The 288,358-nt window shown below is 32.1% G+C and overlaps 12 protein-coding genes and 2 long non-coding RNA genes across 23 annotated transcripts; 7 read left to right on the top strand and 7 right to left on the bottom strand.

Annotated features, from left to right (window-relative positions):
• The first annotated feature begins 18,851 nt into the window (after positions 1 to 18,851).
• LOC139523426 (uncharacterized) lies at positions 18,852 to 20,307 on the top strand. The gene is made up of 2 exons (XR_011664615.1): positions 18,852 to 19,640; positions 20,225 to 20,307. It is a non-coding gene; the product is annotated as an uncharacterized lncRNA (long non-coding RNA).
• Positions 20,308 to 34,022: 13,715 nt separating this feature from the next.
• On the top strand, positions 34,023 to 35,281 carry LOC139525039 (craniofacial development protein 2-like). Its single transcript, XM_071320217.1, has one exon. The coding sequence runs from the start codon at positions 34,262 to 34,264 to the stop codon at positions 35,279 to 35,281; it is 1,020 nt and encodes a 339-aa protein (XP_071176318.1). The 5' UTR covers positions 34,023 to 34,261.
• An 18,802-nt stretch (positions 35,282 to 54,083) lies between these two features.
• LOC139523427 (protein turtle-like) lies at positions 54,084 to 87,873 on the top strand. Of its 8 annotated transcripts, XM_071317463.1 has the most exons (16): positions 54,103 to 54,248; positions 55,821 to 56,096; positions 57,274 to 57,561; positions 59,160 to 59,441; positions 61,484 to 61,599; positions 62,212 to 62,365; positions 65,596 to 65,707; positions 66,453 to 66,625; positions 68,050 to 68,085; positions 73,866 to 73,946; positions 75,463 to 75,756; positions 76,220 to 76,261; positions 78,202 to 78,342; positions 79,394 to 79,454; positions 80,091 to 80,129; positions 82,211 to 87,873. In XM_071317463.1, the coding sequence occupies exons 1-16, from the start codon at positions 54,176 to 54,178 to the stop codon at positions 83,856 to 83,858; spliced, it is 3,816 nt and encodes a 1,271-aa protein (XP_071173564.1). In that variant the 5' UTR covers positions 54,103 to 54,175; the 3' UTR covers positions 83,859 to 87,873. The 8 variants fall into 8 exon arrangements, with proteins under 8 accessions (XP_071173571.1, XP_071173568.1, XP_071173564.1 ...); XM_071317464.1 differs by lacking the exon at positions 68,050 to 68,085; XM_071317466.1 differs by lacking the exon at positions 76,220 to 76,261.
• A 2,763-nt stretch (positions 87,874 to 90,636) lies between these two features.
• Positions 90,637 to 92,506, bottom strand: LOC139522369 (uncharacterized). The gene is made up of 3 exons (XM_071315895.1): positions 92,377 to 92,506; positions 91,263 to 91,643; positions 90,637 to 90,808 (listed from the first exon to the last, which is right to left on the bottom strand). Exons 1-2 carry the CDS (start codon positions 92,423 to 92,425, stop codon positions 91,273 to 91,275), a joined length of 420 nt encoding a protein of 139 aa, XP_071171996.1. The 5' UTR covers positions 92,426 to 92,506; the 3' UTR covers positions 90,637 to 90,808; positions 91,263 to 91,272.
• Positions 92,507 to 106,450: 13,944 nt separating this feature from the next.
• On the bottom strand, positions 106,451 to 157,560 carry LOC139525038 (uncharacterized). The gene is made up of 10 exons (XM_071320216.1): positions 157,407 to 157,560; positions 156,545 to 156,739; positions 150,966 to 151,538; positions 143,419 to 143,589; positions 142,618 to 142,776; positions 139,765 to 139,994; positions 128,641 to 128,983; positions 118,881 to 119,144; positions 116,531 to 116,725; positions 106,451 to 107,343 (listed from the first exon to the last, which is right to left on the bottom strand). Exons 1-10 carry the CDS (start codon positions 157,558 to 157,560, stop codon positions 106,451 to 106,453), a joined length of 3,177 nt encoding a protein of 1,058 aa, XP_071176317.1.
• Positions 157,561 to 162,291: 4,731 nt separating this feature from the next.
• LOC139523425 (b(0,+)-type amino acid transporter 1-like) lies at positions 162,292 to 185,524 on the top strand. Its single transcript, XM_071317462.1, has 13 exons — positions 162,292 to 162,513; positions 168,165 to 168,356; positions 169,556 to 169,657; positions 172,154 to 172,393; positions 175,161 to 175,286; positions 176,102 to 176,201; positions 177,463 to 177,507; positions 177,886 to 178,009; positions 179,403 to 179,506; positions 181,595 to 181,691; positions 182,567 to 182,716; positions 183,007 to 183,175; positions 184,266 to 185,524. The coding sequence occupies exons 1-13, from the start codon at positions 162,489 to 162,491 to the stop codon at positions 184,331 to 184,333; spliced, it is 1,542 nt and encodes a 513-aa protein (XP_071173563.1). The 5' UTR covers positions 162,292 to 162,488; the 3' UTR covers positions 184,334 to 185,524.
• A 3,807-nt stretch (positions 185,525 to 189,331) lies between these two features.
• Positions 189,332 to 194,946, bottom strand: LOC139523424 (uncharacterized PE-PGRS family protein PE_PGRS10-like). Of its 2 annotated transcripts, none has more exons than XM_071317459.1 (2): positions 194,840 to 194,946; positions 189,332 to 190,239 (listed from the first exon to the last, which is right to left on the bottom strand). In XM_071317459.1, exon 2 carries the CDS (start codon positions 190,232 to 190,234, stop codon positions 189,428 to 189,430), a length of 807 nt encoding a protein of 268 aa, XP_071173560.1. In that variant the 5' UTR covers positions 190,235 to 190,239; positions 194,840 to 194,946; the 3' UTR covers positions 189,332 to 189,427. The 2 variants fall into 2 exon arrangements, with proteins under 2 accessions (XP_071173560.1, XP_071173561.1); XM_071317460.1 differs by lacking the exon at positions 194,840 to 194,946 and adding an exon at positions 191,147 to 191,228.
• Positions 194,947 to 199,635: 4,689 nt separating this feature from the next.
• LOC139522368 (uncharacterized) lies at positions 199,636 to 202,713 on the bottom strand. Its single transcript, XR_011664399.1, has 2 exons — positions 202,600 to 202,713; positions 199,636 to 200,328 (listed from the first exon to the last, which is right to left on the bottom strand). It is a non-coding gene; the product is annotated as an uncharacterized lncRNA (long non-coding RNA).
• Positions 202,714 to 208,271: 5,558 nt separating this feature from the next.
• LOC139525037 (protein FAM98B-like) lies at positions 208,272 to 208,700 on the bottom strand. The gene has a single exon (XM_071320215.1). The coding sequence runs from the start codon at positions 208,698 to 208,700 to the stop codon at positions 208,272 to 208,274; it is 429 nt and encodes a 142-aa protein (XP_071176316.1).
• Positions 208,701 to 213,024: 4,324 nt separating this feature from the next.
• On the bottom strand, positions 213,025 to 217,685 carry LOC139522367 (rRNA 2'-O-methyltransferase fibrillarin-like). The gene is made up of 2 exons (XM_071315894.1): positions 217,594 to 217,685; positions 213,025 to 213,506 (listed from the first exon to the last, which is right to left on the bottom strand). The coding sequence occupies exon 2, from the start codon at positions 213,495 to 213,497 to the stop codon at positions 213,066 to 213,068; it is 432 nt and encodes a 143-aa protein (XP_071171995.1). The 5' UTR covers positions 213,498 to 213,506; positions 217,594 to 217,685; the 3' UTR covers positions 213,025 to 213,065.
• A 3,540-nt stretch (positions 217,686 to 221,225) lies between these two features.
• LOC139525036 (eggshell protein 1-like) lies at positions 221,226 to 225,521 on the bottom strand. Its single transcript, XM_071320214.1, has 2 exons — positions 225,341 to 225,521; positions 221,226 to 221,530 (listed from the first exon to the last, which is right to left on the bottom strand). The coding sequence occupies exons 1-2, from the start codon at positions 225,519 to 225,521 to the stop codon at positions 221,226 to 221,228; spliced, it is 486 nt and encodes a 161-aa protein (XP_071176315.1).
• Positions 225,522 to 228,677: 3,156 nt separating this feature from the next.
• Positions 228,678 to 240,322, top strand: LOC139523423 (ras-related protein Rab-13-like). Of its 2 annotated transcripts, XM_071317457.1 has the most exons (7): positions 228,685 to 228,782; positions 230,842 to 230,908; positions 232,167 to 232,214; positions 234,869 to 234,916; positions 236,601 to 236,696; positions 237,537 to 237,662; positions 239,402 to 240,322. In XM_071317457.1, the coding sequence occupies exons 1-7, from the start codon at positions 228,754 to 228,756 to the stop codon at positions 239,615 to 239,617; spliced, it is 630 nt and encodes a 209-aa protein (XP_071173558.1). In that variant the 5' UTR covers positions 228,685 to 228,753; the 3' UTR covers positions 239,618 to 240,322. The 2 variants fall into 2 exon arrangements, with proteins under 2 accessions (XP_071173559.1, XP_071173558.1); XM_071317458.1 differs by lacking the exon at positions 236,601 to 236,696 and having other exon boundaries at positions 228,678 to 228,782.
• A 6,033-nt stretch (positions 240,323 to 246,355) lies between these two features.
• Positions 246,356 to 265,859, top strand: LOC139523442 (ras-related protein Rab-1B-like). The gene is made up of 7 exons (XM_071317489.1): positions 246,356 to 246,447; positions 256,334 to 256,403; positions 257,424 to 257,471; positions 260,349 to 260,396; positions 261,740 to 261,835; positions 263,041 to 263,166; positions 265,031 to 265,859. The coding sequence occupies exons 1-7, from the start codon at positions 246,410 to 246,412 to the stop codon at positions 265,304 to 265,306; spliced, it is 702 nt and encodes a 233-aa protein (XP_071173590.1). The 5' UTR covers positions 246,356 to 246,409; the 3' UTR covers positions 265,307 to 265,859.
• Positions 265,860 to 270,408: 4,549 nt separating this feature from the next.
• On the top strand, positions 270,409 to 286,869 carry LOC139523443 (ras-related protein Rab-1B-like). The gene is made up of 7 exons (XM_071317490.1): positions 270,409 to 270,517; positions 274,065 to 274,134; positions 275,160 to 275,207; positions 282,471 to 282,518; positions 283,706 to 283,801; positions 284,445 to 284,576; positions 286,283 to 286,869. The coding sequence occupies exons 1-7, from the start codon at positions 270,489 to 270,491 to the stop codon at positions 286,556 to 286,558; spliced, it is 699 nt and encodes a 232-aa protein (XP_071173591.1). The 5' UTR covers positions 270,409 to 270,488; the 3' UTR covers positions 286,559 to 286,869.
• The last annotated feature ends 1,489 nt before the right edge of the window (positions 286,870 to 288,358 follow it).

The raw sequence follows: 288,358 nt of genomic DNA, 5'->3' as shown, positions 1-288,358 counted from the left end.
TTTTTTCTAATTTGAATTAGCTCCATAGAAGACCAGTGTAACAAATTTGTCTTATCTCTTGTATGCTTCTTTCACAAATTATATGCTTAGAAATGTCAGAGACAAACGAAATTAATGATTTAAGGATAATTTTATCTCTCGTTTCATTTTGTCTGCAGCCATAGTTGTTAAGCTTATTAGTGGACCTGTGTAAAATGTCAGAATTATATCCATATATTCATCTTAGGCTTAAGAACCTTAATTTGGTAAAAGTGCAAAGATTAATTTCAACATTAATTTAAAGCTTCATTAAACTTTCAGTGATATGAATTAATTTAATTTATCCGATGGAGCTGTTTAATCATCCACCTTTTAAAGCTTCTGCTTATTTTCTGCAGAACTGATTTTGAGGATCGTGGAACAGATTTTAGGGATTAGACTGGTTTGAGGGATGGGACAAAGTAAATTCTATCTGATGTACCATTAAATTTTGCTGTTGGAAATGAAAAAAAAATAAGGAAGATACTGAAATAAATGTATTTTCATGTTTGCAAATTTGTTTAATGCCGTTACGTAAAATCATCCATATTCCCATTAAATTTGACTTCACAATTTAAAAAAATTTAGGTAACAATTTAAAAAAAATTGTTGGTTGAGGTCCAATAAGGTCCGATTAGGTTATTAGAGCAGATCTAAGGTCATTTGGAGACCAAATTCAGGTCAATACCAAAAGTGTAAATATGTTATTTCAGAGTTTAGATATTTATATAGGAGATTATTGCCAGGAATTTCTTCACAAAAAAAAAAACAACAAAAAAAAACCCTGAAAAAATTTGGTGGTCAGTAACATTCAGATGGTTATAGATTGTTTTTCGCACTCCATTCTGATCAGGAAAATGATTCTTATTCGTTAAATTATCTCCTTTTTAAATTAATTGCTATGAATGACCTGCTCTAAATAAAATATCATAATTTTGATTCAAATCTAAAAATATTAGTTTGACATGAAAAACCAATTGAGGATTTTGAGAAATGAATTTAATTAAGCTTTATACAGAAATTATAAGTGATATATTTCTAGATAAAGAACTGAAATTTGATGAAAAATTAACGATTAATGAAAAAAGAGTTATATGACTTGTTGTTCAGGGAATAGAACGTTCAATTGAAAGTGACTATAAAACTCATATTTTCATATACAGTGATTATGTATTATCCTGTAAACATCAAGTTGTGAGTTTGAGGCCTGCTCATGGCAATTTATGCTTGACTGCAGTCTTGATTTACAAGAGTGGCTGTTTGTTTCCTGCATGAAGACAGTTCCCCTGACAATGCAACCATAGATGAATATGTTTGACCATGGTTACCATCGCTCACAGTTGGTTCCACAATGGTTGGATGTGTTTTACACCATGGTTTTCCACTTCTTTGACCATGGTTACCATCACTCACCATTGATATCATGGTATAACCATGGTTTTTCATTTTTATGCCCCACCTACAATAGTAGAGGGGCATTACATTTTTTGGTCTGTGGGTCAGTTCATCTGTTCATCTGTTTGTCCATCTGACTGTCCTGCTTCAGGTTATAATTTTTGGTCAAGGTAGTTTTGAAGAAATTGAGTTCTAATCAACTTGAAACTTGGTACACATGTTCCTTATGATATGATCTTTCTATATACTAATTTAAATGCCATATTAGAGTTCTGACCCAAATTTTACGGTCCACTGAACATAGAAAATGATAGTGTGAGTGGGGCATCTGTGTACTATGGACACATTCTTGTTCCTACCATGGTCAACCATGGTCATACATCTGTCCTTGGTTGATAAGCTCAAATTTTAAGGTGTTGACTATGGTCAGTTTAACAACCATGGTTTTTCTACCTTTGTGACCTTGGTGGTACATTTGACCATGGTTGACTAATTGGTAAACCAACCTCCAATCTCGAGTGGTAGGAAAATGTTCTCTCCTTGTACAGCTTCCCCAGAGTTCTTTATTAAAAATGGCCACCAGCTATCTATAGACAAGTTGGAGTGGCAATAACACGCCTGGTAAACCATCTAATCTCAACCAAATGGTTGAGACGGAAAAAAGTATTCTGGCACTTCCTGTTGAGCTTTTCTGGTTCAAAATATTGAAAATAAACACAGGGTAGGTTGAATTTTCGTCGATTTACTGAAAATCAATGACTTTTTTGTAAAATCGGAGAATGTCATGCCATAGATAAATCATAATTGTAACTCATATGTCTCTTCTTGGTTTAAAATATTTTAAATTGAAGTCACAATCACTTTTCTCCTACGGATAATAATGTTTACTTTCTTTGAATCCGATAGAACTGCTATGATATTAATGACTTAGCAAGAAAATATGTCAATTATTTGTGTTTTTTTAGGCTTTACCTTAACCACGTCTGTAAATTGCCCAAATATTTTTTTTGTCAAGCCTACTCTGAGCAGAAAAATAAAAAAAATATAAATGGTTGAGATATAAAGGTATTGGTTGAGTCTTTCTGTCACAATGTTGAGACTTTCTGGTTGCGCTGTACTATTCGAACTTACCTTTTTTTACGGTTAACCTGATTCATGTTTTCTGTCTGTGGTAACATAAAATCTAAATACACTCAGATACAATTTTAAGCATTGCCGATAGAAAAATCATGTCTTACAAATATAAATAAGATTATTTTACAATATTATTTATTAGTATGATTTGGATGATTTCGATTCCTAACAGAGATCAAAATTTATTTAATGCCGAAAATGCGTTCATTTATAAAGAGATAAAATAGTTAAAAACTAAACAATCGAACAGTACCCCTTTTCTAGGTTTATTTTATCGTACACATTATTTCAGGTAAAAGGTGGTGATAACTTAAATATGAGTAAAAGATGTCATTTTTGTCATTATAATACTTATCACACAAAAAAAAAATGTGATTCGATTTTAAAATTGCTTTGTTTAGTATTATAAGTGACGTTTTATTAATTTAAACATGTTCAAAACAATCGTGATGCGTTCGTGGCGAAATCAGGTCGCAGTTCTGTTCTAGTCGTAGATTTTTTTTAGTCTCGATTACCCAGACGCATATTTAAATATATCTACTTTGAAAAATAAAGCGGCTGAATGATCGAGACTAAGATTTTTTTAGCCGTGGAACTGTCAGGATCAGTTCCAGGTTGAACTGTGTAAATCGATTCTAGGTATAGAACTTACCAATGACCAAATCAGTTCTTGGTTAGAACTGTTCTAGCTAGAACTGTCTTAAAAGTGTCAGGAGATAGTTCCACATTTGTCTGCTAGAACAGTTCTCCTTCAGATTATGACAGTTAGAGGTAATCTCCATTGTATGTACATCTTCTTTGCAATTTTTTAAATGAGAATAACTTTTGATGAAATGAATGAATTTAATGATTATCCATTTCTGAATATTAATTCAGTTTTCTTTTGAAATATTTTAAAACTGGATTCGACGTAGGTAAATTGTGGGAGATAGTTAGTTTGAACTCTGGCCTGGTCAACTTAAATTCTAAAAAAAATTGTGTGTGTCTATGCTAAGCATGCGATAACTGCTAAAAACTGTGGTCACACCTTACCAGATAGCTCGAACGAACACCGAAAGGATAAACAAAAATTTTACATTTACAAAATGTTTGCATCCGTTAGGAGTTCGCGTTGTAATGACCAAATAAAACGGACATGTAATAAGCCGAAAAATGGGTTGGAAGAGGAATAAGAAAAAAAAATAATGTCAGAATAAAAAGCCAATAGTTTTGCCTGATCATGATTAAGAAGTTGAGCCAAAAATATTAATGATACCAAAGAAAACTAACATACCAATAATTGATTTTTCTTACGCGATTTGTTTTCAATTTGTATGTATCCGTTTTATTATCAATGTTCTTTCTGTGGTACGATTTCCAATGATACAACTCTCCACAAGGGACCAAAATGACACATAAAGTAACAACTAGAGGTCGCCGTACGGCCTTCAATAATAAGCAAAGCCCATACTGCATAGACAGCTATAAAAGACCCCGAAATGACAATGTAAAACAATTGTAACGAGAAAAATAACGGCCTTATTAATATATAAAAAAAATGAACGAAAAACAAATATGTTAATTACACATAAAAAAATAAATAAATTCTAGCCCTGGAGATGCCAATTACAACATTATTGACGTTAAAGATTCTGTGCAAAACTACATCTCAAACGCTAGACTTAATCTCCAGCGTTAGAACTTTAATACTAGAACTTTAAAAAAAAAAAAAAACACAGCTAATTACTATTTAGACTCTATTACAACCAACGGCCTCTTTAGAAGCTGCTGTGATAACTACAGACAAGATTAAAATGACTGTTGAAATGTCAAACAATATACGGCAAGTTTATGAATTTTGACAGTTGTAAATGTAATTGATACTAAGCTACACAAGGTCATGTTTTTCTCTGACTGTTTATGACGTTTTTACACTAAATTCATTGGATATTGGATGTGTACGGATTGATAGTTTAGTCTTAGATGCATGATTTTTTTATTAGTTGTTAGTGGCTTTGAACTACAGTAGCTGTCAGATAACTGCGAGTACTCTCAGATCTGTTCCTATTGTCTTTGTGTTGTCGGGATGTTCAAGAACCCGGCCACGTCCAATTGTATTTTTGTCCATCTGATGAGTTAAACCTTTTTCAACTGATTTTTATAGTTCGTTCTTATGTTCTTATGTTGTACTGTTATATATACCACTGTCCCAGGTAAGGGGGGATCCCGCTAACATGTTTAACCCCTCCACATTATTCATGTATGTGACTGTCCCAAGTCAGGAGCCTGTAATTCAGTGGTTGTCGTTTGTTTATGTGTTACATATTGAATCATATTTGTTTTTCGTTATTTTTTTTTATATAAATAAGGCCTTTAGTTTTCTCGTTTAAATTGTTTTGCATTGTTATATTGGGACCTTTTATAGCTGACTATGCGGTATGGGCTTTGCTCATTGTTGAAGGCTGTACGTGACCTATGGTTGTTTTAAATGTCTGTGTCATGTTGGTCTCTTGTGGACAGTTGTCCCATTGACAGTCATACCACATCTTTCTTTTTATAGTTGAAAATTTCATTCACCAGAAGATCTCAACATTGTTCCAGAATATCTCAACCGATACCAGAAAATCTCAACATGACATACTTTATAACATATTTAGCACAATGAAATTATATTAGTAAAGAAAAGGAACAAACTATAATTTTATGTTTATAATGTTTTAGAAAAATACCAATTTACTAATATATATGCTAGTTTATCAATGATATCACTGTCATTTTGTCAATAGCTGACTGCGCTGGCCACATTTACCTGCTGGAGAAAAGTCATTACCATGTCATTTTAAACCCCATTCATTTGTGTTATACACGAGACAAACTGTAATTCAAGTATCTCTGGCATGACATTCTCAGATTTTACAAAAAACGCATTGATTTTCAGTAAATTGACGAAAATTCAACCTACCCTGTGTTTATTTTGAATATTTTGAACCAGAATAGCTCAACAGGAAGTGCCAGAATACTTTTTTCCGTCTCAACATTTGGTTGAGATTAGATGGTTCAATACCAGGCGTGAATAAGCACAAGCACCCAAACAACAAATTTTACATAAATATTTAACATTTATTTATTTATCATGTTTATGATCATTGTATAATAAATAATTTATATCTGCACCTCTGATTACTTTGAATTAATATAGGACTTATGTATTTCCATTAAATTTAATATTAGTTAAGTCTCATCTCTCAATAACATATAGTACAACATTACATTTAGTTTAAAAATACAAAGATATAGAAAAGAGGCATTTTATACAGAATTATAAGAGACCATACCATTAAAACATTCAAGTTTATTATAAAACATATTCATAAGTACATTATTTGAGGTTTAAAACTTTTCTACATCTATTTATAATAAGATAACAGGCTTAGATTTAGCATAGCTACTAATCAAATATTTGTTTATCATCAAAAGATATAAAATCACTACATGTATTAAAATATTTGTGATTTTTTTACATCAAGAACTTTTTGATATCTGTATTGATAGTATTTTTTCTTTCCTTTTGAATTAAGAATTGAAACAGTAATTCATAATTGATGAAGTTACATAACTTTATTCCTATAATCCTTGAAGTTTTTTGTGATGTCTTAATTTTTAGTTTATGATGGTTTGGATAAAATCGGTTTTGTTACATGAACAATAAAAGTGGTGCTAAGTTTTTTAATTTTAAATTTCTTTTTCAATTGAAGACTTATTATAATGGAGCCTCTGTTATCAATAATTAAATTAAAGACAGTTCTTTGGCTGATATTCTTCATTCCATTCTGAATACTCTGATTCCCTCTACCAACAAACTTTTGCAAATGGATAAACATGTTCAAAAATAAGATGTGGTATGATTGCCAATGAGACAACACTCCAACAGAGACCAAATGGCATAAATTAGTTTACAACTGTTTTTCCCTGTACAGCCTTCAACAATGGGCAAAATTACCTATATCATATAGTTAGCCAAATTCATGTACACAACAATCAAAGAAAAATAACTGAGTACAGATCTGAGAGTTTTCACAGTTAATGATGTCAAGCCAGATCAAAGGTTTTAACAACCAGTAAAAAAATCATGCATCTAAGAGACACAAGCCAAGTTTTTGGTTAAGTGGTGTAAATCACCAACAATTAATCAGTTAATTACACTGTATGCAACACAGAATCACTACAGCAAATTTGATAGAAGACACTTTTTTACACAGTATCTTCAGATTCAGTGGCTGATCCAGAATTTTTTATAAGGGGTGCCCACTGACTGCCTAAGAGGGGGCCAGATCCAGTCATGCTTCAGTGATTCCCGATATAATCAACCAATTTTCCAAAAAAAAAAGGGGGGGGGAGACCCCCTGAAAACCCTCTAAATCCACCTCTGAGATTAAACTTTAGAAAAAATATCAGGAAAAACAATAAGATAAATTTAAATGGTACATGTATTGAAAATAAGGAGCAGTTAAATACTTGAGTCGTGTACACTAGATCTCCAACATACCCTGTTTGAAAAGCTGTTGTTTAGGTTGCAAACTATGACACAGATCTTGTAAATTGATTGAAAAATTGGAATCTATCTGAAAGGAGGAGAAATGTATATTAGTTAGAAGAATTAGTGTAATGATGTGTGTATGTACGAAGTTACATCAGTTTTTTTACTGTAAAATATGTATTTTTGATGATGTCGTACTCAACTCTACTGTCTAAATACAATAGCATAAGGTCAGAATGAAAAATAGGATGAGAATGAAATTACTTACTTAACAATTGGACACTTTAACCAGAAACAAGTCGAATATTGATATTGATAGGGATACAATAGATTGGGTTGAGACTAGAATGTTACTTATGAATATATTAACTTCGCCAAAAAGAACATGAATTTTTATGAATAATTCATCTTCAGACTTAAAGAAGTAATATGTCCAATTAAAAAGATATGTATCATTTGGCTAATTAGAGTTTTGTTATTTCACTTGTGTTGTGTAGTTAAAAAGAGATTTCTATCTAGGTTATTTAAAGATGCAGGAGTTAGTTCTGCTTCTTACTATTTCAACAATTAAAGCTAATTAAAAGATTTTTATCAGCAATGTAAAAGGTGAGAATTGCTAGTAAGAAAAAAATTTCCATGCAGAAATTGCAAAAATAGGACTTAATAATTATTGATGCAAATGCTATTTAAATATTATTTTTATATATTTTTTTAAATTAAGCATGTCAGAATTGCCAAGTCATCATGAGGTTAATCAATATTTGTAACTGCTGCAGTTCTTCATCAATGAGTATTGGACAAATTAAAACTCAATTATGAAACATTTGTTGAAACAATTCTTTCATTAGAGTTATGTCTTTTATTTGAATGACAACAAAGATATGTATATCCAGAAGATTTCAAATTTCTCATTTTTTCCTGGAAAAAAATCTTATTCATAATTGTCAAGAACCAAATGCCATATTTTGCTACCATTAGCATCAAATGAGTCTAAAATGTTATCCTTATTTTTTTCACCATCTTTTTTTTCCTTCTACTAATGGTTATAGTTCAAAATGGATTTTTTTCCACATTATTTTGATCAACCCATTCCCACCCTCACATATCTAGACTATCTTATGTAAAAATTTCATCCTGATTATGAGACAACTTCTCTGGTTTGTTTTATGAGAATTAGCTTATTTATGTTCATTTTATTACAATTGAGACATTTATTATTTATGTTTAATTTTCACAATCATACAATACCACAGTATATATAAAAGATGAAACCATTGCGGAATTAACCTTTAGTCTGTAAGGTTGACAGACAGTATGTTAATCCCTTGGAGATTTAACTTTTGTCCAAGTCTGTACATTTTTATTGATGCTGTATTGAATAGTCTGACCAAGTATTGGCATGTCCATTTGTCTTCTGTGTCCAGAGCTGACTTAAAGTGACCACTAACGTCAAGCAATATTGCCAGTTTGTGCCAGAATCAATACTAATATAAACAGGACATGTTAAATAAAAACTTCCACTCCATTCATAATTTGTGAGGTAATTATCGTCATTAACTTTTGATAATGAGATATGAACTAGGTTATAACTCTGATATGGACACTGGTCAGGACTTTAATGTCCACCTTAGAAAGATGATAACGGTACAATAACTCAAGAGGTGGACATCTAGTGCTCAATATAGTCTGACAAAATGTTTAATTGCTCTTGGTAAATTATTTTCTGGCCATTTTCTAGCATGGTAAAAATATATCGTATATAGACGTATATAGACGGTCCTATAATCTGCTAGCTTAGTCTATAGATACTGACAGAATTTTTATTGCATCTTTTGACATTAAGAACACCATAAAAAACATGAGAATACTCTAAAAAGCTTTTTATTTGTAAGCTTAAGGTTTATATGCTATAAACTTGGCTGTATGATGAATTAGGAAGAAGGTATAGATTTTGAATTTTATTGCTTGCCTTGGTATCATGTGATAGAGACCAGCATTAATTATCCGAAAACCATTTACTGACCAAGGTCAAATTAGAATAAGAATTTCTAGAAGATAAACATGAATATCCTTTGAAATGCTGATAGCCTTTACTTTTCCTTTGAAGTTCAAGTAATATCATATTTCTGTTCTATAAAGGCATAATGCAAGTTAATCAATTTTATAAGTGTTGACAATTATTACTCTTGTTTTTGTTTCACCTACAGTTAAAATCAGAAATTCAACCGCAATTGGATGTTTATTGAAAAGTCTCAATGCTACATTTAAATATGTTTAAATAATTTGGCAAACATCTGGTAAATCAAAATTGTATTCAGCAACTGGACATTTATCTTTTAAAGACAATTTTAACAGTCTACAATTTTGAAGATGTACATAGACTTAGGTAGGCAACACAAGCATTTTAAATTTAGAGCTTCTAGTTTAATTCAACATGGTTGTCGAATTGACCATAAGTCAACCACATCAAGTTTGAGCATGGTCAACCATGGTATTATGATTGACCATGGTCAACCACATCAAGTTTAAGCATGGTCAACCATGGTCTTATGTTTGACCATAGTCAACCACATCAAGTTTAAGCATGGTCAACCATGGTCTTACCATTGTCATCCACACCAAGTTTAAGCATGGTCAACCATGGTCTAATGTTTGACCATTGTCAACCACATCAAGTTTAAGCATGGTCAACCATGGTCTTATGTTTTGACCATTGCCAACCACATCAAAGTTTAAGCATGATCAACCATGGTCTTATGTTTGACCATTGTCAACCACATCAAGTTTAAGCATGGTCAACCATGGTTTTATGTTTGACCATGGTCAATTACATGAAGTTTGAGCATGGCCAACCATGGTCTGATATGTGAACGTGGTTGACCATGGTCACCAGTTGGAAAACCAATGCTGACCATAGTTGACCATTGTATAAAGCACATCCAATCATGGTTTGACCATGTTTATTGATGGTAAACATGGTCAACGATTGTTGCATTTTGACAGGAATTCTTATAAAAAAAATGGAAATTGTTTGATTGAAATTTGGTGTTGAAAATTAGGAATATATCTCTCTTGTAATGCTCTGATTCCTTTGCCGGAATTGGCAATTTTCTTTATTTGAAGCTCTTTTAATTGTAAGGTTTGGGATTTTAAAAATATTTTGGCTGTGGCTGGAGACATTAATAGTTGAAATGTGCTTTTGATATAGTTAAATTGTTAATGGTAAAATACCCGGCATTATTTTAGATATGGAGAAATTTTAAACAGCAAAAATGATCACTGATCATCAGTGCAAGATAAGACAAATCATCAATGGTTTACTTATAGGAGTGATTGTCCCTTCTATGTAAGGATTAAATCTTTGTCTATGTAACTCTCCCTTTAGAAGGCATACAATCTAGAATCAGGATCCCAATCAATAGATTGTCATATGTTTTTTTCTCTCTATTTTCAGAAGTGTTGTTTTACCCATGGTTACTGTTAATTATTGAGATATCATTGATCAAGGAACCAGGTAGGTGACAAATATTATTTAAATTTATTCATTAATTTCATGTTTTTTTTACAAAAGGTATTATGGTCATATTCAATAGTTAACAGACTGGATAAGAATTTCTTTGAAAAATATACTAACTAAACTTATAAATGTCATGTATCAATCTGTTTATTGTGAGAGTTGGAATCTAAATAAATATGTCCACCGGAATGTAACAAGTTATTCCTCTATTTGTGATAAAATTTACTTGTTCAAGTCTGAGCTGACTTCAGACATATAAAGCATCCAACATTTAGAACTCTGTTTATGAAATATTTATACAGAATCAAAAGCATAATCATGTATAAAGATATAGTTTAATTAGATATCAATTTTTATGTTACTACATGTATTGTGTTTTTCTTAATGCAATAGTAACTACTAAGATCTGTTACCCTTATTATTATCTGTTAGCCCATCAATGACACAGGGGACCACTTATATACTGATTGTAGTGGTTTGAACAAAGTAATTGAAACAGTTCCAGGTTCCTTTACACAACTAAATGCCACCATCAGTACAGATTGTACTGCAGAATAAGTTTTGCCACCTTTTGTTAATGTCAACTTAATATCAGTCAACTTGAGTCAAGCATGGTAGATTCACACAATAAGTTCAATTAGTTATAATGGTAATTATTTAGGAATGCACATGCACTGAATCTGTTACTAGCAAAGAATCTTACAGTATAAAAGTCATCAGCATTATGTTATGAAGGGTAGGTTGATTTGCCAAAGTTTAGCAAAAAAGAGGCAATTTTTTGGAATATTTTGGCTCAAAAGTAAAAATTTATAAGAGTACTTCAGCCTCTCCCAAAATCGAAAATGACAATTTTCCTACGAGTAGATAATTGAAAAAACCCATTTCCTTCTAATATAGTGTGTCAGGAAGAACTTATTTATGACAGAATTATCAAAAGTGTTCTGAAGTATTATTGGATAATAACTTAAGGACAACTTTTGTTTACAATTATATACAGATGTAATGATGTTCTGTTATATTGTAATATCTGTTTTTTTAGTCCACTTGGGACGTACTTGATTTCCTTCTTCATGCAAGATATGGTCTTGGTGATGGCACTAGAGGGTATAAATCATTAAGTCATTGGCTGATATGTCCATGTATTTGTGACTATAACCTATAAGTTATAATGGTATTGTATATAAGTAGTTCATAGCATCCCTCATTTAAATTGATGTTTCACAATAAGACTTTTAAGACTTGTGAGTTTTAATTAAATTTGGATTTTTTGGGATGAGTTTTTATTTGTGGCAGATATAATGTATTTTGTTTAACCTGAAATTTGGGTGTTTTTTTTCAATTGGGTTACCAGACTCGTTCGCATGCTATATAATAAAAAAGGTAAATTTAGTACATTCTATTATAGAATTTACTTTATCTGATCAAGTTATGTCCCCTTATATGGATAAGTTGAGAAAAAAATGTACAAAACAAAAATATTTTGTATTTTGTAAAACAGTCATAAATATGATAAAACACACAATTTGCTAAATTAACATGAAAAGTCTTGCACTGAAATTAAGTGCTACTCTAGAAATTTGCACATTTCATAAAAGATCTAGACTGATTGTTATCTGCTATTTCAAAATCCAAGATGGAAGCAAACACCTAAGAGTAACCTTAAGTGTTGATCAACTAAGATTTAATGCTTAGTGTAAAGTTTAGTAGAATCATATTTGTAGTGTTTTGGATGAGTTTTGATGCTCACAAGTTCTTACTGAGTCAACATCTGAGTACTTTGAATCATTTAAAAGTCTTGTAAGTTCTTAGGTTTTTAGCATATTGGTAAAGTGTTTGAGGCTTTTAAATTCTAACTAAATTTGCACTTCTTGGATGAGATTTAAGGATTGTATGTTTTAACCAAGTTAAAGTTTTTGGATGAATTTTGTAAAAATTTGCAGATTTTAATTTTTTTAATTTTTTTAGAACTTAATGCTATTATTACAACCAAAAGCTTTTGCATGCAGCTTTATATGCATATTTTTAATGATTTTGTTATATCTAATTGTTCAGTATGTAATTAAGGTATCAAGAATGTTACAGAAATAGATCAATTCTATCTGTAAGCAATTCTTAATTTGGCAAAAGTATTCTACTTCTATGACAAACTGATAAAAATTAAATTTTCTGTGTCAGAATGCTCTAGCATCAAGACTTTTGAAATTAACAGACAATTTATTTTTAACAGTTAATAGACAGAAGTTTGTCATGCATCAGAGGTTTTTATTGACAAAATACTATTGGGAGCATACAAGAATAGCAATAATACCATTGATATCAAAGAAAATCTATTTTTTGCCAACCATTACATTAGAATTTATAAACATTGTCATAATAGGATATGATTGATTTGTTTTTGACGATTCCTGAATTTGACTAGAATTCTTTTGCGTTTTAAAGTTTCAATTGGTGTGTTTAATTATGATCGAGTGTTTTTCAATAAATTGTATAATTTTGCTATGGTAAATGATCGAGACAGATAGTTTTCAAAGATAACGAAAAAGCGAAAATTTGATAAAGTGAAAAATCGATAGGTTCATTTTTCGCTGCAGCATTAGATAACAATCAGACAAAAACAATAGTTAATTCAGACAGGGATATGGCAATTTCATGGTCCAACAGTACTGGCTTTGATTGGCAATATTGACACAGTATTTAGTCTAATAAAACCCAATTTTTATATGTGTGTAATATCATAGATAATACAAAGAAGAAAGGCCTTTAATTCAATCCTACTTTTACTGTTGTGAGATTTGTTTGCGTTGTTGATTTTTCTGTCGATTGTGACAACAACCGCAAATAATTAGAAGAACAAACAATCTGTAATAGGAATACATAAACGTTCTTGTTACGATTTATTAAATGGATGTTATATCTGGCACAGGAATATGCTGATGCATCTCTGAGAGCCGATCGTGTCAATATCCGAAACCATTAAAGCATGATAATTTATCAATATTGAATTATTTTATTGTCTGTAGCAGATTATGATGTTCATATATACCCAACATACTTAGTTAATCCATTATTCTCAGATTTATTGGCAATTTATATAATATTCAAATGTTAATTTAAAGGTCGTTTGGTCATCGTTGCTATACTTTCAGGTTCTTGTATTACTGTATATAACCTTTTATAGTTTTTTACTAATATTTTTGCAGGTTTTATTACACATATTTAGTGTAACAACATATTCAGTGACGTATATATAAATTTTTGAAATGCTATATAAAAGTCAGAGAGTTTAAATTTTGTGAAGTTGACTTAATTTCTGGTATTTTGATCCTCTGAGGCATTGATTATTTACTTAATAATGGCAATTGTTGTTTTCCATAGGGACAATCTTTAATGATTATTAAAGTTCATTAAATTGAGAATGTTCAAAAGTATGTTTTAATTTGATTTAATTTTATTAAAAACAACATGAAAGTTTTTTTTTAAATATCCCTAACCTACACATAATTTACTGTCATCATAAATTCATAAGTTTTTCTGACAGTAGGCTTGTTGTATATTTGTCATTTCGTGGCCAGAGTTTCATAGCTGACTATGGGGTATTTAAGCCTTTTAGTTTCCTTTACTTAAATATTTATATTGTCTTCTTAAATTCTTGTAGGTGGAAATCTGATTATTTGAATATAAAAATTGGTACAATTTGTGCAAATATATTTTCATTAACCAAGGTTTTTCCCATTCCAAAGTATTAACCTTTGCAATAGGTTTTATGATCTTTTAGAACACATTTTATTTTTGTTATATTGCAATTTGCTTGCAGTAAATTAATCTATGTTAATCCAAATGATTTGTTGTGGATGTTTAAATTGTTTTTAATTTATATTGTCATTGCATTCAACCTCCAGGTTTTCCAAATTGTAAGTGATATATTGAATGAATTCCTTGTGAACCCTGGGACGCCCCCTACTGGTGAATCCTTAATTACACAAGGTAATTAACTACTAATTACAAAAATGTGCTAATAAACCCATCAATCATGGAATTATGCAACCTTAGGAATTCTTTCTTTTAACATCAAATCTGTATTCTTAGTGGTATAGTTATTTGTTCTTTTAATCTATTCTGTAATGATTAAATAAATTATAAATGTTTGCAGTATTATTGTTAAAAAAAAATAGAAAATTCATTTGCTTTTGTTCAATTTTATTCCCTTGCATGAACCTGATAAAAGGATTTAATGAATAATTGGACAATTTAATGAATTACTTTATGAATGTGCTATAAATCTTTACTGCAAAAAAAAACTTTATTCATCAAGACATTTATTTCTCATGCAACTCACAGGGATCCAGAATGTGACTGATAATATAAGTAGGTTTTAAACTTAAGCAAGTGTTGACTTTTAACTCGTTTTTTCTGTACCATTTAATTTATCCTTAAACAAATAAGCAGATTAAGTAAATTTTGTGGAAATCGGGAAAAATACTTTTCCCATATTTTTATTATAAAAAGTAAGGCTGTGTAACACAATTGAATAAATTTTTGATAACTCCTGAACCTCAATAAATACATACCTGCCAAGTTTTTAAAATGCCCATGGGGGTTTTGCGTGCAAGATGGCTGCTATACTCCTAAAAAACCTTCAAGGGGGCCTTCAAATACAATGTAATGTTGTTTTTTGGCTTCTCTATACTTTTATAAGCCTCAATTCATTGTAAAATTAATTGTTTTGTTAAAATTGAGGACATAATTGCTCTTTAAAAATTTCAATTTGGGAGCCTTCATGGGGGAAATCCCCCGCAAATAGTGACAGTTGGCAGGTATGTAAATAAGGAGACCTGCAAACTTTAAATTCAATTTTAAAAGAGAATGAGAAAGTTTTTAAAGAAAAAAACCAGATGAGAAAAACAAACTTTAAAGCAGATAATACTATGTAAAAATACATTGATGGAGGGTTTCACCCCATAGAAAAGTTAGAAATGCTTACTCTGTCCCTCTATTTGGAGTTCACGTGAATGAAAATCTGATTTAGTCAGGAGATTCTCCACAATATAAATGGCTAGTATATCTTTACTGTATATAATATGATTATAACAGGCATTAAGAAATGTTAATCAAATTTCAAAGGTAAAAAAGTCCTGTATCAACATTTTCACAAACATCAAAAGTATCAACATGCACTACTGAGGGGTTCAAAATATTGTTGGAGAGGCAAAATGTCAAGGTCAAGGAAATTGAATATTTTCCATCCAAAGTATCACTACATACAAAATATGAAGGTTAATAAACCTGATGAAATAAAAGGGCAAGGACCTTGGAACTACATGATGGTGAACCCCCATAGCAACTCTGACTTCCATTGTATATTATTAAGGATTTGTATAAAATATACAAATCCTTGATATTATGTTCAGATTCATAATTAAAACTTTCAGCAGCTAGATGAAAATCTCAGACGAATTTAATTAGGATTTAGGATAACTTTGTTGATGTATTATTAAAACGAAAATCCATCAGAATACTTTGGTGCACAATTTTCAAAATGCTACCCATATTAATGCATCAAAGCTTTAAATATCAAGTTAATTAAACCAATAGCTTGAACAAACTTATTGTTATATTCAACAGAATGTTTAAGTAACAATAGATCTAAAACTGAATTATCCACTTGCGGCGGGGGTATCATCAGTGAGCAGTAGCTCGCAGTTTCACTTGTTTGTTATATTCAACAGAATGTTTAGGTAACAATAGATCTAAAACTTAATTATCCACTTATTTTAGAATCATCATATTATGAATGAAAGAAGTTATTAAACAATGAACATGCTGCTTTTAAACATTTGTTTATACAATATATATTGACTAGATGAGTAAATATTATTTTAATATTAACAAATGCCCTCAATATTCCAAAAATAGCATTGTAGATTAACAAATTTGAATCTTGAGTCTAGACATTCTGCACATACAAGTTCATGTTAATGACTGCTTCATTCATATTTAATAAGTCTATGTAATAAAGTCAAATTATAAATTATATTAGTCTAACATACATTGCTATAGGACATTTTCTGACAAATTGAGAACAAAAGATATTTCAAAATATCTCTGAATATTTCATATTTTTCTCTTTTCTCTCTCTCAGAAGGTCAGGCAGGCAAATGTTTATTATGGTAAAAAAAATTAAGTCAGTTTACTACTTTTTATGCCCCACCTACGATAGTAGAGGGGCATTATGTTTTCTGGTCTGTGCGTCCGTTCGTCCGTCCGTTTGTCTGTCTGTTCGTCCGTCTGTCCCGCTTCAGGTTAAAGTTTTTGGTCAAGGTAGTTTTTGATGAAGTTGAAGTCCAATTGACTTCAAACTTGGTACACATGTTCCCTATGATATGATCTTTTAAATTTTAATGCCAAATTAGAGATTTTACCCGAATTTCACGGTCCACTGAACATAGAAAATGATAGTGCGAGTGGGGCATTCGTGTACTGAGGACACATTCTTGTTAGTAATTGAATTAATTAGATATAAAAGTATTATCGTTTGGTCTTATAAGTTTAAATCTAGTTAGAAATGTAAGTTTATAGCTCACCTGGGACTAATGCCCTTAGAAGGGCCAATTGAGCTTGTTGTCTTTGAACGCTATCATCGTCTGTTGTCATAACTCAAGTATGCCTTGGAGCCTTATCAAACTTTACCATAGTAGTATCTGGCTAGTATAGTGGTCTTTGGGTTGTTACAGTGTATGAAGATATTTTCTTATTTTGCTTTCCAGAGTTATGAGACTTTGAAATCTTTGAAAAAATAAGCAATTTTTTCACATATATTGCATGCTAAGTCAAGATGCATTTAGAAATTTTAGTCATTGATTTTATTTTTGCCTCATTTATGCACATTATCTTTTCTGGTCTGTGTGTCAGTTCATTTGTCCGTCTGTTCGTCCGTTCGTCTGTCCCGTTTCGAATTCAGGATAATTAAAGTTTTGATTAAAGTTTTTGGTCAAGGTAGTTTTTGATGAAGTTGAAGTCCAATCAACTTGAAACTTAGCATGTTACCTATGATATGATCTTTCTAATTTTAATGCAAAATTAGAGATTTTATACCATTTTCAGGGTCCACTGAACATAGAAAATGATAGTGTGGATGGGGCATCCATGTACTTGGGACACATTCTTGTTTTTGCATACATTGCAGCTATAATCTATAGTGCCAGTGGCGGATCCAGAAATTGTCATTAGTGGGGGCCCACTGGCTGCCTAGGAGGGGGCATGCTCTCTCCACGCTTCAGTGATTCTGAGTGCCAAGGCCCATAAAGGTGCCCATTAAACATAAAATGATGTTTTGTTCCCAAATATCCCAACTAGAGTTTATATAAATCCATGCCTTTATGGTAGATTGAAATAGTCTGTTTGATGTAAATAAATGACCAAATATAGTAATCATGTACATTAGCAAAGTTTAAGGCCATAACAGCCATAACCTAGAGCCACAAGTATTACAGTTTGATAAATATTCCGTCTGGGAAAATATCAAACATATATATACATGATAAATTTTTAATCAGCTATATTTTTTATGGTTGATAAGTTCGTTATGTATCCTGATTGCTGGTAATGGGAGCTCAATCAGAAAAATAAACAAATTATAACAAAAGCAATCAATTTAACTTGGCGTGATTGTGTCGTGGGATGTAACTTTGGTTAAGGGGATTAATTAATAATATACAAGGTCTATGATATTGTGGCTTGATAAAAAAACTTCGATTAATTTACTCAAATCTTGTATAATGAATAGTCAACATTGTTTTCGTTTATTTGAAAAAAATCAGGAAATCATTCATAACCCCTGCAAAATGGTGTCCTGAAAAAATCTTGTCTTTCAGGATATCCCAGGAAGTCCTGGGATATCCTGAAAAATCCCAGCACTGGTAATTTTGTAAATCTTGAAATTTCAAGTGTCCCAGGAAGTCCCATGAAGTCCTGAAATCTGTTGTCCTGATATTTCAGGAATTTCCAAGACTTTAAATTTGTTTCAGGAATTTCAGGGATATTTCAGGACTTACAATATTTGATGATCACAAGTTTATCCTGATTTTTCAAGAACTCTGAGGACTTTAGATTATTAACAGGAATTACTGGGATATTTCAAGACTTTAAAGATATGGGTTTCTTTTCAAAACTTAGTCTTTTTTTGCAATTTGAATTCCACTTAAATATATTTACAATTCCATTTAAAATTTAAGTTCCAAGAATTGTTTGTGCACAGTTTAACTTGTATATGATCATATTGATGAAAAATGTTAGAACGCAATTTTGGAAAATGCAAAACTCACATATCACAAATCATGTCTCATGCCCCAAGCCAAAATATGAGTAACAACATGAACAACACAACATGATTTTTTTAAATTAAACATTATTTATTTTCAAAGCCCAATATTAAAGACATGATCATACAACCATAGATGTAATACCCAAGATAATAGATTAAATGTAAACAGGTTAAATTATATAATTGCAAGTATCTAAATGAACACACAAATAATTTTCATGCTTTAATTCTTTATCTTTGAAATGTGAGCCAGAGTGAATGAAATGTATAAATGTGCCATCTGGTTAATACTTATTTTAGTGTAGACACTGGACAGGAAGTGTGAGGCCAAATGCAGGGGATCACATATGGCTAAATTATACATGTTCTGCAATTACTATTATAACTTTAAACATTAAGATGGTAAATAAACAATAAATGGATATTTTTTTATTATAATATATATATCAAATATTCAAGATAAATTTAATTTATTCAACCAGGGAACCTTTCAAAGAAAATGGAAATTTAACTCCTTAAATAACCCCTGACACAATTAGAATTTGAACTTGGACAACAAGCAAAGATGTCTAATATATCCTAAACACAAAGTGAATGCAGATAAATGAAATTAACTAAGTTCCAACAGTTCTATATTTTAACATTATATTAATAGTGCAGATGTTTTCTTCTGGTGACATGACTTTGATTTTAAGGAGCATTAATTTAATGATTTCATGCATTTTGGATAATATCTTTTGGTAAGTACAAATACATTAGATTCCACCATTTTGAATATGTGCATGTTACAATAAGAGTAAAGAAAACAGTTATAGAATGTTTACATAAGATTTACTTTCATCACAATCATAAGGAATTAGCAATACATTATTATTACTTATAATGAAAAATATTTAAATTGTATAGGTATGCTTTTAATAATAATATAAAAAACTTAAACATAGAACAGTGAGAAAACTCACATTAAGATATATAACCACAAAGTTTGCTGCAATATCTCTGAAATAAGTTGCTTAATTCATTAAGAAACATACTTCTGGAATACTAGTACATGTTTAATTTTACAAATTTTACATAAATGATTGAGTAGGGGGAAAATGCTAAAAATAATTGTCAGGAGATATTTTAAAGTCTATGATATATGAATGAATCAAATGTCCTTAATGGCAGGGTACATTTATACACAAAATATATACATGTATGTACTCATTTGAATAAAGAAAAAAGCATGTTGACTTAAACAAATCTGACATACTAATGCATGAGATTTGGTATTTAATTTTTTTTATCAAACTTTAGATCCAAAACTTTTGTTTTGTTTCAGATTTACTGTTAAAGACCAGCAGCTCTGATTTATAAAAAAAAACTATAGTGAGGGCCAAGATACATTTATGTGACCAGCTTAAACTAGTCAAGACAAGACGGCTTTTTGGAAAATTTGAGAGAATAGAAGATGATAACAATGAACAAAACAGTGACTGTACTATAGAAAATAAATTTGTTTTCAAGTGATTTGATTTTAAAAATGCCATCAAATGTGCTGTGAAGAAAATAGTCGGAAGAATGAATACTGTCTTTTCATAGATTAAAAGGATAAGAGTCCATGTTATCCCCATGTCTTTTTTTTGTTGATTTTTTGGTATGTCTTGAAAAATCCCAGGACATCCCAGGAGTTCACAGGACAATATTAAAATAATTTACATGTAAACAAGTCCTGAAAAGTTTTTTAAACCTGGGACTTCTCAGGACAATTCTGGGATATTTCAGGTTTACTAGTCCTGAAAAGTCCTGAAACCCTGGGACTTCTCAGGACAATCCTGGGATATTTCAGGTTTACTAGTCCTGAAAAGTCCTGAAATGTCCCAATTGGTCCTATGCTTTTAGGATCAGGATTTCCTGGGATATCCCAGGAAGTCCTGTTCCAATACTCTCCCTAAAATTCCTGAAAAGTCTTGAAATTTCATTTCAGGAAGTCCTGGGATATCCCAAGAAAATATCCCAGGAAATCCCAGGAAGTTCTTGGGATATCCCAGGATATCCCAATAGATTCTTGCAAGGGAAGTTCTGAATAACCATCTTTGATACCTGGAATTAATTTTCTTGATCGTAAAAAATTGTTCAGCTACAACTCTCATAAACACGCTTTTCGTTTAGATTAATGAAGTGGAAGTTTGTTCAGGACAAAGCAGTACCTGAGAATAAGTGGGAGCGTGTTCGTGTAAAAAAGTTTCCACTTCGTTTCTTTCCTTCCTCTTTATGGATCGACAACCTAAAGATACTAACAACTTCAAATTAGTTTAAGCTTTGTATTAAAAGCTGATAATAAAAGCTCTTGTTTTGGGTATTCATGGAGAGTATTAATTAGTCGATCATCAGAGAAAAGGTTATTGAATTACGGAGGAGTAGGTTTTGAAGACAAGCTTTTTCCATAATATTTCAACGCATCACAAACTATGTTGGTGTACAGCTTTTACTAATGATAGGATTTGTGGTCGTAATTAAGAATCATTCAGTTTAAATATATCACTCTTCAACTGCTTTTAATTTTCGCTCAAATTTTCATGGTTTCATACTTAATTATTATGGTTATTTTCGGAAACTATTTTTTGTTGTCCAATCTGGTTTGAAATCTAATTTTCAGTCTGGCTTCTTTTTCGCTAAATGTTTTTAGTTATGTGAATACACTGGGAGAAGACATGCATTGACACATTTGTATCACGCTTAATTTGGACTTCATCATGTATTTTATTTATTCAAACTCACTTACAGACTTTGATATTTCCTAAAGGATATGATGATTGGCTCAATAATTTCTCAGTATTACTTAATTTTCACCCTCCTTTACCTCTATCATTGTTGGCGATGATTTCACTTTCCGTTTTATGAACAAGATTGGTCTTTAATGAGGGATCTGTTCAGTTTTATTGATCATATGAGAAATGTAATATTTTCAAGATTGAAGAATTCAAAAATATAGCACTTCATTAACAATTCATTTAAGACTGGCCAATTTCCTTTAAATTTTGCAGAAAAAAATGATTGCAGGAAAATTATTTACATGAAAATGATTATTTTTGTCTATTTGGATTTCAATATTTGAATTTAGACAACTTAGGTGTCATAAGTTTTTCAATCATTTTAATAGGATGCATAGTACTCTCATCAGACATTTCAGCTGATGATAGAAACTTCACTATAAACGCTCAACATGGCATTATGTATGTAATCATTTCTGCTGAAGATAAATGCAGAAAGTGTACCAATTGCTGCATGATAGACTCACTCAGACTATGAATGTTTTCATTGTACTCTTTGAGTGTATCATTCACCAACACGTACATCTTTGGGTTTCTCATAGAAAACTTTCGAGTTTCTAATGAATTAATGCACTCCACAGAGAATATCATGCAGTACATATTGTATTTTAATTCAGTTCCCTATGCAAAAATTCAAAAGGCCATGCAGGTAAACACCAACTGATTTTGGGGAAGGGATTATTTCCATCTCAGTTTTTCAAAGTTTTGTGAGGGGAGACTTCATCCCTATTTGTCCTAGATTGCTGTGACATACTCCAACGGCTGCTTGTCCAGGAAAACAGTTAGTGGACAACAGACCAATCTTGACTAACCTATATGCCTTATACTTTGTATATTTGTGTTCAGACATCATAATTTATGTAATGGAGTTAAAATTACTCTGATATTTTCCATTGTCCTTGACCTCATTTTGAGCTTAAAAAACGGAAACGTTTTAAAAATGTGAAATTATCACATTTTATTTATTTTAAATGTGAATCATCACATTTTATAAGTTATAGGATAACAATATTTGATTTATGGGATCCTTGCAAGGTTTAATTGTCTGTCTGATAGGGTTCATCTGACCTTGATAATTTTATGGATCAGTGAAAGTTTTAGTGGTCAAGTCAATATAGCAATAGGTCCACTATATTTTGTGTATGGAATGCTTGTTCAATTCAATTCAATTCAATTCAAAGTTTTATTATCCTGAGACACAACAGTGTACAAGAGTGTACAACTTATAAAATAATGATCCCCTCAATTATCCTGAGACACATTTGTAAAGGAAGAGTTTAAGCTGCAATGATTGAATTGTAAATAATTGATATACATGCACTTTTGTTTGTCAATAAAGAGATCTTGTAAATTGACTTATACATATAACAGAAATAGAAGCAGCAGATGCGTAATCTATTTTTAGACTGAAAGATTGTTTCAATATTTGTCCTTAACAGGAAAAGGTTCACTTCAAGGCCAAATGTGGCCTTGAATTTTGACTTAGACATTACTTTACATGTCTAAAGGCTATATTTTGTCTATTTTATTTGATTTATTTCTAAAACCTTACTTCTTGCCTAACTGTAATTCTCTTTATTTTTAAGAGTATATACCACTGTCATTGTGCATTTTTAAACCATGGTTAAACCAATGTCAACATTGGTCAACCATGGTATAATGGAGATGGTTGACCATGGTCAGATGTATCAATGTGATCACAAAATGTAGAAAATCATGGTTGTCAAGTTTACCATGGTCAACCACTTAAGATTTGAGCTTGGTCAAGGATAATTAGATGTATGACCATGGTCAACCATGGTGTAAAGTACATCAACGGTGAGCAATGGTAACCATGGTCATTTTGAAAGGGGTACATTCTAGACTCCAAAGTCAGCTTAGTTTTTTCATTTATCACATTTATCTCAGCTATTCACATGATTTATATCCCTTCGTGTAACATACTGAAATGGATTTTATGCCTATCAAACTCACAAATGATGTCAATAGAACATGGTCTAATATCAGATACTTTTTGACAGAAAGATAACAATTAATTCGCAACAAGCTGGTGGCAACAAAAAATGAATTGGGTACCCAATAGATTTTTATACATTCTAAAAAACAGCCCTTAATTTCTGTACAAATTATATGAAAACTGTAAATTCAGAAATTTTTGCGATGTTTATTTTTATTTTGAAAAATATGACAGTTTTTTTTTAACTTAATTTTAATTGCAATAATTTTAAGGCGCATTTTTTTTTAAATTTGAATTAAACAGGATTTTTCTCAATAAATTACAATAATTTCAATCACGTTTTAGTCTAAAATGACAAAGTCGCAATAATTTTGAAAGTCACAAAGTAGGTTACTGAAAGGTTGAAATTGTGGAAGCTGGAAAACAAGGATTTTATATGACCTAAGGATTTATGCTCTTGTAGTTCATCTTCATTGACTTTGATTTATGTTAAATATTTTAGGTGACCATTTTCATATTTTTATTTGACTCTAGGTTATAAATTTAAACCAGATCCTTTTTCAATTGACCATGGTTGTCAATTTGACCATGGTCAACCGCTTGTGATTTGAGCTTGGTCAACCATAGTCAGATGTTTTAATCTTGGTCACAAAGGTAAAACCATGGTTGTCAAATTGACCATGGTCAACTGCTTATTAGATTTAAGCTTGGTCTACCATGGTCAAATGTATGACTATAATGCATGGTCACAAAGGTAGAAAACCATGGTTGTCAAATTGACCATGGTCAACCATTTGAGATTTAAGCTTGGTATACCATGGTCAGATGTATGACCATCACGGGTCACAAAGTTAGAAAATCATGGTTGTCAAATTGACCATGGTCAACCACTTGAGATTTGATCTTGGTCAACTATGGTCAGATGTATGGCCATGGTCAGCCAAAAATTGGTCACAAAAGTGGAAAACCATATTTGACCATATTTTACCATGGTGTTCATCAATCAGGTTAGCGATGCATTTTGACACATATTAAGTTACAGATCAAGTTCAAATTTTGTTCCAAAAGAAGAATTTTTAATTGGTAGGAAACTATGAATGCTCACAGAATGCTTGTTGCTTTTTATCTTGTACATGAATCAGTCAATCGGTTACTTGTCTGGTAGGTTTGATCCTGTAAGAAAATATACACAGATTCAAAGATGTCTTATCATTGCTTATTATAACAGTTGAAATTCAATAAAAACTAATAATTACAAAAAAAGTTTTGATTGCTGAAATATTTTTAAAGTCTTTGAGTCTGAAAATAGAAAGTGAAAATATTTTTTCTGTGGTATTTTGTAAAGCTTTGTAACCCTGAGGATATTCTTAAGCTTGATTTAGTCTGAAAAAAATTCTTCCTGTATATTGCATGGAATGCTGCCGTGTCTAGTTATATTGATTTATATATTTGTAGGTAATTGTCTGTAGCTAGGAGGTATAAACATCTTACAATGTACAGTTTCCTATCTTTTGTTAATTATGCTGAAAAGTTTACGAGATATATTATGTTTTTATATCATTGAAGTCTTCCCAAGTCGAATTTGAAAGGTCATCTTCGTTTTAAGATTAATATATACCGCTTTTCAAATTTACCAACTCAATTTTAAATTGTGAAGTTGAAAAATTAATTACGTAAGTCTGAAGAGGATGTTTAGGAATAATTTTATGGTTTCAAACTCTTCAGCCATAATTTGATCTTATGTTTGTGTTACTTCCTTATTGTTAGAGCTGTTTCTCAATTAGATGACAATAATCTTACAGATGTCTTTTTTTTTTAAAACTGTTTTCTCAACTGTTTATGATATTTATTGTTCAAACTCAAGAAATTGTTAAACTTAAAATTGTGTCAAACAAAAAGAAGTTCAGATGCCTATACAATACCTATATATAGCTTTATACAGCCACATCAAACCCATGTTGAATTCAGAAAACAACCCCTGTCAAAATGCAACCAATTGGTTGACCATCAGGTTACCATCACTGACCATTGATAACCATGGTAAAACCATGGTTGGATGTGCTTTAAACCATGGTCAACTTTGGTTTTCCACTTTTGTTACAGAAGAGCCCAAATGCATTGCTCTTTTTTTTTCATATCAGCAATAGATATATAAATAAGAATATATAAATGGTATATGATTTCCAATGAGATAAATAATCAGCCAAAGTTCAAATGAAGTGGATGTAGGTAAATCTGTTGCTGAAAAGTCTTGCCAATTTCTGTATTATGAAATTTTGAAAAGTCTGAGTGACTATATGAAACAGAATATCAGAATTTTTGTTGAATTTTGCTAAATAGGTTCTGGACCCTAGCTGAATGCATGCTGAACCAATTTTTAGGATCTGAAATAATGCTGAAGCACTATTTCCTCATTCTGAACAAATACTGAAAATTTACTGGAATGTTCAGATATTGCTGAAAAAGTACTGTTTTATTTTCTTAAATGTTCAGAGTGGCTGAACAATTCAGATAGTGCTGAACTGAAGCTTAAAATATTGTGAACTGTTCAGTGATTAACTATCTCAAACATGGCTTAAATAATGTTTGAACATTCTGACTGCTACAATTTATTATGGCTTAATTAAGTAATTACAACATTCAATTTTGCAATTTGATCGATCAGAATTGACATGTTCTGCAGTTTTTGTCTAAAATTCTTATCAGCAAACTCATGGCATTTGAAATATATGCAGAGCTTATCAAAATCACCTATGCAGAAACCTTTATTTTGACGCTTGCTCGCTTGTTCTTTATATTTATAGATAGATATATTCTGAAAGGATTGATTTCTGTTTGTAACTGCATTAGCAAGTCAGGTGACATGGTGAGCCGAGATGAATATAAAAAAGGTCGGATATAATGAAACTTTTGTTTGTACCAACGGGGGTTTTGTAGTCGTAATGTTTTATGCAACAGCAACCTGCAGATGCAGCCAAGCCTTGATGTTTTAGTCAGAAAAGACGAAATCTATACTATAAATCAAGGAGTCGCGAGGGTTCAAAAGAGAGGTCAAGATAATGATCTCATCAAATGAAATAAAATGGGGGATGATTAATTACAATTCTGAGTCAAAAGTAATTATAATTAATGTTCAGTAATTTTTGTAAGTGTTTTGTGTGGAACATTCTTGTTTATCAATGTAATTTGATTAAAAGACCATTATGAATTGATAAATTAATTATTTTTCCCTCATTTAGACATCCCAAAAGATATTTTAGGTGCTTTTTAATAGAATTGTCTTTCGACTTTTGTCTCTATTACCACAGGGCTCATAGATGATTTATGTAATGCAGTTTAAGTCTAATAGACTTTATTTCAATATTTATAGTTGCAAAATTAGGCTGCATAGTTCATGAGTGTCTGGAGATTATTTTTTGTTATTCAGACCAGTTGCTGGACTCCCCATCATAAACCTGAACAGGTTCATTTGTACATATGTCCCAAAGTTCATTTCACTTTAGTTTGCCTCAACCAAATGTTATGAGACTTATATAATACTAGAACACACCCGTGATATCACGGTTCCGTGACTGAATTAAAGTATATAACTATGCGCAAGCCTTATTTTAGTATTAGTATTGTCATCTGATAAAGTCATGTCGATTATAAGATACACAGTTTTTCTCTGCTTTCAAGTCTTTCTGTTTGAACCCGTTGAACTGGAACTTATCAGTTATTGGTAATATTAATTATTTGGAAAACAAAAGGTCCTGGAATGGAGTATTTTTTAATCAACAGCATTGTCCTATATAAGTTATAAATAAAGTTGAATTCTTTGCTTTGCTGTTTTACGTCATGCCCACTAACAAATTGAAAACTGTACCTATACGCCTTATTTTTAGTCCAGATTTTTAGTATTCGTATTGTTATCTTAGAAAGTCTTACTGATTAAAATACTACAATAGGTAACAATTTTACAATTTGGTAGTGTCAACCCTGTGGTTATGACCCGTGTATATAGCATTTTTGGCCTGAATACAACGTTTAGTGGTGCGCCTGTCAGATGCGGAACGTACAGATAAGGTAATAGGTAATAGGTGAATATACTATAATTGGTATCGGTAGCTGACTCGACCCGGAACTTCTTAATTATTGGCAATATTAATTACGTGGAAAACAAAAGGGCCTGTAGTGGTGTAATTTTTGACCTACACCTTTGTACTATATTAGTTATATATAAAGTTGAATTCTGTGATTTGTCGTTTTTACGTGATGACGGCTGACAAATTATAAGATACACAGTTTTTCTCTGCTTTCAAGTCTTTCTGTTTGAACCCGTTGAACTGGAACTTATCAGTTATTGGTAATATGAATTATTTGGAAAACAAAAGGTCCTGGAATGGAGTATTTTTTATCAACAGCATTGTCCTATATAAGTTATAAATAAAGTTGAATTCTTTGCTTTGCTGTTTTACGTCATGCCCACTAACAAATTGAAAACTGTACCTATACGCCTTATTTTTAGTCCAGATTTTTAGTATTCGTATTGTTATCTTAGAAAGTCTTACTGATTAAAGTACTACAATAGGTAACAATTTTACAATTTAGTAGTGCGTGTCAACCCTGTGGTTATGATCCGTGTATATAGCTTATTAGGCCTGAATACAACGTTTGGTGGTACGTCTGTCAGATGCGAAACGTACAGATAAGGTAATAGGTAACAGGTGAATATACTATTGGTATCGGTAGCGGACTCGACCCGGAACTTCTTAATTATTGGCAATATTAATTACGTGGAAAACAAAAGGGCCTGGAGTGGTGTAATTTTTAATCTACACCTTTGTACTATATTAGTTATATATAAAGTTGAATTCTGTGATTCGTCATTTTTACTTGATGACGGCTGACAAATTGGACCTCGTAATTTTAGTATTATAGATATATAGCATTCAGAAAATTAGTTTATACAGAATCAAAAACCAACAAACCTACCACTAAATTCTTCAAACAATTTACCAGAGAAAAAAAGGTAACGGAGGGTTGAAATGTCATAAACATGTTTAACCCAGCCGAAATTTTGCGCCTGTTCCAAGTCAGGAGCCTCTGGCCTTTGTTAGTCTTGTATATAGCATATTAGGCCTGAATACAATGTTTGGTGGTGCGCCTGTCAGATGCGGAACGTACAGATAAGGTAATAGGTAACAGGTGAATATACTATTGGTATCGGTAGCGGACTCGACCCGGAACTTCTTAATTATTGGCAATATTAATTACGTGGAAAACAAAAGGGCCTGGAGTCAGGTGTAATTTTTAATCTACACCTTTGTACTATATTAGTTATATATAAAGTTGAATTCTGTGATTCTTCGTTTTTAAGTGATGACGGCTGACAAATTGGACCTCGTAATTTTAGTATTATAGATGCTTAATACCACAAAACACAGATCAGGTTTGAATTTTAGTGAAGTGACTTCAACTGTTCTAGAGTTACCCCTTTACAAATGGAAAATTGCTAAATGTTTCGTTTCCGTCCTCTTTCCTAAGTTTGCCTCAACCACAAGTTGTGAAACTAATATACACAAAACTCAGATCAATTACAAATTTAAGGGCACTTTTACCATTCTTCACTTATGTCCCTTTATAACTTAATATGATATGTAAACTGGGACATAACATTCTCCCTTTTATTTGATTCAAGCATTGCTGATGAGTCTTTTGTAATAAAAAAGTGTGTCTCAGATGTACAAAATTGTAGGTCACAGTATCTTTGATGAGTTATAAATAGATATTTAATTATTTTAGGGATGACATTCAAAAAATCAAGGAAGGATAAAAAACTTAATTCAAATAGTTTGGGGGTATAGGGGAGTCAAAATTGCTGCAAGTTTTGTTAAATTGACATCGATTTTATCAGTGAAAAAACAATATGAATTAAGTTTTTTATCCTAAATTGAACTTTTGATGTCGTCCCTTACATATCAAGAAGATTTTAGATCTGATACTTTTAAATTATAGTGAAGAAATTAATTTTTTTTTTAATAAACAAATAGCATAATTTAAGAAGACAAAACAAGATTTCCCGGATATAGAGTTATATGTTGAAATTTGCTATGAAAATTGACAGACAGGGCATCTACACTTATAAACAGATAAAGATTACTCCAAGTTTGCTCTTTGTAAATGCTTCCTTTGATACACAAATATATTGCTTTGTTTTAGCTGTTTGTAATAATAAATATGATTTAATTAAGTGCTTTTTCTAGTAAAGTTTTTATTGTGAGATTTTATTTGGTTTTTTAATTCTTTTTCTGATTAAGATTACACAACAAATTGTCTGAGTAACGACAAAACTGATTTAACCCAGTTAGCCTATAGTGTTATCTTTGTAATTGTCCTGTCCCTTAAGACGTCTTTGTAATTGCCCTGTCCCTAGACGGGAATGCCTTAGTTGTCACCACTGTCTCTATGTTTTTTTATCAATTGAAGACAATCTGTTAAATTCATGGCTTTACACTGAGCACATCTCTTTCATTCATAATTGATGTAATTTAAGATCTATACAGTCACTGCATTCAAGATAAGATTTTCATGACTTACGTACATCATTCAACCATGATACATTAATGTTACCCAATTTGCATGCAAGTTTTTAATTGTTTTCCGCGATTTACCATGTAGTGATGATCATAGATTCCCAGTTGTGAACTTTCCATTTCTGATGAAGCAGCATTGCAGCAGCATCTGAATTATGTAGTATATATACATTTCATAGTTGATAAGATTTTCAGAGCATAATTTTCCTATCATCATATTTTTGCTTTTTGCAAAAATGTTACTGCAGTAACTGCACATGATACTTAAGGTTCCAAGAAGTAAAGTCATCCCTTTGAAAGTTTACAGACAAGTAATCATGGAATATTTTGGAATATCTGTGTCAGTCAGATGACCATGCATGAACATGTTCAAATTTACCTCTTTTTATTGATTGAAACATAGTGGAATGCAATTATTTTTTGCCATGGGGATATGAAGGTGTGACTTATAATTGGAGATGAATTGGTTTACTCATCTATAGCACCTGAGATCACCCCAGGTTTTTGTTGGGGGTATCTGTTAACTGGCTATAAATGACTGAAGTGTTCTTTGTACAACTTTAATCTAAACCCACCAAGTCACTGTAAATACAAAGACACATACAAATAGAACTAAAGACTATATAGACTAAACTATACTTACTAAACTACTAAACTAAATAGTTAACAGTATCGTTGCTGAGTCTGTATTTTTTAGTGATTTTTTTCTCCTTTTGGCTATAATCATCAGTGGTTGTCAGTTTCCTTGACTTATGATTTTTCCTTTTGACCTTTTAAGTATCTTCTATGTTATTTAACACAAAAAGTGCTTAAAGACGCATATAGAACTCTTGTATAACTAAGGTTTAATTACATATATAATATCAAAATTTTAAATACTTTGTTGATATGGTTTAAATTGAATTGGTCTAGGTTATGCTAGAAATTGTTTTATCACATGAATGGTTTCTGCCGTAATCCCTGAAGCTGCAATTTTTAAAGATAAATCCAATTAAATGAAACATGGTTGTATGTCTCAAGACAATCTTTGTTCATATAAAAAACTTCAGAAAAACATGACGAAATAAATGAATTAGTGTTTTAATTTGCTGTCTAATCAATATATCATTCATTTTAAAGATTGGTATAGACTATTCATTCATTGGTATGTAGGGGGAACAAATTCATTAAACGATTGATAAGCAAACGTCTCTCCATTTCTCATGTCAATTTTATAAGGAAACAGATCAAATGCTTATGGGATATACTTAAACTGGCAGTAGAATTCCGGCGGGAATTAAAAACATTCAGTAGGATATTTCCTGGAAATTGTAACTGAATATTTTGTCAGTGACAGAAAACTGATCTTTTATGGAGTAAATTGTGTTTTAGTGGTATTTTTGAGTACCACAACTCTCTAGAGAGTTTCTTTGTAATCGTGACTTATTGGCCTTCCGTATAATTAAAGTCTATCGTTGTAAGATTCGTGTATAGAATATATTTATATTGTATGTTTCCTACATATCATTCTCAAGTTGCCTTTATTTTGTAACTAAGATTTTATACATACACGGAAGCACATGGAAACTAAGCCTATTATGTAGTCTGCATATATAAACTTAAATTTCAAATGTTTAATTATTCCCTGTTTTTTCCCATGTTGTAAAATCTTGTTAATAGTTGGAGGAATTGAAATAATCAGGAAATGTTGATTTTTTATCTGACTACAGCTTACTTACTTGCTTAATCCTGTTGCCCCTTGTTGGAGCATAGGCCACTAACGATATTTCTCCACCTTGTTCTGTTCTTTGCTAGCCTCTCCAGATCGTGCCACTTGTACCCTTCTTTCTCCATCTCGGCTGCAACATTCCTTCTCCAGGTGTATCTTGGTCTGCCCCTGCTACGCTTTCCTTGTGGGTTCCACTGTAAGGCTTGCCTTGTAATGTTAGTTTTTGGCTTCCTCAGTGTGTGTCCTATCCATCGCCATTTTCTCTTTTTTAACTCTTCATCAACTGGGGATTGGTTGGTCTTTTCCCAAAGATCTTTGTTTGATATCTTCTCAGGCCATCTGATGTTAAGGATGCGCCTGAGGCAGTTGTTAATGAAGACTTGAAGTTTATGAAGCAGGTTTTTTGTTGTTTTCCAAGTCTCAGCTCCATATAAGAGAATGGTTTTTACGTTTGAATTGAACAAGCGTATTTTGGTCTTAAGTGTGATATTTCGTGCTTTCCAGATTGACCCCATCATGTTAAATGCAGTTCTGGCTTTGCCAATTCTGATCTTTACATCTTTATCTGAGCCGCCAAGATTATCCACTACGCTTCCAAGGTATGTAAAGGATTCCACTTCTTCCAATGCTTGGGTGTTAACCATCAGACTGGCTTGGGACTTTGTGTTTGACTTTAACACTTTGGTCTTGTTTTGGTTGATGGAAAGGCCCGTTTCTGCTGCTCTCTTTTCAACCTGCTCTAGTTTGTCCTGCATTTGTTGGTGGTTGTGGGATAGCAATGCAATGTCATCGGCAAAGTCTAGGTCATCCAGCTGAGTGAACATGGTCCATTGGATGCCATTTCGTCTGCCATCTGTGGTTTGCTTCATGATCCAATCAACTGCCAGGAGGAATAGCATAGGTGAAAGGAGACAGCCTTGTCTTACCCCAGTTGTTATATCAAAGGCCTCTGTTAATTGACCTTCATGTATAACCTTACTCTGCATTCCTGTATAGGTGTTTCTGATGATGGTAATAAATTTTTCAGGAATGCCATAGTGTCTCATCAACTGCCACAACACATCTCTATCTAAGCTGTCAAAGGCTTTGGCAAAGTCGACAAAAACAGAATAGAGTGATGAATTGAACTCTTGTGATTGTTCGAGGATGATACGTAAGGTTGCGATTTGGTCTGCACATGATCGGTTTTGTCTAAATCCAGCTTGGTTGTCACGAAGCTTTTCATCTATTGCATTTTTGAGTCGGTCTAACATAACTCTATTTAAAACTTTCCCTGGAACTGATAGTAGCATTATTCCTCTATAGTTGTCACAAATGCTTAAATTGCCCTTCTTTGGAAGCTTTACCATGTGTCCTTCTTTCCATTCTAGCGGGACCTCTTCTTCTTCCCAGATCTTTCCAAATAGCTCATATAGCATTTGAGTTGATGTTTCAATGTCTGCTTTCAGTGCTTCTGCAGGTATGTTGTCAGGACCTGGAGCTTTGTTGTTCTTTAGCATTTTTATGGCTTTCTTTATTTCTCCTGTTGATGGTCTTTTACAGTCTACTGCCAAAAGCTCTTCCGAGGGTGGGATGTCAGCTTTTCTTACAGGTGGGTCCTGGTTTAGCACATCCTTGAAATGCTCAACCCATCTTTTCATTTGCTCTTCATGTGTGTTGAGTGTTTTCCCTTCTTTGCTTTTGACTGGTCTACTTCCTTTCTGGTATTTCCCTGTTAGCAGTTTAATGTTGTCATACAGAGCTTTGATGTTGTTTGCTCTGGCTGCTTCTTCTGCTTCTGCTGTCAGTTTGTCTACAAATGCCCTCTTATCTCTCCTTGCACTGTTCCTGACATCCTTGTTAGCTATAGTATACTCTCTTGAGGCTGATTGCTTTGCTGATCTTGTTTTGCTGTTGTTCAGGATATTTTTTATATTTTTCCTTTTTTCTACTTTTACAAGTGTTTCTGGCGTTATCCATTCCTGATGTTTCCTATTTTTTAAACCAACTGATGTTTCGCAAGCTGTCGTGAAAGCATTTTTAATCTCTTGCCAGTGATCTTCTATTGAAATTATTTGGGAGATCACTGCCCCGGCGGAAGATTGCTGCCAAGCGACAACGGCAAAGGGCGTATGAGGGCAAAAAATGCCCCACCGGCCAGTGACCCGTATGGGGAAGGCTACATTCCAGATGCCTTTACAAAACCACCTGGAACCTTTAGGTAGGCTAATCCCCCGCTTAGAGGTTAAATCGGATTACAGAAACACGAAACGAAAATTTACAAACCTTGGATGAAAGAGAAAGAAGACCTTTACATAGAAGGAGAATGACGTTGGATGGCCAAAACCGAAAGGAAGCCACACAACTGAGACTTCTGAACTCTAAATCCGCAACAAAGATAGGAACATGGAATGTTAGATCTATGTACATTCCAGGAAAAGCGCAAACCATCGCCAATGAAATGAAGGCATATGAAATAGGCATACTAGGAATAGCGGAAGCAAGATGGAATGATGCAGGACAATCAAAACTAACATCAGGAGAAATGATTATATACTCTGGACATATGGAGGAGAACGCTCAACATTCTGAAGGAGTTGCCATTATGCTGTCAAAAGAAGCTCAGAAAACATTAATTGGATGGGAGCCAATAAGTGCAAGAATCATCATGGCAAAATTCAAGACCACAAATAAAAGGATATCATTAAACATCATCCAATGCTATGCCCCTACAAATGGTGCAGAGGACAATATCAAGGAAGAATTCTATCAATTGCTGGAAGAAACCACCAGGAAATGTAGCTCCAAAGACATCACAATCTTAATGGGAGACCTAAATGCTAAGGTAGGAAGCGACAACACCGGTTATGAACAAGTGATGGGAAGACATGGGCTAGGAGAAATGAATGAGAATGGAGAGCTCTTTGCCAACCACTGTGCAAATCACAATCTGGTCATCGGTGGAACAGTTTTCCCACACAAAAAATGTCATCTAGCAACATGGGTATCTCCAGACATGAACACTGAAAACCAAATAGATCATGTCTGCATCTCCAAGAAGTTTAGGAGAAGTTTACAAGATGTCCGAGTTAAAAGAGGAGCTGACGCTGCCACTGACCACCACCTTATTGTAGCTAATGTCAAATTGAAGCTGAAGAAACATCAAAATATTGAATCAACAGGAAAACGATTTAACGTATCAATGTTGGAAAACAAAACAAAGAAATCAGAATTCCAGATAGAGCTAAAAAATCGCTTCTCAATATTTCAGAATGCAGCAGAGGAAATAATTTCAATAGAAGATCACTGGCAAGAGATTAAAAATGACTACAGCAAGTGCATCTAAAAGTGCATATTTAAGATGCAAATAAATTGCTTTTATGGCAACAAGGAAGTAATTTAAATCATGTTTACCTAATCACACATTGTCCCCTTTTTTTCCCATAAAATATATTAACTGCCTGACTCATGCCGCCATAACATGTACGTGATGAAATGGAAGTAACTTCATATTATATAGGTTCCAAGTGGAAGAAATATTCTGCAATATTTATTGGAACGAATAGTACCTCGACACTCACAGCTTTTTGCATCCAATTGGGCTTAATGCGAATTTATCAATCAATAAAGTATGCAGAGGGTTCAACTTCACCAAATTCATAAAATACATTCTGTTTTACATTGTCTTATCAGGGCCTTTTATATCTGACTATGCAGTATGGGCTTTGCTCATTGTTGAAGGCCGTACGGTGACCTATAGTTGTTTTAAATGTCTGTGTCATTTTGGTCTTTTGTGGATAGTTGTCTCATTGGCAATCATACCACATCTTCTTTTTATATTTGATGGGAAAGGTTCAAAATTTGGTCTGTTCCTTCAAAGTCAGCTAGGTGAGCTGTCTTGAGAAAAGCCATTTTTACATGACTAAAATGATGATGCATGACTCAATAAATAAGTTTGCTGGTATTTTGAAATTTTACAACACACATTGTACAAATTAAAAATTTGACAATGATCTCTTAGATAATAAGAAACAGATTGATCTAAGTTATGCTCCAGTACTGACATATTACCCCAAACAATAACATGCAGTGCCATAGGGTAAGAGTCAGTATTGGTCTTGTTCTTTAATGTATAGTTGGTTCATATCTAATGATTTAAAGAAAAATTATGATATGTCCTCCACTCTCAAGGGAATAAGGCAGAAGGAACTGTCCAGAAGTTTTGCCACTATCATTGCTTAATATAACTTGGGTAAGACTGTTACCTCAATGGAAGAGAGATACAGTAAGTCACTATTTAAAAAAAATTTTTTTTTAATAAATCATTTTAACATCTTTCTTAAGGTAGCACAATACAAAGATTTTTTTACTTCCAATCACTAACCTTTGAAATGCTGTAACTTGCTTATGAATGCATAGAAAATAATAAAAGAGGTATATATAGATAGATAAAAGATTAATCTTTTAAATGAATGCAATATTTTTATTATGCAATCATTTTGTAATCAATTATTATGTAATTAGTGGCAAAATCTTGGTAAGTTCACTTGAATGAATTTAGCTCTATCATCTCTTTAACTATACAGAATATTTTAACGAAATCTTAATCAACACATCATGGGCTTCAAAAGGGTGCCTCAGATTGTCTCTATGGTATTCCATTCTCTCATAAATCTCTAATTAGTGTAAACATCCTTACCACATAAAAGAAGATAATGTTTAATTAGGTGTAAAATTTGTTTTATACATCCTCTCTGACATCTGAGACACCCTTTTGTAGATAATGGCCATAGGAACAACATATAATAAAATCAACCCTCTAGGGATACATATGCAGAAGCTAATTTCATTTGAAAGTGGAAATTTGGTGAAAAATATTTTAGACACAGTTAACATTATAATTGGTTACATAATTGTTGCATAATACTAGCATTGCATTAATCTGAAAGAGTAATCTGTTAGCTATCCAAAACTACCACTTTTATAAATTTTCAAGCATTATTAAGAAAGTTACAGCATTTTAAAACTTGGGAGTTGGAGTTATAAAATCTTTGTATTGTGCTACCTTAATTTGAAATATTAACTAGAGTACAATTAATTTTTTTCAAGATAAAAGATGTGTAGATAGAAGTTCAATCAGATTTAATGAAGATTTTTAGAAGAAATCTATATTTGGAGACTTAGATTTTTAAAATGTCATTTATCTTTTTATGTGAAGTTGGGCGTTAGTTTAATAATAGTTCATCAAAGTATTATACGATACAAGTGGTTGATTTCACAGCTTTATACGGTAAAATTGCGCTAATGCCTATTCATTACTGTTTCCTCCTTACAGTTCCTTTAAAACATTATTGAACAAATCGTCCAAGTCTAGAATTTCTAACACATTGCATTATTGAATAAATATGACAAACATCAATTCCGTCTCACAGCATCTATGACAGAATAAGAATATGCCAAGCAAGAAATTCATAGTCGTGTCAGTTTCATCACGGCGCTGGCCCCCTGTGGGAAGTCATGACAAATACAATTCGATAACAATAGTGTCGCTAGGTGTACAAGACAAATACGAATATGTTATGAGGTCATGAATTATAAAGCAAGATGAAGGCTTTAAGATACAAGATTCCTATTGGAAAAGAATAAAGTTGAAGCGAGATGGAATCCACTGAGTTTATTGGTTTGAATATTTAGGAGTATGGTTTATGGTGTACAAATAAAATGTTCTCGCCAACCTAGACTTCTAGTGGTTATTGTTTTGAGTTAGCAGTTATTTACTAGCATTGTTACGACAATGATCTGACAAAAGTAAGAAAATTTATCGACATTAAAAGACTTCTTGCGGTTAATGTTTGAGTCACAGTACAAAGCAGGGTTTCACATTGATGTGAAGCTGAAAAAAAATTTAAAAGGTGGTTATAACAAGGAAAAGGTATCATGCAGTATACTTTTGAAAAATCTATCTAAATGATTTGAATTTTGTCTGGTCAAAATGAAATTCAAATGCAATGAAGAAAGCAGCTGAAGGGAAAATGGTGAAATAAAGAATAGGGAATATGTTGGTGTATAATGTTCAGAAAAATAGTTGACTATTTTTATGTCCCATTGAGGGGCATCATATATTTCTGTCTGTGCGTCCCAATGGTTCGTCCCTAACCCTAGCATTATTATAACCAAATTAACTGCATTTCAAATTGAAATATGAAACTTATAATAAAAGACACATGCACAATGAGATTAATTGATGATAACTATTTCAATCTGCAGTTTGTCAGCACCATTATTCATATTCATATAAAAATTGAAGAGATAAATGAAATTATTCTTCAGCATATCATGTTTTAATAAGATAATTCAGTGCTGTAAGATCACACTATTTTTAGATTCTAGTTCTTTCACTGTTCTAGTCAAAGGGGATTCCCATGATTTCTAGCAAAACTTAATATTACCAAACCAATTCTGACTTTGTGAAGAAAAAACAACAGTAAATATTTTTGTATGAATTACATTGATTGTTTATTATTGGTATTAAAAATTCTTAACATTTTAACAGCAATGGTGAAATTATACTTCATTGACGCAAGACCTTTTAAAAATTGTTTCATTGACTGATCTTTTGTTTCATTGATACAAAACCTTTTGTTTCAACATCACATCTTCATATCAATTCCTTTTATTAATATTTGAAGTTTCCTTAGAGAATAAAAAACAGTAAATATTCTCAAGGTCAAATTTTCATTAAAATTTAGGTTTGAATCTATGCAACATTTCATTTTAAACAAATCTGTTATGTATTTCCCCTCTTCTAGCACAGGAAAAGGAATGGCATATTGTTCATATCTGTTGGCTAGCTCAAGTTGTATTTCTTCAGACTGCCTTAAGAGCAATCAATTAAATCTGAAGGTTTTGTGCAAGGTGGTTGATTAACATGATTTTTTCTATGGTACAAGTTGTGTTATAATGATTGTTTGTCATTCAAAACAAGTCATTAATGGTTTTATAATTAATCTTTCAGCCCCACCATTTCTGCCAGACTTTATTTTTTGCACTATTCCATGGTTGTTTAAGTTACTGATTTTTGAGCAATTATGAAGTTATCAGAAGCATGCATTTTTTGGAGGATTCTGTAAATTTTTATTGAGGTGATACATCTTGACTGTACTTTTAGGTTATCAGTATAATAAACTTGTCAACCATGAGGTTGTGTCAGTTGTCAGTTCTAAACCCCACATTTTGCAGATTTGTTCATCTATGATCTTAATTGGCTATGATTGCCAATTTCCTGTCGAAAGACTGTCAGGTTCCTAAGTTCTCTTTAGGCACTCTGGTTTCCTTCACCAAAAAAACTTGCTGTCACAAGATACCCAAGTTACCTAATTGTACTGAAAGTGGCATTAAACACCAAACAATCAATAAGAAAAATAACTTATTTGTTTTGCTTTTATAGTGATTTGTTTATACATGGGGATTTCTGATCCATTTTTGTACCAGTTTATATATTAAGCTGTAAATAGTCAGGAGAAAAACCATAGCAACTCAAGTATAAGGTGGTGTTTCCTTTGAATATTTAGTAAATTATATGAGATGTAGGCACACTTTAACATTCTTTTACAGTGATTGGCTTAAATGATGTCACAGATTTAAGAACAAATCTTTTTTGCAAATTTATTATCCACCAGAGACCAAATTAATATGTAAAAGGTTACAGCAACAATATGTGACCTTCAAAAATTAACAAATCCCATAATCCATAGCAAACTATAAAAGGCCATGAAATGGCAAATGTAAAACAATTGAAAGGAGAAAACTAAAGTTTATTTGTTTATGTACAAAACAATAAAAGAAAAACAAATATGACAAACAGCAACAAAACAACGGCAAAATGTATTTTCTGAACTTGGACTAATGGGCTGGACTAGGTGGGACTTAGACTGGACTAGCTGGGACTAGGACTAGGACAATTGACTGGAGTCTCACATATTCATTTAATAACCAGTCCAGTGACTCCAGTCCAAGAGTCCGGTCAAGATAATACACTTTGCCACAAACAACAACTACACTGAATAACAGGCTACTACAGTGGTTAATCCTCATCAGATGGTAGATTTTGACATAATGACTGATGTCAGCCCTGTGTATGGTTGATAAAAGCTAGGTTAGCTGTAATTGGCAGATGAAGTAAATTAGCCATTAATTGTGGTAGCCTTTGACAATGTGTGAAAAACTTAAGAGATTCAGGCAGCCCTCCCATATTGAATTTACGACCTTTCAAATCAAAAACTGGTCTCCTGAGGATTACGCCCTAATGGATTTGGGAATATCAGTCAAGATAATTAAGTCCAAATAGGACATGTTACTATATGGCTTCTCCTTGATGAACTAGCATATAAAAACTCCACTAATTCACAATATTTTATGCCTTTTTGTTGAGATTTAAGCAATCAATGTTTGTCTTTTTATAGCGTTCATCAGAAAGATTGCCGATTATTGGATGAATTTAATGAACATTGATACATGCGATGTTTCATCACATAAAACAAAGACTTCAGAAGCACCCCTGCTTGTTCTATGCATCATTTCACCAAACATCATTTTCAAATTTATTAGCGATAGAAATCAGTTGAGCGATGTTGTAGTTTTTGAAAATTTTATCGATTTTCAATTTTCTAAATTAACTTGTTCATGTATTGCATTATCAGTTTTAATCCCACCAGGGATATTTTGCATGTTTCTGTGTTATAATTGCAGTTTTATATTTAAGTCCAATGTGTTGTGTAAAGGGTAAACTGTATCTCTCCCGAGTGGTTTTTAATTCCTTGTCATTCCATATCAAGTAGATGTGGTATTAATTGTGGAAGGACTAAATAATATTTAACATGGAACAAAACCATAAATAAAACATATAGATTGGGAAAATGCTGTCATATTTTAAGTTTTTGATTAATTTCACTGTTGAATATGTGAAACTTTTGAATGGAAATTCAAGAGCAGGTTATAATTGTTGATGAATCAACTGGAAGCTGATATTGGAAACAACTGATATTGAAACATCCAGGATTTACAATGTATTTCTCATAGAATATAAATAAATCTACATAAAAAAATTGAGATTAAATAATGTGTTTATATTAAGTCTTGAGCAGAAAATTCCTCGACCGGCATCAAATTGGGAAATTTTTACTTTTTTCGTGACTGATATTTTTTTTCTCGCAATTAACTTAATTTTATCAAAAATGGAACATGGGATGAAGACAATATAAATTGGGATTCATTAGGTTAATGCACTAAATGATAGATTCCAGATGTACAATTTTACCTTGTGGTGTCAAAAAAGACCCTATTGATTTTGAGGTCATGGTCTCATGATAGACTATAATTTTAGCGAAGAAAAGCCTCACTCTGGCCGGACTCCTATAAAAAAAAATGTTTGCTTACAAATCTGTAAGATTGCAGCTTGGCTTTAATTATGCACATTTGTAGATTCTTTAATTTTTTGGAAAGATTAGAATGAAATGAAATGGAAAATTGCTTCAGCAAATTAATTAAAAAAGTAAGGTGCAGTTTGAATTCCTTTGTGGTTTTTAACACTACTGCACTATATTTTAGCCTTATAAGAGTCGTGACGAAATGTTATATAGTACTGTGTCAAGCTTCCTTGTTCTAATGTCAAAACTAATTTGGCAGAAAAATATTCTTAGAAAAAAAAAGAACTTGTAAAAGGAAGGTCTATATATAATAATTATATTTGTCAATTTCTCCCCAATCAGTAATTGATGAAGCACTGTCATTTTACAGTTGAATAGCTGATAAGGGATTAAGTGAATTTTCTTAACAAGAAGATGTATTACAAATTCATGATGGAGAATGTATTAGATTAAACAGGATTTCTTGTACTCTCATTATGTGCAATATGCCGAAACTGAACTAAACTAACCAGCCTCATTGCTTTTCTATTACCGCATAGTTAAGGATATTAGGGATAACTAGTTGTTAAGAAGAAATTGCAAAATAGAAAGCCGACGAGAGAACGAAATTGCAGATACGATGCACAAACGATGATCATATATTAAAATAATGTTTCCATCAAAGCCAAAAATTGAATTGTCAGGTCCAGTGATGAAATGCAATCTGAGTTTCAGAATTTCAATAAGAAAGTTATCTTTGAAGATTGGTTAACAAAAGAATTTAATCAGGCTTAAACTATTATTGATAAAGAGATTTTTTATAGGGTTTCCGTCTCATATAAGTTATTCAATCAATTTAAATTTTGTACATGCAAATTAAGTATCCGACTCCTACTTGCATGTTGATTTATACAATAGAAATATAACGTAAATTGCATTCAAATTGATGACTATTACATTTTACATGTAGATTAATTCTATGGTTAAATTTTTAGCATCATGTCAAACCTTTATGCAGATTTTTGATTTTTTTGAAAAATATTTTATTTTAATGTATGAGACAGTGGCAGATATACAATGTACTACCATTGTAAAGTACATCCTATGCATTCATGAACAAGACTAGGTTTTAGACCAAAAAAAAAAAAAGAAACAGCAAGTACTAAAGATCATGACATACGTCTGTCAGAGAGTGCATGACACAGCATACAAGTACTCTTCACATTTTACAAGTGAAGAGTAGATTTGTCTTATGAAATAGACTTTAACTTTCTTTACAATAAATCTCTGTATTTTCATTTACAATGTGGGTGGTGTATAATATAATGTGATATATCTTATTAATTTGTGTTCAGCATTCAATGCAAATTAAGAAATGTGTGGGTCTTTTATGTTTTGTTGTTATTCAAGCCTCTTGTTCTATTCCTGATTCTGTGTTTCAGTTTTTGTTGAAACTGAATTCTTTATTGTTTTTTTTGTTCCATTCATCTTCCTTTACTCTTTGTCTGTGACTTTACTACAAAAAAAACATGATATTATTTATTTTATTTTCAGGAATCAAAGCAGCAGAAACTTCAAAGTCATCCAATCAAGGTGGTACTGTGATATTGAATTGTGAATTAAAATTTCCAGACAATAAACCTGTTGATACAATTATTCAGTGGAAGAAAAGCAATCTTAAGACCCCTGTGTTTCTTAGATATAGTAACTACGATGCTAATATACATGAAGACTTTGTAGGTAGAATAGAACTGGTTCAGGGCGCTTCGTTAAAAATAACAAGAATACAGGCTAAGGACGAAGGGTGGTATGAGTGTACTATCGACTTTATAAATGGAATTGGTGATACCAAGAAGAATGGTACCTGGGTATATCTTAATGTTAATAGTAAGTATTCTAGTTTCAGATTCATAAGATTTTATTTTAAGAAGTTGTAGGTCTTTAAAATGCCATTTTTATTGCCTTCCCACAAAAAAGTCCGGGCCATTTAGTGTTATCCTTATTTGTTGTTGTGTCATTCTGCATCAAACAGTTATATATATAGACTTTTTTCTAAACGCCTTCACATATTGAGTTGATTTTAATTATGTGAGTCTTCTATGATGAGTAACAGATCAAGTTTATGTTTGGTTGGCTCTGCTAATTTTTTTGTCAAAATCATGGCTTTTGACCTTGAAAATTTCCGAAAATAACAGTTATACTTATCATTCTTTATACATGTAGTACATTTATTTTTTATATGAAAGAAGTTTTATGTGCTTGGCTCTATAGCTTTTGTCACTGAATTCTATCCTTAGACAGGTGGTTTAGTAACATTACCAAATTGGCTAGACATTAACAATATAACTTAATATCATTATAAGACATAAAAATACTTCCTAATTTTAGATGTAGTGTTTGCCAATGAGGTTAATCACTATTAGAACATCAGCATGATTAGGCAGGCATACACCTTGTTAAAGACAGTCTGCTGACCTCTTGATTTCTTTTCGTTCATTGATGTCAGGGTTGCTGTCTCCAATAATGTTGCAACATTGTACATATATCCAGCCAAAGGTCAAAATATAAAAAAAAATAAGAAGCAAGAACATGTGATACCATCAGTCCAGATGTCTGATATTCAATGGTTGTACGTGGTTGTTGTCTATCATCTTGTATGTTTGTTCACTAATTTGTCATAAATCAGATTAAAAGAGACCAAAGTGAACAAACCAGTCAAAAGCCACCAATGGGTCTTCAACACGGGGACAAAATCCTGCACCTGTATTCCTTTTTATAACCTATAGTTGCTTACATTGAGATCATTTTTTTCTTAGCGGTGAGAAGTGAATAGATGTCTCATTAACAAGCATATCACATAGATCTCTGTATTTTAATATAATGAATAATTTACTGATTTGAACTTTTTACACTTCAGACTGTAACAGATATTAGTATTCTAAGGTTTTAGTTGTTATTTATAGAATTAGATTTTGTATTGTTGCAGCATTTCATCCTGAAATGAAATCAAGTCTAATTGTCTTAAAGAAGTTGTAGAATTGTTTTGTGTGACATTTTCCTTAACAGTATAATCAGTGCAGTGGCTTTATTCATTGTTTTGTTGTTTCTAAAGCATGACATTATTAATGTTCAGCTATGGGATTTGAAGACTGCAGTGGGAAATTTGATAAGGAACAATCTAGTTACCTATCATGCTCTCTGAACTTTCAGGTCTTAGTCAGGTAGATGTTAAGCCTTAAGGTCATTGTAATAAGTAGAATAGTTTCTGTTCAGTATTTCTGTATTAACGTAAGTGGTGTGATAAAAATTTGCAAATGTATAGGTTTCATAAATAGATAATATACTAATTTAAAAACCCTAATTACCACAATTTTTAGATGTGTACCAAATATTTATACCCCTTGCTGACAAAGTTTAGAGGAGGGGATACTATTATAGGAATACCCTGCACTGTCCATCTGAGTGTCCAATGTGCCTTGTAAGAGCAACTGCAAAATTTAGTTGACAGTTATTTTAGAAATTTTAAAAACTGTTTGGTATATTTATAAATGAATATACTCCCAGTCCCACATGTTAAAGGGGAGATGATTCCAATAATTTGCTTCAATATTAAAAATTGTTGGAAGTTTTTCCTAAGCCATTTAACTCCTCCCATTTACAGTGGGACAAATATGAGTGACAGTTTACAGTTTCAGAACCTGGGAATGTCCATTAAGAATAAAAATCCTGTTTTATCAAAGGGAGATAATAGAATATGTGGGCTGTCAGCCTTTGGTATCATTTTGTTAGTTCATAAACACAGAACTTGTTTTTCTTTGCCTATGATATGTTTGTTAGGGTAAGAAACTTGTCTTTGTAGCAGACTACATATGAAGAGCTGGGTAAAGGTTTCACAGAGAGTTAAACATTAATGAAAATTCTGTGCGTTTCACATTATATTCAATTATTCTGCTCCATTGTAAAACAAAACATTCACTACTGGAGTACCTGCCTAATCAGAGATAATATTCTAATTCCTCATTCTATCCATATGAGATTCTGACATAAAGTTGTAAAATCAGAATATCTCTGAAGTTTAGCATAATAATATGAATAATTAAATAACATGAGAGGTTGACCGATTTAATTATCTTTAAACATTTTCCTTTTAAAGTTTTTGCAACTTAACAGTAAAAGTCCAAGATTATCTTTTAAATTATGAAATATAATCTCTCAGAACGACATATAAAATGAAATATGTCATACATTTACATGTAGAGTACCTTTTGACCATGTTTTAGAACCGAAAATTAATTACTAAAGCCCATTAAATTTTGTGGAGAGTAAAAAGACCTGACGTTTTACGAGGATCTGCAGTGAAAGCATCAACGATTGACATGAGATATGATGGAAATTTGAATATCAGCGAATAAATGGCAGTCAAGAATCACTGATTTAGAAAATTAATAAAACATCAATTTGTAGAACGAAAAATAATATCCTCTCTGTTAGAGACCATACAAATGTATAAAGACTATATAGATTTGAGTCAGACAGTTGTTTTATGGTCATAAATTGACGTTTGTTGCAGACTTTTTCAGACATATCTGTTTTGTTCCGGCAGTTGCATGTAAATGACATAGATTTAATAATGGCAAATATGTAGGTTAACAGTACATTTTACTTAAATACAGTTGATTCTGTCAGTGACTCAGCTTATGGTTATTCTGACTATGGTGGAAAATGCTTTTACAATTATATATATAATCACTTAAATTCAATTCAAAAAATAATACTATGTATTTCAAAAGGCAGTTATGTGCTATAGGCCTAATTCAATGAAATGATCTCTTCTAAATGTCATGTAATATAGCCAGAGTGTATTATAATCTTACAGAACAAGTAGTTCTCAAGTTAGGGTAAGGTTTGCATTGAAACTGTCCTCCTTGAGAACAGAATTCTTTATGGACATTTTGTTTAATTTCTTTTTGTTACCTTTTCTGACATCGAACTCATACTTCTTTTAAACTGAGTTTTACTGTGCATATTACTGTGTGGTTTTTGTTTCTATATTAGCTAGAGGTATAGAGGGAGAGTCGAGATCTCACAAAACATGTTCTCCGCTGCATTTTTGTGCCTGTCCCAAGTCAGGAGTCGCTGGCCTTTGATAAAGTCTTGAATATTTTTTTAATTTTAGTTCGTAAATATGTTTCTGAATTAAGTATGACATCCATTATCACTGAACTAGTACACATATTTGTTTAAGGGGCCTGAAGCATGACTCCTGTGCGGGACATTCTGGCTGTGTTGAAGACCCATTGGTGGCCTCTGGCTGTTTTCTGCTCTTTGGTCGTGTTGTCTCTTTGACACATTCCCCATTTCCATTCTCAATTTATTTAAGGACAAATATATGTGGATATTTTAAATTGACCTTTTGGCTAAATTACATGTATATAACTTTTAAAGCCAGGGGCAGTAGTAACTCAAGAATATTTTGATGGGATTACAGCATCTGCTTTGCCATACATGGTAAAATATATAAATTTGAACACCTTATCATATTTATGGGAATTGCTGAATTTTGTCAAGGGGAGATTTCATCTTTATATCTGTCTGAATACCTGTAAGCATCACTCTTAAGTGCTTCTATATCACAAAGACTAATGTGAATACAGCATGTTTGCCAGACACAGTTAAATATATAGAACAGAACACCATATCAAATTTATGGGAATTGTTGTGATTTTGTAAAGGGGAGATTACTCCTTTTTGTCTGTCTGAATACCCTAGATACTAGTTCTTCTCTGTAATTTAAGTATTTTATGGTTTAATACGTAACCAGGAAATCTTACTGTCTTTGATGGATGCAGGTCTTCATGTCTTCCAATAATGGATGTGCAGACAGTCGTTGAAGGACTGGCTTGTAATGTTTACATGAAAGCTTGTCTTCACGGCCAATGATATATAGTCTGAAGACAAGGTGTCTATCACTAATTTGCATATAAAAACCATTACACCACGACTCATTTGGTCATGCGAATATGCCGAATAATATTCCTAGAGAATACAATAAAAAAATTTGGCACTGGTATGTCTGATCGACAATACAACTCTATGGAAATTTCTTCAATCTTTGAAGATGGACAGCCTTTAATCAGCTAAGAAATCATTTGTAATTGTGTCTGCAATGAAAGAGGTTGCTATCGCTAAGCTAAGCACCCATTTGCAAAATTGAAAATTAACAATAGCTTGTGGTTCGATGTCAAACATTTTTCTGCCTGATAAGTCTTGGCGCTAATATTGTATAATTTTTCGCTTTACTTAGATTTATCCAAACTACATACATAATAACAGGCATTCAGATAAAGGAAAGGATCAATTATTTGTAAGAAAATTGATTTTTCAACAAGGGAGTGATTTATCGATAGCAAAATAGGAATAAATCTGATATCCGTGTCTTACGATCGTTTCCTAAACGGATTTTTACTCAGCGAGAAAGGAATCTTCAGGAAGACAAACCCAAAATTAATTGTAATCCCCACTTTTCTAGCTTATATCCAATTAACTTGAATCGTAATTTTATAATCAGGTTATTTAATTGATATTTTATTTCTTTTTTGTGCATTTGAACTAAACTAATAATAATTTAATATAACAATTACATATAAAATTTTAGGGCTTTTAAGAATATTCTTTAACTTCATGAAAAATAGATCCCATTTAAAACTTTTTAATGTTAGAATTAAAGTATCATTAAGTTGTACCATATTGTGTAGAGCCTTGTATTATGGCTAGCCAAACCTTCTGCTAATATAGCAATGTTATAAATACTGGTAAAATGACAACATTAGGTGACAGAAATATGGCAGTACAAAAAATTATGATTGAAAACACCAGAAGCCATTTGGTTTACATTTTACTAAATCATCAGTAGAGTTAAACCCAGAATTGATTTCGAAGTTGCAGACCTCTTTCTATAGTAATTTTTGTGAAATCTGATAGTTAATTAATCTATGCAGGACTCCATTATTTATACTTAATGAGGTTGTGGTAAGAGAAATGGCTAAATTAAGTCTGTAGCCAATGACCTAATTTTCATAGTTCAATGAGACTTAGTAATCCATTTGCAATTCAGGAAGTTGACCATATATTGATACTATCTGTTAATTAAATTGACCTCATTTCATTATCTCAGTTGTCATTGACTCCATTACAAGTTATGTTACATAAGTATGTTATATATCTATTGTCTTTAAATTCTAAGATAGCTTTGTCCTTTGATTTTATGGTTCTTTGTCTTTGAAAGTTTTGCAGTTTACATTTAGAGTTAAATTAAATTTAATTTAACATTTGCATTATATTGCCAAAACTAAATTACATGTAAATACAATCAAGACATATCTCTGTGTCAACAATAAATACATACTCATTAGTAAAGTATCTTATGGTATTTTAGACTAAATGTTTCGACTCTCCCTTGACATCATTTATTAGTATGGTCTTGAGAAACGATAACAGTCTGCGAGAAGGGGACGATAAATGGCCTACTGGTGTTAACAAGAGCCATGATATCTCTTGCATGTTAAAGACACCCTTGTAGATTTACAACAAGAGCACACTAATGCTGCTACAAGGCAGCTCTCGCACCCGCAAAGTGGAAAGAGATTAATATAAGTTGCAATAACTTGTTTCCCAATCCGATATTGATATATGATTGAAATAAATTTTCTGATGCAGTTATAAGAGAGCATAGATGTATCAGCCATTAAAAGGTTATTATACCTTTCAAATTTAACCTTGCCCTTTACGTAGTTCAACTTGCTTGTTTGTACTTCATTGTTAACGATCTATGTAATTATATCCGGGTAAACCATTACACTATGTGTTTTAATAACTAGATAACTTCGTTAGTAGACATTTTCTGGTCCACAAAACCTTTTTAGGTAATGAATCTTGTATATATTAGAGTTAAATAATCTCACGTCTCGGCTAATTCATCAACTGTTTTGGAGAAAATGACGAAATTGATTGGAATCACAGCAAGACCATTGATTTGGTAATGTTCTGCCATTTAATTAAACCATGGTGGCTATAAAAGCTTCATCATGATGGCTTTTTGTCTTGGAATGGTCATCACTTTACCATAAAATCCTTCTTCTCTGTCAAACGCTTAAAAGTTTTGGATGGATTTTCTGTTTAAAGTAGTTAATTTCCTAGACAAATCTGGACATTTTCTTGGTTTAAAGTCATATAATTGATCCTTTTTAAAACATAAAATCAGTTCTATAGGAGTCAAAATGGTTGTGTTTTGATATACAGAACGTGAATCGTCTTTGCAGCATAGATAAAATGACGTCAGTAATGGCCTCACATTAATATGTATTCATTAATGTATTTGTGTACAGAGTATTCATGTTGCAATCTTAAATAAATCTCATTTTCTGTCCTTTCTTCTACTGGTTGCCAAAGAGGTTTTTTTCAAGGGTTTTCATTAATTACAAAATAATTACTCAATTTGAATTTTCAGGAAGAGAAAATTGCCCTTGATTTTTTTCAATTTTCTTAAATGTTGTAATTGATTTCTTGTATTTTATGGTTACAATTACTGGAATTTATCACCATTTTAAATGTTCAAACATTTCCTCAATTAATCCATATTAAATGACTGATATATAGTACAACTGTTTGCATTGGAACATTTACCCAATTATACTTAATTACATGCAGCTAAGAGACATCTAAACACTTTGTTCTTGGCACAGGATTGTCCTGAATGAGCTGGGAGTTAGTTATCTGTAATAATTGTAGAATTTAAACTGTCAATTACAGGAATCTTTTAATTTAAATATTCTCACACTCTATACATTATACCATACAATATACACCATACACTATTCCATACAATATACACCATACACTTTACACCTTACAATGTACACCATACACTTTACACTATTCCATACAATGTACACCATACACTTTACACTATTCCATACAATGTACACCATACACTTTACACTATTCTATACAATATAAACCATACACTTAACACCATACACTATACACTATTCCAGACAATATACACCATACACTTTACACTATACACTATTCCATACAATATACACCATACACTATACACTATTCCATACAATATACACCATACACAATACACTATTCCATACAATATACACCATACACAATACACTATTCCATACAATATACACCATACACTATTCCATACACTTTACACCATACACTATACACTATTCCATACACTTTACACCATACACTATACACTATACTATACAATATAGACCATACACTTCACTATTCACTAAACACCATATATAATACACTATACACCATACATTAAACACTATTAACCAAACATTATACATCATTTATACACTATACATCATACATTATACACTATACACTATGCTATACACTATACACCATACACAATACATCATTCACCATACACAATACATTATTCACCATACACAATATATTATTGACCATACACCATACCCTTTCATATTATGGCCATTTATGAAAAATATGTCTCAGTCATTACTTAAGCTACGGATAAAATTTGTGAAAGTTTGACATATAACATTCTAGGGTGGATCAAGGATTTATTTTTGGGATGATTTTACAATAAAAGTGTATACACATCGTGAAAAACATGATATTAAAAAAACAATTGGCAGTGAAAGCAGACATACTCCCACTTACACCCCTAGATCTGCAACTGTTTCTAAATTGGAAAGTTGCTCATGAAATTCTGTGCACATTTATGTTTAAATTTCCTTTTACAGGTTTTTCTAAAAAAATGTTTAATTGATTGCAGAAGTGTCTTATTGTTTAAGGCAGATGATGTTTTTATGAGTAATAGACTCTCCATACATGATCAGTCATCAGGAGAATTCTCACAGAACATTACCTTTAATTAATAATTCCATCTTTTGTATAAATATTAATTAATGAGTAAAAATTGATATTGACTTTATGATTTTAGTGTCTGTGACAATACAAATTTATCTTTTTGTTTACATTAAAGCGTTATTTTACATTTAATATGTATTGACATATGCATAAGAAATTAATCGCTTCATTTCAATCGCAAATTCATTTGCATTTATCGCAGCCTGATTTAAAATGGTAATCTGATGTGTTTAATTGACACACTAATGATTCTAAAGCCATTTGTATTCCGGTTCGTTGCCGTCCTTCAGAATTTAAACTTGACATTCTAATGAAGCTATTGCAATTTTACTTTTAAAGAATCAATATTAGAGGTTCTTTATCAATTTATATTGTTTGGTTTTCCTTGCAATTTCGGATAACTAATTCGTTTTCGGCTTTTCAATGTCCACATTTATTACTTCCCATTCCAAATTTTTGGATGCTTTTTCCCATCAATACCCTTGATAAATTAAATTTTATTGGAAACCGAAAAGTGATCAATTAGTTGAAATCTTTCATTCTCCTGGTAGATGTTTGAGTTGTGTGTCTTGTGCATCCATGTGTATATTCAGGAATAAAAGATTAATTTTTATTTAATGTGTTGGTCTAGATTCTCAGGGACAAAAGATATATTTCATTTTCCAATAACTCTATTCCCATATGTAATAGTTTGTTGTTTTTGTTTATTCAGATGCTATATATAGAAAATTTAGTTTAGGTTAGTAGACAGAAGAATATCAATTCATAAGTACTAATTTGGGATAAGATATTTGAGAATAATTTATTGAGCTTGATTATTGTCAGAGAAATATATTTGGGTTATCTCCCTTTTGTCATATTGAACAGTTCTGGTCTTTTTGGCTGGTAATACAACAAATATAGGAGTTGGGAGATTAAAGAGAATTAAGAAATAGAAAGGAAAAAAATATCATAGAAAGATAATGTTCATAGTCTCATTAAGTGTTCTCTAAATAGTACATACAGTACATGATCTGGTTTGGGGGATTTACATGTTCTGTTTTTCATTTTTTTCTTAATATCAGTCCATTTTTCTCTATTCTATAATTTTGTGTACCACACATTATTCTTTATTCTCTATATTCAGTAACCCCACTATCTTCCAAGTCATTTTACTGGAAGGATTACATTAGAATGTGTAATATTTCTACATGATTTTAGTTATACTATATAAAATGGCTTTGCACATCCTACTGGGTAGTAAAGAATAATATCATCTATAAATCTACCTTAATTGGTTGTAAGAAAATTACAGGTATCAGATTCTGTGCTTATATAAAAATCTAAAAAAATATGGTGTTATAATGATTTTCAATGAGACATAACCTTCCAACAGGAGACCAAATGCTGAAGAAGTTAGCAATTATAACTCACTATGCTATTTTATTAATAAATATACCAATATGAATAGTAGTTCATATTCTATCCTTAGCAAAGATATAGGCGGTATTAACAGAAAACAGAATTTTAACAAAATTAACTTTAAATACAAAATTTCTTTAATATCTTTGATTCAAGAAATTTTCTAGATCCAAACACTTTCAGGTTGTTTAAACTCAGAATAATTCTATATGGTTTGTATGAACTAAAAAGGATCTAGGTCCCTTCCCCATACCATCACCCCATAGAAACTTTACAGACTGATAACATTCAGTCTTTTAGTTTTTTATTCTGATACATTATAACTACAATAATATCACCAACTGACATGACCATGCTTTAACCCCTTGAAATGTTTTGTTGTGTTACCTAACTCAGAACATTATTTTTCATTATTGGGGGTTGCCAGTAATGAAAGACAATCGTAATAGCTATAATTTTATTTTCTTCATGTATTATTAAAGAATAATATAAATCCTTGTGGTTTATTTATGTCCAATTTAACTCTCATAAATATTGTAATATTATCCAATAACTCATTTGATGGTTGTTTTTGAACATTTAGAGATATTTATTACTATACAATTTTCTTTTGAGCTCTCGTGATTTTGTTAGGGTAGTTTATGAGGTTAATATCTTACATCTTTTTAAATATTTTATCATCAGTGAATGACTTTCATCTACTTTTCATTGATTTAGTTGGAGTTTATTTTTGATATTTTTCTGGTATTGTTAAATTGATTTAAATTTCAAATACTTGCAAATAAGGACTGAACATTTAGTGTATAAGTTCTGTTTTTCTTGATGAGTTTATTTCATTTTTACATTTTAAATAAAAAAATTATATTTTTTTTTATTTGAGTTTTATAATTCAATTTTTAAATTTCCCATTAAAAATTTCCCATTGTTAACCTAAGTATTAAATGCATTTGTCAATTTTCATTGAACTGAAATATTATTCTTATTGCAAAATGTCTATTTTCAAACTTTATGACATATCTTTAATAATCTGTGGTCATTTGATTATTTCACTCAAACATTTTGACAGTTTTTGCTTTTAAAAGGAATCACTAATTTAATAATGTCATTTATCTATAGAAATTTTCTATAGATGTAAAGATAAGACAGGTGTAGAATGTGTTTTATTCATGTAGGGGGTCCAGGTGAAATCCTTACCTGGAACATCAAAAGATTAGGGGCACAGGTAACAAATGTATTTATAGAAAATCTTGTCAAACCAGATAATAGCCACTTAGATAATAAATGTTTATTTTTATAATTAAAGTCTATTGTATACTTTATCTTTATTACACATTTTTAATCATTTATGACATATTGTTTATTCAAAATTTTTACAACTTTTTAATGGCATCCCTTCAAGCTTAAATAGAATGTTCCAAAATTTGAATGAATGGCTGGTTGCACATAGTAAATCTAGTGACCTAGAAATTTTTGATAGGGGTTGATAGTGTGACCTAAATGGATGGGTTATGGAGAGGAGATGTGGGTATTTGTTGTGGTTTTGGATAGGAATTTCTTCTTGTTTACAGGCCAGTGCTCAAGGTAAACAAATATTTACTGAATACACATCCTAAAACTACTGAGGGACACAGTACAAACATGGTGTGTGTTTATCACATTAAAACATTCCTCAAGTATTTACTGCCAGTTGAAAAATTACTTTCTAATTGGAATGCACCAGAATTGTATTTATTTAATTTATAACTTATTTTCGAGCAGTGTTATAAACACAGTGAGCAAACTGCCTTGTAGATGTTATTGTTGCTTGATTCCATCAAGGAGGTTATATTGATTCCATTAACATTGAGATTGTCTTGTTACCGATATGTAAACTGGTTCAAACACTAAAAAGTGATGGTATTTTTCTGACCTCAACTTTATTGAAATCCTGATTTAAATATTTGACAATCATTGTTCGCTCTCTACAAAGAAGTCGGTGATTTTATAGTGATTAAAATACCAAGCTCTGCTTTTTAATTGACGCCAGATAAATCCCTTTCTAAACATTTTAAAGATTAAAATACCTGTTTGAATTTAGGTTTAAAATTTTGGATTTTTGATTCACCGATACAAATACCATATATCAGAAGTAGTAAAACAGTCTGATTTAAGTTTGAAATATCAGTTTATTGATACAACCATGTGTGTAAACAAAGAATAAAGTTATTATAAGTAACTATCTAAACACAAACAGTAGTCCAGTTTCTAAATGTCATGAATGTTAGATTATTGGTCAGATAAAACCAAACAGTCCATTAGCTTAATGTCAAGATACCCTTAAAGTAAATTATCAACCATTACTTTGTCTATTGTGTAATTCTTTACATTCTCACATAACCATTCTGCACTATTGCTACAGTAAAAACTGAACTAGCACTAACAATAAAGGTTATGTAGGCCTAGAAACACCAAAAACACTGTGATTAAAAAGGGGGAATAATCCCTGAGTGAACACAACATTCTGTGAATGGAATTGTTTAGAAATGGTTCATATCCATGACCATTACAATGTGATGTTGTGTGATTTGATAACCATATTTTTATAGCACCAAGTTTCCCCTTTTTGGGCTTCCTTGATTTTAAACATCCAAGGCAAACCATAAACACACTGTGTATCAAATGAAAATAGATTTAATGTTCAATGGCAAATATATAATACTTTTGTTCATGATTAGTATGCTTAATGACTGACAAACTTTTGCTAAAAGTAAATGTAAAAAGAACATTAAACTTATTAAATGCACTGGATTGTATACAGATCTGAATGAGCAACAACAAACTGAACGTAAAAATGTTGCTTCTGAGAATATCATTTTTCTAACTCAGCTTATTTTCTTTCCGGGCATATGTCATGTCTTGGTGACTCACCTGCTTTTTTTGGTTGTTAATGTCTTTAGCTTATGTAGTGTTTTGTTTAGCTTTTTTAAGGCATTGATGGCATTGTTGGTGTTTCATTGCCTAATGCTATTCGAATGTCCCTTTTGTTTCCTAATTAATTCTGCTTTTCCCCACAGTTCTACGTTAAGACTGTGATCATGACACATCACAAAATGTTTGCTCAGGTTAAAATTGTTAAAAATCGTAATAATGCATGATTCAATCTTTTACTTCCAGCACCACCTAAAATCACTGATAGTACACCAAGTAAATACAAACAGCAGCAGGGAAAAACCATAACATTATATTGTAAAGTATCTGGTACCCCAGAACCAACTGGGTTCTGGACGAAGGACAATAGAGAAGTACAGTCCTCATCTCGTGTCACCATATCATCTGACAATACAGAAGTAGAGATCAGAGACCTACAGAGATCTGATGGAGGAACTTATACTTGTAAATTTTCAAACACAATCGGTAGCATTTCACAAAGGATAGATTTGATAGTAGAAGGTTAGTTAGTATATGTACACATGCTAGGGAAGGATTTGTTTATAATGTTTGTTTATATAAGCTGTGTATCAGTTAATTCAATTATCAATACCTTAAAAAAAAAATTAAAAAAAAATTCATCTATAAAAACTCAAACTAGGTCAGGAAGTTGCTTATGGAAGCAATACATGTATATGGTTTCTTTTTATGCTAAAAGGAAATACTCTACTTTATTCTAGATTCTACCGATTTTTTGATTTAGTAAAAAAAAATAGCACTACAGAAGTCCACTTCCAATGTAGTTTTATGTCACCAGACAGTCATACCTATGGAATTACAAACATGACTCTAGATTCATGAGATTTATGTTTAAATAATTTCCGATAAGTATATCAATTTAATGAAAATTATTATTTTAATTTCACAAAAAAGACAGAAAAATCTATTTTCATGTTAGTTTATTATTCTAGACTATACTTTTTATGACCTGTTTTACTATGTCAATATTGTGTAACCGTCGTTTATGGGAAATTTCATAGATTTAAGTACCAAGTTTATTATTTGAGTAAACAAATTTAGAAAATCAACACCCAAATTACCTTGTGTAACATGATGTAATCAATTGCAAATTTGTTACAGAACGAATTTATTGCTGTATAATAGCTAGGTAACAATGAAAAAACAAATATGAGTATTGATTATTCTATTTTATTGACTGTTTACTGACTGTTTTTCCCGCTTTTTCTGGAGTTTCAGTTACAGAAACTATGAAGCAGTCTTTATAATTTCCGATTTGTAAACGGAAATACCCATGCAGGCTGTTTAGATAAAATTAAAAAATCTGAAAGTCAGTAGATTAAAAAAACTATTGAAGTATTTATTTGATTTAAAATTCATCCATTTTAGAACCAAGGAAATTTGTCTTACATAATTTGAATGCAGTTGTCTGACCTATCTTTGCACAAGATCTTTACATGATTTGCCTACGAAATTCATTACTTTTAATTTGAAATGAAATTTTACATCTTTTATATCATGTACATGCACGCTATATATATGTAGATAATAGCAGATTCAATATGTGAAAGAAAGACCCTGAGGCAATATAATTGGTAATTAACTCTAATCAAAATGGACTTAATCCAAAGTATCATCATGATCATTGGAGCAATTTTAATAACCATCCTTTTTTTTTCAGGTGCAGCATACATTTTAAGCCCACCGTCCAATACAACAGCCGTAGAAGGACAAAGAGTCACTTTACATTGTGGAGCTGATGCCTTTCCTAACAACATCACTTACCGCTGGTACTTCAACGATCGTAATGTCAACACATACCTTGGCTACGGCCAAAGAATTTATATTCAACCAGACGGTACTCTCGTTTTGTCGTCCGTCAACAAGGACGATATGGGATGGTACATATGTAGACCAAGTAATGGAGTGGGTCAAGACCCAGAGGCCTCCGCCTTTTTAAATGTTACATGTAAGATATTGGACAGATCATATTATCTTATTTATGCATGTGTTACATATCAGTGAATGAGCAATCATGTGATCTCAAAGTTTGATGGTTTATAACAAAGGGTTTTTAAAAAGGGGGAGTGATTGAAGAAAGTGTAATATTTAAAGCTAAGAGGATCAACGCCAAAAAAAAATTAGGAATATTTTATGCCAAAAGTATTTTTTTCCGATGAAACAGTATATGTATGCCCAGTCTAATCCCCCTTTCCTCCCATTGAATCCATCTCTGTTAACTTGAAGATTTTTTTAAGGGGTTTCAGACTTTTGAATAAAGGTTACGTATACCATGTATATGGCTGTTCAAAAGTCATAAATTGATTTAGAAAAAAAACAAATCTTGGTTTCAAACTAAAAGGGAGGGGAACACATCAACTTTTTTAGCATCAGAAATTAAATAAAAGATTTTTTCTTTTGGTATTGAAAAATTCCCATGTTGAATCACAAAATTGACGAAAGTTGTTTCCAGTCAAGTTGTAATACATAATGCAGTGAGTACCAGCCTTTTGGTTGTCTTGATGTAATTTATTCATTAAGTTTGCAATTTTCTCTGATAACGTTGATGGTTTTCCTAACTTAAATGCATTTGAACATGCACCATTACAATTAAACAGTACACTATCATCCCACTATTCCTTTGTGCATATAAAACACTAACTTAGTTATGTAATATCTCTGTAATTGTCACATGCCTCTCTTTGATATTGAGTGCAGTTTCATGTATTCAGCACAGTTATGGAAAACAATGCAGTCCCGTCGATAGATTGGGTTTTTATACGAGTATTTTAAATACAAGCAATTATATTTCGGAAATACATGTATATGCATTTTTTGGCGAGAAATTATTTGAAACAGCATTTTAACTTTTAAACTATTAGAAGAATATGGGGAGTACTATTGTTACATTGCATTATAGCTTTATTGAAGGCACTCATCATCATAAAAAAATAATACAGGGTGAAACAGTGAAAAAAACACAAAGATAAATAAATATAAAAGTAATAAGATAAGATAACAAGGATATTTGGGTATACATCTTATGATCAATAAGATAGCAACCCAACCACACAATAAACCACACAAGCAAATTTTAGCATGTTTCAGATTTTTACCAAAAAATGTATTCCATATAATAAATTTTAAAAGAAACATTGGTGTTTTATTCTGATATTTTATGAGAAATTTATCCTCTGAAAGGAGAAATACAGATATTTTTAGTAAGTCTACCATCATGAAATAATTGTACATAGAGGGATTACTTTTTTTGTCTGGCCAACTTTCACTGTGAAATTTTACATTCTAGAACATTTAGAAATGCAATTAATATCATGCACTTTTTGTTAAAAATATTTGGCATTAAATAGCAACAAACTTTAAGATTCTTTTATCAAGGGAATAATAAAATCTTATGATCTGCTAGACTTTTTAATGCAAAAAGATCAAGAAACTTCTTACTCTTAAAATACAATTGGTTTAGTCTAGACTAACTGATTTCTTTTCAAATCTTATGTATATTATAGAGATTTATTACATGTTTTTATGTATTTATTTGTTTTTTTGCAGATCTTCCAAAAATTTTAAGTATGCCCAGTAGATTAATTTGGGCATTAGGATTTACAGAGCGATTAGACTGTTTAGTGGATGCTAACCCACCTGTGTCAGAAATTATATGGATAAAAGATAGATTTATAGTACAGTTCGGCCAGGGTTCTACCACACAACTGGCCAATGGCTCCTTGTTGATATACAATGTTAAGAAAAGTGACGAAGGCAGCTATAGTTGTACACCTGTTAGTTCTATAGGAAATGGCCAGTCGTCTCCTCTTGTACAAGTTATTGTTCGAGGTAGGATATTATGTCTGTTCAAGTTAATATTGAGTATTTCTTCAGAAGGATTGGAGATGCATAACGTGACGGTACCCAAATTGCACCTATTTTCACAGTTTTTTTTACCTACGTTTTTTTATGAGAAAGACAAAAATGTCCATTCTGTGTTTATCTTGTAGCCGTATCCTTCTTTAGCATATAGGTACACCAATTTGATTTTTAATCCATATGGAATCATAGAAAAATTGGTCTAAACTGACCTCCAAACCATCAATGATTCTGAAATGAGGAGTACCCAAATTGCATCCATGCTTAAATTCCCATCGTCAAAAGTCTAATAACAGAGCTTTTGTTTAATTTCTTTATATATTTTGAACAATTGGATATTAGTCCATGCCTACTCTTCATTTATTTTTTTAAATGGATACTTATAACATATTGTGTTTGCTCATTTAAAAAGATGACGTTTTGATGAAGTCGCATGGCGACATGTCAGTACATTTTGCTTTTTCAGTAAACACTTCATCTGTTGATAAATACTGTGAACGTTTTATGCATATCTAAATACTTTAACCTATGCTGAAAGATGTGCATAGTATTAAATCATAGAAATACAGATTGTTTAGTCTCTAGGAAAACTTGTAAGATTTCCACTGCTATTTTTGCTAAATAGGTGCAATTTGGGTATTGGTGCAATTTGGGTACTGTTACGTTAGTAATTGATAAATGATCTTTATAATATCACATCAGTACATAATGGAGACACCAATATAAACCAAAAGCTCTGCTTTATTGAATTTGATATAATTTGTGGTTCATAACAACCATTAACACAGAAGCATATCAAAACAACCATTAACACAGAAGCATATGGATTAAGGAGGTAGACCTAGGTTAAGGGAAATAACTCTTAAAATCATCAGTACGTTTGTGTCAGCCATTTTCATAAATATGTTCTAAGCTTCTAGGATACAAAGATTATTTCCAATCTGTTTCAGGTAAGTGCTTAAAATTCATTGACGAAACTTGACTTCTACAAACGCATAACTGATTTAAAGAGTTATCTCCCTGAACCAAGGTCTACCCCATTTAAAATGTATTTAGTTCACATGTTTCTATGAGGTAATCAAATTGTAGACAACTTCGTTTTTGAAAAATTTCTCATAAGTTAACAAAGTAAAGATCAGCAAATATTCTTTTGATGATATAAAAAGAACTGTACATTAGACAATGTAGGTGTATTTTTTCTCCAACACACAAGAAATGGTAGTAGATATGTATATGTTCTTTTTGCTAATATGAGGCAGGCATAACCTGTGAATGGGGACGAAGTTTGTATAAATTAGTTTTTATTTCAATTCAAACATATTTAAATTAAAAGAAACGGAAATACCGTAACGTTCCCGACTTTGGTTCTGTTGTTACGGATTTAGTTGTGACGTTGTGACGTTATTTTAGTTATGACGTCATGTTCAATGTAAAAAAAAAAACGCTTTCATCAGATAACGTTTATTTCATATCAAACAATTATTAAAAATGAAATTGGTATTGCGTTCCTTCCTATTTTATACTAGACCGATAAATATATATTAAATACTAAAAGTTTCATTCAAACGAGACCGGAAAAAGGAAGTACATTGTAGATTTCTGCGCCGGTCCGGGATTTCAAAAAGGTGACAAAAAAAGATTTGAACGATTTTGAGTTCATTAGTACAATGAAAAATTCGGGAAATTTTCCCGTATTTTTTTTTTTATTGATTTTTCTACTGTTATTGGGGACTCCGTCCCCATATTAATGTGTAGATACTTGGATATTATAAAATCAATGTTATAGAAATGATTTAGTGTTTTAATTAAAGAATATATATCTCTATTTTGTAATTGATTGTAAATATTTTTGACATAAAACTGCATGAGATAACTTTCCTTTAAGTTATTAACCTTTCCAGAAATATGAAAATATTTCTTATTGGATAATAAATCAATTTATTACAAAAAATATTTGATAAAATGTGCTTATTTTACATTTGTTTTATGACTTAAATAATCTTTATTTCTAGACCCTCCAAAATTTACATACCGACCAGAGGCGAGATATATAAGGAAGCCTAATGACAGTGTTGTGATGCCATGCGGTGCCTCTGGAGTACCGCCTCCACTTATTACATGGCGAAAAGTAAGATTTTGTATAGATATGAATGCAAAAATAACTGAATTTTAGAAAGAAATGCCATTTGGAAATTAAGATTGATTTAGCATTACTACATGTAAATGAGTTTCCATCTTTGATGTTTTTACTTTTATGTAAAAGATTTTTCTCCATCAGAAGATGGACATGCAATATAATTAACCCAATAAAATCTTATAAGAAAAAGAACATGAATGAGTGGTTGTAGACCTGTTATGTAATGCAAGCATGTTTGAAGTGTAAACATATCAGTAAATCTAAATATGAAGATAAGAAGATGTGATATGATTGCCAATGAGATGCCCTCAACAATAAGCAAAACTTATAATGCATAGCAATGTGAACAATTCAAACAAAAACTAACAGCCTAATTTATGTACAAATAAACAGGGGAAAAAACACAAATATAATATACAACTTACAAACAAAAAACAATGAATATCAGTGTTAAGTATTTCTATAATCTTCATGATAGAACTTTAGGTAAGTGATAGACAATTTTGAAATATCTGCAGATTTTCAATTGATCAAATAAGTATCCTTGAAATAGAAGTACCTGAACTGTATATTCATCTATAAAATGTTTTTATTTGTCTTTAGGTTTCGGGTGTGTTAGACTTTGGAGGACGAGTGACTAGACTAGGGGGTAATTTGACTATAGTTCACATAGAGAAACAAGACCATGGACTATATGAATGTGAAGCAAGTAATGATTTCACCAGAATAGTTACAACGACTCAGCTTATTATAGAAAGTAAGAACATGTCTTCTAACTTACATGACCCTTTTACAAAAAATCTTAACTCTTTTAAGTTTTTGCAGATTTGTGTTCAGAGTCTTTAATCATTTGCTCTCCAAACTGGATTTTTGTAAACTTTACTTCTTTACAATATATATATATATATTTATATAAGAAAAGATGTGGTATGATTGCCAATGAGACAAATCTCCACAAGAAACCAAATGACACAGAAATTATAACAAATATAGGTCAATGTATGTCTATAAAGTATAATTTTCCCAAATGAAATGAATAAAAATTGATTTGAAGCCATATAATGCAGTTTAATGAAGGTCTGAGTGATATAGAGATAGAGAAGCCTGAGAATGACTCTTATCATTCCTCCTACTTTAGAACAAGAACATATTAATGAAGGTCTGAGTGATATAGAGATAGAGAAGCCTGAGAATGACTCTTATCATTCCTCCTACTTTAGAACAAGAACATATTAATGAAGGTCTGAGTGATATAGAGATAGAGAAGCCTGAGAATGACTCTTATCATTCCTCCTACTTTAGAACAAGAACATATTAATGAAGGTCTGAGTGATATAGAAATAGAGAAGCTTGAGAATGACTCTTATCATTCCTCCTACTTAAGAACAAGAACATATTAATGAAGGTCTGAGTGATATAGAAATAGAGAAGCCTGAGAATGACTCTTATCATTCCTCCTACTTTAGAACAAGAACATATTAATGAAGGTCTGAGTGATATAGAAATAAAGAAGCCTGAGAATGACTCTTATCATTCCTCCTACTTAAGAACAAGAACATATTAATGAAGGTCTGAGTGATATAGAAATAGAGAAGCTTGAGAATGACTCTTATCATTCCTCCTACTTTAGAACAAGAACATATTAATGAAGGTCTGAGTGATATAGAAATAGAGAAGCCTGAGAATGACTCTTATCATTCCTCCTACTTTAGAACAAGAACATATTAATGAAGGTCTGAGTGATATAGAAATAGAGAAGCCTGAGAATGACTCTTATCATTCCTCCTACTTTAGAACAAGAACATATTAATGAAGGTCTGAGTGATATAGAAATAGAGAAGCCTGAGAATGACTCTTATCATTCCTCCTACTTTAGAACAAGAACATACTAATGAAGGTCTGGGTGATATAGAAATAAAGAAGCCTGAGAATGACTCTTATCATTCCTCCTACTTTAGAACAAGAACATATTAATGAAGGTCTGAGTGATATAGAAATAAAGAAGCCTGAGAATGACTCTTATCATTCCTCCTACTTTAGAACAAGAACATATTAATGAAGGTCTGAGTGATATAGAAATAAAGAAGCCTGAGAATGACTCTTATCATTCCTCCTACTTAAGAACAAGAACATATTAATGAAGGTCTGAGTGATATAGAAATAGAGAAGCTTGAGAATGACTCTTATCATTCCTCCTACTTTAGAACAAGAACATATTAATGAAGGTCTGAGTGATATAGAAATAGAGAAGCCTGAGAATGACTCTTATCATTCCTCCTACTTTAGAACAAGAACATATTAATGAAGGTCTGAGTGATATAGAAATAGAGAAGCCTGAGAATGACTCTTATCATTCCTCCTACTTTAGAACAAGAACATATTAATGAAGGTCTGAGTGATATAGAAATAGAGAAGCCTGAGAATGACTCTTATCATTCCTCCTACTTTAGAACAAGAACATACTAATGAAGGTCTGGGTGATATAGAAATAAAGAAGCCTGAGAATGACTCTTATCATTCCTCCTACTTTAGAACAAGAACATATTAATGAAGGTCTGAGTGATATAGAAATAAAGAAGCCTGAGAATGACTCTTATCATTCCTCCTACTTAAGAACAAGAACATATTAATGAAGGTCTGAGTGATATAGAAATAGAGAAGCCTGAGAATGACTCTTATCATTCCTCCTACTTTAGAACAAGAGCATATTAATGAAGGTCTGAGTGATATAGAAATAGAGAAGCCTGAGAATGACTCTTATCATTCCTCCTACTTTAGAACAAGAACATATTAATGAAGGTCTGAGTGATATAGAAATAGAGAAGCCTCAGAATGACTCTTATCATTCCTCCTACTTTAGAACAAGAGCATATTAATGAAGGTCTGGGTGATATAGAAATAGAGAAGCTTGAGAATGACTCTTATCATTCCTCCTACTTTAGAACAAGAACATATTAATGAAGGTCTGAGTGATATAGAAATAGAGAAGCCTGAGAATGACTCTTATCATTCCTCCTACTTTAGAACAAGAACATATTAATGAAGGTCTGGGTGATATAGAAATAGAGAAGCCTGAGAATGACTCTTATCATTCCTCCTACTTAAGAACAAGAACATATTAATGAAGGTCTGAGTGATATAGAAATAGAGAAGCCTGAGAATGACTCTTATCATTCCTCCTACTTTAGAACAAGAACATATTAATGCAATGTAAAGACATTTCCACAGACAGACACACATTTCACTCTACCATCAGTCTAATATGGCCTTTTAAAAAAAAAACCGTTTCAAAACAACCGTTTATTTACTGAAATTTTTATTTTGTACCATCTGACCAAGGAATTTCATATTTGATAATTAACACTGCATCTACTGCATCTAACTACTACTATATAGAGTTTAGTCAACTCGCAACAGGATTAAAGCAAAAAAAATTGAATATAAATTCAAATCATATAACCAATTCTAAGTTCTTTGACTTCAGTTATTCTGTGTCAGAAACCTATTATGTGTCAAATATTTAATTACAATCCAAATTAACACCTGTATCAAGTGTGAATATTGTGTCCATTTTTGCCCTAACTGTTCAGTGTTGGTCTAACGGCCATATCCAGCTGCGCTCAGCGAAGCATTTTATTACCTTATGGAGAAATGAAAAGTTTTTGTGTGTGTATGCTGTGAGCTTAATGTTTCTTTGTTTGTTACTTACCTTCTATATCTAAATGTGGGTCTAATTGGGGTCTAAACGTTACGCCGGATTGCTGATTTTTTGTAAGCGTGACACATGAAAGTCAAATAATTCTGCCGTGAAAACGGGAAATGAAGTCTAGTGGGACACAGGAAATTAAAAAAAAATATGAAAATTCTTACTTTAATACATAGTGTAACTAGTTACAGGAATCTGACAAAACAGTAAGCAGGATCCTGGATCAGAACCCCCCAATGAGAACCCCCTAAATTTATGCTGTGACAATATATATTTGACAGGTACCACACCCCATGCTCCATACAATGTTACAGTAATTACCAGTTGGTTTGATGCCTATGTAACATGGATTCCAGCTTACAATGGTGGCAGTACACAGAGTTTTGTCATATGGTAAAATATATTCAAATGCTAAAAAATTGAATTGAGAATGAAAATGGGGAATGTGTCAAAGAGACGGCAACCCGATCCAAAGAGCAAATAACCTTTAAATATGTTTATTTTCATAAATAAACGCATTCTCATGTTATTAAAAAATATTTAAAAAAAATCACTGAGGTTATCTCCCCTTGACCTAAATATGATCTTTGCTACATTCAACTTGATGAAAACCTTACGAAATTATTATGCTGTTTTTATTTGAGAAAGATATTTTGATTTAACATTTTTACTTAAAACAGTATACATCATTATATTAAACAGTCATGACAGTGAAAGACATAAAGAGCCCATAATAGAGGTTATAAGATATGAAAATAAAGCTTTGTGAATTTGGGGCTTCTAAAATGTTTTTTTGGATTTACCTCATCAGGATTGCTCAAAACTACAAAAGTGTAAGCAAAGTATGTCTAAATACTTTAATACTCAGAAGCTATGATATGATTAAAAGGGACCTAAAAGACTTCACAAAACTGAATGCTGTCACTGATAGAATTGCACTAATTGTTACAGCTGTGAACAAATATTTTTGCAAGTTTCAAGTCTGATGTACTCTCTCTGATAGCTATTGAAAGATAATTATTCATGCTGAGCTCTGACAAGACTAAAGCAAAGTTACCCAGTAATTATTTTCCTCCTGACTTTTTTTTTTATTTGACTTAAACTGTTGACAATGTGTATATTATTATTTGTATGATAGGTACAGAAGTGTAAATGGTGAGGTTAGCACGTGGGTTACAATGAGGATAGAGAATGCTACCAATCTGAAGGTGTTTAGATTAGAACCTGACACATTGTACGAGTTTAAAGTCCTCTCTAGAAATGCCTATGGTGATGGGAACTTTAGTGAAGTTAAACTTGCCAGAACTCTCGGTAGGTCTACACAAGTTTTTGATCTTACTGCTATAGATGTATAGTATATACTCCTTTATTATCCAGATTAATTACTAGACACTGTGCTTTGTGTGCAGCAGCATATAACTCTGCAATAGAAATGTTTCAATTTTTGCTTCCTTCAGACGTGTGTATAGTTTGAGTAAATGAGTTTAAAACAGTTATTTGTGCTGTTTGATAGAAAATAGATATATAAGATGCTTATCTAACAAACTGTTGTACATCATAGAAGAACAAATACACCTGGCTACTTGTATGAAAGATTGCCAAGTTAATCTTAAAACACCTGCTGTAGGTTAAATAAAGATAAATGTACATTTAACGACAAGTTGAACAACCTGTCCCAGGTGAATTTGAAAAAGGTATATGGTTGTTAATGGGGATTTTACTGGAAATTTTCTTTTCTTTTGGAAACAAAATTGCCAAATTGCTAAGGTGGAAATAAATCGGAATTCTTTGAAGTGGTTGAAAAAGAAAGGAATTCAAAACATGCTGCTCTTTACAAATCCCCAAAAATTTAGTCTAAATTTTGTGCAATATATAGGATTTTGGCCATAAGTACTTGTTAATTTAATTGAAATTCAGTAAGTTTGAAATGCCTTTAGGATGAAATGTAGAGAACAAATTTAAAAGGGAAACTGTAAAAAAAAAAAAAAAAAAAAAAAGGATTTCTATGCTCAAAAGGGAAATTTATGGTAAATTTAGATATAAACACCTAAGGATAAGAATTAATGAGGTATGTTGTTTACAGGTGTTGTGGAGACATTTGTTAGATTACCATGCATGTTAGTATATACTAGTTTGTTTATGACAGATTTATTGGTTGAAGATAAAAATAGTTTTTGTATTGTTGACATACTAATTAAAGAGTGTATATTTTTGACTTTAGGGCATACATTTGTAATGACAGTATTTCTTGTCAGTCAAGTTTTACATTAACATAATTGATTATTGTGTCATCGCATATTCAAATCATGTCAGAGACAGGAAATAATTCCTTGTCGTAATTTTGTTTACACCTGCAGGTCACATGGAAAGGTTCAAAAGTCATGTGACTGCAGGTAGCTGGAAGCAACATAAAGTAATAATTTTATTTGATACATGATTTTTAAGATTGTACATGTTGAACAGGAAATTTGAAAACATATTTCTTATTTCACGATTCATTAAATGTTAAAATGCATACGACAGCAATTTTTCAAAAGACCATTGTTGAAATTAAGATATGCATAGCTGAAATATACACTTTATTGTTTATTTGACAAGCAGATTATTGACAAGTTATTTTTAGAATTAACTAACTTATGAACATGTGTCTTATATTCTAATTAATTTCAAAGGAAGTTGTTTAATTTTTTTTACTAACCTTAACGTTGTTAATTGAATATTTTCATGCCAATCAGGGAATAGAACACAAACATCAAGAAGACATGAAATTGGTACTTTATTACCTCCCCTTTTGCACATTTCCATCAATGCACCTTTTTTGTATGTTGTTATTTTTTCTCATTTCTTTGTGGAATAATATTGTTTGATAAAATAATAAGTAAAAACTGACATGGAAGAAAATAAATAATTTAAAAAGGTTAAACTTACAGTTTTTGGTAAGTATAGTGTTAAATATGCATATTTTGGAAGTTTACATTCAAATAAACATGGACTGTTAAATTATGACAACAACATAAAGTTTTTGTGTATATATTTATTGCAAGTTCTATTAAAAATGCATTATCAAACAGTTTTATCTGTAGTTAGCTTAACTGCTTTTTGCTTTATTTTCAATATTTTTTTTATACTATTGATGTAGTTTTAGTTTATTTTTAATCTCTAATTTTGTGACAATGTCTTTTTTATACATTCATTTCAAACATCTGGAGAAAAAAAATTCTATGTATAATTATTGTGTGATTACAATAAAAATTGATAAATATTGAGGGGCTGGACAGGGTATTGGGAGCATGGGAGAGAGGGGGCGGGAGAAGGGAGAGAGGGGGAGGGAGAAGGGAGAGCAGGGGCGGGAGAAGGGAGAGAAGGGGCAGGAGAAAGGAGAAAAGGGTATATAAAGGAGATAAAAATGTGTATTAAAATTATTAAAATTTAGCAGGAAAACAATTATTTAATAAATGAGTGGATCAAAAGATTCAAGAAAATGGTATTAAAAAGTAAAACGACCAAAAAAACAACCAAAAACGACTCCGACGAAATCTTAAAAAGGAAAGTCCTTAATCTAACTGCAAAATCAAACAAATGGATAACAACTGTTATATTTCGAATTGGTTCAGCTTTAGGCATTTTCTTATGCTGAAAATTGTGGATTGGACCTGGTTTTATGGTTAGCCAAAACTCTCCCTTGTATGACAGTCGCAGAAAATTGTGCATAGTAATGAAAAACCTTTTCACTAATTCATTACAATCTCTTATATATGGAGAAAGAATAAAAAACTAACAATTTCCAGGATTTTATTGTGAGCCTGTGCATGTATAGCGATACATGTCACCATCCTTATTTTTTTTTTTGATAAATTGCTTCAAATTTGACCTATATGCATAGAATTTGGCCAAAAAAGGATGACATTACTTAATATAGAGTAACGGTTTTTTTATTTCCCCTGTCTGGTTTCATAAATTTCCTATTAATTCTAACTGATTTAGTTTTATTTCCAACTAACAGGGTGGAGTCTGAGATTCAGCTTTCAAAATTTCATTGGGTGAACAATGATTTTCAAGAATAATTTGAATTTATTGATTTGAGGTTGCAAAATGTCTGGTAGAAAATATTTCAGGCATGTTCAGGACCATACAATACATTTTGAAATTGTTCTGTCTTTCGTGAAAAATGATATAATAAAAAAAATCTGAGATCATACATGCATCGTCTATAGGTAAAACACTTGGTGCATTATAAAAGTTCCACCTTGAAATTGTACACTGTAGAAGAAGTCAGACTCTGTGCTCTGAATTTGCGCACTTTTGGTTCATATATATATTTATATTAAAGATCATAATGGAATATAGTTGGGAATCTCAATTGTAAATCATGTCCAATTCAACAACAAAACACACCCATCCCTGTACACCAAGTGTTAATTAACATGAACCAAAATGATATTAAAATGTTTACATGTTTCAGTTTTTTCTGCATTTGAAGAAATATATCAAACAAACATATCTTTTTTATTTTGTTTTGTCGTTCCGAGCGCTTTTCTTGGTTTATTTTCGACAATTATTAAAATAATTAATTAAACGATTATTCATTTATTGTTGGCCACTGGGTTTTATTTTAATGAATTGTGTGATTGTAAATTTCAAGAAATAATTTTTGAAATACTGAATTGAAAGAAAAAATATGTAACCGGGGGTCTAATAGATATCATTTTATTTTGTTCAAGCAGATGCGCATTAAGTGTTGACATCCCAACATGACAGGCCTTTGTTAACCTTTTCATCATTTCGATGTTGCTGTCCTGTGTAAACTGCATTTATAAGATTACAGTATCGGCAATCTATTTTTTAAAAGCTTCCGGAACCATATTATCTGTACAGTCCAATTATATTTCAAAACGGGTTACACTTGGAACATATAGGAAAAGTGTGCCAAAATAACCAAGTTCCAGGACAATTGTATTATTCTTCATTGTTAATTCTGATTTCCAAAGACTGCTTGTACTATGTATTTTCAACAAATCATATTCAGTATTATTTTCCAAAAGAAGCTTTTTTTTGCAACCAATTTAACACGAATTGGTTTCTTACGAAATTGCACAAATAGTGTCACAAAAATTCCACGTATTTTCACAAATTAAAAATAACCTGCGTTTCTAAAGTTTGGATTTACAGGGGCGTAGCAGCCTGCTGTCGTACCAATGATTTTCGTTGGTATGGCATGCCATACCTTTTTTTATAATTTATTGAAAAAAAACCAAAGTTTTTTCACGGGATTAAAGAAAACAAAGTTTTTACAGGAAAAAACAAAGACAGAAAATCCCATTTATGAGTCATAGGCAATATAAACGGTATATATATATATATATAAACATTTATTAATACTGGTTCAATAGAAATAAAGGGATGTGGTAGATTAGTAGCCAATTAATGAGACGAGTTGAACTCTTAATCCATGTTTTATAATGTGTTAAAAGTAAACAATTATTTAAAGTCAAACTGAGTACGGCATTCAATAAGCTAAATAAAAAAGTGGGCACCGAAATGAAAAAATAAATTATCGAATTTTTTTAAATACTTTTTTATGTCTAGATGATGCAACCTTAGCCTACCAATTACTTTTTTTGTGTAGCTGAACTTTATGTGAATTGTTTTTAAACTTATCACATTTTTTTTTAGAAATGATGGTGAATTTGGGATGTCCCTTTCAGAATCGGCTGAAAATGTTCTATTTTCCCTTGTTTATACATTGTCACAAACATTGTCGGCATTCAACTCAAAAGCTACTTATTTTAAGAAGGGTTAGTTACGATACTGTTTTCAGTTCACTAAAGATTGCTTATTTTGGCTTTAATATTGATTCACTTGGACAGGGTTCTTTCTTCTCATATATTTTATGATGGTATACTACTAAACCCCTGACGGCAGGGATCGTGCTTGATATTCATATGATGAAACGATATCATATATTAGTTTAATTCAAGTCTCGAGCTCGCATGTCAGTATGTAACTGCTAGAAGTATGTGTTAGTTTATGTATAATTGCCAATTTGTTTAGTTTCTTTTGTGGCCTATTCTGACATCAGACTCAGAATTCTCTTCAACTGACTTTTACTGTGCGTAGTGTTGTGTGTATGTTTTTTCTTCATTGACTAAAGGTATAAGGGGGAGGTTTAGATCTCAAAACATGTTTAACTAGCCGCAACTTTGCGCCTGTCTCAAGTCATGAGCCTCTGGCCTTTGTTAGTCTTGTATGATTTTTAGTTTTACTCTTTTTCTTGGGAGATATTGCATGAGGTCCCCGTATTAAAATCATCATAAGAACCATAACTTATATATAACATAAACTTCTACAATTGAACCATATGTCTTTGACGAAAGATGTGTAAAGAAGTCATCACTAGAAACCTCTCAATAAATGTCAATAAGAAATTCTAGCGTTGGAACCATCTAATCAATTTATAATAGAAATTTAATGGAGTAGAAGACGGCATCAAAAATGTTTAACCCTTACTCTTTATTTATATACAAGCCTCACGTCAAGAACTATGAAATTAGTGCATTTTACACTTATTTTATGTTTTTGAGGCGAAAAAGAGGTCATAAAAAAATCTGCCCCGCTACGCTCGGCAAAGACATTTATTATCTGTACCACTATAAAAAAAAACCTGTATGCCTAGACACATTGAATGGCATCCGACACAAAATTGGAAGTATAAATTTAAGCCAAGATATTCCACTTGTTGTATCCGTTTGGATTGTTGACTTTTTGACACATTTCATGTTTCAAATTCTTTTCTTTTTTCTATATTTTGAATTAGACTTTCAAAAAAGTGAGATAACTCAAATTGTTACTGAAAAAATGATAAGCGAAATTTAAGTGTCAGAATGCAGGATTTTGCACCATTTATCCCAAAATTTCTCTGGCCCTTTAGCTGCCCCAAACCCCTGCCGAATATCTGCCTCAAGGAGTTGTTTTGCGACCCATAATATTTCACGCCGTACCAATATAAATTTGAGTGCTACGCCTCTGAATTTTATACTTTAAAAGTAATCGGGAGACGGCGTGTATCAGGCCTTGAAGGCATAAAACTTTGCTCAGTGCTCGGAGCACAAAAATCATGCTCGAAACATGAAATCCAACAATTTGATTGGTTGATTACGAGTCTGAGTAGAAAAATCATGCTCGAAAGATTTATGACCTTGAGGTATGAAATAAGCTGGAGGCACACATTCACAATTTTTACTGCCGTCCTTAACAGGACTATTTCCGATTAAAATTTGTCAAATATTGAAAATATGGGAGGTTGCATTGGAATGTCCCTCCTAGATGGGAATTTGTATGCGTCTGATCATGTTGCAGGCATATTGCACCCTATCTGTCTATTAATGTATCTCTTTTAAGTGCATCTACTCCTGAAAAACTGGATGGATATAGAAGAAATATTTACATGAGAAATTTCGAAATGTTAAAGGGGAGATACTCGTTACTTTAATAGTATGGCATTACTAATCTTCAAAGCGAAACTCTTCCTGAATGTTTTATGGATTTTAATGAAATGCATGTCGGAAAAGGTAAGGGAGAGAGAAAGAAGAGGGAGACGGGAGAAGGAGAGCGGGAGAAAGGAGAAGGAGGGCGGGAGAAGGGAGAGGAGGGGCGGGAGCAGGGAGAAACATACCCCCCTGTCCAGCCCCTCAATATTCATAGGTTTCATTCTGGTATGAAAATTTAAGTTTGTGATTAATCTTTACATAAACCATTTTCTGAATATAACTGACAAACCTGTCCAAGAGCTTACAAAAATAAAACTGGAGATAGTCTAAAATTGTACAGTAAAACCAGAGACAGTCTAAAATTGTACAGTAAAACCATCTCAAAAAATTCTAAGTGAGTAAAATGAACTAGTGATACATTGGAAGATACAAAGTTGATAAGTTATAATAATCATATACAGTCAGACGAGGCAGATGTACTATATGATTCCTACTATAATGTTTATTGTACTAATACCTACAAGCTGTATATCTTTAGGAATAAATGATTTCAACGTCACATGTAAAAAAATTAAAGGAAGACTAGCAAAATCAAATTTGTAGGTAGATGTGATAATTAATAACTGTCTATAACCATAGTTTGTTGTATAGATTGTTCTATAAGGAACCTACCTGGTAAAAGACTAAGGAACTTTGACCAATGTATGATGGGTTTGGATATTCACTATTTACTATCAAGTTTTACAATTTTCTGTTCTTGTTATAGGCATGTTTATTTTTGTTTTAAACTTTGGTAGGGAGTGGGGAAGTAAGCCATCTTTCGGCTTAACATTGCAACATCCTATCTTCACTATGATTAGTCCAGAACAGTTTTGATGGTATTTAAAACATAGATTAGCTTTTAATAAGGTAACCACAAAGAAAAAGAGCAATAGACACTCTTAACCTAACATGTGATATGTCCATTTTATAGCCAAGACAAAAATAAAAATTTGATTGATTACGGTGAACCAAGTTTTTTTTAAAGACAAAACTGGTAACCTATAATTTACCACTATTTTCAGGAGAAGCTGATAGCTATCCAACAGCTCTTCCTACTTTACCTTCAGGTCATACATACATTCCAATTATAACAAGACCTCTTGGTAAGTATCCGTGTTCATTTTTATGCACATTACTTTAGATTGAAAAACCCCAAAGGATGACAGTCTTTTAATTGACTAAGTTTTTGTATAAGTAAATTGCAATTAATGCAAATGTTTTAAAGGTTTTAAAAGGCATCTTGCCTCATGATATGAATACCTTCAACAACAGATTAATGTTGAAAGTGCCTCAGGCATAATTTTTCAAAATGCATTTTCATCAGGAGGTATTAAGTGGACACAAGAATTACATATATTATTAATTTTTCAAAACCATTGAAGTATATAAACTTCTTAATTGCTATGGTCAGTTAAAGATTTTTTTAAAACAAGAGGTTTTAAAGATTGGTGCATCAAAAAAATGGTATCTCCAATTGATACAGCTACTTGAATCTGACCCTAGACCTAAGTGAATTATTTTCTTTAGCTCTGTTTATTTAGTTAGTGATTGAGTTTGCTAAATGTTGTGATTTTAGTTTGCTATTGATCATATTAGTTGATTTTGATATGTGTTTTGTTTTCTCTGTTTATTTTATCAATAGAATAATTTATGCATAAACAATAACGTGGTCAGCTTTTAAATTATTTTCATACAAACAGTGTTTCAATTCAAGGTTGTTTGTTTCATTCCCAGATTAGAAAAATATCTGACTTATAAGTTATTGTGTCTGTTATGTACCAAGCAGGATATATTCAAATCACATTGACATGTCAGCATCATGAATTATGCATGTAAAAAATTGCCATTGTCCATGAAACATCCATCCAAGTGATCAAGTACCTTTTGTTCACCTTTTATTGACCAAACACAAGATTCTTGTTTCCCCTCCTCAAAGTCAGTTGGTCCTCAGGTAAAGATACAGTAATATATATAGCAGGGAAAAAAACATAGTTCAGCTTTTCAATCCTAAAGTTACATCGTCTTCGCCCATTAGTCTGGCAATTATTACAAAAACTTTCAAAGTATCTTTATGTTTTCTTGTTGTTTGTAGGCCTTTGTACATCTGTCTAATTTTAGTTGCTTCTATTTTTTTTATGTAGATGCATAATTTGTTATTTCTCTTTTTTAAAAGCTTTAGAAAAGATGTCAAATTCTGTCTATGATCATTATTGCATTAAGTTATCTGATACCTTATACACAAGAGAAAATTATCACACTGGAGAAGTTTTTGAATAAAAATATACTTTTGTATGTGTCAATTAGGGGCAGCACTTTTAGTTTTAGACACATACAAGTTACATTGCATAATTCTTATACTTGTATATTTCATTGGTTTGTGGTGATATTGTTTGTTATGGTATCTTAACAGATGCATATTCTTGAATTGTTAAGATTTTAATATCACCACTGCTTTCTTTAATTGACAAGAAGAAAAAAATAGTAGGTGGATTATTAAAATATTGGTAGCAAATAGGCAGAAATATTCCGAAAAAATTAATGTCTGAAATATTGAATTATGACAATAATTTTTTGGTTTCTTCTTTGGGATGAAATAAATATATTTCTAATTATTTACAGGTGAAAGGCCACCTTCTCCAAGAAATACAACAGCTTTTTTTGAAAATGGTGGAATAAGAATTACATGGTTGGCGCCAATTGCAAATAATAAAACACCAATTCTTTATTACGTCATAGAACAAACAACAAGTAATAATTGGAAACCATTGGATAATCAAGTGATAGCGCCATCTACTTCCTCTTTCATAAAAGACGGGATAATACCTTCTACAACCTATCGATTTAGAGTCTATGCATATAGTTCTGTTTCGTACAGTCTGCCTGGGAATGAGGCTGTTATTGTTACACCTGCAGGTTAGTTTTTAGAAGGCATTGGTATAGAGATAAGGAAATGTGGTAGAATTGTCAATGAGACAACTATTCACCTAAGTTGATGTAATAAAACACAGGATTTAGAAATAAATCTTAAAAAAAGAAAAAAACCGAAAAAGAGGTTCTATTTTAACATTGTTTTAATTGTATGTTTTAATTGCCACAATACTTTTTTCAATAAATCAGCTAAGAGAAATAATTGCCGAAATGGTATGACTCCATACTTACAAGTTGCCAATGAGAGATAAGTTAAAAAGGACTGGTGGTCATTTATTGTCAGAATTTGAAAATAAAATATTTTCTGTTCGGTATTAAACCAATTTTGTGCAATAGTCTGCCAGATATGGCTTGAAGTCAAGTTACTTTCATAATAAAACAAAACATTTTGGGGACAAAAAAAAAAAATAATATTAGGAATGACTTCAATTGTTCTATGAATTTTTAGACTTACATAAGCCGGCCACTGTGACAGCAGATTATAGCGAGGGTAACGTTGTTATTGTGGTTTTCAAACATCATTTATTTGTACTCTTTATATTATTTATATCACTTTGGACAACTGTTAATGAGAAAATGGAACACACAACAAATTTAAATTTGCTAGATTTTTGTTGATTTAGATCTTAACATGTTGAAAGTTTTGTTCCTGGGTACCATGTAAACATGTTTTAATGGAACAGCCCTTAAACCTTTTCCTCATGAGACTAGGGTACGAGACAAGTTTTTTTTAGAAATATATGTTATTGTATTCATTATATAAACATATATTTTTAAAAAAACTCGCCTCATACTTGTGATAACAGTTGTACAAAGTGCTATTTTGATTATTATTCGGTTCATATTTTTATGCAATAATTTCATTTCATGCATGGGTTAAACATCATGATTATTTAACAAACTTGTGCTAAAAAGAGTGCTGGAAGAATGGTGGCAGTTGGTTTAAAAGAAAACTAAAACAATTTTCATTGACATTGCTGGCATTTTGTGTAAAGTTACTGCTTTTGCTTATTTGTTTCATGTTTGCCAAATTTTTATTCAAAATGTCTAGTCTAATATAAATCTTACAAAAAATTTTGCAGTTTTGAATTCATATACATTCATCGTCGCATAGTAGTAGATATTGCTACTTTCCTGACCCTATCACCCATATTTCAATTTATTCATATTTCCTAATGCTCTCCTTAAGAGTTGAAAACAGAGAATTAATTTAAGGGGTGGTATTATAGAACTTGTGATATGAGTTAGACCAATTAGACAAGGGTGAATTTGACTGATGTTGGTAATGGCAGTAAGTTGTATATTTTGAGCCAATTAGGCCAAAGAGTGTGTCATTATTTATGTGGGAATTCAGCATTTGCACTGATTTGGCTTTTGAATAAATGATTCATTTTTGGGATCTGGAAAAGACTGCTCTATTTTATAGGACTTTGGTATTCAGTAACTCGTAAATTTCAGCTAGATTTTTATACTTGAAATTGTATTTAAAAATCCACCTAAAACACAAAATCTTATTGGTTCTGTGACACACAATACTGTTAATCAGAAGTCTATTTCATGTAAAACACTTCTAACAGGCTATTATTTGAACTTGGAATTATTTTTAATTATGGAATTTGCATTATTTCTTGTGTTAGAAATTTTTAATGAATTATATGTTCATTCTGTATTATAATGTTCTGTGCCGCGCACAACACTTTCTATTACAAAGAAGATAGCACATTTTCGATAGAATCTATACAAAATACACTGTGTGGAAATTGTTGTGCTCCGCTCAAAACATAATAATACAAAATAAACATGGAATTTATAAAATAATTCCAACACAAGAAATTATGTAAATTCCATAATTAAAAATAATTCCAAGTTCAAATAATAGCCTGTTTTCTATGTTATTCTTGTTTAACATCCAATTCAAACACTCTCATTTACAAACCATTGTTTAATTATATAAAACATACATTCCTATACCTGCTATGGATCTATATCTATAAAAACAATCATTAGTTGCAATTCTTATATCCTGCTATCTTTCACTTATGACAGAAGTACCAGTATGTTTTATAATTTAATGAAAGTATGCAAAATATTCAATATATAGGGTGACAATGTGTTGGAACTGGCTGTTAAATGTATTTTATAATGGATTTTGAAAATTAATTGAGGAATAATGAAAAACACAAAAGATAAAAATTTATAAATATGTGAACTTTTAGTTATTGACTCTGTATTGTGGAGAACCAGTGTTAAATGGAATAATATGAAATAAGCTCTTAGTTTAGGCTACTAGAAGCAGGTCATTACATTAAGACAAGATACTCAACTGTATCCACACTTTTTACAATTTATTTCCTATGTCCTTAAGCTCTGTGTATATGCATGAGAACTTTTTGTTACAATTAATTTAACTTCTTTATATATATATTTCAGAGTCTAAAGGACTTTTCCTGTCGGAGGCAGAAATCGGTGGTATTGTCGGTGGTCTGCTGTTTCTACTGGTTGCAGTATTACTTGCCATCATTGGTATTATCTGTAGTAGGAAGAAAGACAGGTCAAGGCCAGATAAATATGGTAGGTGTATGACAGGTTTCACTGTGTTTGGAATTAACCATAGTGTTTGTTTTTTTCCAGTATCAGATAGTACAAAAAGGGTCATATTTATTAAAAAACATTAATTTGAATAAGGGAAGTAATAAGATTTTTAGCTTCCAATATATAATAGATAAAAGCTTTGTTTGTCATCTTTTTTCATTTTTAAACATATAGGATCAAAGGAGTTAACATGGTATGCCAAAATCTAAACTGATCTTAATTGTTTGCTGGTTGCTCAGATTTAAAAATATATCATTCATTCTGTAGCCTAAAGGAAATTGCTGCAGTTCCAAGAAATATAAATTTTTAGTTTGTTTTTTGGTTATTTTGGTGTTTTCAGAAGAAACAGGTTATGCTAAGATAGCCTTACATTAGTTGAACAATATCAGATTGCCTCGTAAAAGTTTAATAGAGAAGGTTGTGTTGCATCCAAAAGTAACTTAGTTGGAAGAAAGACAACTCTTTTAAGAAATTGCCAAGGGAAGAAACTCACTTATGGGGATAAGAGGGAAATGAGATATTTTAAAAGAAAATGCAAGTGTTTTGTACTTCAAGAATTTATTCAGTAGTTATAGGTCTACAGGTTTCAATGTAACACCTTTTAAAATCATATAAATGAGAAAACTCTCTCTCTCTCTCTCTCTGTAATATAGCAATATTTGATGGTGTGCAACAAAGCAATCATCCTAACAGACCTTGAATATTTTTTTTTATGACCCATTTATGGCTATTATGTTTTCTGGTCTATGCGTCCTTTCGTCCGTCTGTCCCGCTGCTTCAGGTTTAAGTTTTTGGTCAAGTTAGTTTTTGATGAAGTTGAAACCCAATCAAATTGAAACTTAGTACACATTTCCCTATGATATAATCTTTCTAATTTTAATGACAAATTATAGTTTTTACCCCATTTTCACGGTCCACTGAACATAAAAAATGATATTGTGGATGGGGCATCCATGTACTGGGGACACATTCTTGTTTATTTTTGTATAAACAACAGTACATAATTCCAACCTTGTATTTATTCTTACAGGTAATGTTAAATATATGGGAACATCGGAAGAAATGGAAAGAACAACAGTTCCACACAGAATGTACGTATACTTGGATAAAATAATTATTGTGTCTTGAAAAAATATAAAATAAATACCAACAATTTGTATCTTCAAAAACTTGATTGTTGTGGATTTTATTGTTGAATGATCAAAAAGTTTACATAAAATTTTCCATATTAATTATATTATGTATAAATAGAGGTAGTAGCTCACGATATTGGAAAAGTATACAAACCATTAACATCTGATAAAAAAATAAAATATTAAGTACATAGAACATGTAGAAGTAATAAATTTAAATAGACTAAAGATATAAAGATTCATGTATAAAGATGAGAAGATGTGGTATGATTGCCAATGAAACAAATCTCCACAAGAGAACAAATTATGTAAAAAGTTACAGCAATGAGCAAAACCCATACTGCATAGTCAGCTATAAAAGGTCAAGAAATTCAAAAATGTAAAACAATTCAAATGAGAAATCTAACAACCTGATTTATGTACAAAACAAAGAGCATTATAAATATGATATACAGCACCATACAACAACCTCCTGACTTGGGACAGGCACATGCATAATTAGGCGGGGTTATACCAGTTTTTTGGCACCTGAATTTACAAACAAGAAAAGAACATACATACCAAAACACAAGTAAGAATGTAAAAATAATTCAGGTTTATTTCATTGCCATGGCAGCAGAGTGGACAAACCAGGTATTGTACTAAAGTTGTCCCCATTCCTCATCACTTTATTTTTCTGCATGTTGTTATTTTTTCTTTATTTGTCTGTATTTGAATGTTGTTATGATATTGTTTCTGCAAATCAATGATTCTTTAATTGGTTTCTTCCATTTTATGTCAACAATCAGTAGCAGATTTTCGTTTTGTTTTTTTCTTGTCAAAAAGTGTCTCAGCCAATTATTTGACTCAGCGATATTTAAAATATTAGCTGCAAGCCATAATGTGAACCTTTTTCAAAAGTGAGCATAGCGAACGAGCAAAAAAAGTTTACATTGCATCTTTTCCTCCATCCTTAGACTGTTTTATACTTGACATAACTAAGTTTGATAACGTCTCCTCATACTTTGTGATCTTGCTGATAGGTCATTAGATTATGATTTTCATAAAACATGTCAATTTTAAATGGTGTAATGGACTGTTTTTAAGGGGGGGGGGGTAATGGTATCTGTCCTGTTCAACTTTTATTTTGATTGCACCCTTTAGATATATCAAGTTTCATCAAATTAAATACAATAAATGTCTTGCTTTTGACTATTAACTTTTATTTTTTTGACTTTCAACTTTCGATTACAACAATTATGGCCAAAATCTGAAATTCAACGGACAAACCCAAATTTTGTTATTTCAGATCATTAATTCATCAAGTAAAAACTGTAAGAAAAGTATTTGTTTTTTTAAAACTGTGCTTAGATGATAGATCTGTTAATCAAAAAAAAATTCCTTCTGAATTTGAATGGAATCATTTGAAGTTTGAACAATGCTAATTAACACAGGCTATAATACATGGACAATAGACAAGTATTATTATTATTTCTATAGACTATACTTGGACATTTAAATAAAATGCATGTAACCATTTAAACAAGCCTAGTATGATTAAGAAACATTAATCAGATTCTATGTATACATTTTTTTAAAAGATTAAACATCAATGAATTTATAAGGAGCACTTAGACAAATTAAGCCCTTTTTATTCCCATTAAATAATAGGGGTATTAAACAAAGTTTAAGAGTAGTCAAAATTTAGCAAGAATGGTTGTTATATGGCATCTAAGTAAGACCTTTGTAAGGTTTAATATAGTTACCTCTGTGAAAAGAGTTAATTAAAAAACCTTAAAGTTTTTTCCTGTAATAACTTTTACTATATATTCCTTTTCTTACAACAACATATTTGAACAATACAGGCTAGCAAATACTTCTTTTTGGCCAGACATTGATTTTTAACTGGATTTTTGCAGGAAATTATCTGTTATTGGTTTAGTTTTGTTCGGAGGGTGGATCATGGCAGATGGCTGCCAAACATTGTCAGTTCATCAACATGAAAATGCTTTACAAGTTTTTTTCAATTTAGATATGTTGTTTCCTGTGACTGAATGAAGGTCAAATTTAATTTTCATGACTTTAGCTTTTCTAGTTATTGAGTTCTGGACCCTGTTAGTAAGTAACCAAAAGTGATACTTATTATGTGATTGAGTTATTTCCCTTTGAACAGAAATTAATCAAGTCTATGTTTTTATGTTGATTAGAGATTTAATTATTAGATATACAGAAAGAAAAAGTTTATACATTTCTTAATTTGCTTCTAGGAGGTTTTTTGCTTTTCAGTTTAACTACTTTGTATGTATCTTATATTTTGCCATGCTTTTATTTTAACATCAATAACAGGTTTCATACAATTAAACTGATGACTGAAAAATAGCACATGTTTTTTTTTGTCTAATGAATTTGATGCACAGCATGCTATAATACATATCCAGAGACTAAAATTATGGTTACTTTGTGCAATGAATAATGCAGTTTGCATCAATATCTTGTATTACTTTAAATTGTTTGCCGATATTTTGACAGTAATAATATTTTAATGTATGGTTATATTAGCTCTATTCATTTGACATGGCAAATTAAAAAAGAAGACAAATTTCTGGTTGAAAGAAATTGTTCTTATGTGATGGTTCAAATTTCAGAAAATAATCTTAAAAAAAAAAAAAATCAGTTTGATTGAAATACAGATATTTTAACGGAATAAATACAAATTCATTTTATGTATATTATAGGGAAGATTCGTCAAAATGGAGCCGTTCATTCTCGGATAGCAGAGCAGACGCTATAAGAGGTTTTGAAGGAAGCGGTGTGTTTATAGTACCAGATGCTAACAGACAACTTTATAGGAAGGAAGATTTACAACATGATAATTATTTATGGGATGGATTAAATCCAAGCTCTAATACATTTGATACTGACCAGAGCTATTCCAGACATAACCGCTCTCGTGATAGTTATAAACGATATGATAATGTTGACTCTTTTGAAAGTGGATGGTATCCTGAAAGTCAAAGGGACAGGAGTTATCCTGATAGTCAAGGTCATTCATTAACTAGACCTAGATCAATAAAGTCACCTTATACAAGCCATGGATTTCCTGATCCCATTGACGATTTTATGTCTAGACAACCTTCTTCAGGAAGAAGGAAAGACTTAGATGACTCTGATTCTGATGATAATGGATTTTTACCTTTGCGTCCACCACTACCTTTTGGGTATGATCCAACTCCTATAAATAGATTTCCATCTTACGGGGACAGAAGTTACGATCGATCATACTCAAGGGACCAACCATCATATATTGACAATGATGATGATGTTTTTTCACCTCACATTCCACATGTACAAAAATCAGGATTTCCTCGCCATAGTTCCATGAAGCCATCTTCTACGCAGACATATCTCACAGACGATCCGATCAGTTTCACAAATCCATACAATGACATTAGTTCTGTTCATCCATCACCGGAACATACATATCAAAACATTCCATTTCAACGTCCATGGCATTCATTTCCTACATATAATTCAAATGACCGAGACATACCGAAGTTTGATAATCCTCGTCTAAGTCATTCATTAGGTTATAATCCACCAAAACAAGTAGCAAGAGTTCAACCCAATAATACATCACCTAAAACATATACTCGTGACCATCTACAAGGTACCGTAGACAAACTTAGACGTGGCCCTAGGCATCGTAAATCTAGATCAGCGAGTAGAAATTCAGCTCCTGAATTTGACCGTTCTGATGGTTATCCTGTAGGTCGTAGAGGTCATGCTTCTGACAGTGAGGTTGGGAGGGGCAGGGACTTTGATAGACATGGTAGGCCATATAGTTATGATAGTGATCCGTCTTCATATATTATTAGAGGCAGCTTACGTGGAAGGTATTTTCCAGATTCACGTTCATTCCGAGACGATCCCACTCCTGACTCACTGAGCAGTGGTATAGGGAGTAAAAATACCTCTCAGGCTACAGGGTCAACTTCAGGTTCACGAGTTCCAAGGCCAAGCCTTTCATACAGTTCACTTTTATCACCACAAGATAATGATTTCAGTCAAGATTCACCATTTCATGATCAAAGCTTGCATAGAGATACATCAGCAGATGAAAACTATGAATTTGATACTCCAGATCTCGATACAATACTTGCGTACCCTGCTTCATCGGGAGGGGATGAATTATTAAGTGCAATAGAAAGTGGACTCAGTACATCAGACTTCTATTATGATCTCTATCCAAAACCATCAAAACAAAGCAAATATGAGAACTCGGAACAGAGGTTTGAAAAACTTCGGCAAGAATATCATCAGTTTCAACGTCAACAACATGAAATGTCTCAACACCATCATTTTATAGATAGTGAAATGCTTTGACCTTGGTCAATGAACTTCAAGTTAAGTCAAAACCTAAGTTACAACATTTTTTAATGTCTCTCTGGTTTTTTTTTCACTCCATTAGAAACAATTTTGAACTTTTTACATGTACTTAATTAAAAGTAAGGGTATATTTCCAGTTTTTCTTAAATTGTGAACTAAATTAAACTAGGAGTTACATGGTTATCTTTAATCAGGATTTTTTGTAAATTACACAATTTTTTTTTATTGTAAATATGTTATTAATCTAAATAAGATCAAATTAGCTGAACTTGCTTTTCAAAAATGAATTAAAAAAAAACAAAATGTTCACTAGGTTAATCGTTTATAGTCATAATTACAAAATTTTGTAACTTAGGTTATTTCTTTGCTGTTTAATTCAATTCTTGGATCTCTGTGTATGTATTTTTATATAAATAGAATATTTGATACAATCAAGACTCTCTGTGAGGCAAAGCCTACCATTGTTTTAAATGAATCATCAGTGTCTGTGTTAACTAACGTATCTATCCATTTTGAGATGGCCTTTTTTGTTTAGAATCAGTTTTTCAATTTTCATGATTTTAAAGTTTCACAGAAGTAAAAAAGTTTTCTTTTTTAATATTGTGTTTTCTTTTTAAAAAAAAATGCAAATGCAAAAACTTATCTTAATATCTCTATTCAGATTGTGAAACATAGAATAATAATTGCCCACCTAAATAAAAATGATTGTCAAAAATTGTATTTCTAAAAATAAGGCCAAATAAAATAATATGTGTGTTTTCCATTGAATCTTTCAAAAATATAGGATAGGTTGGGCATGTTGGGAGGGAATTTTTTTTAATTTTACAATTTTTTTTACATTGGGTCTATGGGAGAGAAATTTTGACTTTAACAGTGCTTGTTGAAAAATGACCCAAAAACTTTAAAGTAATCTATTTCTAAGCTTAAAATGTAGGGTAGGGAAATAGGAAACACACATATTTTGTTACTTGGCCTGAGAAATATGTAAATTTAGTAACTTACATGTCAGCTTTTTGTATATTTAGTGCCATTGATCAGATATGTAGTTTTATCAACAATGCAAACTTGTTTATATTTTTGTTGAACTCAATTGTATGTATACATGTCCATGGACAAATTCAGATATCACAATTTTGGATTATTTGATTTCCTTGACATTAATTGCTAGGAGGTTTAAAATAGTATGTAGATGTTTCCCATTATTTATAAAAAAACAAAATTTTTGCATGCTGTAATCTTCAAATAATCCTACGAGAAAATTACAATGCCAACATCATTGTGCTTCACAGAAAATAATTGTCAGCCATTTAAAATTGTGTGTCAACTATTTTTAATAAAGTTTTTTTTTGTAAATAAACTGGGTTGAGTTCAATATCGTAGCAGCTACGTAGTGCTACGTAGATTTTGACTATTGAAAGTGTAGCTATAGACTAGCTGCTACATAGATATTGATAGCAGCTACGTAGCCGCTAGGTAGCTGCTAGGATATTGAACTCAACCCTGGTAATATTGTTGATATACATATACAATGATAAAATGACTTTGTGAGTTATATGCATTTGTTAGATGCACAATATAGTCTGTCTCACTTTGTTTTGTTAACTTATCTTTATATGCTTTAAAATTGACCATTTTCTACAAATAATTTATTTCCTAAGTCAGTCACTTTCTTCCAAAAAGTACCTGTGGAGAGAAAGAATAACTATTTTCAAGGTTTTTTCCTCCAACTTTTTTTTTTTTTTATACAAATTAAAACAGTATGTCTAATCCGTCCTGGGTGAAATACCTCTGCTACAAAAGCATTATGTTTCTTTGACATGATTGTTAAACTGCTTTGTTTTGTTTTGTTTTGCTTTGATTTATTATCATGTGCTAGTCTTACTCTGTAAAATTTAGGACAGTATTAATGTACTCTTCAGAAAACATTAAAAACTAAATGCCACACATATAAGTAACTGACAGGGGTTGATATACAAGTTGAAAGTTAAATATTTTGTTACAGATTAAAAGTTTAAAGAAGTGTTTTTAATTTCCCTATAATTCAAAAATGTGTAAATCTGTTACAGATTTTTAAAGTAATATAGGTCTTACTTCTTTAGTATAAGGCAAAAATATGAAATAATGGCTTCTTTTTTATAAGATGGTGGTCTTATTGGCAATCATACCATATCTTCCTATTTTTATAATTTTACATAAAACTTTTTCTGTCAAGGGAATTTCAGACTACTATAGCATGATAAATAGTAGTATCATAGGAAATTGTAAAAAGAAGGAGGTTCTATGTTTAAAAATTTTAATCTGGTTTTGAAACTTAATTTTTAAAGCTATTGTGGATGTGATAGATAATTTTAACCACAACCATTTTGGTAGTCACTTTTTAGAATTTATATAATGATAATGGTTTGAGTTACATTGTTTTAACTTTTACAATTTGCCAGAAAAGCTCTGACTTTTTGTCTAAAACATAACAATTTTTATATATTTATTACTATATGAAATGGCAAGTTTTACATTATTTATGAGTTTTGTTGTTTATAATTATTATACTTTTGTGTGTTTATTTACATAGACATAAATCTATGGCATGTTTATGTTTTACTACACTATCTTGTATTCTATAAGATTATATTGCTGTTAAAATAGGTCTTTGTGATGGCATAAGGGGCAATATAAAAAATCTCCTTTAATTAAAAAGCCCAAACCTACTAAAAAAAAAAAATTGATCTTACCTTGTGTCAATTCAAGAAATTTTGATGTGTAAGTAAAAAAAATGTGCAGACATTAAGACGCTAGAAGCTTGTATTGCTATTCATGGTATAGTAGATAAATTTAGAATAGAAAATTAAAACGTAATGTGATAGAAACTGTATATAAAACTCAGCAAATTGTAGATATGGATTTAGCAAGTCTTTACAAAGTAGAGACACAATGTATCATAAACTTATGTTGTAAGAGGCAATGTGACCTTTTGCTTGTTTTTATCCTGCCTTTCTTGTACAAGCAATGAGGTTGTGAATCATTTACACAAGTGTGAAAAGGGGTTGTAAAACCATTTACACAAGTGTGAAAGGAAGTTGTATATCATTTGCACAAGTGTGAAAGGAAGTTGTATATCATTTACACAAGTGTGAAAGGTAGGTGTAAATTATTTATACAAATTAGTATGATAGAAGTTAATTATTTACACAAATGTGATTGGAAGATACAGTAAATATTTGAGATGAACATATCAGAAACATTGAAGGTTGAATTCACATAAATATGCATCTTCCTATTTTTCATTAATTTGTTGCATGATTTTAGAATTGAATATTTGTTTTTCTGTGTTTTATATTCAAACAAACATTTTTGATCTCATCATTTTTATTTGATTTTAAGTTTAAAACCTATGAGACTTTTTTCATTTGGTTCACATTTCTTATCATTTTATGGATGGGAGATAATTCAGTTTTTTTCTTTGTGCTTTAGAGTAAGCTGATTGTCTCCCCTTGATAACGTTTATAAAAGATAGCAGATATTGGTTTGCCATTTATATTCAATCTTAAATCTTCCATATCTGGTGCAGTGTGATCAAGAGATAAGGCCAATTTTCTTTGAATTTGTTTACAAAAAAATCTTTTGATCTTTATACTAAATTTTGTAAGATGTTGACCAAGTATTAAGTTTAAAAAAAATGTTTTGTTAAATATGCAAAAGTTGCAGTAAGTTATCAAAATTTTCCTAACCACCAATGATAACGCTAACAACATTTTTTATTAATGAATATATGTTTATCTTAATTTGGCATATATTTTAACAGGCTTTTTCTGTTTTCATTATTTTCATTTCTTAGTATGTTTGTTGAAGATTATACACTGATGCTTAAATCATGTCGACTGTTTTGTTTGTGTTATTTGAGCCAGATGTATGTTAGTGTGTTTTTTAAGGTGTCTAAATGGATAATTGTTATTGCTTGATAGTGATATTGTTGTGAGAAAGATTTTTGATAATAAAAATATATTTTTCATGGAAATTTATTGTTTATTTTAATTTTAGAGTTATAAATCAATTTTTGGTTTAAGATTTAAAAATCTTAAATATACTATCTACACAATACACAGACGTAAAAATTATGAGCATATGGAATATTGATTTTAATATGAACCATTGGCATGAATCAAAATCAGAAAATAGTGAATTTGTCTCACCTTGAGGGTATTAAAAAAATGAGACATAAGTATGCTGTTTTGGGTGTTGGCGGCAACAAGAATATATTAGTTTGTGATTAGGTCAGTTTATGGTGGAACCACTAATGGTAGGTCAAAAAATATTCCATAAAGATTATTTGGTGCCACTCTCTCAGTCATTGTCTATTGACTTTGAAAAGTTTCCTTAAGTTTAGATGTACTAGTTTGTGATAAGGACAACTATTGGTAGGTCAAAGATATTAGATACACAGTTGTATAAGCATTGGCACATCTAATTTCCATGAATTTTCCCCAACCCTCAGTCTATGCAAATTTTGTATTAGTATTAGTTGGTGATTCGGTCAGTTAATGGAGAACAACTAGTGGTATGTCAAGAATTTTTGGTATGCAACTGTATTGCCCCCCTTAGTTGTGGTCTATTGACACTGAAACTTTTGCTTAGTTTAGATGTATTAGTTTGTGATTTAAGGGTCAGTTTATAGGGGAATCCATATAAAATCTCTTCTTAAGATTTCTAAAATTACCATTTGTAAGAGTATCGTTTTGTCCTAAAACAGGCTGTATTCTTTTGAATTGTCTAATATTTTGCCATATCCTGGCCTTTAATAACTGACTTTGGTTCAGGTTTCATTCATTGTTGACAGTTTTATATTGACCTGTAGATGCTTACATCCACATCTTTGGCAATAATATCAATTCTCCTTATTTTTCATATTGGTCATAAATTATTTCATAAAAACGTTGTCAAAAGTATAGTGTGACCTCAATTTCATAGAATTTACAGGTTTCATAAAATTTACAGGTTGAAGGTATTCTATGTTGATCTTAATTGCATGAAACTTCATCATCCAAAACTATCGAACATTAGGACTGAGTAAGTTTGTGTAAGAGATGGTGTGATTTATAATTTGTAATTGTCATGTATTATTTAGGTGCAGTTATAACCTGATATTAGAGATCCAGGAGATATCACATGTACACGTTCAAAAAACTTGAATTTTAAATTACAATACTTAAAAACTTCCAGAGGCCTTATGCTAATGTGATATGATTGTTCACTACTTGAGTGCACAGCCTGATTTCAATGTAGATTACATGAATGCTGTTTAACCTCCAGTGACAAATGTGACAAATTCAATTATCAGGACAAGAATATAATGTCGTACAAATATTAACCCTGCTTTGTACTTTAACAAAATGCTTAGACGAATAAAGACGAACTTTATTTGAATTCATCAAAAATTGAGTTCTTGGGGTTCTTTGATATGCTGAATCTAACCATGTATTTAGATTTTGGATATTGGACCATAATAGGTTAATGTCCAATTTTATTTTTTTAAAGTTCTTGGACTACATTCAGTCTGTTCCAGAAACCTATTCTGTTTCAACAGGGACTTTCTATACTAATACTAGACTAGTATAAAAAGTCCCTGGTTTCAACTGTTTAATCACAATCCAAATCCAGAGCTGTATCAAGCTTGAATATTGTGTCCATACTTGCCCCAACTGTTCAGGGTTCGACCTCTGCGGTCGTATAAAACTGTGCACTGCGGAGCATCTGGTTGTAACATGCGAAAGTCCTACACTGTTTGGTTTGTCCAGAATTCATGATTTTTTATCAAAGATTTTGTCATAGTGTCTTCAATTCTTTAGTTATATGTCCTTGCCTCGTATATATTACCTGTATATATATATTAGTAGTCGATTTCAACAAAAACCTTAATAGATCCTCATATATATGTAGATTTATTTACATATTCTCAGATATAAGAAGATATGGTATGAGACGACTCTACATCTAAATAAAAATGAGTAAAAACACGCATCCTTGGCTCACACCGAACAGCTTTAAAGGGCCTCAAAATGACTATAGCAAACAATTCAATCAGGAAAACCGACGGTCTAATCTATATAAAATACGAAGACGAGGAACACCTATAAATCACATTAAAAAAAGACAACCACTGAACATCAGGTTCGTGTCGTCTCATTTGCCTTATTTCTTGTATTACTGTTACATTACACATGCTTGTCATTGGAACTCATCATGTTGGGCTTTCCATGTTTTTATTAAACCATTTTTTTCCTATGGAATTACTGAATATATCTGTAATTTTTGCCGCTTGACGTTGATCAACGGTTCCATTAATTAATTTAAAATTCCTCTATCCGAAAATTATTTTTTCGATATGAATAAAAGGAAATATATGGTACAATGGGGAGAAAATACATGTAACAAATGTACCAAAACGATCCAAAAACTACTTATAAATCAAAACTAGGTTAAGGAGGTGGGGGTGATGATATCTCAATACATGTTGGGAACTTTTGAGGGGAGGATTGTAGGTTTTTAGTTTGGTTTTCGTACCACTCAATCATGAAACTAATCATTTTTTTCGAGAGTATGTTATCAAGTGTTTGTCGCCTGATGCTGTCCACATTTTTGGAGTTTAAATTGAAGCCATCAATTTGCACTCCATTCAATCACTTATTTATATTTTTTTCCTATGGGCATATAGTATAATACTTGACCAATTATATGGTATGAATAATTCGGTTAAAATAGTAAAAAGTAAATAACTATATAATTACAAAAATATAATTTATTGTATAAAACATACAATTTAATAAATATTGCTGGTTTCCACAGAAAATGTTTCACATACTCTCAAATAAATACTACTGATCTGTCAGGTTTCTCCTAGGTGATGATGAAGTTATGAAGAGGTGAAATGGGACCATTCGATTGCTGTTGCTCATCTGAAAAAGTAAAGATTGTTCATTAGCTAAGTTCAAAAAACGATTATATAATGACACAGATTTGCTTTTCTTGTTTATTACAAGCTAATTGTATTCTGATTTGATGCTCTATTTGTTTTCTAGATACATAGACGAAAAAGTTAATATTCAATTTTGGTTGTTCAAATGCAGTTTTAAATGTATCGATTCATCATAGATTTCTCATTTGACTTCCGTCTGTAAAGCGTACGGCGAGCATTCGATCTAGTTTATGTAGACATCAATGCATTTTTTTTTTATAAAATCAAATTATAACAATGAATATTTTCCTGGTGTTATTTCTACGTATAAACATGTTTAACATATATGCTTAACATATAATTGTTAATACATATATAGATTAAAATTTTGAAACCAAAAGCTTTTAATAATTTTTCAGAGGATACAATACACGTAATTCTATATTTATGTTTACCTTTGATTATTTAGTTGACGAGTTTGCTGAGAAGCATTGACTGGTGGTCTTTGTAACAACATCCGAATCCGGGAACACACTGGTACATGTTACCATTTCCAAATCTCATCATTCCTTTCAAATTACACAGTTCTGGAGTACAGAATCGAGATTCTTTGGCTGTCTCAGTTTTTCTGCAGAGGCCCAATTTCATCATGCTGTTAAGCATAGGATTTCCGGCTATTCCCCCAGCAGCACCGGGAGCACCAGGAGCTCCTGATTGCTGGTTGCCACCCATCATGCTCATCAATGCCATCATTTTCATCATTTCAGACTGTCCACCACCGTTCATTGCACCAGCCATCATCATATTCATTGGGTTCATGCCAGCAATCATACCATCTATAACAAAAGACACAGTATAAAATTGAGAATGGAAATGGGGTATGTGTAAAAGAGACAACAACCCGACCAAAGAGTACACATTGAAAAGATGCATTGAAAAGATGCACTGGTAGTTTCCTTAGGATATTGGTATTATCAAAACCTACGTATACTCCATTTCTTTCAAACATAAGATATAAGGAGAATAGCCTCGTAGAGTAAAGATTAACATATTACTTGTGCAAAACATTTGTTTAGTTCCATAACAAGGATTCTAATAGTTTGATTTATTCAAATTCTCGCCAGGACTTAAATAAATGTATTTAACCTAATAATTGCAAATGTGCAGTGACAACGATGTGATTGAAATTTTCTGATACGCGAATATAGCAATATACAATACTTTTTCATAAACTTTAAAAAGAATTATATACATGTATGTTGATTTACAAATGTCACTATAATAAATAATTTACTAACCATAAATTCAAAAACGATTGCGTTCATGTATATGTATTCATGAATGCGAATTTTGAAGAATGGATTGCGCGTGTTTAAAAATCTCTAAAAACGGCTGTTAGAAGACAAACATTTCAACATCTTCCTATATCTATTTCAACGAATTTTTTTTCATATTTGGACAATTTTCTAATCTTGCCTAATTTATCCACAAAAAAACCCCCGCATTTATCTAATATTTAGAACATATGCCCCAAAATGTTTTTTTTTAATCATTTTTTAAAAAACTTACTGGAATATCCAACTCCTAAAAGGAGTACCACAAGGAAAGCCGATTTCATCTTTGTTATTTGTAGACTGGTATCCTCTGTCAGTTGGATAAGAAGTGACCGTATCAAATTTTACCCGGTCTTATATATGCTGTCAGTTCATGACACACGATTAGGTCGGTACATGACTATCATATTGTTTATACACGATTAGTGAACAAAGCGTGTGTACCTCAATACATTATAGTGAGAAAATATCATTCATAGTAACAATTAAAGATGTCACCCGTCTGGATATAGACATATTTGTGGTTATCTTATATAATATTAACATCTGCGTCTCAGGTGAGCAGACTCGACTTGCTGCTTAAGAGATGGGACATTTTCCCTCTCTATTTATTTCACATCAGGGTCATGGATTTATTTCAAATTAAATCATTTTTTTATTTATAAAATTCACAGTATAACAGATAAAAATATGTATTCAAAGGTTTTATCAATATTTTAGTGTAATTTCGAACATGATACCAAATTGTAAATGCGTAAAAATAGCTCAAAATTGCAATTTGGAAATATTTTGAAAAAATTGAGGATTTTATAATTATTGCAGTCGTCCTCAACAAAATAAAAAAATAATGGAGACTTAAACTTCAAATTCTCTTTGAAATCATTTCGGTTGCAATACATCTTCAACAGCCATACTTAGCTCTGAATAACATTTTTATGCAAATTTGTGAATAGCATATGTAAAAATATCAAATAAAGGAAACTTCAGTATTTTATCATCAGCAATTTTAACCATTTTCAGATTGTCGCTCTGTGAGTGAAACAAAATTCAAGGGAAATTGACCCTACCTCTGTTACCTGTTGCACAATTAGATTGCAAATTTGTTTAATGATAAAATTTAATTGAAATGTTTCACAAAACTTTAAACGATTATAATTTTTTTGATAATATTATAAAATAGTTCTTTAAACCACGAACAGAAAATGAGACACATTACATATTATGAAAACAATTTGTGTGAAATCTTCATTTACATTTTATTCTAAATTTCGGTTTGTTTGTTGTATATTTAATTCATCTTTAATTACCCATTCCATCCTCAAAATAATCAAGAAACTGAATTCAATATAAATGCAAAAATTACTAGTTACTCATAAAGAATAAAAATTATCTGTTATTGAAGAGGATGGATGGCTGTTTAAAATTTGCATATTCATGACAAAACATGTAAATGTGATATGAAATATGTACCCATCCTTGTACCAGACTGACATGCTGAGTCAGATTTTCAAAGTAACTGTCCACTACAAGACATGTCACCCTACGCAGACACATTATTCTGAACCCGGAACTTTATGATTCATATAGAACAGTATGTGACATATATTATTGGGAATGTTTGTTAATGAGACCTCAATCCTGGGAACTGGTTTTCTTAATTACTCGTATAGAAAATAAAAATAATAATAATTTATTTTATTAAAGTGTCACATACTTGTCTACAGATTTTTTATACAGATTATATAATATACATTGCACAATAATAAAATAAGACAAATACCCAGCCTAGAAAGGCTTATGAGACACTATATATACAAATATATATCTATTTAACAAATACAAATTGAAAAAACATAATAAAATGTTAAAAATGTTTAAAATTGTCCGGATATTTCACATCATAAATTTTTTTTTTTTAAATAAGTAATTAAAAAAAAAACCCAAAAAAAACACATGTCTTTTAAAAATACAAATGACAAAATTAAGGTATGACGTAAAAAAATGAATGGTATGTGATAAAAAAATGTATTTTAAAGAGGTTATATAAACAGATTGCAGAAAATAAAATGAAGTTATCTTGTTGTTTTATTAAAAACCTCTCAGTAAAATAGTAAATAAATAATAATAAGAACATGATTGAAATGAATTAAAAAAGCAATTAAAAAATTAAATGTAACTTTGACTTTTACGGAAATACACAATCATGAATTAAAAACAATAAAATAAATAAATTAAATATAAATATATTAACTTTGACTTTTACGGAAATATACAATTAAGAGTGTAGATTGCTTTTCAGTGTACGACGTCTTCTTATCATATTATGCACCAAGATAGATAACTCGTATTGTAATTCAGCATTCTGAATTAAAAATACAAATTGATTAAAATCTGACTTTGTACAAAAAGAATTATCCATGACCATAGCTCTGTGAAACAAATTAAACCTTAAGTCACTGTAAATGTCACAATTAATCAAAAAGTGTATCTCATCTTCTACAGCATCGTTACAAAATGGACAAATTCTTTCCTCTAACGGTATTGGTGGTTTCGTATAACGACCCGTCTCGACGGACAGAGGTAAAGTTCCACATCTAAGTTTACATAGATTACTTCGTAAGTGGCGTGGCATTGCGTTAGTAACATAATGTTCAGGTTGAAGGTCCTTCTTATAACGTCTATATAGTCTCAACTTGTTTCCATTTCCATATAGACATGTTCTATAATATATCTTATGACAGACTTTAGGATTATCATAGGGCCGTACTAAGATTAGACTGCAGCTATCAATTTGTGCACGTCTTATACATGCATATATATGCATCATTGTAAATTCCTCCATTTGCTCTTTTTCATGAAAACCAATGGTAACGACTCTTTACTTCAAGTATTAAAATAAAATACTGGGATCTTTATAATTTCATGGAAAAACAATTAACGTACAACAAATATTTTATATCAGGCTTTAAAATAAATATTTTCAATTCAATATATATTCAAAATATATCTCCAAAGCATGGATAAGCTGGATTTAGCTAGATAGATGCGTACTCGATTTAATCACGTGATTTAATTGAATAAAGCATAAAACTGAATACCCTGAACCAATCTAAATACATGCATTTTGCAGTTTAACTTTATTATAAATGTTAGGACTTATCCGAACTCAAGACACTTTCAAAACATCACATATGTTATTGAGATATGTGCTAATATAAAAAAGAAGATGTATACAACAGATTGTCAATGAGAAAGCTCTTCACAAGAGATCAAATGACACAGAAATTATTAGGCTAATAATAAGACCAGCTAAGGACACGTCTTTTAAAAGCGAAGACACAAATGATTGCAATTGCAACAATAAACATTTAAAGGCTGTCTCGCGTAGTCTGCATAAAGCATTTTACTAATATCATAAATCTCAACATCGCTCAGAGTATAGAAAAAATGGAAGTTGAACACTATCAGAAACTATTAAAGATTTGCCATAAACAAAAAGCGACTCATTAACAAACTGTTTTACTCATTGTAAGCCACTTCGCTGCCAGTGCAAGTTAGCGTGCCTGATTCCAATTAATCTTTGATTCACTTTTCATCCGAAAATCAGGTCATTGACGAGATTCCAGACATTCATACTAGCGAATATTAACTAGTTCTTTTCCGTCTAAACTCATCTAGACTGGATGTGCTTAATAAAAACTGTCAATCTTGATTTACTAATCATTAAACAATTAGTAGGTTATCCATATTTAAGTGTAGTACATGTCCCTTGACATTGTCCTGAATATCTAACGATACATTCTGATTCAATTAATATACACATCAATCAAATTTAACATTGACACGACTGGACATACCTTTTCTTATCAATGGTTGCTCATTCTTTCGTTTGCATGTGTCCGAAGATACATAAGAAATTGAGGAAACGTGGTAGGATTGTCAATAGGATAAATATTAACTAGAGTCCAAACTATATAGATGTAGGTACTGTAACAGGTCACCGTACGGCCTTCAACAATGTGAAAATAAAACGCAGATGTCATTACTTAAGTTTTCCTTTTTCCCTCTGACCATTTTAAATTATTGGACTACCGCTTACGTTTATTTCTTCTTAAAAAACGATTTCCCCGAACATGTGTGAGTAGTGCAAGTGGATATTACAAAACTGTTTCTGTGAGGCGGCAAACCAATGGGAACTAAGCGGCAAAAGATGAACTTGGTTTGCAGATGAGCTAAACAGTGTTCGGAAGTATGCTGAAAACCATCTTCGCTAGCCAAGGGTTAGGATCCACTCCCGCGGAGAGCGGGAGTGGATCGTAACCCTTGGCTAGCGAAGATGGCTGGAAACCTTTCGTACGACAAATGTCTTGATCTAAATACTGATTTTCGCACGATTTTGTGTGGACGATTTAATTGATAACAAAATTACTAGTAATGTTTTTGTTATATCAAGTTGATATTGTTGTTTAAGTCCCGAGATGAATCCTGATTTGTAAGAACACTGTCACCTTAGCCCTATCTAATTGTTGTTACAGTACTTAGTTTTCTACAACTTGTTAGGCCGAAATTAATCCAATTTATCTTATTCTTCTCAGCGGCGAATCAGCTAATTTCACAGTTTTTAGTGGAAAACGTGACAATTACTATTATATAGACCTACACTTTAAATCTTTTTTCCACCTTCTACACGATATTTTTTTATCACTCCATGCTCACGGTGGGTATGGTTGTCCTGCGAGAGAACGTTCTGTGCTGGTGATTTGGTCCTGTCAGGTGCTGGTGGGTCCTGATTCTGTGCTGGTGGGTTTGTTTACATTGTATAAGAACGGCAATAAAACGACTGTTTTGTTGCTTAATTTTTCTCTGATGCGTCATAAGTACCATGCAAAGTATATTGCAACAATATTACATTGCAAAAGTCGTGCAAGTTCGTTAAACGGAATTGTCCTGACGTTGTGCTGGTGATAAGAAAAACGGTCCTGGTTCTGTGCTCTTATGTCCTGGTTCTGTGCCTTTATATTTTAGTTAAACGTGGCATATATTGAAGATCATTGATGCTGTACTGCTATTGACTAATTATCTGTTGTCTGCTTTCTTGAAATTGACATTGTTGTGAATCTGTTTACTGTTATTATGAGAGAAAAATACCCCTATTTTTTTTTTAATTAACTGTAATCTTATTTATTGGCCTGTTAATGGAACCCTTCTTGCCCCCTTTTAAGATAAGAAAATATGTTTACGATTTTCGGGATTACGATCATTTTGCAAGATCACCAAAATACGTTGTAATTTATACAATACTTATATATAAAGTAGATGATGTGGTATGTTTGTTGTCAATGAACAAATTTCCATAAGAAAGCAAAGGAAGTATGTGTTAACAACCATACGTCATCGTACGACCTTCAACAATAACCCATAAAATAAAAATGTAAAAGGTTTTGCATAAAAATGGAGAGCAAACATATAGAAGAAAGGAATTTCTGAGCGTTTGAATCATATGTCTTTAGCAGCTTAAGTTTTTTTTTTTTGGGGGGGGGGATGGGGGATAAGTTAGAGCGAGGTTACAGTGAAAGTTTTAAGCTTGGAATAGTTTCCCGTAAGATTTGAAAGTTGTATTTTAAAAGAAAAATGTATCTTATAGCTATTAAGAATCACTTGCTGTATCTGTAAGATTTTTTCAACATAATTTTTTTGTATGAACGGTTATCGGGTATCTTTTTTTCGAAAGTTCGATAGAACACTAAACAAAAAATTCACTATTTTATGAAAGGGCAGACTAGAATATGTCAATTTCAAAAATTAAAATATCTCGTAGCTTCATACTACCAATTGAGTATAAAACAAGTATATAAGTTTGAAAAAGAAATTCTTAGATTAAACACCTACATTTAACTTTAAAAGGCCATAACAGTTTAAAACAATACAAATCTACACACACAAAAAACTGGCTTAATTTCAACTGGTTATCAACCCGAATCGCTATAAGATCATATATAAGCTCCCCTGTGTCGAGGGGTCGTGAGGTTCATGTATTGTTTTGGCGTCCGCAATTACAAAAAGATCTTTTCTGAAATTACTTGACCAAAAGTTACCAAATGATTTTTCAAGAGTGAATCTAGGAAAAACAATAATTAATCAACAAACATGACCACTGTCTGTTAAAATGTATTCGAGTTTTTAGTTACAGCCGATTCCATTGAGTATGTAGGCAAAGGTAATATCTTTGGTTAGCTTGCTTGTTAGCTAAACCGTGAAGTCAATGTTATGAAAGGTATACTACCCTCCTTTCGAAGTAGCCTGGTCCTACAGACAGAAAGATGTGTCATTTGTCGGACAAGTCTACTCTTAAAGTAGGGTAGTTTACTCTCTTCTTTTCGACTTTTTTCGAACAAATTGACACATAAAATGAATTGTATAGTATTGTGGAATATTTAACTTGTGTTCAATTCATTGGTTACACCTTTACTAGGATAACAATCCTGTAAAGTATTAGCTGGGTAAAATGTTTCAGAAAAGAAGATGGAAATGTGAAAGTTTCCGTGCGTGAGGTGCAACAACATACGAACAGCTAACATGCCTCGTCAGAGTGGAAGCTAAAAAGTCCACGAAAATTTCATTTAAAACCTTTATTCGTTCCAACAAAGTTATTGAGATTTTGTTGAGGATTTTTTTGTCGAGCCTGCAACTTTTGTTGCAGAAAGCTCGACATAGGGATAGTGATTCGGCGGCGGCGGCTACGGCGGCGGCGGCGGCGGCGGCGGTGTTAGCTCACTTCTTAAAAGCTTTATATTTTAGAAGGTGGAAGACCTGGATGCTTCATACTTTGTATATAGATGCTTCATGTTACGAAGTTTCGGTCAGTCACATGTCCAATGTCCTTGACCTCATTTTCATGGTTCAGTGACCACTTGAAAAAAAAGTTCAAATTTTTTGTAATGTTGAATTCTCTCTTATTATAAGTAATAGGATAATTATATTTAATATGTGCGTACCTTGCAAGGTCCTCATGTCTGTCAGACAGTTTTCACTTGACCTCGACCTCATTTCATGGATCAGTGAACAAGGTTAAGTTTTCGTGGTCAAGTCCATATCTCAGATACTATAAGCAATAGGGCTAGTATATTCGGTGTATGGAAGGACTGTAAGGTGTAAATGTCCAACTGACAGGTGTCATCTGACCTTGACCTCATTTTCATGGTTCAGTGGTTATAGTTAAATTTTTGTGTTTTGGTCTATTTTTCTCATACTATATATGCAATAGGTCTACTATATTTGTTGTATGGAATGATTGTAAGGTGTACATATCTAGCGGGCAGATGTCATGTGACGTTGACCTCATTTTCATGGTTCAGTGGTCAAAGTTAAGTTTTTGAGTTTCGGTCTTTTTATCTAATACTGTATGCCATAGGTCAACTATATTTGGTGTATGGAAATATTTTATGATCTTTATGTCAGTTGCGCAGGTTTAATTTGACCGTGACCTCATTTTTACGGTTCATTGCACAGTGTTAAGTTTTTGTGTTTTGGTCTATTTTTCTTAAACTATAAGTAATGGGTCAACTATATATGTTGTATAGAAGCATTGTTAGCTGTACATGTCTGCCTGGCTTGGTTCATCTGACCTTGACCTCATTTTCAAGGTTCATTGGTCTTTGTTTAGTTATCTTGGTTAATGATAAGTTTATGTGACAGTTGTAATAAAGCTTAGCTTTATACTTAGGACTATCAACATAATATCAATGATTAGTATAGAAGGCGAGACATTTCAGTGTGTGCACTCTTGTTTTTTAGAATTTACAGCTCATCTATAAATATATGCAAAGCAAACCATTGATCAAATTGCTTGCTATGATTGTTTGGATGTTTGTAAACGACAGGTAAGTAGTCTGTTTACTATATACTAGAATTTGTTTGGACAATAAACATTAACTTTAATTCCTGTCAGTTTGTATTTGTCCAATCAAATCCCAGTATGTATTGAAACTCCGCCTACCTATTGTTTGAAAACATCCAAGCAAACATAGCAAGCAAGTCAATCAAAGTTTTTTTTTTGCATGCTTTTATAGAAGACCTGTACTATATAATGCAAAGAAGCGTTTAAGTCTTTCGCCAAAAAATACTATCAATTTCTTTTTGTCCTATGTAAACTTCCATACCATTTCCTTCCATTCATGATCATTAAATTGAACTGTAAAATATTTCTTGGTACCTTCTTAATTCCTTAAGTCTTATGTAAACATAATTATGACAATAACTTGTGAGCACAAGATTCACTGCACACTTTTAAACTTCTGTTTCATCAAACATTAAAATGTGAACTTAAGTTTTGAGACTTTTTTAATCGACACGATTGGGATTTTTGTATATGAGAACATGGTTTATCTATTAGTTGAAAACGCGACTTTGAACTACCTTTCAGTACCTGCGAGCGTTCGTTGTTCAATAATGTGCGTCTTTGTGTTATCATTTTATGTGATACATTGTTGTGTTGGTACACCACTGTAACAATGAAGGAGGAAATGAGGAGGGTTGGGTGGGTGGAAGTGGGAAGGGGTATGCGGAGCGCTAACAAACATGTCTATGCGGCATGGGCTTTGATCATTGTTGAAGCATCAATGTAAGGGGCATTTAATATCTTAATAAAACTATTCTTATCATAGATACTATATATTGTTATCTGATATTGGACGAAAGATGTTGCCCTTTTATGTAATTATGTAATACAAGTTACGATAATTTGAAAACACATATTAAACAGCACAATGGATGCACAAGAGCTAAAATAGGAGTCATATATCCTATTGACAACAATTATCTGCCCAATTTTATTGATTTTGTAACATTTGTTTCAAATATGACCAACTTCTTATCCAAAATCACCAGCACCGTATCAGGACCCACCAGCACAATGACAGGACCCACCAGCACAGTATCAGGACAAGAATAAATTCAGAAAATGCTAAATTTTAATAAATTGCAATCATTTTTCACAAAATAGTTTTGTCGTGTGGATTACGGTATAGAAAGCGGAGTCTATGAGCATTTTTGTGTTATTTTTTCAGTTCTAGATTTTCTGAAAATGAGCATTTTTGGGTTACGCTTACTGAAACAGTTTAGAGGGTCAACTTTTTAATGGTTTACATATGAACCCATAAGAAACAAAATTGAAAAATCTCAACTGTTTTCTTCCATTTTTTATGAGTGAAAACGTCAAAAATCATCATTTTCGTCTTTGTTTACATTTTTTCATTGATCACCAGCACCCGTCAGGACCGAATCACCAGCACAGAACGTTCTCTCGCAGGACAACCATACCCACCGTGATACTACTGATTACTAATCGGAGAATTGGCAAATTCAAAATTAGATTAAAACAAATCAAATTTTAAAGTCTTTGGTAGGAACTGAACAAAAATTAAAAAGATGTTCCAAATACGAGGCTAATAGCTACTTTTATCAAATTTTAATGATGTTACCGGTATTTCATTTAAACAGATCATGTACATTTTGCCTTCGTACTCAATGTCACAGGCAAACAAACCACCGCACGTCAGCGTAACGAATGTCGACCATCGCACTTCAGCGTGTTAACCAACGCACTTCAGCATGGACCATCGCATTGCAGCGTGTTAACCAACGCACTTCAGCGTAGACCATCGCACTGCAGCGTGCGAAGTACTATCGCGGTCCTATATACATGTATTTCACAAATCAATCGTAAATGGTGTTAGAGGCCAAAATATAAGAGTGATCAAAAACATAAAATAACGAAAATAAGATCATGATAGAAATAAACTGAAACTGAAGACGTCTCAGGAATCGCCGGTGATTTTTATTTATAAATGAAAATATTTTCATTTTGTAAAACATGATTTCTTTCAAACATTATTTTGGTTTTAGTGCCAATGCGTTAAGTTCTGTCTAAGCTACAATGCTTGTGATACCCACGCGAACTAGTCACCTATCACTCGAATCGACGCAAATCCCTTGATTACTATACCACAGTTAACTATACCCATATAGATACATCATTTATTACATGAATATCGCTTGGAAGTGAAGCTCGAGAGCCAACTTGAAATTAAATATTTAACAGCTTTGAGAACCGATGAAAACCAATATTATTTCAAAAATGAATTTTTATATCATACGGTAAAATTATTTTTGTTCATGCCAAAACGAAATACGACTAAAACGTCGTTGGGTTACTGTATCTTTGATGTCCACCTTCCAATGCCCTATACCTTTGGATATGTCTTAAAAACCAACCAGATTTTTTTTAAATATTTTTTTATATTCATTGAGGTCAGAGTCAGTATAAGTTGGCAAAAAGAAATTAAAATGAATATGTTAATAAATTAAAGTTAAATAATGTAATAAGAAATAAGATTTGAATAAAAAAGGAAAACTAAAAATCAAAAATTAGTTTTAAAATTGAAATTGAAATTAGATTTGTATGAACAATTGAATTTAAAGACTAGTATATGTCATTATGCCAGATATTCACAAAGATGTAAATATCCCAAGCATAGATACTTAAGGACAGAATTATTTACTGATTGTAAATATTAAATAATATGGACCTTTTCTGGTATCTTTATGTCAATATATCACAGAAAAACGAAATTAAAAAATAAATATTTTGAAAATTGAGAAGAGTAACAAAAAGTCTTTTCCCCAATGACATAATATGGTCACAAGATGACGAAAAAACTTGTATTATAAGCAATTCGTATTACTCATTTGTATAATCTCAAACCTGTCTATGTTATAAACTGTTATTACGTTTATGGACTAATTAATGTGATTTATAACACGAACTATTATTTGTGATTTATAGCATGCCATACAGTACACAACCGATTATCTATCATTACATGCAATAACACGTGTAAAATGTCACAATCTAGGAAAGGTCACAAAAGGTAAAGTTGCAGATCACTAGAATCAAAAGATCTAAGACCTAAAAAAAAAAAAATGACGCTTGTGAGTTGATTCACCGACACATCGTATCGGTCTACAAATTCGTGATGGTGACCGGCAAACTTGTGTAGTGCTGTTTCAGTCGTTATTGCGCATACCATAACTTTCATAGGCGGCACCAAAAAAGGGGGGGATGGCTCTTGTGGCCCGCACCCCATTTTGTTTGAAAAAATTGGTAGATTATATAGGGTATCGCTGAAGCATGACTGGAGCGGCCTTTACAAAAAGATCTGAATCCGACACTGACTTTGTTGGTACAGTTTATGTATAGGGAGCACAAGTAATATATTGTGAATATGTACGAACTAAGATATGTGATCGCCATACGATGGAGCAAAAGTGTGATGCAGCGTTGATAATTGGATCCTTACTCTAGTTTGAATTCTGAGTCTATATGGAGGAAAGCAAACCTTCTACTTTGGCAGTATTCCTATTATTGAGTTCACTGGAACAAATTTCGTATGATTTCTGCTACATATGAGTACAAAAAAATTGGCCAGTAGTGGTGCACAATTAGTACCCATTAAAACACCGATTGTCTGCTGAAATATCAATCCACCAAACTCATCTAATATTTTCGGTCAAAAAGTGCAGCATTTTGTTATTATCTCTGTTTAATGAGACGATATAGTAGATCTTTTAATTGAGGTATGGGGAATTGTAGTGTTATATCAAAACATTTGTCTGCCACACCGTCGCACTGTCTTTGAAAAATTAGCGGGGAAGTATAACTTTATTTTCCGAAACGTCTTAATTTTTGGCGCAATTTGTGAGGCTTACGGAAGGGATTAAGTAAACAATTATATTACTCGATTTTTTCTCAAAAACGAATATGGTGACAAATATTTTTCAAAAACTTATGACATTTTATTTTTTTCAAAGAATAACATATCTTACTTTGGCCAAATCGCCACCGTTAGAAATATTTTTAAAAATAAAAAATGTGCATTTCAAATGTTCATTTCTTGTCGTTGTTTGGGTCCACCATAACGTTTTTGGCTTTATTTGAGTAAGAATTAATGCTTTAAATGGTAAAGTTAGATTTATATAACCCTCTTGCATTATTTTGCTTCAATTTGAGCCCCATTATATAAGTATATGTTGATTAAAAAAATCATATTTAATTTTTTTAAATAAAAAAAGTTTTTTTCTTCAAAATTGCAAAAATGTTTAATTTTCAGCAGTATTTTTTGCTTAAAACGAAATCGTCGACAAATATTTTTTTTGTGCAAAATTTGATTCTGTCAATTGAAGAATGAAATATCTTCAAGGGAAAAAATTCTCACCGTCAAAAATAAACTGTTGGATATGCCCTTAAGCTCAAGCGCATTTAGTGCTTATAGCAAATCAGGCTATCTGGTCCCTATCAGGGGAAGATCATGGATTGAGTGAACGGACAGGGGGTTGTGGCGTAAATTGCTATAATCGTTCACAAGAAATTTAAAAAAAAGAAGATATGGTATGATTGCCAATGAGACAACTCTCCACAAGAGACCAAAATGACACAGAAATTAACAACTATGGGCCACCATACGGCCTTCAAATTCACGATTTTATGCGATTTATTTTGATCTAAGAGGGGGTCGTATATACTATACCTCCCCACATCTATACATATAGGCAGGTAATATCTCGGAGACTCCAGTGATTGGTTGTTGATTTGCAGGTATTTGTCAATTTCAATCCTTTCAAAATTTCACATTTAAATCGGCTTTAATTCAAGACAATAACTTTTCATACTCATTTTATTGATATCTTAGTATACATTTCATCTACACCTATATTTAAGGATGTGGGAAGGGGTTTACACAATAGTGAATAATGGACAAAAAATGAAGTATAGAGAATGATAACGTGCCAAAATATAAAGAACAGTGCATTATGGGCAAAAGTAAAAAGAAAAGAGAAAATTGGCATTCAAATTAAAAATTACAGACCCTTTCCTCCCAACGCCATTCAAACATTGATATTATGTAGAATCCGGCATAACATATCCACTCATAATCCAGTCAAAAAGCAGACTTAATAAAATTATTATATGTTGAACATGTATGGTCTTTTCTCTTTAGTTACATAGAAACAAGAAAATATGAATGATATTTTTTAGTATGATAAAGTACACAGAACCTGTCTAGCATTTACATGTAAATAAGTGGGTCAAGTAGTTCAATCGTTGACAACTTTATCGAATAATCGAATTAATTTTGCTGTTAATGTAAATTGACCCTCATTCCGTGTGTAGAATTTCCGGTACACGAAATGCACTAGTATATATGAATTTCTTCTGTTTACCGGTATTTCAAGTTTCCCCTATGGTATCAGGTCAGACGTAATACTAGTAGTGGAATTCCTTTACATTTGTTCTTCTTCAGAAAGGAAAAGACTATCTATATTCAATCTACCAATGGAATTGACCTCATTAGTCTATAAAATTGGTTTTTAGATTAATTCCGACATGAAAACTAATCTATAATACTGATATCATACACTGTTCCTTTTCCTGGTTCTATTTTTTATTGTCTGAATTAAATATTCAGACCAACAAATCTTGATAGCTGTCAAATATTCACTACTGCATATTTTTGTCATTGAGTTTAAATACCAAAGATATACAACTTTTTTAATAATTGCCAAAAGGATATCAAATGGTAACCAAAGATCTTATGAAATCGTGATGGACGAACTAACATATAGCATTCTTCTTAACAGGAAAAATACGTGGAAAGTTTTTACTAATGAATGAGTTGACAATAGGAAAAGCGAAATTGAAATCGCCGTTGATCCTTGTTTTGTGCTCTCTTACAACGTCAATTTCGGATAAAAAATTGTAGGCTTTGAATTTTCAAAGAATTCGACATAGTTTTAACGCGGACCGCGAAGAGGACACCAGAATGAACTGTCTCACAAATCAGATATTTACAGTACCGTTTGCCCAACATTTATTGATTGATTGATTGTTGGTTGCTTAACGTCCAATGGCAAATATTTCATGCATATTCAGGACGAGAACAAGTTCACAATAAATACAATAGGTAGGTTGATACAATAGAGGCCATCTGGGATGATGGTCGGGTAAATTTGGACTGCCACTGGAAAATGAGGGTATATTGGATAGGGACAGAAATTTTGCCTTGCAGCAACATTTAAGCTGAGTAACAGGACATTTCATTTGTACAAATAAAGTGAAAATAAAATGAAAAAATGTGTATACCTAAAATTTGTATAAGTTTAATGATTGCATGAAAAAAGACAATAACTGAATCTGAAAATCTTCTGAATTGAATTTGGAATACATCTGCATTAATTTCGACATGTTCCGGGTTTTACTTCCCTGAATGGAACTTTATAAAATTTACAACGTCAAAAACAACGAAAAATAGAACAGGTAAGACGATCACAATTATACCAACAAATCCAATAACCTTCGAAGACCTCCGATGGTCTGGTGCACTTGTTCTTTTACTCTTGGCAATTACAGTTTCTTTTACATCAATCTTTATTTGGTCGATTAACATGTTAACATAATTTGTTAGTTCTAATTCGCTTTTTTCTTGAAGACATGGACAAACACATCGTGTGCTGGTATTTTGTGCGTACATTGTACTTTCAGTAATAATTGCACCCCTCGTTGCATCTCCAGTTTGTGTTACCATTGTTGTTACTTCCAGATACATCTCGTTTGTAGTTGTTTCCGCTGATACATCAGTTGTTACCGGTGAAACTTCAGTTGTTATTGCTGATGCTTCAGTTGTTTCCGCTGATGCTTCAGTTGTTATTGCTGATGCTTCGGTTGTTATAGCTGCTACTTCAGTTGTTACCGTTGATGCTTCAGTTGTTACCGCTGATACTCCAATGGTTACCGTTGATACTTCAGGTGTTACTGTTAACATTTCAGTTGTTATCGCTGACACTTCATGTGGTATTGCTGATACTTCAGTGTTTACCGTTGATACTTCAATTGTCACAAGTTCTTGAGAAATGTCAGGAAATGTTGATTCTGTAGAAGTGTCATCAGTTGTTTGAATAGAAGAAACTATATTTATCGTTGTTTCAGAAGAATCCATAATGGTGGTTGGTTTCAGTGATACCTCATTTGTCGTTGATTCTATTGAAAAATTCTGAGTACATGTATTACTACCGTCTACGTCTAAACACAGATCACGACAATACCATGATTGTGGTGGTTCTGGACAACTAAAAGAACTTGGAATATTTGCTGCAATTGAGAAAAATAATTTTATTTACATGTAATACTTAAAACACGAAGACAGAAGTCCGCCTCAACTACTACGACCTATAGGATTACCATAGGCTGTGTCAACGAAGCTGTCCTAGACTAGGATGGGATAGGGCACGTCTTAGTCCTAAGTCAGGTTAACGAAAGTCCCCTAAAATAAGATATGTCCTAAATTTGGTCCTAAAGTTAGGATATTTAAATACCGGGGGGTAGGTCTCTTAGGATTGTATTAGGATAGTCCTTAAAGTTACGATTTCCATAGTCGAAATAAAAACAACTAATATGGCATAAAATCAATAATAAAAATACTAATACCATATCAAACGATTATACTGTTTATAGAATTAAACTAATTAAACAAAATATTTTATAATATATGATAATTATATAATTGTGTTTCGTTATTTCAAGTTTATAGACACATTTTATCCATCAAATACTTCCAGATATCAACAAAGAGCGTTTCAAGTATTTAATTAGAGTTTTTGGAATAATAAGCATATTTATTACAAGGACTTTGTCTGCATGTTCTACATCTTCCATGATGCACATATATAAACACATTGATATATTCCGGAATCATTTGGTGAAATGCTTTAGAAACTAAAATTGCTTTTCTTAATATAAAATCATATGAAATGGGCACCAAGCGTATGCTTATTATATTCCAAAAACTCGAATTAAATATATATAGTACTAGAAATGCTTTTTGTTGATATCTGGAAGTATTTGATGGATTAAAGTCTATAGCATTTTCTGTCATTACGTAATTGTGCAGACCATTCATCCTTGATTATTGAAAAAAAAGGGGGGGGGGGTTCTTTCTTTAATCCAACAATTTGCCTCTTTTATTAGATAATTTTGCCCCATCCCCCTTTTTTGTATTCTAAAAATTTTGGGTCCCCAGAAATTATTTAAGAAACATAAATAAATCTCCCTCTCATGTCTGTCAAAACAAAAAGATAATACTCGTCGTCTTGCACTGCTTCAGGAGTTAATCGACAAATGTTCCTTTCAGCTTATGTAATGTGAATTTAAATTACTTCTCCATGTACTTGTAGGAAAATTTGTCATGGTCTTTTTCTAATAATTTCTTGTTTTCTATGTAAAAGAATTAAATTGTTCCTCAAATACTGTAAGATAAAATTAAATATAAGCGTGTCTGCATGTGTTATTTTTGACTACGTACACGTGAACAGATAGGTAAACACGACGTGTTATGTTAATTTGTGTTACAAATATAATAGAATTGAAGTAACTTCCCTTGAATTTGCTCTTTTCAAAAAATCTAATAAATTCTCACAAATTTAAACAATATAAATTTAATTAACCAGAAAAATTCAATAGAAGGATAAAATACCAAAATTTAATGAAAGCATAACAACAATGACTTCCTTTCTAAAAGTTTAATTGAATGAAATAAAAAATAAAAATACCATATCGAACATTATTTCTATCGCCATAAAAAGCTTCACTTCCCCAACTTTAAAGAGAGAAATGTGCTCATGCCTAATGAAGTTAAACTGAAGGAATGAGTATTGAGGCGTGGTGGCCGGACCGTGGGACTGTTCAATAATATACTGATGGAAGTGAAGCCATTGCCTCAAGAGTTAACGCACTATCATTCTGGTGTACTTTCTACTCTCGCTCTGTCTCAATTATTTTTTCTATCTATCTCTGTCTGTTTTCCTACTGTCTGCCTGTTTGTCTCTATCTTTCTTTCTGTCCCTCTCCTCTTTCTCTCTATCTCATTCCTTTCTATATCATTCCTTCTTTCTGTCCAACTCATTTCTTCATTCTGTTTGTTTCACTCATTTTTCGTCTTCTCTCATTCCTTATGGTGTGTGCAAGTGTGACAGGGTGTGTGCAGGTGAGACACGGTGTGTGCCAGTGAGATATGTCTGGTGTGTGCAGGTGAGATAAGGTGTGCATGTGCGCAGGTCAAATAAGGTGCCCAGGTGAGATATGGTGTGCATGTGCGCAGGTGAGTGCAAGTGAGACAGGATGGTTGAGTGTAAGATGAGTGTGAGGTGACTTTCAGTGACACGATGGTGAGTGTGTGCGCGTGTGCATGTGCTAGTGAGATAAGTTGGGTGAGTGAGAGAGAGGGAGGTGCAGGCGTGTGAGATTGAGAGTGGCTAGTGGTGAAAGTAGGTGTGTGAGTAGACTATCAGTCTTTGAGTGAGTGAGAGTGGCTAGTGAGTGATAGAGTATTATGAGTGAGCGATAGTGAGACGAAGGCTGAGTGAGAGAGTGCTGGTGAGTAAGGCCGGGGGTGAATGAGAGGGAGGTGTGTGAGAGGATTATGAGCGAGTGAGCGATAGTGAGAGGACGGGTGTGTGCGAGTAAGAGAGCGCCGGTGTGCAAGTAGTGTGAAGGTTTGAGAGTCACACAGTTATGCAGAGGGAGGCGTGTGTGTATGTGCGAATGAAACAGTATGAAGGGTTGACACTCACACAGTTATACAGCCAGGTAGAGATTATAGGTGATATTGGGTTAGTGTGATAGGGAATCAGCATGGGGGATCATGACATGATAATGGGTGAGTGTGAGGGAATGACTGAATATGGATAGTGATTATGGCAGGCATTGTCTGTGAAAAGGGACGAAGTCTGTATGATTTTTTTTTATAATTCACACATATTTTAACCTCAAAATGGTTAAAAAAAGACACGGAAATACTGTAACGTTAGGGATTTTAGTTGTGATGCTATTTATGTTATGACGTCAAATTAAATTTAAACAAAGAAACACTTTCATCAGGTTATGTTTTTTCATATCAAAGAATTATTTAAAATGAAATTGGTATTGTGTTCCTTCTTATATTTTATTTCATATCGGTTGAGAATAAGGTTCTGTTATTGGACAAAAAGGGGTCACATGACATTCATTATTCTTCAGTAGTAAATTCCATCGGTCATTAACAGAACAAAACGGACCAGAAAACCGGTCGTTAACGAACTTTTACATGATAATGACTGGTGGAGCGTGTTTTCCGTCTGATAATGACCGTTGGGGCGTGGTTTCCGTCTGATAATGACCGTTGGGGGCGTGGTTTCTCTGTTTGGAGAGATGTACCTTTTATAAAACATTTTCCTGTTTTTAATATTATATTTAAGTTGTTGAATTGTTTATTATATGTTTTCGTTAACAACTTGATTAAGTATTTATATACTGAAAAATTGCACTAAAATGAATGGCAGTATTACTACGACTGTTCTCCACTCTTTGCCATAGAAATCGTACAACTACTCGAGTTTGCTTTAGGCATTTTGAATTTATGAGAATTTTCCAAAACATGGTTTCTCAATGAAATAAACATAATAGTTCTTGCCTTGGTGTGAGGGAATGACTGAATATGGAAAATGACTATAGGTGAGTTAGAAGGAATGTGTATGGTTGAATGAGTGAGAGTGTGTAAGCGAGGATGAGTCGGTTAGAGTAAGAGGGAGTGAGTGAGTATCAACGAGAGGGAGAGATTAGAACTCAGTGAGTTAGAGAATGGGAATGGTTATGAGTTAGAGGTAATTGGACGGAGGGAGAGATTGTGAGTGAGTGAGTAAGTGAGAGAGATTGTGAAAATGAATGAAAAATGAGTGAACGAATTTAAGCGGACGAGAAACCTGGTGAAATAAAATTGGCACCGTTATTAATCATTTTGCATGTGCCAGTAATTCAGTGGTCGTCATTATTTCGTGTATGTCATAAATAAGACACTTAATTTTTTTCGTTTGAATACTTTCACGTTCTTAATTGGACTTTTTGTAGCTGACTCTATGGCATGGGGTTTCTTATTGTTGCTGGCTGTACAGTTACCTCATTGGCAATCATATCACATCTTCTTACTTTTATATAACTGTTTTAAAACCCAAAAATACAACGAGGAACAAGATTGTTTTGTCGTTAATGTTTGTACATACTTTCGTGCTTAAAAATAAAATATACAAATCAGGAAAAAACAATGATTACATTTATAAGTAATACTATACTTTGCATAGTTTTATACATATTAGTTAGAATGCTAATGCCAAAAAAAAAAGCGTCTGCACCCACGCTATTACTGTCTTTGGTCACCATGATTTAATTTGGTCCAAACATTCGGGGTCGTTCATATTCTCAGTCGAAATTAACAATAGCTCAGCTTCTGATGTATAGCTGTACAAAATGTACAAAGAAACAATCCAACCGTCACACGGAGGACCATGAACTCTTAGTTTGTGCTAATTTTGAAATCATTACCCACTGTAAGACTAGAAAACGTGATCAATTAGACACTTTTTTTTGCCTGTATATATATTAAAAGACTGTTTCGAGTTCCGACATATTTCATTTGATGTTCAAGGAGTTTTATTAGCAAACATTTAACCAATCTGAAGCTATTTTAAAATGCTTTTACACCAGCGAGTTCAGCGAGTCTTTCGCCAGCTGAAATGAGATTCAGCGAAACAGATATCTCTGTAGAGGAAGTCGAACTGTGATCAATTAATATGTCTTCATTTCCAGTAACATAAATAGTAAAAGTCAAATAGCTCAAAAATACCGAAAATTCAACTGTTAATGCTGAAGTTGGAACAAACATTTCCTTGTCCGCCTATCAAGATTCATCGAAGCCAGATGGGAATAAACTACCAGCAAATAACAGCAATTTAATGCTGCAATTTAATGTTAGTATGTAAATAGTTTTGTCTTTGGGTCAACTCAATTTCATTACATGTATTGAATAAGGATTTATTAGACGTATTAGGAAAGGGATTTAAATACTGCGCTAATGTTAAATACCAATACCGATAAAGATTTAAGTGGGGACTTTCTCAAAATGCAATTGCATTGAAAAGTATCCCGGCGTAGTAGTATAGTTTAACTTTGTGGTGTGTTTGATTCAACATGAAACGAACGGTTACCGTAGACTCCAAATTTTAAGACGTGCATTGGCCTAATGTAAATCTTCATACATTCATTTGTATTTGTTTGATTTAGGAGTGGAAAACAAAACATCACGCACATATATGTAAGAGTCACGAATGTGAATGACGGATTTTACGGCCACAAGTCCAAATATATACATTAAGTGATGTTTTTAACATGTTGGATAGTTTTGAAATAATTTAGTTCGTCTCAACAATGGATATGTCCTATTTTCGTTGCAAAATATACTTAGCATGCATTTTGTGTCGGGGATACAGGGACACGTATGTGTGGCTTAAACAAATCAGTACTAATCTGAGCACATCTTTATATCTATATTAAAAAAAAAAAAACAAAAAAAAAACAGTGGACACAAGTGGATACAATGCTATTTTTTTTTAAGAAGGTTGTCATGCTGTGCACCGTTAATATTCAGGAAAACCACTTTTCATATGCTATATCATAAAATGAACTTCTCTATATGAAATTTTAACGCCATTTTCAACGATATCTCAATTTAATCGTGGTGTACTGTTCACTTGCTGGAGGAAGCAGTGATAACAAGGAAAAAATCCAACTTCCGACCCCTCTATTCTAGAAAATGATATAAAATAAGGAGATGTACGTGGTATGATTGCCAAAATAAACAACTATCTACCAGAGACCAAATGACAAAAATGTTTGTAACTGTAGGTCACCGTATGAGCCCTAATACGGAGCAAACCTATCCCGCATAAAAGCTACGAAAGGCCTCGACATGACAAACATATTTTAAATAAATTTCAAATAAACGAACGTTTTGAACAAAGATTGATGTAGGATAAAAAATTGGATTCGACTATGATTTGATTCCTGTGGTTTTTCTCATTTATTTTAGTAGACTGTCCTTGTAATTGTTCATCAAAATAGTAAGAAATGGAGAACAACAACCTTAAACTTAATCGGTCACTACTATGAAGCAATACAATTTTAAGAATAATGATCGTGTTATTTTGCTGGATCCTCTTCCATGAATTGCGGAATAAATTATTTCTATTTATAAATCTTTTATTGTATAAAAATCATCTCAGCATTGTCAACCAACCCATACAGGTAACTTTAATGAATTATTATCTTTACTGTTTGAAATGGTCCCCACTATAGCCTGTAGTGGTGTTGGTAATGTAATGTTATCCACATTTAGATTATTACTACAACGTTTGATTAGGCGCAAACAATGTCACTCATCATGATAGTATTTTTTAATCTTCAAACAGGAAAGCACCACTTATTCTATATGAGCGAAACAATTGTCAAACATACTTTTTGAAGAGTTGATGTAATTTTCACATAACTTTGTATATAAAAAAGCAATTTTAGTTAGTAAAGCACTTCACCAAATTACTCAACAATATCTTAATTTATTTAGCATCACATTACTTCAAGCACACCCACACAAAGTTCTGGTAATATGATTATTATTATTATTATTATTATTATTATTATTATTATTATTATTATTATTATTATTATTATTATTATTATTATTATTATTATTATTATTATTATTATTATTATTATTAGTAAAAAAAAATCAAAGCGAACACTTACAACGCTCTTAGTTGATATCTGGAAGTTTTTAAAGATCAGAATTGTCTATAAATTGAAAATAATGGAACACATAAGAAACTAATTCTTATAACATTATTATAGTTTAAAATTGTCTTAGTATTTTTATTTTTCAGTTTATGTCATATTTGTTTTGAAACATCGTAACTTTTAGTACTATCATAAGACTCATTTTATATATCCTAACTTTAGGACCAAATTTAGGACGTTTCTTATTTAAGGAGACTTTTGTTCACCTGACCTAGAACTAAGGCGTATCCTTAGACGTTGACACGGCCCCAGGTCATTTAATCGAAGAGGCAAAATATGATTTTTTTTGTTTCAAAATTTTATTTAAGAGGAAAGGTGAAGTATTTTTTTAGCTCATCTGAACAGGTGAGCTTTTCTCATCACTTGGCGTCCTGCGTCCGTCGTCCGTCGTCGTCGTTAACTTTTACAAAAATCTTCTCCTCTGAAACTATTTGGCCAAAGTAAACAAAACTTTGCCACAATCATTATTGGGGTACCTAGTTTAACAAATGTGCCCGGTGACCCGGCCAACCAACCAAGATGACCACCATGGCTAAGAATAGAACATAGGGGTAAAATGTAGATTTTGGCTTATATCTCTGAAACCAAAGCATTTAGAGCAAATCTGACATGGTGTAAAATTGTTTATCAGGTCCAGATCTATCTGCCCTGAAGTTTTCAGATGAATCGGAGAACCCGTTGTTGGGTTGCTGCCCCTAAATTGGTAGTTTTAAGGACATTTTGACGTTTTTAGTTATTATCTTGAATATTATTATAGATAGAGATAAACTGTAAACAGCGATAATGTTCAGCAAAGTAAGACAACATGATCAAAATGGTCAGTTGATCCCTTAAAGAGTAATTGCCCTTTATAGTCAATTTTTAACAATTTTTTGTAAACTTTTGTTATCTTTTAAAAATCTTCTCCTCTGAAACTACTACGACAAATTTAACCAAACTTGTCCACAATCATCATTAGGGTATTTAGTTTAAAAAATGTGTCCGTTGACCCCGCCCGCGAACCAAGATGGCTGACATGGCTAAAAATAGTACATAGGGTAAAATGCAGTTTTTGGCTCATATCTCTGAAACCAAAGCATTAAGGGCAAATATGCTGTGGATACAATTGTCCATTAGGTCAAGATCTATCTGCCCTGAAATTTCAAACCAATCGGGCAACTTGTTGTTGGGTTGCTGCCCCTGAATTGGTAATTTTAAGACAATTTTGCAGTTTTTGGTTATTATCCTCAATATTATTATAGATATACATAAACTGTAAACAGTAATAATTTACAGCAAAGTAAGAGCTACAAATAAGTCAACGTGACCAAAGTGGTCAATTTAAGGAGTTATTGCCTTTTATAGTCAATTTTTAACAATTTTCATAAATTTTGTAAATTTTTGTAAATTTTTACAAAAATATTTTCCGCTCTCACTTCTGGGCCAAGTTCTTTATAGAAAGAGATAATTGTAAGCAGCAAGATTATTCAGTAAAGTAAGAATTACAAACACATCACCAACACCAAAACACAACTTTGTCATGAATCCATCTGTGTCCTTTGTTTAATATGCACATAGACCAAGATGAGCGACACAGGCTCTTTAGAACCTCTAGTTGTTATTATCAGAAAACTCTTTTCAAAAATTATTTAAAAAACACCGATGATTTAATATTAGCTTGCAAGTCAATTATTTAACTCATTTGAATCTGTGTGCATGCGAAATTCAATTTAACCCGTAAATTGGATGAGCATTTGTAATAAAATTAAAATTAATTTAAAATAAGTTTGCAACAGCTTTTATGTACATTCTTTACAATCTTAACTTTTTTATCGTAAGGATATCTGCACCTGTACTAGGCAATAATCTAATGTTCAGTAGTTGTCGTTTGTTGATGTGATTCATAAGTGTATCTCGTTTTTTATACAGATTAGACCGTTGGTTTCCCCGTTTGAATGATTTTACACAAGTCATTTTTTGGGCCTTTTATAGCTTGCTGTTCGGTAGGAGTCCAAGCTCCGTGTTGAAGACCTATAATGGTTTACTTTTAAAAAATGTGACTTGGATGGAGAGCTGTCTCATTAGCACTCATACTACATCTTCTTATATATATATATAGAATAACACCAGACCGCAAAATACAATTGTTTTCAATTTCGTCCAATGTTTGATTAATAACGAAAAAACGAATACATGCGTGTTCGCATCCCTTTCGTTAAGACACAAACGTTTTGACTTAATTTTTTGTTAACATCTTTATATAATAGTCTTAAACGATACTAAGCTTCTTAGCGCCACATTACTATTTTTCTTCCCTTTGTTTATGTTATTAGAAAAGTTTTGTGTTTTTTCGCAAAAGTTTGCGTTTTAACGCAAACATAGGAAGTTATATTAAAAAAAATTAATTGTGATTTCTATAACTTTTCAGTTATATTTCAACATAAAATTATTGTATGTAAAATCTTAAAAAATCTGTTACATAGTCAAGCTTTGACATGGCATTGTCAGTTTGTTTTTGACTATGCGTTTGTATATCCCTGTGGTATCTTTCGACTCAATTTTGTTCTTTGATTGTAAATTAATATTCTGACATACTTCTTGACTAGATAATCTTACATTCAGTTTTATAAAAAATATCTATTACCTATTACGTTCATTTCACAGAATTGAAGGTCCTCAGACAATTTCACAACCGTTACATATCTTGCTAATGCTGAGCAGCTTACAAGAATTCCCTTCCCTATATCTTCATTAGTAGGAACACCAGGATAAACAGCACAGACTTCTGATTGTTTGTTTGTTGCATTTCTTACGTATATTTTGAAATTGCTCAGCTTTGCTACAAAAATATTGAAAAAAGTTACTGAAAAACAATAACAGTTATGATCGTTGCAATGTATTAAGTGTTCACTGAATTTTAATATGTACTAGGTTGCATACTGTTCGATTTTGGAAGGACTGTAAAACAGAAGAATTCATTACAAAAACAGTAACGTATCCAAGAAGCGAAGGGTTAGCGAAAATTACGATTTTCGCCAGATAAAAATGTTAGAAGTATTTACTCTTCGTTTCTCTAACCGTTAATAATTATATTTCATTATGATACATTATTTTGATTGGCTAACAGCAATCTCGCTTCCTTCTGAAATTAACATCCATTACACTATGAAATATAACATTCGTGATGACACGAGGTCACACAAAAAAGTGCACAGGTAAATTTATGAAACCTTGATAGAAATCGTGTTTTCATGATCCTAGCTTAAAAAAAAAATGTAATTATAAGTAAGTTTTGGTTTTTCATTCATTTTAATTATTTTCGCGATTTACAGTATACAATGAACATAAATATACTTTAAGAAATGTGTATTTGCTATTTACTATCAATTCCAAGTTTACTATCCACAGCGATATCTCTATTTATACTGCACTCGTTCTATTTGAGCAGTCAAAATGCGTTGACTGTATATTTCTATGTCATATACAGTCACGTCAGTTTTAATCTAGCGTCGTACTACAGTACATGATATATAAGACATGGAGATGTAATTTTTACAGATCAGCTAAATTATCTATAGTAAAGGATCCTACAAATTAATGTAAGATACAGTCGCAGAAAATAATTATATTTATAAGTACGTCTGAGCCAGTGACAACTCTACAACATGTTTATTCATTGGATCACCAGAAGTGATGGTGATATATGGCTGTGTACATTATGTATATACAACTCGTCTAAACGTCAACCCAGCAATGTTAGATCTGTAAATTTACTTTCGCAAATTTTTTGTTTTTCCCTCGCCGGGATTGGAACCCATGCTACTGAGATATCGTGACACAAAATCGCCGGCACTGTAGCCGTCCCGTTAGACCACACGACCACCTGGGCTTCATGAAAATGAAGCTTTCAATGGCCGGGTGTTACCTTTCGACGTCAGTTTTAATCTAGCGTCGTACTACAGTACATGATATATAAGGCATGGAGATGTTATTTTTAAAAGATCAGTCAAATTATCTATAGTAAAGGATCCTACAAATTAATGTAAGATACAGTCACAGAAAATAATCATATTTATAAGTACGTTTGAGCCAGTGACAACTCTACAACAGATTTATCCATCGGATCACCAGCAGTGATGGCGATACATGGCTGTGTACATTATATACATACAACTCGTCTAAACATCAACCCAACAATGTTAGATCTGTAAAATTGCTTTCGCAAATTTTTTGCTCTTCCCTCGCCGTGACTCGAACCAATGCTACTGATCTAACATTGTTGGGTTGATGTTTAGACGAGTTATTATATTACCTATGGTGAAACATTCTCCTGTTTTTCATTAGATATAACGATTACGTGTTTCAAATGTTATTGTTTCTTTTTTTTTTTTTTTTTATGTATATAGGATATATGGACGATCAATATAAAAAATCTTGCTAAATTTAGATTGATGACGCCATGACGTCTCACATTACAACAATTGCGGAAGCTCTGCAGCAGACGATTCGAAAAGAAAATTTGCAAGTTTATCAGAAGCAGAAAACAATTTACGTTAAATGCAGACGCTAAGAATAAAAGAAAGCTTACGCAACAAGCTATGAGGTTGTTCAAAGAATATTGAAATTTTCAATGACTTTTTAAAATGCTTGCAAAATACAATTAAAAAATACACAAAAAGAACATTGAACGCCATTTGTCTATTACATTATTTTCATATTATAAGGACTTTCACTCAGTCAATACGTTATATATGAACTTCGTCCTCGGTCAATATAATCCATAAGTCCATATATATATAACGTATTGACCTCGTCAAAAGTCTTGGAATTGATACATATATACATTGTATCATGAAATTTGTTAAAACACAGATACATGACAATACGATTTCATAGCTTTAAAACACTTTACAAAATATCGTGTTCGGATGTGCTTGTATATTTAAATGGATCAATTAAATTTTTCTATAGATTGCAATCAATGTAACACGTACTGTAATGTTCAAACTGCAAATTATCTTCTCGCAAAGCAAAACCAACATTTTGAATGTCATATATATCTCCAAGGTCAACCGTTACTCTAGGGTGAGGGTCATCATTATGGGAATGATAACAAGAGCCACTGAAAAAATTGGTTGTGTTCCATCCATCAACCGCGTTACAAGCATTGCCATTTACAGTTCTATTGTATGAATACATTGATGTCGATCTTGTAGGTCTGTGTAATGCAACATTGCATAAAAGACATGTGACGTAACCTGTAACAAGAAATATAAATGACTCTGTAGTCAATCAAATTGATGCATATATATTTTTCTTACAGATCCAGCGCAGATTCCTACCACTATAATGTCATTAGCTTCTGGACTTTTCTGTCACAGTATTCCAAAATCTTTCATTTAACCGTCAACGAGAACACAAGAAATGACAGTCTTGTAAAAAAATAAGGATGTAATAGATTAGACATACAGAAACACTTCGATTGAAAAGGTCTTTTAAAAAAATAAAAATGTGTCAGCATATTTTTTAGTATGCCGCAAAATTCAATTGAAGAAGTATTATTTCATCAGGAAAGCAATAGTTTAAATAGATAATTAACAATGATATATTATTGAAAAGGGTTCGTCTCAGCAGATTGGTGAAACCCCCTTCCTAAAAATAATAATAAAAAAAACCACATTAGCAATCAAATGCAAGTGATTCCCAAAGGTATGCCATAATGCTGTTTGTAATACTTCTACCTTCACAATATACTTTCCATCCTGTTACGTGCAGTAAAATCACATACTCATAAATAAAACTGTATTTTTCGTTCTTGAAAAAATCACTATCTAATGAAAACAAGACTTGGATATATCTTTTTTTCCCCTAATACTTAAAGGGGCATTAGCTCTCAGATATAAAAAATAGAAAAAAAAACATTTGCTTGTTTTGTTTAACCTTAAATGAAAGTTAAATAGTGAAATAATAATTCGCTTTTAGCAGCCAGTTTAGTTCAAATTTGTCAAAGTAAGCAAAGAAACGTCGCAGATAAATTATTCACTTGTCAGTGAATATTTCGACCGCATTAGAGACGTATTCATGTAACCTTTAGTTTAACCCCTATCTAGAGATGGGTTACACATGAATTAGGCGTGTTAAGTTATTTAAAAGATGTCAACATTGTAAGTGAAACATGAGTAAACCATTTGGTTGACTGATAAGTTCCACAGAAACATTCTTATACAAATAAAAACGATGATTAGCATATATTTTCAACCTGAAATATGAAATTAAACACACCTAGAAAAATCTAATTGCACGGTGTCGTTATCTATATATATCTATATGTTCACATGGGGTTAAATGTCCTCATTTGGGTAAATAGATGGCGTCTAAACTGAAATACACTCGAAATTCATATATATAAAATTATATATATATTCGAGCTCATGCATATACCTCTTAGTATGTTATGAATCAAATATGAGGGTTTTAGTCAAATTGGTGAACACGAATTTGACAACTTATGCCCTTTAAGTAAAATTAAGAGGTTTTGGTAAACTTAAGAGTGCATGACGGTTATCATTATGTATACTGACAATTGAAATTCAATTCATAAAGTTCGAGTAAAGCCATCGTCTTTTTTTACTTCATTTTCATATAAGTTGTGAAATTGACAATTATAAGACATAACGTACTGATTTTAATATTTCTTTATTTCAATATTATGTATAAATATGATATTCGCGAAAATGTAAAATGTAAAATAGCAAAATACCAAACTCTGAGGAAAAGTCTAACCGGAAAGTCCGTAATCAAATTGCAAAATCAAAAGCTCACACACACCAAACAAATGGAAAACAACTGTCATATTTCTGAAAATGATATTTCTCGTTATAGACATATCGTAATAACTAGTCTATTTTAAGTCAGATTGAAAATGTTACCGCTGTATATCTGTATATAGTAAGGTACCCGACGAGGGGTCGAAGGTCTCTTTCATGCATAATCAATTTCATATGATACTCCCCCCTTTCTCACCAAGTTTTAAATACATTCAATGCTTACCAAAGGACAAGTAAAACAGGGACACGCTGTGGAGTTGTTTCATTTTATCATACACCAGTCTGTAAGTTGTTTTGCTTTATTATTATAACAAATTCATGCAAGTGATGTTCTATTTTTAGACTGTCCCAGTTGTTGATTGTTTTTCATATTTTCCAATGCTGACCAGAATGATGTTTCTGTATAAAAGATTTGAATAAAAATACCAAGTTGTTATGCAAATAGATAAAACAATAACAAACTGACAACACCATGGTAAAAAAGGATAAAAGAATAATAAAACAATTGTAAACAAAACACAACATAGAAAACTGAAGACTGCGAAACCTGATACTCGCCAATCTCATAGAGATATACAACAGAAAAATGAAAAAAAAGAAGAAATATATTTTTCATTAGGCTGTGGGATTGAGAAAAATGAACCACCTTATAATGTTTAGAAGTATGGTTATTTTAAGATAATAAAATAAAATTTAGTGATCTATTATACTCATTTTTACTTAATATATATAAACATAGGCCAGTATTATGATAAGACAAAAACGAATATTGTTATCGTTCATTGTCAATTGACATTAAAAGTAAACGGTATTGTCATTAAAAGAGACAAAATGAAATTACTTACCAACATAGGAAACTGTAACACAAGCAGATGTCATTCACACAACCACGTTATAGCACGGTCACTTTGTTTAAATAAACTGGACTGATTTTCAAACATGTTATTAAAACATTTCTGCACCTATAAACTCCAGTGTTTCAGATGTCAAGCTCGCACGTCTTTCTTTCATAAAAACATCGATGTTTTGAGTAAACACTCAAAGTAGATCAATTTTATATGGAAATTGTTCTTGTGTTGTATTCTAAATGCGAAAGAAGGTATGAAAACAAAAAAAAATCAGATAACTTTGTATTGGCCATTTATACAATGCGGACTACATATGAAATTACATTATATTTTGTTATTACTTAAAACATCAATGTATATTTGGTTGAATATCTAATTTACACCGGAAACAGTGACAGTGAAGTGGAAATTCTTTGTGATAAACTGCTAGTCAAAGGCAGAAAATATACAATAAGACAAACAGAAGGGCCAGATAACTATACACAGAACCTAAAGACATCGAAAAGCGAATACAAAATAATGATAAAAAAATCTTTGAGATGAGCATTACTTTTAAAAAGTTTGTTGTTACAGATGTTTATTTCTTTACACGAAGGGACTCATTTACATGTAAAAGAGGGACGAAAGATACCAGAGGGACAGTCAATTTCATAAATCGAAAATAAACTGACAACGACATGACTAAAAATGAAAAATACAAACAGACAAAAAATAGTACACACGACACAACATAGAAAACTAAAGAATAAACAACACGAACCCCAACAAAAACTAGGGGGGATCTCAGGTGCTCCGGAAGGGTAAGCAGATCCTGCATAACATGTGGCACCCGTCGTGTTGCTTATGAGATAAAAAATCCGGTAAATAGTCTAATTAGGTAGGTCACATTTATGAAAGGGAAGGGGATTGTATTTACGACCTACAAACATATCCGATATTATTTGTGAAACGGTTATTCCATAACGGTCAACCAACTCGTGATGGCGAAGAGATGATTTCAACTTTACCATTTGGAACTCTTAATTTAATAGCTTCCTTGTGAGCAACAACCCTCTATCAAAAAAAATTATGATAGGAAATGCAAGCACAGGAATATCGTATTAATTGGGAGATATATACACCGTATGCAGGTGCTGCTGGAAATGTTGCTACTTAGAAATAGAAAGTTCACAATTGGAAAGCTGAAATCATCTCTTTTGTCGTAAAGCTTTGTTTTCAATCGATCCTCATTGTCAATAGATGTAAGTCAAGATTTGAGACCGACTTAACTGTATCTATTGTATCCTCTATCTCTAGTTCAATGGGATAGATGCGTTTGACATAGTCACCAAATTTTGAATTATTTAGTGAAAGATCATCATCTATATAGCGGAAAGTAGAGTTAAAGGATATTGCTTACTTCTTATTTTTCTTCCTATGAAGTTCCTGTATGAAGTCAGCCTCATAATAATAAAGAAACAAGTCGGCACGAAGAGGGGCACAATTCGTTCCCATTGGAAGGCCGATAGTCTGTTGAAAAACACGTTTTCCGAACATAACAAATATGTTGTCAATAAAAAAATCCAGCATCTTGATAATGTCAGTTTCAGAGAATGTTGTCGTTTGAATCAGAGTGATCATTTACAAAGTAAGATTTATCCCTTCCTAAGACAAGATACTTGTTTCTTCTTTGGCCATTCTTTTATATGAAACAAAGCAATACCAACTCTTTCAATCTGTCTTTTAGTTTGGAATGTGGAATACTTGTATAAAGTGTAGAAAAGTCAAAGGTTTTAATACTATTACAAGATGAAAGAGAATTAGATTGTAAACTCTAAAAGATCTTTGGAATTTTTAAGTATCCACATCTGATTCACGCCACCTCTAGAATAGGCAGTTTCACAATACCTTTGACGTCTGGCGTAATAATAAATTATAATCCTGGTACCTTTGATAACTATTTGAAGCCCGTCTTTGATTGCTGATAACATAGATGTTAATAATTTAGAAAGAGGTTTCGTGGAGCACTTGGAAGACCCAGCAATATACCTTTGTTTGTAGGACACTTTTGCAGTTTAGGTATCCAATACAGTGATGGAAGATCCAGTTCATCATCTTTGGTTGAAATTCCAAAAGAACATAGAACAGACCTATGATTATCCAGGATTTCCTCTTTGGTAAGTGTCGTGAGGGTATATGTTGAGTTTCCAAGTGAATTGTCAATACCTTATTCATGTAAAGTGACCTTTAAACTTTATTTGAAAAAGTCCATGCAAACTCATCGTCTTTTCACTCTATTTCTATGGTAGTTGTTATCAAAAAGTTGTTGGTTTTTTTGGGTTTGTTTTTGTAGCACTTTTTCTGTTGTTCCGTTGTTATACTCTTACAGTTGATGTTTTTCCCCTCGGTTTGCGATTGTAACCCGCATTTATGACCTTTGAACAGCGTTATACTACTGTTGCCTTTATTTATATTTGATGTGAAATTGACAATTACAAAAAAAAACTAATAATTTTAATATTACTTTAAAATGCCATTCTTATCATATTCCGACAATTTAAAACATTGTTTATGCAAATAAAATTGATGGTACTTTTAAATGCCCTTACTAGTTTCTCTTTATTAGCAAAGCGAAATCACTAAGTTCTTAGTAAGATTGAAAAAATATTACCGCTGCATATTGTATTCTATCTGGCGAGGGGTCCAATGTCCCCTTTCGTGCTTATTTGAATTCACATGATACTAATATTTCCCTCTCACAAAGGCTCGAATACGTTTAATACTTACTCAGAGAAAAGTAAAACTACGGCAAGCTTTTGAGTTGTTTTATTTATTATGTACTATCCTTTATTTTATTTTGTTTTGTTTAATTATAAAAGAGGGACGAAAGATAACAGAGGGACAGTCAAACTCATAGATTGAAAATAAACTGACAACTCAATGGCTAAAAAATGAAAAGACAGACAGACAAATAAAAATACATAAGACACAACATATAAAAGTAAAGACTAAGCAAAAAGAACCCCACTAAAACTAGGGGCAATCTCAGGTTCTTCAGAAGGGTAAGCAGATCCTGCTCAACATGTGACACCCGTCGTGTTGCTAATGTTATTAAAACCCGGTAAATAGTCTAATTCGGTAGATTACATTCGTGGTATAACAATTGAGTTAACGTTGTTGTTCGTTTTTGCTATGTTCATTCCAGCTTGTGTGTTATTTGGCTTCAAATTTATGCAGGTGATGTTCTTTTTTTAATGCCAATCGATGTGTTGAACTTGATTCACTTAGTCTTTTACAGTTGTTGATTTTTTTCCTTCTACTTTTCAATATTGATCAAAATAATGTTCCTGTATAAAAGATTTGAATGGAAATACAGATTTCTTGAAAGAGAGACTAAAGATTCCAAATAGAATTTCAAATGATAAGTAGAAAATACTCTGACAACGCTATGGCAAAAAAGGAAAAAAGAAAAAGATCAAAAGAAAAAGAAAATGATCTGTTCATCAACACATAGAAACTACAGACGGAGCATCACGAATCCCATCAAAAACTGTGGTGATCACATTCTATGAAAAAAAGAAGATAAGAAATATATATCTAATATAAAGGCCTTTTTTTTTTTTTTTTTTTTTTTTTTTAGAAAAAAACCCCACCGTATGGTGTTTAAAATAATTGTTATTTTAGTTTGAAAAAAAATAAAATGTAGTGGTCTATTCTTATTTTAAGTCAAAATATATAAATCAGTGGCTTTATTTAAAACTTTTTATAAAAAAGGGGGCACTGACTTTCATCAGAATGGGACCGGATACAGGCATGTACATCAGAAGGGGACCAGATACAGGCATGCCTCATTGGTTCCTTAAAAGCAACAAAAATTTTCAAACGAAGAGCGGGCGGGCGGTTTCCTTAGACCCCTGGATCAGCAATATAATGATAAGATAAGAAAGAAAATTGTTATGTCTATTGTAAATTGTCATAAAAGGTAAAAGTAATTGTCATTCGAACCGAGAGAGACAAAATAAAACCACTTCAATCAATCGATGTGTTGAACTTGTTTTTTCCTTCTAATTTTCAATTTTGATCAAAATGATGTTACTGTATAATTTTTAAATGGAAATACATATATGCGAGGTGAAAGATTCCAAAATGGAAATGTGAATTAATAAGTCGAATATAACCTGAAAATGCAATGGCAAAACAATAAAATAGAAAAAGAAAGAAACCAACTGTACACAAAATAGAAAACTAAATAGATACACGGAGATGTGGTTAGAGTGCCAATGAGACAACTCTACACCCATGTCACAATTTATAAAAGTAAACCATTATAGGTCAAGGTACGATCTTTAACGCGGAGCCCAGGATCACAACGAACAGCAAGATATAAAAGGCCCCAAAATATAAGTAGTGTAAAACCATTTAAACGGGAAAACCAACAGTCTAATCTATATAAAAAACGAGAAACGAACCGACTAAACAACACGAACCCCAACCAAAAACCGGGGAGGATCTCATAATATATACAAAAACAAATATATAGATAAGACATATATTTATCATAAGGGTGTTTTATTGAGAACAAACCAACTATGTGATGTTTATAAGTATTGTTATTTTAGATTGGAAACAATAGAATTTAGTGGTCTATACTATTATTTACTCAGTATATATATTAACAAAGATTAATATAATGATAAAAAAACGGACATTGTTATTGTTAATTGTAAATTGTCACAAAAAGTAAATGGAATTGTCATTCGAACAAAATAAAACCACTTACATGCGTATCAAGCAATACCACAAGCATTTGTCATGACAACAAACATGCAATAACACGGTCTTTTTAATAGACTCGTTATCATACATTTGACTGATTTTCAGACCTGTTATTAAAGATTGTTTTACCTTAAAAATCAAGTATTTCAAATATTAAGCCCGTGTCTTCCTTTCATAAAAAACATCTGCGGTTTGAGTAAACATGCAAAGTAGGTCTATTTATTATGGAAATGTCTTATGTTTATTTTTCTACATGCGAAAGTAGGTTTTGAAATAAAAAAATCAGATAAGCTTTATTGGCTATTCAATGCAATGCGGGTTTTATATAAAAAGACAATACATTTTGTTATTACTTAAAACATCAATGTATATTTGGTTCAATATCTAATTTACACCGGAAACACTGACAGTAAAGTTAAAAATGGTTTGTAATATTCTGTTGTCGAAGGCAGAATATATACAATAAGACACAAAACAGGGCCAGATAATTTCACACAGAAACACAAAAAAAACCTTTCAGGTGGGGATCACGTTTGAAAAGATAATTGTTATGAACGTTTATTTAAGTTCCCGAAAACGTTTATTAACGTTAGTGAACTTTTATTTGATTATTGTTTAAGAATTGGTCTGAAAACTCAGACAAACAACCTTGATTTAAACGCCATGTGTAATGCCATCCAATCCCGTCTCTTATATTTAACATATCCGATTCTATCACTAGAACTTAAACTATGTAAGTTATGATAATAATTCATGCATTATAGTTATATTTACATGTCATTCAACACTTACAGCCACTAATATTATGCCTTTTGGGCACCCAAAGTAGTATTTTATTATAATGTGTTTGTAGTTTATATTTGATAACATTTCTGTACCTCAAATTCGTTAGTTGGGGATCTTTAACATATACTTATCTTATAATTCAAAGGTGCAGTATATTGCAAGAAATTTGAAGTCAGAATGTTCAACCCTGTAAACTCTCTTCATTCAATTTTAAATTTAAAAATGGAAAATGTGTCAAAGAGATAACAACCCGACTAAAGAGCAGAAAACAGCCCAAGACCGCATATGTCTTAGAATGTCTTGTCCTTTTTCGAAAAACAATCGTCTGAAGATACCAAGACTTTATCAATAATCCATATTAACTTCATAAATAATACATGATGGTCTTGAAGTAACGATTCCAAATATTGACGTTGTTTATCACATTAATTACTTGTTATTGTGTTTTTTCTGTCTTTGAATTATTAACCTTTACTGTTTAGACAATTTTTGGTAATAACTTTTAGACGTGGCTCGGGATCCCGGCCTTATCTTGTTGTACTGTCATTTTTTTGTATTCTTGTTTTTCATGTTTGCTTTTGATTTTCATCTATTTGTTTGATTTTATCGTGATGAAGATAACAAAACAATGATGATTGCTGTACCACTAATTTGACATGTTTACCTAGTATTGTTAGGCATGATTGTTTTGTTCACACATTGTTGTCAATATAATGAAATTTTATGTGACTGTCATACAAGTGAGAGGTTATAATATGAGGTCTAATTCCCATTTTAATATTAGGAAATGCCAATACAACTTCAGGAATATGACAGTTGTTTTTTCCATTTGTTTAATGTGTTTGGGCTTTTACTTTTGCCATTTGATAAGGGACTTTTCGATTTGATTTTTCCTTGGTGTTCGGTATTTTTGTTATCTTACTTTATAATGAATGAGTGCGGGTTGATTTTAATGATCACCGACACGATTTACACTGTATGTATTGAATAAGCGCAATATGTATTGAGTTATCTAAATTAAATGACGAATATAAGATCGTGTTCTCTATAGTCTTCGATGGAAGAACTTACTCTATGCTACATGATTTTTATTTCAGTAATACAGTATAAAAAGACAAAGATTTCATCATACCTGAATCTCGTATGATTAACACAATTTTGAAATAAACCAAAGACGAAAACAAAATAAAAACCATTTCAAACAAACATAAGCAGAAAAAACCCATCTGAATTGAAGATTGCACAAATTTGCGTTAATATTTACATGTTTCGTGTTTGCAGATTAAATCTAGTTACTTGAATAGAACTTCATAAAAGTCACAACGTCAAAAATAACGAAAAACAAAACTGGAACGACTACGGCAATTATACCAACAAATCCAATAACCTTCGCAGATCCCCTTATATCATGTGCACTTGTTCTTCTACTCATTGCAATTACAGTTTCTACACCATCAATCTTTATTTGGTCGATTAACATTTCAACATAATTTATAAGTTCTGATTGGTTTTTTTTTGTGAAGGACAAGGACACACACATTGTCTACGCGATTCTTGTGAGTTTATTGTACTTTCGGTAATTATTTCATCCATCGCTAATTTTCCTGTCGATGTTTTTGTTGTTGTCACATCCAGGTACAACTCTTGGGTAGTTGATACTGCATTTATCTGACTTGTAACCACTGATACCTTGGTTATCACGTGATCCTCAGAAACGTCATAACCGGTTGATTCTGGAGAATTGTCAACAGGTGTTGGTTCAGAAGAAATTTTAATGGTCGTTGGTTCCAGCGATGGCTCGTTAGTCGTTGGTTCCAGTGATGGCTCGTTAAGCGTTGATTCTACTGAAAACATCTGAGGACATGTATTACTACCATTTACCTTTTAACAAAGATCACGATAATACCATGATTGTGGAGGTTTTGGACAACTACATGCACTTGGAATATTTGCTGCAATGGAGAACATTTCATTTCAAGTATTTGTGAAAATATCTGACTCTTAAAAATAGATTTAAAGAAAGATTAAGATGGAGTATGAAATGAACAATGTCATAAAAAGGCTGGACATTTAATCAATGGGACTTTAGCTACGAAGGTGACGAAAACATATTTATATTTTATAAAGGCGAAGTTATTAAATGAAGTTTCAATATTAGAACTTAGTATTTATTAAATTTCATAAATCATTATTGGTTTGCAAGTCAATAATTAATACATTTCAATCCGTAATCTGGCGAATTAAAATTTAACTCTTTACTGGGATAAACAACACATGGGCTTACTCATGTTAGTTATTAAAAACATAAAGAAATTTCAACGAGGCAGGTAGGCAGGTAGCCCATTTAGAAAATATTATTGTTTCTGATTTATTAGATAATGAAATAACTTTTGATGAAGTTCATAATACTGTCATGAGTTCAAAGAATAATAAAAGTCGAGGTGTAGATTTAATTCAATCTGAATTGTGTAAAAATTATTTAGTTATTTGTACTTAAACAAAATTATTTAATTTATGTTTTAAATCTGGTAAAATTTTAAATACTGGAATAAAGGTATAATTAATCCAATACCAACATCTGAGGACATGTATTACTACAATTTACATTATAACAAAGATCACGACAATACCATGATTGTGGTGGTTTTGGACAACTACATGCACTTGGAATATTTGCTGCAATGGAGAACATTTCATTTCAAGTATTTGTGAAAATATCTGACTCTGAAATAGATTTAAAGAAAGATTAAGGTGGAGTATGAAATGAACAATGTCACAAAAAGGCTGGACATTTAATCAATGGGACTTTACCTACGAAGGTGACGAAAACATATTTATATTTTATAAAGGCGAAGTTATTAAATGAAGTTTCAATATTAAAACTCAGTATTTATTAAATTTCATAATCATTATTGGTTTGCAAGTCAATAATTAATCCATTTTAATTCGTAATCTGGCGAATTCAAATTTAACTCTTTACTTGGATAAACAACACATGGGCTTACTCATGTTAGTTGTTAAAAACATAAAGAAATTTCAACGAGGCAGGTAGGCAGGTAGCCCATTTAGAAAATATTATTGTTTCTGATTTATTAGATAATGAAATAACTTTTGATGAAGTTCATAATATCGTCATGAGTTCAAAGAATAATAAAAGTCCAGGTGTAGATTTAATTCAATCTGTATTGTGTAAAAATTACTTAGTTATTTGTACTTTAACAAAATTATTTAATTTATGTTTTAAATCTGGTAAAATTTTAAATACTGGAATAAAGGTATAATTAATCCAATACCAAAATGTTCAACTTCTGATCCTAGAGATCCATTGTCATACAGAGGTATTACTTTATCACCATGTGCATAGAAACTTTATTGTAGTGTTTTAAATAATAGATTAACAGAATGGTTAGATGAAAGGGAGATAATTAATGATGAACAAAATGGTTTTATCAAAGACAGGAGTACTATTGACCATGTCTCCACTTTAACGTCAATAATTGAAACTTGGAAAAAATGTAAATTGTCAACTTTTGTCTCTTTTGTAGATTTTAAGAAGGCATATGATACAATTGACAGGTCACTATTGTTTAACAAATTAACAGATTTAGGCATAAGTAAAAAGTCTATGTGTGCTTTGCAAGCCATTTATTCAAATATAGAATGCTGTTTTCATGTGAACGGAAATACAATTGATTGGTTCAGTGTAAATACTGGTTTGCAACAAGGATCTGTTTATCCACAGTCATGTTTAATATTTACATTAATAACTTAATTGATGATATAAAAGCATTACATATTGGTATTGACGGCGAAAAGGTTGCTATTTTATTATATGCAGATGATCTTGTTTTATTGTCTAAAAATACAGAAGATATGCAGAAATAGATTAATGTATTAGGTTTATGGTGTTATGAAAATTGTTTAAAAGTTAATTTAAATAAATAAAAAATCACGCATTTTAGAAATCCCTCTGTGATAAGATCAGATTTAGTTTTTAATAAAAATGATGAAGTCATTGATTATGTGTCTAGCTATCAATATTTAGGATTAGTATTAAATGAATTTTTAGATTATAAAGTTATGGCAAAGGCAGTTGCAAAGTCAGCAAGTCGGGCATTAGGCCTTCTTATAGTAAAATGTAAAGCACATGGTGGCTTTCAACACAATGTTTTCACCAAATTGTTTGATACTTTAATTTGGTCAGTCATCAATTACGGCTCAGCTATTTGTGGTACAAGTGAGTTCTCCTGCATCTCAGCAGTTCAGAACTTAGCCATGAGATTTTATATGGGAGTTAGAAAGTATACCCCCAACGATGCTGTTTCAGGTGACATGGGTTGGAGGCCTACATGTGTTAAACAGTGGTCTAACATTTTAAGACACTGGGCAAGATGTACAAAAATGGATAAAGACAGGATAAATTATAAAGTATTTATATGGTCAATTAGAAAAAGTAGTTATAAAATTAAAATTGGAGTTATAAAGTGATAGAAATGTTGAAACTTTACAATATGGACAGATTTTGTAATGTAGATGACTATTGACTGGATAAAAATATAATTCATCAGTTAAAAATTAATATTTTTGATAATTATAAAACTCAATGGAGTACAAGGCTTGATTCTTATGGTCAAGGAAATAAGTTAAGAACTCATAAATTGTTTAAATTCTCATACTCTACTGAACAATATTTGTTGTAAAATATACCTATTCGATATCGCAGTGCATATGCGAAATTTAGATGTGGAGTAGCACCTTTAAAAATTGAAACTGGTCGTTACGAAAGATTATATTTAGATAAAAGATTATGTTTCAATTGTGATGATATAGAAGATGAAAAACATATACTGATAACATGTTCATTATATGAAGATTTAAGGCAGTCTTTATTTATTGGTATGATTCAACAAAATGATATGTTTTTAACTTTGTCCAGTAAGACCCCTTTTTGGCCCAAAAATATAGCAGTTTTACAAAATTGTTAAAATGAAAACTTTTACTTATTTATTGGACAGTAGAATGCTTCTGCTGCATAAATATGGACTGTTTTTGACAATACATGCACAAATATAGGGTACTAGCACCAATAAGTCATGCTAAATTACTGAAATCTTCATAATTCTAGCATTTTAGTTAAATTTTAGACGGTTTCCGAGTAAAACGAAAGTGGTCGAATTCGTGTTCATCCAAAATATTGAAATGTAAGTTGTATTTGATGATAATACATAACATATATAAAGGTTGAGGATGAACACGGATGCGGCCACTTTCATTTTTGACAAAAACCATCTGAAAAGTGACATTTTCCGGCATATTTGGTAGATTTTTCAAATTTAAGCTTGAATCGTGTCGTTTTTAATGACTAAATTAGTTCAAATCGTTCACATAAATTAAATGAACCAAATGAAATAGACACTTAAATGTTTAAAAAGTGCTCAAAATCTTTCGTCAGATGAATCTGAAATTTGAGGCCAAAATCGGTCCTTACCGGACCTACTCCTTTATATTTTTGTTCAAAAATGAAAAGGTTTGTAGTTCTGTTGCCAAAACCTGCCATAATATTTTATTGCGACGAAATAGTATCTTATACTGTTAAAAATCATTGTTATTTTTATTATGTACATGTATCAGGTTTTATCCTTGAATGTGCATGGTGATATTGCACTTTCATGGTTTGTGTAAATAACATAACTATGTTTTAATTCTGTTGTTTTATAATGGTATATAACAGTCTCTTATAGTTCTTATAAGAATGAAACATGCATTCTAAATTTTTATATTGTGTACTTGATATTATATTGTGTTTATACTTGTATGTATGTGGTGAAACTTTAATAAACTATTGAATCTGAATCTGAATTTGAATCCCATTCATTGATTCTGTCTTAAAATAACAAATTAAGTACAGATAAAACGATGACTTACATGTTTGTAATCTATGACATCTAATCAGACAGACATATAAAAATAGTCATTAAGTGATTGCACGGCTTGTGTTTGTATGTATATTTATCTTGATGGTTAATTGGATTTAGATGGCGTCTATCCTGATATGCCCAAAATGTTGATACATCAAGACGAATCCATGCATTGTAATAATAATTCTTTAATCCGTAAGCAAATATACAGCTAATAGGATTAAATACATACACAAATTATACAGTTTACATATACATATACAGCATTAATATATAGCGGAGTTTGGCATACAATTTACATTGGTAATAAAGGTACATTTAACAAACAATCAAGTGTTACGAATTTTCTCTGCCTCATACAGATATTTACCCTGATTATTTAATTCTTTAATATTTCTAACAGATAGTAATTGAACTAATTTGAAGGTAGATGGGTTTCTATGGTAATATATCTTAATATATTTACTTCTGACATTTACAAATTAATCACACTCTAAAATAAAATGATATTCGTCTTCGATTACTTTCTTATTACACATATTACAAACACGCTCATTTCTGGAAATATTAAAGTATCTTCAAGTTTCTACATTAAGTAACTGTGAATTGATTCTATTGAAACTGTTTAATGGTCGATTCAAATAAATTTGCAAAGTATGTCCATCATGTATATATTGATATAAATTACATTTTGAAGTATTTTCAAAAAATGACAAGCCTTCAGCTATAAATATGTAAATTGTTTGTTAAAACTTTTTGTAATTTGAATAGACGATGTGTTATAAATAAAATATGAGATTTAGGGTTGACTCGGTGAGCATGTTACTTTTATAAGATTTTCGTTACTTCTCTTAGGTTAAATTTACGTTACTGTGCGAAAGTTTGTTTTAATCGCCAAGTTATAGCATTATAACTTGTAGATTTGCGTTTCAAAGAAAAGTAGGAAGAAATATTCAAAAAATATTAAGTGGTGCTTATACGCTTCCGTAGAAAAACAGCTAAAAGAATTTTTACTTTCTATAAATTATCAGGTATAACTCAACATGAAATCATTGTATTCAAAATATTAAGAAATCTGCGACATTAAATCCAGTTACTGTTCCTTGATCGTAAAAAATGTACAGACATGATCCTTGGCCTGATATCGTATGAATAATTTTATAAAGATAGCACTTACCTATTACCTTCATTTCACAGAATTGAAGGTCCGCAGACAATTTCTTTACCCTGACATATCTTGCTAATGATGAGCAGTTCACAATTATTTCCTTTTCGATATCATCACTATTAGGAACATAACTTTAAAAACCACACACTTTTGAGTGGCTGTTTGTTTCATTTTTAACGTATATTTTGAAATTGCTCAGCTTTTCAATGAAAAAAACATATTATTTTGAATTAATCGATAATTATTCTTCAATGTAAACTATTATTTATATTCAAATCACACCGAAAACGGTTGTACATTCAAAAAGAAAACATTAACCGTTTGGTTTTTGCAATCTATCTAATGATTTTAACATGTAGTTTGTGCAGGATGTGGTGATGTAGTACGTTCAAATAACACACAATTTCTGCAATTCCGTAAAAAGTGAACTATTTAACAAATACGTTTGGATAATATTGTGCAGAAAAATACTAGAATGTGTAGGGCGAAAGGAAACAAACTTGACAACTGTTGAATTTTACAACGACAGAAGACTTCACCATACCAAATACTGTAACATAATTATGCATGAACATTTGCGTTCTTCCTACAAACATACATTTTTCTTTGTTCTAAAATTCAGATTACTGCTGGTGGTTTCAGTTTGTTACTGGAGATCCATTCATTTTGACATATTTTCTCGATTTGGAAAAGGAAACATTACACGAGAGCTTTCGAAACAGAAGCTTAGTGTGATTTTATTGCGAACGACACGTTAAAGAGTCAATCGAAATTAAAGTGGTGAGTTCAGGTATATCTACATGGTTCGGTTTAAATTTACCAGATTTTCAATCGTTACAACACTCACTGTAATATGCATACTGCAATTTGTCTTCTCTTAAAGAAAAATCAACATGTTGAATGTCGTATATATCTCCAAGGTCAACAGTCATACTACGGTAATGATCATCATCAACAGAACGTATACATGATCCCCGCCAGAAATTGGTCGATATCCTTCCATCAACCGCATTACAAGCATTGCCATCAATGTTCTTAGCATCCGTATAATAAACTGATGTTGATGTTGTAGGTCTGTGTAATGCAACATTGCATAAAAGACACGTGACATTACCTGCAAAATGAAATATACATGACTCTGCATTCAAATCAATTGATGCACATGCTTGACTAGTGAAGTACATTGTAAACAGCAGAATGTGCAATTTGTTGTTGCATAAAAATTAAAAAAAATATACACATTTAGCGCAGATCCTGACCACTATAATGTCATTAGTTTCTGGCCCTTCCTGAGACATTAATGTTCAAGTGATCATTTAACTAAAAACGGGAACTAGACATGAACTATAGCTGCAACAACTGTACTGGAACATCTCTCTTCTTGAAATACTTACCAAATGATAAATAAAATAACGACATACTACGGACTTGTTCCATCTTAATTATACAATTCGATGTGTTGTTCTGACTAGTTTTGCTTATCGATTTGAGGTTAGAGGTTATATTTTGCTCTTTCAATTCGAACTATTGCGTGCATCTCCGTGTTATTTTAATTGTGTCAACTATCATAGAAAAGTAGCGTATACGGAATAGTTATTATAACTGAAATTTGGCAAAATGAAATCACTTACCAACATAGGATAAAATAAAACAAACCGCTTTCATGCCTACAACCAATGCCGCAATGAGTGGCCGTTCGTGTCATTGGCGGTATGTACATACCGTATAAAATTTTCAATGCGTTGGTTTTTACTTTAAACGCGTTGGTTTTTATTATCAACGCGTTGGTTTTTACTTTCAACGCGTTGGTTTTACTTTCAACGCGTTGGTTAGAACTAACTTTTTTCTTTTAAATTTTTATTCATGTGAATAGGGTAGCATGCACTTAATTTTTGTTAGACACCTTCAAGTTTGAATAAAGATATTCTCTTTTCAAAAGATTGGGCTTATGAGCTCCTGTTAAACAATGTAAATGCACTTATCGTAGATACCAGAATTAAATTTTGTATTGACGCCAGACGCGCGTTTCGTCTACAAAAGACTCATCAGTGACGCTCGAATTCAAAAATTGAAAAGGCCAAACACAATACAAATTGGGCTAGGAATAATTGAGTTTCAATGGATAAAAATTCAAAAAATATTTGATACTGGAGTTTTTAAATAAACACAAAATCAATAAATCAACTAAAGAATTTTAGATTTTTTACAACAGAAAAACGGAAATTTAAATGTCAAAAAATAATAAGCTTTTCTGGTTGTTATATGCATGCTCTTTTTATAGATCCCATCATTGTGGTATTGTGCCGTGGTAAATGTTTTTCATATATTAGTTTGTTCTTATAGTGGTTAAGATAATAACACAATGTTGACTGCTATACCCCTGTTCCCCTGTTTCTGACATTTTTACCTATATTTGCTGTTTGTTTTGTTCAGACATAGTTGTCATACAAGTGAGAGGTTTAGGTAGCTATTAAACCAGGTTTAATTTAACATTTTCTACATAAGACAATGCCTGTACCAATTCATGAATATGACAGTTGTTATTCATTCGTTTGATGTGTTTGAACGTTTGATTTTGCCATTTGATTAGGGACTTTCCCTTTTGAATTTTACTCGGAGTTCAGTATTTTTAAATGCCTGGTCGCATGAAAACTGTAAACGTGAATTTACATGGCTAAATACAGTAAGCGTTAACTTTTTGGTTTGCAAAATGCCGAGAATCTTTTTAAATGACTAAATGACATCCAATGCAATTAGATGACAATTTTCGTGTGCATAGTTCCTCCTTTTCAATATATTATTTTCTTCACACACAACCTGATTTAAACAGTCGAAATAACAAGTAATATTGCATAGGGGGGGGGGGGGGGTGCTAATGAATCAAATCAGCTCTTTTATTTAAGGAATGACTGTAATATTGTTTCTGTCTATGAAGAAATAACATAAAAAATTTTGGTGCACACTGAATAACGCGCGTAGCGGGTTATTTAACAGTGTGCACCAAAATTTTTATGTTATTTCTTCATAGACAGAAAAACTATTACAGTCATTTCTTATAATTTAATTTTAAATTCCATTTTAGACCGTAGAAAACCATGAAAAAACGTTGATGACGTCACCGTCACATGACTAAATTATGTCTATGGGCTGAAAACAAAATAACGTCAGCCAATCAGAAGACGCGTTACATTCAAAATTAAATTATAGATAGATCAAGCGGGTGTTTATCGTTATGTCAAATTTTGCATCAATCAGGAACATTTACTTACCCTCGCACAATAATTCTGCGTATATGTTATACAAGATAAAATTATGTTCACGTGAATTTTGGTTTATCATATTCAATTAATGATTTCACGGAGGACCTTTTGATTAAAACACAATCACAATTTTTTTGATAACAGTACCATAGTTCACACTAGACTCTCTGAATGGATGAGCTGGTGTGGTGTATGATGAGATATTTTTGTGTTTGAATACATGACTCGGTAGGTGAAGTGGGAATATTCTAAAAATAGTCCACCTTCTATTTGGTAAAGAGGATGATCATGATTCATAAAAGTTTGAAAAAAAGTGCCACGTCATCATGATTCAGCACTATTGTACTATTTCTTGGTAGTCAGATAAATTGGTGGCGAAAGTTGCAGTGCCGGGGTAGATTCATCAACATTTTAGTCAATAAAGATTCGAGTCGAACGATTCGAACTCATAACCTCGATGTTGACACGCTAGTGATACAGTAGTTTGAATACTTAAGTTCCCGGCGATCGAGGCACACCAAGAATTGTTTTAGTAGCATGAAAGTGAGTAATAAAAATGATTGATATTTCAGTCTATGAAAATAAGGTATGCCATATTTGCTGTTATTGATTTTGAACTATATTTCAGTAGCTGCGAGTACCAGGTGTCATTTGAATTTTTGTATTTAGGTTAGTTTCTTTTTGTGCTTCGTTCAGCTTTGAGGAGTAAAGTTCTTTCATACTAATACTAACCGTTTGTTTTTGAGTTGTACAGTTACACAACTATTCCAAGTAAGAGTAAGGTGAACGCTCGCAAACGTGTTTATCCCCGCCTCATTCTGTGTATATATATTGATACCCAAAGTGAGCGGGGGTTGGTTGTTGTCTTTTATTTTTTGTTTTTCATTTATGAATTAGCATGAATAAAGTCGTTGGTTTTACCTTATTTACCAATTTACCATTGAGCATATATACGTAATGAAAGAACAAGATGACAAAAAAGGGACCAAACAAAAGAAATGTCACCGACCAAACACTGGCAGATTTATAATGATCTCTTCGGGAACCAGCACTACGCCAGCTGCGGTATGGAACTAGTACTAGTAAATAAAATATTTATACATTTGTTGCGTCCTGGATATTTTACGAAGTTTCCAGTAGACCCAAAATGTATATAGCTAGTGTTAACAGGAAACCCTTATTGTAACATCAAGAATCTATGTATTGGAAAGAGAAAATCATTCTTTGCATAACCATATTCTGCCATTGTATAACATTTACACAATTAAACGTTCATGTAAGTACTAAGCATTAAAAGTTCATCAAAAAAAGATATATTAAATAAAAACTTAATAAATAGTAAAATAGGTAAGAAATGTTTGTCGTATTTTGCATGTTTAAATTATAGCCTTTTTATTGGCTTCGTTGATTATAGTTCATTGCTGTTGAGAGATATGTAAAATACAAAAGATGTATGAATCCTGTGCGACCATTATCAATTAACTGTGGTACAGATTACATGTTCCAATTGAGGTTCCACTTGACCAGAACAACGTCTTATACTCGAAATGATATCACCGTATGAAACTTACTATCACCGATTGATTTCAAGTGAGAGCTTTAGCTAGCTATAAAACCAGGTTCAATCTATCATTTTCTACATAAAAAATGCCTGAACCAAATCAAGAATATGAGACTTGTCATCCGTTCGTTTGATGTGTTTGGTCTCTTGATTTTGCCATTTGATTCTTGATTGAGACTTTCCTTTTTGAATGTTACTCGGAGTTCAGTCTTTTTGTGATACTACATTTTTTGCCATCAGTGAAAATACAACTGTTGCCACTAGTCGACAACTATCTGTTTTCCCTAACGAAGAGCCTAGTAAGATCACCCCAGTTGTTTACTTTTGTTTTGTTATAAAGTATTCTGTAGACTTTTTTTTTGTTTTTATGTCGTTTTTCTTTTGGGTCACGTTGTTATCATCCTTTTTATTTTTCTGAAGGGCACACAGGGAAAGAAAAAAGATATTAAAAAGAAATCGAATAATAGAAAAAAAACATGTTTATTACAATTAAAAACTTTTCGAATCCGCATGAAGCTAACTGTTTATATTTGTTCGCAAATCTACATTTGTCTCCATAATCAGCTCGACTGGTTGTCTTGTATAGACAATTTTGATTTTCTTCTTTTCTAGAGTTTTCTTTTGTACGCTGTTGTTATGTAACATAATAGTTTATACAGATCCAGGACAACAATGATGAGAATAGAAGTAACGATAATTCCTCCTCCTGTATAACCTAACACTTTCGCCGACAGCCTCTTGTCTCCTAAACTAACTTTCGTATTTTTGTACTTAGATAATGTCGTTCTATCTAGCTTTAAAATTGATGTTAAACTGTTAATTTTCCCTGCTATATCATCTTTGTTTTGTAAAGAGCGCACTATATCAGACGTGCATTCTTCACAATCACAGGAGCGCCTTTTCATTGCATCAGAGACAGTTATCGCTGTTACTGGCTTTATGGTTGCAGGTTTACTACTTACATAGTCCTGTTGTTTGGGGATTTCTATTGAAACAAATAAATTATTTATCATTTGTAAGAAACTAATATTGCAACCTATAAATATATTTTTAACGTTTCGCTTGAATGGACCACCATTTACCTTTAGTGTCGGGCGAAACACAGCATGAATTTGTTTTTACGCGGGTTTCTCACCTGTTCAAGGCTTAATCTAAATTTGAATCCGCTTGTATTCGCTTCACTCAAATAACTGGTACGGCGCAATTTTTGTACATTTTTTGTAGCCGATGTAGGGCAAAATTCTGCCCTGAGGTTTAAACGAGATTAAACGATACTTTGTATCATAGCAACATAAAATATCAGAACATGTAAACAAACAGAACAATTTGTTTCCTGGTGCAAAGAAAAGCATTAATTATTTCGTAAAATAATTTCCTATTCTTAATTTAAATAATTTATTTCATTGCAAAAAGGGAAAAATATCAAAAACGGTATCAATCTGTTTACAAAACTTTAAATATTTCGAAAAACTAAGAATTGTCTTATCCCAGGCATAGATTACCTTATTCGTATTTAGCACAATTTTTTGGAATCTCTGATCCTCAATGCTCTTCAACTCTTCAAAATCTCTTGATATGAGCGTCACTGATGAGTCTTATGTAGACGAAACGCGCGTCTGGCTTACTAAAATATAATCCTGATACCTTTGATAACTATTTGACATAAATAAAATTCCGCTAAACTTCATGAATTATTTTGGCACATCAACGTGACAACATACAAAATGGAAACTTTTGAATTGAAGGATATGGTTTCGACAATACCTTTTAACTTTAAAAAATAGTTCCATACAATTGTTGGAAGGAAAAAAGAATATTCATTGTGATTTACGATAAAATTGACAATGTGAAGTGCGGTATAATACACGTAATTTGATTGGAAGACTAATCAAATTCTACTATAGATCAGGCTGTCTATGAACAAAGTGTAGTAGTCAGCCGAGAACCAGCTTAGGCTTATACATTTTGCGCGAAAAATTATTGTTTTTTATATACATTATCTATGGTATTTTGTTTTTTTCCTTGAGATTCAAATGAACGTAAGCTTTAAATGAAAAGTTTAATCAGCTGTAAAGAATATAGATTCGTCTTGTGCTTTGATTAACTCAACACCATATTACTGGCTATCTATTCCATAATTCGGCCAATTAAATTAAATCTGTCTTCCCAATTGCCATTATAATATGTATAACAATTGATGTGTCAAACATGTGCAGCAAACTGTTTTCTGCTTTGCAGATTGCCATTATTATGCAATGGAGTTTGCAATCATGTACAGTAGAGTATGATCTGTGTGATCTATTGCCTTTCCCGTGCTGGTAGCCGATTAAAGGTCTTAGAGGCAAAGCTATGGTGCAATTGTTTTCAAAATGTAGTTAAAGGGGAGAAACTATGTATATTTATAGTATGTTCTTTGATTCAGGTTAGACATTTCAATCGTTTTTCTATAGTGTGTCTTTGTGTGTTGTGATGTAACACCATTGGTTCAGTTTATTGTGGAGGTTGACGCTTATTAAAACGTTTAAAATGGTGCCTTTTTTTGCATCTGTCCTGAGTTGTTTCTCGTTTATTGTTTTTTTTTCTATTATAGAATAGGCCGTTGTTTTTCCTGTTTGTATGGTTATATACATTAGTCATTTTAGGGCCTTTATATGTTGCCGTTTGGTGTGTGACAAGTCTCCGTGTTGAAGGCCTGCCGTTGACTTGTATTGTTAGACTATCACAAATTGTGATTTGGGTGATGAGTTGTCGCACATAACATTTTGGAGTTCGTGTGTATTCAATAAATAAATTTACACATGTATAAACAAAGTTTACATGGAATTTTCAAGAATTGATCAAGTAATTTTTCCCTTTTTTGTGGTAATGCGGTCTCATCGTCCAGTGCTTTTTTTCTGTAATTGAAAATGATGTGACATGATTGCCAGGAATATGACATTTGTGTCCCATTGAAGTGTCTTTTGATCTTGCAATTTAGACAGAGAACAAAATATTTGAAAAATTATCCGTCATGTAAAAAATGTCTTTTCGAAAACAATCAGATGATCTCCAAAAAGCGAACATCTCAAATCAAGCTGAAGCAAATACCTTAAATTAACAAAATATACAAAATAATTAATGCAATGAGCGATTCAGTCAAATCAGTTACCGTTCTAAATGATATCATAAGTATAAGCACAAAAGAGGAGGGCTTGGGACCCCTCCAAATCTGCCTTTGGTTGATAGCAATATGTTGGTAATCAAAATGACCGCGTTACCAATATTTGATCAAGTGGCTCTGACATCTGAACGTAAGCTTAGAACTTATCGATTATTCAAACCAAACTTTAATTTTTGGCCATACATGTACTTTGTTAAATTACCATATCTTCAAATTTAATGTGTGTTTTCATTTGAAGTTGGAGCTCACAAACTTAAAAAATCCATATAAATTATTCTGCTGTTTTATGGTGCCGTGATATAAATATGTGTGTAATAACACAATTTAGATTGGAGCTCACAAACTAAAAAAAATCATACAAATTAGTATGCTGCTGTTTTAGGGCGCCGTTATAAAGTATAAAAATTATGGTTTTTTTTTTTTTTGTGTGTATAAAAGTCTGACTTACCGTATTCACAAGCATAATGATATTCTCCGTCACATTCTTTATCATTCCATCCTTTCTTGGAGAAATCATAAATGACGCAGTTTGCCGTACAGAGATGCTGCAACCATTTGAAACAATATGTCTCACCAGATAACCAATTTTCATAAATAATTTCCTCACCTACATGTATAAAAAAATGGTATAATCTACCTATTATAGTACAAATACGCATGTTTGTTTTCAATTTTCAATTTGAATATTTCCATATTGATGTTGTAGACAAATGTATTAATGTATGATTTGTACGTGTTCTATTAAATTGCTCTCTATAATTCCTCCGTTGTAAAGCTGCTTACATGATCTTATGAAAAAGTAAAAATGAAAAAAAAAAAAATATTGATAACATTTCCATAAAGGTATACATTAGAATAATAACTATGAAATTAAGAAAAGGAAAACTATTTTCAATCATTTGAAGGTCTTTCCGAACATGTCGATAGAAAAATAAACCGAAACAAAATTATAAAAGTAAAACCGTTTCAAATGAGCACGAGTTAAAAAATGCTGGCATATTTTCCTAGTATATTTTTTTTCTATATTTACCGGATTATACTGCAGTGAGAAGGTTTAAAAGTAATCAGACATGACTTCACACAACTTGTAAATAATTTAAGATGTTTAAAGAACAAAACAACTTTTCAAAATTTTTAACTAATGCATATCCCATATTTTTATACACACCGTTTTGCCTGAGCCATGGATTTATGCCAGTGGTTTTGGTGAAACCTATATACATGGAGATCCAGCTCCACCCTAAAGTACCAATCGTTTCATATACGAAGTTTTCAATTCCACCATTTATAATTTCAAGAAGGATTCCACCTTTCCCATTACAGAATTCTTGCGCAGAAGCATACGACTTCTCAGTATTTTGGAATTCGTAACATTTCCCATCATATTCAATTGTGTCAGGTATTCCATTACAAAGCGACGCTGTAAATAATCAAAAATGAAAAAAAATATTCTGCAATTGTTTGTTATTATCATCCCACTTTCCCTGTACTTTCCTATCAATCTTGATAAACATAGAGCTACATCAAAATAAAAATAAAGATTCGTGATATGATTGTCAATGAGACCACTATCTAACGTAGTTCAAAATTAGAGTGGATGTAAGCAATTATTTGCAACCATACGGCCTTTAACAATGAGAAAACCCCATACCATATAGACGGCTATAAAACATTTTGTAAAAGGACCCAACATGAAAAATATGAATTATTGAAAAGACAATGTATTTTATATAGCTAATTTTAGTGTAAATAATGTATAAACATTTTATATAGTCTCTCATAAATCTTTTTAGAGTGGCTCTTTCTGTTTTATGATGTTGTTTTTTTTATTATTTTTTTATGTTTTATATAATGAAGAGGCGGGAATTAAATAAAATTTTTCTTGTCTTGTCTATGAAATAATATAAATGAGAAAAAAATATTGGGACTCAAACAATTAATGACATGTAGTTTTTATTTATTTTTTTAAATCACGGGGTCGATACCTATGGTGTTGGACTATCCAACCTTGAGGGCATGATCAGCTCAGTAGTCAGTACAACGATACAATTATGATTATACAAACCTTTCTAAAAGTGTCCGTTAACAAATTTTGAAATTATAAAGAAACTAAGCTTTTCAACTCCCTCAAGCAAAGTTGATCTTGACTGATGTTGCTATTTTTTAGCCTACGTTATATAGCTCTTCAACTGCAAAATATTTCAAAGGCAAAAAATCTCATTTCAAATTTGAAGAAATTGAAAAAAACACCTTTAAATTCTAATTTCTGAAAAAAGTATGTCAATCATGTATTTTGTACATACGTCTGAAGCGTAACTTGTTCCATAAATATCCCCCCCAACAAAAAAATCCTGTCCCTGCAATAAATATTATTTCTAAGAAACAAAACCAAGAAAGGTTTCAATTAATGTTCCGTTGAATTTGTTCTGTGCAGTAAGAATTCAACTAATAGAAACATAATGCTGTTGTTATTTCTTACCTTTAACGAGATAACAACAAAAGGAAGCCAGAACAATAAGTCTCCTTTCTACATGATATATTTGCATCTTCCTAAAATATATTATAATTTAAAAAAAAGGTCTGAAGTACAAAGCAAACGTTTAAAGGTTTTATTAAATGTCAAATAAAATATATATTTGAAACGACTTTATTTCATTCATCAATTATACATAAATAAAGAACTGGTTATGTCTAAAGATTTCTAGGGATATAATTGGTATGACTTTTATCAAGTTACATCCTTAATATAAAGCATTACCCTATATCAATGCCTACAGATATGAACATATATCATATATAAAGATATTGATATGTGAACTGACATTTTGCAAGTAGAAATCTGATGAATTTTGAATGTCCTAAGTCAGGAATTTGATGTACAGTAGTTGTCGTTTGGCTATGTAATTTATACGTGTTTCCCGCTTCTCGTTTTTATATATAGATTAGACCATTGGTTTTCCCGTTTGAATGGTTTTACACCAGTAATTTTGGGGCCCTCTATAGCTTGTTGTTCGGTGTGAGCCCAGGCTCCGTGTTGAAGGCCGTACATTAACCTATAATGGTTTACTTTTATTCATTGTTATTTGGATGAAGAGTTGTCTCATTGGCACTCACACCACATCTTTCTATATCTATTAATAAGAATCCTTATATATATATTCTAAGATATACAGACACTTGAAAACAATTCTTGTTATTGCATTGAAAACGACATTTTGAGACTAAATTTATTTCTATGTGTTCGGATTTTTTCGAGAGCAGTCCGGGCTTTTTCGAGCGCGTCCGTGTATTATCGAGTGATTATACAAATTTCTATAGCTTTTAAGTTCTTGTTCTTTTCATTCCAGATAGTGTACTCCCATGTTATTTCATTTTCAAATTCATGCAGGTGATGTTCTATTATTAGACTGTTCCAGTTGTTGATTGTTTTTCATATTTTCCAATGCTGACCAGAATGATGTTTCTGTATAAAACATTTGAATGAAAATACCAAATTATTCTTCAAATAGATAAAACAACAACAAACTGACAACACCATGGCAAAAAAAGATAAAAAGAAGAATAAAAAAATGTAAACAATACATAACATAGAAAACTGAAGACTGAGTAAACTGAATCCCACCAATCTCATAGTATATACAACAGCAAAATGAAAAAAATAAGAAATATATTTCTCTTTAGGCTGTGTGAATGAGAAAATGAACCACCTTATAATGTTTAGAAGTATGGTTATTTTAAGATAATAAAATAGAATTTAGTGATCTGCCATACTTATTTTTACTCAATATATATAAACATAGGCCAGTATAATGACAAGACAAAAACGAATATTGTTATCGTCCATTGTAAATTGCAATTAAAAGTAAACGGTATTGTCATTAAGAAAGAGACAAAATGAAATCACTTACCAACATATGAAATCGTAACACAAGCAGATGTCATGCCCACAACCATGCAATAGCACGGCAACTTTGTTTTAATATACTCTACTGATTTCCAGACCTGTTATTTAAAAAAAACCCCATTTATTCACCTATAAATCAAGTTTATCAAATATCAAGCTCGTACGTCTTCCTTTAAAAATAAACATTGATGTTTTGAGTAAACACTTAAATTCGGTCCATTTTATATGGAAATTGTTCTGATGTTTTATTCTGTGTGCGAAAGTAGGTATTCAAATAAAGAAATCAGATGAGCTGTATTGGCTGTTTAATGCAATGCGGACTACATATGAAAATACAATATATTTTGTTATTACTTATAACATCAATTTTTTTTTGTTCAATATCCAATTTACACCGGAAACACTGACAGTAAAGTTGAAAATGCTTTGTGATAAACTGTTAGTCAAAAGCAGAAAATATTCAATAAGACAGACAGGAGGGACAGATAACTATACACAGAACCTAAAGATATCGAAAAGCGAACCCAAAATATTAATGAAAATATCTTTGAGTTGAGCATTACTTTTAAAAATTAAGTTGTTACTGATGTTTATTTCTTTACACGAAGGGAAGCATTTACATGTATGCTTACCGTTAAAATTTATTTGAACATGTCCAGGCAAACTCATCGTCATTTTATGGTAGTTGTTATCAAAAAGTTAATTTCTATTTATTTTTGCGTTTGTTTTGGTATTACATCAGTTTTTCTGTTTTCCTCTTATAGTTTCCTTCGGTTTGCGATTCTAACCCACATTTATGGCTTTTGAACAGCGGTATTCTACTGTTGCTTTTATTTATATTTGATGTGAAATTGACGATTATAAAAAAACCTAATGATTTTAACATTTCTTTAAAATGCTATTTTTATCATATTCCGACAATTTAAAACATCGTTTATTCAAATAAAATTGATGGTACTTTTTAATGCCCTTACTAGTTTCTCGTTATAGGTAAAGCGAAGTCATATACTATTTTTAGTGAGTTCGAAAATTATTACCGCTGAATATTGTAATCTATCTGGCGGGGGGTCCAAGGTCCCTTTTCGTCCCTTTTCGTGCTTATTCAATTTCACACGATACTAGTATTTCCCTCTCACTAAGACTTAAATACATTCTATACTAACCCAAAGAAAAGTAAAACAACGACAAAAGTAAAACAACGACAAGCTCTGGAGTTGTTTCATTTTATTATGTACAATTCTTTGTTTTGTTTTGTTTAATAAAGAGGGACGAAATATACCAGAGGGACAGTCAAACTTATAAGTGAAAATGAACTGACAACGCCATGGCTAAAAAATGAAAAGATAAACAGACAAATAATAATACACAAGACGCAGCATAGAAAACTAAAGACTAAGCAATACGAACCCCGCCAAAAACTGTGGTTGATATCAGGTTCTCCGGAAGGGTAAGCAGATCCTGCTCCACATGGGGCACCCGTCGTGTTGCTAATGTTATTAAAAACACGATAAATAGATATAGGAAGATGTGGTGGGAGTGCCAATGAGACAACTCGTCATCCAAATAACAATTTATAAAATTAAACCATTCTAATTCGGTAGATCACATTCGTGGTATAACACTTGAGTTAACGTTGTTGTTCGTTTTTGTTATGTTCATTCTAGCTGTTGTTCTACAGCTTTATTTTGTTTTATCTTAAATTCATGCAGGTGATGTACTGTTTTTTATAATACCCATCGATGTTTTGCACTTGATCCACGTAGTCTTTTACTGATGTTGATTCTTTTCCTTCTAATTTTTAATTTTGATCAAAATAATGTTCCTGTATAACAGATTTGAATGGAAATACAGATTTTTCAAGAGAGGCGAAAGATTCCAAATGGAAATTTAAATTAAGAAGTAGAAAATAATCTTACAATGACATCGCAAAAAAACAGAAAACAAAAGGTTCACAAAACACTACACAGAAAACATACTGATCAATATGAACTCCACAAAAACCATGGTGATCTCATAATATAAAAAAGAAAAGAAGAAATAAATCTCTCATAAGGCTGTTTTGTTGCGGAAAATAACCAATCGTATGGTGTTCAGAAGCATTGTTATTTGAGATTAAAACAAATAAAATGTTGTAGTCTATTTTTAGTCTAAGTCAATATATATATAAACCAGTGAAGGATCCAGAACTTTTTATAAAAAAAAAGAGAAAAAAAGGGGGGGGGGGCACTGACTGCCATAAGAAGGGGACCGGATACAGGCATGCTTCATTGTTTTCTATAAAATCAACCAAATATTTCCAATGGAAGGGTAGATTGGCGGATCCCCCAGGCCCCCTGGATCCGCATATATGTTAACATAGGTTAATATGATGATAAGATAAGAATGAACAAATGTTATTGTCTATTGTCTATTGTCTTAAAAAGTAAAGGGAATCGTCGAATTGTCTTTCGAGCTGAGAGAGACAAAATAAAACCACTCACATGCATATGAAATAGTTACACAAGCAGCTGTCGTGACTACAAACATGCAATAACACAGTCTCTTTAAAAAAAAATAGAACTGTTATTATACATTAGACTGATTTTCAGACTTATTATCAAAATATCAAATATCAAGCTCACGTCTTCCTTTCATAAAAAACATCTATGATTTGAGTAAACATGCAAAGTAGGTCTAATTCATATAGAAATTGTTCTAATGTTTTTTTTCCATACGCAAACATAGGTTTTCAAATTAAAAAAAATCAGATAAGCTAGTATGAGCTATTTAATGCAATACAGACTATTTTTAAAATCAAGATGTTTTGTTATTTTAACATAAATAAATATTTGGTTCAATATCTCATTTACACCGGAAACAGTGACAGTGAAATAGTATACAAGACATATAATATGATAACGCAAACAACAGGGCCATATAACTTTACACAAAAACTAAAGAAATTGCAACGCGAACAAAAATCGTTAAGGTAAGGATCAATTTTAGAAAGTTAATTGCTAGAATGTTTATTTCTATTCTCGAAAACTTTTATTTCCGTTAATAAACATTTCTTTGATTATTGCTTTAGAATTGGTCTGAACACTGTGGTAATTATTTAGAAATCCTATATTGAGTTAAACCCAATGTAAAATTTCATCTAATCCTGTATCTTGTATTTAAACAATCTGATTCTATCAATCAAACTTAAACTCTGTTAGCCTTTATGATAATTATTTATTCATGATAGTTATATTTGCATGTTATGCAACACTTGAAGACTATGTTTTAAAAGATTAGTGATTTCCGTGTGAATCTTTTATAAATTTTCATCATTTCAATGTATGATTTGTAAAGAAAATGATATAGATTGTGATGCTTTTGGAATAATTACCCATAGAGGTATTTTATTAGAATCCGTATATAGTTGGTTTTTGATAATATTGCTGTAGCTCAACATTCGTTAGTAGGGGATCTTAAACATATTCATATTTCATAATTCATTGGTGAAGTATATTGCAAGAAATTTGAAGAAAGAACGTTTTAGCCTGTAAACTCTCGTCATTTAGTCAAGATTTGAAATGGGGAATGTGTCGAAGAAATAACCACACGACCAAAGGGCAGAAAACGGCCTAAGGCCGCCAATGTCTAAGAATGTCTCGTCCTTTTTCTAAAAAAAAAAATCATCGGATGATATCAAGATTTTATTGAAAAATATTCCATATCAACTTCACAAATAATACATGATGGTCTTGAAGTATAGATTCTAAGTACTGACGTTCTGTATCACCTTAATTACTTGTAATAGTGTTCTTTTTCTGTCTTAATAAATTATCAACCTTTACTGTTCAGACCATTTTTGGTAATAACTTTTAGACGTGGCTCGGGTTCCCTCCCTTATGATATTGTGCTGTCATTTTTTGTATTGTTGTCTTTAATTTTTTGTATTGTTGTCTTTCATTTTTGCTTATGCTTTTCGTTCATTTTTGCTTATGCTTTTCGTTCATGTGTTTGTTTTTATAGTGATTAAGACTGCTGTACCTCTAATTTAGACATGTTTACCTAGTATTGTTAAGACTGTTTGTGGTTTAGTTCACACATTGTTGTCAATATAATAAAATTTTATGCGACTGTCATACAAGTGAAAAGTTATAATACCAGGTTTAATGAATGAGTGCGATATGTTTTTAAGGAACGCCGACACGATTAACCCTGTATGCATTGAATAAACGCAATATGTATTGAATGTTCTGAATTTGATGACGGAAATTTGTCCGTGTTCTCTATAGTTTTGTACATAAATAAGGCCGTTAATTTTCTCGTATGAATTGTTTTACATTGTCATTTCGGGGCCTTTTATAGCTGACTATGTGGCATGGGCTTTGCTCATTGTTGAAGTCCGTACGGTAACCTTATAGTTGTTAATTTCTGTGTCATTTTGGTCTCTTGTGGAGAGTTGTCTTATTGTTAATCATACCACACCTTCTTTTTTATATTTGATAGAAGTCATACGCTACGCTCCATAGTTTTTATTTTATAGATACATTATAAAAAGACAAAGACGTCATCATACCTTGATCTGTAATGATGAATAATATTTTGAAATAAACCAAAAACAATAACAGAATCAAAAACAAAAACAAACAAACACAAGCAGAAAAACCCTCTGAACTGAAGATTGCACAAATTTGCGTTAATATCCACACTTTTCGTGTTTGCAGAATAATTCTAGTTCATATATTGCAATGTTTATACAGAAACAACTAACATGTACAATGTTTGTATAAAATATTATAATGTTTTAACAAAGTTTTTTCTGCATATCAAATTTCTGTCAATAGTTGAATTGAACTTTATAAAGGTCACCACGTCAAATACAACGAAAAACAAAACTGGAACGACGACGGCAATTATACCCACACATCCAATAGCCTTCGCTGATCCCCGATTATCTGGTGCACTTGTTCTTCGACTCTTTGCAATGACAGTTTCTTCACCATTTATCTTAATTTGTCCGATTAACATGTTAACATAATTTATTAGGTCTGATTCGTTTTTTTCTGAAGAACAAGGACAAACACATTGTGTATTTGATTCTTGTGAGTTTAAAATACTTTCGGTAAATGTTTCATCCATCGTGATATCGCCTGTCGATGTTTTTGTTGTTGTTACATCCGGGTACATCTCTTGTGTAGTTGATACCACTGATACCTCAGTTGTTACTGCATTAACCTCACTTGTAACATCTGATACCCCAGTTATCACGCGTTCTTGAGAAACGTCATAACCTGTTGATTCTGGAGAAATGTCATCTGGTGTTGATTCAGAAGAAATCATAATGGTCGTTGGTTCCAGCGATGGCTTGTTTGTCGTTGATTCTACTGAAATCCTCTGAGGACATGTATTACTACCATTTACGTCATAACAAAGATCACTACAATACCATGACTGTGGTGGTTTTGGACAACTAGATGCACTTGGAATATTTGCTGCAATGGAGAACATTTTATTTCAAGTATTTGTAAAAATATCTGACTCCAAAATATATTTAAAGAAAGTTGAAGGTGTTGTATAAAATGAACAACGTCATCTAAAGTCTGAGATCACATTGTGTCATTACATTTAATAAAAGAGACATTAGCTACGAAGGTGACGAAAAAATATCTGTTGTTTTATGTGTTTCAATCTTTTATAACGGCGAAGTTATTAAATGATGTTTCAATATTTGAACTCAGTATTTATCAAATTTGAAAAGAAAAAATCACAAAATCAACGATAACTCATTATTGGTTTGCAAGTCAATAATTAATACATTTCAATCCGTATTATGTCGAACTTCAATGTAACTTTTAACGGGGATAAACAACACATGGGCTTATTCATGTTAGTTACCAAACAGAAATTTCAACATTAAAATTTCAACAAGACAGGTACAGGGTAGAACCCTTTCATTGATGCTGTCCGCAAAATAACAAATTAAGTACAGGTAAAACGATGACTTACATGTTTTTAATCTATGATATGTAATCAGACATATATATAAAAATAGTCGGTAAACTATGGAACGCCACAGCTGTCTTATGTGGAACTCTGATATTACGTTCTGTTGTTCTATTATTACTTGATGATAGTCTGTCTTTACATGATATGGTTTTAACATTACTTAATGATGTTTTGATATAACTCAATATGGAATAGTCATTACATAATGATATTTCGATATGACATGATATGGTTTCGTATTGACTTGATATAGTTATTTCTTTACTTAATATGGTTCTGTCATTACTCGATATTGTTTCACCATTATTTAATGTGGTTATGTCATTAGGTAATGTGGTTTTAACATTACTTGATGTGTATATGACATAACGTAATGTAGTTATTTCATTACATGATGTGGTTTTGTTATTTCGTAATGATGATTTGTCAATTCTTTATATGACTTTAACATTACGTAATGATGTTTCAAAATTTGACGATTTTAAACTACATGATGTGTTTGTTTCATTATTTGATGTGGTCGTGTCATTCTTTGATGTGGTTATCTCATTTCTACTACGAGGTAAAACCACGTAACCTTTTTGGAAAAAACATGTTCGATTTCCATATGTCGTTTGTGTAATGCGCTTTGAATGAGTACCGCTATCCATTAAGTTAAATTTCAAATTAAAGTTCAAGTTGTTGTTCATAATTATTTGATACGAAAAAGGGGAACGACAGACAAAATTAAGAAAAAAGTACTAAAACATTTACAGTAATTCTGACATAAGGGGGATATCCCAAAACCACTTGCAGGTTTGTCCTTAGTTCTCAAATGGAAGCAGTAGTATAATAAGTTCGTAAATGATTCCAAGGAACACTGCTTTATCTTGGTCTTAAAGAATAACTCTAAGTTTTATAACAATTTATGGAGGTTTACAAATTTATCATGTCAAACTAGTTTATATCGGTAATATTCAATGCAAAAAAAACCCCATTATATAGAAATAAAAAAAATGTTTTATGATTGCCAATGAGATAACTCTAAACCACATACCGAATGACGTAGAAGTTAATATATATGTGTGACTGTATTGTCTTTAAGAATGAGCAAAACTTATACAACATAGTAAGCTTACAAAGGTCTCGAAAAAAACAAATATGAAATCAATTCAAACTAGAAAACTAACGATCTAAATGATGAAGACGCCGACGATACTACCGACGACGACATATAGGTTTGTTGTATCTCACTGTCGCTACATTAATGTCGCAGGTACGACACAAATCAAAAGACTTGTACTGTATTCTCAACAAATGAGACACTTAAATCAACTCGCACTAAAGTCAAACGGAAAGCGACAAAACATCAATTCTATAAAATAAGAATTTTCCGGGTTATTCTTTAGCATGTATTTTCATTTGAACATATGAATATCAAACTTTTATTTTTATTAATTGCAGTTTCTGATATACCACGCACTAATTGAAAAAAAAACTTTTTGAAATATCTGGTTCACAATTGACGACGGATAGGTTCCAGTTGTCGTAACCACAATCCCGTCATCTTTTCCTCGAATGTAAACTTCCACATAATACCAAATCACTGGGTTTGTACATTCACGAATAAAACGACGGGTGCCACAAGATGAGCCGAGATCACACTGATGGATTTATGTTACCCAGTTATACTGATCTATTGAGTTGAGCCAATCAAAACTGTCTTTACATTTTCTTCTTATGCTGTGCTATTATACACTAGGTTAGGTTATGGTTTAGCGCTTACATACATGTTTAACTCCGCCGCGTGCACTTTCTTTATATGCCTGCCCAAGTCAGGAGCCTGTAGTTCAATGGTTGTCGTTGTTTCATGTGTGTCATATTTGTTTTTCGTAGATTGTTTAGCTATAAATTAGACAGTTAGTTTTCTCGTTTGAATTGCTTCACATTTTCACGTGGTGATCTTATGTGGCCGACTATAAGGTGTGTTGAAGGCTGTGCGGTTGCCTATGATTGCTTGCATCAACTGCCTCTTAACTATGGTTGATATTTTTCACATTGGAAATCATACCACATCTAAGTTTATTTCAATTTCTATGTTGTGTTCTGTATGCTGTAAATTTGTTTATCTTTTGTACGCATACCTTCCCCTGAACCCTCTTTTAGGAAGCTCGAGCAGAAGCCCTTGATCCGCGATAAAAAAAAAAATAGAACTCATATTAAATAACTCGAATTTCAACTCTTAATCGTAATCTAAATGAGACTCAAATCAGGGTTTACTTCGAACTCTACGTCAAAAGGTGACTCAAATTCAAAGTTGTAGTCGAATTGTAAATATTTTTTATTCGGAACTCCATCTTTAAATGTGACTCAAACTCGAAGTTCAACTCGAAACTTGATATGTGGTTGAGAGTTGTCTCATTGGCAATCATACCACATTTCTTTATTTCTATATAAGGTTGTTTTAAATATAAAATATTACCAACTTAAACTGTTTTGACATGATAAATTTGTAAACCTCAATGAATTGTTATAAAACTTGTATATGAGTTATTCTTTAAGATCAAGATAAAAGCATATGCAGAAAAACATTTTTTTCTCCCGTTATGTGTATCGGTTAATGTACAGTCAGTCAACATTACGCTTTTACACTGACAGCGAAATTATCAGGCGAAACACAGGGTTAATAAGAATCTTTAATTTATTTATAAATTTACAGCTTCCATTTGGGAACTAAGGAAAAAACGGCAGAACCAAATGGTTTGGGGATGTCCTCCTTATGTCAGAATTACTGAAAATGTTTTAGTACTTTTTTCTTAATTTTGTCTGTCGTTCCCCTTTATCATATCAAATAACTATGAATAACAAATTGAACTTTAATTTGAACTTAACTTAATGGATAGCGGTACTCATCCAAAGCGCATTACACAAACGACCTACTACCTAATATGGAATATAAAGGGACGTAGCTCCACTACTAACAGTGTATGGAATAAGCCCCGCCTCCCTCCTTCTACTTCTCTACTTCTATTATATAATGACCGCCTTCAACACATTGAAGTTTACGTCACTTGTACTGCGCATTGCTTTGTGAAGATATATATACAGTGAAATATAACAAATTTGTGATAGTAAACAAAAAACGAAACAAAAAATTTTACTTAGTGGTAGTGCATATTTTTAATTTATTATTTTTAAATATTAAGATAAAACTATTTACACATGATGAATTTACGGGCTGTAGGTGTAGTTTGAGACGGCTACTTTGAACGACTCTATAGAGTCGCTCATCACAATACTCGGGGGGAAGGCTGTTCCAGATTTTAATTGTGCGTGGGAAAAATGATTGTTGTCTTATTTGTGTTCGGCAGGATGGAATTTGGTATGAGAGTGTGTGCATGTTCCTGGACTGTCTGACCGGTTGGATTAATCAGTCTGTTTTTGTGATAGCAATGAGGTGATATGAAATTTTATAGAACATGACCAGGCGTGCATCGGTTCTTCTGTGTGCCAGGTCTCTCCATTTTAAATGATCTAGCATGTCACTAACGCTTGAGGTGTTTCTGTGTCGGTTAGTGACATATCTAGCAGCCCTTCTTTGTACTTTTTCTATCTTGTTAATATCCTCAGTAAAGTAAGGGTCCCAAACTGAACAGGCATATTCTAGCGATGGTCTGACTAAAGATTTATATGCCTGTTCCTTTACTGTGGTGGAACTGATGTTAAGATTCCTTCGAAGAAAACCTAGTGTGCTGTTGGCTTTATTACAGATGTTAACTTATATCAAATATACCCGGTCTTCAAGCGGACGCTTTTAACCAATGACATTCCTAGAAATGTATAGGAGGTAAGGTAAAACTAGTTACATAGTGTGCTAGTGACCTAATACGGTATATATGGGGTCAGTAAATTCCATATGGGGTGAGAGCGAAGTAATATCTGAGTTCCACATAAGACAGCTGTGGCAATTCATAGAAAACGATTGCACGGCTTGTGTGTCTTGATGGTTAATTGGATTTAGATGGCGTCTATCCCAAAATTTTGATACATCATGACGAATCCGTGCATTGTAATTTTTTGTTAAAACTTTTTGTAATTTGAATAGACGATATGTTATAAATAAAATATGAGATTTAGGGTTGACTCGGTGAACATGAAGGTTTCTGTTACTTTAATAAAATTTTTGTTACTTCTTTAAGGTTAAATTTGCGTTACTGTGCGAAAGTTTGTTTTACTCGCAAATGTATAGCATTACAACTTTGTAGGTTTGCGTTTTAAAGCAAAATTAGGAAGAAATGTTCAAAAGTGGTGCTTATACGCTTCCGTAGAAAAATAGATAAAAGAATTTTTTGCTTTAAATTTTCAGGTATAATTCAACATATAATCATTGTATTCAAAATATTAAGAAATCTACGACATTAGGTGCAGTTACTGTCCCTTGATCGTAAAAAAATGTATAGACATGATCCTTGGCCTGATATCTTATGAATTATTTTATAAAGATAGCACTTACCTTTTACCTTCATTTCACAGAATTGAAGGTCCTCAGACATTTTCTTTACCCTAACATATCTTGCTAATGATGAGCAGTTCACAATTATTCCCTTCCCGATATCATCACTAGTAGGAACATCACTATAAAAACCACACACGTTTGAGTGGCTGCTTGTTTCATTTCTTACGTATATTTTGAAATTGCTCAGCTTTTCTATGAAAAAAACATATTATTTTGAATTAATCGATAATTATTCAATCAAGCTTCAATGTAACAATGTTAACTATTATTTATATTCAAATCACACCGAAAACGGTTGTACATTTAAAAAGAAAACATTAACTGTTTGGTTGTTGCAATCTATCTAATGATTTAAACATGTACTTTGTACATGATGTGGTGACGAAGTACGTTCAAATAACACACAAACTCTGCAATTCCGTCAAAAGTGAACTCTTTAACAAATACGTTTGGATAATATTGTGCAGAAAAAATGCTAGAATATGCAGGGCCAAAGGAAACAAACTTGACAACTGTTGAATTGTGTAACGACAGAAGAATTCACCATACCAAATACTGTAACATAATTATGTATGAACATTTGCGTTCTTCCTACAAACGGGGGATACATTTTTCTTTGTTCCAAAATTCAAATTACTGCTGGTGGTTTTAGTTTTGTTACTGGAGATTCATTCATTTTTGACATATTTTCTCGATTCAGAAAAGGAAACATTACACGAGAGCTTTTGAAACAGAAGCTTTATGCGATTTTATTGCAAACGACACGTTAAAGAGTCAACCGAAATTAAGGTGGTGAGTTCGTGTATATCTCCATGGCTAGGTTTAAATTTACCAGATTTGCAATCGTTAAAAGACTCACTGTAATATTCATACCGCAATGTGTCTTCTCTTAAAGCAAAATCAACATGTTGAATGTCGTATATATCTCCAAGGTCAACAGTCATACAAGGGTAATGGTCATCATCAACATGATCCCCGCCAGAAATTGGTCGATATCCTTCCATCAACCGCATTACATGCATTGCCATCAATGTTCTTAGCATCCGTATAATAAACTGATGTTGATGTTGTAGGTCTGTGTAATGCAACATTGCATAAAAGACACGAGACGTAACCTGCAACAAGAAATATACAACACACTGTAGTCAATCAAACTTATACTCATGCAGTGCGGATAAAAAAAAAGAGGGACGAAATATACCAAAGGGACAGTCAAACTCATAAATCTAAAACAAACTGACAACGCCATGGCTAAAAATGAAAAAGACAAACAAACAACAGCACACACGACACAACATAGAAAACTAAAGAATAAACAACACGAACCCCACTAAAAAACTAGGGGTGATCTCATGTGCTCCGGAAGGGTAAGCAGATCCTGCTCCACATGCGGCACCCGTCGTGTTGCTTATGTGATAACAAATCCGGTAAATAGTATAATTCGGTAGGTCACATTCAGGAAAGGGAAGGGGATTGTAGTTACGACGTAAGGAACATATCCGATATCATTTGTGATATGGTTATTCAATAACGGTCAACCAACTCGTGATGGCGTCCGTAAAATTTACGAAGGGATGATTTCAACTTCACCATTTGGAACTCTTGGTTTAATAGCTTCCTTGTGAGCAGCAACCCTCTATCAAGAAAATCATGATAGGAAATGCAAGCACGGGAATATCGTATCAATTGGGAGATATATACCCCGTATGCAGGTGCTGCTGGAATGTTGCTACTTAGAAATGGAAAGTTCACAATTGGAAAACTGAAATCATCTCTTTTGTCGGAAAGTTTTGTTTTCAACCGACCACTATAGTGTCATTATATTCGGGCCCTTCCTGCGACATTCATGCAAAAGTCCTTATTTAACTAAACGAGAACCAGGCATGATAGGCGTACCCTAGCTGCAACAACTGAACTGGAACATCTCACTTCATTCAATTTTTGAAATACTTACCAAATGATAAATAAAATGACGAAAAACTGCGGATTTGCTCCATTTTAATTATACAATCGATGTGTTGTTCTGACTAGTTTTGCCTATCGATTTGAGGTTAATTTTGCTCATTCAATTCGAACTTGTGCGTACATCATAGAAAAGTAGCGTATACAGAATAGTCATTATAACTGAAATTTCGCAAAATGAAATCACTTACCAACATAGGATAAAATAAAACAAACCGCTTTCATGCCTACAACAAATGCTGCTATACTGACTCTCTGTGTACAGAGAATTGTGGTTTACCATTGGACTGAATTTCAGACCTGTTATTTAGGAGATAACTGTATTGTATTTTAAGCTCCAACGGCATCAATTGGGGATTTGATGGCCGCAAATTAAGTTTACTGGCGACGCGTTAGCGGAGACAGTAAACGGGTATTTGCGACCATCAAATCCCCAATTGATGCCGTCGGAGCTTAAAATACAATATTGTTATCTCCATTCTAATGAAACTGACAGAAAACAACGTTAAAACATGTATTTAAAATTTGTCATATGCTGTCTGCACTTGCGCGTACGTCCCATAGCATCAATTGTCAATTGGTGCCATGTAAGAAAGTGACGTTATCCAATCAAAATGAACGTTACAAACGTTGTTGCATTAGAATATTTCCTCACTTTCAAAATCACGTACGAGTATTTCTATTTAAATATCTAGCTCTCGACTGCCTTTTAAAAATACAAAAAAATATATGGATTGTGTCAACACACAAAGTAACATCTTCTATAAAAAGGCAAATTGAACAGAGACTTTGGGTAAACCGTCGAACTGTTCAGACCTGTTACTATTTACCCACTTTCAAAATCACGTCCGCGTTTTTCAAATATCGAGCTCTCAACACCCTTTTAAAATTACCAAAAAAATATGGATTGAGTAAATACATAACCTATGCATATTCTAAATAAGTGCAAATTGTTTAGGATGAATTGAAATAAAATATCAGACCAGTTTGCATAAATAATTGACCATTAAGTGAGGTACAGACTTTTGAATAGCATAGTTCGTTCAATATTCAATTTACAACGGATACACAACAGTGATTTTTTTTGTCATATACAAAAATACCATTGAATAAACTAGGCGATACTAAGGGAGCAATGATAAACTACCAGTCGAATGCAAACAAACAGGAGCAGACAACTATATATAGAACCTAAAGATATCGCAGTTCGCATAACAGGCAAATAAAAACGGACGTGAAATTATGTTTTCGTTCAGGTTCAGTTCTTCCTGCACAATTTTGGAGTTTTAAAAATTCTGATAACATTTTAGTGAACCAATATTGATCTAAAGCATTGTGTTTTATATATCAAATAAAGGCAACAGTAGTATACCGCTGCTCGAAAGTCATAATTCGATTGAGAGAAAACAAATCCGGTTTACAAACTAAAACTGAGGGAATCCAACAAATATAAAAGGAAAACAACGAAACAACAGAATATAAGATAACAATTGCCATTTTCCTGACTTGGTAGAGGTCATTTAAAGCAATGATGGGTTGAACCTGGTTTGGATGCTAGCCAAACCTCCCGCTTATATGTCAATGTTAGATATAAAACTAAAATGACAACATTACATGACAGGAAATATGGAAAAACATTCAGAACAGAAAAATCTCAAAAACACAATACAATAGAACATAACGACATGCTAATATTTATCAAAGGTCCCAGGGTTATAATTTAATACGCCAGACGCGTGTTTCATCCACATAAGACTCAAGAGTGACGCTAAGGTCAAAATAGTAAAAAATGCCAAACAAAATGAAGAGCATTTATGACCCAAAATTCCAAAAAGTTGTGCCCAATCACTAAGTTGATCTGCCTGGGACAAGAAAATCCTTAGTATTTAGAATCGTTCATACTTTTGCAAACAGTAAATTTATAAAAATGATCATATAATTGATATGTAGGTCAACACCGAAGTGGTGGCTAATCGCAGAATATAAACGAACACGCAAAACACCCTCGGTCAGCACATAAAAACAGACAGTGCCCCACGCATTGTATGTCACCCGACTAGATCGATGCACAAAAGTGACGACACAAGTAAATTTCTAAATAAAAGAATATAGTTCAAGATTTGGTTTGTACTAATGATATTAAGGTAATCAATTCTCTAATGTAAAGACAACCTACCACTAAAGTTATAACTCTGATCAGTTACAAAATCATTCACTCTTCATAGTTAGATTTTCGTGTTATTCAATTTAGCCTCTATTTAATTTTTTTAATAGTGTTGAAGAGACTTCTCGGCTAAGTTTAACCTAACTTTACAAAAATCATCATTAGATTTTCTAGTTTAGATATGTGTGCAATGACCCTGCCTACAAACTAACTCGGTCGACATTACTAAACATAGAACATAGGAGTAGAATTCAAGCTTTGTCTTGTGTCTTGAAAACCGATATATATTGCAAAAATCTGACAGGCGCTTGGATGGAAACAATGTTTATTTACATCAAAACTATCTGACGACTTCTTTTAGGAGTTATTGGCCTTACATGACGATTTTTATTCTTTTCCCCCTGTTTTGCCTGTTATATCGAAAGCTATAATAGATAGATTTTTTAAAAAGGTTAAAAATATCACCAAGATAATCTTATAAGACCGAAGTTGACGTGTTGTTTATTCTTTAGTTTTCTATGTTGTGTCATGTTTACTATTGTTTTTCTGTTTGTCTTTTTCATTTTTAGCCATGGCGTTGTCAGTTTGTTTTAGATTTAAAAGTTTGACTGTCCCTTTGGTATCTTTCGTCCCTCTTTGATAGACACTTTAAATACCAAAACATTATCAACAAGTCACGATCTACAAATAAGTCAAATTTTACAAGACTTACAAGTTGACACTTTACATGAATTACTATAATGGTCTTTAAATGAATATACCTCAACCTTTCCGACGTGTTTGGGACAAAAAGCAAAGAAGAAACGATACTGTTAAAATAAAGAAAAGATCAGCAATGCTAGTAGGTGAACGACACAGAATATTTAGCGCCTGCAGTTTTCTTAGTTTGTGTGTTTGAAAAATATGTTTACAAAATTAAAACCTACACACCCTAATTGAGTATTTGCATATATATGGCATGATTTGGCAAAAAGGGTTTACTATCAATATTAAAAGAAAACTGTGCACTTAAATGATATACTGATTTGAATTTGCATAATGTTGGTTGTAAGATCTGTTGGTGTTTCTCTAGGTAACATATGAATAAATTTTTACCTTCTGAATTCTGGTTACGTCATATTTCAAGAAATTTGATTACAGATCCTTTTTTAGATATTTTTTATTCTGTAGATTTTTTTTCCTTTTTAATATTAACAATGACGGTGCTGAAAACTCAAACAATTGAGCGACATTTCTCTTGCTCACTGTTGATGGCCGTACGGTGACGTATAGTTGTTAATTTCTGTGTCATTCTGTCTCTTGTGGAAAGTTGTCTCATCTTCTTTTTTTATAATCAGAGGTTTTTTTTCTATCATATTTTAGCTATTGTATTGAACTTACTCAAAATGTATTTAGACCTCAGCTTCAATTGTAACGGAATTTCCGATACTTGCCTGAAAGTTACGAGTAACCTCGTTAGTCTCCGGTGTGATCAGACTCTATTAAGTAGTGTGATGTTTCATATACAACTCTTTGATTACGCAATAACTCATAAATAAAATTGTAATCAAGGACTATTAGTTCAATGCAATCCAGGTAAAATACATAAATCAACTGACATTTCTTTATCTACCTGTAATGTTACTGTATATCTCTTATAAAACGTAGTTTTATCTTTATAAATATACATTGACACAGATAGACTATAAATGAGGTCCTTTCTATACTGATTTAGGAATGTACATCGTTAATCTTAATCCCTAGAAGACACACAAAACATACACTATGTAAAAATGACCTATGTGATGTCGAACTGAAGAACTTGGACAATTAGCTATGGAAAACGAAGCTTTTCAAGAAGGTAAAGTTGTTTTGTTTATTAGTATGAGTATGGGACAATACCATCGGAAGTAGTGGTACGGCTGTACCGGTGGGACAATGCCATCGGAAGTAGTGGTACGGCTGTACCGGTAAGTTAATTAATTACATGGTTTGAAATTTGAAACTTACATTTCCCTTATTTTGATTAAAATCTTCAGTTGTCATTGACATTAGTGTATTTTAATGTGTCTTTTTGTTTTGATATATTCTTTAACCTTAATACCCCCTAATTAACATAATAATAATAATAATTTTCATAATATAAAACTGTAAATATTTCATTTTAACGTTTGTGTTTACTGTTTTAACTGTTACCGTGTAGGAACTATGCGGCAATCAGTTCTGCTTTGTTGTTTAGTTTAAGGAATTTGTTAAAATGTTATAACAGTCGGGAAAATGGTGTTGGTTTGATTGATATTGAAATGAATGCTTACGATAAAAACTTGAAGGATGATTTACAATTTTCTAAAGTGCTTATTCAATTTGATAAAACAATGAAGAAATAAATACACTTTTATGATTATACCCTAGCTCAGTGGCCCATATACCGGCATTTATTTTGAAGAATGCCATTCATTTTAGCTGTTTAAAGTAGAAACGAATAGATAACTGAATGAATATTCTTTAAACGCGGCCGTGCATGAAGACTCATAACATTTCTATCAGCACATAAGTGTTTCTTAAGTTAATAGAATTATTCAGCGTATTAAATATTTTCAACATTAAATTGTAAAAAAACGTGTTAGGTAATATTTACTTTAAAATCTTTTACGATCTTTAATGATAGTGAGAACTAAATTAGGTTGATAAATCACCAAAAATGTATGACCTTCACCTTTTCACACAAACTTTTTTTATCAAATGGTGTTACTCTTTCTTTCTTTAGTGAATAATGACGGTAGATAGAGATTACTCAAATATATATGTTAGTGGCAATAAGTGAAATTAGGCATTAAGCTTAAATCCTAGGCAATAAGCTAACGCCTAGGCATTAAGTTATTGTCTGAAATTTTCAGGCATTAAGCTTATTTCCTGAAATCTGATGATGATTATTCATCCTATTGCCGAACATAATTTTAGGCAATAAGTAAACTATGGAATTTATGCATATTTGGTGATTTATTCTTGATATAAAGTCGTTTCTCAATTACATTTCTTCTGACAGATCTTCAAAAATAAGTAAGATTCCTCGATCTTGATATCTATATCATAAACGGGAAGCTTAATACAAAAATTTATGATAAAAGAGATGATTTTTCATTTCCTATTGTTAATTATCCATTTTTAGATGGTGACGTTCCCTTGTCACCATCTTATGGTGTTTATATATCTCAACTTGTACGATTCGCTCGTGTATGTAACAATGTATTAGATTTTAGCGAGAGAAATTTATGTATTACTGAAAAATTATTACACCAGGGTTTTCGATATCACAAACTGGTCAAAACATTTACTAAATTTTATCACCGGTATAAGGAAATAATTCGTAAATATAACTCAACATGCAGACATCTTATACGTTCAGGTATTTCACATCCAAAATTTTATGGAAATATTCTTTATAAAGCACAAAAATGTCAGTATTCTCCTCAGAAACTAACAAAACCTTTAAATAGACTTATTAAAAGGGGATATAGTTACGATACTGTTGTCAGGTCATTAAAGATTGCATATTTTGGCTTTAACATTGATTCACTGATAGGGTCTTTGCATCGGAACTAAACACATTTATTTCTAAAAAAACAGTTGTTGGCATGACACGGGTTATGTTCTTCTCGTATATTTTATGATAGTATGATACTAAACCCCTAACGGGAGGGATTGTACCTGATATTCATATGATGAAGACATAATCTTTCAATCAGTTTAATTGAGGTCTGGAGCTGGCATGTCAGTTAACTGCTAGTAGTCTGTTGTTATTTATGTATTATTGTCATTTTATTTATTTTCTTTTGTTACATCTTTTGACATCAGACTCGGACTTCTCTTGAACTGAATTTTAATGTGCGTATTGTTATTCTTTTACTTTTCTACATTGGCTAGAGGTATAGGGGGAGGGTTGAGATCTCATAAACATGTTTAACCCCGCCGCAATTTTGCGCCTGTCCCAAGTCAGGAGCCTCTGGCCTTTGTTAGTCTTGTATGATTTTAATTTTTAGTTTCTTGTGTATAATTCGGAGTTTAGTATGACGTCCATTATCACTGTACTATTATGCATATTTTAGGGGCCAGCTGAAGGACACCTACGGGTGCGGGAATTCTCGCTACATTGAAGACCCATTGGTTGCCTTCGGCTGTTGTTTGCTCTATGGTCGGGTGGTTGTCGCTTTGACATATTCACCATTTCCTTTCTCAATTTTATTAGTCATTTTGACAGTTAAAAAACAGAATAAACCCATACTCGTTTCATGTTTTTGTGGTGATAGAAAATATTAAAAATATCCAATTAAAAAAAGGGAGGAGATTCTTTAGAATAATTATTATATTTATTTGAATATTATTATTTGATGGGTTTAATATATATAAATAAAATATTTTATTAGTGATTTTATTTCCGGTCTCTTGTGGACAGTTGTCTCATTGGCAATCATACCACATTTTCTTTTTTATATTTAGGATGAAACTCTTTTGCTCATATTCAAACGTATGTGAATTGCAGCAATAAAATAAAATATTTGAAGTATTGAGTATTTATATGAAAGATACACGATTATATATTAATTGTAATTTTAACTATTTACAATAAGTTTCTTCAATTCTAATACGTAGTTATTTTTTTTTTCTTATGTTTTGTTTCAAAGAGTTTAAATGTACAATTATATTATCAAAAATTATGTATTACCTTTAAAAAAACAAATAATTGTTTTCTAATAATTAATCGGTTTCTAAATTTAAGTTGTTGGTTAAATTTGATACAATATTTATTTTTTTTCATTTGCTTTTTTCGTTTACGCCAAAACTTAGGAAAGCGGTTAGGACATCCTAGCTAAGATAATCCTAAGATAGCTTCGATGTGCATACTGAGACATGTCGTACGTCGGTGCTAACTTCATCATAATTTCTGTCCTAAGAATATCTTATAGGACCGATCTATAAACAGTTCCAATCAACAAGCCCCAGTTCTCATAATGTTATTATGTAACAAATATCTTTTTATTAAAATGAATAAATGTCTTTTACTTACTCGCATTTATATATTAGACATTAAGCTTAATGCCTGCACTCATTTTTTAAGATTTAAGCTTAAATCCTAGGATTTAAGACTAATGCCTAACATCATTTAGGCAATAGACTTACTGCCTAGGCGTTAGTTTATTGCCTAGGATTTAAGCTTAATGCCTAATTTCACTTATTGCCGCTAATATAATATGGTTATAAGGATACATGTCGTAACGGAGCAACCATTTAACTACAAAGGGGTGTGTGAAAATCTGACTCATTACAGTTCCACGCTTTTACACTTTTGGGCCAAACACGAGACGTATCTTTCATCTGAATTTCTTCAATTTAATCGACTTGAAAGGGGTGTGTGCTAAAAGACGGAAACATGTTATATAAGCCATCGCACATGCGTTTGATAGTACTTCTCACAACGAGCAACTGTCCGTAGTCTATCGTAGTCTGTCGTAGTCTCTCGTTTTTCGTTTTTTTTATAAATAGTATAGACCTTAAGGTTTCCTGTTTGAATTATTTTACACTGGTCATTTTTGGGTCATTTATAGCTTGCAGTTTGGTGTGAGCCACGGCTTCGTGAAGAAGACTGGACAGCTTGCTGTTCGGTGTGAGCCACGGCTCCGTGTTGAAGGCCGTACCTTGACCTATAATGGTTTACTTTTATAAATTGTTATTTGGATGGAGAGTTGTTTCATTGGCACTCATACCACATCTCCCTATATCTATGGAGTACTTTGATCTATGATTGTTTACTTTTAAACAATTTGACTTGGATTGAGAGTTGTACCCGATTGTCTGTCTGTTTGAAAGTTAATGCAAGTCCTCATTTTCAAAATAGTATTCTACTTTAGTTGATGTTAATGGCGTGTTTATTTCGTTCTATAAACATCAATTACCAGCAGAGACATATTATATGTCTCTGTTACCAGGTATTCATAGATAAAAAATGTTCGTGTCTAGTCTATATTGATTACAAAAATAAAACACGAAACAAACTATAAAATTTCAAGGAGATAACCGCATTAATCAAGACAAATCTACCCGAGAGTCATCAAAATTAGTCACACACACACATCTATTGTTTTATATACAATTTAAGATAAAAGTATACCATTTAAATGATAAATTAATGTACAACAAAAGTTTCAGATACACCAATTTTAATAGTTTCGAGCACAAATTTAGCAATACCAATAAATCAACACAGTGACTAAAAGATGCAAGATAAACTATTGTTTTCTTCTGGCAAGCTTCGAAATGAAATTGTAAAATACACAATTTTAAACAATAAATATTGTTAACAGTAGATATGGGAAAGAAGTGTATGAGTTACCAACACAACATACGTAACATATACCCTCGCAAAGACATCTATTATATTGTCAACTGTAAACAAACTTATTTTCGCGGATACTTTATTTTGCATTAAAGACAAATCCCTCTATTGTTTCTGCGCATTCCGCCTTGCGTCGCCTTTGTTTCGTTTTTTTCTATGACGTGCGTCAATTTTTCGGCGATTTAATTTCGCGATTTTCAAAATTTATTTGATGTAGTTAAATAAGGAATGATCCAAGTTATACATACATATTCGCGACGATTTATATTCGCGTTATTGTTCTACTCGCTAAAGTCGCGAAATTAAATTGCTCGCGAAAATTAGTTGGTTTACAGTTTTGGATATTTATATTATGTAAATCCAATAAGCTGTATTTGCTTAAATACGGAGATGAAGTTTTATTATTACAAATCAAATTATGATTTCAACAATTGAAGATTGGTGTCTTCAAAAAATATTTAGTTCTAAATCTCTCCAAATGTTGTTCTTAATATAAAAATAAGGAGATGTGGTATGGTTGCCAATGAGACCACTATTGACCAAAGTTAAAATAAAGTGGATGTAAGAATTTATGGGCACCTGTTCGGCCTTCAACAATAATAAAAATCCCACACCGTATAGTCGACTATAAAAGGCCCCGACATGAAAATATATGAAACAATTCAAATGAGAAATTGACGGCCTTATTTATAACATAACAGTTTACGAAAAACAAATATGACGCATATATATAGGCCAACGGCAACCACTCCTGAATTGGCCAGGCCTTAGCAGATTGTAACGGGGTTACACATGTTTGTGAGCGCTCAACCCTCCGCTAACATTGGACAGAGGTATAACAACACAACACAAGAAGCTGACCAGTCACCACCATATTTCTGCCATCAACACCAATAAACTAAAAATTACAGAAACACGTTTATGTCAAGTAACAGTAAATGGGCTATGTCTCAGATTTTAGTTAAATTTTGCATTTAACTTTGGCATCTTTAACTCTAGATAAATATCGTAAAATTTCAAGCTTCTTTGGCTAAGCCGTGAAACTCCTTGACAAAAATTAACATTTGTATAGAATGTACGTAAATTCTAACAGAAGTTTAACTTAATGTTTTTTTTTTTAGATGATGGTAAAAGGTACGGAACGGTAGACAATGGAACGCGACAGAGAACATTTCCAAATGGAACAGACAATGATGCCAGTCATGATAACAAGAACGTTAAAGATTCAGGGGGAGTTGTCATTGAACCCATCAAGTTAAAGCGATCTGTAGGTCTAATTAGTGGTACTTCATTGATAGTAGGAACTATTATAGGTAGGTTTGACTTAAATGTTGCTTTTTTATTGCGACTCAACCGAAATTCTATTATATGACAGTATAAAGATAGGTTTGATTAAGCAAATATTTTTACCAAGATTAAAATTGAGACTGGAACCAGGGAAGGTGTCAGCGAGACAAGAACACAACCAAAGATCAGAAAACAGACACCAATCATGGGTCTGCAACACAGCGGGAAAATCTCACATCCGGATGCCGGCTTCATCTGGAAACATTGAAGTAATTTCCTGTAATAGTACTTAAAAATGTAACGAAATCTAAATCGAAGGACTTTTGTAAACGGAAATATTAAAAATATTTGGGTTAACTTTAATGGTATACTACATTATACTGTTCATTTTTGTCAATGCTTTCACTGGAGCTGGCATGTCAGTTAACTGCTAGTTGTCTGTTATTATTTATGTATTGTTGTCATTTTGTTTAGTTTCTGTTGTTACATCTTCTGACATCAGACTCGGACTTCTCTTGAACTGAATTTTAATGTGCGTATTGTTATGCGTTTACTTTTCTACATAGGTTAGATGTATAGGGGGAGGGTTGAGATCTAATAAACATGTTTAACCCCGCCGCATTTTTGCGCCTGTCCCAAATCAGGAGCCTCTGGCCTTTGTCAGTCTTGTATTATTTTTAACATTAGTTTCTTGTGTATAATTTGGAGTTTAGTATGGCGTTCATTATCACTGGACTAGTATATATATATTTATTTAGGGGCCAGTCGAAGGACGCCTCCGGGTGCGGGAATTTCTCGCTGCATTGAAGACATATTGGTGACCTTCTGCTGTTAACTGTTATATGGTCGGGTTGTTGTCTCGTTGACACATTCCCCATTTCCATTCTCAATTTTATTTCAGCGTTTATTACAACATAGTTGTACCTATATGCATGTAAAACGTTTACAATCAACAAGGAAGATTCGACAGTAACGGATTTGTTTTTGTTTAAAATAGTTTTGCATCTATGCACAAGTTATTATCAAAGTAATCTCAAATTTTTCATCTTTCAAGAAACACATAATGATAGTAAGAGCGCGAACTTCCATGACCTTGTCGTAGTTAAAGTATAATTCAAATAACTATTCCCCCGTTTTTCTAATTGCAAAATGCAATTCCGAGAATCCTGGGATTATTTCAAAATATGGAGGTTATCAAATGGTCGGTTTTTGTTTTGATTTACAGGTTCTGGTATTTTTATTTCACCTACTGATGTATTAGACAGAACGGGATCAGTCGGACTTAGTCTGGTCATATGGTCACTTTCTGGCCTTCTGGCGCTATTAGGTATGTAAATTCAAGAATGGTTTCTTTACCTATGCTAATCTTTTTATTTTGCGTTCTTTGATATACATATTGTTATTCCAACTGTACTGGTACGAATTTAAAAGGGGTGGCCGTTAATATCACCAATACCTCGCCACAAATTATGTACCTGACCTTTTCCAGAAACATCTTCAGTGTTTGTCCCTGGTCATATCTAAATATTTATTATTTGATTGGAGAATTTTTGTGTAAAATGGCAAATCTTTAACAGTTTCTTTTTCATTCATTTACAACTTTTATAGACTCCTGACAATTTACAGCTTGACCAATTGAAGAGATATCTGCCTATTTTTAAAGAAATATTCGGTCAATGTCAGAAATATATAAACTTTTCTGTACGGGGTTGAGAAACTGGGAAAGGCGAGGTTTTACGGAGCCCTTCCCCAGTTTTGTGCCGAATACAAAAAAGATTATATTTTATGGCATTGACCTAATATTGGTTTTATACGGCAACTTAAAATAAAACATTGATATCTATTAAAATTGTAACACAAATTTCAAACTTAATTTCATCCCTGAACCCCTGACTGTGGAAAAAGTGTTCCATGATGAAATTGACATTGCACAAAATATAGCTGTGTATAGGAAATAAATAGAGCTTATTGCAGTATATTTACAATATTAGGTCAATGTCAGAAAAATATCAACAACTTTTTTGTATGAGGCTGAAGGGCGAGGTTCTACCGAACCCTTCCCCAGTTTTGCACCGAGTACAAAAAGTTTATATTTTTCTGACATTGACCTAATATTGTTTTTATACTGCAACTTTAATAAATAAATTCATAGCTATTTAAATTGTAACACATATTTCAAACTTATTTTCATACCTTAATGAACCTCTGACTGTGGAAAAAGTGTTTCATGATGAAATTAACATTGCACAAAATATAGCGGTGTTACAATATTTAGGAAATAATTACATAAGATGTATGTTTCATTCTAATACTTTATTCTGATTGGCTAACTGCACATCACGTGTTATTCCGTAAGCAGTTGCATGCATTGCTCAATACAACTTTTCATTCATGATAACACGTGGTCCAACAATAAAGTGCACAGGTGAATTAAATAAAAAAATATATAAAATTCGTGTTTTCATGATCATAGCTAAAAAATGTAATTATAAGTATTGAATGTTTCTTTTTGTAACTTTATAAGGTTGTAAAAGCGTTGACCGTGCGCACATTTTTAGAATGAAGCGCTTCCGCGCTTCATACAAAATGTACTTCGGTCAACGCTTTTACACCCCAATAAATTTACAAAAAGAAGCATTCAATTCTTAAATAAACACAACTAGTTGCAGTATAAAACAAACATATTTTGACCTCTAGACGTCATTTTTGTTATTTTTATTCACACCACCTTCCCTTTAATTCATTTTGATTGAATTCTTAATTGATAAAATTTTTATTCAGTTTTTATTATCTGCAACAGATGCTGTTCCTTTGGTGTTTAAACCTTACCTTTTAAGTTATGTAACATGTTTTGGGTTATGAAATTAACTATATTTGAATTTAAAAAAAAAAGGGAAATTTTCTTTGTCCTTTTTTGATTTTTGTTTGTTTATTAAGCTGAAATGAAGAAGGTATGTAAGATATTGAGTTAAAAATAAACAATATTTTTTAAAGTTATATATGATGTTTAGATGACGGGTGTTTATAAGACAGTACGTAGCCAGATATCAGTAATTACATTTTGGATTTTTTTTCTCCTTTAAAGCAATAGCCGGTCTTCAAAATGTTTGGCATTTAATTAGCGAAACACTGCAAAAACGTCAAAAAATATTTCCATTTTGAGACAAAGATATTGATATTGAGAAAAAAATCCACAGCCATACCCAAATATATATTTTATCAAATATTGTCTGATCCAAGTATGGTGATGTGGGAACACTATCTTCTGGGTAATATAAAAAAAGAAGATGTGGTATGATTGCCAATGAGACAACTATCCACAAAAGACCAAAATGACACAGACATTAACAACTATAGGTCACCGTACGTCCTTCAACAATGAGCACAGCCCATACCGCATAGTCAGCTATAATAGGCCCCGATAAGAATGTAAAACAATTCAAACGAAAAAACTAACAGCATTATTTATGTAAAAAAATGAACGAAATATGTAACACATAAACAAACGACAACCACTGCTAATTTCAATTTCTACCAAGAACTATGAGTAAATTGTAAATAGACCGGTATTTAGTACACAGGGAATTTTGGTTTGATGGCCATTTTTGCAATTTCAGGTGATTGATTCTACAGTTACTTTTAATAATTACTTATAGATGAGAGTCATTTTGATGGAGAATATTGAGTTAACAGTATATATCCAAATTAGCTCCAACCGATCAGATGAAATGAAAATTAATTGCGCATGCCAAGCAACTTCAAAAATCATCAGATTGCTTTTTTCTTCTTCAGAAAATATGATAATTTCAACTGTATATTGTAGGTGCTTTATCATACTCAGAACTTGGAACAATGATTCGAAAGTCTGGTGGAGAATACGCCTATATGAAGGAAGCATATGGTGACGTCATGGCATTTCTATTCGCATGGACTTCCGTTATTGTAATTCGGACATCATCGGTAGCCATCATATCACTTACGTTTGGGGAGTACATGGCTACATTCTTCCCAATGTGTGGCTCTCCAGAAAATATAAAGAAACTCGTTGCCATAGTTGTAATAGGTAAATAGATATAAGAAGATGTGGAAGAGTGCCAATGCGAAATCTCTCCAACCAGTCTCAAGTTGTAAAAGAAAACCAATAATTTATGTACAAAGTACGGTCTTCAACACGGAGTCTCTGCTCACACCGAACAGCAATTTGCAAGCTATAAAGGGCCCCCAAAATGACTTGTGTAAAACCATTCAATATATGATCATGCATTAAAACAGCTAAAAGAACATGCCTGCGGTTCTTGGATACTTAAACCCCAGAAAGTACCATTCATCAATTAAAATTTAAACGGCATAATGCTGTTTGATTGTGAATTCGAACGACTGCTTTAACAGTTACGCACGGTGTTCGGTTTTGCATCTTTTTTTAAAACAGCTGTCATCTTGATGTTTTACTTTTTATTAAAAAAAAATAGACTGTTAACATGGCTGATTATATATTTTTAACAAACACACTTTTCTTAACTTATTGAAAGTATATATTTCAAATATTTGTCACTGTCCAAGCGTATCAATTGTTGCAAAATGCATATTCTTCTATGATGTTCATGATTCCATCATCACAAGTACATGTATCTAGGTATAGGCATATACATCGCTTGGAGACAGCCAGTACGGTACCAAAGCTGTGTTGTGCTCCCAGAGTAAACATTTTATTTACTCGCTTTCGTCTGTAGTTTTCAAACTGCAGTTATCAAATAATTGCAGTGTCTTTTTATTCGTACTATCAACATCTCAAATATGTGTCTTTCAATAAGATGATAAAGAAAAACAATCATCGTTCGGGTCAATGGCAGCAACAAGCTACTATATATCCTCTGTTTGCTTGAACTGTAAATTCAATTTCATTCTAAGATTTTGGAATGAAAGGGCAGTTTTGAATTATTGATTTTATTTCAAATTTTAATTTTGAAATAAAATCAATAATTCAAAACTGCCCTTTCATTCCAAAATCTTAGAATGAAATTGAATTTACAGTTCAAGCAAACAGAGGATATATAGTAGCTTGTTGCTGCTATTTCAAAATTAAAAAAAAAGTGGTCTACAGTCGGCCTTAAAATAGAATGTGTATTTTTCACATGCGTCTGTTTGTCGGATGCGTGGACATGATTTTTAGTGTATCTTGAAAACAAACATTCGTACTAGCAGACATATAAATGTTTGGCTCCAAAATCTAAAGCTTCAGTATTATTAAAGCTTGTGCTATATATACTTATCTTAAAATTTCGGGTAATATTTGAAAAAAAAATACGTGTAAATTAACTCATGATAATCGCGGGATTATAACAAGAGAATTATGCTTGGCAATTTTTCAACCATACTACACGCCATAAAACGCATTAAAAATAGTTAACCCATTGCATGATATTATTGTTTTTATCCGAAAAACGTCGACGCCTTTAGGATCAGCAAATGGTTTACAAAACTTTGATGAAGGCAAATTTTTATTGTTGATTTTTATTACCATTCAAACAAAAAATACTAATAAGTTTTCTCTCAAAATAATACCATTACACAGATCATGATACATTTTTAGTCAATGGAAAAAAAAATTAAATTATATATTTTATATTTATCGCACCGCTGGTAAAATATCATGTTGTGATTGGTTTAACGCCGTCACGTGGGGACCCCCTATGAGACCGTAGGGGGTTAGTAAATTTCATAGGGAGTTCATGATGCGTTAATGGTGACGTCATCTTTTAATGTTGTTGCGTTTCATTGTTTATTTTTGAACAGAAGGCAGCAGAAAAAGTGCACCGTGCGATGAATTCGTTATACGGTTAACTACTGACCCCCTACGGATCCATAGAGGGTGAATAAAATCCATAGGGGATAATTCGGCCTCCTTCGTTTATATTTGGATGGTTGGTTCTTGCTACGTCTTACACGGCAATAGACCACTTTCGAGTTCATCCGTCACCGGCAAAAACTCGTCAATTATACACGCCTTTATGACGTCATTTACCAGATAGAGGGGCTCGCCTGTATCCCTGCACTATTTACGTTCATCAAGCGTCTTAGTGATCGTCTTTGTGCAGGATAAACTAGAAATAATGGTTGCTCTGTAGGTACTTACTGACATTTCCCTAATGACAGCAGTGTTGATTGTCAATTTTGAGAATTCAATTTGCCGAATAATTCGTACAATATAGAATTATAGTTTTCCAACCACTCGCTCAACATTGGAAGGAAGTGACGACGCCCCTAAACGCACAAATGACGATGATAAAGGCGCGTATAATTGACGAGTTTTTTCCGGTGACGGATGAACTCGAAAGTGGTCTATTATGGCACTATGAATACGGAATCATTGCTTAATCATAAAATAAGACATAACTTTTCATTTATTAAAATCAGGTTTTATTTAATTTCGATTCAAATAAGAAATACAAACAAGTTACTGTTTAATAATTCGTAGAATTGATTTGTTTTCGTCCTACTTTTTCATCAAGAAAGGGTCAAATGAAACAGACCGAAGACCGCGCGTAACGTCTTTAAAGTCAAATTGTTTTTTAACATTAGACCGGTGGTCATTCTAAAATTGACGCATTTGAAATATGATGCATTATTGATAAGCTCCTGCAGAACGATGTTTAATTTCGACGCAGCGAGAGTAATGAAATAAATATCCTGGTGTGAAATATCGTACATAAGAAATCAAACAATTTGCTGTCAGTGTCATATCCCTGCTTTTGACTTTCCACGTCGGATAGAATTGAGCATGCATAATCGACCCGAGATTTTTCATCCATAATATGTCTTGTTGTTTGTAGTTACGATTGCTGTAGTAAACTGTATCGACACAACATTGGCGGCAAGGATGCAAGTCTTCTTTACCGGTGCCAAACTAATAGCTCTGATGATAATTGTTGTTGGTGGATTGATTAGATTAGGACAAGGTAAAATCCTAAGCCAAACAATAAGAGTACGCGACTTTTACTCTATATAGTTTAAAGAAAATGTGGAATGTGTGCCAATGAGACAACTCTTCGCCGAAGTCACAATTAATAAAAAGTAAACCATTATAATGGGTCAAAGAACGGCATTCAATACGGAGCCTTGCCTCCCGGAAGCTATCAACCTAAAAAAGGACTAGTGTAAAACCAACAGTATAATCTATAGGAAAAACAAGAATCTATGTATTGTACTTTAAATCTTTAGCTATTGTATTGCTTTTGCCGCTGTTGTTGAGGTTAACAGTAGTTATACTGAAGAATAAAGTTGATGAAAACGTTTTGGAGTCGGACATCTACTCTTGTGTACTTTAATTTCCGCCATATCTTAAACTGAGCACATTGTCGTTAGACATTCTCTTTCATACAAGCACCAAAGATACATTTTTCTTAACTTGTGATTTGTACGTCAACATGTATAACAACTGAACGATACAAAATACCAGCATGTTGATGACCCATTGTTGACCTTCGGCTGCTTTCTTTTAAGGTCGCCGGGTTGTTGCTTCTTTGAAACACTCCCTGTTGTCATTCTTAATTTTATTATCATTGATATCAATAATAAAAACTTTATGACGTTCGTATCCAAGAATTTAAAAAAGCCCAAATAAAGTACGAAGCTGAAAAGCATTACAGACCTAAATGCCGAAAGATTTAAAAAAAAAATGCAACGTAGTTAATCTATTCCCGGTGTGGAAAATCATCCGTACTTTGCAATATTTAAAGTTTTATAAACATTTAGTTTATGTTATACTTTTCAGGTCATGTTTCACAATTTGAAGACTCTTTCAAAGGAAGTGAGACGAACCCGTCATCAATAGCCCTGGCCTTTTACAATGCATTGTGGGCATACGACGGATGGTAAGTTAAACGTCTGGAGGTGCTTTTTCAAAATAAAACACCTCTGAAAAGGCATTGGACATTGGATATAAGGAGATAAAACAAGATCATGATCTTCCTGTATCAGATGATGAATTAATATAATGGTATAACATCTATTTAGAAATACAGCGCGGGGGAAGGAGTGTATACATTCACATTTGAATAAAGTACTCCGAGTTTGCTTTAAGTTACTGTTACTTTTATCTCGTCTAATTTAGTCATTCTATAAATTGCTATAATGTAAGGAATATATTTTTCTGATCGTTTCCCCCCGGTGAAAATAAATTATGTACAGCTCTGTCTATTTTAATTTTTTAAATATGGTAGCATTTTGCATTCTGCTTACACTTCCGGAGCACCTGAGATCACCCCTAGTTTTTTGTGGTGTTCGTGTTGCTTATTCTTTAGTTTTCTATGTTTTGTCATGTGTACTATTGTTTGTCTGTTTGTCTTTTTCATTTTTAGCCATGGCGTTGTCAGTTTATTTTCGATTTATGAGTTTGACTGTCCCTCTGATATCTTTCGTCCCTCTTTTGTACTTTCACACCACATAATGAATTTTCTAGCTGTTATTCACCTAACCATAAAAGGCGCAATATGGATATAGCAAAAATCTGTTGAAAAACAACAGAGAATTAGACAGGTGTAGAGTTTGAGTTATCTCGCTTAACATAAACACATTTTCTGACAAGATGCTGAGTAATTTTAAATATTCTTATTCTATAATTGAAACACTGATATTTAAGCTTGTCTTTCTTTCAAACAAACTTTACATTTTATAGTCTTCATGCATATAAAATCACATACAATTATGATTTCGATTTACGGCACCAAATTCGCATTTCGATAATCAGTGTCACTTCAATGAATCTTGAATTCAAAATATTTGAAAACTGAAAGCTAATAAAAAGAAGAGCTGGACTGTGTGAACAAGTGCGAACAATCGCGAAATTCGGAGAATGAACCAGAACTATGCACGAGGGAGACAAGTTGATAAAGTTCAAACGATATTCTTAAGATAATCAACAGCAAATGATAACAAAACAGCATCTGCATTATCATGCTATTTATAAAAGGAACTGAGCTTCTGGATTAGTGATAACTTATGACATAAAAATAGCCCATAAGCCGAAGTATATGCTAATTGTTATAAATTGGAAAACAGGTCGTGAGGGTCATTAACTCTTTAACAACAACTTCAAATTTTTTAATTGCTTTTCATACGCTGTTGTAATTTCAGGAATAACTTAAATTATGTCACAGAGGAAATAGAAGACCCTAAAAAGTAAGTGTGTTTTATTTTAAATTTCTATGTAACTGTATTTCAATACAAACATTTAAAAAAAACCACTATGCACGTAATTCTGTTCAGTGTACGTAGAATAAAAAATCCACACACAAATATTCACACTGACATTTTTTAAATTTTTTATTTAAAAATTGAAATTCGACGAAATACATGCTTCGTAAATTTTGCTTAATGTATTAACCGCTTAGATGATATTCGTAATTAAAACATCCAAAAGAAGATCAAACACTTATTAGATAAAATGACTATGTTACTTTGTGAAAAAAAACCATAACATTTAGAAGACATTGATGCAATTCTTTGTTTCTGTACGAAAATAAAAGATAATGCATTGTACATATACCTCTATTTCAGAAACCTTCCGAGAGCAAACATTTTAGCAGTACTTCTTGTTACTGTTGTGTATATATTGACCAACATATCCTATTTAACAGCAATGACAGCGGCAGAATTACTCTCTGTTGACGCAGTAGCAGTCGTAAGATCTCATACTATATTAGAGTTAGCAATGTTATTTCACTTATCAAGATAAAACGCAGGAGGCTTTGATACTAGAAAACTAGTTTTCTCCTGTTCATGTTCCTGTCCTAAGTCATGCAGGAACCGCATCATTTATTGTCTTTAGCAACACAATGCATATTGTTGAGTTTGTTCCTTTAAGAAGTTCCAGTTTATTAAAGTTTGTTTATAATACCTGCTAATTTCATTCAAAACTTTAGAAACTCGGGTCGGTAAATTGCTTGACAACAGGAATATTATCTGTTGCATTTTTGAACAACCTGTGTTAACCTCTATATATCTTTCTTACTATCTTTTGAAAGAATTATGTCAAATTAGCATCAAATTCATCTGTATTTCCTCTTGACTAAATTACGTATTGTATGAGTTTTGTGCAATATTACTTTTAAATAAGAATTAAGATGTGAGGTAGTACTGAAAACATTTGGATTAAATAAACTGCAGTGTCCCCTAATTTCATTTAACCATATCAAGGTTGTTGTTTTTTCTTGGTTGTGTGTGGTCTTTTCGAGAAAGTATTACATATTTCGTACATTTTTGTTTAAAGCAGATTGTACCTCGTTATTTATTTGTCTCATTTATAAAAGTATGAGAAGTTAATTGACCCATACATTATGCATAATGGTTACATAATTTATATTGTTTTATTATATGGTTCAACATTTTTTATATTTCTACAGCTAATAACAGCATTACATATTTTATTGGTCTTATGAGGTCAATGAATATTTAGAAATAAGGTACCGGTATTAAACATTTTATTGTTTAAAAATGTAGTGGCTTTTAAAGTGTACCTTTAAGTTTTAACAACCCATTAATATCCACCAACAAAATGAATGCATTTAGCCATGCATACTAGAATATTAAATTAATTAGTATGCGTTTTTCGTTTTCTGAATCATCTGCAAAGCTGTGCGTTTCATACTCGGTATGTGCAGTGTTATTCCCGAGCATTGCCACTTTTTCGTCGATGAGTAAGAATGTCCAAACCTCATTGCACCCGATGTGTGTTGACACAACTTATATGATTGTTCCACGTAAGCACGTGTACAACTACAGACAACCCGCAAATAATATACCGTTATTAAACAAACAGAGATGCCTCTTTTTCTTTGCAGTGACCGACTTCAAATTCAGGCCAATTGTACTGCGCATGGCGTATTTGAAAGGTATTTACATTAAAATGAATTTGAGAATTACAAATTAAAATCAATTACGACATTTTAATAAGCATACATTTGTTCTTGTTTCGTATAAATATAAAACTGTTTACCCACGATCACTTTACTGTCAATATGTGTAAATAAAACTGCTGCTTTGAACGACTCAAAAGATATGTGTATTTATTACAGACATGGGGAGACAGAGTTTTAGGGGGAGCAGCTATTCTCATGCCCTTAGCTGTTTTATTTTCTACCTTTGGTGCTGCTAATGGTACCCTATTCAGTGGAGGAAGGTAATATATACCAAGATATTAACATTATATGTAACATAACAATAACGGTACCCTATTCAGTGGAGGAAGGTAATATATACCAACATATTAACATTATATGTAACATAACAATAACGGTATCAATTTGTCTTCATCCGATGGTACCCTATTCAGTGGAGGAAGGTAATATATACCAAGATATTAACATTATATGTAACATAACAATAACGGTATCAATTTGTCTTTATCCGATGGTACCCTATTCAGTGGAGGAAGGTAATATATACCAAGATATTAACATTATATGTAACATAATAATAACGGTATCAATCTGTCTTCATCCGATGATACCCTATTGAGTGGAGGAAGGTAATATATACCAAGATATTAACAGTATATGTAACATATATATATTTTAGATTTTTGAGTTTGACTGTCCCTTTGGTATCGTTCGTCCCTCTTTTAACATAACAATAACGGTATCAATTTGTCTTCATCCGATGAGCATTTCGTTAAAACAGCATCTCTTCACTAATGGCTTAGGTCAAATATTAGCAATTACAAATCATAAAAATATGATAAACGAAAAGGACAAAAACGTAAAGCCAAATCCACGCAAGGAATACTAGTTTTGCACATGAAAGATTCCTTTATAAACATAAACTCATCATATATACCAGGATTAATTTATTTTTTTACGACAGACGCGCATTTCGTCTACAAAAGACTCAACAGTGAAGTTCGAATAAAAAAATGTTAAAAAACCAAATAAAGTACGAAGTTAAGAGCACAGAAGACAACAAATTCCTAAAACTTTTGCCAAATATAGCAAAAGGTAATCTATTTCTGAGGTCAAAAAAACATAGTATTTAAAAAGTTCAAAGTTTTGTTAACAGTTAATTTATAATTATGAACATATCAATGATAACGCAAGTCAACACAGAAGTGCTTACTACTGACTACACATTTTTAAAAATTTGATAACAACATCCGTGTGTTCATGCCAGGAATGAACAGTCCACCAGTAGATGCATCGACCCATTGTTAGAAACATTTGCAGATTGAATATGGTGTTTAAAGGATATTCTATTTCCGTTGTTTAAGATGTTAAAACAAGGTGAATACAGATGGAGTTTAAAAGGTGGTTATAAAAATTATACTAGTATCTGTAAGGGTATATACCTGTTATTAATGTGGCTAATCGGACGCCATCACGAGTTGGTTGACCGTTATGGAATAACCGTTTCACAAATGATATCGGATATGTTTCTTACGTCGTAACTACAATCCCCTTCCCTTTCATGAATGTGACCTACCGAATTAGTCTATTTACCGGATTTGTAATCACATAAGCAACACGACGGGTGCCACATGTGGAGCAGGATCTGCTTACCCTTCCGGAGCACCCGAGATCACTCCTAGTTTTTGGTGGGGTTAGTGTTGTTTATTCTTTAGTTTTCTATGTTGTGTCATGTGTACTATTGTTTTTCTGTTAGTCTTTTTCATTTTAGCCATGGCGTTGTCAGTTTGTTTTAGATTTATGAGTTTGACTGTCCCTTTGGTATCTTTCCTCCCTCTTTTGTTAAGGTTCTTTTTTTTCCTTTTTTTTTTATCATAAAGCTTCTTACAAGTCAGCGTATTAACTTCCTCTCGCTTTTAAATATCTTTGTTTGAGCGTTCCGTATGATTGTAAATAAAAAAAGTGCTTCGAAAGCAATGTCTATTTCATTTTCATCTGTAACAATAGCGATAATACCATGTGTTTATTGTTATTGTTAACATGAAATATGGAAAAGGATACTTATTTTGTTTACAATACAAGAATAGCTATTTTTCATAATTATGTCAAACTTTCGCTGATGACACAACATGCTTTATTTTTTTTATTAATTGTTTACCAAACGAAAAAAAAAGAAGATTAATTAAATTTCATTTCAGAAACTTTTCTACAAGGATTGTTTTGTTTCTCTTTACATATCACAGTTTAGATAAAATGACAGAATATTTAATAATTACAATTTATGCTTGACTTCAGTATTTGACATACATAATAATTATTCTTACAACCTTAACATATGTTTTCACTACAAAAATATTACTTTGTTACAGAGTTGTGTACGTAGCCAGTCGAGAAGGGCATTTACCAGAAGTTTTGTCGTATGTACATTGTAAACGGGTCACACCAATGCCATCCATTGTTTTTACAGTTAGTAGATTGTATTCAAAGACTATTAAGTATGTAGAATCATTTCCCCATTCTAGGAATTTCTGGTAGTTGGTAGGCATTATGCATCTTTATATATTTTATTTACATATGAATAAAAAAGGGAAATAGAGAATATGTCAATGAGATAAAAAGACATCTAGTTATAAAGACATAATTACAGTTTAATTCCCATCATACAAAAAAAGTAAAATAACAAAAATACCGTACTCCAAGGGAATTTAAAACGAAAAGTCCTTTATAATATGACAAAATCATATTAGGCTTAAACACATCTATCGAATGACTTGGTTCATCATTTTTCTTCTGTAGGAAATAGTGGCTTAAGCATTGTTTTATAGCTAGCTAAACCTCTCACTTGTACACCAAGTTCCTATGCATATAAAACAAGTATTAGTCTTCTTTTAATGAACTTTTAATGTTTGGATGCTGTGTCATTGCTGTTGACATAACAACTCGTTTACATCTTAGTTATCATAAACAATAGACCATCCTTTTCGCTAAGAACTTAAAAGACCTTAAAAAACTCGGGATATCCATTTCATTTAACCCTCTACGGTACTAACAGAAATAACTGACACTCATACCGATATCAACATTTGCTATAACATACAGAGGGACATTTTCTGGTTTGAATACTGTCACCATTACGTTTACCAAACGTTTTCTTTTCAGAGTTAACATCATGGAAATTTTACAAGGTTTAAACCTGAAATCAAATGGATAAAAAGAGTTTAAATTTTCCGACAACTTTTTGTAAATGCAAATTACAGTATCCAAATACACATTCCAAAGTATAACAACAAAAAAAGAAAAGATCTGTGTTGATATATTTAAGTACTTGTTTGTACTTACAGGCTTTAATTAGCATCGCCATGGTGATACCAGGAAATATAGGAAGCTTGATTGACTTCTTCAGTTTTACAGCATGGCTGTTCTACGGTCTTACGGTTGGTTCTCTTATACTATTAAGATTTACAAGAAAGGATTTAGAAAGACCTTTAAAGGTTAGTGCAATAATTTTTAATTTTAATAATTTGTTTTGCATTTAGTTGTTTATAAACAACTGAAAACCACCATATTTTAATTCTAATTTGAAGAGTGAAGATTTAGGAAAAAAAATCGTCATCAATAATCGCTTGTTCCTGGGTTCTTACATAAATCATAAATACTGTATTATTAAATTTGAAAAAAAAGAACGAAACATGTTATAATTTTGATATACCCATAAAAATTCCAACCACAATAAAAAAGCATTTTGACTTCAACTGATTTTCTTTTTACAATCATTTTTCAGATACCGATTATAATACCTATAGTATTTGTGTTAATCGCTTGTTACTTGGTTATTGGACCAATTGTTCAAGATCCAAAGATTGAATTCCTGTACGCCTTTCTCTTTGTTATTGGTGGACTTTTGTTTTATATTCCTTTTGTGTTCTTCAAAATAGAACTGAGAATATTTGGTAAGTATGAAAAATGTCTGAGAATTTTCTGTGTAATATACAAATTTATCTGTAATTGACTTTCTTTTGAAAGACATTCAATCAAAGATAAACCATAAAAGAATGTGCGTTGTAAAAGTGAATAAGACAGAAATAAAGGCAACAGTAGTATACCGCTGTTCAAAACTCATAAATCCAGGGACAAAAAACAAAATCGGGGTAACAAACTAAAACCGAGGGAAACGCATTAAATATAAGAGGAGAACAACGACATAACACCGAAACGTAACACACACAGAAACGGACCAAGCATCAGACAAAACACCACGAGAATAACAAATATAACAAGAAAACTAAATACATGAATTTGGGTTAGACAAGTACCGTGTCACGTCTGATCTCAATATCTCAAAAATAAGAGAAAACACAAACGACTCAACGTTAAAATGCAACACACACAGAAACGAACAATAATATAACAATGGCCATCTTCCTGACTTGGTACAGGACACTTTTAAAGGGGAATAAAAGTGGTGGGTTGAACCTGGTTTTGTGGCATGCCAAACCTCGCACTTTAATGGCAAAGTTAAATATAACATTGAAACCTAACGACGCAATGTGCATAAAATAAGTTGTAACTTGGCTCAAGTCGATAATATTTGCGAACAAATTTAACAGATAAAAGCAAGAATCTGCAATCAATGCAACATAACCAAAAACGATGTATTGCTTCCACAAAAGTAATATATCTTACCTACACTAAAATGTACATGCATGTGATTTTGCAAACGACACGTGCTACTATAAGATTTGTTTTTCAGTGACACTCAAATTGAATTTCAAACCTATTATAAAATTGAAAAGCATTAAAAACTAATTTGACAGGAGCAATTGGTATGATGTCATATGTATACATGTCCTTATTTGTTTTGTTTACAAGAAAAATTCTTTTAATTTTGACTAAGAATGATTTTGATGTAAAAATGGCTTGAAAACAATGTTTGATTTATTGTTGGTATAATATATGTTTTGCATAAAACAAACAAATTAAAAACAGACATGAATTAAAAATGTATCCCAATGTTGATAAAATATTTATGTTTTATTTCAGCAAAAGTTACAGAATTTTTTCAGTTGCTATGTGAGATAGTGCCTAGCCCGTATGAGCCTGATGATTAACATCTGCATACCAATTTTACTCTGCTGAAGCATAAAACTGATTTTTTTTTAATAAAACATTATGTGAAAAACATTTGATCACAATGTGCAATCTTCGACTGAACATCGATTTTTCACTAAATTCAATGTAACATCTTAAAAATATAATATTATCATAATGTTTTAATTTTAGAACATGAGTTTATTCAATTCCATTTTACCTATATTCATTATTCATAATCGCGGAGGACAATCCCCTCAACAATCCCCTTTTGCTTCAATATTTGACGTTGTTTTGGAGGAAGATAACGGTTTTGTAGGACTAGCTTTAAAGATGATATTTTTATGTTTTATTTTTGATAAATTCTAATAAAAATAATTATTTTGGTAAATATTGTCTAAGTATTTGCTAGATATCTTTGTCATTTTTTTCATGTCATTGTTTATATCATCTCATATATATTTTCCTCAAGGTATAATTGTCCCTTTTAGCATGTTATTTTAAATATTATCCCGTAACTATGTCCTTCAAGTCATGTGTGCACTTTTTAGTATGACATCGTTTTTATTATAATATATCTATTTTTGCGTAGCATATTTTTGAAGCAAGATCTAACCCTGTTGCATATTTTGCGCAATCGCAAGTCCGGTATCTCTGACCTTTGTGTCTTGTATGCTTTTATGATTTTAATTCATATATATTTTCGGAGTTAAATGTGACGTCCGTTTTCGCTGAACTATTACGTACTTTTATATAAAGGCCAGCTCAAATCAGCCTCAGGGTTTTCTCGCTGTGTCGAAGATTCAATGGTGACTTTCGGCAGTTTTCTGCTTTTTGTTCGGATTTTTGTGTCTCTGTCTCTTGTCGCCGTTTCAATTTCCAACTTCATATATACCCTTTTGAGCATGTCACTTGTTTTTAAATATTACCTTGTATTAATGTTCTTCAAGGCATTTATAAAAGTGAGGTATCTAGCAAATAAGTTTGTTCAAACTGATACTAGTGTATGTCTGAAACTTGCTTAGAAGTCTGAGCTGGATACCCCTAAGTCACCTATTTCCATTGTAAAACAGTAGAATATGTACAAAAGCGTCTGAACTGCTTTATCTTTGAAATCATGTAGGACAGATGTTGATTATCCTTTGTACGTGTATTATTGTTTGTCATAATGAAATATTGATGTTTTAAATAATAAATATATATCAAAATTATTGGTGAGTTCAGTTTATTTTCCAAGATTTCCTAAATTGATAAATGATTGCGTAAATGATGATGATTAACTTCTGGGAACAGAAGACAAATGAGGGAGGACTCATTATACCTATATTATTGTACTATCACCAAGGCAGTGTTACATAGTTATAACATCTTTAATTGATTTTGTTGTTGAACATATGAAGTCTTTTCTTCTTTTTCAAGAATAGTACATGTAAAACAGAAACATGAACACTTTCATACTTTGAGTTTTAGTTTGTAACCCGGATTTGTTTTTTTCTTAATCCATTTATGAATTTCGTACAGCGGTATACTACTGTTGCCTTTATTCACCAAAAAAAAAGAAGAAAATAACAAAAATAATAAATTCGAGGAATATTCAAAACGGAAAGTCTCTAAACAAATGTCAAAATCAAAATGTCAAACACATCAAACAAATGGATATTAACTGCGGGCATTGTTTAATGAAGTGAATGGTGGATTAAACATGGTTTTATAGCAAGCTTAACCTGTCCCTTGTAAATTTAACAAAAATGTAAGATAAATGACTGTACTCGCTCACTTTTAATGCTCTTATACTTCTCGAAAGCATAGAAAAGTCACCGAGTGAAGTATGTTATTTTCTTCCCTCACACAGCACCGCCCACCAATTACTCAAATATAAAAAAAATAATGGCGTATTATAAGTATTAAATTTCGTGAAAAAGCACATGCGTCGCCCTTGGAACATGTTTTTGATGTGATGTTCTCGAGAGTTTATGAGAGTTTCAAGTAAAGGAGGCGAACATAAAATGATAAAAAATGTATAACGATTTCATATTTGTTTGAAAAAGAAAAGAAAAACATAAATGAGTATATAGATATAACGATAGTGGTATTAAATTTAAAGCGGACAATACAAAAATAATTTCTTTAAGAGAAACGCAAAATTCATACATTCACACTTCAAGACAATATCAGAGCACAATAAGGACGAACATATCATTTTTTTCATCACATCTATTCCGTTCTCTTCATTCTCTAGTCTTTTTACCTTCTTTTTCGATCCATTTCATTTTCTTTCTTTGATTTTGCATTGCTTTCATTAGTTTCTTTCTCGCGTCTTTTACAATTTTCTTTTCCTTCTGATTTGCTCTGTATAATTACTTACCTGTATGATATTTTTTCCTACAAAAAACAATTGAATATTCTTTATATACTATTGTTTTTTAATTCACGTGGTGTCTCCTTGTTCATTTCAAAGTGATAAATCATGCATAAAAACAACAAGAGAACGGATGCTTATCTGTATTTGACCCTCATATTGTTTAGAACTTTTCATACCACATTTTGCTTTACATGTGTTTCATTAAAAAAATGTTAAATACAATTATTGTTTCCGTGGTTACCTGGCTTTGGTCTAAGGACCGACCGGAGCCGTTAACAAAACCGTTACTAGGTAATTTTCCCCTGCCGAAATATCTGGTCAACAAATTAACTTGATGTACAGGTTATGACTGGAACGATCTGTAAGATGTAAAACGTCTGCATAACAAAGGTATTAAACAAGTAAATAATTAGGGAGAACAATTAATACGACGAAACAATGTCATTTAGGGATTCTTAATAGAAAGAAGAGCAAACGCCTAATGGGTTATGCATTCATTAATCATTACTGAAATGGACAAGTGATAAAAAAAACTGGCCGGACAACAACACATACACACTTTTCAAATATGAAAACATTATTTATTTATAAGTTGAAATGGACGTTTGAACTCGACTTTAGTAACTGCAAATACTCGCTAGATTTGAATTGCAGTGGTCAACATGACAGTTGCTTTATGTAGAGCAAGGTCCCTGATCGTACAAAACTTTGGGTTAACAACACGTACCTAGGTATTGCACAAGGTCATGTTTTTCTCCGACTGTTTATGACGTCTTAACACCAAATCCCGATTGAATGTTGGATGTGTACTGATTGATAATTTGGTCTTATATGCAGTTTTTTTTTAGTTATTAATGGCTTTGAACTAGCTGTCAGTAACTTTGAGTAATCTCAAATCTTCACTTGGTGTCTTTTGTTGTTAGGATGTACAAGTACCCGGCCACGTCCACTTTTATTTGTAGTATTTGTAGTTTTATCCATCTGATAAGTTAGACTTTTTCAAGAGATTTTTATAGTTCGTTCTTATGTTGTACTGTTATACACTGGACATGTTAGTGGGAGGGTTGGCATCCCGCTAAGATGTTTAACCCCGCCACATTTAGTATTCATGTGCCTGTCCCAAGTCTGGAGCCTGTAACTCAGTGGTTGTCGTTTGTTAATGTGTTACATATATGTTTTTTTATACATAGACAAGGCTGACTATGCGATATAGGCTTTGCATATTGTTGATGACCTTTAGTTTTTAATTTCTGTGTCATTTAGTGTCTTTTGTCTAATCGCAATCATACCACATCTTCTTTTTTAAACATAATTTTACATTCTTTATGTGTCTGTCCAAAAAGAGGAGTTTGTAATACAGTACTAGTCTTTGATTTGCTGTATGTTTCACATGTTTTCGCTTATTGTTGAAACATAATTTAGTTTCTCATTAATAGAAATTGTCTCATTAGTTAACATACCATGTCTTCTAATGTTTTTGGACTGTAAATAAATGCAAAGCAGAACGATAAAATTTGGATACCATATAATTGATGCGGTAATTTCTTGAAATTAGTTTTATCAAATGATCTGTCGAATAAGTATCAACAGGAATCATTATCGAATATCATGTGTACACACACTAGCTGTAAAATAGAAGGTCAATACGAAAAGGAAACGATGTTTTAAATTTTGAGTCAAGGGGAAAGTAGTCAATGTGTTTCAAACCTAAACCTAAAGATTTGGACTCCTAACGTGTTTTATAACTAAATTATATTGGAATAATATTATATTGTTTGCCTTTATGCTTCGGGAACAACATCATGGCAGTAATTCTTGATCTAAAAGTAAGTTATTTTGTTTTTGCCTTAATATGAGATGTAGTGTTATCTCATGACAGTTAAATTGTATTGTCACAATTCTTGCTTATTATCTTTATAGGTAATTATAAAAATATTCATACAGTGTATAACTTTCAAATTTAAAGCTTTACAAGTTCAAACTATAAACGTTTTTATGCCTTGATTTCATGCATAAACGCTTACAATAACTCTGGTTATGCAGGGAAATAATTTCAGATGAAAAAAGCAAACAACACAGATTTTACAGATGTTTTTATTATTTTTAGTCGTTTCCAATGAGGCGTTTCATTATGAAATAAATGTCATCTTATACAAACATTATATACATATACGAAAGTGGTTAAATCAAACTATATGGAATAATAACAGCCAATATAAACAGCACAGAGCAAAATGACAAACAATCACTAAAACATGACACAGACAAATATAATTTAAACAAGATTGTCCCACTAATATCGGGGTTGCAGTCGCTACCTATCATACAAATCAAATATAACGTTTTACACTTGTATATCAATATAACAACATCAGCAAATATGAATATCGACTGGAAGAGTTCTTATAAAGAATCATTATGCTGCAATATTTGAGTAACAAATTGTATGCCTTATTGTTATCTGACGTTGACACAAATTGGTGTAAAGTAAGAAGCGCTGGTTTTAAGACAATATGTTTGCAGAATAGAACAGATCATATTAGTACAATTTATGAATTCAGTAAAGTTGAAGGATTTTTTGTCGTTAAATATGGGTTAGTTTTGGGTGGAATTTTGGTTCGTACATATTTTATTCAGTTTGAAATTAAGCATCAACTTTTTTAAGCCATTGTTGATTTATTCAGGAAAAAGTAAAGCCTTTTGTCAAAGTTCTTTTGATAACTTTGTGTTGTCATTTTGCTTCCAATCACAACTAGTAATTAAGCAATGGCTTAAACTTGTCTCTGTTCTTCCTTTTCCTCTTCAACATCCTTTTTAATTTCCGATCCTTTTTCTTTTTTCTTCTTCTAGCGCCAATTTTCGTGACTATTTTAGCTTTTCCAATGACAACATTTGTAACCAAATCGCCACCATCGCCTCCTTGGCCTGGTCCACCTCCGCCACCTCCACCACCGCCATTAATCTCCAAACTGAGTCCACGGAGAGGGTTTTGAACTTCAGCAAAAGTTGCATTTGCTCCATTTCTAAAAACAGTCTTTAATTTGTTGATTGTCAAGGTTGTAAATATACTTCCTCCATCACCGCCTTTTCCTATTCCTCCTCCTCCCCCGCCACCTCCTCCGTCAATGATCAATTTAAGTGCTTCCAATGTTCGACCATCACCAGGTTTAACTTTGATTATTGTTCCGTCACTAGTGTGAATTGTCTTGATTTTATTGATAAATAAATTAGTAGAAAGATTTCCACCATTTCCGCCTGGATCGATTCCTCCACCGCCACCACCTCCGCCTCCTGTTAAATTCATATTGATATTTCTGTCAACATTAGAAAGTGCTACCTGATCAGTAGTGCTAGCAATTATTTCGGGATCTTTCAACGGTAGACCTTTTTGTATGTTTTTTTTCACAAATCGTCTGCCAAAAGTACTTGAACGTGGTCTTTGTCTTGATAATCGTCCGTGTCTTCTGCGATAATTTTCTCCATAGGATCTATGGCCCAAACAATTGTCATAAATGACAAGATTAAAAATCAAACTGATGTAAATTATTGAGATGTTCATCTTTCCTGGAAAAAGAATAGAAAAGAACTAAATTAATGCTTTAAAAACCTTGATTTGTTTTTAAATGTTTATTAATAATTATAAAAAGATGGACAAATATATTTTAACCCATTTTTTAAATTTTATTTATTGTTATGGTATTAGCGGATTATTTGCGATCTATGATATTTTATTATGTCCCTTTGGTTTTTAATCGCATATTTTCACCACATGTAATATAAAAATAGTAGTTAATTTTCATCCCGATATTATTACCCTTTAAAAAAAAAATCTTAAAGATTACTACGTTAACTTTGTACTCTTTTGAAAATTGGGTAAAATGATAATGGCGATATTGTTTGATTATTAAACATATTGAAGCAACCAAGTGGTCAAATCTCGACGCGTCACGTTTGCGCGTTTTAAATGCCATTTGCGCTTTTATACAAAACATTTTCGCTGTTCCATAGGACAATTGAATTTGTGAGTTATCCCAATAACATTCGAGTTGTGTATGCTAAAGATATGAAAACAATTTTAACATGCTAACATGTTTAACCCCGCCACATTATTTATGTATGTGCCTGTCCCAAATTAGGAGCCTGTAATTCAGTGGTTGTCGTTTGTTTATGTGTTAAATATTTGTTTTTCGTTCATATTTTTAGATAAATAAGGCCGTTAGTTTTCTCGTTTGAATTGTTTTACATTGTCATATCGGGGCCCTTGATAGCTGACGGAAAACAAATTATGTATATTAAATGTATTATATCATATACGATTCCGAAAATTAACAGAAAAAAACCGGTTTTACAGGATAGAAAAATCAATTATCTGTAATAACGTATCTTTGAGCACAGTTGACAATATTTATTTCTATGCATTTTATTAATTAGCAAATTTACCTTGATATTGTTTCAGAGAGGTCTAACTTACCTGCTTAGGTTTTTTCCCATCAAGAACAACAGAATGTTTGTTATAAATATCTTTAAATACATGGTCAAAAAGTGTATCCGTGTTTACTTTAAAACTAAAAGTTAAGGCTATAAGTTACAAAGGAACTTCATGCACTTTATTTTAGAGCAATGACCTGATGTTTATATTTTTTGCAATATTATAATGCCATCTATCAACTGGTTGCATAATTCATAAAAAGGAGTTCAACATTAATTGTTAAACATATTCGATGATTGATCTTTCACCACAAATAATAAAGAAAGACGGTATAATTGTGTATTTCGATTGCATTTTTATCAGAAAGTTTTTCATATCTGGTTCCCCAAAGACAAATACATAGAGCAAAAATAATCAATCGGTGAGCATAGCATACATTATTCCAAAAACTCTTCTATACAATAAATGGTATGAAGTGATATGGGAAACAGGAGAATTGTGTAGAGATAAAATTGTCTTATAAACAATAGACGCCAGCTTAGAGACAGCAGTATTTGATAAAGAAAAAAGACAGAGTTATAAGGAAAGGTCTGTGAAAAATTACAAATTTTAAGGGGTATTTTTTATTTTTTTTTTTATTTTTATACGTAACAATTCGCGAATGGTTTCTATCCGAAGCTTCGTCATATGAACACTGTAATCGAACAAAACAAATCGAAGACTTCAATTGATTTTGTTAATCAGCAGTTTTTTGCAAAGTTTAATCCCGCACTACTTCCTTTCAACAAGTCTGGACAGTTTTACGTACACCATCAAAAGTAAGTTGATCGTTATAACATGTTATGTCAAAGATAAATACTGACATGTTCCGATTGTTGTTTATCACTATTTCGTCCGTTTTTTCTTTAATTGTAACATCCTCGCTTGAGAATATCAGAGATTTTGTACTTACCATTGATATGTTAATGTTCTGCTAATTTGTCGTTTTTTTGACATTTTTATATATTACATGTATTACGTCTGTTTGTTTTGTTAACACATCGTTGTGAATATAATGGAATTGTATGCGACTGTCATACAAGTGAGAGGTTTAGTTAGCTATAAAACCAGGTTTTCAAGAAATTGTCTGTACCAAGTCATGTATGTCTCAGTTGTTATCCATTCGTTTGATGTGTTTGAGCTTTTGATTTTGCCATTCGATAACGAACTTCCCATTTGGAATTTTCCTCGGAGTTCGGTATTTTAAAAATATTTTTTTTTACATTTAACTGTTGATATTACAGGATATTGTTTTAAACACTAATGTTTTCTACCCTTATGAATTAATTGCATTGGCCGTATTTGGCACATGTTTTTATGTTTTTCAACTTCGTATTTTATTTTGCATTCAAACTGTTTGTACCATTGCTGAGTCTTATGAAGATGAAACACATGTCTGGCGTAGCAATTGATAAGCCAAGTATCTGTAATGACTTTTTCTAGGTGAAACATGAGATTTTGAGCAATATCTATCGACCATTCCAAAGCAGCTGAGATCTCGATGAGTTTTGGTGGGTTTCATTATGTCTACATTTAAATTGTTATGTCGGTATTAGGTTCTCCTGGGCTTAAGGAGTTTTTAGTTTTGAATGAGAAAAAGCGTTTCGGACGAACTGAACTCCAGCAATATTTCCATTTGTTGATGGGTGTATGATAATAAGAAAATAATAATAAAGAAAAGATAATTTCCTGAACTCTTTTAAAAACAACTGCATTAATATGTAAGTCGCAAATCAATGATGCAGTTTAAAAAAAAACAATTCATGCTTTTGCTTCAATTGTTAGTAAAGATATAATTTAACAAGAATCATAAAGAATCGATATATGAGTTAACAAATTTTTTTATCACTCAACTTTCCTCAACCATAGGAGAGTGTTCAATCATTTATCTCCACAACCATTGAAATATTAAAATTCAAGGAAAGAGCTAGACTCATTAGGTCCTATTTTTTTCCATTTTGTTTATTCTTTTGTCTCCGTAACTTCTTTATTAATTTCCATGCCTTCCTATCTTCTTTTGTCCAAGTTCCGTTTATAGTTACATCCTTTACATTCTCTATGACAATAGCTGTAACCAAGTCGCCGCCGTTGCCACCAGGGCCTGTGCCGCCACCTCCACCTCCGCCACCACCTTTAATGTTCAAACCGAGCCCTTCTAGTGGATTTATAACCTCAGCAGTAGTGACATTTATTCCATCTCTAAATACAGTCTTAAATGTTTTGATTGTCAAGTTTGTAAATATACTTCCTCCGTCGCCACCCTTACCCATTCCGCCTCCTCCCCCGCCGCCTTCTCCTTTGATCATTAATTTAAGCACTTGTAATGTTCGCCCATCACCGGGCTTTATTATGACTTTTGTTCCATCCTTAGTATGAACCGTTTTGATTTTCTTAATAAATAAATGAGTTGTTAGATTTCCACCATTTCCTCCTGGTTCGATTCCGCCTCCACCACCACCCCCGCCTCCTTTAATATCAATATTGATGTTTCCATCCGTATTATTACGGTGAACCTTTTCTAAATTACTAACACGTGCTTTCAAATTTTTGAATAGTTTTTCCCAATCTCTTCCGTTTGATTGCGGTCTATGCAATGGAAGTTCTCCGTATCCTCTGTAATAATTATCTCCATAGTAGCCATGGCATGCACATTTGTTAAAAATGCCAAGTACCAAAATCACCCCGATAATATTCATTAGAATGTTCGTATTTTTTCTACAAGAAAAAAGAAAAACACACAATAGCTGCGTACAAACATCTTTCTTTTGTTTAGTTCATGTTTTAGCTTTGTTATTAGGTGGACAAAATCCATTAAACTGTGTATCCAATTAGTCTTTTAACTGAGCAGCTATCTGCGATCAACCGATTCCGAGTAAAAATAAAAGAGCAAAAGCACCGAACTCCTAGAAAAATTCAAAATGGAAAGAATAGTATTATCAAATGGTTAAACCAAAAGTTTAAACACATAGAATGAATGGATAACAACTGCCATATTCCTGTCTGTTTTATATTTATGTTTAATTTACAAAAACGTAAACAAAACTAGGAACTTCAGATACTTCTGCTTTATCTAGAATTTCTAGCTAGATTTTTTTTTCTTGTTGATAATAGCTTTTCCTAGAAATTAATGTATTTATTGAATTTTTCAACAATCTTAAAAGCTGCCATAATATTCCGGGAGAAAATTTGTTGTTCAAATGTTGCTCGGCAAAACAAAACCTTGGAATTATTTCAAATCATTTATTTCAATGAGTTACGTATTTTTTGTGACATAATATGAACCAAGAAGCGGTATCGACATTTTTAAAACAATTTATTTCCAAAATGTGCCACAAAAAGTATAATTAAAGCTATTTTGTTTTCGGACGGCGATTAAATTTGTTTTCAATTTTGAATCAAAAAAACAAAACAAAACAAACATAACGTCATACTGCAAAAAAAATAAAAATAAAAAAAAATAATCAGTTTTTGCGTCCGAATAGTTATTCTGGATTGACTTTCATCTAATACATGTATATATTTATTTTGTTTGAATGGAAAAAAGTAAAATCACAAAAATACTGAATTTAGAGGAAAATTAATTCGGAAAGTCCATAATCACATGGCAAAATCAAATAACAAAACGCATAAAAAAACGAAATGTTCATTCAATTAAACAAATTTAAATCATTATTGTTTCAGAGTTGTATAACCTACCTTAAAATTTGATTCTAACGCTGAGCAATAAATGTAGAAAGTTGAACTATTCTACTTCATAACATGCATACATATGGTGCACGTGTCCTTGTGTACTTCAAAATGATAAATTATGTCTATAAGCTGAAAAGAACTTTTTGCAATATTTTTCAGAGTATATTTATAGTGCTATTGTGCATCTATTTGCTAGTGTCGTTAATTATATTATACAAGAAGTAAAATATTTTGGAATATTTTAAAACAAAAGAATAGTAAAATATTCTAACTTGAGGTTTTGAATCAACCATAACAAAAAGGAAATAACTAAAAAACACCAATCTCCACAGAAAATTCTAAACAAAAAGTCCTTTATCAAATGACAAAATGAACAGCTTACCACGTCATACGAATGGAATGCAACTGTCTTAAGTTCGGAAGAGGGAAACCAGAAAAAAAACACAACAGTACAAAACCATACAGTATACACATGAAAGTAAAGTAGCTAATATGTATTGAACACAGTTTTAAGACTTATTTTAGCCATGATTTTTAAAATAAGTTTTTGAAACAAAACATAGCAAGATTCAAAATTCAAGACTCATTCACCCTCAGACATCATCCCTGTTACAAGACTCATTCATCCTCAGACATCATCCCTGTTATAAGACTCATTCGCCCTCAGACATCATCCCTGTTATAAGACTCATTCGCCCTCAGACATCATCCCTGTTTTAAGACTCATTCGCCCTCAGACATCATCCCTGTTACAAGACTCATTCATCCTCAGACATCATCCCTGTTATAAGACTCATTCGCCCTCAGACATCATCCCTGTTATAAGACTCATTCGCCCTCAGACATCATCCCTGTTTTAAGACTCATTCGCCCTCAGACATCATCCCTGTTACAAGACTCATTCGCCCTCAGACATCATCCCTGTTATAAGACTCATTCACCCTCAGACATCATCCCTGTTATAAGACTCATTCGCCCTCAGACATCATCCCTGTTATAAGACTCATTCGCCCTCAGACATCATCCCTGTTATAAGACTCATTCGCCCTCAGACATCATCCCTGTTATAAGACTCATTCGCCCTCAGACATCATCCCTGTTATAAGACTCATTCGCCCTCAGACATCATCCCTGTTATAAGACTCATTCGCCCTCAGACATCATCCCTGTTATAAGACTCATTCGCCCTCAGACATCATCCCTGTTATAAGACTCATTCGCCCTCAGACATCATCCCTGTTATAAGACTCATTCGCCCTCAGACATCATCCCTGTTATAAGACTCATTCGCCCTCAGACATCATCCCTGTTATAAGACTCATTCGCCCTCAGACATCATCCCTGTTATAAGACTCATTCGCCCTCAGACATCATCCCTGTTATAAGACTCATTCGCCCTCAGACATCATCCCTGTTATAAGACTCATTCGCCCTCAGACATCATCCCTGTTATAAGACTCATTCGCCCTCAGACATCATCCCTGTTATAAGACTCATTCGCCCTCAGACATCATCCCTGTTACAAGACTCATTCACCCTCAGACATCATCCCTGTTATAAGACTCATTCACCCTCAGACATCATCCCTGTTATAAGACTCATTCGCCCTCAGACATCATCCCTGTTACAAGACTCATTCACCCTCAGACATCATCCCTGTTATAAGACTCATTCGCCCTCAGACATCATCCCTGTTATAAGACTCATTCACCCTCAGACATCATCCCTGTTATCAGACTCATTCGCCCTCAGACATCATCCCTGTTATAAGACTCATTCACCCTCAGACATCATCCCTGTTATAAGACTCATTCGCCCTCAGACATCATCCCTGTTATAAGACTCATTCACCCTCAGACATCATCCCTGTTATCAGACTCATTCGCCCTCAGACATCATCCCTGTTATAAGACTCATTCACCCTCAGACATCATCCCTGTTATAAGACTCATTCACCCTCAGACATCATCCCTGTTATAAGACTCATTCGCCCTCAGACATCATCCCTGTTACAAGACTCATTCACCCTCAGACATCATCCCTGTTATAAGAAGTAACAAATCATAATCCAATGGTGAACGAACAAGGGAGGAACAATATCAATTGTGCACAATAAAAATAATTGTTTAATTGGCATTAACTTTGAACTGACTTTTTGTAACATTACAACATTTACATAACTTCGCGTGTATAATGGTGAAGTCTTTGTATAAGAATAGAATTGTCGTAAGTATTTTTTAAAAAGAAATTAAGAATTAAACAAAAACGAATACAAATTTTTGAGGATTAGTGTATTTTAGTGTATAATTCACCCTTTCATTAAATTATAAATAAAACTTAAATAAAGAAATTCATCCTTAATTGAACTGTAAATTTATATTGCAAAACATATGTCTTTTCCCTAGGAATGGTCTCTCTTGCTATTCACTTTAACTAATAACAGTACTTAATTTTGAAAGAGTCTTAATTAATTCTTTGTTTTTGAATTTTGACTAGCTGACTGCAAGTACTCTCAGATCTGTACCTATTGTCTCTCTCTCTCGATTTTGGAAGGTGTTTTATGTGCTGCCATGTTATCCTCTTTGTATATCGATATGATAGGATAAGCTCTTTCAAACTGAATTTTGTAAATTGTTCTTATGTTTTACTGCTGTCCCTTATTAAGGTGAGAGTTTGGTGCTAGCAAACTAGTTTAACCCCACATCATGCATGCGTCTGTCCTATGTCAGGAGCCTGTAGTTCAGAGGTTGTTGTTTGTTGCTGTAAATCAAATTTGTTTTTCTTACATTGTTTTGTACACGAGTCGGGCCGTTAGTCTTCTGTTTGAATCGTTTAACATCTGTCATTACAGGGCCTTTTATAGCTGACTATGCGGTTTGGGTTTATGAATCTCATCAACAAACGACAACTACTGAACATCAGATTTCTGACCTAGGACAGGTGCAAACGAATGCAGCGGCTTTACACACTAACACGTTCAACCTTCACCCTTATCTGAAACAAAAGTGTAACATCACACTAAAACTAAAAAAAATCCCAGGGATTTAGTACTTTAAAATCAAGGACAGTTAATTTAAAAGAAGTTATGACTTGTACAATGGCCCCACAAATATAGACAAGCAGTAGGAGTAAACCTCTATATAGAATAAAAAAAACGTTAATGTGTTTTATACATGCCGATTGAAAAGAATACAAATTTAGTTATGTTTTGATTTGCTGATGACAAAATCGATATTTGAGCCAATGTAAACTAGATATTTTTTTTATGCATATCAATATATTTTCCATTCATTTTATTGAAACGCGCCATTTGTTAATCTTCACTAACTTTTCAGAAGCACCGCCAATCCATAACAGCATGTGATAATATTAGCAACGGGTGATAATGCCGTTTGTCGATCCGGAAACAATAAACACCCGCTTCTGAGGGGTAAATTATGTAACGGCTCTCCAGTCCCTTTTCCCCCGAATTTGACGTACCAATTTAATACTAACATGAGCTGCACAACAAGTGCCATAAGTGGAGCAGTATCTACTTACCCTTTTCGCTGCACCAGTTTTTGTTGGGGATCGTGTGAAACAGTATTTGGTTTTCTATGTTTTGTTATGTGCATGCATTGTTGTTTGTTTGTTTGTTGTTTTCTTTAGCCATGTCGTTTGTCAGTTTAGTTTCGACTTGGGAGTTTGAATGCACCCTTGATATTTTCACCTCTCTTTTATAATAGCGGCAGTTGTCGGTTTTTGAATTCCACAGAGAGGTGAAAAACATTAAAAAATAGTGTGTTTGCAGTGATGCTCGAGGCCAATATATTTGATAATCAAAATCTTATTCAATAAAAAAATAAAGAGCTTATAAAATCTTTGCATGACTAAGCTACGGTTATATTCCTTAATTCAATAGAAAAAAAATCGCACAAATTATGTATTTTCAGATTAAAAATAACATTATTGTGTCATCGATGTGAAGGAAGTGAAACAAGAGTCCTGGGCCGACAGTGATAAGGTAGTATAATTGTTTAACAGTTGACATCAACTGTTACATATCATTATCTTTGTAACTTATTGTGAACATGTGTTGAAGGCCGTACTTTAACCTATAATGGTTTACTTTTTAAATTTTTATTTGTATGGAGAGTTGTCTCATTGGCACTCACACCACATCTTCCTATATCTATGTATTTATATTTACGGTTACGATACTAAAAAGAAATATAGTTCAACCGGTCATGTATTTAAACTAGATGCTCCAAGGAGCCTGTGTCGCTCACTTGGTATTTTTGTTTACAATTGATTCATGAAGAAGTAATGCAAGCATTTTACTTTTGCTACAGTGTCAGAGATAATAACTCAAAGCCAAAGAGTGTATTTTACCTCTATGTTCTATTTTCAGTCCATATCGGCCTTTGCTGGTTGGCAAGCGGGGTCATCGGACACATGTTCTGAAATTTATAACTGAATGATGATTGTGGCAAAATTTGGTTAAATTTGTCTCAGTAGTTTCAGAGAAGAAGATTTTTGTAAAATTTAATGACGACCGATGACGACAGACGACGGTTGCCAAGTAATGTGAAAAGCTCACTTGGCCATTCAGGTAAAGTGAGATAAACAGTATATGAATCAGGGGTTCTGTAACATATGTTCGTTAAGTTTATTGTTTCTTTTTATTTTGATATGTTGTGTCACATACAATGTACTAAAAATATTTAGTGTTATGGCAATACAGATTTGAATTTGAATTTGTTAAGTGTCCTTATTCAATATAGGGCGATCGAGTCTAACATGAGGCAAACATAAACGAAATATAAGAAATCGAATTTATTTTGTTTTAAATATCAGTCAATAGAGAAATAATAAAAACGTGTCTAATTATATCTTTGTTCATATAATATTTCCTAATCAACACCAATCGTGGTTCTTCTTTTTATTTTGTTTTTTTGTCTTTCTTTTTCTTTTTTCTGTCTTTCTTTTTCCTTTTTTTGTCTTTCTTTTTCTTTTTTTTGTCTTTCTTTTTGTCTTTTTTGTCTTTTTTTTTCTTCAAAGGTTTTACCTTATCAACATTCTTCATCTTCCCCACATTTACATTAGTGATAATGTCTCCACCATCGCCTCCTGCACCCAAACCACCGCCGCCACCACCGCCACCGCCATTGATATTCAAATTAAATCCTTCAAGAGTTATCCCGTTTGCTAACTTAATCTTTTGTCTGTCGCCTTTATTCTTGCGAACATTTTTTATTTTCTTGATATTCAGGTTAGTTATTACGCTTCCGCCGTCTCCTCCTGGACCAATTCCGCCACCTCCGCCACCCCCTCCTCCAGATATATTCAAATTTAAACCATTGTTGTGACCTTTCTGTCCAAAGGTCAGCTCAGAACAATAATTGTAAAAGATAAGGATTGTTAATAAACAGTTTGAAACTTTCATTGTATATAGAGTAAAACTTGGCCTTTATGACTGTTTTTCATTAGTTCAGTTTGTCGTAGCTTCGTACAATCTATTAAAAATAAAAATTAACTAAAAAAATATACATGCATTACATAGACTGAGGTGAAACACCTTTCTTAAAATTGTATAACCATTTATAATATCCCTTGAAATGAATTTTGAATCATTACATAGAATCCGTATGATTTGTCATAGTCATTGTCAGTTTTTTTTTGTAATTTGTAGATTATAACGTTTTAACATTTGGAAAAGAAAGGGGATTTTATAAAAATACAGTATGTAATTTCACATACTTTTGTGTGATTTGGCTTGCATAGCATTTGTGCCAGTAGTTATTATTGTGTTATTTTAAAGGATGTACTTACTAGATTTTGAAGTTGATACTATAGGTCAGAAGAGCATTACTTAAGGAACAAATAAGCCAAAAATATTATTTGGTTGTCGAACTCTATTTTGAGATATTTGATTTTAAATATTATTGTGTTATAATTATGGATGTACTTAATTGAAATTTAATAAAAAAAACACTAGAATTTGAAATTGATACTATAAATCAGAAGAGCATTAGTTAAGGAACAAATATGCAAAAAATATTGATAGGTTATTGAACTCCTTTTTGAGATATTTGATTAAAATGATATAATGGTGTCATATCTTAGGGTGATCTTAGTTGAAATTAAAATTTACTAGAATTTGAAATTGATATTATAAATCAGAAGACCATTAGTTCAGGAACAAATAAGCCAAAAATATTGATAGGTTTTTAACATCGTTATTTTTTATTTTTGAAATATGGCGAGAAAAGACTAACTTGAATGTTTACCTTAGTTCACGATGGTCAATATTACAGTTTTAAAGCGTTAGAAAAGAAAGCGAGAATCTGCTATAATATTTTGGTAAAACTTTTATGAGTTATTTAAATGTTACATGGAAAGAAAAATGGGTGGTATACATGGGGAAAACTATTTTACCCTATATCGTACGAAAAAATCCAAGGAGACCGAACATATAACTAAAACTCCTAAATATGACTTTCAAAGATTAGTACATTCTTAAAAAGTTTTTGTTATTTTGATAATATGGTTTTGATGACGAAATGTTGTAGTCTCTGATATTTTTTTTAAAGCTGGGTTATTCGGAGCTTATATCGTTAAATACCATATGTTTGTCGTTTTGTTTGCGTTATTGGATTGCTGGTTCAGCAAAATAAAACTAACAGCTCCATTATTCAGAACGAGGCAAATGGTAAAAAAGTAGAAATAGAAGACATATATATTAAGGTGAAAAACACGCATGACCTTTTGAACCTAGAAACAAAACCACAAACAAATTACCTTAAACAAACCACAAAACTTACTTGAAGTTTTTCCGGTTTGTTTCATATACAAAGTTGATATTGAAATGTCCATAAAACTTGTAAATTTTAAGTATTGAAAGACTTGATGATTTTCTAACATTTTGACAAACAGCATTGTATTTTTCAACCCTTTACTTTGCCTTTTAAGGCGAGCTGGGTAAAACAAGGGCAGAAAAACAAAACAGAGGATTATTCATATTAGTAAAAATAATATAATATATAAATCAACTCGTTTACAGATTTTTTGTTAAGCGGAACATGATATTCTTCTTCTTTTTATGGATATATAAATTTTGCCCAATTTTACGAAAATACCAAACCAGATGTTTTCTTACAAAAAAAAGGCTATTGTGAACCTCAGAACGCTGCACAATTTATGGTCAATTTGTTATAACGTTCTGTTTTAAACATTTAATTTTTTCAGTAGATATGTATTAACATTTATCCTTGTTATGTTACACTTACAGGAACAATAAGACTGATGACACCACAATTTTAACAACCACTTTTGTAGGAACCATGAACAGAGAATTTCATAAATGCATGCAAAGACAAAGTTCGCGACTTTCATAGTGAATATCTACTGCAAATTGGTGCAAGGTGGTAAGCATGATTTTTTTGATTAAACGACTGAATTTATATACAGTTTGTATCATATACCGGTATGAAAAAAACACATTTAATTAAGGAGAACGCATGTTTCTCAATGAATCAGGATAACACTTTAAGGCCTTATTATACATAACATTAGACGAAGAAACTTTCATGAGGAATAGACTAGATATCATTAATTAAGAAAAAAAAAAAAAAAAGCATTAGAAAGTTTGGAAAGCAAAGAGAGAAAAAAAATATTTTAGATACCGTGCGTCTTTGATATTCCGGTACAAACTAACACTTAATAGAATGCAAAATTACTAGCCTTACGATTACATAAAATAATCAAAAAATATTTAAACATATTACCTTTCTTCCTAAAGTTTCATCTACACTTTAAAAATGCACCTTTTAGTTCCAGATCACTTTTGGTTACCATCATATATCCGGGATTACAAATGAAAAAATACATGCATTTTTTGCCTTTTCTTAAAAAAAACCATGCAAAGATTGTGATCTTGACATAATAACATGGAAGTGATATTATGAAATACATCCTATTTAAGTGCGGTTTTACTACATAATTTTAAGTGCAGATAATAAAATTGAGTTTTAGAAAGTCCGTATATGATGTGTACCTGAAAATTTGTTAAAGAGCAAATGGTTACCAACATTTATCGTATTACTGCAGATACTTTTTTCAAGAAATTTATTTTTGTATGAATATAGCCAAAATAGTTGAAAAAAGGGTTTGACATGCATTTTAATGAGACTTTTACCCAACACTATACAAATAGGGACATCTGGAGATCAACATATATTAGTTATGTACGTTCTTAAACAATAGACAATTGTTTTAAGATTCTACTAAAGTCAAAATATAGGAATCATCAAAAACATCTAAACTGTTAAAACATTTGGCTGTATTTTTCAACCTATAATAAAAAAAAAAGTCCTAAACTATGGAAACATATCTTTATTTAGACATACTTAACATACACACAGTGTAAATGGTTAATAAACTTGAAATTGTTATGTTGTAGCCAAACCGGTTCTTGAGGTGAACACTGAATTTTCCGAAAAATCTGGAGGCCTGCTAGACGACTTAAATTGTTTAAAATTGGTATGGATGAATACTGTTACGTGTAATGCAGTACAAGCTAATGTTGTTTTGTCAAATAAATATGGTTCAATGGCATGTTTGTCCAATTTATGTATTGTACCTTCGATATTCGTTCACTTACTAGATACATGACATTAACTGAAACTCATAAACCAATACATCTTCTGAAAAATCAACATTAGCTTGTAAAGCATTGCATGTAACAGTATTCGTCCATACCAATTTTAAACAAACTAAATCATCTAGCAGGCCTCCAGATTTTTTCCAAAATTTAGTGTTCACCCCAAGAACTGGTTATTAACATCTTAATATTTTTTCAAAATTCTAGGCAAGTCGTAGACAAATTTAACAGACTACAATAGTTCTACCACCTACTACAAAACAAATCATTATGAACTTACGACAACCATTGACCAAGTTTCTGATCTGAGTTTGGTGTTATCTCTTTTTATTTCGATCTGTGGAAGATGGAATTTTAACAGATACAATATGCACTATTGGTCCGAGACCAGTCCCTAGTGTTTACAGTGGGTTACTTGCCATTGATTTTCATACACCTTCCAAATTTATTTCTCCATGTTTAATGCCTCAAATTGCACGTAGAGGGGTGAAATTACACTGTAAAAAATTTGGGTCCGGAATTGTTAAGGAAAGTAGTGATTTGGTCCAGCTGAAAAAGGTTAAAAATTAGCACTTCGGAAGCTGTCAAAAGATTTCAATACGCCCTCAACATAAAATTGTCCATATTTTGAGTTAAAGCCGATGAAGTTTTCTATAATTTTGATATAATTTGTCCCAAAAGGAGTACAACACACTGTAAAAGTTTCTTTGAGAAAGCGCAAGTGGGATTTTTTTATTTTCATTTATGTTCTAAAAGAAATGCACTACGAAATAATTGTGGTCTCGGAACTATTACCGTCAGATTAATAAAGGAACCAAAAAATAAAAAAAAAAATAGAATATAGGTCAATCTACTTGTTTCTGGGATATTAGCCATTGAAATTTGGTGGGAAATATTCTCTCTTGATTTTTCTTTGACAAGTTATCATTGACAAGTTTCAGTTCTCATTTTTTTTTTAAAATAACAAAGATTTTATTAGGCTTATAATTATGCATGTAAATGATTTTATAAAAAGAAAATTTGGGGTCAATGGGCCAATTTTTTTAAGGCATTCAAATGTATAAAACCAGAGGAATCCGAAAATCTGACAAAACTTCCAAAAAATGACAAGCGAACTTCCTTAAGACCAGGTCAACGTACATGACGTCACAAATCCTTGATATGCAATTTTATAAAAAGCTGAGCACAGTGATTTATACAGTGGGACGACCGATAAATAGAGATTTGGTGACTCAGTGTATGAAAATATTTGTTTTGTTATGGAGTACTTTTTTCAGCATTAATTTTTCTACTATAATAAAGAAACTTGTACGTGCAATTCATCTAAAATTCATCTAAATTGTGTGTGTATTCTAAGAAAAAAATCACATAGGTGAGTCTGTGTTCTTTGTCATATAAAACGTGTTTCGGCCTAGACCTATCCTCATCAGGTATCCCTGGACATTTGTTTCCTTTCTTGTAATATTAAGAATTATTCGAGTTTAGTATTTACGTATTGGGATATCGAGAACATTATAATACGATAAAATCAAATTCGAACAATATTTTTTTTAAATTTTGTTTTATGAATGTGTAGTAGTTTCAAAGTAAACATTTTTGCGTGTTTAATAAAGTTCGACATAACACGCATTTAGAGGATATGACATATACTTCGTGGTTTTCATTAGATGTATATTATAGGCGAAGACATCAAAATTAGAGCGAGAAAACAACTCAAAATTCGAAAATGAACAAAAAAGAATGCCAAGTGACAGGTGTACAGATCAACCGTTGATGGATATCTATAAGAACAGCGAGCACAACATCATAACTGAAAAATTACATAAGATGTATGTTTCATTATACACATGTAATACGCTATTCTGATTGGCTACACTATAATCTCGCGTTATTCCTTCAAGGGGCACTAGCTGTCAAATTCGTGGTCACCGATTTGACTCAAATTCTCATATTTGATTTATAACAATGTAAAACATTTATCCAAACTATTAAAAGTCTAAAATAAACAATTTACAGATCATGGGGTAGATAATATATAGATTCGTTTCATGTGTATTTTAGTCCATACGCCATCCAATTAACTATCGATTTGACCTCAGATGACCATATAAGCGATGTAAACATAAATAAAGATATGAATAGATTAAACCAACACGTGCAATTGGATTTTTATAGGTCTGTTTGATTTTATTTTATAGATTAAAAATAGATGTTTCTCATTGTTTTTAACCGTACAAGAATGATTATATGTGCATCGAATTAGTAATCAAATGATTTACCGTAGTTTCACTTTCATTGTTGACATTCTTTTTCTTTAAATAACCAGTACACGTACAATGCATGCGTTGTCAATCTCTAACTAGGGATTAAATTGAAGTTCGCATAAATACGGATTTAAAGAGGTCGACTCATTCACTTGCAAGTGAATTACTAATTATCAATGTTTCTTAGCGTAATTTGACAAAATTGAATCCTTATTGGCTGCAAAAAGCGAATTGTTATTTCACTATTTCATGCACTTTCATTATTGATTGAACAGAAAAAAATCAAACGTTAGATTTTTTATATATCTCGTAGCTAGTGCCCCTTTAAGCAACTTCATTACACAATAAAAATTTTCGTTCATGATGACAAGAGGTCCCACAATAAAGTGCACAGGTAAATTAAATAAAAACTTGATAAAAATCGTTTTTTCATGATCCTAGCTAAAAAATATTATAAGTATTGAATGCTTCTTTTTGTAACTTCATAGGGTTGTAAAAGAGTTGACCGAAGTACATTTTGTATGAAGCGCGGCAATGTAGTCACAAAAAGAAGCATTCAATTCTTACATGTGGAACCATTCATACTATAATCTGTTTCCTTAATAATGACAAAATTAATTCTTCGATTGCCTACCACATTCTTTATTTTTCGGCATACACTGAAAGTTGTCAGTTTCTGTAACACCTCTTCCCATATTTCGATTGACACAGAAAGCTCAAAAAGGTATTAACCTGTTAACTAAGTCAACCACCTATTGAGATCATCGGCAACCCCGCGGTGATGTCCTTTGTTAACACAATGGGTATTTAAAAGGATAAATGACAAAGTAAATAGAGAAAGGAAAAACCACAAAAAGAACTAAATTCATGAAATTTGTAATTATGTTTCATGCTTAAATGTCCATTTCATATCATCTGTTTCATCCATATCAAGAAACATCCACAATTTTTGCTCATAGATTTCAATCGACTAATCCACTTGATATATCAAAAACATAATGTATGAAATATAAAAATCTCATAAGAGCAATACCTTCTTATTATTTTTTATCGAAGTAGTTCTTTATCTTCCTTAAACGAGAGACGCACACATTTGTCTTTTTTATTCAAACAAATAAATAAAAATAAAAACAACCAACGTTGTAGTAAAGGAATTTTGAGGATGTTCTTGAAAGGACTGATATATAAACATTAACTGTAGAACAATGAGAAAATCCAGAACCTCTTAAAGGTCTTAAAATAGCCCAAGCATTCCCACGACTTTGCCAAACTTTTTTTTAATTTTATGATTGAATGATCGAAGTTAGTGTAAAGGCCGTTGTTGAATATTACATGCACTTTAAGAACGGGAGCATGTTGATACTGAATGTAATTAATATTTTAATAAAACCAGATTTAAGTTTCGAATGATTTATCGGAAATGTTTTAAATTCAAAAACATCATATTTCTCTTGTAACCTTTGCAAGTATAATAATAAATTGCTATTTTCTTTAGAATAATATCATGACGTAATTCAGCTGTTTATATATCGGTCGAAAACGTTTAGTACTCAGCTGACCATTAGTTTAAAAAAATGGAGGTTGACGGTCGTTTAGAAAAACATTGCACATAAACAACTTGTTTTCTTGTATTCATATATTAATAAAGTAATATAAAGAATATAGAGATGATTGTCACTAGCTTGTATCGTACTCTAATTGACCTGGATGCAAGTTACTATTATTAATCATTTTCATACAAAATAGGAAATTAAAAAAAAACATCAGTCAAAGAGAGACAAACAGTTAATTCTTATCTTATGCAACAACTAGTGATGTGGTAAAACATATGTACAGTGGTTGTCGTTTATGTGGTTCATAAGTGTTTCTTGTGTCTCGTTTTTTTATATAGATTAGACAGTTGATTTTTCCGTTTGAATGGTTTTACACTAGTAATTTTGTGGACCCTTTATATATATATAGATTGCTGTTCGGTGTGAGCCTAGGCTCCGCGTTGAAGACCGTACCTTGCCCTATAGTGGTTTACTTTTTAAAATTGTGACTTGGATGGAGATTTGTCTCATTGGCACTCATACCTATATCTATGAAAATACATATTGCACGGAGGTTATCATGAAAGGGTAAGGCACGCAATACCAAATCCTTTGCGAAGTTTACTGCAAACCCTGTAATAGAAAAGATGCCAAGCAAAATATAGTCGTAAGATTTCATAGTGCTTAAACTTTAAAACATCCATCACTCTTTTTACAAGATCTGGTAGTGTTATAAGGGTGCCTATCCTATTTACAGCAATTAATACATTATATCCCCACGTTATTTACATATTATTTAAATTTCGCATATCAATCAATATTTGAAGATGATATAGAAATCTAGTCACTCACAGAAAACATGTAAGGTATACACAGTTAAATTACTACAATCTGCGTTTCTAACTAAATGCAACACAGTATTGCGATTAAAAAAGGAAAACTCTGACATAAAAACAAAACATATGATATTTGAAGTTTTATTCCCTTTAAAATTTAAATAACTAAAAACGTCTAAATCCACCAGCATATCCTAGTGATCCTCTATACTGACCCCCGCCTCGTCCTAGTCCTCGAATTTGTCCTCGTCCCCTAACTTGTCCTCTCCCTCGAACTTGTCCTCTTCCTTCAAAATTTCCTCTCCCTCTACCCCCGATGTTTTGTCCTCCTCGTCTTCTACCTTTATTATTTAATCTGCCTTTACCTCCTTTTCGAAATCCTTTTCTACCTCCTCTTTTACCTCCTCTTCCACCTCCTTTTATGATAATTTTTGTATTAATATCGCCACCTCTACCACCAGGTGCTTGATCACCACCACCGCCTCCGCCTCCGCCTCCGCCTCCAGTTATGTCGACATTTACTTGGGCAGTTACTGAATTGAGGTTAAATACAACAGATATTGAAGCTATCACAATAATGATTGAACCATTCATAATCCTTCACTGAAAAACAAATCAACGACATTAGGGGTCCAACTTCCTTTATACCTAACTGATTTGAAAACGTTCGTTAAATATACAAATTGTCAGTGTGCATTGTGAGAGATCGTATTTTATATCGAGCAGGATATGGATTGGTGGATTTCGTGTTGCTCGTCTTTAGTTTTCTTTCCTGGGTTTTGTATATTGATGTGAGTCTTTTTGTCGTTTTTCTGTCTTGACCATTGTACTATTGCATTGTCTGTTTATTTATCCATTTAGTATATCCCTTCTCTTTTTTTAAGGCCAATCAGGCGTCATTCAGTTTTAAGAAGCAAATACATATGTCTAAATTTGCTACTCGTAAGTGAAAATCGATAACGTATTTTATGAATTGTTATGTCACTGATCAAAGATTTAGGAATTCGCCAGTTCCCCAATATTTGTTAACATCCGTATATTCTTAATCATTGCTAATGTGCAAAGTATGAAATCGTCATTTTTTTTCGTTTAAAAAAAAAATGTTTATAATTGATTCTTTGTCCTGTACTGTCTACTAATTTCTGGTTTTTCTTAACTAGACTTAACTATATCTTACATTATAATCCTATGCCGGTCCCCCTTTAGCGTATGCTCAGTTGTTGATTATTTAACGTGATTGCTCGTTTCATTCACATTCAATAATAAAATTTTAACAACTGATTTTTTATTTGATCTATAGGTTTTCAGCAAAAACATATGTACATGCAGGCTTTATCGCTTTGCAAGGAAATATTCTTGTCTTCAGACCAATATCCTTGTGGTTAAATCTATGTAATCTAGCATCAGCACTAAATCAGAAAGCTCTCACCCTCCTTGTCTAAAGTGTTCGATAGAGAATGAATTTTATTGTAGCTTCAAACTCGGTATGCACTTTTGTCTTATATAAATGTATAAGTTTTGGTTGACTACATCTCTTTAATGTTCGTCTTGAATACTAGTTTGCACGAAACAGTTGTCACTAATCATTAATCCAAACTTTCTAGCAATCAAACCTTCGAAGAAACTTTTACTAAAACATGTTTCATTTTTCATTTTTTTTCAAATTTGACTTCAATTTCAATGTAAAACAAGGATTGAATTTTCTCTATTTCCATTTTGAAGGTTCTACACAAAGTCACAGGGGTGAATCATGAAAGTCGATGACAACTAGTATGAATCTCCTTTCAATATAACTCTCTATTTATCTCTAGAATCGTCATGCTTAAATTTTATTCCAATTGATACACATACAGTCATACTAATTATACATACCCAAATATGCGTATGAAATTGTTTTTCTATGAACGACGTTTATATCGTTTATCTGTTTTCCAACCAACAATCCAATTATCAATTTCGAGTAATACTGTAAGTGGTAACACTTGTACCTGTATTATAACGTTAGAATAGTCCAACCAATACTTTGTGTTTGTTTATAGATTTTATTGGAGACAAAATGACGGTCCAGTTTGACATTTAACCTGGTTTGTTGTAATTTGAGACAGCCTATTTATTAAGTGAATGGATAAACGACGTGGTTATGTCGAGGGAGCATAAAAAAATAGTGACGTGGTGATCCGAATGGGTCGGTAAATACCCCAATTTTCCCAAGAGTAGGAAGGAACGGTTGACTGATATTGATTCACAGAACCCCAATCCAATTCATCTGCAACTACAATTTTATAATTGTTATTGTTTTATGGTTTTGAAAAGCTTCCCATTTTTATATAATTTTCTTTGAAGTGAATCCCATTCTTACATAGAAATTTCTAAAATTAAAGGCCTTGATGATTGGACAGGTTGAACATATTTTACTGTTCGAAATAACCTCGAGGTCGTCGATTCACAAGTTCAGATAAACAGTTTGAACACTAACGTCTTAATGAGCACACGTTATTGTTTTCTTCCAATTCTGAAGTGATATACATATATATTTCCGTATAAAAAGACGGAAATATTGACTGATGCTGGTTATCACTCGATATGAGATCGTAGAAATTTAGTGTAAACAATTGTATTACCTGCCTTGCAAGCACACGTTATTATGCATCCGTCGTGTCGATTTGAATGAATTATAATAATAACTAAATATTACAGTTTCTTGACTTTGATTAACTGTTTACAAAACTTTTGAATTTTTGAAATACTAAGGCTTTTCTACCTCAGGCATAGATTACCTAGCTGTATTTGGCATAACTGTTAGGAAATTTGGTCCTCAATGCTCTTCAACTTCGTACTTTATTTGCATGGCCTTTTTAATTTTTTTGATTCGAGCGTAACTGATGAGTCTTTTGTAGACGAAACGTGCGTCTGGCGTAAATACAAAATTTAATCCTGGTATCTATGAAGAGTTTATTGAACAGGCACAAAGTAATGTATGCACACTTTGGACACGGTCCTCAGTTTTGTTTATTACTTTATCTTCCAAATTCGATTTAAAGAGATATAAGCATCGGTATTAACAGATTAACTACTGATGCCAAACATAAAACATGTTTTTTAGCGCTCAACCCAATATTGAATGTTGGATACCTTGATGAATTTGACTCAATAGTTAGAGTAAATTAATCTTAACTTAAGTTAACTAATTAAGTGTATTTGTATGCAATAGTTTTCACAATTGATTACCGTTCAAAATATACACTTCACCCTCTACATATAGCCTAACCAAATAGATTCACAGTTCTTCCATCAAACGACAGATTTTTAAGTTTATCCCTGACCCCATCTTCCATCAACAATTCAAACCAATTTAGTAAAATAATTTTTCTCCTTAAATATAATCCATTTCACCACAGTTTCAATTGAACATTTATACATGAAGTAAAAACATTACACATTCTTGTAAACTATAACAATTGAATGATGTTATTCTTCTTACATAACATATTTGTCCGACAACCGTTCACCCTTAGAGTCTAGGTTCATTTGCCTTCTTTTTAAAATAAAACATTTCTTAGTAAACGCATATGATATTTTGATTTTTTAATTCTAATTACACCTTATATAAGAATGCCAGCTTTTGATTGGCTGATAGCCAGTGTATTTTTCGCATATTCTAACATTTTTTCCTCATTTCAAACGAATCTGACTGTTTTTCATCACTGCCGGTGAATATGCCTCAAATACCATGGTATTTGCCATTTTGGATATTCATTTTTTACCCTCGCGAGCATCTTCCCGCCAATTTTTTTCGGATATGACGTTACATAAAGACAGCGCGAACGCGTATAAGTACATGTATAGTTCCCGCGGTATATTTTATGAGAGTACTTGTCCTCAAATAAATATTTCCTTTTCCTTGTACAGAGAGTTTAAATTAAAATTTATTCGGTGTAATTAAACAGATATATCATGTTATGGAGGGGTATTTGCAAAAAATGCAAGTCTTGGGACAAAATTTCCCTTGCCTAGCGGCTCGGGAAATTTAAGTCCCTCGACTTGTATTTTTCGCAAATAGCCCTCCATAACATGATATATCTGTTCAATATCCATGTACCTGGGGTCAAATTACAGGGCGGGGAGATAAAATCCTATAGTGCGTGCAGAGAGAGTGCAACACTACCACTCTCTGTATTTTAAAGAATCGTTACAACATCTTTGATGTTCTGTAATTTGGAAGGCAGATGTCCTTATTCCCTTTCACAAGTAAGTCCTGGTCGACTTACCTTGCAGAGTATACCTATTGAATTTATAGTTCCATTCTTGAGCATGCATAGAACATTTGGCACTAGACATTATGCAAACATCAATGAATAAATCGTGTATCATAAAACAAACATAACAAAATAAGGAACTATCTATTCAATTTTAAAGCAAATACTAACAGAATTATCTATAGGTCAGAAAGAATTGGTTACTTTTGAATTTATGATAAACAAAGTACTATGATAAATAAGAGATGTGGGTTGATTGCCAATTGCAACGAAACTACTATTCAGCAGAGTCATAATGACGTAGATACAATGGTTATAAGTAACCTTACAATACAGCCTTCAAAAATGAACAAAACCCATATTTTATACATGTAGTCTGTAATATAAAGCCCTAAACATGATAAAATGGGAAATAATGTAAACCAGAAAATTGATTGTATGAAGTAATGACAAATACATTTACGAAAAGAAAATATGATAAACAGCAACCAATGACAATTAGCTTAAAAGAAACTGTGTAATACTCTTTTGAGATGCTTTTGGTATTGATCCAAGGTGGAAGGTTTCCTGACTGACTGGTTGTTTATCAAGTCTTGCTAGGGAGTGTAATTGCTATATGTAAGTGATTGTTAAAAGCACGACTCGGCCATAGAAACAAAACATACGATATTTGTAAATTTATTGTCTTTGGATATTTAAATAATTAAAATCGTCTAAACCTGGGCCCAACAGGATTTCCCAGTAATCTTCTAACTTGTCTTCTTAGACCTCTTATTAGTTGTCTTCTTCCTCCAAGTTGTCCTCTCCCTACAACTTGTCCTCTCCCTCTAACCTGTCCTCTCCCTCTGCCCCCGATTTGATTTCCCCGTCTCCCACCTTGATTATTTAATCTGCCTTGGACGGCTCTTCCACCTCCTCTTCTGTCCCCTCGTCTTCCTCCTTTCCAACCTCCTCTACCACTTCCTTTTATGATAATCTTAGTATTAATATCACCACCTCTTCCACCTGGAGCTTGATCACCACCTCCGCCGCCACCACCGCCACCATTAATGTTGACATTAACTTGAGCAGTAACAGAGTTGAGGTAATACACAATAGATATTGAAGCTATCACAATAATGATTGAACAATTCATAACCCTTCACTGAAAAAAAAATTCAACAGAACTGATGAGACATAAGGGAAATCTCACATTATAACTTGAACTGATTTGAAAACATGTCTGAAGTATACACATTTACAATGGACATTATGAAAGATTGTTTTAGTTTTTCTTTCTATTTGCTGTACCAAGTCAGGAATATGACAGTTGTTACCCAATTGTTTGATGTGTTTGATCTTTTGATGTTGCCATTTGATTAGGGACTTTCCGTTTTGATTTTACCTCGGAGTTCAGCATTTTTGTGATTTTACTTTTTATTGCTTTGATATATGATATGACATCTAGTAGAAGTATATAGGCAAATATTTCGGATATCACATGTTGAACAGGATATGTTTACCCTTCCTGAGATCATCCCAGTTTGTTTTTTTTTGTGTGGTTCGTGTTGTTAAGTCTTTAGTTTTTTATGATGTGTTTTTTAACTGTTGTGTGTCTGTTTGTCGTTTTTTTTCATGTTTGACCATTTGTGTTATCTGCTCTTTGGTAGGGTTGTTGTCTCTTTGACATATTCCCAATTTCCATTCTCAATTCTATCTTTTTATTTTCAACTAATGAGTTTGGTTATCCCCTTTAAGCTCTCTTTTAAGTCTACCCAGGCGTCATTCAATTTTAACAGATCAACTACACGGAGCTTAATTTGCTACCAGTAAGGGAACTTTAACTATTTTATATATTGTTGTGCTTCTAACTCCGTGAATTGTTTTTCATAAATAGGAATTCTTAAAAGTAAAGGCCTTGATGAGTAGACAGACTAGACATGTGTTTATTGTTTACTATAACATAACCTCGGAAATTGGTCACCGCTTCACAAGTTTACTCTTTTCCATGGTAAATACTCTATTATCTTTCAAAATACGGATGATTGTTATGTACAAGGTTCATGGCTTATAACTTTGTATTTGAAATTAGATAGACAGTAATAAAAGAACATTCAGTATAATATATTAAATAACACATATCTGAGAGGGGGATAGAGCAGATAATTACCCCTTCGAAAAGACACTGCCAACCTTGGCTTCGCCAAAACCAATTTGGTAAAATATTTCTTTTACTTGAAAATAATCCCATTTCCCTTAATTTAAACATTCATTCAATTTGATTCATAAAGTAAAAATATTACACATACTAGTAACCTATAACCATGAAATAGGTTTTATTTTTCAAACATTACATGTTTGCCCGACAACCGTTCGCTCACAGAGTAAGCTAACCCTGGCTTCATTTGCCCTCTTTTTAAAATAAAACATTTTTTTAGTAAATGCATATGGTATTTGGATTTTTGAATTCATATAAACGTATCATGAACGTGGGGTCAGAATGAGGAGGATTAAATCCGATGCTTCGTGCAGAGATAGTGCCTGACATATGTATGATAAAGATCCGTTGCAACAACTTTGAGGTTCTGTAAGTTTCAAGACAGTTGGCAGTCCTAGTCTTCCTTCCCCACTTCATCCTGGTCATCCTACCTAATGTATTTATTGTTCACGTTCTTAACAATGGAATATTTACCATTGGACATAATGCAAATAGCAATCAATAAATCATGTACAGAGTAACCTGTGTTATCCGACACACTGGGGGACCAGAAAAAAATAAAGCAGGTCGTCGGAGTAGTCAGGTTTTTTCTGCAAGGATATGCATATTTTAGGACCATGAAAATTTGTCGGTTAAAGCAAGATGTTGGAATACTCAGGTGTCGGATTAGGCAGGTTACACTGTTTAATGATATCAACACAACAAAATGAGGGACTATTAACTTTGAGGAGGGGTTATGTTTTTTTTTTATTCTAAAAGTGTATTTTGAACCATGCATGCATCAAATTATTTGTTGTTTTGTAATGCAAAGTTGAAATGTTAATGTTAATATATAAAAAAAAACGTGGTATGATGGCCACCAAGATTACTATCCAGCAGAGTCATAATGACGTAAAATCTAGGATAATAAGTGACCGTACAGTACAGCCTTCAACAATGAATAAAACCCAAACTGGACACAAGTATTCTGCTATAAAAAGGCCCAAACATTACAAAATGTGAAAATATTTCAAACCATAAAATTAACGGTCTGAAATTATGAACAATGAATTAGCGTAAAATAAATATGAGAGACAACAATCAATGATAATAATTGAATAACAGACTCCTGACTTGGGACAGGCACAAAAAGAATGTGACGGGGTTAAACATGTTTTCGTGCATTCTTTTTGTACATTAATTAGGCCATTAGTTTTCTCGTTTGAATTTATTTACATTTGTCATTTCGGGGCCTTTTATAGCTGACTACTATGCGGTATGGGCTTTGTTCATTGTTGAAAGCCGTATGGTGACCTAAAGTTGGTAATTTCTTTGTCATTTGGTCTCATGTGAAGAGTTGTCTCATTGGCAGTCATACCACATCTTCTTTTTTATATTAACTAAATATATTTTTCATCATCATTTAAACATGTTGAATAGAAGATTGTCTTTCATAAATAATGTATAAAGACAATTATTAAGGAATCAGGCTATGAAATATATCCCCAAACCATCTAATACCTCTACATCATGTTTTTAATGTTGCTTTCAAAAACAAGTGCTTTGACAGAAAATAACGCTTAAGCATCCAGCATAACTTACAAAAATGTATGTTACTCATTTGGATTCATATAAACGTCTTGGTTGATTAATACAAAATTCCCTTGAGACTTTCTACATTACATTTATAATTTCCTGTTGTTTTTCAGTGAAGCGGGGGTGTCCCATTTCCAAAGAATAAAATGACAAATATAAATCATAATGTAACATTTCATGGTATATTCAGAATTATGAACTTTGAAAATTCTGCAGTATTATTTCTTCAATAGTCCAGTAGACATAACATATATAGAATGTTTGACCTCATCTGAATTTCCAAAAATATAAGTAAGACTTTCAGGAGTTTAATAAATTAAACATCTTTACTCGAAGCTATTTTCATCAGATTTTTTGGTGCTGTCCTAAATATAAGGTTAATGATATATTATAGAGTGCTGACTCGGCGTAAAACAACTAGCAATCAATCATTACCCAGTAATGTAGGCAAATTGTTTGTTAAACATTTAACTTAAAAAAAGTAACTTTGCAATGCTCTTCAAGTTTGAGATGTTTTTGATATTGATTCAATTTGTAAAGGTCAAAGATTCCCTGATCCTGATTGTATATCCATTCTTAAGCTTGCTAGGATGTTTATTCTGAGGTTGCAGTATTTTCATAAACAAGTCGTATTGTGGGATTTTCAAATAGCACTGGATCTCTATAATTATCGCACCAGACTTATAATACATTCCATTATAAAATATATTATATAGGAAAAAAAGATCATTGGGAGAACCAAGTTCTTTATACGTACACAAATGTATTAGAATTTTGGAGTATATACGCTTGGATAGTGACCCCTCTTTCTCTAAATATTTTTTTTAATTTTGTTTTTAGTTAATGTGATATTTTAACTTATTTTGTGTATTCTTGCTCTTTTCTATACGATATTACAATAACAGTAGTTTATAAATTTTGACCCTGGAAAACAATGATAGAGGGTCAAAATTTACGTTACTTGTTGGTTAATTGATAGCTTTTAATTTTATCAGTTTTTTTGGACTTCCCTATTTGAATTTGCCTTGGAGTTTTTTTTTTTTTTTTTTTTTTTATATAAACAACTATCATCATTGTAATATCGTTTATAAAAGCGCAAGAACACATTAAATAAGTGAAAATAAGGTTAAATTTTCACAGAATATATTCTTAGATAAAATACAACAAAAATAAGTATTAAGACAAGGGGTCCATAATCACCGAGCGCCTGTGATTTTAAACGTCGTTTGCATTTACCAAATTCATTTGCATATTTTAGTATGTATACTTAATATGTCTTTGTGTACGTATCTGTTCTCGTGGTAAAAATGTTCACTTTATCATAAAAGCGTGAAACAAATTTAATCTTCGATATCACATTGTTTTGACGCTCATGTAAGTTACTACAGCCTATTTTTATATTCTTGATAAAATGTGTAGAAAGAATCATTAATTATAATACAAAAAACACAATATTTACCTGGTTCACCAATGGTCGGTCGTTCACGTCTGAACTAATAACAAACAAGTGCGAGGAAATAAATTAATGTCAAATCCATCACAAGGAAATACAACATGATTACTGCCAACGTCAACAAATAATAAATACATGTTCATTACATGTCACCATCATAACTATAAGGAAATCATCATAGTAAGATGGATTTGTGACGTGGAAATTCATTCATATAGGCGGATCCAGGGGGGGTGCTGGGGGCCCGGGCCCCCCTTTCCTAGGAAAAATTTGGTTGATTATATAGGGAATCACTGAAGCATGACTGGAGGGACCCCCCCCCTTAGGAAAAGTTCTGGATCCGCCACTGATTCATACCCCAAATCAATCAACAATATTTGCCAGTTGTTCATTTGAAGTTGACCATATAAAAATGATATGTGTTCACCAGAATCCAAATAATATGGATTCAAGAAACTATAGATCACCGCACGGCCTTCAACAATGAGCAAAACCAGTATCATATCGTCAGCTATATGAATAAACATGAATACATGATAAACTGGTAAGTAATTCTGACGAGGAAACCCACGGTCTGTGTTATGTAAAAAATAATAAACGAAAAACAAATATGAAAGACAGCAACCAACGACTATCCCTAAATTACAGTATCCTTACTTTTGAACGCACATATAGAATCTGGTACGGTTAACTATTTTTGTGTGTAAAAACAAAAAACGTAGAACAAAGATGACAGACACGAACAAACAACAGTCCCTGAATAAAAGACTCCTTACTTTAGGACAGGCACATATAAAATGTTGCGGGGTTAAACATGTTTGTGAGCGCTCAAATCTCCCTTCCCTGGGAATTGTGTTTTAGACAGTTTTTGATTGTTCTGTTCAAGTAATCATTTTGAGCTCTTTGGCATTTCAGATTAGTGGCTTTCCATACTTCTCTAATGTACCGTAAGAAGGTTATTCCAGAGACACGTGATCTGAGCTCGAAAATCATAGTATATACTTATATTTGTGGCTTTTCGTACTTCTCTAATGTACCTGATGAAGGTTAGTACAGAAAAAAGTGATGTGCGCGCGAAAATCATAGTATACAGTTACATTTGTGGCCTTCCATAAATCTGTAATGTACCTGACGAAGGCTAGTACAGAAACACGTGATGTGCGAAAATCATTTGCCTCTAGAACCATATTTCTTTAATGAATTTTAGCCTTATCGATCATTTAAGGCATCTTTAACCGATATCCTAGGAATTATCACTCAAGGACAAAAATATGCATTGAATATTCCATAGATTTTTTTCCATAGCGACGTCACACCACATCTTACAATTGTGTATTACGTAATACTATGTGGACTTGACCTTCTTTTCGAGCTAAGTTTTGTTAACATTTGAAAACGTGCTATGTATAAACCGAGGGGATGAAGTTAGGGTTGTTTTGGGAATAAGGAAAAGTAGGTTAAAATCGGAAAATATTATTTTTACTGTTGTAAAATGTCTGAAAACTTGAAATGTTGAAATTATTGCATGCTTGAAGCTAGTTTTTATTTTGTCCTTGAATTACCGACAAATAGAAAACATGTGCGATTTTGCGAACTTCTTTATTTTTTATCCACGCGCATTCCTATCGAGAACTGATTACTATCGAGAACAAATGACTATATATATGTACACGATACAGTTACGTTTCTGGTATAATCCGTTAAGCCCCAGTCACACTAAACCACGATCGCACCACGCTTACCGCGATCGAAAAATAAATTCAGATCGTGGTGAGGTCGCGGTATGAGCGGCATGAAACTGTTATTTTTTGTCGTTTCACGATGCTGCTACGTCCTCATTACGCTTCTACAACGATCCCGCTACAATTATACCACGTTCTCACCGCGCTTATTTTGCGACCTCACTACGCTCATCAAGATCTTTCTACGCTCATCACGTTGTCACTACGACCACACCAAGAGCTATACAATTGCAACACGATCTCAACATCATCTTACCACGCTTCTACTGCGATTATAGCACTTTCTTACCACAATTATACTAAGTTCGAACCGCGATCTCTACTAAGTTCACAGCAATAACGCCAACCACGTGTTCCAAATCAATAGAGTTCCATTCCTTCTATTTCTGATTAATACGTAGATTTCTCGGAAACAATACAGTCATGCCACCAAAATTTACTAGAACACGTGGGCGTGGTGGTAGGGGTTGATGAAGATGCAGAGGGAGATCTGATAGTAACGAATTCTGATCAAGTAGAGATGTCGGACCGACCAATCCAACCTAAATTACAACCTATTGCTGGTCCATAATGCTCAAATGACGATATTTTAATGAACGATATCAGATATGACACAGATGTGTCAATAGATATAGGAAGATGTGGTATGAGTGCCAATGAGACAACTCTCTATCCAAGTAACAATTTATAAAAGTAAACCATTAAAGGGCAAGGTACCGTGCCTTCAACACGGAGCCTTGGCTCACACCGAACAGCAAGCTATAAAGGGCCCAACAAATTAGTGTAAAACCATTCAAACGGGAAAACCAACGGTCTATTCTATATAAAAACGAGAAGCATGGTCTAGCCGTTAGAGAAAATGGACAAGAAGTCCTAATTACATACCGACAAACAAAACATGGAGAGATTTAATATATTTTATGTGAAAATGACAATGAGAATGATGGTCGTAGTATAAACGTGGTTAGGTCGTAAGAAGGGGACGGCAAGGGCGTGCTAGAATCGTACTATGGTCGTGAACAGCGTGGTATAGTCAAAGTGGAAGCGTAGTTGGGTCGCGGTGAAAGCGTGATGGTCGTAGTGAGGTCGTAATAACGTCGCTGTGAGATCGTAGCGCAGTCTCTCCAAATAGAATCACGCTTTCGCTACGCTCTCGCTATGACGGTACAGCGACCTTTGCGATCTTACTACGATCTTATTGCGCTCTCAATACGCTTCTCCTACGACCTTATTTCACCGTGATCGCACCACGATTGTTTTAAACATGTTCAAAGTTGGCCACGCTCATCACTATCTTGAAGACCACACCACGACCGTGATACGACCATACTGCGATCTTCACGATCGTACTACGATCATCAAATTTTGCATTTTTTTCACAGACCGTAGTGCGATCGTGGCCTAGTGGGGACTGCGGTAAAACGGAATTATATAGAACAACTTGATGTGATTCCACTTCGTACAATTTTGCAAATCTGATAATGTTCCGTTTAAAAATATGAAACATCGTTGTACACAAAAATGTAGTGAACATTATTTTTATTTCTTTGATTTTTTTATGAAAATGTTTTCTTACAAGTTAAAAAAATAATATAAAATCCGTAATTTCTGAACATCTTCGAATACCTATCAACAGTCCTTTTGATGTCGGTCAAATTATGTCGTTTAGCGCTTACATAACGTGGCAGAATATGATTGGAAGATCGAAAGCAATAACTGTGCCAAAAAAAAAACAACAGCAAATAAAAAAAAAAAAAAAAAAGAAACCGTACAAAAAAACACAACAAAAAACAACAAAAACAATTTAAAGCTTTATCAGTATCTACACCAATTTATCAAAATTTTGTAATTTAAAGTCATACACGGGTGACCTTTTCATTGTTGACTTCACTACTTTCAACCTCTCCCTCTTCCTTTACCTTTACCACGTCCATTTCCTCTACCATTTCCTCTACTAATTCCTCTTCCATTTCCTCTTCCGTTTCCTCTTCCATTCCCTCTTTGATTACCTCTTCCGCCTTGATTATTACCTCCACCACGAAGGAATCTGCCACCTCCGTTTATTCTTATGTTTGTAATTATATCTCCTCCTCTTCCGCCTGGACCGCCACCGCCTCCCCCACCTCCTCCGCCGCCACCAGTAATGTCGACATTAAATTGAGCCATGATAGAAGTAATGTAAAATATGATACATATTGCAACTATCAAAAGATTGGAAATCCTCATCTTAGCTTACTGAAAAAAAAATAACATAAAAAGATGCAGTAGTAGTAAACATTTCATCATTTTCTATAAATTAAGCTGCTAGTCTTAATCAATGCTACATGTACATGCATTCTTATTGTATTTTATTACTTGTTCAGATAGATACTGTTGCAGTTGCTTACCGATGTTAGAATCTCATAAATTGTCATAAAAGATTAAAAATCAAGGTAGTAAACAAAAATTTAGAGAATCGCATTATTAACACAATGAGAAAGACAGTACCATATTCGTCAACAGGGTAAGCGTCTCCTGCTCTGCATTCTCCCAATATGTAAGTCCGCGCATATAAATGAGTATAAGCTGTCTAAAGTTTATGTCCTTAAATGCTGTATGTGGATTCTTTTCAATAGGGTTACCTTCTATTTAAACATTAAAAAACTACACTTTAATTTGGTTTTTCCCCCTTTTTAGTAGTTCCTACGTATATAGTTTATGAGTCTTTTAGGTTTTGGACAATTAGATCATTCCGAAGTACTGTACACTATGTTTAACAATTTGACCAGCCGCTGCAATATCGCACTATACAAAAACATTGCAAAATAGTAGAACATTATCGAATAAACAAACATACGAACATTACATAAAAAAAAATCATTTTTAAGTAATGCTATATTATGAAATACATTTTAATTTATAGTAAAAAAGTCAAATTGTATTAAAGACGTCTGACTTAGTGTTTATGACTCTATGTTGCCCTTAAAATGTTCTTTCTAAAAACAATGTTTGTATAATTGCCAACATTCAACTATTCACCGGAGACCACTTAACGAGGATGTAAATAACAATAGATCACGGTACGACCTTCAACAGCGCACTAAGCCGATACCATATAGCAAATATTAAAAGGAATAGTCTGAAACATAATATATAAACATTTGAAAAGATATCACCAACAGTTGGGTCTGTGCTTGAAACAATTAAACATGTAACACATTGATGACAAGTCAACCACTTTTGACTAGGTATACTCATTCCACATAATTGTCTTCATTTTAATATATAAATATGGCGGTGTAAAACACATTTTGTGCACATGTTAATTTTGTCGTTGAGTTGCTTTATCATTGACGGTACGACCTTCAACAACGCACAAAGCCCATACCATATAGCAAATATTAAAAGGAATAGTCTGAAACATAATATATAAACATTTGAAAAGATATCACCAACAGTTGGGTCTGTGCTTGAAACAATTAAACATGTAACACATTGATGACAAGTTAACCACTTCTGACTAGGTATACGCATAATCATTCCACATAATTATCTTCATTTTAATATATAAATATGGCGGTGTAAAACAGATTTTGTGCACATGTTAATTTTGTCGTTGAGTTGCTTTATCATTCACGTATACCCAAAGGAGTAAGTTTTGTGTTGTAGTTTCAGTTTGGGTCTAATTTTTAATTATTCTAAACAGTTTTTAGCATAATTTATTTGTGATCGTTACTAAAGGTCCACAAAGGTTTTGGGGCAACTCTTGGTCACAGACTATTTTGTATCCTAGGTAATGGCCAAGAGTTTACTCAAGCTTTTAGGTCCAAACAATGCACAAAATCATCGTTAAAACTATAAATCCAAACACTGCTTATATTAAAGCCAAACATGTATCATCTTACAAATTTCAAGTAGTCTTCAAGCTGCGCTCGCACGGGTTTGTACTCGTGTGTACTAGTTGGCTGGGTCAAAACGTGTCTTCTTTATCTACTCCCCCTTTTTTTACTAATGCGTGTCATTAATAAGAAAAAGGGCCAGCAATTTAATTGAACTGATTTATATTTAAATTCATCTAGAAAAATAAACGGATTATGTTCATTGTTAATTTTTGTGTATACATTTCAATACATAAATGTGTAAAACATACCTTAAAATTGTTGACACCTCAGTTAAAATAATCTAATGGTGAAATGAGTGAAACATTTATTGTTTATGTACCTCAGTATGATGTATTTAAACTGTTCACATTTTTTAATGTCAAAACTAGGAGAGTGACAAAACTTAATGAATTCCAAATGATATCAGGGTTAAACGAGCGATCATAGTATGTAACATAATAATATAAAGTACTCTATTTCACTTTAGATTTATGTCAGTGTCCCTGGATTCAAAACGTCAAGGAACAAAAAGACTGTTGCTTTTTTGTCAATCTCCGAAAGACGTTGTCCTGTGATTATACAGGACAAACACCATAATGTATTTAAAATTCGTCTTAAAATAGCAAAGTCATGTTAGATCTACAATTTTAAATTAGCCAATTTTTTTTCTTTTATTAGTGAGAATCGAACCCCTGCATCTGAAACATAAGGGCAACACCGCTTACACAGGGCTTAATTACGACCACTGGAACAACAAGGTTATAATCAACATAGATTAGGCCGTTATTTTTCTCGTTTGAATTGTTTTACATTGTCATTTCGGGGCCTTTTAAATTATATCCGACTATGCGGTATTGGTTTGGCTTATTGTTGAAGGACGTACGGTGACCTATAGTTGTTAATTTCTGTGTCATATGGTCTCTTGTTTGTTATATAGCTTTCGTTCATCTTGTATTTTGTAACGCATTTAACTAGGGTTGTGACACAGTGTATAATGTACCGTAGCAAGTAGTTGGTATACATTGCAGATCAGCTGTGTTTGTCTATCGTAACGGATGATCAATTTACTGTACTTTGCCGTCACACCAAATGGATATATAGATGTACGGTTTTGATTGGTTGCCTTATAATTTTGCTAAAGTTCTATTGGGTACAATGAGATTTTAAATTAGGTATATGACCCGGACAGGAGAAACTACTTACTACGGCATATAAGGAACAATATTACCGTACCGACCCGAGTCGACCAATAGTTATTATCAGTTAAGGGCATACGATACAGTTTTGATCCTGATTTACATTTACTTTTTACCTGATTAAATCAAATATGTAATAAAAAATGTACCTTCATGTGCTACTTTTTGAGTAAAATGAGGTCGAAATTTTGTATATTTGCTCAAAATTCGGATTTGTGGCCGTATTATCCATTTCGAAACAAAGACGTAACTTTTTTGTTTTAAAAGATAAACACAATTTGTTTTTTGTTAAATAATATGTAATTTCTGTATGTTGTAAGTATCCTAAAAATTTATGCATTTTTTTATTCAGAAATAACTCATATTTATCAAATGTTCATGAATTGAGAAAAAAACGATATTTTTTGCTATATATTTTTTTTATCAAAATTAAAAAAATTGCACTATTTACGTTTTAGATGAAAATTGGCACACACCATCTTCTTACGTAAACAAACCAAATGGCATTTTAAAAAAGAGGGGTCCATGAACTCGTTTTCAAGTTAAATAAGTTTGAGTGATAAAAATTAGTCGAAAACTGAATATTTTCCCGATAAGTCATAGATGATGTCGCGAAAATAACAACTTACGTTAGCAACGTCATTACCTCCGCTGTAACTGTATTGTATGCCATTAAACGAGACAGAACACAATTGAATACTGACGTTTGATAGAAAGAGACTGAAAGAAGATCGAACGCAATGAATGTGTATAAATGCCTAAGAATTCAGTCTAAAAGCACTAAAACACCCCCTAACAATAAAACTAATCGAAACAACAGTCAATTAACCACAAAGCAACCACAAAACAATAGAGCACTTTATTTAGTTTCTACAGGAATTCATTTAAAGTACAAAATAAGTCATTTCTAATCTTGACTGACCTCGTCGCTTTCAACCAAAGCCTCTTCCTTTACCTTTACCACGTCCTTTTCCTTTTCCTTTTCCACCTTGATTATTACCTCCACCACGAAAGAATCTTCCCCCTCCATTGATTCTTATGTTTGTAATTACATCTCCTCCTCTTCCGCCTGGAGCACCACCGCCTCCTCCGCCACCGCCGCCGCCACCAGAAATGTCGACATTTAATTGAGCCATGATAGAAGTTATGTAAAAAAAGAAACAGACTATAGCAGTTAAAAGATTGGAAATCCTCATCCTAGCTTAAACTGAAAAAAAATATATAAAAAGATGCAGTAGTTGTAAATATGCATGAACAGTTGAGAATAATGTTTACATGTAGATAAATTAGTGATCTCGTCCAAGTTGAAAATGTCAACAATTAGTGTGTCGAGATCTTAAGCTGTCAAACTATTATATTATACACTCATTCTACATACAATTGTTCTTTTTAGCGTGACAGTTTTGTACTTTTCTATAATTTTGATATAATTGTGTCCCGATATTTATTCACTTCACTGTAACCAATATTTGTTTTTATATTAGATAAATTCACTACGATATAACTGTTTTCTTGGACCTTTATGTTTGTTGTTTTACTGTTCAATAAAGTTTTTTTGAGAATTTTTCGACTGTTTTATAAAAATTGTTTATATATTCCGGTTTCAGTGTAATTCTTATTCAATGTTATGACTTTTGGCCTCATTTAGTTTTCTTATTGCTCATGATTTTATGAAATGGCAAGAAAACAGTATACCTGCTTTATGATAATTGTTTTGAAAATTAGTCCACGCATATTTTACATATTAAATGTATTTTTTTTTAACTAGACACATCATTTAAATTTAGCGTAGTAGTTAACGGCAAGTTGAAGAGCACTGAGCACCACGAAATGATAAATTGGGGTTCGAAAGGGTCAAGGTATGTAATATCAAACTACCTGGTCATCTACCAGTATTACTAGTTCTAAAATAACGACCCCTCCCACCCTTCATCCAAAATAATAAACCCATAATAAAGACATGATACGAGGTGACCATTGCATGACGAATTTTCTAACGCGAAACAGGCACAATAATGTATGCTCGATGTCTGGATATATACTAAAAGTCTTGTATTTTTATCACTTATTACTAATTTTAAACTGCTATTTACCGAAAAAACGTGGTCATCAATTTAATAGAACTAAAGAATCCTGTAGCTTACCACTTAAATTATACATAGAAATGATCTGATTTTGTTACTAGTAGTTGTCTAGTTTTGTGTATAATATATCATACATAAATTCGTAAAACATACCTTGAAATTATTCTGTTCACGTTAGTTGAATCAGGTCATAATCTAATGGCGAAATGAGAGAAACGTTCATTGTTTTTTATATATCTCTATGTAATGTATTTTACTGCAAACATTTTTTAATGTCAAAACAAGAATAGTGACAAAACTTATTAGATTCCTGATTGTACTCGTTTTATCCAATCAAGCCGCCTTTCAGGGTCTATAGAGTGATCGACGTTTGCTTAGGGCTACCATTTGTGATTATTGGGGAAAGGGAGATGGGGGGGGGGGGGGGGGGGGAGGGTGCTGGGATGAACAATTTTGTGCTACAGTTTTTTTTTAGTTGTAATCTCTGTCCTGTTTATTTTTTAATTATTTTTCTCTCTATTCGGTCCTGGTTTTTTAAAAAGTTTATCCTGACTATTTTTACATAAATTGTCAATCTGCCTTTTTTGTCAAGTTGCTCATCTAGCCTTCATTTTCAAATGTTATCCTACCCCCCTAAAAATCGAATGGTAGCTCCCTGAATACATAATGATATTTTTATAAATCTAGGTCGTTAGTTTTCTGATCTTAATTGTTTTGCATTTTTGATTTCGGAGCCTTTTATAGTGGACAAAATGCGATATGGGTTTTGCTCATAGGTTACCTATTATAGCTGTTAATTTCTGTGTCATTTGGTCTCTTGCATGTGGAGAGTTGTCTCATTGGCAATTATACCACATCTTCGTTTATGTACATACGCAAAATAGCGGGTTAGGCGCCAAACTCTTACATTCGTTAAGTGCCGTTACAAACTGACCTTGTTGTTTCAGAGAAAGTTAGATTCTGTATGATTCCAAGAAGCATGTGTGGCATTTTTACGATTTATGTCACCAAACATTGATATTCTTTATAGCGGCCAAAAGATCCCGATTCTGACCAATGCTTATATTCCAAATATATATGTATATGCCTCTATTATTGTTGTTGTTACCAATTATGTAAATCAATTGTATCTTATTTTATGCCCTTTATGGGCCCTGTAATTTGGGAAATAAAAATATTCTATTCTATTCTATTCTATAAAAACCAAGACGGACAACCAAATTGAATGAATATTGTTCATCTGATTGGAACAAAAGGAAATTTGTTTTACGAAATTTTCTAAGGAAGATAACAAAGTTTAGTCTTATTAAAATAATATCAGAGTTGAACTGGAATAACAATGTATATAATACGGTGATAATTTTGAAAAATGTTATTAAATTAAGATTCGGGGTTTAGGAAAAATGTATTCACATTATAATAAATGTATATAAACGTGTAAAGGTTTAGTCTGTTGTGTGATCCGTTTGTTTCGGTCTATGAAATGTAAGAAACCAAAAATGGTCGCATTAATTCTTCTATCGTTATTTCAAATATTAAAAAATCTAGTTCATAAATAAAAAAAATTGTGATATATTAATAAGCCATATTGACGTACTAAACACGTTCATTCAAAACAATTAAAAGATGAACAAGACTGATTTCCTTCTTCTGTGTTTTTTTTTTTTCACGAAGAAAAGAATACGTGTAGATATCCATTGATTTCGCTCATAAACATGCTTCTTTTTTTAATCGAACAAATGAGATTTGGAATTGGAATACGCCCCTTAGTCCATGTACTTTCGGTTCGCTCGCTCAGATATTTTTCATTTTTTTTTTTTTTTTTTTTTTTAAATTAAATGGAAAATTTAAATTCTGATCAGTAATTTTCAATTAGTCTTGATACTAATTTGAAAATTTATCTCCTAAAATTAAAACATTCAATTTGATAGAAAATAAGAAAAAAAAAGGTTATGTGAAATATTCAAACTGAACAAATCCCCCCATTCCTTCATACACACAAAACAGAGAGTAGAGAAGAAAAAAAGAACATAAATTTAATGCTTGTTATTTTTGCACAAGAATTTGAATTTGATTGGTATTTTTAACTAATTTGTCTGACAAAGAGACATTGGTATATTAAATCCATTTAAGTATTTTAATAATTGTTTACCTTTCCCTTTAAAGTATAATCCATATGAAAGTGTACTATACTAGATTTAATGAGATCCGATACATGTTCTAAACAGATCGATCACGGATGGCAACTAATAAACAAACTAGATATTAACCCTATATATTAGAAATGGATGGTAAACTTAAAAAAAAGCAAAGGTAAATAGCAAAGGATTATATTATTTATGACATTTATGTACAGGTACCGGTATTATGGTGCAGTAACTTTACCATTTCGGAATTCACCTGTTTATTTTTTTAAATGGTGGGTGCAATAAATTGAGCATTTATTTATGTATATCATACATATTTATTTATTCTCCTTCAGGAGACTGAGTATGAATATACATGCACAGAGATACAAAATAAGATATAATACAGAGCAATCGTGTTAAAAATGAGAAATTCATGTAAATAAAGATGTGATTAAAATACTATACGATAAACGAGTAAATAATAAATTATTAAGTAAATAATTGAATAGATAGAATATGATAGATAAATAAATAAATCGAATAATGTCTATTGAGATATTTCAGTTGTAATACATATCAAATTAACTGTCATATTCCTTGCATAATATATAGATAAACTTTACACATGAGTGCGTGAAACTGTCTGCATCGGCGGATTTTTCATACAGGACAAATTTTTCACTGTTACATGATAGCAGTGTTAGTGTCAAGTATGTGTCTTCCATAGTATGGATCTTTGCGCTAACCTCAATGGGTACAATATTAATCAGATCTGTCAAAAATAAGTCTCTTGTTGACGATACACTACAACATTGTATCATCAAAGTACTGAAGTACTGAACATCGGATGACTGTAAGTTCTTGTAGATGGTCACTAGCACTTGTCTCCGAAAAAAAATTCCCATCTCTATACATGAAACATGCGTTAATGTATAGATATATTTATTTTCTGGAACAAGTTCGTGTGTGGGTGATAAATTATACATGACAGAAAATTCAACCTAACCGTAATGACTATTATATTGTAGTGATACAAATCAGTACACTCTGGTTTGTTGTATACTATATTAATATTTTTATATTACAGTTACATGTATATATAATTTTCATTCTTTTGTATATCATTCTATACTACTACATTAATAATAATGCAGTACAAGTGCATGCATGGTGGACACTCTTCTGTAATAACTCGATGTTTCTAATAGATTGGAATTGAGTAGGCATTCATATTTTCCCGCAAAACGTTATATCTCCCATGCAGAGTTATTGGTCCTTGAGAGAGGGAAAAGATCGATAACCGATGGGAGATTGCAAACCTTGAGATATTCTTCCGCGTGCCTTAACACTTTTTCTGTACGTGTGCATAGATATTTAAAGACTTTGTACTTATATGCATATTTCTAACGACAATTTTTTTCCCCTGAACATCATTTAAACATTGCTTAGTGTTGAACCCTGCGTTTTAAATTGTTAAGGAAGCTTAAATCGAGGCTTAAATACTCGGATCAAAACATATTAAGGAATTTTGGTTAACATGCAGTAGAGTTCGGGATTCATTAAATTCTGATTTAATAACGCGAAAAACTCCGACAATTAATACATCATGCCGGTGGTAGCAATGCATTGCTTTAACGGACGCGAATGAACTTTTATGCGTAGCGCTAGGGTATTCTCTAAGTTAGCTACTAATAACTGTTACGTGAACGTACTATTTTATTGTACGTGAACTAACTGTATTTCACCACTCTCGGGTATGCAAATTTTAAAACGACGCTTTACTCTAGACTACGCGAAACAACAGTAACGCATTTCTCTAGCTATTGTGTCGAATATAACATTGTGACTACTAGAATGCATATGCGGATCAAGGTAAGGGGGCTAGGGGCCTAGGACCCCCCCCCCCCCATTTTGTGGAAAACATTGGTTGATTATATAGGGAATCACGAATCACTGTAGAATGACTGAAGCGGGCGCCCCTTAGGTCAGTCAGCAGCACCCCCTTATGAAAAGTTCTGGATCTGCCAATGGAATGGGCCTTAAAATTACTCTAGTCTATGGTACCGCTATGAGTTCAAACATGTTATTGACATGGTCATACACAGCACACTAAGACTTCCACATTGCCCGAATTAAAATTATGAACTTTAATTCAGATGACCACAAATCTCTTTTTATTTTTATAAGTTTGTAGAACCAGTTTATAGCCTTGCAAAATATAAAGTTTTTTTTGTTCATTTCAGACATTTCTCAATACTTGTTACGGGTTCGTCCGGCTGTGGGAAAACAAGCTTGATTAATCGCTTAATTGTAAGTACAATAACAATTCAAAACTACATATTTACTACTAACTCTTTAACTTCTCTATACAAATTACCTTATGATAATTGCATATTCATTTAAACATTATGTGGTATTAATTTTTCTCATTGTTGAAGGCCGTACGGGTATCTATAATAGCTATAGTTCTTAATTTCTGTGTCATTTGGTCTCTTATGAAGAGTTGTCTCATTGGCAATCGTATCACATTTGTTTTTTTTTTAATATTCACACTTTAAATATTTCAATTGCAATTCTCCAAATTATTTCTTTTCATTTGAAGAAAATAAACCGTTGGTTCAAGTTGAAGGAAAATAAACTTTTTTCAGAAAGTACGGTCTTCAACAACAGCATTTCTATTCAATAAGGATTAAAAAAAAAGTTTTCATTTCTGTTTGTCATGTCAATTACCCTTTTCTGTTAGCTGTTTTTCCAGTTTTTCTCTCTTTCTTTTACGAGTGAATTGTTTCGTTTATCATGGTTAAAATGATGTCTACTGTTGAACATTCAATTTGCATATTGTCTTCTAGATTTGATCGAAATGTTATTGTTGAAGACCTTGCTTTATGTCGCTTTTCGTTCATTATTTTGCACATAACCTAGGCCGCTAGTTTTCTCGTTAAAATGATAATTTGGCATTTCGTGACTTTAATAGATGCCTATACGGTATGGGTTTTGTTCATTGTTGAAGGCTGTACGGTGACCAATAATAGGTAACTTCAAATATGTCATTTGGTCTCTGATGGCAAACATACTAAATCTACTTATTTGTATAATGAATACGTTGTTCCTTTACTGTTCCTAATACTTAGTTTAGACAGGTAAAGAAGACATTGGGTCGTTAAAATTATTTTTTTATGTCGCACAGCGGGTGATGCATGATACATTAGCTAGAGGTATAGGAAGAGGGTTGAGATCTCACTAAACATGTTAAACCCTGCTGCATGTTTGCGCCATTCCCAAGTCATGAGCCTCTGACCTTTATTAGTCTTGTCTGCTTATAAATTTTATTTCATTTATATGTTTTGGAGTTTAGTATGGGGTTAATTTTCACTGCACTCATACACATTTCTGTTTAGGAGCCAGCTGAAGCTCGCCTTTTCATCATTATATAAAAAAAAAAGTGCGACGAGAAGATGCAAAACGAGACGTTCATCAAAGCTTTTGAAAAAAACTGTATAAATATATTCGCGCATCTATTTATAAGGCAATGTTAGAGCAATGTCGAAACTATGATTTTTTCTTTCAGAAAGATACCTTCAATAAAGAACATGTACCTACACAATATATGGACAGTGTAAGTAAGATGTATCAATAATTGAACGTATTACAATATTGAAATAATTTATTCTATTTTTGCTAGTTTGCAACCTACATTCTACCGTCGACTTATCATGCTAATTGTTAAAAGTAGTGTTCTGTCTTTTGTTGTTGCTGTAATTGTCTCCCCTTAAAGCTTCAAATTACAATAAAGTACTTATCACAGGAATAGCTACTATTCTGTAACACATATTAATGCCTTTTTGAAATAATGTACAAGAAAAGAAAATAATCGACGTATCAATGAAAATCATACAGTGGCTATACTGAGAAAAATAAAAGAAGAAAGGTCTGACAATTTGACAGTTGTCTACTATAAGTGACAACACACTAAGATGTACATTTTGAATGATGTTGTTGAGCCGTTAGTGAAAATACATGTCTTACTAAAGTATACTAGTCAACAAAAGAAACGATACACGACTTTGGAATCAAATTGATCAAAAAGTATTTAATATAAAACAAAATGAGATGCACTATTTTAAAAACTTTTCATTTGCCATGTATGTGTAATGATGTAAATCAAAATCTGTCGGAAAGAAACTAAATTTCGCGTAAATGATCACAGGATTCAAATCTATTTTTGCGGAAAATTGAAACCTTTCAGATTAGATATAAGTTTGATACCGTGTGTTTGAATTTCACTTTAAATATACTGTATATAGTAAAAAGTAAAATCACAAAAAAAAACTGAACTCAGAAGAAAATCAAATCGGAAAGTCCCTAATCATGGCAAAATTCAAACGACAAAACACATCAAAAACGAATGGACAACAACTGTCATATTCCTGACTTGGTACAGGCATTTTCAAATGTAGAAAATGGTGGATTAAACCTGGTTTTATAGCGCTTAATCTCTCACTTTGTATGACAGTCTCATCAAATTCCGTTATATTTACAGTGATGCGTGAACTAAACGACATACAAAATAAAATAGTCAAAATATGGGTACAGCAGTCCTCATCATGTTACAATTTTAAAAGAAACAATTGCTTCGCGTGTCTGACGTCAGAAAATTTTATACGTCACATATTTTTGTCGTTCAATGTTTATTCAAACAATTTTAAAATTTCACATGGGCAATGTTAGCATTTGGATCCTCAATGCTCTTCAACTTTGTACTTGTTTGGCTTTATACATATTTGGATTTGAGCGTCACTGATGAGTCTTATGTAGACGAAACGCGCGTCTGGCGTACTAAATTATAATCATGGTACCTTTGATAACTATTAGCATACAGATTTAAAAAATCAAAAGTATGTAAGAATTAATTACAGAAATAGACCGAGATTTGAAATGGTCCAAAAGTTCTATCTAGAATTTATTCGAATCCACAAATGGTTTATTTCACTACGTGATTAAATAGTTTTGACGTTTATTTATAATAGAAATATAACATAATGACATATTATAGAACAATAACACACTGACAGGATCTGTTAAAGTACAGAGTCACGTTATAAGAACCAAAGAAACACTAAAAGTCGCATATACAAAACACACCAGCAAAAATGAAAGATAATACAAACACATTGACGGGATGTATAAGTACCGAGCCACGTTAAGTGGATATCATAGAAAATAATCCAAAAGTAAAAGTAATATTAATAATAGAACAAAAACAAATGAAAGAACAATATAACACGTTGTGAAGATGACAAACAACGTCAGTACGAAGAATCTATACATCAAGACCATCATGTATTATTTGTGAACTCAAGTTAATACGGAATATTTATCAACAAGGTCTTGGAAAGGATAATGTATACATTTTACCGATTTCTTATGGGGCCGAATTTCGCTTTACAAATAAACCAAGAAACTGTTTGATTTTTAAAAACAAATTGATGGCAAACATTGTCTTTACCTTTAAATGAGAGGTTGGCATCATTAGTTGAAACTTCTGTTTTTAAAATTGTCTTTTTTTTTGTAATTTGGCCCAATGACGTCATGGAAGTAAAAAAAACATGTTTTTTTTTACACGTATTTATAGTTCTGTGGTCATTCGGTATTACCATTTTTAATATTGGTCGTATATAATGAAAACTTCATCTTGATTTCGAAAAAAAAGACGTGTATCGTTCTTCTTTTGACTAGTATAGTATAAAGAGTTGATATGCAATAGTAGTTTTCCTGTCAATGCTATTGAAGTTGGAAGTCTGATCATAGGTTGACATTCATAATTTCGAAAACATAGTATAATTATAGTGTCTGTTTAGCTTATTAAAACATACCAAGCTGACATTTCGAAAAACAAGACATGCGTTTCGTCTAACTTGTATCGCTGAAGTCAAAATAGTTGTACACCTAAAAAATAGCTAAGAAGTAGATTACTTATAAAAAAAAAAAAAAAAAAAAATCGAAATCTGATCAAGGCCAAATGTCTTTGGATGATGTATAGAAAATACAAGAATTTGGAAGGACTGTTTGTACTTACATTTTAAGAACAATGAATTAATATAAAGCAGACAAATCCATAATAACACATGTAAGAACAGAATTGAACCGTGAATTAACTGCTCTTGAACTATGAACGTACCATATAGAGTAATATCGACTAGTATTTTTATAATGTAAAGGTTGTCACCATAAGGGAAAAGCTTAAAATGATTTATTTTTGTATTTTAATAGATGCAATATGTTGCTCAAGTAAACGGAGAACGAATCCCTGTACAGATCGTAAGTATAAAGTATGTGCCTTTAATCAAAATTTAAGGAGTAGGGGAAATAAGGTCGATCTTATTTCGCCCAAATATCACTGCAAATTTGCAAGTTATCATACATATTCCTTATTTTGTCCTAACTAGACTTAGGTACAATACTTTAGGAAATGAAGACAAATTTCACAATTGTTTAGTAAAATGTCTTCATTTTCCTTGTTTTTCATTAAATTTAAGTTTTTTTTATTTAGATTGGCAAATTATGAGCGCATCCAAGAACCAACTTTATTTCTGTTGAGATTAATATAAGAAACAATTGAGCTTCTCTTAAATAATTTTGTTGTTTCTTGGATGCAAGTTTTTTACGATGTTTATATAATGGAAATAACGATGGAAAACTGTATGAATTATGTATTTTTTTTTCAATTTGCATGAAAATGTTACATATAATGACGTGATTGTGACATCATCAGATAAAAATTGCTATGTTTTTCATTTATATTTCTTGACTTTATGCTTTTCCAAACCTGTGTACCAATATGAAATAGTTTTCAAATATTTTATTTTCGATGGACAAACAGGCATTAATATCCTTTCTTCTTTTAGAAGCTTGTCTTTTTTTGGCTATTCCTTTCATAAAATTTCGTGGTGGTTATTTCATAGATTTAACCCTAAATCTTTTTTTCCCTTAAAATTTAACTTTGGCGTTAGATCAGCACATACATTTGTTTTATAGAAATACAAAAATATAATAGTTGTATTCATCAGTAGATCAAGAGCTCAAACACATCAAACGAAGGCATAACAGCTGTCATATTTCTGACTTGGTACAGGCATTTCCGATGTAGAAAATGGTGGATTGAACCTGGTTTTATAGCGCAAAACCTCCCACTTGCACAACAGTCCGATCAATACCTGCGATTTCGACTAAAATTGATATCCAATTAATAATATTGAATCCACATTAGTAGTTTTTCTATTTCCTGTATTACCTTAACTGCCAATAACTGATCTAACAGCTATACAATTTAAGGTTGACTCACGCGTAACATTGCCAAAACGTTTCAAGACAAATGAAGTCCCAATCCTAGCTTCGCTTGCCTTGAGCTACGATTTCTTTATTCAATATTTGTCTAAATTGATGATATTGTTCACTTTTATAGGTGTGGTACTCTTGGATAGTTTACAATTTGATAACATAATGAATATATTTAAAATGTTGTACCTCCGTACTGTATCAGATACCTTTTGGATTAATCTCAATTTATATTCAGATATTTATAGTTTGAAAATTATCTTAATTAATTATTCTACATTTTGTTTTGGTGTTTTAGTTTTTTTAACATTTTGTTTATAAATAATTATGTTTACATTGTTTTGTAGAATATTTTAGAAATGTGGTGCTCATTGAATAACGCGCATAGCGGGTTATTTAATACTTACAGCGTGTCCCTGCATGTCCACATTTTTGTTTATATATGATTTCGAATAGACAGAAAAAAAATATTACAATATTCCTTATAATTTTATTCTAAATGCCATTTGACATTGAAGTATATCATGAAAAAAAACGTTAATGACGTCACGGTCACATGACTTAATAATGTCTAGTTCCTGATAAAGAACATTATCTCAGCCAATTAGAAGACGTGTTATATCAAAATTAAATTATCCAATAATGAACATCATGCAAAACATTTCAGTCTGACACAGATGCAGATAGAAATTACGAGGGTTATTCTATCAATTACTATGCTACTAAGGATGCAACTATTATTATCTATGATATTTCCAACCAGGTAAGTTAAAAACAAACATTCTTTAGTTTTCTCGTTTGAATTGTTTTACATTTTCATATCGAAGCCTTTTATAGCTGACTATGCGGTATGGGCTTTGCTCATTGTTGAAGGCCGTACGCTGACTTGTAGTTGTTAATGTCTGTGTCATTTTGGTCTCTTGTGGACAGTTGTCTCATTGGCAATCATACCACATCTTCTTTTTGATATATTCTGTTCATGTCAATTCAACCTATACTATAGATAGATAAAAGAAGATGTAACCTAAAATAACGAAATATATAACTTTTAACATTGACACTTCTACAAAAATAACATAAATACAAAACAGACTTAATCAGGTAAAATTAATGTAAGAAAAAAACTTGAAAAAAAAAATACTCAGTGCTTTTCTTGATTCATAAGTAATTTTTCTGCATCTTTCTGCGCGTCTATTAATCCTAATAACAAAGATGAAAGGAGGAATACATTACAACCTAAACCGCAATATTTGTACATGCTTGTCCGAAGCTAAAGACATATGTAACACTTTAAAGTAATTATTGTGATTTCGAGTCATTATCTTAGTACTATAATTGTTCTTTTTTTGTTATGTTGAAAATATGGCGTTATTGTCTCTGATTGTTTCTGTTGAATATAAAATATCGGTATGATTTAGAAGCTAATAGAAAAATTTCGATAATGAGAACGAGAAATGGTATAAAATATCTATATGATTTATTAAACTAAACAATTGTTATACTCGTAGTGTTTACAATGTATTCTTCTTGAAGACATGTTGGTGGTCGGTTTGTTGTCTCTTTGACACATTCCTCATTTCCAATCTCAATTTTATTCTTTCAGGAATCTTTAGAAAATGTGACGGATATTTGTGAACGATGGGAAATATTCAGTCCCCGTAAAAGTGTTGCTATTCTTGTCGGGAACAAATCTGATATGAAGCGTGAAATTAACAAAGACGACGTGGAGGTATATTTATTGATTAAACAAACAGAGGTTTTATTTTCCTAAGACAAAGTTGACAGTACTGTTGCATACTCATTTTTGTGTTATCACTTTTACATTTAAAATTGAGAATGGAAATGGGGAATGTGTCAAAGAGACAACAACCCGACCATAGAACATACAACAGAAGAATTGCACCAATAGGTCTCCAATGCAGCGAGAAACTCCCCCACCCGGAGGCCTCCTTTAGCTGGCCCATAAACAAATATATAAACTAGTTCAGTGATAATGGACGTCATACATAACTCCACATTATACTCAAGAAACTAGAATAAAAAATTATACACGACTAACAAAGGTCTCAGAGGCTCCTGACTTGGGACAGGCGAAAAAATGCGGCGGGGTAACTTACATGCATCTTTGAGTCCACGATCGTGAAGGCTTCAATTGCAAAGTTCTTCTGTAGATGAAACTAAAAAAGCAATTTCATGAAGTGATTTGTAACGTTTAATTGACTTGTAAAAATTCCAATTTTGAGGTGTTAAGTGAATTCCAATTTTAGAATATGGCACAATAGGAAATACAGAAGGATTAGATGAGCTGAATAGTCAAGCAAGCGCCAAAATGCATAATTTTCGCTATCGAAAAAAAATTGTTAACAGGGACTGTCATACACAGCTACTTTTGCATAGGTTCTATTTCTGTACCCAAAATCTGTAGTACATGAAATCTACTTTTGATATTCAGTACTATTTTGTTACTTAAGAATAATTGTAATATTTAGGTACCTATATTTTAAAGTACTTGATTTGTACTTCAAATTTAAGTACTACGGATTTTTTGTTACACGGTTACATTTTCAGCATTTTGAAAGTTTGTCTACTTCAAATCTCTTATAGTTATGATGTTGAAACAAGGCATACTGTGATCATTGTTGGTATTATTTGTGTACCAATATTAAAAACAAGTACTGGGAAATACAAGTACCTAAATATTACAATAATTCTAAAGAAAAGAAATAGTATTAAATATTGAAAGTAAATTTCTAGTACTACAGATTTTAAGTACAGAAATAGTACCTATTCAAAAGTTGCTGTGTAGTAGAGAATATTACAACAGTGGAAACCGCATTCACAACAAATCTCATATCGGTGCAATTTGGGGGATTGGGGGTGGGGGAGGAGGCGGGAGTCTTTTATCAGTTTAATCATCAAATGAATGATCAACACCTTCAGCGACAATGCTTTTGGAACCAATATATACTCTGTGCAATACACCGAATCCCTTTTTAAACTGAAGATTCCTTCAATTAAACAACCTTTTGTTTAAGGAATAAAGAAATTATGAGTATCAATGTCCCTTTGGTATTTTTCGCCATTCTTTTAAACATTTTGACAGTTCAAAGATGATTTGTATTTTATTACAAACAAAGTATTTCTAGATGAGCAATGAAGTTGCTTACAGAAAAAAAACTCACTTTATTAAACGTTCTACAAAAGGACACGGCACCGACTGTAAATGATTCCTTTGTTCGGAACATTTTTAAAATATAGCTTGTAACTTGAAAATGTTATTTCTCAAGACTCAATCAAGGGTATATGTACTAGTATATAAACAGTTATAACAACATAAACATGTATACAGAAACTGTATAAAGTATATATTTAATGAAATATATATTGTATTATAACATCTACACGTGTACGACAACTATTAAATTTTTAGGAATGTATTTTAATCAAGTTATTTTTCATGTTTTCTAGATTTTTGCAGAAAAGAAACATATACCTCACATAGAAACAAGCGCAAAATTAAATGAAAACGTAACCGAAATGTTCATGTCAGTAATCAAACGACTTATAGAAAATGGCGGTGATGGTACAGGTTATTATGATGATTTTGATGATAGTGATGATGGTGATGATACTGTACCTATAACCTCAAAGAAAAATAGCAGCTGCAGTTGTGTTATAAGTTGATAAATTAACTAGATAATGTTTTGAAAACTGGACACTGTCATCAAGACAAGTGGATCGTGAACATATCTCAACTATTAACTATCATACCTCTAGTGTATTTATCGAATTATAATAATGTTTCTTCAATGAATTAAGTATATGCTCAAATGAATTTGGTATGCATGATCTTGATTCCGCGCCAAATTTATGTATAAGCAAAACATTTCAACATATGCTAAATTGATTTTAGCTTTAACTAAAATGAATTCAGTTTATGCTAAAATGAGTTTAGCTTATGCTAAAATCGTTTCAGCATAAGCTTAAATTGATTGAGCATATGCTAAAAGAGATAATTATGACCCTGATTCCGCGCCATAAATATGTTATCGTTTTAAGGGCAGGAGAAGAACAAGAATGGCAAATGACAGACGCGTTATATAAAAACCGTAATAATCAAATCATTCTCGTTTTTATTGTTTCATAAGAAGTGGAGATAGAAAAAATTTCATGCAATAAAAGTTGTCCATACATCTGTATTATATGTACTTATGGCATTTGGAATATGAAAAAAACAAATTAATTAACGGTTTAATGTTTCTCTTAAGTCAATCTATATTCCCTTAAATAGCTATTGTCATGTTCTCATGATTCTTATGTTTACGACAGGATGCTGATTCTAAAAATACAACGTTTTTACTCAGAATAATAAACATATGATTGACTAGATATACGTTCTTTATTGCTTTTTCGTCCGTATTCCCTTTTACATGAAAACTTGTTACAAAGATGTCTTTGATGCGATTGAAAAATTAGATCATAACATACTGCATTCATCTTTACCTTATTCCTCATGGTAAACTTTCCTTATTTGTATATATATGAATAAAGGCAGAGGAACTATTCCTACATTCAAAAATCATTTAATATAAACTAGTACACTAGTTATATGTATTTAAGCATATATTTTTCGAAACTGAACCTATTCATATAACAACTTATTATAATTGTAACCTTGAACTAATAACATGATGTAATGTGATTAAGCTTAATGATTTTATTTTGGATAGCAAGTTAATGTCCAGCAGAAAAAAAGATATCTACGATTATAACATAATAATTTGATATACACAAAAATAATGGGTTCTTTTGATCTACACGCAAAAAAGGAAAACCGCTTTATTTCCATAGAAAAGCTTAGCTGAGTTTACGAAATATTGTACCATAAGATTGTGTAAATTATTCTCCTCACTAAATCAAAATATCTATATATATCGTTAGCTTAAGCACAAATGAATAAAACAATATTAACACTGTAACTGAGAAAGCAAGTATTTAAACAACAAATAAAAACAAACGTATTGATATTTAAAACACGATAGACTGTTGTTTATACGACATAGCATGTTCTCAATCACCCAAAGTTTTTACACTTTACATCATGTTCTCAATCGCCCAAAGTTTTTACACGACATAGCATGTTATCAATCGCCAAAAGGTTTTATACGACATAGCATGTTCTCTATCGCCCAAAGTTTGATAGATTTTGTCAAAATGCCCAAATTGACAAACCAGTTAAGATAATACAAGAGACTGATATTGAAAACTTTTGACATCAAGCTGAACTTAAATATTTTACTCAGCTTAATAAGCTTGTTAAGATCATACATCAGCTCCTAATAAACTTTATTAGAGGAACAACTGGAACATAGTTTCTAAGGTTTTTCACATGCATCCCTCAAACTTAAACAATTAAGAAACCAAAAGTAAAATCACAAAAAACACTGAACTCCGACGTCATTGCTACAAACATAGAAACGAACTATTTGATAACAACTGCCATATTCCTGACTTGTCACAGGACATTTTTAGAAAAAAAAAATGATGGGTTGAACCTGGTTTTATGGCTAGATAAACCTCCCGCTTTTATGGCAATGGTAAAAATACCGCTATATCGTTCTTTCAATAACAGTAGTTACTGGCGTGAAATACCACAAAAAATAATTACCATTTCGTACCATATGGAAAGATGCTTCGCCATTTGTACCATATGGAAAAATTGCTATACCATTTCGTACCATACGGGAATATATTAGAACATTACATCAATTATTATATTTGGTAAAAGAGCACAGTAATGACAGTGGTTTGATTTCGCCAGTGCACTTTATCCTTTAAAGGTATTAAATGCCTATAGTGATTTTTATCCACCAACAAAAAATCACTAGGTTTTTGATCCGGGTCCAGTGTAAAGCATCCACCAGTCATTATAAAGTTCCAAAAAACTATCTTAAAGGGGACATATATATAAATGGGCTTATTGATATTTGTTTGATGTATTTGAACTTTTCATAGTTGATTTATGTAATGAATGGAGAGTTTTTATCCAAGGAATGTTCCCAATAATGTTTTTGCACCAGGAATGAGTACATTAGAGATTTTGTACCAGGATTGATTACTTTCGTGCTTTCATGGCATTTACTTTGAATTGCCACTAATTGTAATATTTATATTTAATGGATTGCCGACGTTTTTCTGTGTATTCGCTTATATCATATCTTCTATGTCAATATCTATAATTGAAACATTCTGTTAGAATACATCTGCTCTTTAGTTTACATATCAAGTTTTATGTTTCAGTCATTGTTGAAAGTATTTTAATTTATAAAAATATCCTCCTTATCTTCATCAATCATGATTATTCGTTAAATTGACTTAGATTAATTACACTAGTTCCCTGGAAATCTAATTTTAACCCTTTTATTTATGTAAACAATAAACCGGTCTAATATAAACAAAAACAACGATATTTCACGCTATTTACATCCAATATTTTCTAGGGAAAAACAGTTACACGGAATAAATACACGGTGGAATGAAAAGTACGCTTACAGTATGATTGCCAATGAGACAACTCTCCACAAGAGACCAAATGACACAGAAATTAACAACTTTAGGTCACCGCACGGCATTCAACAATGAGCAAAGCGCATACCGCAAAGTCAGCTATAAAAGGCCACGAAAAGACAATGTAAAACAATTTAAACAAGAAAACTAACGGCCTAATGTATGTACAAAAATGAACGAAAAAAAAACCCCAAATATCTAACACATAAACAAACGACAACCACTGAATTACAGGCTCCTGACTTGGGACAAGCACATACATATAGAATGTGGCAGGGTTAAACATGTTAGATGGATCCCAACCCTCCCCTTACCTGGGACAGTGGTATAACAGTACAATAGAAGAAAGAACTATACAAATCAGTTGAAAACAGCTTAACTCATCATATAAGATAAAAATACAAACACATCAAATACATGTACAAGTGGACGTGGACGGGTACTTGTACATCTCAGCAACAGAAAGACACTGAGTACAGATCTGAGAGTCCTCGCAGTTACTCATGGCTAGGTGAAAGCCACTAACTACTATTAAAACAATCATGCATCTAAGACTAAGTTATCAATTAGTAAGTATTTTAGAACCTTGAAAAAATGGTTCGTCTATCTTCGTAAACATTTGAACTTATGAATATAATCAATGTTACCTGAACTTATTTGTTTGATTTCTTTTACAAAATTTAAAAACTTTTAAAGGACAATTTCTGTTGGAACTGAAAATATAAATGTATTTTTAACAATATTTTGATAGTCACCTTCAGGCCATATAAATCATACTCATATTTGTTTTCTTACCTGTCTCTAGTGTTAAAACATTTCCCAGTTGTTACGATATTTCAGGGCTTGTGTTGTCGATCATGATTTACATGATAAAGGGTTGCGGCTCACAAAGAAGCTATTAAAACAAGAGTTCTAAATGGTAAAGTTGAAATCCTTTCTTTGTAAGTTTCAAAGATGCCATCACGAGTTTGTTGATCGTTATGGAACATCCGTTTCACAAAAAATAGTAGATAGGTTTCTAATGTCTTAACTACAATCCCGTCAACTTTTTTTCGGATATGAGCTACCGAATAAGACATATAAACTGGTGTTTACTATCATGAACAATAAGTGCCACATGTGGAGCAGAATATGTCTACCCTTCCGGAACACCTAAGATCACCCTAGGTTTGGTGAGGTTTGAGTTGCTCAGTCTTAAGTTTTCTATGTTGTGTTTTGCGTACTATTGTATGTCAGTTGGTCTTTTTCTTTATTAGTAAGTGCGTTGTTAGTTTATTTCCGACATATACTAGTATACCGCATAATTGGAAATAATTTCAATAAATTACTATGCATACATCGGACGGCAGACTTTCACATTAACAAGTGGAGGAGTACTTTTGGATTGGATTGCTAGAAATTTTATACATTTTGTATCGTTGTTTGTCATGGTGAAACACATCCCTGGTTTAATTTTATGCATTTGATATACAACAGCTTGCAAAATATAACATAAGCATTGGTCTATTTCAATACAAATACTTCTTTCAGAAATTTTTTATTCTTCACGAAACAAACGATCAAGGATAGAACAGCAACAACATACCACTTATTGACAGTAAATACCGGTACTTCTTCCAAACTACCTTTTGGAAAGCTAAACATTTAAACATTGCCAAAATTTCAAGTTACTACGTGAGCGAAACGTTTTTCCTTAAATAAACTTCCGCTTTGTCATACCATATATATAAAGTCCTTCTGAACATATTTATGTAAACGACTTCGTTAACACATTTATTAGAAACTATAATTGACAATTAAACCATGTACAAATTCAAAAGCACTCAAGTGTGACTTTAAAAGGAGGGTTGAGCTCTCACAAACATGTAAAACCCCGTGACATTCTTTGTTAATATATCCCTTGTCATGAGCCTGTTATTCAGGGATTGTCGTTTATTTTCGATGTAATGTTGTATTTCGTTTATAGTTCCTTATACATGTATTAAATAGACTGCTTTCTTCATCACTCGAATTGTGTCATACCTTTATAATTTACTAGTTAATACAACTTATGCTAAGTGTTGAAGACCATCAAGCACTGGAGCTGTTTGTATTCTGTCTATTATTATGTGTCTCATTGTCCATCATGTCACATGTCGTTTATTTAGTATAGCATATAGTACATACCATTTGAACAGTGTCCCTTAGCTTCTGACTGTAAAACAGTATTTATAGCAGTGATAAGCACAAACAAGATGACCTTTCCAGTGGAAAACATTTCAGAACTGAATTTTTACAAAACATCATACAAAATATCGTCTATGGAAAGAATCCGTAAATTTTATCTAATATTGATCGTTGATGATAGTATCACGTGATAATGACACGATAAAACCAGATCATGAATCTTTAAGGTTTCACTGTATAATGTTGAATTCATTCTGTATATTTAGACATGCAGCCTATGGGCATTCATATGGTACAGGCTGTAGTTTGGTATATTTACCAAGTTCAAAAACGGAAGATTTGATTGCGCAATGGAACTGTTTCTGTACATATGTTCGAAATGTTTTCATTAGGGCCTGCAATTTTATCTTTTTGCATATTTACTTCTTTCTTGTTTAAGTCACGGCTAATTTCAATCTCTATAAAGATCAAACGAAAGAAGACTTCCAGCGCATTTTGTTTATGAATAATATACTTGTGTTTTGTACAATCTATTCTTTGTAAACAATTCGATGTGTTTTCTTTTGGAAATGTCGTGTTGTTGTTTGTTTTTGTAAATGTTGGTATACATGTTTTATTTAGAAATGAGTGTGATATTGAAAAAGGCAGGTGATTTGGAATATGTATATACTATTAAAACAAGCCGATGATAGAGGTAAAAAAGAAAACGAAAGTGTATGTCTAATAAAATTTCTGCAAAAGTGTATAATTATGCATTTATTTAATTTTTAAAAAACCACATATTCCAATTCATCAGTCAAATGTGAGATACTTTACAATCGTGTTTCCTCCTTGGCAAAAAAAGGGCCAAAGGCTTTTTATTAAAATATAGTATAGCTGAATCTCTATCTTCTGATACATCCATATGAAGAAAATTGCCTAAAAGTATTTGTACATATATGTCTCGGTTGATAGTCGTCTTATCAGTTATTGTTCTGACTGTCCTGTTTTTAATTGTGAAAGATTTATTCCTGGTACCTTATTTGATAACTATTAACTGAGTGTGGATATGCATGGCTGGTGATGAATGCACAGAAAGAGATACTTACCATATCGACACACCCGGTCATGCCACTTTTTGAATGGAATACAATTTGATCATTTTTTGTTCATTGCTATGATTGGTCGTCTAAGCTGATTTATGAGATTTAAAAACGGGTAAGCTACTCTTGTTATATGTAATGAATTACCCTTCCTTACAATCAAGTATAAAGTTCACATCTATATACAATGTTTGTGAATACTGATCTAAAAAAGGGTATAGGACAAGTCGTTTTAGAACTTTTAACTAACATCTAAATATTACATATGCGAAAATATTTGACGTTCAAACACAATTCGTTTACTGTACCATTTTTTTCATTTTACTCCTTCCGTGTCTTCCTATTTTAATTCCTTGGTTTAGGTTTAACATTCCTGTTGTAGGTAAATACACACACCCGAGATTAATAAAATGATGTTTTTATTTCATGTAAATGTACCAAGCATGTTGGCATATCTGTTTAACAACATCTTCATCCCTGTTTTCAATGTCATCGCAGTTTAAAGGAATGCATTAATTTTGTTCATTCAACTATCAAACATTTCCATTCTTATTAAAAAAACAGATTAAATAAAATATATATCATAGTGTGAACTAGGTGAAGCACAATACACGCATGGTTACTGATATAAACAACCTAGATATTAACCGTATATATTTAAATGGGTTTTCATCATAAGCGAACATGGCGAAAGAACAGGTAATTTAAAATAGATTTTACTATTTGTCCATAACATTGTTTTATTTTTTTTATTTTTCATTTACTTATTTATCGGTTTAACTATTGGGTAGCAATTTAAAGATGTATGTTTTACATTTTATCGTAGTTTAGAGTCAGTTCATGCCATTAGATATGCATGTGTATTGATTCGAATGAACCATTAATTACATTTTACCGGATTGGGAAATAATCCGTCGTGAACATGTGTTCAGTAAAAGTGTGTTTCCCAGAATTTTTCAAGACTGCATTAGCTTATACTAGAGGCAGAACATTTTTATAATGCTACATCTGATTAAGATCTAATAAAATAAGGCAAAAAAAAAATACACGATGAAATCATGATAACCCCAGGAGCGTTGGCATAGTTAAATTTTCCTGTTACAAAATGTATGTTTACAGATTTGAAGACTTTTCTAAATATTAAAGAAGTTTGTATCAATATGTCGGCCAATATTTCAAACACAGGCACATCGTGAATCAATTCGTGATGACAATCGTTAGAACTTGTAATATATTTTATATTTTATTGTACGCAGCTAGTGAGCGTTGGCAACACAAAATGCGGAAAGGTTTCGATAAATGCAGCTAAGCTAATCGATTGCTGAGGAATGTAAACAGCTAATTCATAGTTATGACAAAATTGATGAGCAAAGCACAATATTATTTATCAAACCGATTGTTGCTTTTCAAAATAAGAAATTTATATTTAGAAATTTGAAATAATTACGTTTGTCATTTATTCTAGTTAAGGTCGTCTGTCTGGGTCAATATGAAAATATGAAGCAGCAAATGAAAACGTTAAACACAAACCCTTCGAGGATATTCACGTGCTCAAAAAACCTCATTCCAAATATTAATTCAACCGCCGTCAATCGAAATTCCAAATCGAATAGCACTTTTTATAATTGTGAAAAAGGCGGCAATGCGGCTGCAGCCAGATTATTCAATAAACATGCAGGTGGATATCCACAAATATCCGTTCAATGCCAGAAAATGACAAAGCTGCTGTAGTTTATCTTAAGGTCAACAATGTAAGGGAGAGCTTTTTCGCTTTCTTTTTCCTGTGACATTACATGAAAAAACCAAAAGCCTTACTTATTTGGTAACATGACAAAAACCAAAGTGTGGTATACAATATGTAGGACAAGCAGGACGGGAATTTTTTTAACGAACACAGGAACATCTATACCGCTTCCGAAAACCCAAGAAATTCAAAAGCATAATTTAAGAACATTTAGGTAAACACAACCACAGTATTAGATTTATTAAATTTCAACCGCTCGAAAAGATACAGAAACAACAAGATCAATCGCATAAACAAATTGAAGATTCCTGTAACATTATCGAACTGTCTTGGATCAAACGACTTCAAACAGCTTATCTCCTGGGTCTAAATGACAATATACTTCGACAAGGGAACACATCTCCAACTTATCCTATTGACATCATGAATATTATGGATAAAAGAGAAAACGAATTAATAAGTCTCATATGGCAAACGTATCAATCGAAATCAACGAATTAAACATCGTATAAATTATACATTTGGTAATCTCCTATCTATATTTAAAAACAATGGTAGGCATACATTATTATTTAAACTGGGTCAAGTACCAATTAGTAAATGACATAATATTTTCAAAGAGTGTGAAACAATCTCTTTCGTCAGCCCACTGTATGAATATTTGCGTATAATTACAGCTTTTTGCCACCATAGGCTGTTCCCGCGTATAGACAAACCTGAAGATTACAGACGTCGTTTTCTGAAAATTAAATATGTTAGCAGAGGTATTGATTTTGTCAACTTGTGTAGTATATTTAATTACTCTACCTTTACAAAACTTTATACCTCCCTATTTTAATAACACCGAACCACCTATTATTTCAAACACATACAAAAAAAACAAGCAGAAGTTTAATTTTTAATTATACGTCGGTACATTGTAACATCAGACGTCAATGTAGAAAATAATACTCCTTTTACTTGAAACTGTGGATCGTCAAAGTTAAGATATATTCCCTATTACCATGTTATTACCGGGACCTCAATAGCGTCCAGGACAGAGAGTTTAAAAAAAATTGAAAAAAGGACCAAAATATCATCCTCCATCTAAAATATATTGGAAATAGTACTGTCAGATCACCAGAGATGCTCATTCCTCGTTTTGTAAAAATTCGTGCAGACAGGAAAATTCTGATAAAAAAATCTGTTGATTCTTATTGAAATAAATGTATGAATGTTATGGAATTGAGATGACCCCTAGTTTTTGGTGGGGTTCGTGTTGCTTATTTTTTTAGTTTTCTATGTTGTGTCATGTGTACTATTGTTTGTCTGTTGGCTTTTTTCATTTTTTGCAATGGCGTTGTCAGTTTATTTTCGATTTATGAGTTTGACTGTCCATCTGGTATCTTTCGTCCCTCTTTTGTCGATAATAGAATATCTCATTTTGAAAATAATTTAGAAGTAAATAATTAATTAGAGTACATAATATGCCTATTCCCAGAATTAGAAATAAACTTCGAGAATTTGAAAAGCGGTTTGTAATTGTACCGGTCGACAAGGCAGCCAACAATGTAGTGATGATATTCCGTAAATACTACACTGATGTTCTTAAGAATGAAATTTTAAATTCACCTACATTAAATTCCATACGCTCCACAGAGAGTCATATAGTAAACAAACATTTCATAACCACATCACTTCTTCTGACCATTTGAAAGTCCTTGCTATGTATTAGTTACCTAAACTACACCAAAAAACCAGTAAAATGTCGTTTCATCTCGGCCTCAAGTAAGTGTTCTCCAACTAATCTTTCAGTTGCTTTATCAAGTTCCTTAACTCCTATCAAAGATCGTATCCTAAACTACTGTAATTAAATATATGAAAATATAAGAATTTACTATTTTTGGAGTGTAAAGAATTCTTTGGATGCTTTAGATAAATTACGTGCTTTTGAATGACCTTTTGATTTTGTTGACAGTTTTGACTTTTCTACTCCTCACACTACACTTCAACACAATATTATCAAAAAAAAGTTTACATATTTAATCAAATGTTCGTTTGGTATATCTGAATGCAAATATATTTGCTGCAACTCATTTAAAGCCTTTTTCTCTAATGAGAAAGGTAAATATTCTAGATATACTAGTACTAATTGGAAGTGTGATGAGATGATTGAAGCTGTTAATTTTGTCCTTGATAATATTTATGTACGTTTCGGCAACAAAGTTTATCGACAGATTGTATGTATTCTTATGGACACTAATTGCACCCCTTTAATAGCAGACTTGTTTTTGTACTGTTATGATCACAGTTTATGACCAAACTCAGTAAAGACCAATCTAAATTGCATTTAATTAATGAATTCAACAACACTTACCGTTATCTTGATGGTATTTGTTCGTTAAATAATCAAGAATTTTCGCAATATACTGCGACAATTTACCCAAAGGAACTTACTCTAAATAAATTAGATTTAAACGTTACGGTAATAACTAGTCCTTTCCTCGATCTAGATATTTCGGTTTTATACTGGAAACTCCACACTAAAATTTAAGACAAAAGGAACGATTTGTTGTTCCCTATTGTTAATTTTCCCTTTTTGGATGGTGATGTTCCTTTGACACCATCTTACGGTTTTTATATTTCACAACTCGGTCGCTATGCCCATGTCTGTTGTGACTTTTTTGATTTTAACAAACGTAATCTATGTAATACTGGTAAATTATTACGTCAGGGATAAAACCACAAATCATTACGCCAGGGTAAACCACAAATAACTAAAAACCTTTTCTAAAGTCTTCCATAGATATAAAGATTTGGTTTTGAAATTTGGTTGTACCTGTAGAAAACTTATTTCAAAACAAAATAACACATCATCATTTTTACGGAAATGTTGATTACCGTTCCCGGAATTTAGAAACGATCCTGGTAAACTTATCGATCCTTTGAAAATACTTATTCTAAAAGGTTACCAATTCAACACTGTAATTAGATCATTGAATATTGTTTTATTGGTATTAAAATTGATTTTGTTATCAGTTAATTAAAAACAAACTAAATGTTATTGTTATATACATATACACATTCATGGATCTGCAATCTGTCGATACCAGTATCTTGGCATTGCACAAGGTCATGTTTTTCTCTGTCTGTTTGTGACGTCTTTACACTGAACTCATTGGATGTTGGATGTGTACTGATTGCTAATTTAGTCTTAGATGCATGATTTTTCTAATTAATTGTTCTTGGCTTTGAACTAGCTGTCAGTAACTGCGAGTACTTTCACATCTGTACTTAGTGTCTTTTTGTTGTTGGGATTTACAAGTACCCGGCCACGTCCACATGTATTTGTAGTACTAAGTATTTGTATTTTTATCCATTTGATAAGTTAAATCTTTTTCAACTGATTTTTACAGTTCTTTCTTATGTTGTACTGTTACACCACTGTCCCAGGTTAGTGGAGGGTTTGGATCCCGCTAATATGTTTAACCCGCCCCATTCTGTATGAATGTGGCTGTCCCAAGTCAAAAGCCTGTAACTCAGTGGTTGTCGTTTGTTTATGTGTTGCATATTTGTTTTTCGTTCATCATTTGTACATAAAGTAGTCCGTTAGTTTTCTTGTTTGAATTGTTTTACATTGTCATTTCGGGGTCTTTTATAGCTGTCTGTGTGGTATGGACTTTGCCCATTGTTGAAGGCCATACGGTTACCTATAGTTGTTAATTGCTGTGTAATTTTGGTCTCTTGTGACGAGTTGTCTCATTGGCAATCATACCACATCTTCCTTTTTATATTCAAGATTTTTAAAGTGTACTTATTCTCAAATGCAATGTTATATATAATTTGTAGGGTTTAATGTAACAGATAATAATCAAAATGTATGTAAGTGAAATTAAAGAACTTTGCAATGTTTGTCTTTTTCCTCTTGTTCGTCAGAGGGTTCTATTTGAATTCTGCTTAACTTACTATAACATGTATAAGAAAACAAACAAGTTGACAAGTTGTAGACTTGTATGAAGGTTTTACTTGAAATGAATTCAATAACAAGATTTTTTTTTAAATTGGGACCTTTTTGTTAGTAGTGATGCCGTTAAAAAAATCATAATTAGTTCCTATTGTTTGTAAAGCAATATGACTCTCTATAAAAATAACAAATGGATATAACATAAGCAAATACAAATATCACTCAACTATATGGTGCATTTGAAGCGCATGTATTGAATGGCGGAACAATGAATACCTGATTTGCTCTATGTTCAACAGTGACCTCCAAAAATAAAAGCAACAGTAGTATACCGGTTTAAAGTCATAAATCGATTGAGATAAAACAAATCCGGGTTACAAACTGAAACCGAGGGATCTATGGCAAGCCGTTGTTGATATTTATTTATTGATATAAAAGAATCATTTATTTATTAACTGGCAGAAAAACTAAGTTCATTTATAAGTAAAATTGGAAAAAAGGGTATTTTGTACAACAAAATTTACTTCTGATCATTAACAAGCTTCTGTCCAAGTTTTGTATAAATCCAGGATAGTTAAAGAAAGTTATTAAAATTTGAAAATATTTAACAACATAGTGTTTTAAGAAATTTATTTCTGGATACTATCTTATGATCATACATGTAAACAAGCTTCTGTCCAAGTTTGGTAAAAATCAAGAATAGTTAAAGAAAGTAATTAAACTTTCAAAAACTTTAAACACAGAGTGAATATATGTGGACGCCACCGCCGACGGAATGTAGGATCGATATGTCTCGCTTTTTCGATAAAAGTCAAAAGCTCGACAAAAATGATTTTTTAATATTACAAAATAAGACCATGTAAAGATTTTATGATGACATTTACGAAAGAAACATTGAATTGACGAAAAGACTAAATGAGAGTGAATGGTTCAGCGACGTATGGTACTTCAACTGTGGTGTATATGGAAGGATATCTGATGGTCTACTGCTGAAGCTCAATAAATTTGATGACATTTTTCTTAGATTGAGACAAAAAAAATATTAAGTAGTTAACTTAGTACTTGACTTTCATTGTTACATGTACATTATGTCTTGATGAGCTTTAATTTATTTTTAAAAAAATGTTAAAAGTGCTATTCTTATTTTCATGGGATAAATCCTAATACTATAAAAGTTTTCTCCACTTTGTAAAATAGTTGACTGTCATAACTGATAAATCATATACAGGATATATAAAATTGAAAGAACAATTATACTGCAAAAAACTATTTTTTTGACAATAATTCAATCAAAAATGTTTGCCATTTTGATGCTAAATTTTTGTTTTTATCTCTTTTTTTCTCTTTCCAGTCCTTTATTCTTTTTATTAATTATTGCATTTCTGCAATATCATTCTATTGCATTTTGGTTTGGTTTAGTATATGGTGAGTTATCCTGTTTATCATTTTTTATGCATCTTTATGTTGGTGAAAGTTGTTTTTTTTTTTACACATATGGAGAATAATCAGATATTACTATTAGATTTGTTTACGGTCATGTTATGTGCTTGTGTATTTATTGACATCATATCATGGGTGCCCTGAAGGTATTACCTGTTAATTGCCAAGGTTCAGGAGATAGTGTTAAAAGAAGAAATGTTTTTAACTATTTAAGAACAAAGAATTACAATATTTACTGTTTACAAGATTACTCATTTCTTATGTGAAAATGAAAATAATATAAGAGCTATGTGGGGATATGATAGTTATTTTTCATCTTATAATTCAAATTCAAGAGGTGTAGCAGTTATGTTCAATAACAACTTTGAGTTTAAGGTCCTAAGAGAAAAAAAAAGATGTTGGTGGCAATTTTTTAGTATAAGACTTAGTTGTTGATACTTTACATCTTACACTTGTACATGTAACTATTTATGGACCAAATATAGATAATCCAATTTTTTATGATCAAATTATGTCAATTATAGATGATTTTTGTAATGATAGCTATATGATATGTGGTGATTTTAATCTTGATCCCAACCCTGAATTATAGACTATTTTAACTATTTACATGTAAATAACCCAAATGCTCGGGGGAAAGTTTTAGAACTTATTAAAGAAAGGTTTCTCATTTACCCTTTCCGTAAACTTTACCCAGATTTGAAGCTATTCACATGGAGAAAAAGAACCCCTTTGAACAAGCAAGGCTAGATTTTTTTCTTTTGTCTGAAGATTTACTATGCTGTTTGAAAAATTGTAATATTGAGCCCAGCTATCGCTCTGATCATTCTATGGTTGTATTAAATCTAGAATTTAATCCATTTGATCGAGGTAGAGGATTGTGGAAATTTAGTAATTCATTATTGTATGATCCATAATATATAAAGATTGTTGAAGAAAAAATAGTAGAAGTTAAAAAACAATATGTAACTGTGTATGATATAGAGTGAATAGATGACATGAATAATAAAGATCTCCATTTTAATATTAACAGTCAATTATTTTGAGACAATGTTGATGGAAATTAGAGGTAAAATTATATCATATTCAAGTTATAAGAAAAAGGTAACAGAAAAACAAGAGAAAGATCTTAGAAATGAAATTCTTATTTTGGAAGAAAAGGTAGATGAAGGTTCAATACAGATTTTGGAAACTAACAAATGTGAATTAGAAAATATAAGAAAAGAAAAAATTAAAGGGAAAATAATTGTATCAAAAATACAATGGGTAGAAGAGGGTGAAAACCCTACTAGCTATTTTTGTGGGCTAGAATCAAAAAAATTTACAAATAAGATAATACCAAAAGTAGAAAAATGAAATGGAGATGTAATTTCAAAACAAAAAGATATTTTAAAAGATGTAAAATCTTTTTATGAATATTTATATAAGAATAAAGATAAGCCAAAGGGAGATAAATTCAGCGAACTTGAAGAAGGATTGGAAGATATAAAGTTTAAAAAAATTACTGATGATGAGAAAAAAATTCTTGATGGTGAAATAACAATTGAAGAAGCTGGTTTGATATTGAAAAATATGAAAAATAATAAATCACCAGGATCTGATGGTTTGTCCACAGAGTTCTTTGATTTTTTTTGCAGAGATTTGAATTTTTTTGTTGTAGACTCCTTGAACTACAGTACTGAGATTGGTGAACTTTCTGTTACGCAAAAACAAGGAATCATTACATGCCTGCCGAAATGGTATAAGATTTATAAATGATATTGTAAATGAAGATGGGGCTTTTTTCTCTCATCAAAAAATAGAAGAAATGTTTCAGGTAAATGTGAATTTCATGAGATATAATTAGAACTACCTTTAACTCCATCGGCTATTAAAAGACTTGTTAAAAGTTCAAAAGGATCTAAAGATATGTATATTGTTTTAAATAAAAATGGCAGTGTTCCCACTAGTCAGTTAAGATGGACTGAAATTTTTGGCTTTGATCAAAATCATTGGAATTTTTTTTATAAACTGCCATTTGTTGTCACAAATAATACTAAGTTACAGTGGCTACAGTATAGATTCAATCGTCGAATCTTAGCTACAAACAAATTTCTTCTTTTAAATTAAGATTAATGATAATCCAAATTGTACATTTTGTAATAGAGAAATTGAAACATTAGAACATTTATTTTTGGAATGTGAACATACAATTATTATTAGAACAGATTGAGAATTGGTTTCTGACCAATGGAATTAGTGTACTTTTTACAAAAGAAGTTTTTTTGTTTGGTTACATTGCAAAAATATCAAAAGGCAATGCAGAACATATTCTTTTTCTTACCATAAAGCAATATATTTATAATTCCACATGTTTAAAAAAAAAACTGTCAATAAAGTCAGTAAAAGAAAAGATGAAATATGTGTATGCAATGGATAAACATATTGTTATGAAAAACAAATGTGAACATCAGCTTCTCAGAGAATGGGATGTTTTTGATAGATTACTTAGTTAAGTACAAAAATGTATATACTTTAAATTTAATAGTATACATGTTATAATGAAAATGCTGTTTTTACTAATGTCTAGATGAATTATATTCAAAACTCACCACACTATTCTCTCTAACTATCTTTCTCTCTCTCTCTCTCTCTCTCTCTCTCTCTCTCTCTCTCTCTCTCTCTCTCTCTCTCTCTCTCTCTCTCTCTCTCTCTCTCCCGTGTTCAAACTGCTTTACTATTTATCTTATATTTGTATATTTAAAAAAAAAAATTGCTTCCTAATAGAAAAGATGTATTGATTAGATAATATATATAGATTTATATATTGCTGTTATATTTGTGTTTATTATGTTGTAAATTGGAAGTTTAATAAATAATAAAAAAAAAGAAAAAAATATTACAAAATAATTTTTGAATATTTATCAATGGATTTTTTAATATTACAAAATCATTTGTTACCTTAGCGTTTAGTATTAGGCAAAACAATCATAATCTGTCTTACGCATAAGTGATGATTATTGGACAAGTTGGTCCGGAGAAATTTTGGACCGACTTTGTTAAGTCAACTCAAACCATCTTATATCGACCCGGACAAGTTTTTAAAGAAGGTTTGAACTATTTAACGATTTTAAACCATTACATATTAAATTTTGAATTAAATTTTATTTTAATATTTGCTTGACATATTAGAAGCGGTAGATATTTCAATAGTTTATAATTTGATGAACGGAGAATTAAAAAAAAAAGGTATTATCACGTTATTGTTTTTTACTCACTACTCCTTGAAGAAAGCATCGGGGAATCTCAATCCACAAATATCAATCCAGCACTAGAAAATGAAAATTACAATAAAAGATAACAATAAAAATATTCCAGCAGGTCACTTTTGGCTACCTTCATTTATGTCATAGCACGGGGTGGTGAAAGCTTGCCCACATAAGTCCATTTCCATGTCTTAATATTTTGCATTATTTCAGCAATATATTATCAATACTAGTGACAGGATCCTCAGGATGTGGGAAAACAAGCTTGGTGAATCGCTTTGTTGTGAGTAAAACATTTATTAGAACATCTTACAATCGCGAAAGAACAAAGAACTTCAACAGAGATGAAACATTTAAATTTGATATTAAAGACAGTATTCATATAACATTTATCACATTGAAAACCGGTTAAAGATAAACTAGAAAGGCATGTCATTGTAATATACAAATTTCCACAAGAACAGGAGATGATAGAAATACATAGTTTGCACACAAAAGTAATATAACTTCTAAGTTTATTAACCATATAAAATCTGCGATATTGACACAGAAAGTCCACATACCTGCCAAAGTCTTGAGAGGAAAAGATTATTCAATTTAAAAGATCACAAGTGTTTTTGAAACTACATATATTTACTAGTTTTGAAAAAATGTATGCATAAATTTATTTTTTATGATAGAATGTTATCTTTATATCTTTCATATGCGATATTTTGATAGGTACGACGATACACCATCACTTGAAATAAATGCAATGCATATATTATCTGTATTATGTATATGCATTTATATTTTTTTCAATAGTCACAATGTATAATTATCTATAAGCTATTATACCCCTTTTGATAAGGCTTGCTTTACTTAAGATTGAAAACAAAATGTTTAATTATTTTTTTGTTATTTCACATTACTGTTATTGACTTTCTTGACATTCAATTCAGTTTTAAATACCATAATTTTTCTTCGTTGAAATTTGAAATTTGTCAATTTGTATTAACTTAATAAATATAAGTAGATGTGGTTGAAGTGTCATATACAGACAGCTCCCCATCCAAGTCATAATTTGTAAGAGTAAACCATTAAAGGTCATAAGTCTTCATCACTGAGCCTTGGCTCACACCGAAAAGCAAGCTTTAAAGGACCCCAAAAAATTACTACTGTAAAAGAAATGCACATGTATAACATTAACTTTAAACTATCGTTATTCAAAGACAAGATCCCTCAAAAATATATTCGTGCAACCAGTACGACTGCAATGTGTATCCAAAAAATGGTTATCAATTCGGTCATTGATTTCTTTTAGGGGGATACTTTCACTGAAGAACATATACCTACACAACGTATAGGTGGCGTAAGTAAAGACTACTTTTTATAATAAAAAAGTGAATTGATAACGTGGGATTTAAAATTACGATAATGACATAAAGTTGCTCCCCTATACAAATTCCCACATGAAAAAGGAAAAAAAAACAAACATTAAACAGCAGTTTGAAGAGGCAATAGCGAGATATTTATAAAAATTAAATTATAATTTGTATTGTTCAATCATCAATGAAAGTGATATAGTGAGATAATAATTCGCTTTTAGCAGCTGGAATGGTTCAATTTTGTCAACAGACGCTAAGAAAAATCGATGATGAATTATTCACTTACAAGTGAATTATTCGACCTCATAGAATCCGTATTCATGTGAACCTCAATTTAACCACTTAGCTAGAGATGACCTTATTAATGTGTGTTCGGTTATTAAAAGAAGATAATGCCAAAACTGAAGTGAAACAAAGATAAACCTTTGATTGACTAATTCGATCCACAAAAAAAATCTTTCTTCTATAGGTTAAATAAAAAATTAACTTATATGTTAACCTATAAAACAAAATCAATTCCATTTGGAAGTGGTCTATATATGCTAATATCAATTAAGGTCTTCACACTTTTTCCGTGGTTTTATTCTGATTTATTTTACTATTGCCAAATGTTTTTCTTGAGCTGAAGTTTTGTTTCAAAAGATGTCGCTTATTATATATATATATATGTAGTCTCAGATCGACGTCTGGTCTTTAATCGACGCCCGTTCCTCAAATCGACGTCCAAATCTGATGTCACATTCTCTAATTGACGTCCAATATTTTGATCCTCAAATCAACGTCCAATTGGACGTCATGTATTGCCAACATGACGTCTGATAGATTGTAGTCCTCTCTTATCGATGTTCAATAACTAATGAAATAACAAATAACTGCACTTACATTTATACATGTACATTCGTAGGACGTTGATTGATTTTGAAATTTTCAAATACGCAATAAACGATGAATTATGGAGTTCTTAAAGCAATATAATTTTCAAATAATTATACATATTTACCCTAAAGATTTTCTTCAACCACAGAAAGGTAATTTGAGTAATGATATTTAATAGAAACTAATCAAGTCGATCTACGTTGACGAATTTCATTCATATTCATATTGATAAATTACTAGTGAGTATACATCAATGAGATCCCGACGACAAAGAAACCAAAACTACATATAAAGGGCAACATTCAGTCTTCAACAATGGACACATTAAAGAAGTAAAGCCAACTATTTTGAGGTAATTATAATTTAGACTCTGTAAGATATTCAACACATTTATAGTTTTACACCTGCAGTGAAACATATAAAACTTAAATTGGCATTATGTGTTTATGTTGTGCTGTTACACCACCATTCCAGTTTAGGATTACACACTGACAAACATGTTTAACCAAGCCAAATATTTAATGTGGTTTTGGTTGGTTTAATGTCTGTCATATCTGTTTTTTGGAATTGTTTTGTTATAGGGAAGGTCGTTAATGTTCAGTTCCAATTGGTTTGCATGTCATGGCCTTTAATTGACGACTTTATCGTTGGTAAAGGACGTACGATTGATTATGATTGCCTACATCACTTCGTTTGAATTCGAATGCATAGTTGTTCCATTTGCAATCACACCACATGCCATTGTATTTTTTTTTGAATAATTTCTTAAATTACGTAAAAAATTGATATACCAATGGTCCTGTAAACATCGTTAATAGATTTAGAAAAATATTTTGTTAATGTATTTTATTTGTCGCATATAATTAATTATGCAAAAATATTGACATAGAACTGTATTTACATCTTTCTCAGACAATCCATTTTCAGTTCTGTTATAACCTTTTTCGGTTCCCTTTTGCAATTTTGTTCATTTATCTTGGATATTTACGGCATGTCGGCCCAAAATATCTCGGCGTTTGGATCTTTGCATATGCCCATAAAACGGACGTCGATTCGAGAAGCTAAAAATTGGACATCGATTAGAGAGGCCAAATCAGTGATTACCTGTACTTACTGAAACAATTAGTAAATACATGTTATCACTAATTCGACTAGTAATTACAGGTATTTACTGAATTGTTTAGTGATCACATGTAATTCCTAATTTGACCTATTTACTGTAACATATACATGATAAGATAACGGAAGTAGCAATTTTTTTGTACTTTTGTAATGTATAAGTAAAAAGAAACCACATACTTTTGGATTCTGGGTCAGGTAAATTGTCAAATAATACCGGAAGTGACATTTTTCAAACTAGGAGTAACAAATGGTCTCCCCTTTGATCCCCCCTAGAAATCATGTATTTTTTAAACCAGCGTACAGTATGCTATCGTTAGACGCTGTAAATGACATTTAAAATCGAATTTTAATATTTTTATATCAAAAAAGATCTTTTCGGGTGGAAAGACCTTCAATTGGTATGTGAACAATTTTTTTTCTTTTATTATATTTATCATGTTTATGATTATTTTATATATTTTCGTCGTTTAAGCGACGTCTCATTACTCACAGTACATGCATAGTTTTCGTGATGACATATTTATAATTATGTAGACATTTGCTATTCCAATATCATATCACCATTAACATGTCAACATAAAAAAAGAACCATTGTCATTTTTTATTAAAGTACGGAATGGAATTCATTATTGCATATGCTATTCAAACGATCTTACTAGTAAATTAATAAATGAATGAATAAAGGTGCCTTATTTAGATAAATTTGCTCTATAAAATATGAAAACGCATGTTTCTATGATTATTTTAATTTCGAAATAAAATATTTGCAAAGTTTGAATTCATGAAAGCTTAATATGCCATATGCAAACTGAATAAAACAAAAGACTAAACATATGATTTTGTTTTGTTTTGTCACTTTACAGAAGTCACATACTGTTGAAGTAAATGGAAAAGAAATTCGTCTACATCTTGTAAGTATGAAATGTTTGAATTTATTAATATTCAGTCGATTTTGCCTTTTTAGGTTATTTACACGCATTTCTTTTTAAAATGTCAACCATAAAAGTCAATACACTATATTATTTTTGGTCATTTGACTTTCCGCTCTATGACTTAAGTAGGCTCTTGTCATGGGGCATGCGTAAGAAGAATTTAACGGTGTTAAACATGCTAATGAGAGCTTAACCCTTTTCTGTCTGGAAGGTGAAATATTGATAACCATTTAAGTTTCTTCAAAGATACAGAGATCGTATGTAAATTTACGGACTCTGTAAACAACATCACCATAAAAAGCTGGATATCATATCTCGTTTTTTAATATTGCGCTACAAGTTAAACATCCTAACCAAATATTTGTATCTATGAACAAATTGAGTAAAAGTTTCAGCAATTAGTTTTTCTAAAATTCCAGGATTAATAATTTATATTTTACAAATCATATATTGATATAAGAGATTACGCTCATTGAAATTTAAATTGACCTTACAGAAACGGTCAACTTTCAATGAATTAAATATAATATTAGATAAATGCATCACAATTTCAATCATACAATACTTTGAAATAATTGCTTTACACTATTGTTTTAGATAAAGGTAAGGTTGGTACTCCCAATACACAAGGAATTTGCCACTTTTTGGGGATAACTTCTTGACAAAACTAATAAATACTATATTTTCTAAATGCATTTTTTGAATATGTCATAACCATACTTAGTCATAATAACAAACATATTTTACTTTTCTATTCTATGAAAGGCCATACACATCAAATAATAATTGCATATGTTTAGCCTTTTTTCAACTTACAAAAATGGACTGAAAACTGTCCATGCTGTTACAAAATTTTATGTGGAACTTGATTTATATTTTGGTTTATCTCAATGATTAGAACATTTTTACAAATTTTGAGCCAATTATGTGACATGTCATTTTCATGATTTTGATGCTTACAGAGAATGACTCTTAAAACGTTTAAAACCGCTGTATGTGTTTCTACCTGTATTAAGTCAGGCATCTGATGTTCAGTAGTTTTCGTTTGTTCGTGTGGTTCATAAGAGTTTCTCGTTTCTCTCCTCTTTTTTTATATATAGATAAGACAGTTGGTTTTCCTGTTTTAATGGTTTCACACTAGTAATTTGTGGGGCTCTTTATAGCTTGCTGTTTGTTGTGAGCCAAGACTCCGGGTTGAAGACCGTACTTTGACCTATTATGGTTTACTTTAACAAATGTGACTTGGATGGAGAGTTGTCTTAAAGGCACTCATACCAATAGGCAATACAATTTCTTAAAAATGAACAACAATTATGTTTCAGAAAGACACAGATGGAGATAGAAAGTACGAGGGCTATTCTATCAATTACTATGAAGAAATGAATGCAACTATTATCGTCTATGATATATCAAAACAAGTGAGTTCTGCTAACATTTTGTTCATTTAAAGTCATATGAAACAAGTGACTGGTGAAAAATAATGTTTATCCAGTTCTTGAACCAATCACGTATATATCATAAACTAATTAGTCTTCTGTGCATGATTTTATCATTTTTTACGATCGTAAAATCGTCATTTTTTCTCTCTGTCTGTTATGATTTAAAACATATGACAGCTCATTTAATGCCGTGTTTTGACTCCGAAGTTTACCGAATAGTAAACATTCAACAAAAAACCATGGATATTGAGCACGTGTTTAACATGTACAATCAGATAATAGTTTATTTCAGACAGATTCATGCGTATTGCGATCACCGGATTTGTACAAGAAGGTTCACGATAAAATCACTTTGCAAACGGAAAATATGTCGGCGAATTGCTTCCTGGAAGCAAGCAATTAAAAAAAGTAAACTTCTTCTAAATGCGGACAAATTAAAGAATATTCTTCAAAAAAAGTATATGTATATAAGTTTAATAATGAAAACTATACGTTTTGTTATAAAAACACATGCATCATTTTTTTTAATTTTGAGGTTTCATATGACTTTAAGAAGTCCTATCACCAAATATAAACCCATTCATCTCTCAGAGATGATCAATTCATTTCTTACAGCCGATTTCAAAGTTTAGGTCGACTTAAATGACATTCACAAGCTCCAATACTATAGACCAATATAAGCTTCAACAAGAAGTCCAAAGACACAAATTTATGATCATTATCGTCAAAATATTTTTTAAAAAAAGAGTTAAAAACAAAAAAACTGAAAACAAAAACAAACCCCAACCCCAAAAACTGACACCAATTAAAAATAAGGTCATGTAAATGGTTGTAGGTAAAAAAAGTTAAAGGTCACGGTATGTTTTTCTCAATGTGCATCCCATACCGTATATTCGGCTATAAAGGCCCCGAAAGGAAAACAATATGAAAGAATAAAAAAAGTAATGTCTAATTTATAACAAAACAATTTACAAAAAAAGGGGTTTATTTAGTTTACAATAAAATACCCCTTTGAGAACAAAATGTGTTTATCAGTGTAATGTAACAGGCTGGTGAAAAGAAAGCTCAAATGAACAGACAAATTGACGTCATGGACAACAGTCATTCCTAATCTTACCTAAGTTGACATTTCATACTATGTGGCATTAACAGCAGTTTATTCAAACCAATTTGTTTTTCTTCAGGAATCTTTAGAGATAGCGAGCGATATATTAGAACGATGGAGAACATTCAATAATGAGGAGGCCATTGCATTTCTGGTAGGAAACAAATCTGACTTGGAACGTGAAATAAACAAACTGGACGTCGAGGTAAAGATATTTGATCAAACCTTAAAGTGTCTTACTTCCTCAAATTTACTAATATTTATTCAATTCCCATTTTAATTTTTCTTAACAAGTCCACGGACATGGATTTCTGGAGACCTTTGTCCATGTCCGCGTCCTCATCCATTATTGCACTACTTTCTAAGACACACATCTGCAAGTAATCGACAGAAAACATATTCATATTACCTAATGTTTGGATTTATCTTAAGAGTATGTAGTTAAAGTGAAAATCCAAAATTGAAATACTTATAAATACCATACATCCGAAGCGCTTTTCTGGATTAAACTTCATTAGGAACGCTCAAAGCCGAATATTTAAAAGCTGTGATTTAAGCTTTATCAAGATAATTTGGGTCTACCTGTAGGTTTGATTATATATTTTTTTGTCTATATAAAAATACATATCTTTCATATAGGCCTAACAGAAAATTGACATAAGATGCTTTTTAAGTTCAATCCAGAAACGCACGTTAAATTTAAAGAGTTAATTTGATACTATTTATCTTAGTCTACAAATGAGAGGCGAAAATACCAAAGGGACATTCAAACTCATAACACCAACATAAACTGAAAAAAAACAACAACAGAAAAAAACAATAGTACGCAAAACACAGTTTAGAAAATAAAAGATTGTGCGACACGAACCCCACCAACAACTTGAGCGGTCTCAGGTGCTCTAGAAGGGTAGGCAGGGTACAAATGATTAATTCATAAGCGGTAATGGTTTGACCAAAATATATTTTAAAAAAGACAATATTAGGATTGCAGTGTACTACAGTAATACAAAATAGGAATACATTTAGTAAACATACATGTACATGTAAATAATCATGAAATAAGACGTTTTAAACTTGATATTTTTATCTTGTTTTCTTTTACTCATTTCTTTGTAACGCCATTAAAAATCATTCTGAAGGTTCAAACATAACTTAGAGTCAAGTCAGTCCAACCGATTTTTACATTTTGTTCTTACACCAGTACGGAAGGTTTAGAGAGGGTTGGGAGCTCATGAACATGTTTAACTTTCACGTGTATGTGCCTGTACCAAGTCCGGCGCCTATAATTGAATGGTTGTTATTGTTTGCTGTATGATTTTTTTTTGTGTTTTGTTCGTAGTTGAGGGCCTTAAAGTGACCTATAATTGCCTAAATCCACGTCATAAGATAAATTTTGCATTGACAATCTGACAATCATACCTCATCTCATTGTTTGAATAAATTAAGTGATACCAATGTGCTCTCCAAAATTGTTTGCAGTAGGTATAAAAACATAAATCGTGGTATATGGATAGTTGAGTCAACATCTTGTATTTATTTGTACTAAGGTAGTGTTTATTTTTTCGAATACACGATTTTACAATATCACTTTTGCGAGAAAAATATATGATATCGGTGCTTTTCGTTCACCACACTTGAAATTTTATATTAAAAGAAAGGCGGAATATACCAAAGTGATATTCAATAGTTAACAAAGGTACCAGGATTATAATTTAGTACGCCAGACGCGCGTTTCGTCTACATAAGACACATCAGTGACGCTCATATCAAAAAAAATATTAAGCCAAACAAGTGAAATGTTGAAGAGCATTGAGGATCCAAAATTCCAAAAAGTTGTGCCAACGGACAACGCCATGGCAAACAGTGGTTACTACTAGTATTATCAAGTCATAACGTTGTCTTGGCATGGAGAGTTTAAAATGTGCAAGTGCTAATGCCATGCTAGAAAAGTTAAATTCTACTAAAATAGTTTCATCCAACTAATTATAAACTCTAAATATACGTATCACTTTTTAAACAATCTCATAATGTAAGGTTGAAATCAAGTAACTTCATGCTTTTTTTTTTAGAATTTTGCAGAAAAGGAAAATTTACCCCACACAGAAACAAGCGCAAAAACGAACGAAAATGTAACGGAGATGTTCATGTCACTTATCCATCGACTGGCTAATGATGGCGATGATGGTGGCGGTAATAAACCTGCAGACGATAGCCCGTCCGGTGATGGTAATAAACAAGCAGTCGAGACCACGTCCAAACTGAAAGAAGATGCCAGTAAAACTGTTCATGCAGATACTGCACCTTCTACCTCAACGCAAAACAGCAACTGTTGTGTTATAAGCTAGTCAATGGGTCATAATGGTAAAAGTAAACAATTGAAAAAGGGCTGACAACCAGCACCCGAAATCCGATACATTGTACCTCAATACGTTATCTGCAATATTGTTTTAACATAACTCTTTTTAAAAACGTTTGAAGATATTATTGTTTCATATGATATAAAAATTATCTTTTATGTACTCATAGTCACAGTAGATTAAATGAAATGACGGACGAAACAAATTGTCTTTCTTTATTACAATCTTTTTTTTTCTACTGTTTTTGCAGCTTTATTAGAAACACAAAATTTGAAATGGTAAAATCGGCATTATATGTCTATATGATAATTATGTTTATTTATTATGATAATATTTGATTTGAATAAGGTCCAATGTCGTTTTGTATATTCATTATTTTAAAGACTAGATTATGGTGTTTTTTAAATATATTTTTCTTTTTACAAACACGGGTATTTTAACATGTATCATTCTATGTATTGTGTTCACTTTTCTCCCTTTTCTTGCAAACTTGTTACAAAGATGTAACTTATATGTAAAGAGAATAAAATCTTAAAATAATTACTCGTCTTTAAATCTGTGATTCTGACATTTTCTGATTTCTTGCAATAGTTTCCTTGAAATATACAGAACTATCGTGTATGTCTGAGACCACAGCCTTGAATTTTCTCTTATGACAGAGATGGTTAGTTGACAACAAAACGTAACCTGAACATATGATTTCAATGTCAAACCAAATTTGGCAATATGCATTTTATTTTTGTTCATCTGATGAGTTAAGCCTTTTCAAACTGATGTTTATAGTTCGTTCTTATGTTGTACTGTTTTACCACTCTCCTAGGTTTAGGGGGGGGGGCATCCCGCTAACATGTTTAACCCCGCCACATTCTGTATGTTTGTGTCTGTCCCAAGTCAGGAGCCTGTAATTCAGTGGTTGTCGTTGTTTATGTGTTACATTTTTGTTTTTCGTTCATTTTTTGTTTAACATAAATGAGGCCGTTAGTTTTCTCGTTTGAATTGTTTTACTTTGTCATTTCGGGGCCTTTTAAAGCTGACTATGTGGTATGGGATTTGCTTATTGATAAAGGCCGTACGGTGACCTATAGTTGTTAATTTTTGTGACAATTTGGTTTCTTGTGGAGAGTTGTCTCATTGGCAATCATACCACATCTTCGTTATTTATATTAACATTTTATTTTCAATTATCTAAAACATTTGATTATTTATCAGTATTCTGCCAATGATTTACATGTACATTGTTCATTACATGCGCCTTATAATTTATCCAATGACAATGATGTGTGTTGTTGATTGATAGCTGCTAAAAGATAAGCGGTAAAATATTTAAATGTAATCAGTACGAAAATATGTCAATATGATAAAAATATGAGACAAGTCATACTGAGGTGTATTTTCGATGTGTTGCTCATTATAACAAAAGGGATGTCCTATTCTAATAATATCAAAGATGTTGTTCAAAGAGACCGTAAATTAAGAAACGGTTCATGTTATTGGTATCACTATAACACAGTTTACTGTCTTCATTGGTTCTAGCATTGATGTTTTTTTCAATAAATCAATACATGATAAGTAACTAAATATTTTAAAATCACCCCTTTTAAGTTCACCTGGACCAAAAGGGTCAAGTGAACTTTTCTCACTTGGCGTCCATCGTCGCCTTCCATTAAATTTTACAAAAATCTTCTCCTCTGAAACTACTTGACCAAGTTCTTATAGAAAGAAATAACTTCAAACAGCAAGAATGTAATATGTAAAGTAAGATCCACAAACACTTCACCATCACCGAAACAGAGACTTTTGTAATGAATTCTATTTGTTTTCTTTAATGTTGAAGAGTGTCCTTTGTTTTATATGCACTGCAGCACATAGACCAAGGTGAGCGACACAGGATATTTAGAGCCCATAACTTGAGGTTACAGCTTTTTGGGGTTATTATCCGACATGCTGATGACGGACGGACGGACGGACAATAGTATACCATAATGTCTCGCCTTCTTTACTAATCATTGATATTATGTTGATAGTCCTAAGTATAAAGCTTTATTACAACGGTCGCATAAACTTAACATTAACCAAGATAGCTAAACAAAGACCAATGAACCATGAAAATGAGGTCAAGGTCAATGAACCATGCCAGGCAGACATGTACAGCTAACAAAGCTTCCATACAACAAATATGGTTGACCTATTACTTATAGTTTAAGAAAAACAGACCAAAACACAAAAATTTAACACTTAGCAATGAACCGTGAAAATAAGGTCACATCAAATAAAACCTGCACGATTGACATATAGATCATAAAATTTTTCCATACACCAAATATAGTTGACCTATTGTATATAGTATTAGAAAAAAAGATCAAAACTCAAAAAACTAACTTTGACCACTTAACCATGAATATGAGGTCAAGTTCAGATGACATCTGCCAGCTAGACATGCACACCTTACAATCATTCCATAAACCAAATATAGTAGACCTATTGCATACAGTATAAGAAAAACAGACCAAAACGCGAAAAAACTTAACTATGACCACAGAAGCATGAAAATGAGGTCAAGGTCAGATAAGAACTGTAAGTTGGACATGTACACCTTACAGTCCTTCCATATACCGAATATACAAGACCTATTGCTTATAGTATCTGAGATATGGAATTGACCACCAAAACTTAACCTTGTTCACTGATCCATGAAATGAGGTCAAGGTCAAGTGAAAACTGTCTGACGGCCATGAGGACCTTGCAAGGTACGCACATACCACATATAGTTATCCTATTATATATATAATTACTTATAGTAAGAGAGAATTTAACATTTCAAAAAATCTTAACTTTTTTTCAAGTAGTCACTGAACCATGAAATTGAGGTCAAGGACATTGGACATGTGACTGACGGAAACTTCGTAATATGAGGCATCCATATACAAAGTATGAAGCATCCAGGTTTTCCACCTTCTAAAATATAAAGCTTTTAAGAAGTTAGTTAACGCCCCCGCTGGATCAGGATCCCTATATCGAGCTTTCTGCGACAAAAGTCGCAGGCTCGACAAAAATCAGCAAGTTTGGAATTTTATTGGGTATTACGTTTACTGGTTTATATACCAATTTATTTAACAGCTGCATGTATACAAGATATAGGTCTGGTAAATCCAACCCAAACCAATGTTTAAAATTAAATGGTATGCCTTTGACTTTAACTGAAGCGTATTGCTTGTACAAATATATGTAGTATATAATAATTCTATTGGTTTATACAAATATACGAAACATATATTTCTCGTTTGTATTTATGAACTTGTCGATAGACCAAACTTTTAAAGCAACGTATATAGTATATTTACTCGAGATATGAAGCATAAAATGAATGAAATTATCAGGCTTTCTATATCATTATCAAATTAGAATATGCCTAATAATATAAATAATATCACGAAATAAGAGTATAAATGCAAAATGAAATTAGCTACATGGATTTCATTCAGAATTCATACCACAACGATGATCTTGAGAGGATAATCTTTTGTATTTTTATACAAAAACTAATATATATATATAAAATATACTTCCAATCTGTTATCGTTAAGACCTGGAAAGACCACCATTGTAAATATAGTTCAAATCGATCAGAAATTTTGTAGTCTCAACATTGAAAATTGGTAATAAGCATACTGACAACGATAATCATAGTCAACCTAATAATAAAATTGAACTCTTGGAATCCACTGCTCTATTTCCTGATTACTTGAAATCAGCTTGCACAATGAAATATTAACCACAGAACCTGTTTGCTCAATATTATTCAAATTATTCTAGTTTGTGAACTGTTATGATCTGTTACTTTTGTATTTTGTTATAAACAAAGGTGTTAATGCCATGCATAGCAAATAAAATTATAAACTGCCATCGTACTGCATAAGACAGATTATCCTGAATTATGATACAGATTGACCAAAAAGAAAAAACACATTGACAACCCCAAAAATGTATTTAATACTGAATAAGCAAAAATCAACACATTGTTTATAAAAAACAAACAAAAATGCCTTCAGAGTTATTGTTGAAAAAAAACAACCTTTTATATAATTATATGATGAAATATACAAAAAAATGGACAGGGAAGTTCTGATTTTTCTCGTGTAATCATACAAATATAGGTTGATTAACAAAACAAAATATTATATACGGACAAATGCATTAAAAAAAGGTTGGAACACATTGTTAGGTCTGATGAATAATCAGTTGGAACGATTGGACCATTGACTAGGTACGAACTGACCTAATCTGGGACGAGCTGGATAGGGACGAGTCTGACTGAATGAAGTGACCTCATTTGCATATATTCAGTGCGATCCTCATTCTATTAGGACTTCCGTTCATGGAGTTACAGAAAATCTGGAGTCCTGTCTGGACGTCAAAATAAGCTGTAAATGAATAATTAGTGACCTGCAAAGAAGTTTAAATGGTAAATTGAAGTAAAAATATGTTTTGCAATCGACGGATAGCGTTTATTCCGACCCAAAACGTCCGTTTTAAAAAAATTAGGAAAATGCGTTGCATTCCTGTCGCTTCTATCTTCGAGAGAAGCTCTACTGTGATAGTCGACTTTGGTATATTTTTACCCCGTTATTGATAGGATTTCAAACTCCTGTGCCTGGATTGATGTAAGTGGAGAAATTGCAATAACAGTGCTGCTAAGCATGAGTGGTGTAATTTCATAAATCAAACATTTTCCATACCGAGTGGTTTAAATTCCAATTATTTCTTTCTTTCCCTTCTGTAACATATCCAATATTTCTATTTGCTTTTCTTTTAGATTAAAACTTTCTTTGTTCAGTACACGAAGGTGCGATTTGTAGTCGGCCATATTTATGAACTAGATTTTATGTAATCTTGAGCGTTGTAAATCGGTTTGGAGACAAATTCCACACAACGTGTGGCAGAGGTCATATTTAGTGTAGTGATACGAAGTAAGTACAGTTTTCAATGTTATCGCAGTTTAAAGGAATGCATTGATTTTGTTCATTCAACTATCAAACATTTCCTTTCTTATTAAAAATAAATTAAAGAAAATCTATATCATAATGTGAACTAGGTAGTGCAAAGCGAAACCCGATCGATGAACGCATGGTTACTAATCTAAACAACCTAGATATTAACCGTATTTATTTAAATGGCTTTTCATCATAAACGAAAAAACAGGTAATTTAAAATATCATTTACTATTTGCCCATAACATTGCTTTAATTTTTTAATTCTTCATTTACTAATTTATCGGTTTTATCATTGGGTAGACATATGAAAATGTATGTTTTGTATTTTTCTGAGTGAAAAAAAACCAGTTGGTTACTGTATTTATTCTGGTCTGGGAACACAGTTATCGTCCTTTAATTACAAATATAGTCTTTAGCTATAGTGTGGACAGTGTGTTACTTGCGAATTTTTCTTATACCCCTTCCACATTTATTTCCTCATGTTTTATACCTCAAATAGCAAATAGGGGGATAAAGTTACACTAAAAGCGATTTGATCATAGATTAGCATTTCGGAGTACGCAATAACTGTGTTCTCCGGCCTTTTAGTTAACCATTAATTATATTTTACGTCATTAAGTAAGTAGCATGGTGAACATTTCACGGTTCCGTAAAAAAATGTGTTTCCAAGAATTCACCGAGACCGCTTAAACTTATACCAGAGACAGAATAATTTTCAAATGCTATATATCTCATTAAGAACAAATATTCTAATTTTGGATGTAACACGTCTTCTTATTGGCTGAAAGTATTTTGTCTATCAGCTCATAGACATAACTTTGTCATATGACCGTCATTTCTGCAACGATGCTTTCATAAATTACTCCGGCTAAAGAAGGAATTTAGAATTAGATTTTAAAGTATGACTGTAAGTGTGCACCACATATTTCATGTTATTTCTTCATAGACAGAAAAATATATCAGTCTTTCCTTAAATAAATCAAGGTAAACAAAAAAATACAACGATGGAATCGTGACAAAATACACGAAGGCTTCGCAAATGCAAAAAGGTTTCGCAAAATGCAGAACGGTTTCGCAAAATGCAGCTAAGATAATCTTTTCCTGGGGGTAATCGAATGTATTTTTATAAACGGCTTATTCATAATAACTACGAAATTAGCAAATTAGACAAAACGCAATTAGGGCATATTGCTGCTCAGCAATTTAAAATTAAGTTTGTCCTTAATCCTAGTTAAGATCGTCTTTCTTAGTCGAAATAAAAAAAGGATCTTTATCTGAAGCAGAATTCCTGGTTTTAAAAGTCTGCTAATTCTCAAATCCGCAGTTATATATGAGATGTAAGGTATTATGTGACAGGTAATATATAAGTGAACTTAAAGAACTTTGCAATATTTGTCTTTTTTCATTTGTCTGTCAGAAGGTCTCTTTATATTTTGCTTTGCATCAATGAAGAAGCAGAAACAGAAGATTTATTCTAAATAGGGACTTTTTGTTAGGAGTGGTGCCGTTAAAAATATGTTATATTCAGTTGTTATTGTTTGTAAAGCAATACTACTCTTACTAAAAAAATAACAAATGGATACATCATCAGCAATTGAAAATAACATCAATATATTTGGTGCATTCGATAGAGTAAAATAACAAAAATACCGAACTCTGATGAAACAAAGTCTCTTAGCATATGGCAAAATCAAACCTTACACACTTCAAACAAATTGATAACAAGTGCCATTTTCCTGACTTTTTACAAGCATTTTGTTATGTAGAAAACGGTAGATATAGCATGGGTTTACAGCCATCTAACAGTTGTATCAAATTTCATTATATTGACAAATATGTGTGATCAATACAAACCGAAATATTAGGTAAGAATATCAAAATTATGGGTGCAGCAGTCAACATTGTGTTATAATCTTAATCTTTACTCAGACAGTTGAATGTGTCAACAAAGACAAACAAAAAGGCATATAGACATAGCACATTAGCAAATATGAAAGACATGAATGCTAATAGTTACCATAGCACATCAGAACAATGGCAAGATGTACAAGTACCGAGTCATGTCAAATGGACACTGCCAAATAGGTTAAACTGTAAATATTGCAATATTTGCAAATTTGATGAACGAAGAATTAACAAAGATATCATCATGTTAGTGTTTGTTACTAATTACTCAATTAAAAAAAAACATCGGGGAATATCAGTCCACAAGTATTGATCAAGCACTAGAAAATGAAAATAACAATACAAATTAACAGAATAAAACTATTACTTGATAACATTTTTGTTCCTTTTAGAGATCCCATATATCGTCAAGTTATTTGAATTCCAATGGGGACTTACTGTGCACCACTTATTGCGGACCTGTTTTTGTATTGTTATGAGCTACATTTTATGTCTAAAATCAGCAAAAACCCATCGAAACAATATTTGATACAAACATTAAAAATACTTTTATATATTTGGATGATATATTGGCTCTCAATAATGACGATTTCAGTATGTATACTAAAGATCCTGTTGAACTTACTTTAACTTTAAATAAAGCTAATATTAACAATGACCACTGCCCTTTCCTCGATCTTGAGATCTATATCATTTACGGGAAGCTTAATACCAAAATTTATGATAAAAGCGATGATTTTTCATTTCCTATCGTTAATTATCCATTTTTAGATGGTGATGTTCCCTTGTCACCATCTTTTGGTGTTTATATATCTCAACTTGTACGATTCGCTCGTGTATGTAGCAACGTATTAGATTTTAGCGAGAGAAATGTATGTAATAGCTGAAAAATTATCACACCAGGGTTTTCGATATCACAAACTACTCAAAATATATACTAAATTTTATCATTGGTATAAGGAAATCATTTGTTAATATAATTCAACATGCAGACATCGTATACGTTCAGGTATTTCACATTCAATCTTTTATGGTAATATTCTTTACAACATTGTCAGTATTCACCTCAAAAGTTTACCAAACCTTTAAACAGACGTATTGAGAAGGGATATAGTTACGATTCTGTTGTCAGGTCACTAAAGATTGTATATTTTGGCTTTAATATTGATTCACTTACAGAGTCTCGGAATTAAACACATTTATTCTAAAACTAGTTGTTGGCAAGACACGGGTTATGCTCTTCTCATATATTTAATGATGGTATAATACTAATTCCCTAACAGGAAGGATTGTACCTGATATTCATATGATGAAGAAATAATCTTTCAATCAGTTTAATTTAGGTCTTGAGCTAGCATGTCAGTAACTGCTTAAGTCTGTTGTTATTTATGTATTATTGTCATTTTGTTTATTTTCTTTTGTTTCATATTCGGACTTCTCTTAGACTGATTTTTACTGTACGTATTGTTGTGCATTTGTTTTTTTCTACATTGGCTAAAGGTATAGGGGGAGGGTTGAGATTTTAAATAACATTTTTAAACCCGCTGCGCCTGTCTCAAGTCAGGAGCCTCTTGCCATTGTTAGTCTTGTATCATTTTTAATTTTTGTTTCTTGTGTATAATTCGGAGTTTAGCATTCCGTCCATTATCACTGAAGTAGTATACATATTTGTTTAGGGACCAGCTAAAGGACGCCTCCGCGTGCGAGAGTTTCTCGCTACATTTTAAACCCATTGGTGGCCTTCGGCTGTTTTCTGCTCTATTGTCGGTTAGTTGTCGCTTTGACACAATCACATTCTCCATTTTCATTCTCAATTTCATTACAACGTATTATAATTTGGTTTATTTCAGCAATAAATTATCAATACTAGTGACAGGATCGTTAGGATGCGGGAAAACAAGCTTGGTCAATCGCTTTGTTGTGAGTAAAACATTTATTAGAATATCTTACAATCGTGAAAAAATAAAACAAAGAACTTCAAGAGAGATGAAACATCTAAATTTTTGTATAAAAGACAGTATTGATATAATAGTTAGAACATTGAAAACCGGTTGTTAAAGATAAACTTGAAAAGCATGGCATTGTTATACGAATTTCCACAAGAACAGGAGATGACATAGTTTGCACACAAAAGTCATATTACTTCTAAGTGTATTAACAATAAAAAAATCTAGATCTGCGATATTGACAGAGAAAGTCCACACACCTGCCAATGTTTAATAATTCAATTCATAAGATTAGAAGTGTTTTTTGAAACTACATATATTTACTAGTTTTGGGAAAATGTATGCATAACTGTTTTTATGATAGAATTTTATCTTTATATCTTTTAAATGCGATATTTTGATCGGTACTACGATATACCATCTCTTGTAATAAATGCAATGCATATATTATCTGTATTATGTATATGCAATTGTAATTTTTTCCACAGTCACAATGTACAATTATCTATAACATGTATAAGCTATTATACAACTTTTGATAAGGCTTGCTTAACTTAAGATTAAAAACGATATATTCAATGATTTTTTTGTTATTTCACATTGCTGTTATTGACTTTCTTGACGTTCAATTCAGGTTTAAATACCATAATTTTTCTTCGTTGAGGTTCAAATTTGTCAATTTGTATTAACTTAAAAGGTCGATCTAAGAAGATGTGGTTTGAGTGCCATAGAGACAACTCTCCATCCAAGTCACAATTTGTAAAAGCTAACCATTATAGGTCAAGGTACGGTCGTCATCACGGAGCCTTGGCTCACACCGAACAGCAAGCTTTAAAGGACCCTCAAAACATTACTACTGTAAAAAAGCGCATGTACAACATTAAGTTTACACTATCGTTCTACAAAGACAAAAACCACAAAAAATATATTCGTTCAACCATTACGACTACAACGTGTATCCAAAAATTGTTTATCAATTCGGTCATTGCTTTCTTTTAGGGGGATACTTTCACAGAAGAACATATACCTACACAACGTATAGGTAGTGTAAGTATAAATAAATAAACGTATATGATAAAAAAGTGAATTGATAAATTGGGATTTAGAATTACGATGATGACAGAAAGTTGCTCCCCTAAACCAATTCCCACATGAATAAGGAAAAAAAAACACTTTTTGTTTGATACATGTATACAAAAATTAAAATAAAATAATAATTCGCTTTTAGCATGCAGCTGGAATGGTTCAATGTTATCAAAAGAATCTACGAAACATCGATGAGGAATAATTCACTTATTAAGTGAATTATTTTATCTCATTGAATTAGTTTTCATGTGAACTTCGATTTAACCCTTTAGCTAGAGATGAATTACACATTATTAATGCGTGTTTGGTTATTAAAAGAAGAAAATGCCAACATTGAAGTGAAACAAAGATAAACCTTTGATTGATTGAGTCGATCCACAAAAAAATCCTTCTTAAATAGGTAAAATCGAAAATTAACTTATATTCTAACCTATAACACGAAATCAATTCCATTTGCACGAGATCTTATATCAATTTAGGTCTTCACACTTTTTCCGTGGTTTTGTTTTGATTTATTTTACTGTTGCCAAATTGTTTTCTTGCGCTGACTTTTTGTTTCCAAAGATATCGCTTATTTATATATATATATATATATAACATCTTCATGCCTTATATATCATGTACTGTAGTACGCCGCTAGATTAAAACTGACGTGGAAAGGTAACATATGGCCACCGAAAGCTCTTTTTTGAGAGCCCAGGTGGTCGTGTGGTCTAGCGGGACGGCTGCAGTGCAGGCGATTTGGTGTCACGATATCACAGTAGCATGGGTTCGAATCCCGGCGAGGGAAGAACCAAAAATTTGCGAAAGCAAATTTACAGATCTAACATTGTTGGGTTGATGTTTAGACGAGTTGTATATACATTATGTACACAGCCATGTATCACCAAAAAGTGATAGACCATTAGGTATGTCCATTCCCTTGCCGACATGGATATACGGACATGCTCCACAACGACTATCTCGACATTTTGACACACTGAATGTTCTTTGTTGGTCGAATCGTGCTCGGGTCAATAGTCGTTTAAGGTTTTGTGGTTGCCGTTGAGCATGTCCGTATATCCATGTCGGCAAGGGAATGGACATACCTAATGGTCTATCACTTTTTACCAACGAAGACATTACCTGTAAATCCGAGAACTTAATTTATTGCATTAAATGTAATGGCTGCCAGGAAATTTATATCGGCCAAACAGTGAACAGTGTAACAGAAAGAGTGCGCATTCATAGACAACATATAAGGCAGCCACAATACAGAAAAATCCCCCTAAGCAAACATTTAGACGAATGTGGAGGGGGATTTTTTAAAATATTCCCATTTTATAAAATGAATATGGGTTGTGACATTACACGAGAAGTAAAGGAAAAACATTTTATTTCAAAATTTAAATCACGATTGAATGCAAACTATGCATTTTCTATTGTGTAATAATGACGCTCCATACTTCTATATATAGACTAAGTGTAATACGATTTATCTCCCTTTATATACTCAACGACAACTATGACGTTACATACCTACCGTTACATAGTTACGTTAATCATGTATAGTTTCACCTGAAGATTGTTATTTAAACATGAAAGTACTAGTGAATTAAAACTATTCATACCGGAAATGTTGGATTTTTTAGTAATCTATATATATATATATATATATATAATATTTAAATTTGCAAACTACATTTCACATCAAATAATAACAGTTCGTTAAAATATTGTCACTAGCGCTTTCATGCCTTCTGGCAATCTTCAGGCGACGTTTTAACAATGTCCTTGACGACACTGCCGTTGGTAACGTTTATTACGTTACAATAACGATAAGGGGAGATAAATCAAACGTGTTTAAGTAGATCCGTTTAATTTTGGCTGAAAGTCCTTTATAAAGTGTGCTTCCTTTGCCAGTCTTTTATATTTGTTCGATTCGTTCATTTTATAGAACGGATATACGGTAAATTTTCCACTACTGCACGTTTCGAAATGTTCGCTCACATCTTGCATTCGTGTGGATGGATCTCGTATCTGTTGTCTGTGAACACGAACTCTTTGACAAATTGAGTTACCAGTCTGTCCGATGTACCATTCCTTGCAAGTGCTGCATACAATACAGTAAATAAGGTTTACCGTTTTGCAATTCATGTCTGCATTTGGAATAATGGTTTGGCCGTTTTTCAATGTTATTTGCGGGCCGGTTGCCATGTATTCACAAAGACCACATCTAGGGTCATTACATTTTGAAACGTTGTATTGTATTCCATTTGGGTCATAAAACTTAGCCCTTGTTAAAATCTTTTTAAGATTTAAAGGCTGTTTTTTACTTTTCAGGAATTTTTCTGTAGGGAAAAGCTTTTTTAATTTTTTCGTTTTTTGTAAAACTGGCAAATTTGCTTTTATGACGTTGAATATGTCAGGATTGTACGGGTTATGAGTGCTAACAAACGGGATAAGTTCTGTATTACTCTCTTTGCGTGCTGTGGACCTGAGTTCCGTCATTGGTATAGCTTTTGCCTTTTCTATTCCCTTTTCTATTAGTTGGTTTGGATAGTTTTGTTCTTTCAAAAACACCTTCAGTTCATTCAAACGTAATTCCTTCGTGAAATCATCACTCACAATTGTACATACACGTCGTGCTAGACAAAACGGGATGTTTCTTTTCGTATGTGAAGGATGGCATGAATGAAAATTCAGGTATTGGTGGGTGTCCGTCTTCTTATAATATATATCTGTGGTTAAGGTTGTTCCATTCTTTAATATTAAAATATCTAGAAATGGCAGTCTTTGTTCGCTAGATTAGATGGTAAATTTAATCGAAGGATGTAATGTGTTTATCAGACTATGAAACTTCTCTAAATTGTGACTTTTGTTTAAAATGATAAAACAGTCGTCTAAGAATCGCTTCCATTCCGATTTTACGTACACTTTAAAAGCTGTATCAAATTCACTTTCAACTTGTTGATACATTTTATCCTCCAGAAATCCCATCACGAGAGTTGCGTATGTGGGAGCAACTTTTGTTCCCATAGCTGTACCAGAGATCTGTAGATAATATTTTCCATCAAAGAAAAAGGTGTTATTATCTAGTATGATTTTCAATCCCTCCAACAAAAAATTATTCGAAAATCTTTGGTCGATAATGTGCCTATATGACTCTAGCCAAAATTTTACAGCATCTAATCCTAGTTTGTGCGGTATATTGGTGTAAAGACTTGTTACGTCGAAGCTTACCAATATTGCATCTTCTTTGACTTCGGCTGGTAAATGATTTAAAAAATCAAAATTATCACGGATAAAACTAGGTACATATTGGCATAAAGGTTTCAAAATTAGGTCAATGAAATGGCTCAATCTATGAGTTGGACACTGCGGTCCAGCAACAATAGGCCGAAATTTTAAATCTTTTGGTGAATTTACTTCGATATATGCGCAATTTTGTTGTTGAACTGCTGTTTCTACTTCCTTACTTTTGTGGATTTTAGGTAGTCCATAAAAGTTGCTTGTCTTTACCTCAAATTTTGTAAGATAGTCAACTTCCTTTTCAGTAGTACAATGAGGAAATTTTGAAATAAGTTTGTTTATATTTCTCTTAGTTTTCTTTTCCATATTGTCGTTGAGTTCCCGATAATATTGTTTATCATTGAGCTGTTCCTGAATTTTGTCTCGGTAATATATTCTGTCCATTATTACTAATGCACCACCCTTGTCAGCTTCTTTTATAATTATCGATTCATCTTTTTGTAATCTGTATATATACAACTCGTCTAAACATCAACCCAACAACGTTAGAATCTGTAAATTTACTTTCGCAAATTTTTGGTTCTTCCCTCGCCGGGATTCGAACCCATGCTACTTAGATATCGTGACACCAAATCGCCAGCATTGCAACCGGCGCGTTAGACCACACGACCACCTGGGCTTCATAAAATGGAAGCTTTCGGTGGCCTAGTGTTACCTTTCCACGTCAGTTTTAATCTAGCGTCTTACTACAGAACATGATATACAAGGCATGAAGATGTTATTCTTACAGATCATCTAAATTATCTATAGTAAAGGATCCTACAAATTAATGTAAGATACAGTCACATATATATATATATATATATCATACAGTCTGAAATTTTACTTTAAATCATCATATTTCCAAATTCTCCAAAAATATATATTCTTGGTACAAACATTTCAGTTTCTATGATGTAGGATAATAATAAATAGATATAGGAAGATGTGGTGTGAGTGCCAATGAGACAACTCTCCATCCAAATAACAATTTATAAAAGTAAACCATTATAGGTCAATGTACGGCCTTCAAAACGGAGTCTTGGCTCACAGCAAACAAAAAGCTATAAAGGGCCTGAAATTACTAGTGTAAAACCATTCAAACGGGAAAACCAACGGTCTAATCTATATAAAAAACGAGAAACCAGAAACACGTATAAATTACATAAACAAATAACAACTACTGTACATCAGATTCCTAACTTCGTTGTTACGGTAATCATCAATCACAGTTGTGTCCTAGGTGAAAAAAATCCAAACAAACGGCGAAATAATCGTAACGTAACCGCGTTAAACTGCAGTCCCACTAGGCCACGATCACACTACGATCGGTGAAAAAAATGCAAATTTTGATGATTGTAGTACGATCGTGTAGATCGCAGTAAGGTCGTATCACGGTCGTGGTGAGAGCGTGGCCAACTTTGAACATGTTCAAAACAATCGTGGTGTGGTCGTGGCGAAATCAGGTCGTAGTAGAAACGTAGTGAGAGGGCACTAAGATCGTAGTAAGATCGCTACGGTCACTTTACAATCGTAGCGAGAGCGTAGCGAAAGCGTGATTCTATTCGGAGAGACTGCGCTACGATCTCACAGCGACGTTATCACGACCTCACTACGACCATCACGTTCTCACTGCGACCCATCATTTGCATTGTCATTTTCACATAAAATATATAAAAAAGCTTCCTAAATATTGTTTGTTGTAATGTAATTATCCATTTGCTCTAACGGCTCAACCATGCTTCTCGTTTTTATATAGATTAGACCATTGGTTTTCCCGTGTAAAAGGTTTTACACTAATAATTTGTTGGGCCCTTTATAGCGTGCTGTTCGGTGTGAACCAAGGATCCGTGTTGGAGGCCGTACCTTGGCCTATAATGGTTAACTATATAAATTGTTACTTGGATAGAGAGTTGTCTCATTGGCACTCATACACACATCTTCCTATATCTATTGACACATCTGTGTCATCTCTAATATTGTACACAAAAATATCGTCATTTGAGCTTTATGGACCAGCAATAGGTTGTAATTTAGGTTTGATTGGTCGGTCTGACTTCTCTGCTTGATCAGGGTTCATGACTTTGCTCCCTCTGCCTTTACATCAACCTCTACCACCACGCCCACGTTTTCTAGTAGATTTTTGTGGCATGACTGTATTGTTTCCGAGGAATCTACGTATTAATCAGAAATAGAAAAAATGGAACATGATGTTCACGTTATTGCTGAGAACGTAGTAAGATCGCGGTATGAACGTAGTATAATCGTGGTGAGAACGTGCTATAATCGCAGTAAGATCGTGTTGCAATCGGATAACTCCTCGTATGGTCGTAATGAGAAAGTGAAGAGCGTAGAAAGATCTTGATAAGCGCAGTGAGGTCGCAGAATAAGCGCAGTTGAGAACGTGGTATAATCGTAGCGGGATCGTTATGGAAGCGTAATGAGGACGTAGTATCAGCGTGAAAGCAACGAAAATTTACACGTTCATGACGCTCATACCGTGACCTCACCACCATCTAAATTTATTTAAGATCGCAGTGATCGTGGTGCGATCGTGGTCTAGTGGGACTGGGGCTTTATATACCGTAAAACGTCAATTTTTAACGTTTTCAGTACCAACAATGTATTGGTTAATACACATAGAAACGAAGTAGGTGACCACTTAATTGTTTAATATCATTAACACGGAAATTAAAGTATCAAGAATATTGTTTTTTCGATTTTCAGATAAAACTAAACGACCCAAAGGCATATGCAAAATTATACCAAAATCAGCGACATAGCCCATTTACTGTTTTATTATTATAAAATTATAAAAAACAACCATTTTCCAGTTTCAAAACCCTACCTGAAGTTTAAGAGCATGTAGTCGTAAAATGCCTTTGATTTTTTAACCCAAAAGATAGCTCTCCAATCCCAGTCCTTTACTTTCTTTTTTCTAAAATTATGTCTCTAACTTTGAAACAAAAATATCAAGTAAGTACATAGCTGTAAAATACTAACAAAATCAGTGATTACCTGTACTTACTGAAACAATTAGTAAATACATGTTATCACTAATTCGACTAGTAGTATCAGGTATTTGCTGAATTGTTTAGTGATTACGTGTAATTCCTAATTTGACCTTTTTACTGTAATACATACAAGATAAGATAACGGAAGTAGCTATTGTTTTGTACTTTTGTAATGTATAAGTAAAAAGAAACCATATATTTTTGGATTTTGGGTCAAATAAACTGTCAAAAAATACCGGAAGTGACATTTTTCAAACCAGATGTAACAAATGATCTCCCTTATCGATTTTTTTTTAGAAACCATATATGTTTTAAACCAGCGTACAAGATGCTATCATTTAACGCTGTAAATGAAGGACGAAAGATACCAGAGTGACAGGCAAACTGATGAATCGAAAATAAACTGACAACGCCGTGGCTAAAAATGAAAAAGACAAACAGACAAATGACATTTTAAATTGAATTTCAATATTTTTATATCAAAAACGATCTTTTCGGGTGGAAAGATCGATCATTTAATTTGTGAACAATTGGTTTTTAATTATATTTATGATTTTTTTTATATATTTTCGTCGTGTAAGCAATATCGCATTGCTTAATATTTATGTAGACATGTGCTATGCCAATATTTTATCACCATTAACATGTCAACATAAAAAAGAACCATTGTAAATTTTTTGAAGTCAGAGACGAAAAGGAATTTATTACTGCATAATAGTATGCTATTCAAACGATCTTGCTAGTAAATTACCAAATGAATGAATAAAGCGGTCTTATTTAGACAGATTTGCTCTATTAAAATTGAAAACACATGTTTCCATGATTATTTCTATTTCGGAATAAAATATATGCAAAGTTTGAATTCATGAAAGCTAAATATGATATACGAAACTGGATAAAACAAAAGACTAAACATATAATGTTGTTTGTAACTTTACAGAAGTCACATACTGTTGAAGTAAATGGAAAAGAAATTCGTGTACAGCTTGTAAGTATGAAATGTTTGCATTTATTTATATTCAGTTGCTGTTGCATTTTTTGGTTATTAACACGCTGGGCATTTCTTTTTTAAATTTCAACCATAAAAGTCAATGCAGTATATTATTTTTGGTAATTTGACTTTCCGCTCTATGAATTAAGTAGGCTCTTGTCATGGGGCATACGTAAGAAGAATTAAACGGTGTTAAACATGATAATGAGCGCTTAACCCCTTTTTAACTGGAAAGTTTAACATTGATAACCATTAAGTTTCTTCAAAGTTAAAGAGATCGTATGTAATTTTACGGGCTCTATAAACAACATCACCAAAAAAAGAAGTTAAACACCCTAACCAAATATTTGTATTTATGAAAAAATTGACTAAAAGTTTCAGTAATTTGTTTTTCTGAGATTACTTTCATTGAAATTTAAATTCATCTTACAGAAACGGTCAACTTTTAATGAATTAAATATTAATATTAGATAAAAGCATGAAAATTTCAATCATCATACTTTGAAATAATTACTTTACACTATTGTTTCAGATAAGGTTGAAGGTTGATACCTATTAAAACGTTTAAAACCGCTGCATGTGTTTGTGCCTGTACTAAGTCAGAAATCTGATTTTCAGTAGTTTTCGTTTGTTCGTGTGATTCATTAGAGAGTCTCGTTGCTCTCTTTTTTTTTATATATATATGACAGTTGGTTTTTCTGTTTACATGGATTTACGCTAGTAATTTTTGGGGCTCTTTGTAGCTTGCTGTTTGTTCTAAAAAGTAAAATCACAAAAATACTGAACTCAGAGGAAAATCAATTCGGAAAGTCCACAATCACATGGCAAAATCAAATAACAAAACACATCAAAAACGAATGGACAAGAACTGTCATATTCCTGACTTGGTACAGGCATTTTCAAATGTAGAAAATGGTGGATTAAACCTGGTTTTATAGCGCCAACCCTCTCACTTTGATGACAGTCTCATCAAATTCCTTTATATTTACAATGATGCGTTAACTAAACAGACACAATAAATAAAATAGTCATATGAGCAAAGAAACCATGTTGAAGACCGTACTTTGACCTATAATGATGGTTTGCTTATACAAATTGTGACTTGGATGGAGAGTTGTTTTATAGGCACACTACATCTTCACCGTAATACAATTTATTAAAAATGAACAAACATGATATTTCAGAAAGACACAGATGGAGATAGACAGTACGAGGGCTCTTCTATCAATTACTATGAAGAAATGGATGCAACTATTATTGTCTATGATATATCAAAACAAGTGGGTTCTGCTATTATTTTATTCATTTAAGAAGTCCTGTCTCCAAATCTAAACCCATTCATCTCTCAGAGATGATCAGTTAATTTTTTACAGCCTATTTCAAAGTTTAGTTCGACTTAAATGACAGTCACAAGCTCCAATACTCTAGACCAATTTTAGCTTCAACAAGAAGTCCAAAGACACAAATTTAGGATCATTATCGTCAAAATATTTAAAAAAAAAATTAAAAAAAAAGATTTAAAAAATGGAACCAATTAAAAATAAGGAGATGTGAATAGTTGAAGGTAAAAAAAAATAAAGGTCACGGTAAGGTTTCTGTCAATGTGAAAAACCCATATCGTATAGTCGGGATATAAATGATGAAAACAAATGGAAGAATTTAAAGAACTAACGTCTAATTTATAAGAAAACAATTTACAAAAAAAAGTGTTTTATTTAGTTTACAATAAAATACCCTTTGAGATAAAAATGTGTTCTCAGTGTAATATAACAGGCTGGTGAAAAAAGAAAGCTCATATGATCAGAAATAATTAACGCCATGGATAAAAGTGATTCCTAATCTTACCAAAGTTGACATTTTACATTGTTTTATACTCTATGGCATTAACACCAGTTTTGTTCAAACTAATTGTTCCTCTTTCAGGAATCTTTAGAGATAGCGAGCGATATATTAGAGCGATGGAGAAGATACAATAGCGGGAATGCGAATGCCTTTACATTTCTAGTAGGAAACAAATCTGACATGGAACGTGTAATAAACAAAGTGGACGTCGAGGTATATATATTGGTTCAAACCTTTTTCTTACTTCCTCAAATTTACTAATATTTCTTCAATTCCAATTTTTTTAACGAGTCCATGGACATGGATTTCTAGAGACATTTGTCCATGTCCTCGTCCTCGTCCATAAGTGCACTTTCTAAGACACGCATCTGCAAGTGATCGACAGAAGACATATACATATTACCTAAGTTTCGGATTTATCTTAGAGTATGTAGGGTAAAGTGAAAATTTAAAATTGCAATACTTATAAATACCATGCATCCGAAGCGCTTTTCTGGATTTAGCTTCATCAGGAACGCTCAAAACAAGATATTTGGAAGCTGTGATTTAAGCTTTATCCAGATAATTGTGTCTTTTTTTTTTTTAAATTTGTGTCTATATAAAAATAAACATATTTCAAACAGGCCTAACCGACAATAGACACAAGACGCTTTTTAAGTTCAATCCAGAAACGCACTTTACATTTGAAAGAGTTAACTTGATACTTGTTTTCTTAGTCTACTAAAGAGAGGCGAAAATGCCAAAGGGAAATTCAAATCATAAGACCAACATCAACTGAGAAAAAAAAAAAATCCAAAATTACGCAAAACACAACACTTGAAACCCGCAGCAACACCTTAGAGCGGTCTCAGATGCGCCAGAAGGATAGGTAGGGTTCAAATGATTAATTCATAAGCGGTAATGATTTAACCGAAATTTAAAAATAAATAAAAATAAAAGACAATGTTAAGATTGCAGTGTAATATAGTAATACAAAATAGGAATACATTTAGTAAACAATGTATACATGAACATGTAGTACATAATCATGAAATAAGACGTTTTAAACTTGATATTTTTATCTTGTTTTCTTTTACTCATTTCTTTATAACGCCATTAATAATCATTCTGGTAGTTCAAACTTAATCTAAAAGTCAAGTCAGTCCAACCGATCTTTACATTTTGCTCTTACACCAGTACGGAAGGTTTGGGGAGGGTTGAGAGCTCATGAACATGTTTAACCCTTCCACGTGTATATGCCTGTACCAAGTTCGGTGCCTATAATTGAGTGGTTGTTGTTGTTTGCTGTATGATTTTCCTTTTTGTGCTTTGCTTGATGATCGATGGCCTTAAAGTGACCTTTAATTGCTGAAATCTACGTCATAAGACAATTGTTGCATTGGCAATTTGACAATCATACCTCATCTTGTTATTTTATATAAATAAAATGATACCAATGTGCTCTCCCAATTTTTTTTGCACTAGTTATAAATATATAAAACGTGATGTATGGATAATGAAGTCAACATCTTGTTTTGATTTGTACTAAGTTCGTGTTTATTCTTTCGAAAACACTTTTTTACAATATCACATTTGCGGGGAAATTATATGATAACGGTGTTTTTCGTTCACCACACTTGAAATTTTATATTTAAAGAAAGACAGAATATACAAAAGTGATATTCAAACTCGTTAGTCGACGACAAATTGACAACGCCATTGAAAAATGTGGTTACTAGTATTATCAAGTCATAAACATTGTCTTTTAATGGAAAGTTTAAAATGTGCAAGTGCTAATGCCTTGCTAGAAAAGTTAAATGCTACTGAAATAGTTTATTCCAACAAATTCTAAACTCTAAAATATACGTATCACTACTAGTATTTAAACAACCTCATAATGTTAGGTTCAAATCAAGTAATTTCCTCTTCTTTTTTTTTAGAATTTTGCAGAAAAGGAAAATTTACCCCACACAGAAACAAGCGCAAAAACGAACGAAAATGTAACGGAGATGTTCATGTCACTTATCAAACGACTGGCTAATGATGGCGATGATGGTGGCAGTATTAAACCTGCAGATGATAGCCCGTCCGGTGGTGGTAATAAACAAGCAGACGAGACCACGTCCGAACTGAAACAAGATGCCAGTAAAACTGTTCATGCAAATACTGCACCTTCTACCTCAACGCAAAACAGCAACTGTTGCGTTATAAGCTAGTCAATAGGTCATAATGGTAAAAGTAAACAATTGAAAAAGGGGCTGACAACCAGCACCCGAAATCCGATCTACTATATGAACATACATTGTACCTCAATACGTTAGCTGCAATATTGTTTTAACAGAACTCTTTTTAAAAACGTTAACTTTGAAGATATTATTGGTTGATATGACATAAAAATTATCTTGTATGTACTCATAGTCATACATGTAGTAGATTAAATGAAATGACGGACGAAACAGTTTGTCTTTCTTTATTATAATATGTTGTTCTACTGTTTTACAGCTTTATAAGAAACACCAAATTTAATGGAAAAAAAATAAAAAGAAATTAAACTGTCAATTGTTCTTGAACAATTGAGAGGTCTTTCCTTTTGTAATGTAAAATACACGTTCCAACAGACGTAGAATGTATTGAAAAGGTCAAGGTCAACCTTAAAGAGCTCCAAAACACACGAAAAATGCTTTATATAAGGTTAAAAACACTAAATTCGCTATCTGGGACATGACCTTGACCTTTGACCTTTTGACCTTTGTCAAGGTCATTAGTCCCCAATGCCATTACTGAAGACCCCAAGGGTCTAGGACCTTTGGTTATATAGTAAAAGCTGATTTTGTCTTTTCAGAAACCTAAAACAGGGGTTATGCCCCTTATAGAAAGGTCAAATCTCTTTGGTCAAAATGTAACAAAGTTGCGCCATAATGACTCAAACATTTTCCACTATTTAAAACTTCTGTAAGTATTATGGTTTCTGAGATTATCCCATAACAAGGTGTTAGGTCAAAGGTCAAGGTCAACATACAAATTTGACCTTGAGGTTTTTTTCAAAGATACATGAATTGATGATGATTGGTGAAGATCCTAGGTCTCTACGACTTACGGTTTCTGAGTTTTGGTGGTCCACCGGTTAATTTTCATAGGGGCATAACCCTACCAATGAGTCGTTGAATCTTTTCGATCCAAATGTAACGAAGAACCGAGCTCTGGTCCTGAACAAATTTCAGCCTTTGTTTTTTTTCTACCTATTACGGTTACGGTGTTGGAACGATAACAAGGTTTTTTGGTTTCGGAGGGATTACTCCGAACCGACAAAATATTTCGACTAATAGGGTGAGTTCTGGATAGATATTCATGACACCGATACAAAGTGTGAACAAGAAAGCGACACGTCTTACGGTTACGGAGGCTAACTGCGTCAAAGTTTGGCGGAAGAATAATAATAATAATTAAAAACCAATTGTTCAGAGAACAATTGAAGGTCTTTCCACCAAAACAATGTATTTTAATATGGAAGGTGTAAAAATAGGTTTAAAATGTCATTTCAATCGTCAAATGATAGCTTATTGTACGCTGATTCCAAAAATATATGGTTTCTAAACAATATTTTTTTAGATAAGGGAGATAATTTCTTACTTCCGGTTTGAAAAACTCTATTTCCGATAATATTTGATTATTTACTTGACACTGATTCCAAAAATATCTTGTTTTTTATACTTTTATGTAATAAAGTACAATAAATAGCTACTTCCGGTTTACACAAGGTCACTTCCGGTTGTTTTTTTAAGTTTAAATGGTTTGATACCGTTTGTCAAAAAGTCTCATGACTTTATTATGTATACAGATGGGGTAAAAGCATAGGTCAAAATCTAGAACGTCAAATTAAGCTATGACCTTGTGATCAATTTCAAGGTCATTAACCAAGAACCTCAAATCAAAAGACCATAGGTCTTAATTATGTTTAGTGAATGAGTTATATCACCATACGCGTATTTTTAAATACCAAAGGGGAGAAAACTCCC

The sequence above is a fragment of the Mytilus edulis genome, chromosome 5 (assembly GCF_963676685.1).
Source record: "Mytilus edulis chromosome 5, xbMytEdul2.2, whole genome shotgun sequence".
Taxonomy (NCBI): Eukaryota; Metazoa; Mollusca; class Bivalvia; order Mytilida; family Mytilidae; genus Mytilus; species Mytilus edulis.
This window is presented reverse-complemented; position numbering and strand designations above follow the sequence as displayed.

Bases quoted from the DNA above. Each gene is read 5' to 3' on its own strand.
- LOC139525039 (XM_071320217.1), top strand. From the start codon at position 34,262: ATGACGTTGGATGGCCAAAACCGAAAGGAAGCCACACAACTGAGACTT.
- LOC139523427 (XM_071317463.1), top strand. From the start codon at position 54,176: ATGGAGAGGAGATGTGGGTATTTGTTGTGGTTTTGGATAGGAATTTCT. The intron at 59,442-61,483 runs GTAGGATATTAT...CTTTATTTCTAG, and splicing joins TGTACAAGTTATTGTTCGAG to ACCCTCCAAAATTTACATAC. The intron at 65,708-66,452 runs GTAAAATATATT...TTTGTATGATAG, and splicing joins ACACAGAGTTTTGTCATATG to GTACAGAAGTGTAAATGGTG.
- LOC139522369 (XM_071315895.1), bottom strand. From the start codon at position 92,425: ATGAAATCGGCTTTCCTTGTGGTACTCCTTTTAGGAGTTGGATATTCC. The intron at 91,644-92,376 runs GTAAGTTTTTTA...CTTTTGTTATAG, and splicing joins TTTAGGAGTTGGATATTCCA to ATGGTATGATTGCTGGCATG.
- LOC139525038 (XM_071320216.1), bottom strand. From the start codon at position 157,560: ATGCGGTTGATGGAAGGATATCGACCAATTTCTGGCGGGGATCATGTT. The intron at 143,590-150,965 runs GTATAATTGCCG...GATTATTTACAG, and splicing joins GAAGGCTATTGGATGTGTGG to CGTCGCTTTGTAATGGAATA. The intron at 139,995-142,617 runs GTAAGTCAGACT...TTGTTTCAATAG, and splicing joins TCATTATGCTTGTGAATACG to AAATCCCCAAACAACAGGAC.
- LOC139523425 (XM_071317462.1), top strand. From the start codon at position 162,489: ATGGAAAACGAAGCTTTTCAAGAAG. The intron at 169,658-172,153 runs GTATGTAAATTC...TGTATATTGTAG, and splicing joins TGGCCTTCTGGCGCTATTAG to GTGCTTTATCATACTCAGAA. The intron at 179,507-181,594 runs GTAATATATACC...ACTTTGTTACAG, and splicing joins ACCCTATTCAGTGGAGGAAG to AGTTGTGTACGTAGCCAGTC.
- LOC139523424 (XM_071317459.1), bottom strand. From the start codon at position 190,234: ATGAACATCTCAATAATTTACATCAGTTTGATTTTTAATCTTGTCATT.
- LOC139525037 (XM_071320215.1), bottom strand. From the start codon at position 208,700: ATGAATGGTTCAATCATTATTGTGATAGCTTCAATATCTGTTGTATTT.
- LOC139522367 (XM_071315894.1), bottom strand. From the start codon at position 213,497: ATGAATTGTTCAATCATTATTGTGATAGCTTCAATATCTATTGTGTAT.
- LOC139525036 (XM_071320214.1), bottom strand. From the start codon at position 225,521: ATGGCTCAATTAAATGTCGACATTTCTGGTGGCGGCGGCGGTGGCGGA. The intron at 221,531-225,340 runs GTAAAGGAAGAG...ATCTTTTGATAG, and splicing joins AGGAAAAGGACGTGGTAAAG to TTGCAATATGTATCATATTT.
- LOC139523423 (XM_071317457.1), top strand. From the start codon at position 228,754: ATGGATGGTAAACTTAAAAAAAAGCAAAG. The intron at 234,917-236,600 runs GTAAGTATAAAG...AAAACATTTCAG, and splicing joins AACGAATCCCTGTACAGATC to TCTGACACAGATGCAGATAG. The intron at 237,663-239,401 runs GTATATTTATTG...CATGTTTTCTAG, and splicing joins TTAACAAAGACGACGTGGAG to ATTTTTGCAGAAAAGAAACA.
- LOC139523442 (XM_071317489.1), top strand. From the start codon at position 246,410: ATGGGTTTTCATCATAAGCGAACATGGCGAAAGAACAG. The intron at 257,472-260,348 runs GTAAGTAAAGAC...GTCACTTTACAG, and splicing joins CTACACAACGTATAGGTGGC to AAGTCACATACTGTTGAAGT. The intron at 261,836-263,040 runs GTGAGTTCTGCT...GTTTTTCTTCAG, and splicing joins TCTATGATATATCAAAACAA to GAATCTTTAGAGATAGCGAG.
- LOC139523443 (XM_071317490.1), top strand. From the start codon at position 270,489: ATGGCTTTTCATCATAAACGAAAAAACAG. The intron at 270,518-274,064 runs GTAATTTAAAAT...GGTTTATTTCAG, and splicing joins CATCATAAACGAAAAAACAG to CAATAAATTATCAATACTAG. The intron at 274,135-275,159 runs GTGAGTAAAACA...GCTTTCTTTTAG, and splicing joins GCTTGGTCAATCGCTTTGTT to GGGGATACTTTCACAGAAGA.